General features: G+C 40.1%; 1 protein-coding gene across 9 annotated transcripts; it reads right to left on the bottom strand.

Annotated features, from left to right (window-relative positions):
- Window positions 1–47,950: 47,950 nt before the first annotated feature.
- On the bottom strand, window positions 47,951–269,433 carry GRIK1 (glutamate ionotropic receptor kainate type subunit 1). Of its 9 annotated transcripts, none has more exons than XM_089512124.1 (18): window positions 268,659–268,739; window positions 239,667–239,773; window positions 153,278–153,445; window positions 149,170–149,427; window positions 139,724–139,905; window positions 130,985–131,038; window positions 128,058–128,231; window positions 124,275–124,418; window positions 107,392–107,499; window positions 103,371–103,415; window positions 99,171–99,284; window positions 96,865–97,068; window positions 95,388–95,611; window positions 85,131–85,249; window positions 78,079–78,296; window positions 67,494–67,719; window positions 62,891–63,141; window positions 47,951–48,474 (listed from the first exon to the last, which is right to left on the bottom strand). In XM_089512124.1, exons 3-18 carry the CDS (start codon window positions 153,348–153,350, stop codon window positions 48,319–48,321), a joined length of 2,550 nt encoding a protein of 849 aa, XP_089368250.1. In that variant the 5' UTR covers window positions 153,351–153,445; window positions 239,667–239,773; window positions 268,659–268,739; the 3' UTR covers window positions 47,951–48,318. The 9 variants fall into 9 exon arrangements, with proteins under 9 accessions (XP_089368250.1, XP_089368241.1, XP_089368245.1 ...); XM_089512117.1 differs by lacking the exon at window positions 239,667–239,773 and adding an exon at window positions 58,844–59,009 and having other exon boundaries at window positions 48,361–48,447; window positions 268,659–269,433; XM_089512116.1 differs by lacking the exon at window positions 239,667–239,773 and adding an exon at window positions 58,844–59,009 and having other exon boundaries at window positions 48,389–48,474; window positions 268,659–269,433.
- Between the last annotated feature and the right edge of the window lie 2,259 nt (window positions 269,434–271,692).

Below are 271,692 nucleotides of genomic sequence, written 5' to 3'. Positions count from 1 at the left end.
TTCCATTTTTATGCTAGTACCAGTCTCACGTCTGTTATCATATATAACAGTAATCTACCACAATTATTTTCTATGTCTTTTGATTACTTATTTACAATATTTAATAAGTATATTTCAGGTAGCATGTTATATTTTGTTTAAGAATCTTTTATTTGTTTTAAGAATATTTTACTGTATGTATGTTATTCCAGGACGACCTTACTTCCATACAATTGCAGCCCATGTGATACTCCCCTCCAGTAGCATGGTTGCATCTCCAGCACTTGTTACTGTATATTTTATAACATTTCACCAACTTTATTGTAGTTAGATATCAATGGTGTTCCATTTTAAAATATTTTTCTTTTTAAGTCCTGGCATCTGGTGAATCTTTGTGTTCTCCTCCTTGTTAAGTCTCAGCTATCCAAATCGATATATCTCTTCCAGTATCCTTTGCCTACTTAATTGTTGTCTCTTTCAACATGTTCTGTTCTAATTCTCTTTTCAACAATACATTATAAAATGTTGATATCAATTTTGGCCATTTTGCCTTATGGCTTTGTCCAATTCATTTTCATTTTCTTCTAAGCCTTCTGTTTTATAATCCAATTTAAATCTATCTGTCAGTTTATTTTTGAATCTAGTTCCTTTAAGTCTTCTAAAGATTTCATCTCCTAGTGTCCTCTATTTTGTTTATGCAAGTTATCTTGATATCTAAGTCAGTTCAGTACGTCATGCCATATTCCAAAGAACGCTTCCTGGGTGGATATCCATAGTGGAAATTTTCTATAAAATCTTTCTCTTTGTTGTGTCTAAATTCTAATTAAAGATCTTCTAATATAGTGATTTTTAAAATCTTTATGTATGTTAGTTTTTCTATACCACATATAGGCATGTCACCTGTAGCTTGAAGCCTTCTAAAGCTAAAGTTCTTTCCTTGTCTAGATTTATCCATTCCATAATCCACGTTAAAGCATTTGCATGATAATAGATTCTCAAATCTGGAAGGTTACTTCTGCCATTTTTCTTCTTATCAACGTTTTCCATTTCATTCTAGGCTTCCTTCCTGACCATACAAATTTTGTCAGGTCTTTGTGCCAGTTTTGAAATGGTTTTTCATTCACAATTTTTGGTATGTTTTGGAACAAGAAATTCATCCTAGGAAGCACTATCATTTAATTGCCTCTATTCTTCCAAATATAAGTTTATCTTTGTCCATTTATTTAGTTCTTTTATTTCCTTCAATTTCTTCTCATAGGCCCGGTACGTCTTGATGATGTGCTAGGGTTGCATCGGGGCGTCTCTTACAGATGCCCCCCAACCCTAGCACGTCTTCCATACATCAAAATGGCGGCACCCTGTATAGATGGCCGCCGCCATTTTGACGTGACAGACGCCTAGCATCCGCATGTTGCAGTGCCATAATGATGTCGCGAGTGCGCCATTGGCACACTGGCACATTATAAGAATTTCAGCCTATAAAGACAAGGTTGGCTGCGACCTCCCAGAGGACCTTTTCTGTAACTGCTCTCACTCTATGGGATAGCCTGCCGGACGAGATCCATCAAATTACCAATTTAGATAGCTTCAAGAAAGCTATTAAGATGGATCTGTTCCGGCAGGCGATGTACATACCCCCCCCCCCCCCATAGATGTGATGATTCTGCCCACTGTTATTGTTTTAATTGTTTTAATTTTAATTTTCTTTATTTAATTTTAAATCTTAATTGTTTAATTCTCTTTTTAACGGGGGGATATTTTGTATATATTGTTGTGTTGTTTTTCATATTGTAAACCGCTTTGATTGTTTTGATAAAAAGCGGGCTAGAAATAAAAGTTTTATTTATTATTATACAGTGCGCCCTTGCCTTACACGGAGGACCTGTTCCAGACCCCTCCACGTAAGGCAAATAGTGTGTATGCTTGAGCCCCATTGAAAATAATGGGGCTCGTGTATGATGCACGGCATGGTGTGCATTCCATGGGTGTGTACACCATTGCAACCCTGTTGCGCAGCTTTCAACATAAGTTGAAAGCCACGTAAAAGGTGCCCGCATATGATGCGGGCAGACTGTATTAAAGTAAAAGTGGCCTCACCAAATTGGAGTTGTTCTCATCTGAAGTTTAGAGTCTTTAATATGTGTTACTGGCAAGATTCTTGTCCCACAGGATGGCCATGTTGAAGCTTTGGCTACTTTTTGACCAGAATCCACATCCAATCTGTGGATTACCTCTGCAATCCACTGATTTGATGGGAGCAAATAGGGTCCTCTACAGCCCTGATTCTTTTTCTCTTTGCCAGGAGAGGAATTGCAGAATTTTCTCCACTCTGCAAGCCTCATTTGGCTATCGCTGAGACTAGCTATGTCTTCAGTGACTGGTCATCTTGCCTCCGCCGCCATTTGAAATTTTAAAAGTTGTTTTTCAGTTACAGTAATAAAAAATTTTCACTATAAGTTTTTCAGTTATAGTAATGAAAAAGAGCATATCAGACCTGAATTCCCACTAGAAGATGACTAAACAAACACTGTTGCACCTTGGATACATCTAGTGTTCTCTGTCTACAAAGAGGTCTGTGGCCTCACAAAGATGGAGACATACTGAATTTCAGAGGAAGTGTCTTTGTTGAGATGCAAATAGATGTTAAATTTCTTGGACTTCAAAAATCCCCCAGTTGCCACCTGGCCAGAAGGAGAAGGGGCCAGCCTGCGAGAGATGTCCCTCCATACCATCTTAACTAAGAACAGAAACCGCAAAATGCAGGCCTGTGACTAACATCATTTTTTCCTCCTGTTTGGTTTATTACACCTTGCCTGATGAAGAACCCAGTGAAGCTTTGAAAGCTTGAAACATGTACATTGTGCATTGTGGTTGGCCAATAAAGGTATCACTGTTTGGTGGATTTTTGATTGGATTTGCTAAATGGCCAACACAGCTACCCCTGGATGTTTTCTTGATATGCTGTACTAATTATTAAGAGGACCTGAGAGTTTGGGGTTTGTTGATAAGGCTTGATATTACAACTACCATTTTGTCTAGCCCATTTTTGTACATTTTTTTCTATTTCTATAATTTTCTTCTTATTTATCTATTAAAATGCCACCACAGTTCCCTATCTAGTAGCACTTAGAGGTTTAACTTTGTTACTTTCTAATGCTTTACTTTCAAGCTGTAATATGTGTGTTTCTGTGTATTTCTCTCTCTATGTGCACAAGCAGGCATGTCTTGACTTTTAATAAAAGGCATTCTGTACGAAGAATATTTTGAGATTTTTGGCTCATCTGCAGCCTCCATTGTCTTTGAACAATAGATGGCAGCAGACACCTGCTGACTGACTGCTGCACAAGCCAAGTGCTTCTTTAACACTATTGATTAAATCTAGAAGAGAGAGGAATTCAAGCACAAAGCCAGAATGTATTTATGAATCAACTATTAAACAGGTTTTGCATAAAAGCAAAACCATAATAATATTTAACAATATAATATCCAAAGTTAGTAGTCCCAATGTATGATTTTTCAGTTTTCTGAACTACATTTAATACCATTTAAACAGAGCTTGCTGTCCTTAGCAAAGCACAACACAGCAGCCTTTTGTCCAGATGGTTTACAAATTAAATTAAAGGCCATATAGTTAAAAACATACAAAAATTACACTAAAATAGAATCGAGCTATTAATATTTAAATAATTTTTCAACTGCTTTGTTCTTACATGCCTCCAAGTCATTTCTGACTAAACAAACCTATTATGGGCAAACCTATCATGGGCTTTGCTTTGAAAGATTTATTCAGAGAAGGTTCTATCAAGAAAGCATTCTCCAAACATCTTTGCTTATTTTTGGCCATCTAGTTCTGATGGAGGGCAGATCATGCTATTCTGTTATAAAACCTAGACGTGATTTTAAAAACAACTGAGAGAGAGGGTTATCTTTAGCTATGTAGATGTGTTTTGCACTACAGGCCAGCACTTGTAACATTCCCATTCCTTTCCTCCAAGTAACAAAACAGTACTAGCTAGTGGCTGTCACAATGAATCTGCACCAAGTTTTAGCCTGAAATTTGAAAGGATTATCCTTGATGTTGAAGTTTTGCATAAAGTTACAATTTCTAAAAGTTAGCAGTCTACTTTCCTGGTTTTTTTTTTTTTTTTTTGGAACTAAAATTAATTGTGATTTTAATTACTTTTTAAACCAGCTGAATGGTACAACCTTCTGGTCTGTGGTACCTCTGCACGAGAGCATGAGGGTGTCAGGATGAAGCAAAGTGCAACCCACCACTTGGACCATGTCATTTTGGCCCTGTACAGACTGCTGGAAAGCGGTGGTCTGGGGCCAATTTTAGGGCTGGGGAGTGCAGAGCATCCACACGCTCCTGAGCCCTACTGCGCACCACTGGTGCCATCATGGTGTGGCCCCATCCACACGGGGGCCGCCATGATGGCATGAGCATGCCGCAGTGCCCAAACTGCGCTGGTTGGAAGTGACACAATTGGTGCACATCGCTGCTGTGCCTTTTGGTTGCTGCAGCAACGATGCAAGACAAAAACAGGCAGCACGAAGCCGCTCGTCTGTCAAGCCCCATTATTTCGCCATATAAAGAAGTGATACAGCCATAGAAATAACTAAAACTATGTTGCACTGCAAACAAGAGTGCAATTATTCCTCATTACAGCTGCATCCACATTGCAGAAATAATTCAGTTTGGTACCACTTTAACTTCCATGGCTGAATGCTAAGAAACTCTGGGAACTAATTTGTTGTGGCACTAGGCCAGGGCCATCTGACAGAGAAGGTTAAATGTCTCACAAAAACACAATTCCCAGAATTCCATAGTCCTGGTGGGGCAGTGGTTAAATGCCTGTACTGAAGCCACTCACTTACAAACCTCAAGATTGCAAATTCAATACCAGCCAAAGGCTCAAGCTTGATTGAGGCTTGCATCCTTCCAAAGTTGCTAAAATGAGTACCCAGATTGTTGGGGGCTAGCTTACACATTGTAAACTGCTTAGGGAGTGCTTAGATGCACTGATAAGCAGTATAGAAATGTACTTGCTATTGAGCCATGGTTGTTAAAGTGGTGTCAAACTGACTTATTTCTGCAGTTCATATGCAGCCTAAATTAGAATAATAGTGTAATAGTAGTGTTGTAATTACTTCCTTTCCCAATGACAAAGATATAGCTATATCTTTGTCATTGGGAAAGGAAGTAATTACAACAACTTTGAAGTTCACTTAATATTTGAAAGTTTGAAAGCAGAATATTGAAAGTTCACTTAATGTATGCATTTATTACATTTTTATTCTGCCTTTCCAACATAAAATAAAAGGCACTTGGGGCAAGTAATGAACATAATTAAACAAATTAAACAATAAAACTATTAAAATTGCAATAATCATAAAAATCAATAAATATGGTTCATGTTTGTATTTTTATATTAATGTGGGAAAACAAATTCTTTCTATACTCTTCCATCTGGCATTGAACAAATAATTATATTTAAATGTTAGTCTCTGTCTTTTTTTTTAAAGGCTAAGCTTGACTGATGTTAATTTTGACTACTTTGGATATATGCTAATAAAGTTGAGGAGGAAGGTGTCCGTTCATTACAAAAGATGTGTTCCTTTCAAATGAAAGAAGACAATGTAAACAGTTCTTCAAGTGCAGATAGTGTGGGTGTCGGTGTTCTTTCAGGGAGCAGGTTCAGTACTTGCAAACAAGTATTGGCATATGGCAAATACTTGCAAATCTTCATAGGGAGATTTTGATCATAACAGTGTTTTGTCAAAATTCCATAAGAGAATTAGCTATGTCTAATATTGAGTCAGGGAGAGTATTCTAGCATTGGAGGACACAATTTGGATCATTCTCATAAATAGTTTCTGTTCTCTCTTTGATATTAGAGAGAAAACGCACACCTCTGAGCCTGACCCATTGGGATCACACTTGCTTTCCTGGCTGCAAATGCGTTTTCAGACAGAATTCAAAGTGCTAGTGCTGACCTTTTAAAGTCTCAGATAGTCTGGGACACTTTGTAATGAAGATTCAGGGGAGCACTCCAGCTTGCACTAATGCTGGCCATGGCCTCTTTTGAATGAAAATCAATGAATTCTACTTGGTTCTGATTTAAAACACACACACACACACACACACACACACACACACACAAACCCCTGGTATGATTGATTTATTAAAATGATATCCTATCTTTCCACCAAAATGGCACTCAAACTACTTGTTTTCTACTTTAGGGAGCACAGTTCTGTATTAAAAGGAATGCCCATGATCAGTTGTCTGTTTGAATGCTGACAGGTTGTTTGCAGTCCAGTCTAAAGACAAAAGAACTATAAGAAAGGGGACTTGGAATTTACCATTTAGACACCAGAGGGAGCAGGCACATAAGTCATTTAGTTATAATCTTCACTATGGTGATTTGTATTGTACGAATTACAGTGGGTCCTTGGTATCCATAGGGATTCGGTTCCAGCCTCCCCCCCCCCCCCCCCAGTGTGGATACCAAAATCTGTAGATGCTCAAGTCCCAGTATATACAATGGTGTAGTCAAATGATAAAATCAAGCTTTGGTTTTTGGAGGGAAAAATGTAATAGTTTCAGCTATAGATGGTTGAATTCATGGATACAGATGGCCAACTGTATTATTTACCTTATGATTTTTAAATCTGTATATATATCTGTTTCCTCTGCTGTCCTCTTTTTGAGCGACACATTTCCTTTTTTGGAGGGAGGGTGAATCAACATTTCACAGGTGAAAACTGGTGACATGTGGCCAAGCAACATCAAAATATGGTCAAGATGACAAACATTATTAATGAGGAAGAACACATGCAGAAATAATCCAATTTGAAACCAGTTTAATTGCCATGGCCCAATGTTATGGAATTCTGGGATTTGTAGTTTTTGTGATACCAGAGCTCTGTGACAGGAGGTGAAATATCTCACAAAACTACAATTCCAAGAATTCTATAGCAATGTGTCATGGCAGTTAAAGTGATGTCAAACTCGATTATTTCTGCAGTGCGGATGCAGCCCAAGAGAAGCTATAGATGTTTCTTTTTGTCTGAACCTCCTGGGAGGAGCAAGATTCAATCCCCTCCTTTCCTCTTGCCCCTGCTAAGTTTAGTGCAGCCTACTTTTGCAGTTTGAATTCAGTTTGTACCAACTGAAGTAAGATGTGGAGAAATTATTTTGAAAATTGTTTTCAAAAAAATCTTCAAGTGATGTGAAATCTGTGCAAAATTCTTGCCACTGTGTTATTCTTTCTGAGCAGGTTTCCCATTTTTCAGGCAATAAAGAAATAAGAATGAATATTCTTTCCAAACCTAGTCAGAAGCACAACACCTAAGAGTTGTGTTATTAAGTACATGAAATAGCACTTCCTCTAGAGTGGCTCTACAGCTTCGGAGCACTAGTGTTGGCTCCCCTCTCCTCCATTACAAAATCATTTCTATGAACCTTAAAAAACATTTTTAAAATTGTTTTTGACTAACCTGCACATGTTTCAAAGACTTAAATTTTCTGTATGAGCTCCAGTCCTCTAGTATTGCCCCAAAACTATCTCTGTCTTAATCCTAGAATCATAAACCTGGAAGAGATCTTAAGTGCCATCCAGTCCAACACACTGCCATGCAGGAAATCACACTTTTAATAGATGAACACACAGCCTCTGTTTATAAACACCCAAAGAAGGAGACTCCACCACTCTCCAAGGGAGTGTGTTCCACTGTTGAACAGCTGTTACTTCCCCTTTCACCAAATACTTGCCCTGTTTCCGATCACTTTTTAGCCTCATGGTCTGCTGGCAAGGGTGATTATAGGAAAGCCCTTGTTCATTTAGGTGCCTAAATGGGACGACAGGAGATTGCATTACTGATTCAGTAAATTAAAAAACAAACAAACCAAAAACATATCAGATACCGCTCACACACACAACAGATTCCTTCCAAAAGAAAAGCAAAAACACAAAACAAAACAAAACAAAAAAACCTCTTATAGTAGAAAAAGGATCATGGCCAGATTCATTAAGAATCAATCAATGTAAAGACGGAAAATAAAAAAGCCACCATACATGCTGGGAGACAAAGGGCAGCCCTCAAAAAATGGTGGATTTCAAGCAGCCAAAGGCTGGATGGGTGACACTCCCTGCCAACCCCTCTGCCATAGTCCCTCCCCTCCAGTGAGATGCAGTTCTGATCCAAAGGTCGTTCCCACTTGTTGAGCACGCTTGTGATTTGGTTCTTCTCAAAAGAACCTCTTGAAAAGTAGTTTCAAATAAGAGTGGGTTTTCTGTGTTTACCCTGCTTTTAAGTAACTCTATCGGATCAGAATCAGATCGAAACCAACTTCAACTGGGAATGACAGACATATAACCCAGTTTCTAATTTGATTTAAATCATAGTAGGAATGACAACCTGATGTTTAAATGGAATCTCTTTTCCTGTACAGTAGTTTGAATCAATTGCTCCATGTCCTAGTGAAGCAGAAAATAAGCTTGCTCCATCCTCAATATGATATCCCTTCAACTATTTAAACAGGGCTATCGTAACACCTCTTAAATTTCTCTTCTCCAAGCTAAACATACCCAGCACCTTAAGGCTCTTCTCATGGTTTCCAGACCCTTCACCATTTTGGTTGCCCGCCTCTGGACATGCTCTCATAATGTTCTTGTAATGCATGTCACCCAGCAAGCTCTTGGCTCTCAAAGGCTGCATAAACAAGAATTGCTTTCAAGCCATGGCCCGGAGTCTGCAGGGCTGTTGATGACTGCATGACTAGGTTTCTTATTCATAGGATTGTCATAGGTTGAAGCCACCTTGATGGCAGTTAACAAGTCATTTCTGCAAAATGGCCCACAGTTCTTTACCCTCTGGTTTCTTTACATTCTACATTCACTTTCTCCCTTTTCAAACCTTGACTGATTTTCAAGAAATAGTTTCAATCTAGATATCGGCTGCCTTTCAGGAGATAGCAAATGTTTATTACTAGGCATAAAACTCTGTAAATAGACATTTATACGGAAACACTGATGAGTCTAAGCAATGAAACTAGACAGCACATCAATTCCAATGCTTTTTGTATTGGCCAAAAATACAAAGCATCATCCTACCTGTCTACCTGAGGTCAATGGACTTATACCTAGGTGAACTTGTAGAGAATTGCACTCTTCAGCTGGAGAATAAGAATCTCCTATATTCAACAATTATGAAGTCAGAAATGGCATCCCACTTACACAGAACCTGTGTTTTTTTTTTATATAAATGGAAAGAGAACATGACTTCCAACTCTCACTACACTGGACTGATATATCTAATTATTATTTTAAAATTCCACATTAATATAATGTTACTGAAAAAAATATGGAGAAAATATTGATGTTAGATCTCCAACATCCTTTAGGTTTAACAATTTCAGTGAAATTAAGTACTCTGTTGCTGTACTAACCAGAATATGTATAAATGAATGAATCTGGTTGACATATTTTAGACAGCATTCCTTATTAGTTATATGATTAATAAAATAATAAAATAATAATAAAATAAATTTTTTATTTCTATCCCGCTTTTTGCCAGGCAATCAAAGCGGCGTACAACAGGTTAAAATACATCCATATATACACAATATTAATAAAAGTTGTGACCAAAACGTAGAACTGAAGCACATTGTACTGAACTGGGCCTCTGCCACTAAGCAAATGGGTTTTGGAGTCCTTTTTGGCAAAAGATGGCCAACACTACCTGCTGTCCAGTGGAGTGAAAAGGTTCATTTGTATTAGTCACATTATTGGATACTTTTTGCATTCCCTTTGCAGTTGAAACCTGGGAAAAGATATGAAGGTTGAGAATGGATGTGGGAGTTAACTCTTCCCTGTTTTTAACCTACTTGTACAGTTTTAATTGATATTACAGTAGTCCCTCTGCTTGCATGAATTCTTTATCCATGGACTCAACCATCCATGGCTTGAAAATATTTTTAAAAATTCTGAAAAGCAAACCTTGATTTTGCCATTTTATATAAGAGACACTATTTTACTAAGCCATTGTATTTAATGGGATTTGACCATCCACAGATTTTGACATCCGGGGGGAGGGGGGCTACAACCAAACCACAGTGGATATTAAGGGCCCCTTGTAGTGGGGAAATGGCTCATGCCTGTGCACGTTGCATTTCTTTGTTCCTGCACTTTGGGAATCCATCTTTCATTTGCCTCACCTTGGGAGGGAGTGCACCCCCAACCCAGGCACCCTATATGTTCAGTGACAGGGGTTTGATTTGGTTGCCAGGTGAAGGAATAAGTCTGCATAGAATTCATGAGATGGCCCATTTCTTCCATTGGTTCTGAGGAGTGGTGGACTTCATCAGGAAAAGGGCTGAAGTGATTCTCTGCTGTGTACCATCAGCTGCATTATTTACCAACAATAAAACTTCAGGTATAGCAGTAACATATGTCAGGGTTTGGTACTGGAAGAATTCTTGAGGACGCCTGGAACTACACCTAGTTCTTGATCAAGAAACATATGAATACTAAATTTCACATTGAGAAAAAGAGAAAATTTTACAGTTTGATTTATGCAATCGGTTGTGGCTAACACAGCACACTCACTGAAATCCCATTGAATTATTGTTATTGTCATAAGGCATTATTTTGATCAAGTTTCCTTTTTGGTCCGGTCTGACTGAACTGAAGCTTTTTACTGTCTGCTCAGAGAGAACCCATTTCTGTAACATATGGCTGAAGGTCAACTGTGGGGGAGGCATTGCCTGCCATTGAAGCTTGGAGGAGTGGCTGCTTACAGACTCCCTAATTTAAAAACGTTCTTTGGATGTCTCAACAGAAAGAGCCCACTTACATCTCCTTGAGGTCATGGGGCAATTTTACCATGTTTTGGGGGCTCTCTCAGCCTACTCTAAGCCCAGAAAAAGTCTTCTTGGATTCTATTATGGGCTATGGGGGACTTTTTTAGTTAAAAAAATTATTTATGAAATGCGAAGGAATTTGAAAGGATGCTGGGGCCCCTCAAAAATAGTCTTGTGGGAGTACATGCATGGACTCTGGAGCAGAGAAGCATGGGATCTCAAACTTTCTGCCACAAAACTAGGCGGAGGTTATACTCTCCCCAAAAGGATCAGGCAAAATTGTACCACCAAGACTCTTATGTAGCAGAGCTCCCTCAGGAATTATCAGTTAGCTATTGCTATCATGTACAGATTGCTACCAGCTGCAGTTGGATGGTGGTGATGATGATGACTATTGTTTTAATGCCATGTGTTGTGTTGTATTCTCATTATTTTGTAGAAGCATGTCAACAAGTATTACAATTAATTATTACAACCTTGAGCTCCCCCCTCTTAACAATAGTTCTGGGATCCTTAGCTGCATGCTGCCTGCAGGTTATGCTTTCCTTGCCTAGATCTATGGGTTTAATGTATATTGTGTGCATATCAAGATATTCCAGGAACCCCCCCCCCCCCCCCAGCACAAGAGAGAAACAGAAGAACAGGGCAGAGGGGATGGTAGAAGACATTGTGCCTGTAAATCACCAAGTCCTGGAACTTGGATCCTGTGACCCCTGACTCAGCTGTAGTGCTGGTGAATTCCCTGTTAATTTGCATAACCAATCAGGGTAACTAAAAATTCATCAGGGATGTGCATTAAATTGCTAGGCTGACAGTCTAAAAGAAACCACTCTCCTTGGGCCAGCAGTCATTTGCTAAAGCTCTATGCTTGAAGGGCAGGCAATTTCTCCACAGATATGTTTTTCATGAGCGGGGCAGATATTTCCCATAACCTGCTGCTGTTAAAAAAGTAGCTGTGCTAGTCTGTTGCAATATAAACAGAAAAATGTGGTGACTTCTCTGGATCCAGTAAGGGTGTTAAGTCATCTTTCTTACTATTTTGCCCAGTCTCTTCCCTGATGCCTTTGAAACCCGCTGTGTTTTAGCTCTTTCTTCCCATTCTAGTCCCCCACCTCCACCCCATCCTCCAGCAATAAAAACTATGAGTCTAAACTGAAAGCAACATTTCCCTTCAGGCTCCAGAATTGCAGAGAGCTTATAAATTAAACAAATGCAAATATGTGCCATTTATGCCTGGCTCATTTTACTCATGACATTTGGGGTTTATCTTCACAGCAGTCTCCATTTGAACAGGCTTTCTTACTTATGCTGTTCCAACTGTACAACCTGCCTTCCAACAGCTAACCTGGCCAATCTGTGTTAATGTGGATACCATGGGGTTCAAACAATTCCCTAGTTACAGCTTCTTATTTAGTCTCTGTTTCTCTCATCCCAGGTGAGACTCCAGAGGACACCAAAGCTAATAATAGGACACTCAGTAGTGCAGGACTGTTGCTGCTGTTAACTGCTATCAAGTTAGCTTTGATATATGGTGACCCTATGAACGAGAGACCTCCAAGTCACCCTGTCCTCCACCACCCAGCTTAGATCTTGCAGACTCAAGGCCGTGGCTTCCTTGATTGAGTCTATACATCTCTAATATGGTTTTTCTCCTTTCCTTCTGTCTTCTATACTTCATCCATTGAATTTTTGTTCAACAGTGATAGTAATGTAGGTCTTCCAAGAAATTAAAAGCACTGGATGGTGATCAAAGGGGAAGGAACAGCTGTTGGCCTCCTGTGTGGAATCAAAACCATAGGTCTGAATTTAGTATACTTTTAATTATGTTGTTAAGATTACCAAACTCCAATGCAGAACTGCATTACCTCCATTCCGAACCATGTTAACAGCATACTGTAAGAAGAAGATATTTTTATATACAGTGCAAAGTAAGTTAAAAGCTGTTTCATGGAACAATAAGTTGTTACTCTTAAGCCGTTCATACAACAGTAAATCTGTACAGTATTATGGTAAGGAAATGCAAGGCCTTCCAAAATTCAGCATGGGATGGAAAAATCTGTTTCAACTCAATCAAATGAAGCTTTCCTAATTACAGAATTACATGCATTCCCACATCACACTTTGCAATATATGTTTATTTAGTTAAAACAAAGAAGACATATGTGATATCAATACTTTCTCATATAAAGACCCTGTAATATGCCTTAAGTATGACAGGCATTAAATGGTGACTTTGCCCTGCCAACTCTTATGAACATAATCTATGCATGTGCAATAAGCCATGGGCTTATGTAAATAATGACTGCCTTTTGTTTTTAATGAGCTCTGTTTTAAATAACGTTATAATCACATGTAATTCTCTATCTAGAAGCCATGGAAAGCAAAGGAAATCCAGTAGGCTTGGTATTGCTTAAGAATGAATTTTCTAGAAGGCCAGGTTCCTAATCCTTAACTAAATAAAAAGATTGCTCCTCATCACTCTCTAGTTTCTCCTTTCCTTTGCTCTGTCAGAACAGGGGTTCTCAACCAAGGGTCCCTGGAACCCTAGGCTTCCATGAGAGATCACAATTGGAGCTAGGGGCATTTTTTTAAAAAAAATCTGTAGATATAATAATTTTTATACATACAGGGGTTGCCTGAGACCTGAATATTATTTCAAAGTTTTCTCCAGGATAAAAAGGCTGAGAAAGGCTGTATTGGAGGGATAGACGAGTGCAAGCAGAAGCTCAAGATGTGCTATGTACTATGAAAAAACCCTTAGTTACCAAAGTTGGCAGTGGTGATTAGGAGGTCTGCCTTCCTCCAAATTCCACTGGAGGAGGCTGGCCATGTATGCTACTTTACAGAGGATAGTCCTCTACTTGAAGAAGTCTTCTGTTTGAAGGACTGTCTAGTCCAAGTTGCCAAAATATCCTGAAGTCAACAGATTTTGTCTGATCCCAGAAGCTAAGCAGAGTCAGGCCCAGTTAGTACTTGGAAGGGAGACTGCTAAAGAATACCAGGGGCTGTAGGCTCTATTCAGAGGAAGGCAATAGCAAACCATTTCTGGATATTCCTTGCTTTAGGAAAGGTTATGAAATTTATGGTGCCACCATAAGTCAACAGTTAACTTGAAGACACATATATTAGATTATTAGTTCGTTTTTAAAGTCCCATTTAAAAAAATAACCTTCAGATAAAAGATTACAGAAAGACGTCCATCAACATTTAGAATCAGGATAGCAGATAATTTGATTTGCTACCTCCTCCATTCAGTTGAGATGCATTTTTGTCTAATATATTTTATTTCTAAATATTATTGATTGACTTTATACTTGGATATTGGCATGAGGGAAAGTTTAAAAAAACTCTGACTTCTCGTTGGGTGCCATATCGCCTCATGTTTGGTTGTATATAAGTGAAAGATGCTAGTCCGACAGGCATTACACAGTTATGAAGCCCACCAACCTTTATATTGTGATATTGTTATATTGTGTCAGGTACTTGACAGCATTGCTGTCTACTTTTTTAGTTCTGATAAACAGAAGGTCACTAGTTGACTAGTTGTCCACTATATATAGCTGATGGGTTATCTTCAACTTGATGATTTTGTAGGATTCAGAGACATAGCTGTGTTAGTTTGGATCTTGCAGCACCTTTGAGACTAATTGTGCGAAAGAAATTGTAAAATAAACTTTAATAGACTTGATCTACTTTGTCAGATGCATGAAGTGAACTGGTGTCCAGGAAGGACCTTTATGGACTGTATGAATGCCCATGGAAATGCAAAATGTGTGTACAGTCGCCCCTCCAAGCTGGCAGATCTCGTATCCACGACTTTGGAAATCCACGGAGGGGTAACCTCCACTATTTTTAATGGGTTGTGCCCCTGTGTACACATACACAGGCACGCACATGGATATGCGCCCCATTCAAGCCTATGGGGCTTGAATATGCACAAGCCTCCATTTTCACAGGGGGGTCCAGAACAGATCCCCCATGAAAACGGAGGGCCAACTGTATATGGTGATGAGGTGACACATTCAGTTTTAACAATGGTCATTGAGGGACAAAGACAGAAGTAAAGATGTTGCCTAAGGACTGGGTGAGCGGATAACTGGGTGGGTGGAATGGTGGAGGGAGTTTTGGAATGTGGTGAGTGCAGGCTGGGAACCAGAAAGGAGATACGTTAAACCGTCTGAGAGCATTCAGTGTTAAAATATATGTAGTGTGCCAGGAAGCCTTTTTCTTTGTTCCGTCCACTGTTGTTGGATTGGAGTTTGTGAATACATTCTAATTTAGCTGTTTCTATTTTCAATTTTCCTTTGCAGATTTTGCATTCAAGAACTGCTGTCCTGAGGTCAGAGATGGAATCCAGAGAAAGACTGAAGTATTCTGCAAGAGGCTTTTGTGTATTCTCATTCCTAATATCTGATTTATGTCCATTTATCCTCTGGTGCAGCGATTGGCCTTTTTGACCAATGTAAAGTGCTGAAGGGCATTGTTGACAGAGCATGGCATATATCACATTAGAGGATGAGAAGTGAAAGTGCTTGATGATTGCAGTTGTCAAGTCTTCCTGATCAAAGGTAAGATTGCTGCACATGATATACTAGAATTCTGGAAGCCAAGACTATCTGAAGCAATCATTTCTAGAAAATATGCATTCCTTTCAAAATATGATATGTCCCACACCACAGTCTTCTTACTGGATCTTTGAGAATAATTTTGAAATTGCTGATTGTCTAATGGGATTAAATACAAGCCAGAAGTTATTGTATACATTGATCTCAGAGCAATTAACTTACAAAATGTTCCCATGATGGCCAAAAAAGAGAGAAGTGTGCTCCTTAGGACCAAATAGACAAAGTAGATTAGAATGTCTCATTACGGATGGAGGTTTCTTACTCTTAATACAACAAAAGCAAAAATACAGGTAAAATGAATTTTGCTTTCCAAAAGTCATACAATACATTATGTTAGTATTGTATTTTAATATAGTGGCATATAGGGATGGGATCTGTGCAGTTTGCAAGAAGGCATTGGACTGCATCTCCCAGCAGCCCTAGACAATATAGCCAATGATAAAAGATGCTGGGAGGGCTACATCTTTCCCATCCCTAGTGTAATAGGACCAAGAAAATGCAATAAAATCACAAGAGATTTCCATGTTATGTCATGCCAGTTATTTATCCCCCAGCCTCAGTGTTCTGTGCCTATACAGCAGTTGTCTTTGATCAGTCTTAGGCCTGTTACAGACTGCCAAAATAAAGCTGCTTCGGGTCTCTTTGGAGGTATGCTGTTTAAATGATGCATGCATCCTAAAAATCCGGAAGCTGCACCAAAGCTGCACTCCAGTGCTTAGGAATGGAGTGTGGCTTTGGCGCGACCTCTGGACTCTTAGGACCCATGCATCATTTAAATAGCATACCTCCAAAGAGACCCGAAGCAGCTTTATTTTGGCAGTCTGTAACAGGCCATAGAGTTGCATTAGAATGCCTAATCTATAGCAACACAGATGCATATATAAGTCATCCTAGTCTATATCACATGGGCTGCAGGAGATAATTGTAATGGAGACACTCCTTCACCTTCTTAGATCTCATCTATCAGCCGCCTCCACCCCCATGCACTATTTTTCCATCTGGCTCTGGTTGATGGAACTAGTAGTTCTGCGGGGGGGGGGGGGGGTATAAGTAATCTGCAGGATCTGCTGCAAGACAATTTTTTTCTTTTGATTTTGTAGACTAAATACTAAGGTATGGCTAGACATCTCCTTATGGGACTTTTAAGTATATTAGCTTTTTTAATGCAGAGAAATGGTGCTAATCAAGATCCACAACTGGGATACAAAACACTCAGCAGAAATAATCTAGTTTGAAATGGCTTTAACTGCCCTGGCTCAATGCTAGGGAATTCTGGGAACTGTAGTTTTGTGAAACATTTAGCCTTCTCTGTCAAAGAGCTCCAGTGCAACAATAAACTACAGTTCCCAGGATTCCCTAGCACTGCATTTCCTTCATATGCTGTACTAGTTTGCTCATTTGCTTTACAACTGGTCCTCTACATTTGTGGCTTTGACTTTTATGGCTTTGGTTATTTGCACTTTTGATTAATATGTTCTCTTTAGGAATCTCTGTCCACAAGCGCCATTCTGGAAGTTGACCATAGAGTTATGCTGGAGTACCTAGATGTTCTTAGAGAACACATTTCTCTAGGCATTTGTAAGTCTGCAAGCATGATTCTATGGACTTTATCACAAGGGAGAAAATAAGAGGAAAAGCAGGGGTTTAAATGGACATTATCCTGTGAAAATCGCACAATCGCGTTGAAGATTTTCAAATACATTGGGATTAAACAGGACTTATCCTGGCAATAACCAGGTAATAACCAGAAACAAATCATTCAAGGGATTTCCCCGTGAATGTTTTGTTGCTGGTTATTACCTGGTTATTGCCGGGATAAGTCCTGTTTAATCATGGCGTTGTGTGAAAATCTTCAATGTGATTGTGCAATTTTCACGGGATAATGTCCATTTAAACCCCCAATTTTCCATATTTTTTTCCATGTGATAAAGTCCAAAGATCAGGTTCTGGTAGATGATGACCATAGAGTTGCACTGGAGAACCTGAAGATTCCTAGAGAAGTGTTCTCTTAGTTAAAAAAGAATAGTGTTTTTTTTTTTTAATTCATTAGACAGTGTAAAGACATTTGAAACATAAAACTTGTTTCTGGTTGTTTTTTGTTTTTATCAAAATGGGTTTTGACTTGTATTTTTAAAAATCTTAGAATCCTCCTTAACTGGAATAATCCTCATTAATTGTCATTTCCTTCCCTGTCGTTGTAGGGAAAATGGCATATAAATAGTTCAACATGCTAAAATACAATTTGGACAGGATCAGAATACTGGTGGGATTCTTAAAAAATACAGTACAAAATGAAGCTGATGTTTTTACCACATCTCCAGCAAACACCTAAATCCAAAACTCTCTTGGGTGCAGAGATGTATCTGTGCAGTGCTTTGGATGGCAGCAGTAATATGACTTGTTTAAAAACATCAAATCTGTATACAGCAAATCTACCCCATGACAGCAGGTGAAGGCTGATTTTTTTTTTAAGAAATATATTGCAATCATGAGCAGACGGGATTTAAAAACATACTGTCGTTTAATGCAGCCAGCATATCCGTTACTGCATGGAACACTGAGTAAGTCTATCATAGGGATGTTTAAATCTCTCTCTCTCCTACTGAGGGAAAAAGAATCAATCATCATAACTTTTAAACAGCCAGATGGTCAATGCCTGCCCATGTTTATGCTTTTCGTTTGTTGCAGCCATGCCTGAATTAATATTATCTTGCAATTCCTCTGAGATTTTTTTTTAAAATCAAATTGCCCATCCAGCAGCTGGTTACATTAAAAGCATAAAGATTACAAGACTGGAAGGTAGGCACCATTTTTGTGCTTGACAGAAGACTTTTATCACCTTTAAATGTGTGAATGTAACATGTCCTCCTTTTTTAAAAACCTGGCAATATTTTATTGTTGTACTTTGGTCTTGAGGTGATCTGGGCAGTATCATCGAGGAATATTTTTCAAGTGATTGATTTTCTCAATACATGTTACTGCTAAGCAAAGTGTGGAAAAGTGACTTTTTGCAGAACAACTCCCAAGATGCCCAGAGAATCTCAACTCAAAAGGCCATTTTTCCAAGCTCTGCTTTAAATACAGTTATATCTGTACATTTTCAAGACTTAGGACTGGGATTCCAGTGAATGGGGAGAGAAGTTAATCAACCAATCAATCAGTCGATCAATTAAGTATCCCACAGTTTATCATGTGACCTTGGGGTGGTATACAATAAAAAAAATTAAAACACTAGCATATTAAAACCATAAATAACTTAAACCAGATAAAAACATATTAAACAGGACAATAATTATAACAATCTTGGTGGCCATTCACACTACCTTTTAAACCAGTTTTGAAATCGATTCTTCCATGTGAAGTTCAAATTGGGCCCGATTCTTTCACAATCCATGTTGAGGCTTGCACAAGGAAATGCCTGTTACCACAGGTTATCGGGAATCAGGCTAAAATCCGTCTTTTCTGAAAAGACCCAGGTTCTGTGAAATATGAACTTGCCCTTGATCATGATCAGGGCAAATTCAGGGAGGGATTAAGGCCAGAGGGCAGGCAGAGGTCAGAGCATTCCCTCCCCTCATCCGAGGGGAGGGGGAGGAGGAAAGAGCTGAAGGAAAAAGGGGGATCTGGATGCAAAGGGTGACAGGAAGCAAAAAGGGGGTGACTGACGGGGTCAGTTCAGGGCAGGTCAGGGCGCTACAGCAAGGGAAGCCTCTGCTATCTGGCAGAGACCTTTTTCCTTTGGATTTTTTAAAAAATTATTTTTGGCCGTCTATGTGCATATTCTTTCCTTTGGAATGACTGCTGCAATGTGAATGAATGTTACAATTCGAATGTAATGTTGCAACTTGGCAAATTGATACAGCTTTTGCTACTGTCTCTAAGGAATTCAGGGGTAGCCTATTTTTTCCTTTGGAATGACTGCTGCAATGTGAATGAATGTTACAATTCGAATGTAATGCTTCTCTTTCCAATTAGGCAAATTGGCAAATTGATACAGCTTTTGCTACTGTCTCTAAGGAATTCAGGGGTAGCCTAAGGAGAGCAAAAAAAAAAAAAAAAAAAAAAAAGCATCCTTTTCTGGCAGTCCAAGGTGAGGAATTAATTTTATTGTTGTTGTTGTTGTTGTTGTTGTTGTTATTACCTGAGTATGAGGCATTCTGGGGTGCCAAGGGAGTGGGATACAGACTACAGAGATGGCACTAGCTTGCATTTTGGGGTTGAAAATGGGGCCAAGGGCAGATCATAACCTACAACACTGACCCAAATGTCCACAACACACACACACACACACACCAGAGGTTTTTAAATTTGACAAGTGGTGCCTGGTCCTTTAAAAAAAAAAAGGAGGGGTGGAAAGCACACTTCTGATGCCCCTATCAGTGCTGGAAACGTCACCTATGACCATCGCGGAACTAACTTTGATTGACAGCCAGGCACCTTCACCTTAAACTCGAATTCTCCAAGAGGGCATTTGTGTTAAAATGCCCCTGATTGGTAGTCAGCACTTGCTTCTGGAGAGATTCGGGAGGGAGCCCCTCGAATTTGACCAGTTCGTTCCAGAGCAATGCTGCCAGTGTGAATGAGGCCTTTGTGTTGCTTCCATCAGTGAGACACAGTGGAAAGCTTGTCTTGAAGACCCCAGTTCTTTTGCAGCTATATACAGGTTGAGCATCCCAAATTCAAATATCCAAAATCCGAAATGCTCCAAAATCTGAAATTTTTGAGTGTCAGTATGATCCCACAAGTGGAAAATTCCACACCTGACTTCATGTGAAGGATCATGTGTGATTGATTGTTTGGTGATGCCAAGCAACCACAGGTTGTCCACAAAGGTGGCTGAGAAAGTGACACCTATGCTTTCTGATGGTTCAGTGTATACAAACTTTGTTTCATGCATAAAATTATTAAAAATATTGTATAAAATTACTTTCAGGAATGAAACATAAATTAATGTTGTACTTAGACTTGGGTCATACTTGTATCTCAAATAGATTTCATTACGTATATGCAAACATCTCTAAATCCTTCCTCCTAATTTCAGAATCCAATATAGGGAGAGGCAGTTCTTTACATATCAAGGCCCTAAGCCAGTGATGGTGAACCTTTTACAGACCGAGTGTCCAAATTGCAACCCAGACCCCACTTATTTATTGCAAAGTGCCACGGCCCTCTGGCTTTCTAGTAAGAAACTCTAGCAAACTCTGTGCTAGGGCGACAGCATGTGTACCCACAGAGAGGGCTCCGAGTGCTACCTCTGGCACGTGTGCCATGGGTTCGCCATCACTGCCCTAAGCCATCATTTATCCTCCAATATTAGCCCTTCTGAATTTCCTTCCACCCAAGTGGCAGTTGCCCTGTTTCCTATCAGAGAATGTACATATAAGCTCCATCCTATCACTTTCCATAGTTAGTGAAATAAATCTGATAATTTAAGGAATCTGTGGAATGTATAACAAAAGGGAAACAAATTTTTACTTTAATAGTACAGAAGAGTAAAATAGCACTCCTGATTCCTACATTTTCAATTGGCATTGAAGTGTCTGCAGTGGTGTAGTGAAGCTAGGGCTTGTGGTCAAAGCCCCAGGAGTCTTTGATTTCCAGGGAAAACAGCATTCTGTGCCACCCTGAACTTGCAACCCCATCATCGTTGTCATCGTCGTCATCATCATCATCCCAGTTTTTCTCAGTATGGCACACAGGGCAGCTTACAAAAGTTAAAACAGAGAGATCTAAAACATTCATTGTACACAAGTTAAAAATTAAAGTATCAATGAAATTAAAAGTAGTTTAAAACAAACCATAAAAAGAACAAGGAATATAAACAACATAGCTCATGAAAGGCCCTTTCTCTCTGAGCTTTTAGGTCTCAAAGTCCCACCCAAAAAAAGAAGTCCTTGGCCTTCATGCATTTTTGTGGGTTTTTTGGAAGATGCCAGCCACAGATGCTGGCAAAACATCAGGAAGAAACTCTTCTAGAACATGGCCACATAGCCCCAAAAACCCACAAAAAACCAAAGAAGTTTTTGCCTGACTATGAAAGGATGCCAAGGATGGTGCCAGTCTAAACTTTTTGGGAAGGGGGTTCCAGAACCCGGGAGCAGGTACCGAGAAGACCCTCTCCCATGCTTGCATCAAATGTCCTTATCAGGGTGGTGGGACAAAAGTTCTCATCAGAAAATCTCAAAAATACAGGAGGATTCATATGGAGAGACACAGTCTTTTAGATAACCTGGATCTGAGCCATATTGGGCTTTGTAGGACATAATCAGCATTTTGAATTGTTCCTAGAAAAAGATTGGCGGCCAATGGAGCTGTTTTAACAAATGCTCCCTGTATCCATTCCCAGTTAACAGTCTGGCTGCAACTCTTTGGACCAGCTGAATTTTCCAAACACTCTTCAAAGTCAGCCTCACATAGAATATGTTACCATAATCCAAATGGGATGTAACTAAAGTATGTGTCACCATGGCTAGAGCCAACATCTCAAGGAACTGATACAGGTGGCACACAAACCTTAACTGTGTGAATGCTGTCCTGGCCACTGCCAAAACCGATCTTCCAGGTTCACGGGGTGAGTCCAGGAATATATTCAAGCTGTGAACCTACATTTTCAAGGGGAGTGTAAACCCATCTAGCACAGGCTGAATTCTTATTCTCTGATCTGCCTTTTGACTAACCAGGGCACCTGTCTTCTTTGGATGATGTTTCAATTGTTCACCGTCATCCAGTCTATTACTGATGACAAGCAACAACTTAGAACCAAGACAGCTTACTTGGATTGAGATGGAAAGGAGTAGGCAAGCTGGGTATCATCACTAGATTCCCATGGCTGAATGGGGATTTTAACCCTAGTCTCCCAGAGTCCTAATCCAACACTCAGACCACTACCCCACACCTGCTTTCCTCACAGGGAAAATGCATATATTCCCAGCAACAATGTATTATTAAAAGCTACCCCACTTGAAATCAAAAGAGTTTTTAGGATGACTTGGTTTTAAGTGTGAAAGGATCCTTCACCTCACAAAGACCTGTTCCTGAAGGATTAAAAAAAAAAGGCTAGAAATGCCTTCTTTATACAGTGGGCCCTTCCTTTATGCAGGGAATCTGCTCCAGACCCCTCTCCACATAAGGGAAATACTGTGAATGCTCGAACCCCATTAAAAACAATGGGGCTCATGCACTTGGCACACACGCCATTGCCACTACTGGCATGTGACTTTCAGTATTAGCTGAAAGTTGCATATGGCGTGCCAGTGTATGACGGGGGCGTGTTGTATATAGATGAATATATCCACCTGCATTTTGGGATGGGCCTTGGCAATTTTGCTGTAGGTACTGTGATGATGAAGGCCTACACTTCAGAATTTTCTAGTACACCACTATGTACATATCAGCAATATCAGGGACTAATAATAAAGATATAATATTCCTTGAGGGCACTATTGTGCGTATGTCCTGAGGGAGCTTTTCAGAGACATCTGATTGGCCACATTATTATTATTATTAAACTTTATTTCTAGAGCACTGTAATGCTTCCCACAATGGGAAGCAGAGTGCAGGAGTAGATCACACCTAGTATTGGCCCTAAAAGGGAAGCAGGGTATCTTGAGCCCCATCTAGAACAAAGGTAGGGATGCTGAGTCCTCCCCTCTACCTGACAAACTTGCTGGTATTATACTACTCTTCCAATTTCGAGCATTTTTAATTTTTTTGATGTGATTGTTTGGGCATTTTCTTGACCCAAAACCACACCAAACTATTTGCAAACATTGTAGTTTGTCTTTTCACAGAATCCTCAACTTTTATTTAGGCCATAAATTAGCAAAAATGGCAAGTAGAAGTGACATGAATGATCCAGAATGATGTAGTGGTTTGGACATTGGACTATGACTCTGGAGACTAAGGTTTGAATCCTCACTTAGCCATGGGAACCCACTTGGTGACCTTGGGTAAATCACACACTTTCAGCCTCAGAAGAAGATAAAGGCCTCTGAACAAATTTACCGAGAAACTGCCATGATAGGTATGCATTAGGGTTGCCATAAGTCAGAAATTACTTGAAGGCACACAAGAAGTGACATGATGTCATTTCCAGTGTACTCAGGTTGCTAGTATTGGTCCCTTTTCCATATGCAATTATCTATGCTTGGCCTAGTGAACATTTCCACTAATAACAGGGGAGGGGATTTCCAATGGTTCCCCTTTCTTTCATGTAGATCCCCATGAAATTGGATTTGATGGCTCCAGAGGAAAGTAGCATCAACAGAAATCATGCCCATTGACTGCTGGGAAACATTTGATACAACAAAGGTTTGCTAAACAAACCAAGCAACAAATCTCATTTCCCAAGAGTCTCTTTAAGGAATAACCAGCATTGACAGTACATATATCTAAGTGGAATTATAAATTTCACTTAGGTGAAATGTTGAGAATGGAAAGCTCTAGTTGTCTCTTGGGCAAACAACAGATCCCAAAGTTCCTTGAGAGAACAAAATTACTATTATACCAATTTAATTCTTGAGAAAACACATGTCTTTGCCACTACTGTTTCTAGGTCAGGGAGTTTCTTCAATTAACAATGTGGGTTTTTTTTTAAGTCTTTTAAAATCACTTATGCATGGCATACTCCATTTAAATTTTAAATGAACCACTGTATGGCTAAATCATTTATAAAGTAGCAGACAGATTTAACATAACCAAAGTAGTGTGAAACGGATGTCCCCATAGTGTTTGCAAGCTACCTTTAAAAAACTTGACTAATCTTTGGTGCTCTTTAACTTTAGAGACATAAAGGAATTTCAAATAAGGCTTCACAGTTCAAGGATTTGATGTACTTTTTCCAAATGGGACGGCTTTCTCTTAACATAAAAATACACATGAACTCTCTCTCACTCTTATAGATGGATTTAATTCTTTCGGTAGCGGGGGAGTTACAGAAGGGGTATGATCACACATATTTGATGAAAGGGGATCTGACCATTTAACATGCACTTTTACTTTCCCATAATCCTTTCCTGCAGTTTATAAGCTTGCTCCTGCTGAAAAAGAAGAAAGGGAAGCCAAGCAGCTGTGTATACCAGTGGCAGGTCAGGGGCCTCTAATCTTCTATTTTGTACATACAAGATTAAAGATCTACTTTGAGTTTTGATTAAGAATTCAAAGTTAAGAGATTTAATACCGGGAAGCCAAATTAAAGCAGTTAAATCCAATCTCGGAATTCATCAACATACCAATTTTTTAAGCTGTCGTTACAACATAGGATTAGTGCAAAGCTTCCCTGAATTTTGATTTGATGTCCTTTAGTCCATGGTGTTTTTGTCTGTTTATGTTGAAAGTGACTGCTATATATTAAAGTGCATCTCACCTAGAACCTAACATTTAAGTATCTCACAATTCTTTTGCTGAACTGTCATCTAAACAACAGCAGCCTATCAGTGTTAATCATTCTGCATTGAGCCTTGTCCCCAATATATATATAAAGTGCCTGATAGGTTCAGCAAGAGAGGAAGGTGAAAGTCTTTCTAATCATTCAAATTATTATGCATTTCCACCTGGTATAAATTCACTTGATTAAATTATTCAAAATATCCATCAAGCTATAGGAAAGGGTAAAATGCAATAAATAAAACGACTGATTCATTTAATGATTAAAGTTTTTAATTGATGTAGATCCTGTGTGCCAACCAGAAAATATTTCAGGTAAACTTGTCAAAGATTGGGAAAATAAAAATGACAACCCAAGAGTAGATACTTAATTTCTGTATGCAATTTCCCTCACACAAGAATAAATTGGATAGTAGCATATATCAAGTATTATTTTGAGCACATACTATGATATGCTGCAAACAAGTCGATCATTTGCTTTCTATTCTCCTTTTAGCCATGTTTTAGTTGCTTCTGCTACTGTCAATTTCTAGAATGTATCATCAGTTTCAGCAATTAAAGTAGGAATGCTCTGCTTACCAGGACTGTAACTGTGTGTATACATTGCATTAGACAGCCCTTCTGCTCAAGATGATTCCCTGAATACTATGTTGTCTGTTAAATAACCCACAGCAAAACATTCCATCTTTAAGCCTACAATCGCAGGAAAATGATAATAACACTGATGCTATGTGACCACAGAGGCTCATTTTCATAATACCATATGTCTGTATACAATAAAATTCAAATTTTTGCTGTTGAATACATCTATTTAATATTAAGGACATATTAGGTGCATTCTAAAACTCAGTAATTAAGTTATTTTCACTGTTTCTTCCAGCTAATTTAAATACTCCAAAGCAAGACCAGCCTTTAGCAATATAGTGTCTCTCTTTGCTTTGTCTAATGCTTCTTTTCTTTTTATTTATTTATGTAATCAGAAGAATAAGTGCATATCTCTTCCATAGCTCCAAAGCAATCAAACCTAGATGCTTGCAAACTGGTGTGTCTATTAAGGGGACCCTAGGTATGTGCACTTTGATTGATTTATTTTTTTTAAAAAAATAGATTATTTAATTTTATACAATTTAAATCTGCCAGTAAGCTTTCACTGTCATCTTCAGTCACTAGGTGGCAGACCTGCCTAATCCTCAGAGAGTAAGTTGCAGTCAGACCCGGCACATTCATTTTACTGGCTGACTATGATCTAATATTCTAAATTTCTTTTAAGTGTTTGACATGTTTTATGCTGGTACTTTATTTTTATTTTTTTAAATTTTATTTAAATATAAAAATACAAAATGTTGGTCTGGACACTTTCACATTCACAATAACAACAGTATAACCTGACAACACAGACAAACAAACGAGTAGACAAACAAAACCAATACAATATACATACCAATCCAAAGACTTACTTCTGAAAACACATTTAACATATAACTATTTTGCAAGAATTCTTCATATTCTCTTAAACACTTCCTAGTTTCCTATGCTGTACTTGTTCTAATGAAGCTAAATCATAATTCCTAAAAAAGATAAATTCAATGCATAAGGTTGAGATTCGTAAGCAAATTACCTAACACTATCAATATCAGAACATTTCAGAGACTATTATACTATATACATTTTCTACTTTTCAATTTACATTCAATATTCCCATTTCAGAACTAATAGTATTTTATATCTCAAAGAGTAGGGACACTTAGCAAAGAGGTCTAGCCTTAGAGTGTAAAAGGTAAAAAGAGCGCAAACAACCAAATTGCTAATTTGGCAGAGTCATACATTCTCCATTCTTTCCAGCTGTAGTTCTGTACACATACCCATTCTTTTTCTACTTCTTTAAGTCTTTTTTCTTTCAATGTTGCTGTCAGGATGTCCATCTGCATAGCATGGTTAAGATCGTTTAGCCATTCTTCTTTTGTTGGTAGAGTGTTACTCTTCCAGTGTTTAGCATATAAAATCCTTGCTGTTGTTATCATGTACAAAATGATGCGTCTGTTCGGCTTGCTTTTTCCTGCCTCATTACTTAGGTTTTCTGGTATCATATTTAAGAGATAGAGTAGAGGATCAAATGGTATGTTGCACTGTGTAATTGCAATTAATGCGGTATGGATTGTCTTCCAAAAAGATGTTGCCATTTTACAATTCCACCACATGTGAAGGAATGTACCATTAGCTTTATGACATTTCCAACAATCTGAATTTGCTGTCTTATAAATGTGTTTTAACTTATGGGGGGTAATATACCAGTGATGAAACATTTTTAAAAAAATTTCTCTGTAGTTTTGGCACAGCGTAAAGTTGTTAGATTCTTTGAGTGTCTTCTCCCATTTAGACAGTTCTATGGGTTTTCCCACTTCTTGAGCCCAGACCACCATACTGTGTTTTATTTCTTCATGTTCTAAATCTCTCTCTTTAAGTGCCTTGTAATACTTCGAGATATGGCCTTTCTCCGTATCAAATAAGATTTTATCTATGATCGTAGTTTCCTTACTCAGTCCTGGCTCTTTTTTATCCTTTTTCATTTTGTCAGACAGTTGTGCATAGCTGAACCAGTCAGTGATCTTCCCTTCTTCTTTGAGCAATTCAAATGACTTGAGGGAGAAGTCATCTTTTTTCTTGTTGTTTAATAAATCTTTATAGGTTATCCACGGTGCATTTATATCCTTTCTTGTTCTGCCGAATATGGCTTCTTGTGGAGAGACCCATGTTGGTAATTTTGTATAAAAGGTTTTTTTTTTTGTCCTTAGCCATGATTTTAGTATGGCCTTCCTAATTATGTGGTGGGCAAAATCTGCATTATCTTTTAGTTTGTTATACCATAGAAATGCATGGAGACCAAACCTGAGTTTGCTGCTTTCTAGGCAAAGTAGTCTGTCATTCTGTAATTTTGCCCATTCTTCTATCCAAAGTAGACAAGCAGCATCAAAATATAACTTCAGGCTAGGAAGTGCGAATCCCCCTCTTTTCACTTCATCTGTTAGTATTTTCCATTTTATTCTGGATTTTTTTTCCTTCCCAGAGAAATTTTGTTAGTTCCCTTTGCCAAATTTCAAAATATTTTATGTTATCCACTATTGGTAAATTTTGGAACAAAAAGATAAATTTGGGTAATATATTCATTTTTATTGTTGCTACCTTGCCTGAAAGAGTTGTAATTTGGACCATTTCTCCAGGTTTTGCTTGATTTCATTCCAGATCTTTCCATAGTTGTTCTCAAACAAATCCATACTTCTGTTGGTTAGCCATATTCCAAGGTATCTTAGCTTTTTCCCAATTTTAAATCCAGATAGGGAGCTAAGTTCTTTTTCTTCTACTATGGATATATTCTTAGAGAGAATTGCTGTCTTGCTTCGATTGATCTTAAATCCTGAGACATCTTCATATTCCTGTATAATTTTTAATAAGTGGTGTATACTCATTTTTGGGTCATTTAAATAGAAGATTATGTCATCCGCATAAGCTTTTAATTTGAAATTGTGTTCTTTAATTTGTACTCCTTGGATAAGTTTTTCTTGTCTGATTTGGGTATTAAGGATCTCCAGCGTCAAAATGAATAGGAGAGGGGATAGTGGGCATCCTTGGCATGTTCCTCTTTCGATGTTAAATCTCTTTGTTTTTCTCCCATTTATGATTAATTGTGCTGTCTGCCTGCTATAAATTGCTTTAATCCAGTGTATGAAGTCTACTCCCATTTCTATCTTATTGATTACTTCTAACAAGAATTCCCAGTCCACCCTATCAAAAGCTTTCTCAGCATCTAGTAGGATCAATGCGAGTTTCTTTTCATTGTTGTGTTCGTAATGCTCAATGATGTTATCTCTAATGCTTCTGCCTGGTAAGAAGCCATTCTGATCACCATGGATGACATTGTTGAGTATTCTTTTCAATCTTTCAGCAATTATAATAAATAATAATAATAAATTTTATTTGTATGCCGCCCTTCCTTCGATCAGGGCGGCTCACAACAGTAAAAGCAAACAATTTCAATAAAAATTACAATAAGAATACAATAAAAACTTCCAATACACAATCCTACAGTAGAGGAAAAAAAATTAAAAAATTAAAAAAGCCCCATGACCCAACCTCTTGGCCACGAAAAGAGGAGGGAGGCCCGCAGGATATCTATTTGGGGAATGCCTGTTGAAAAAGGAAGGTTTTTAAGTCCTTCCTAAATTGGGCCAGGGTGGTAGACGAGCGGAGCTCAATGGGCAGCGCATTCCAAAGGGCTGGGGCAGCTGTGGAGAACGTCCTCCGCGAAGTGGAGGCTAACCTAGCCCCAGGCACCTTCAATAGCTGCTGCCCAGTCGATCTGAGGGTGCGAGGCGGAATATACGGGGAGAGGCGGTCCTTTAGGTATCCTGGGCCCAAGCCATTTAGGGCTTTATAGGTAATTACCAACGCCTTATATTGAGCTCGGAAACAGATGGGCAGCCAATGGAGGTCCTTTAAGACCGGTGTTATATGGCTGGTCCTGGGAGCACCAGTGACCAGCCGGGCTGCCATGTTCTGCACCATCTGCAGTTTCCGAGTTTGGTATAAGGGTTGCCCCATGTAGAGTGCGTTGCAGAAGTCCAATCTCGAAGTTACCAGAGCGTGTACAACAGTTTTTAGATCCCTCTGGGCCAGGTATGGGCGCAGCTGGCGAATCAGCCGGAGCTGATAACAGGTGCTCTTGACCGTCGCGTTCACCTGAGCAGTCAGGTGAAGCGACGAATCAAGGAGCACCCCCAGACTGCGCACAGAGTCCTTCACAGGGAGCGTGACCCCGTTCAGGACAGGTGGAACCACCGCCATTCCTGGGCCAGGGGAACCTATCACTAGTACCTCCGTTTTCTCTGGATTCAGCTTGAGTCGGTTTTCCCTCATCCAGCCCATTACTGACTCCAGACAGGCCGCGAGAGGAGAGACGCCATCCCCAGTCACTGCATCAGTCGGAGACATAGAGAAAATGATTTGGGTGTCATCAGCGTACTGATAACCCCGCGCCCCATGTCTCCGGATGATCTCTCCCAGCGGTTTCATGTAAATGTTAAATAGCATGGGAGACAGGATAGCTCCTTGAGGGACCCCAGTTTTAAGGGGCCTCTCATCGGAGCACACGTCTCCCAGCTGCACCATCTGGGACCTCCCGGAGAGGTAGGAGCGGAACCACTGGAGCGCAGTGCCCCCAATTCCCACCTCTGCCAGGCGCCCCAGAAGGATACCATGGTCTATGGTATCGAAAGCCGCTGAGATGTCCAAGAGCACCAGCAGGGACACGCTTCCCCCGTCGATGCCCAGACGGAGATCATCGACCAAGGTGACCATGGCCGTCTCAACCCCGTAGCCCGCCCGGAAGCCAGTTTGAAATGGGTCCAGATAATCCGTTTCATCCAAGACCGCCTGAAGCTGGATGGCAACCGCCCTCTCGATCACCTTTCCCAAAAATGGTAGCAGCGAAACTGGCCGGTAATTATTATGTACCAGGGGGTCGAGGGAGGGCTTTTTTAGGATCGGTTTTACGATGGCCAATTTAAGATCCGATGGAAATTGCCCATCCCTCAAAGATGAATTAATTATCCGGCGTAACAATAATGTTACCGCCGGTCCCCCCTGGGCCGCTAACCACGAGGGGCAGGGATCAAGAGAGCAGGTCGTTTTCCGAACACTTCCGAGGATCTTGTCCACATCCTCGGTACTCACCAACTCAACTGATCGTTGTGAAGATTTTGTAATCTGAGTTAATCAGAGATATTGGTCTAAATTTTTTGATGTTACTTCTGTCTTTTTTATCCTTTGGAATTAATGAGATATATACTTCCCTCCAGGATTCTGGTAACCCATGTTCATTAATCTCGTTAAGGGTATTTTTAAGAGGTGTTATTAATTGTTCTTCCAGCTTCTTGTAATAGATTGCGGGGAAGCCATCAGGACCCGGCACTTTATTGGGTTTCAGTTTCTTTATGGCTTCAGAAATTTCTGCCTCGTTGAATTTTTTGTTTAGACTATCTTGTTCTTCTTTATTTAACTTTGGAAGATTTTGTGCATTTAGGTAGTTCTTGATCTTCTCTTTGCTGTTACTTTAATTTGATTCTCTGTTGGGAATAACATTTTTTCATAGGCCTCCTGCTTTCCCCTTATATGAGAATCAGAAATTAAATCTTTTTCTGTTTCTTTTAATACCCTCCCCCACTATAAACATACACATATGTATTCTGAGTAGGTTGATTTCTTTTATAAAATAATTTTACAGGATGCCACATTTTCCTATTCAACAAAACATTAAGCTATAGCCCAAGAAATGAATGCCAAACTACTATATCTTAAGCAAAATAATTTTGAATTTGCAAATAAACCTGGGAAGTAGTTCTCTTATAAACTGAGCCAGGAAAGGACAAAGAAATTTGTTGCAAACATGTTGGCTCAGATTAGAACTCTTGAGGAAGCCTGTGGTTCTACACCATGTGCTATTCCATTGTCTTGTATTAAAAAGACATCTAAAAGTTCTAGGCAGGCTATTCTTTATCACCACATTAAATCTTGCATTCTTGCTTTAGAACAGAGTCATGCAAGTGCTGAAGGTGGATTGTCTCAGGTAGTCCAATTGGTAGTGGAGCAGGAATCTGTTACAATCGTGGAGCCAGTGGAGGTGGTCCAACCGGCCATGATTGCGTCAACATCTGGTGAGTCACAGCCACAGTTTAGCGACCCTCCTCCCAGTTATTCTTTGGGGTTTCCCATGTGCACTCAACCATATTTGTCACAATCTGCTGGTAACAAGGCAGGTGACAAGGGTGAGCCTAACATCCCTGCCCAGTTGGTGCAATTTAGTTGGTCTGTATCCCAGACTGCTTGGGGTCAGTTGGCATATCCCCCAATCATGGTGACTCCACCTTTCTGGCTGCCTTCTGATCTGTGCTGGGCTATGATTCCTTATCAGTCAGGTTATATGGCAGTTTCTCCTTCTGCCATCCCTTTTGGGGAAATAGCTTTGCCTGCCCCTAGGTGATAATTTGTCCTAGTCCACTATTGATAAGATTTCAAAAGGAGAATAGGTGGATATTTTTGCATTGTTGTATCATGAGCTGTAGAAGGAGAAAGATTTGCTGGATGATAAAGAAAAGGAAAAATTGCTCTGAAGGAAAGTGGAGTGCAATTTCTCTAATTGGCTTAATGGTTTTCTTATCTAAGCGGGGGTAATAGTGAAATCACAGCCTTCTTCTGCTGCTGCTCTATTCCAATATATCAGTATTATTCACAGGGCTTATGTAGACTACACCAGCCCTGCTTGGTTATTATACGATGAGGCATTTCGGATGAGGGCTGCCTTATATCCTACTATGCTCTGAGATCTGTTGCATTCACAGTTGTGGATGAAGCTCATGATACCTGTTCAACCAATCCAGGGAGAGTGCACACATAGTGGTCATCTTGTAAAGAAGTCATGTGCCACTTCCAGTTCTCAGCTGCAAAATTCCTCAGGTCCGCAGCAGAAGCTCCTCTGTTGGGAGTTTAATTTTCATCTTACAAACCTTTATTGTCCCCTTCTGTAGTGTTAATTGCATTTTTCAGTGCACTGCGAGTTAGCAAGCTTGTTTTGCCATCTAAACAGAATAAGTCAGGTAAAGCATTACTGTATAATGAAATTAGCTTTGCTGGACAGTCTGTTACTCCTCTTATTAGATCTTCTAAAATGACCAGCACAATATAGGTTTAAAGATTTCTCTCTATCCTAGTTCGGAAACAACTATTTGTAACTGTCATCCTTTGGCCTGGGAGGGAGTGAATAGGCTGGCCCAGCTCCACCAGGGCTAGCCTGAAGATAGAGGCTCCTCCCTCCATAACTGTTATCCTTCAGCCTGGGAGAGAGAGAATAGGCTGGCCCAGCTCCATCAGGGCTAGCCTGAAGATAGAGGCTCCTCCCTCCATAACTGTCATCCTTTGGCCTGGGAGGGAGTGAATAGGCTGGCCCAGCTCCACCAGGGCTAGCCTGAAGAAGAAGAGCCCTCCCTCTAGTCCATCTGCCTTGGTCGAGGCATCAGAGGGAGAGAAGAACTACTGGACTTCATTCCCTTCCCCACCACCATTCCCTTCTCCTTTTGTGTTGTGTCTTTTAGATTGTAAGCCTGAGGGCAGAGAACCGTCTTATTAAAAGTAATAATTGTAAGCCGCTCTGAGAGCTATTAGGGCTGAAGGGCGGGGTATAAATAACGTAAATAATAATAATGATAATATTTGCCCAGTGCAGGCTCCACATCAGTACATGCGGATTAGGGGTATCTGCCCTGGGCCTTTGTTCATTCATCAGGATCTTTCCCCCTTGACAAAACATCAGTTCTGGGCAGTTACATCCAGGGTTTGAATACTTTGGGCCTAACCAATGTCCACTTTGTGACTTGTTCATTTTGGATTGGGGCTGCATCAACAGCTGCACCTATGGGCTTTCAACCTGATACCATAAAATGGAATGATCATTGGAAGTCGTTAGCTTACCACAAATAAACCAGGAGACTGCTGTATTAATTGTTGTTTCTTTGTTTTTCAGATCTTGGCTGTCAAGAACTTGAATATTCCTGCGTGGCCACAGCATGATCTACAGGGCTGCCCAACAAGCAAGACTGAACCACTTTGGTACTCACTTGGGCCTTGGTGATATTACCTGCTTACATTGGTTGGGCAAGTGGGGTGTATGTTGGCATGGCCTGTTGCTGTTGTTGTTCAAGGGGCACTGTGGTGGCCTCCACTCCAGGTGTTGGTGGTTCACCTGGGTGGCAATGATTTAGGACTGTTGAAAGGTAATGTGCTTATTCCGCAGGTCCTGCATAATTTTTGACTTTTTAAACAGTCTTGGCCAAGTGTACATATTGTTTGGTCTGCCATGCTCCCTCGGTGGGAGTGGAAATACAGTGGCTACCCTGTAGCCATTGACATAGCCTGAAGGCAAGCCAATAGGGAGATCTGAAAGGCCCTTGAGGCTGGGCTAGGCCACTATCTGTCCCATCCCGAGATAGTGGCCAGAGACCAGAGCTGTCCAGGGCAGATGGCATTCACCTTTCTGAACCTGGTAACACAATAGTCTTAATGGATCTGCAACAAGGTATTACAGAGGTGTTCAATGCCAAGCTGGAAGATAGGGGCTAAGCAGACGCTTGCCCATATCTGTGGTATAAATATTTGTATTGCATTTCAGCAAACACCTTGGACACCGTTCGGATGGAAAGGACATTTTTGGAACCACTTCTTTAGGCTTTGTGACCTGGAAGGTGGCAGAATGAAATTGCCCTTAGGTCTGGCTTGAAAAATAAACCCCATCTTTAATCTTCATGGATTGGGATGAGGGCTTTCTGGTTAGTCTTCCTGATGTGGGCTGGCCAGCGAATAACCCAGGTTTTGGGTTGTCGTTGAGGGCTCAGGTGTTATCGTCCAGCAGAGGTGGTTTAGGGAAAGACACCGGATGCAGCTTCTTCCATACTTGGTTGCTGTTAGAAATTAGTTGCCCTGTTTTATCCCATTTCTGTGTCTGGTCTCAATTTTCTGGAGTTGCGTAGCAATGGAAGAGAATGGATTTTGGAGGAAATATTATTGGGGCTATAAAGACAATATATTCTGTTTAAAAAGTACAGATTTTTGTAAATGACAATGCCACAACACTTATTGAGATACAAAGGGAACCAGATAAGGATGCTCCCTTTCACCTTTGCTTTTTTATTTTGACATTAGAGACTTTATTGATATTAGACATGATGACAGAATCTATGGAGTAAGAGTAAAAAAGAAGTGTAAACTGAGGGTTTATGTAGATGATCTTGTGATAATGTCACAAAACTCATTGGACACAATGAAGGCCCTGTTGGAAAAAAAATTAAGGTAGTTGGGTCATATTCTGTGTTTAAAGTGAACTGAGGATGCTACATTTTACTGTTACACATACCAAAGAATGTAAAATTTATTCTCCTGAAGGACACTTGTATAACCCAAGATAGGCAAAGAATCTACAAGGAATGGTACTTAAAGATATTTTTAAAAGAGTACATTGCTGTAGAAAGAGACAGGAACAGTTCTATTACAGTCTGCCCTTCCCTTATGTGGGGGATCTGTTCCAGACCCCCCCTCCACGTAAAGGAAAAAACACGGATGCTCAAACCCCATTCAAATGAATGAGGCTCGTGCCCGTGGAAGCACGGTGGCAGCGCATGGTGTGCACTCCGTGGGAGTGTGCGCCATTGTTTCCTTCCGACGCATCCCTCTCTTACTTCCGTCGCGGCTTCCAGCATATGCTGGAATCAGCGTTAAACTCACCTGCGTATAACGCAGGTGCACTGTATTTGAAATTTCCTCTGAGCAATCATCCTGCTACCAGAAATTTTTCTAATCAAATATATTCTCTCTCCACCCCCCATCTTCAAGTTTTATTATCTGTGCCTTCATTTATTTATGGGTAAGCTTCTCAAAGAAATCAATCCATACAAACTGGATCAGAAATGATATTTGATTCATTTGTACACTGCATTGTTTTTCTTTCTAAAATAATGAACATTATATGCTGCAAAACTTACACTCACAATGCACAAAAGTATAGCCAGCAACTTCTACTTATCTCATTGAACAAATATACAATAGCAAATGTCAGCATAAGCAAGAAGTTGTCTCAGTTGCCATGGTGTTCTGGCTCCCAAGAATAAATGTGAATTTGGCCTGTTGGCATGGCTTTACATAATTATGTGCCATAGATTTACATGGGAATTTATATTATAGGCCAGGCCAATTGTGATCCACCAGTTGTGATTATGAACATTGCTGTTATATCAATGACAAGTCCATGCAAACTCTTCTCCTTAAGCTTTTTCATTTTTCTTTGAGCTAACAGAGGAATATCATCCGCTCTTTCTTTGTGAAGCCTCAGACACTAAGGTGGCTATACAGATTCATTATTATTATTATTTATGTAGCTATTGCAGAAGAATTAAATTAACTTCTGGCTGATCCATTTTCATTCCAGTATCACCTGATTTTCTCCAACAGAAATATAAGAGTTTGCCTTTAAAGCAGCAAAAATATCTACTGCAGAAAACCAGCAATGTACCTGCATCGTTTATGTCATTATTCATATCTGCTGTATTGACTTAATATTAGCTGAGTTACTATTGTCCAGGACATAGAAAAGTTACTTTTTATTATAGTTCCCTGAATTCACCAGTTAGGGTAACTGTACATTGTAAACACAAGAGGCCTAGTAATTTTCTATGTGAAGTTGAAGGACAGGAGAGACCTGTGACAGCCACAGATGTTTATTGCATACCTTACAGCTCTGGACAAGTCCATATAGGAACCAACAAATGCAGTGTTCAAACACAATTCAAAGAACATGAGAGACACTGCAGACTGGGCCAGGCAGAAAAATAAGCAGTACCAGAACACGTTATAAACTATCCTGGGCATAAATTGCTATTTGAAAACACTGAAATTCTGGACCATGCCAAAAACTATTAGGTCAGAATGCTCAGGGAAGGCACTGAAATCCGCAAACAACTGGAAAACTTCAATAGGAAAGAAGAAACCCTTAATAATAATTAATAATAATAATTTTTATTTTTACCCCGCCTTTCCATAAAAATGATCAAGGCGGCTTACAAAAGTTAAAAACATTACAATGCAAGATAAAACAGTAAGATATAAGGTTAAAAACATTGCTACAAGAAATGGGAACAGGAATCAATAAAATACACATGTCAAGGGCAAGAAAAGGGAAAAATAAATTTACAATGGTCCGGGGTCAAAAGGAAAAGGACAAGGGGCAGAGAAAGAACAATTAACTAAAGTGGGAAGGCCAACCGAAATAAATGCGTTATTAAATTTTTCTTAAAAGAAGCCAATGAAGCGGTGGAGTGGAGCTCTACAGGGAGCTTATTCCAAAGAGAAGGGGCAGCGATGGCAAAAGCCCTCTGTGAGGTCTTCACAAAATGTAAGTAAACATTAAAGTAAACAAAGGGCTGAAACAGACGGCCCAAATGCACCTTGCTAGCACCAATTTTAGGGTTAGGGACTGCGCAGCAACCGCATGGTCCCCAACCCTAGCATGGCGTGGTGACGCTATAATGGTGGCGTCCTGTCCATATGGGCGGTGCTATAATGGTGGCGTCCCATCCATATGGACACCGCCATTATGATGTCGCTGCGTGTCGCTTACAGTGCACTCATTACATTGCACAGTCCCTAACCCTATCATGGCGTGGCAGTGCTATAATGGTGGTGTCCTGTCCATACGGGCACCGCCATTATGATATAAGTGATGTGTGGCTTCTGCACGTCTCTGCGTGTTGCTTACAGCACACTCATTACATCCGCCCTGCGGCGCTAAAAGAACCCATTTTTCTGGGTTCTTTTTCCTCTGGAGGGAAGCCGCACAGTTTGGCAAAGAGGTTCTCCATCAGCAGAGCAGAACTTATACCTCTGTAGGTGACCCTAGGAACCCCTACTATGCCTATATAAAGTTATGTCAGGATATATACACCACTAGCAGTAGAAGAGACAAGGGGGTGTATTAGCTATGGATCAATCAGATTTATAGCCTCCTCGTTCCCTCAACCTTCTCCCCAATAAAAGTGAAATAAGAACACAAGCCCTTGATTTGGCATAATTATTTTCTCTCCTGTTTTTTTCAATGGAAAGAAAAATCTTAACAAGGTTGAATGCAAAATGGAAAATCTGCCACTTCAGTTTTCATGTGGAAGGTCTTCAGAACTAGCACTTCCTCCACGATGGAAACCACCATGGAAAGGTGTTGCTCTGCCCATGAGCCTTTCTGTGTAGGAATGCTTCTCAGTCATCAATCATTCTATGGGTACAACTTCTTTATGCTTTTATGGGTTCCAAGCATTCTTAATTTTAAAAATCTGTGTTTGGCATTGACCAAACAATGGTGTTACCATCAACTGCAACTTAATCTGATTTGCTGTGTGATATGTTTTCTCCCAGGATCAGCCAATGATCTATGTTAAACCTTCTGTCCTCAGTTTATCAGTAGTGGGTTAAATTAGCTGAGCTAGCATGAGGAAATAAATATAGACACATTTCTCTGCTTGCTAGATGAACATATTTGAGCCAAAAATCTGTCATGCCAGTTAGAGAAACTAGCACTGTTGAATTTAGGTTGTGAAGACCATCACAGGTTAGGATTTTTTCACATAGATTTAAGACCATAGGTAGGGCCTTTTCTCTGTTATGACATAATGTCAATATGCTGTCAGTGAACTTGTCAGGAGCTCAAACAAACAAACAAACAAACAAACTAACAAACAAACAAAAAGTGACAGTAGACAAAGAAATATATTAACTCAAAATCAAGTTTGGATTTCATTTTTAAAGCTTACATGAGTGACTGTTATAGAAACATCAATGATATTTACTTACATAATTTGTTCCATTTCATTTTGTTTTCCTGAGGCTTACTACAACGGAAGGGCAGAAAAGGCAGGGGATGCATGTCTATGAAGTCCTCAGAACTTCCTTCAGAAAAACTTTAATTATTTTTTGACTAGTTAGAAGGATAGGTCTGGGGTTCAGCCAGTTTGCATTCATCAGTCTTCCCACAGCAACAACAGTCATACAACCTGGTGAGGAAAGTGAAACATAGCCCTTCTAAACAAATCTTTCCAAGAAACAATTCTTGTTTACCTAATCCCAAAATAGATATTGCAGAATGGGAAAGTTACATAAATGGGACTGATAGCAATCAAGCATCTTTTATATAAGGAAAGGTTAACATATTTGAGGAGTATTTATTCTAAGAAAAGACTTAAGGGGGGATATAATAGTGATTTTTAAAATGATGAACATGGCAGGAAAATTGAATATAATCAGAAGGCCCTTTTCTTATGATATTAGCACAGGTTCACTCACTGAAACTGATTGGCAGTAGATTCAAAATAGACAAAATAGACACAATGCATAGAAACTCATGGGATGCATAGCTACAAAATGGTAGTTACTTCTCTAGCCAAAATTCAAGATGGTTTTCAAAGTGGATTGGATCAGTTTCTGTTCCTAGTGAAGAAACCAAGGGGAAAGGTTTGTTACTTTCATGTCATGGCTGTGGGCTTCTTAGGTGAAACTAACTATCTAGCTGAAACTTGATGCTGACTATCTAGCTCTCGAATATTCTGGTGTCTTTCAGATATCTTGAGCTATGGTCCAAAACACACTGCAGAAATAATCCAATTTGAGACCACTTTAACTGCCCTGGCTCAATGCAAAGGAATTCTGTAGTTTTGTGAGACATTTAGTCTTCTCTGTAAGAGAGCTCTGGTCCCATAACAAACTACAATGCCCAGGATTCCCTGGCACTGAGGCAGGGCAGTTAAAGCAATCTCGAACTGGATTATTTCTGTAGTGTGTTTTGAACCAATGTCTCCATTAGTCTTCCCCAACATGGACAATGGGCAGGCATTACATCTGGAGGACATCACTTTGGGGAGGTGAGCTAACTGAATTAACACTTGAAAGCATATTGACAATTGATTTGATCCAGGAGGACTCTTTTAATGTAAGGGTTTGGAGGCATGGCAATAAGAAATCAACACCTGGCATCAAGGTTCAATAGTTCATGGATAGGAGTCATAGATGCTTAGACTCCTAGACTTGGGAAGTTCTGACCCTTGTCAGTGCAGGGTTGGCAGCTAAAGTATGCATGGTAGGCATGTTTGCTTTAAACTACTTTTTAAAATTATAAATGGAAAGGGAATTCACCACCTCCTGCAATAGTCTATTCCATTGTTGATCACCCCCAGGAAGTTCTTTCTAACATTTACAATGTAAAGGAGATAAACCGAGTCTTAGGGTGTCTAAAAGAAGCTCTTGTTTCTCACAATAACCCAAAGCATCTTAGCCTGAAAACATGTACATGGTCTTCTTCAGGGGAAAATAATTTGAAAATTGACCTGCAGGGATTTCAAAACATTGCATTCAAAGCTTGTATTTGGCAAAGTACTTCTTTGACACTGGGGCAGCAAACTTATTCTTTTATCCATCCCAAAATTCTTTCTTTTTTACACCAGACAAGAGCAGGAGAACAAGCCAATGGCATCGAGAAAGGTGTGCTTGCTCTCCCTCAGTGCTTTTGCACCATTTTCCTCATGAGGAGAACAAGCCTATGATGCCAAGGTGGGGGCACACTTGGCTTCCCTCAGTGCAACCATTTGTTCTTCTCATAAGGAGAACAAGCCAATGGCACTAAGGTGGAAGGTAGACTGAGTGTCACACTTCTTCTGGTGTGTCACCTGGTGCACCCCACATCTCTTGCATCCCCTAGGGACACCACTGCATACTAGTTGTTTTTAGTCCCTTACACTTTTCTTTTCTTTTCTTTTCTAATGTTTGGTCAGAATCTCCTGTCTTGTAATCTGAATCTCTTGGTTAAAGTTTTATCTGTATATTGGGTTCTTTCTATCTGGAGCATCAGAGTTAGTGGTGCAGATAGCAGATATATTGAACAATAAGATTTGATGCAGTGGTAGAATGGATTTTTGTACAGCTAGCAAATCTGTCTGTTTTTATTCACCAGTGTATTAAGAGGCATAATGTGCTACTATAGGAGCACAATCAAGTATACACCATTCTGTGAATAGGCTCATTCAGATCCATTTGCATTATTTAACTAATATGTGCCAATCAATTGCATTAAAGTGAGGAGTGTGAACATCTTTCTTTCTCCAAAAGAAATACCTGAAAATGGAATGATGCAATCACATTCAAGGGATGACAAAGTATGTGCTAATGCACAATTTTGTTATGCCCCTTTTTGCTCTCTGCACACCATGTCTCTTCTACCACATTCTTGGGCCTGTTCCAGACTGCCAAAATAAAGCTGCTTCAGGTCTCTTTGGAGGTATGCTGTTTAAATGATGCATGCACCCTAAGAATCCGGAAGCTGCACCAAAGCTGCACTCCAGTGCTTAGGAATGGAGTGTGGCTTTGGCGCGACCTCTGGACTCTTAGGACCCATGCTTCATTTAAATAGCATACCTCCAAAGAGACCTGAAGCAGCTTTATTTTGGCAGTCTGTAACAGGCCTTTCTTTCACATTTTGAGGCAGGGAGCTTCTGCATTAAGCAGCAGGAAGCACAATTTTCTTGCTTTTATTTTAATAAATTGTGTCTAATAAGATTGTCCATAGGACTGTGAGTTTTCAAGAAGTGAATATTATTTATTCCTTGATGGACATAATCTTTCATTTATTACACATGCAGTGGGTGAATGCTAAAAATAAAAATCCAAGTCCTATGTCCAGAATAGTCACATTCTAGTATATAAAACTCTAATGCATTATTCAGATGTGTTTGATTTTGTTAAATTATTTTCTTGGGTTGCAAAAATTGATTTGGATTGCAAAAATTCATCTGTAGAAATTAAAGCAATCATCACTGCATGGGTGCATATGAAGAAATGTGGCTCCTTGCATGTGGCAAGCTGACAGAGTAAAATTGTGGTAAATGTTTAAGGATTCATCAGGCCAGTTTACATTGCCATGTCCTTTAAAGAGATACAAAAATATAGACAGCCCTGTGGATCCAAATCAAGAAACTGGTTCTAGTAGTTTTCATCCTTCATCAGAAACAGATGTAAAGCTAGTGGGACTTTATAGTATTAGTTGGTTGGTTGAATTTATACCCCATTTTTCTCCCTATGCAACATCCAAGGTGGCAGATAGCACATACAAGACCAAGCCACCCCAAAGTACTTTGGGTTACAATAGAGACAGCCTGCAATAGTGCATTCTTGTTATGGAAAATTCATCCCTGCCCAACAACTTTAAGGATTATAGGTGAAGTCAAAGGGGTAAGAAAGGCAAGTGACAAATGTTTTCATAATCTGTCAATCAAAAGGAGCAGTCCATTCAACCCTGCAAGGCATGGTTCCACTATAACAAAAATCCTAGTTCATCTCATACCTAGCTGGTGATAATGATCTTAGCAGAACAACACAGACATGAAAAGTTAGAAACATGCATAGCCAACAAATATAACCTTCATTTTTTATTTATGGTCAGTATGATGAAGGAGAGAGGGCAGATATACATTCATACGTATATATGTGTGTGTATGTACAAGCGTGCATACTGCCTAGGTCCAAAGCCTTTCCAACAAGTACTGTAACTCTGTATGGTGATGCTCTAGAAAGCCTTCCAAAGTCATCAGAAAGCTAAAGCTGATGGTATGAGATGGGTATACCTCCCAGAAAAATGCTGCAAGTCTCACTGAAACTTTTTGCTTCTTTTATATGTATTGGATGGATGTTTTGCCTGAGCAGAAATATTAGCATTCATTTAGAAATTTACTCTTGGATTCCTCGGGTTCCCTGATCAATACCACCATTTTGTATTATGTTTATATTCACCAAGAATTATATTTTTCAATGCACAGAGTGCCTTGATGCATTAAGAAAGAAAAGAAAGAAAAACCCTGCAAACCAGACTTTGCGTTATTTCCTTTGAAATGTTTCTGGTGTTGTCCACATTTGTTTTGGATAAAACTCAGTTGCAACACTGTAGTTAGGGTTGCCATAAGCCGGCTGGGGGCGGGACAATCCCGGGTTTTGACCACTAGGGGGCGTCCCTGCACGGTTTCCTCCTTGTCCCGGGTGGATGAGGTTGCCTTTGCTGGCCCTTGCAGAGCTGCGCGCAGGGCTAATGAGGAGGACTTCCTCCTCCTGAGGCTGGGTTCTCCAGGCCTGAGCCTGTGAGGGCTGGCAGGGGGCGGGGCTGTTCCAGCCCCAGTCTGCCCCCATTGGCCAGCCAGACTCAGGAGGAGGAGTTCCTCCTCTGTTGGGCTGGGCTGCAGCCAGAGGGGAAAGGAAAGGGCCATTTCCTTTGCCCTTTTTTGGTGCCAGGGAGGAGGAGGAGGAGGAGGAGGAGGATGAAGAGGAAGAGAAGGAGAAGGAGGAAGTACTGTATGTGTTTTTTAAACTGTATTTTTAAAGTGCATTTTAAGCTGTATTTTTAAACTGTATTTTTAAAGTGCATTTTAAAGTGCCTTTTCTGTGTATTTTTGATGCTTTTAATGCTAACAATTGTCCCTTGCTTCGACAATGATAGTGTGGTGATGATGTGATTTGAGTCAGCTTCTGAAGTTGAGAGAGTGTCACCTTCCAAAGTGTGGTTTTGGTGTATTTTTTGTGCTTTTAATGCTAACAAGTCTCCCTTGTTGTGACAATGATGGTGATGATGATGGTGATGGTGATATTGATATCAGCAAGCCTCTCAGGCATGGCCAATGTTAGCTGCTCTGATTTTTACAAACTCATGTGCAGTGAAAAAAAATCAAAGTCCCTTGACTAAGTACACACTTCTGAGAAGTAGAGTTGGTGCAAGAAACCTGAAACGGCAAATCCACTTCTTGTGAAACCACCTTGACATGTTCAATATGCATAGCCATGTTAAACCATGCTAAGTGTTAAACTCAAGGGGTTTGATTATGGAATAAGCCTCTGAACTATGCAAGAGGCCATGTTAAGTAAAGCCACGGGAAGTGCCCAAATGTGCTGTTGTGTGTGTTTTGGAATGGAGGGGGGTGGTTTGGGCAGAAAAGGAAGTCCATTTCTGCCATCTGACTAGGAATAATGCCCAAATGTCCTCCATTTTGATCATGCCTAAGAAACATGCATTTATATTAACATTTTTAAAAAGCATCAATTTTTTCCGCATGTCCTCCATTTTTATAAAATGTGCCCTACATTTGAAAAGGTTGTCCTACATTTGCCCTACATTTGTCCCGGTTTGGAGGTCCTGACTTATGGCAACCCTAACTGTAGTGCACCAGTGTTCCTTCTTATTGAACATATTCAGTTTTCAAGATAACTTTTCTTGAGGTTTGGCATGGAATTTGCTAGTTTAAAATTCCCTGTCAGGCTCCATAAGGATTGGCATCTGGTGTCTGAATCTTATTTGACACAGGAAACTTTGTGAGCTGGTGGGCTAACCTTGTTTATGTTGTCACCAGACTGGACAGGATAGTGACAGGAAAGTTTATTGCCAGTGTCAAGCTCATGGGGAAAAAATACAAGCAATATTCTATATTAGATTATCTCCAAATTGTTATTATGCTGACAAGCGCCCCCAAATTACTTGTTCTGTATTCCTGTGTACACAAAGACCTTCAAATTTTGTAACTAACAAGTTCATTTATGCAAAGACAAGATGAAATAAAAATGGAATTGGTAATCCACAGATTATGAAGGCAGATATATCTGTTTAAGTTGACAAAGAGACACTGAGAGAAACTAAAAGTGTTTTGGGAAGAAAAACCCCACGCCACTCTTTCAGTGAAGCTTAACAAAAATGCAGATCAGTTTAGGATCTGAGACAAAGAACAGGATACCCCAGAAGCTGTTGAACCAATTCTTATCTCTCAGCAATGATGATAGGACAGAGTTCAATATCACACACAAAAGGCTGGCTTGGGTGGCACAGGCTGGACTACACAGCACATACAACTTTGTTCCCTGTCAGTTCAATAGTGTTCCCCACTTCCCATCTGCGGTCTGCAAACAGATGCCTTACTCTGCCTAATCAATAAATTACCTTCTCCAAGATCCCCTAAGACTGGAGCCACGGCAGTGAACACGCTACCACAGTCTTATAATTGTGTGGTATAGTCAGTTACTGGTTTACTTCATATTAGGAAAAAAAGGCCAACCAAGCCTTTTCGGGAGCCAATGTAGTGTAGTATGGAAAGGGATCTTGTAGCATCTTTGAGGCTGAGTGTAATGTAGTGTTGTATAGTGGTATGAATGATAGACAAGGACTCTAGGAGACCATGGTCTGAATCATTGCTGGGCCATGGAAACCCAGTGGGTGACCTTGGGCAAATGTCATATGTTGAGCCTCAAAGAAGGCAATGGCAAACACCTCTTTGAGCAAATCTTGCTGAGCAAATCCATTATAGGTTTGCCTTAGGGCTGCATAGATTGGTAATGAGATGAAGGCATACAATAGCAGCAGCAGCAGCAGCAGCAGCAGCAAAGCCTAAAGGGCATTTGAGGCTCAATTTTTATTTTATTTTTTTAAATTGGGAGGATTTTGTAGGGTCACATAAGCAGTACTGGAGGCCCTGTGCAGCAACTGGGGAGCTCTTTCTCCAGCCGTGACTTAATGGTAGGGCTGAGTTTGAGAAAGGCATGAGTTCCTAGTTGCAGCATCAGGTTATAGGACTCAGTTTGTTTGTTAGATGCCAGTAATATCTCTTTAGAGCATTCGTATGTAGTCCTGCATAGCAGGGGGTTGGACTATCACACACACACACACAATTACTGCTGCTCCTCTACAGCACTTGGATTGGAAGTAAAATAATATTATCTTCTCTCCCCTTAATTCAGCCTTTTGATTTGGCATTGTAATCTATTGTATATCCCCCTCTAATTAATATCAGCAAAATTCTGATTTGCTGATCATAAATAGAATGAGAGAGAGAGAGAGAGGCAGAGGCAGAGGGAGAGGCTCCTTGATTAGGAAAGCAATGTTGAAAACAACTCTAAAACAGTAACCTCACACATTGTGACAGAAAGCCTCAAGAAGTTACCTGGTAAACTTCTCCACTGTCAGGCATCAAAGTCTTCCAGCACAGGATTCAAAGTGGCAACGAAAACACCTTTGGATTCAGTCCCATGCCTCCATTAATTGAACCTGTCTCTCCATGGAAATTAGTTTTAGCAGGGACAAAGTTCCACTTGTGAAATTGGCACCTTCCAGCCCCCAGGTCCCCCACCAACCATGAGGTTGTTGTTTAGGTGGGGATCATGTCTTGGGAGATAAGGTCCTTTTATCTCCTTTTCCCCACTTGCTGTAATTCCATTTCTGTACAGAAGCTATGCTAAGAGGGAACTTGGGTCTAAGGGCACCAATTAGGCTAATAAAGTAAAGTGAAAATGCATGAAGGTTTGTGTGCGAGGGAATATTGAATGAATGCTTCTGTTGAGGGGTGGAGAAAGAGAGAGATAGAGCTGATGTTGTGTGTCTTCATATCATTTCTGATTTATGGTGAACCTATCATGATGTTTTATTGGCAAGATTTGTATAGAGGGGGTTTGCTATTTACTTCTTCTGGGGCTGTGAGAGCCCTACATCACACAATTTTAGTAGTCTGATACCACTTTAACAGTCATGTCTCCATCCCCAGAACTCTTGGAAGTTTTCATTTAATACTATCATTAGATACTTAGAATGCTCCCATAAGATACTTAACAGATCCATTGTCAGTGGGCTGGTGAATCCTCTCTAGGTTTTAATACAACCTTCCAGTTACCTGTGTGAGAAGTAGCCCCTTCTACTTCCCCCTTGGATGAATACTTGAAAGTAGATGCGCCAACTGCCCTTGGTCTGGGATGGCTCCAGCTCCCTCCACCCCCATTGGTGCCATGCACACTCTCACCTGAGGCAGCATAAACCTGGTTGGAGGGGCTTGTTTCCTTGCTGTGCTGTACACTTACCTGAGAGTATGCCCTAGTGAACTTAGTGGGTCTGAATAGACAGGTATAGAAATGCACCATCAATAAATCAGATATTTTTGTCAGTACAGGGTGTGTGTGTGTTATGAGAATGGATGTTGGCTTGGAGGAGCTAGGGTGGACAATTAGGTCTGAATTCTGTTCTTAGTACCAAGTACAATAAAACCATTAAATCAACTGAAGGGTGGACATATGAAGCTACCATTCACCCAGTGAGCCCACTCTAATTGGGACTAATAAATAGCATTGAGCCCTCTATATTTCAGCTGTGAAGAATTAAGAGTAGCCAGTGGCAACAAGGCCATCCATGTCAGTGGAGCAATGCATCTGTTGTGGATTTCATTCTCACCCTTAAAAGAGAGAATTGTTGCACCTGTTAGAGGGATGGTCCCTTTAAAGCCTGGAATAGGCCCCGGAGCAGATTCAGAGGACACTCCAACAGGGAAGTCATCAGCTGTCACTGAGAATGGGTACATTCAGAGCATGACCAGGCTGTGACTCATTGTTAGAATTTGATAGTTCTACCAGATACTTGATTGTTCTACCCAGATTTTGGGTATTATGGGGACTGTGATATTCATGTATTGTGGATAGTTAAGAGATATTGGCTTGGTTAGAAATAAGGTTTGGTTAGTGGAGGCTGGGAATATGCAGATGGGCTGCTATCTCCACCACGGGCTTCAGCTCAGGGCTTTGGAATGTGGTAGGAGGTTGGAATAGTCTGGTATTGGGAGGATGGTGAAGAGGGGGTGAAGGGGGATTAGGTAATGGGAATAGTAGGTGGGGGACTATAATTCATGCCTTTTGTTAGCGGGTGGAGTTGGGTATGATAGGGGTTTAATATATCGGTGTTGACAGATAGGCAGTTTTACCTTAAACACTGATTTAGTGAATTGCTGACTTTGTGAAATTGCATCATATGGAGGCTGCCTTTGAGCAGTTTGTTTATATTGTGATGGAGTAACACACAATTTAAAAAGATGTCAATATCACACTGCACAATGTTCTTGTATGCTTTCAAGTCATTTCTGACTTATGGTGAGCTGAGGCTAACCTACCATGGGATTTTCTTGACATGTTTCTTTAGAAGAGGGTTTCCATTGCCATCCTTGGAGACTGAGAGTGTGTGACTTGCCTAGTGGGTTTACATGGCTGAGCTGGGATTTGAACCTGGTCTGCAGAGTCCTAGTCCAATGCTCAAACCACCATACTGTGCTGCCTCTCTACATTGCATGTGTTATTCTTTTTTCTATGAGGTTGTAAAGCATTGAAAATGTGATCAGGGAGACCGGATTCCAGTAATCGCAGACTGCCCTGGGTTACTTCAGGCTGGTTAATTCTGGCCCTCCAGATGAGTTGTCATCTACTATTTCTGCCAGTGTTAGCCAGCATAGGCAATGGTGAATGACGACAGGAGTGTCTTCCAAAGACTTTTGGACAGCCACAGCGATCTGCTCCAAGCTAGATGGATAAATAGTTTGTTTCAGTATAAGTCAGCTCCATGGATTCAATAATTTCTTGGAAGGATGAAAAAACTAGAAGATTTCTGTTGAGGAAATGAAATCATTATACAGTATTGAAAAATCCCTGTTTTTATTCATTTAGAAAGCACATACAGCAATGAATAGGGCAGGAAGAGAGAGATGCAAAACAGATGGCCAATCATTTCAAAAGTGAGAAAGAGAAATTGAGATTTTGAGAGAGAAAGAAAGAGAGAAAGAGAGAGCGACTTCCCAGATCACTAGTAGTCCATCAGTCTTATGTGAGCTCTGAATCTGTCGAACTTTCTCTAGATAAAAAAGGGAAAGCCATACTGATTTTCTGAGAAATAAAATGAATGTCTCTTTCCCCAAAATTTCTCCATTGACAGGCATCAAAGTTTTTTTTTAAATTGCCTTTTGTCTTCTGCTCCTGATTATTCCCCACTGAGAAAGCTGAATGTCTTCAAGCCATAGTTTCTTTTCTTAGCGTCCTCCTCTGATGACAAGTAAGGATACTTGTGAATGACGACCGTCCTTTAGTTCTTGGCCTTTTCTTTAATTTCTTCTGGTGTTTGAGTGAAATTCCAAGTTCCTCCATTATGGCATTGAAAGAAAGACACTGTTAAAAGACAGGAGTGGGGGAGGGTGGAGTTTAAGGTACAACATTTACAAATGATTTCCACTCTATGTTTTATGTGGTTTATACGCGGTTGCTTAATAGCTGTATTGGCAGGTTTCAATGACTGGTTTGGAATCTTCCCACCATCCTTGTGTTATTATGCAGAACTGCTGTGAGTCTGGGAGAAGGCTGAGTGGGGCATTACACAAAAATTATGTCTACAGAAGCATGAAATACCGCTGGACAATAAAGGTAAGCCACAGAAGACATCTATGTGTCTTCAGGCATGGGCATGTGAAAGGTGGAGGACTGATATCAAAACATATATATCTTAAAAATATTAATCAAACCGTCAACTTTGTAGGTTTAAAAGATTTGCAGGCAATAGGGTGCCTGATATATGGGTGAACATGTGTACAATGAACAAGGTCCACTAATCACCCATTCCTGTGTTCTGGTGCTGTGCTTCAATGGATATGGAACAGCTAGGAGCATCCCCACATTGTTTAGCAAAATGCAAGGACATGTTGTTTTCCTCTGATACCAGCATATGGGTGAACTTTCTTTTAACTCCTCCACAAAAGGATGGAAGGACAGCAATCAAACTACACAAGTAGGCTTTACATTTCAGTTAAGCACTATCTTTTAGAGTAAGCTTATATCTTGAACCTGGACTAGGGGCAAGGACTCAGATTTCAATGTGAATCAACCTAATTGGCACTTCACAAACCAATATATAATTTATTTATTATATTTATTTGTATCCTGCTCTTTTCCCAGGACTTGGAATGGGGTTTGCACTTTTCTGAATTTTGTGATGCAGCTCTCCAATTTTTAGAAAGATATCTGAACAAAAACTATTCAAAAGTGGAGTCATGCAAAAGTATATCTCTTAATCAAAACAAAAACCAATTAATGATATGAGAAGTTGTTAGCAAACAAGGCAAATATTAGGAAAAACTGCATGTATATTAAATAATACATATGTTAGAATAATGTGTATGAAGTTGTGTATGAACTTCTATATATACTTTTAAGAGGGAATTCATAGAAACCAAAATTGACAAATCCGTGCATCCTTGCATCCATATCTAAACTTGGATATTAATTACAGAATCATAGAATCATAGAGCTGGAAGAGACCGCACGGGCCATCCAGTCCAACCCCCTGCCATGCAGGAAATCCAAATCATATCACCTCTTAACCTTCTCTTCTCCAGGCTAAACATCCCCAGCTCCCTGAGTCGTTCCTCATAGGGCAAGGTTTCCAGACCTTTCACCATTTTAGTCGCCCTCCTCTGAACACGCTCCAGTTTCTCAATGTCCTTTTTGAATTGTGGTGCCCAGAACTGGAGACAATATTCCAGGTGGGGCCTGACCAGAGCAGAATACATGGCACTATTAGTTCTCTTGATCTAGACACTATACTTTTATTGATACAGCCTAAAATTGCATTGGCCTTTTTAGCTGCTGCATCGCACTGTTGACTCATATTCAACTTGTGGTCTACTTGGACTCCCAGATCCCTTTCACATGTAGTTTCATTCAGCCAGGTGTCCCCCATCCTATATCTGTGCATTTCATTTTTCTGTCCTAAGTGCAGTACCTTACATTTCTGTGTGTTGAATTTCATTTTGTTAGCTTTGGCCCAGCTTTCTAGTCTATTCAGATCATTTTGAATGTTGATCCTGTCCTCTGGAGTATTAGCTATTCCTCCTAATTTGGTGTCATCCGCAAATTTGATAAGTATGTTCCCAATTCTGTCATCCAGGTCATTGATAAAGATGTTGAATAACACTGGGCCCAGGACAGAGCCCTGTGGGACCCCACTGGTCACTTCTCTCCAGGCTGAAAAAGAGCCATTGTTGAGCACCCTTTGTGTTCAGCCGGTCAACCAATTACAGATCCATTTAACAGTTACTTTGTCTAGCCCACATTTTACAAGCTTGTTTGCAAGAATGTCATGGGAAACCTTGTCAAAGGCCTTACTGAAATCAAGATATACTGTATCCACAGCATTCCCTTCATCTACCAAGCTGGTAATTTTATCAAAGAAAGAGATCAGATTTGTCTGGCATGACTTGTTTCTCTGAAACCCATGTTGACTTTTTGTGATTATAGCATTGCCTTCTAGATGTTCACAGATTCTCTGTTTAATGATCTGCTCCAGAATCTTTCCTAGAACTGATGTCAGACTAACTGGATGATAATTGTTGGGATCCTCTTTTTTCCCCTTTTTGAAGATGGGGACAACGTTTGCCCTCCTCCAGTCTGCTGGGATTTCTCCTGTTTTCCAGGAGTTTTCAAATATGATTGCCAATGGCTCCAATATTACATTTGCCAGTTCTTTTAGTACCCTTGGATGTAGTTCATCTGGTCCTGGAGACTTAAATTCATTTAGATTAACAAGGTATTCCTCTACTATCTTTACTTATTCTGTGCTGAAATTCCCCTATTCTGTCCTCTGCTCCATTATCCTCAGGTTGAGCACCCTTTGCCTTTTCTGAGAAGACTGAGGCAAAGAAGGTGTTGAGTAATTCTGCCTTTTCTCTGTTCCCTGTTAGCATTTTGCCATCTTTTCCATGTAGTAGTGGCCCTACCATTTCCTTCTTCCTTTTGCTGCGGACATATCCAAAAAATCCCTTTTTATTCTTTTTAACCTCTCTAGCAAGCCTGAGTTCATTCTGCACTTTAGCTTTTCTGACTTTACCCCTACACATGCCTGCTATTTCTTTGAATTCCTTTTTTGTGATTTCCCCCCTTTTCCATTTCTTATACATGCTCCATTTAAAACTTAGCTCGGTTGAAAGTCATCCATCCTGGTTTCTTGAGACACCTCCGATTTTTCTTTCTCACTGGAACTGTTTGAAATTGTGCCTTCAGTATCTCTCTTTTGAGAAACTCCCATCCGTCCTGAACTCTCTTCCCTTTTAGTATTTCTGACTACGGGATCACCCTCAATACTTCTCTAAGTTTACTGAAATCCGCTCTCCTAAAGTCTAGAATGCATGTCTGACTATGCCTGGCTTCTCCTTTCCATTGTATAACAAACTCCAGGAGAACATGGTCACTTCCACCTAATGATCCCACCACTTGTACCCCATTAACCAAGTCATCCTTGTTGGTTAGGATCAGATCTAAAATAGCTGACCCCCTTCTTGCCTCTTCCACCTTTTGGACCATGAAATTGTCTTCCAGGCAAGTGAGGAATTTGCTAGACCTTGAGGATTTTGCTGAGTTTGACTTCCAGCAAATATCAGGATAGTTGAAGTCGCCCATCACTACTACATCCCTCTTTTCTGACTGTGTGGTCATCTGTTCTAGATATTAGCCAGTTTATTCCTGTTGACATCAACAGAAATACATGTCTTAAATCCAAATAACATATACATCTACATTGCATATTAGACTGCTTTCTTGTTGCTAGATTGTCATCTTTCTTACCCCTTATTGCTCTTGTATCATGCAGTTTTTGGACCAGGAGATTCTGTCTTCAGCCTTGAACACCCCACATTAATACTCCCCCCCCCCCCCAGCATGACCAAGATAAAATGAAACAGGAAAAGGCTTTTACAAAGTATTTTTTCTCATTTAAGTCTGTGTCATGCAATGGGAGATTAGGAAGCAAGACAGATGTTCAGTTACTTTTTTAGAAAGACTGCAGAATTTGTCAGATAGAAGGAAGCTTTTAAGGGAGACCATTTTAAAGAGCTACTTTAAAGGGATTCTATGTCCCAGCCACATAGTCCAACCTAACAGTAATAACATCTATGGAAACCCAGACTCTGTGGTTAAGTGCATATATTGTCAAAGTCATGTACACTTTTCCTGCAAGACAAAAAGTACTAATCTGTTATAATAATAAAAGTACTAATCTGTTTTGCACATTTTGCAAAAAAGAAACTCAAAGGGACACAAAACCCATAATATATTGGGCTTATTTAAGTATATGACAAAATATGCACTCAGCAAACAGGAATTTCACACACATACCCTCCCCCCACACATATATACTTCCATATGGTGCAATGAAAATGCATGCTGTATTTCCCTTGCATTTAAAAAACAAGTTGGAGTATAGTGCATCTATGGGCATTGCTGTGGAGGAACTTGCAGACTGCTTTGAATTACTGCCTATGGCAGGCATTATGCATATAACAGCAGACACCCTTATTTGCTTGCAGGGAAGTGCTGTAGCTCAGTGATAGAGCACATGTTTTGCATGCAAACAGTCCTAGGTTCAATCCCTGGCTTCTCCAGGTACACCTCACTAAGATTCTGTACAAAATCCTAGTGAGTAATTCTATATTAGATTTTATGGTGTATGAACTGGCTGGGGCAAAAGAAAAGAGAGAAACAAGTAAAAAAAGTTGGATAGAATGAAGCAAACTCCTTACTGGGGATGTAGAGGAGAAGTTTCTATTTACTGGGGTGGCTAAGGGTGGAGCACTACAAGACTCTTTGAGAACAATGCTTTCATGAAGTGGCAATGTGAATGAAAACCACGGTATAGTCATGTGGGCAATGCAAGAAGTAATGCTGCACTGAAAGGCCCATGTTGCTGCAATAATAATAATAATAATTATTATTATTATTATTTGCATCCCGCCTCTCCCTGTATTAGATCAAGCTCAAACAGGGCTTAATAACTACCACCATATCATCCTGAACATATCCAATCTCATCTGATTTCAGGAGCCAAGCAAGATTGGCCTGGTTGGGAATGCTGGACTAAAAGGCCCTTGTTGCTATCTCCTGGAAGGGATAGAAAAGCATCCTGCCTAAAACCCCATGGAGCTGTTGCCAGTCAGAGTTGATAATACTTGGCTGGATGGATCAATAGTAGAGATGTAATTATTCACTATGGCCTGTTACAGACTGCCAGAATAAAGCTGCTTTGGGTCTCTTTGGAGATATGCTATTTAAATGACACATGGGTCCTAAGAGTCCAGAGGTCGCACCAAAGCCACACTCCATTCCTAAGCACCGGAGTGCAGCTTTTGGTGCAGCTTCCGGATTCTTAGGACGCATGCATCATTTAAACAGCATACCTCCAAAGAGACCCGAAGCAGCTTTATTTTGGCAGTCTGTAACAGGCCTAAGTTCCCTCTTGAAGGAAGCAATGAACATTTTTGACAACTTCCTTGTCTCTGTGATAAAGTCTTTGAAAATGACACAGTTTTTGAAGCCTGTTTACAATTCAAGACTAATTCTGCACAAAATTTACACTGGAAACATATATATTTTTTTAAAAAATGCAAGAGTAATTTTCATGCAGAAATATTATCTCTTATGAAGAAAAAGCTGGGGTTTTTTTGTACAGAAAATATTGTTTTCTATGCAAATCACCAAAATGCAAATTTTGCACAGAATAACTCCCTAATACATTTCCTGTATTTTGTATTTCCCGCACAGAAAAATCTAGCGTTTTTTAAATTACTAACAACATCCACATGCAAATTTTGTGCAGAATAAGTCCTGGACTGCAGACATCTTCTGAAATACAGGATTCTTCTCATCACCTGCAAAACACATTTTGACAATTTTGGGTGAACATTTTAAAATATTTTTTCCATCCCTAACCAATAGACTGACCTTGCCATTTCGTCCTGTTAACATGGAGCTTTCAGTGCAGCATTATTTCCTGTCTTATCCACATGTTTGCACTATGTTCTCTCTAGTTCTTAACTGAAATACGGTACTGAAAGACTGTGTGGATAGTTTCGTGCCACTGTTTGCATTAAGTGTGCAAAGATTGGATTTTTAAAAAAGTTTCTAAAGTAAAAGAAGTCTTCTCAACCACTTCATACTCTGGTAAGGTAAAAGGAATTTCTTCTGACCCATTTTACACTCAGAAACGTTGCTGAAAGTTCTTCCTCTCCTTGCCAAAGGACTACATGCTAATATTTCAGGGGATAGGGAGGTAGATGTTTCAGAATTACATACTTGCTCCTGAGGAAATAACGAAGGAAAGAAGCTACTGTCTTGGAGAAGAAAGATCAAGACAGGCTGTCTATTGAAGAAATTATATTCTTGATAAGTAAGAAAAGGATGTAAAGTACAGTATATGTGAAAGGCTCTGTGCAAGAGTTTTAAAGAAAATGGAGATGGCAAGATAACAAGAGATATTGAAAGAAAGAAAAATGAAAGAAACTATAGCCTCTGAGTGGTCTGAATGTTTATGCATAGTAAAACATGTTATCAGCGCTGTGATCCAAAGATCATGAGCTGCATATAGAAACAGGCTACTGTGGATGTATCAGTGAATGGAAAAGATGCTTTTTTTAATGCTCCCTCCAACAAAACCATGCTTGCTGGGATTTAGGGACATGCTCTCCAAAAATGTAACTTTTCCAAGGTCTGGGTCTAGTACATAAAAAAATAATAAATTTAGAAATTTGTCTTGAAAGTCCATGCAAAATGCAAGAATATACAAAGAAGTGTCAAAATAATGGACACCCTGGTGCTGCACAGGAAGGTCTCTGCACTGGCTTCCCCAGAAGACCTTGGAGGGTCCCATGCCACAACATGGGGGTGGGGAGGCACTTCCACAAAAGGTTAGGCATAGGATAGGGCATTTTTTTACAGCAGAAAGTACTGTAAGAGGCCTCTTTAGAACAGGGTTTCTTTGTCTTATGGTGGGCCCTGGGGGTATATGACTTCAGCAGGAGCGAAATGGCAGGGCCAGCTGTAGTTTATAACAACAACAACAACAACAACTGTGGAAGCCAGGGAGAGTATAGAAACTCAGTACTGAAGTGTTGATCAGCTGTTGGTAGCACATATCAGACACAAAATGAATACAAACATAATTTGAAATTAAAATTGATTTTCTATTCTGGATTATACTAGGATAAAAATAGAAAATTGCTATGCTGCTCTGTAAGTGAAAGGAATGATAGTCTGTGACATCATTTGAAGAAGGCAACCATTTGCTAAATCCTACGGCAAAACCAAGAAAAGTTAATGTTTTTTGGACTACATCTTCCAGAATCTCTCAGACATCTTAGACACTGACCTAGCTACCTGGGGAATGCAGCTCATAGCATTCCCCATGTAGATAGGTCAATATCCAAGATGGCTGAAGGATTCTGGAAGGTGTAGTCCAATAAAACATTAATTATCCGGGTTTTGCCTTAGGGTTTAACAAAATGATTTATTTCTGGCCTCTGGAGTAAGGTTGCAATTCTAATCATAGGACTGAAACAGGTGTACAAAAAGCACTGCCTTCAGGCCAATCCAGAGCATAGTGTGCAAAGGAAACACAGCCCTGGATTGGCCAAAAGCCACACTGAGGCCTAGCTAATGTGGCTCAAACCTGGCCGCAAAAGGAGCAGTGAAAAACTGCTTCTTGCCAGATGTGCATTCTGGACCGTGGCAGTGGTCAGTCTTGGAACCACGGCATCCAGTCACTGCACACCCGTGCTGCTCAGGCCTCTCCAAGCCACCCATCTGCTTGAGTCCACAGTTTCCTTCAAGTCAGACCAAAGTAAATCCAAAAGAAAGACAATGTACAATGTGGTTTTTTTAAAATGAGACCTAAAAAACAAGTAGATTTGAACACACTCAATTGTTAAATCTCTGACTTTAAAAGTGTTTTAAAGATTTTTTTTTTGTTGAGCTGTTGCAAACATGTTCTGTCAACACTACAAGACAAATTAATTAGAAAAGAGTGGGAAAGAGGTAAATCACATCGCTAGTATTTAAATAGGTCTTACATAGGTCCTAATATCTAGAATTCTGAAAAGAGATTAGAATGCAAAGTCCTAGCTGCTGAACTGGAAAATGGAACCCATGCACACAACACTGAACTGAGGATGTGCTCCCCCATCCAGTAAGAATAAAGACATGGAAAGATGCTTCCATGCATCTTGTGCTCCAAACTACTTCAGGGTATGTCTGTATGCTTTAAACTGAGTTTAGAAGACATCCCAGGATCCATAAGATATTCCAATAAATAATAGCCATCTCTGCAAAAATATATTACATGGTTGACAATTCATGTAATTTAAAAATGAAGAATGTTATATGATTCATAATGTTGTAAGATCAATTTGGAAATAAGATTAATGCCTGATTTACAGTATATAATTATTTCCTGGTGTAGAAATAAAGAATGCAGTTTATTTCCAAACCTTATCTACAGCATTAAAGGTAACGGTAGTTCCTTGACATGAATGTCTAGTCATAACTGACTGTAGGGGGCGGTGCTCAACTCCAATTCTAAGCTGAAGAGCCAGTGTTGTCCAAGGACTGCTCTGGCGGTCCAAAGTGGTACCTATTTATTTATTTGCATGCTTTTGAACTGCTAGGTTGGCAAAAGCTGGGGCTAGTGACAGGAGCTCACCCCATCATGCAGCACCTGGGCCTCAAACTGCCAACTTGCCGATCTTGCAGTTGACAGAGTCAGAATCTTAACCACTTGAACTACTGCATCCACTGGAGCTACAGCATTGCAATATGATAAATATGACTTATTAAAATCTTGACTTCACAGACATTGTACTGTCAGCCAGAAGCATTACTGTCTGTACCCATTGGGTATTTCTGAGAAGCTAATAGGCTCCTGAAGGCTTATGCTTTGAAAAGAAAGAACTGCATTGAATTTTCACTGGGGATAAAAACTAATACCTAAAAGCCTCACTTTCAGGTGTTTGGTGTTCTGAAGGAAAAGCATGATTTTAATTAGTTCCACCTGGATAAGGAATGAAAATGAAAGCAAATTATTCTTACCTGAAAACACTAAATCATACACAAAAATGGTGAGAAGTTATTGACCTCGTTCCAAGTACAGGCAGATGCAACAAAGCATGTAACCACCAGTGATCCAGATCTTGCAATGCAGATTAGAATGGGCATCCCACTCTAGAACTATGGGTGAGATTTGTGTTGCCATCCACACCACAAAACAAATTCATTGTTCCCAGGCCATGTATTCCCAGATGGGGATTCAATCCAATCTGCATGAGCTGTGCCAGACCTGAGGTCTCTTTTACCCTATACATATATAGCACTTTCATACCATTTTAACTGACATTGCTCCATTCCATGGAATCCTAAGATTAGATGTTTTGTGAGATATTTTGAATTCTCTGCCAGAGAGCTCTAGTGCTTCACCAAACTACAAACCCCAAGATTAAGCAGGTTGTAGCCATGACAATTACAGGGGTATCAAAGTGTTCCAATCAAGTAGTGTGGAACAAGACACAGGAAGGGCCTTTTCATAATGTTTCCAAATGAATATCTCTATTGCTAGATTGGAATGACTCTATACTGCTGTAAGAGGAACCTAAGTATCTTCTGTTCTAAGAAGACAATACATTTATTAATCGCGACATACCACTATACTGTGATTTGGATTTATAAGGCACAGTTGTACAAATTCTCAGGACTTTCATAGAATCATAGAGTTGGAAGAGACCGCAAGGGCCATCCGGTCCAACCCCTGCCATGCAGGAAATCCAAATCAAAGCATCCCCGACAGATGGCCATTCAGTCTCCGTTTGAAGACCTCCAAGGAAGGAGACTCCACTACACTCCGAGGAAGTGTGTTCCACTGTCGAACAGCCCTTACTGTCACAAAGTTCTTCCTAATGTTGAGGTGAAATCTCTTTTCCTGCAGCTTGCATCCATTGGTCCAGGTCCTAATCTCGGGAGCAGCAAAAAACAAGCTTGCTCCCTCCTCAATATGACATCCCTTCAAATATTTAAACAGGGCTATCATATCACCTCTTAACCTTCTTTTCTCCAGGCAACTGCTTTAGCTTTTTCTGCCACAGTATTCTGCTCAAAGAGGGATTTGGGTCAGTGGCATCACTAGAGTTGGTGTCACCCAGTGCAGTAACTCATGGTGTCATTCCTCCATGAACCTCCTCCCATACTATACCCATGCAGAATCTTTAGTAATTTTTTTGCACTAATGTTACTCATGAATTACAATTCCTGTATATCACTGAATGTAATGGTAATAGTTATGACATAAATGACTAGCAAAATTAAAATTGTATCTTTAAATTACAGTATCATATACACAACCTAAATGTATTAACATATACATTGTTTCATGTGCTTAAAGTGAAAAAAATGGTAAAATATGTTTTTGAAGAAAATTTTAAAAGTCCTTTTAAATTATTTTTTTTTTAAAAAAAATATATATCCCCAGGTCTCTTCTTTTTCCTCTCACTTTGCCATTTGATATATGGGACTACTGCTAGAAACATGAATCCAGACTTTGCTTGGACACATGGAAAAAAGCAAGCTGAGTAATGCTCTGAATCCCAGTCAAAGCTCTCTAGCCCATTGGAGTCAACTATTTCCCCCAACCCCTAATGTATACTCTTCAAACAGGTTAACTATTCACTGAACACACCTTTTATCTACTGTAACTATACAGTATGAATTGAGGGTTGTGTTCGAATCCCTCGTTCTTCCCGAATTAATTTGCCACAGTCTAACTCCGTAGATAAGGTAGTTCCAGAAGTGGAGTTGGATGGATGAGTTTGCTTGCACTGTAGTCCATAAAAGAAACAAAAGGCCTTGTTGCATGCAAAAAAGAAAAGATGGAAGAAGAAAAAATAAAGATATAAATGATTAACCAATGTAACAAAAAAAAAGGTTTAAGATGAGAATGATATTTAAATCATAGGACATACTTAAGGAAAACATAAACTGTCAAAATATACGTAACAATAAGAGGTACTTTAAAGAAAATGTATATCTGAACTTTATATTAGCATCAACATCTTTTTTTTTAAACTAGCAATTTACATAATGGTTCCCCATTCACATTTTATAATTCCTTTATTCAAATACTGAGAGAAAAGGAGAAAAAGGAGTTGGTAGGAAAATAATCATACTTGGGCTTTTTCATAACAGCTTAAAACAAACACCTTTGGGGGTTTCAGCATCTTCAATAAAGCTCACTCTAACAAGATTCGGCCCAATTATTGTAGATGTACATAATATTTTTTCCAGCTGAATCCTACCCAGATTTCAGGATTTAGTGGTATTATTTAAAAGAGTAATAACAATTGATTACTGATCTGCCAGTGTTGAGTCTGGCAGTGCTGATCAGTGATCAGCACTGATCAAACTGCTAAACGTGTAATTTATTGCAGTTTCCATGTCAAGACGTTAGCCTGGGCGTTTTCAAGACATGAGTAAAAGCCTAGTGCAAATTGTAATCTTGAGAAGAGAAGCCTGTGTATTTTGATTAAATCAAATTGTCCTGATTTAATGCTGTTTTTATTTAAAGCCTTTAAGAGGCATAGAAGACTCCTGATGCTATTGCATTATTGGAGGAAGACTTCTTTTTTCTCCCACGGTTATCAATAATGTGCATATAAATTTTGATACATTGGTAACAATATGGAAAACAAAGAAGGACGTTATTTCAAAATTGCTTATAGAAATTTTCCAGTTTGATAGGAAGGCAAAATCTGCACAGAATTAGTGGCAGAGACTACTACATCACATCACAATACTGAAGCAGAAAATGAGACACCTGCTTATTTTTACACTTTCTCTCATAGAGTATTGGACATAAAATTAATCAATATTATATCAGAGTTCTCCACTTCGGCCCAAAACCCACTGCAGAAAAAATCCAGTTAAAACCACTTTATCTGCCCTGGCTCTGTAGTAGGGAATCCTGGGAATTGTAGTTTGGTGAGACATTTAGCCTTCTCTGTTAGAGAGTTCTAGTGCCACAGTAAACTACAGTTCCTAGGATTCCCTAGCACTGAGCAAGGGCAGTTAAAGTGGTCTCAAACTGGATTATTTCTGCAGTGTGTTTTGGACCTTTGATGATAGGGTGGAGACACATGTACAGATGTAGTTATCCCCTTGTCAGGCCTCTGAAACTTATGTGAAAGTGCATGGAATGTATAAAGCCAGCCACAAGACTGCAGCCAATGGGAACCAAGTGAACCTAGTAACTCCTGTGTAACTTCCATGCACAGAAAGAATGCTCTTCAGGTTGCATTTATAGTATATGATGGTTATTGGAATGGCAGATCAATGACATTATCTTGCAATCCCTTTGGTTATTATTAAATAAAAGGGCATGAAAGAGGGAGTGGACACTAAACAGTCTATTACTTTCATAAACATGACTCAGCAGGAGCACTATATATTTAGGTAGGATTATAAAAGTGGAATTCAATCCAGCAGTTTGATCCTTTCCTCAACTATAAGGCATGCTAAGCCTTGAGCCACAATGAGAATAGGGGTAATCTCAGACTAGAAAAAGCCTTCTTCAGCAGCAGGGGGTGAGGGACATTCTGGTAGCTTTTGTGATGGGCAAACCAGAGGTGCTAATGAAAGCTTCAGCTGAAAATCCATGTTCTTTTATCAGAAGATTCACTGAGAATATTTGTTTGTAGAATGTTTGAGCTTCCTTTATGCAGCCAGCACAAGTACCAGAATAAAGATAAAAAGGATAATGGTCCCTTCTCTATTACACCTTTACAAGCATGAAGGGTTTGCTTTTTGAACGACAACTCCCAGAATTCTTGAGCCTATGGTGAATGGTGGCTGGTGGGGGATTCAGGGAGTTGCAGTCCCAAAGGTAATTTGCTCAATCCTTGCCTTTAGAGTAATGTTTGTTGTTGTTCTGAGCCCTTAAATCAACTCCGACAGATGGCAAACATCTCCTATGGTCTCCCTGGCAAGATTTATTCAGGAGGGGTTCTCCACTGCATTCTTTAAGTCTGAGAGAATTTTCCATGGTCATCCAGTGGGTTTCTATGGCTGAACAGGGATTTGAACCCTGGATTCCTGGAATTCTAGTCCAACACTCAGACCATTACACCACACGGTTTCTCAATCTTAGGCAACCTTTCTGTCCCTCAGGGCCATATAAGTGATGGGTCAGGGGCTGTGCCCGTGCTTGCAGATCAAAAGATGCACATGTGCATAAGCAAATGTAGTCAACATCTTCTTCTCATACTGTTCTCACATACACATCCAACACAATCTTTTCCTTCCCATTTCACCATGCAGGCATTAGGATGTTTAAACCCTGCCTACTTGCATGCTGAAGTCCCTTTATGCCGCCACCAGCAGCAGCCATCTTATGGGTAGGGGAAGATTTAAGTGGGGGAAAGGCATATATGGATGGCTCTTTCTGTCCATCTTCTGCCCTATTTAAATTGTGCCCCAACAGACAGACAAGCAGCTCTTTAGTGAGGCATCAGCATGAATGTGGCAAAGACGGTAGCATGTAAGGAATGCCTTTTCCTGTCAAATTGCCCTTCTGTCAGCTTTCCAAATAGCTGTTTGGAGGACAGAGGGAATGCAACTATACAGGGGCAGACAGCCAGGGAGAAAATGTATGCATCTTCCCCAGCAAAAACATTTGCTGAACAGAACCCTGGGTACTTTCTCTCCTCATTAAGCGCACACCAGACCGTACCATAAAATCTGTATGAGAATTTGTCATAGCCTATTAAAAGGAGAGGAACTCGCCACAGCCTATTCTAAATTTGAGGTTTCCATGGGAGTTTCATCCCAATCCTAGTGACAGCTGGTGGTTTCCATATCAGTGGGCCTCTGAATCTGCTCTAGGCTATTAGAAGTGTTGAACCTATTTGGGGACTATGTTTCAGCACCTTGGATATTTCTTTTAAAATGTGAACTCAAGAGTTGGAGGCGATTCTCTGCTTTGCTGAAATAAAAGCCCAACATGACTGATACTCCAGAGCAATGCCGTCAGGGAATCTGGGTAGCAGTTTGACATCTGCCTGAACAAAGGGAATCTCAATGTGGTGTTCTCCCACTGCATCAGGCAGTTGATCAGAAACAAGCTGACTCATAGTGAATGAATACCATATTCCTAGGAGAACACCATATAAACTTAACACTGCAGTTAGCTACTAACATAGAGAGCTTTTCCTAACATCATGAAGAGTGAGCTATATTAAACAGATGATTTTGGTTGCCATGAAAGGACAGCAAACTGTTGATTGTTGCAAGACTGGATATTTACTCCAGGAAGAGGCTCTTGTAGGATTTTCTGCCTCTAGCTTGGCCAACTTTGGGTACTGTTGAAACAAGTTGAACTGCACCTGCCCCCAAACTTTTTGGAAGATTTCATTTGCTGTTCCATCTCTGGCAGCAAAATGTCTTGGGCTGCTTCCAGAAATTGGCCACATGACTTTCTGACACGCCTCTCCCCAAATTCCCAGAGACCAGAGCTTGTAAAAGTTACTTTTTGGACTAAAATTCCCAGAAACCACCAGCCAGCGTGGCCAATGGCACTGCTAGGAGTTGTAGTCTCAACCGCTCCACATTCTGCTCTTCACAAGATGGGTCTTCTGGCATCTTTTAATTTTAATAAGGGTCATGAAGAGGAAGGAGGTTTTTTGTAGATTTCCCAGATACCATACCCACATAGATCCATCCAAACTTGACCTACCTGTTCAATATCACTGTTTTTCCTTGATTTGTAAATAAATTCTCCAATAGCCACAAAGACAGAGAGAACAAGTCCTGCTGCAAGCACAATGAAGATGCCACCAATGTTCTCCACGCCCAAGGCGCTGGCTTCTTTACTATCCTCCTCAGGACAGCCATTGCCTCGCCACCATTTCTCCTTCATCATGTGCAGCTTGCCTTCCTCTTGTAGCTGGAGGATGGCAATTGTAATTTTATCTCTGTAAGGAGAGCCTGAGGAAAAGGAGAAAGAGTTCTTAGACAAAGATATTTTCCCCCCAGTTCAGACAGAGCATTTTATTCTGACAAGCTTTCAAAAGAACTGATTTTGTTTTAAAAGAAAGGTTTTTGATAGGGTGCTGCACAGCTTTTATTAATTGTTCTCTTCTTAAAATGCTTTTTTAATTTTATGTTTTAAATTGATTTTTATGTTATCAATAGTTTAATTACATTTTAATGTTAACTTTATCAGCCATAATGGTCTTTACATATGTGTAAGTGCTGTAGTTACACCGCTATGCAGTGAATTCCATCTTGACCTTACTAGGAAGCAGCCACTGCAATTGATGTGGGTCTGTTCCCCTGCCACTTGAAAAGTGGTTGACTGCTGTTTCAACACTGTTCCATGAGCAATTTCCATTGCAACAGACAGAAACAGGGCCCTTGCTGCAATTCCTCCTTGTGCCAGAGAATACTTGTGTGATGGAGATGGAAAGGCAGCCAGTTGCTTCCTGAGCAACAGGAAAACAAAACTCATTGAACTGCAGCAGTTGCTTCCTGGTAAAGTAGCTTGGAGGACCTTCATGTTCCCTATGTAGCCCTTAAACTAGGGCCTACATAGATGGCTGTGAATGTGTAACAGTCATGAATGTGTAACTCTAGGTTACACATTTGTAATTGCCATACTGTTATGGCATTCTGGCCATAATGCTTTTAGCTATATTGCTTTTGTTTCAATATGTAAGTTCCCTTACAGATTTGGGGAAAGATATAAATAAGGATGGGGATGATAATGATGATGACAATGATAGGCTATCTTCTTCTCTTGACTTATTTGTACCCATGACTTGACTCTTTAATGCTGGGTAAACAAAGTGTGTCTCTATAAATGTGGTTGGAATTTGGTTTTCAGCGTTCCTCACCATTGGCTATGCTGGCTAATGAGTCAGTCAAGCCAAATCTGGAAAGCCTCAGGTTGCCTAATACTTACCGTATATAGTTTGGGGGAAATACTCCCAGCAGGAGTAGAGAATGTCTTCATTACAAATTCATACATATATTTCCGCACGTATTTCAACTCAGCAAACACAGCAATATAGCTTGAATATTTTCAAGCTATGGATGGTTGAATCTGTGGATAAAGTATCTGTGGATACAGATGACCAACTCTCCATTGGACCACCTATAATTTCACAATATTGTGCAAGCGTTTGAGTTCCCATAATTCTTTTTCTGGGTTAGTTTGCTACTGAGGACTCTCTGTGTTTGTGTGTAATCTAGGCAGACAGAGATATCATGATGTGTTGATAAAGAAACTCAAAAGTCCTTAACTATACGTTTTGGCTTGCTTAAGCAATAGAAAAAGATGGACAACAAGTAACTTCTCACCTATTTGTTATAATTAATTTTCAGCAGCAGAGGGAGTAGGTAATACAAAAATTCAGTGCAAGCATCTGACATGCCCTGGCTTTAACTGCTGAATACCTTTATTTGCACTGTATTGTAAGACACCTTCTGGGAAATCCCTAACAACAGTTGTTTGAAAATCCTAACACTCACTGCTTTCCATGTGCTAGAGATATACTTTGTCAGTCTTCACTCTGATTGTGGCTGTCTTGCAGATTGGTGAGACCTAATGATAGCAATATAGTGATTTACTCATTATTTCAGCCTCCTCTTTTTAAAAAGTACTTTCTGCTGCCCTTCCTGTGAGCCTACTCTGGCAGCGAGAGCCCTCCACCTTCATTACCATGCTTCTCTTTTTCATTAATCATGTGCTCAATGGAGCATATTTTTATGATATTATGTTTTATAATAAAAATGTTTATTTTCCTCTTTTGTGCAGAGACTGTCACTGTCACTTCTAAAACCTTTCTAAAAATGAAACATTATATTCCATGTTTTTATTTCTTGGCACAGAAAGGTAGTCTCAGAGGATATTGTAGCAATACTGTGTATTATTATAGCCCAAAGATGTATTTGGGCTTTATTTGTTTATTTTTTAAAAAACTGTGAAAAACTAAAAAGTAGATGTTACGTTTAACCATGAACTGTGAACTATGCAATATGACTATTTTTCCTTAGAGCTTAAGAAAATTCTAAATCAGCTATTATATTATAAGAACACTGTGAAGGTAAACAGTCGGCCTTCCACATCCACGGATACCCTATCCATGGATTCAATCATCCACAGCTTGAAAATATTCAAAAAATATATAAACTATAAGAAGAAAACCTTGATTTTTGCCATTGTATTTATTGGGACCTGAGCATCCATGGATTTTGGTATCCAGGGTAGCTCCTAGAACCAAACACCAGCAAATTCTAAGGGTCTATTGTACTGCCCACTTGTGAATTTTAGATTTTATTTTGTTCTTGTGGATCAGGGATAGGAACTATTTTAGCTCCTCATATTTTGGGGAACTGCAGCCCCAGCAGTCCTCAACACTGACTAGCTTGGTTCGAACTGTTGGGAGCTGCATTCCAACAACATCTGGCTTGTTTTTGACATCATGGCTACCTTTGGTTTTGCCTTTGTTTTAGTTAGAAAAAACAGTTGCGTAGCTTAGGGTGGAATGTTGCTTTTCATACAGAACTTGAAATATTTTAAATTCCAGAGTAATAGTCCCCCTTATAAACACAAGAGAGAGAGAGAGAGAGAGAGAGAGAGAACTAAAAGGCACTTTAAATATTACACACACATATTTTGGCATAAGAATTTATGGAATATAAGAGAGGGAAGGAATCTGTAACTCTGGAGACATTGTTTCTTTCAGTCCTGGTACATAGCCAATAGTCAGGGTTGATGGGAGGGCTACCATTTCCCCAAGACTGGACTAGATGCTACTTCATCAGATGCATAAGTGTTGATGAAGCCAACTGTAGTCCTAGAATATTTCCACCAGCATAAAATATGTTAACATGCAAGATGCCATAAGCTCTGCCACTTAATGACAAAGATAAGATCACAATGGAAACAGCTTAAATGATGAAGAAAAGCATTCATGCTCTATGAAGCATTCTAACTTTTCTGTTTGCTTTGATTGTGATAGCAAGATTATTGATGCCATCATAAACACATATATGTATCTTTTCAACTCTTTCTTTAAAACTCTATTAATCATACAAGTAACCTCTTACAACTTCACCCCCAGCTGTATTTCTGATGCATACATTCTCCCTCTTTCAGGAACCACCATCTGTTCTAGTTTACTCCTTCATTGTTCTTGCTCTGAAGCACAGAATCTTTAGTATGGCTTTGAAAACTTCACAATGAATCACTCATTGCCGCAGAACTTCTGCATTTTTGTATTTTTTCCTCAGGGATTGGAGCATGTTTTATTGTAAGAAATTAAATGTTCCCAAGAAGACTATTTAAGTAAATTAAATTTTATACACACAAAGAGTTCAGGTAAACTTGAGCTTTTGATTCTAAAAATACTAATATTTAAAGTATACAATATTTTTTTCAAAACATGGAAAAGCTACTTTAGTTACAACTTCCAGGATTCTGTAAACATAGTCTCAATGTAACTTTTCCAAACTTTTGCCTCCTCTTTTTTCCTGAAAGATGACAAACTGACAACTGTATACATCTGATTAAAGTAGTGAATGCCTTTGCATCTCTTAAATACATTAGGGATGGAATTCAACAGTCCTATACCTACCTGGCCAAATAAGCCCAATTGCACTTGAAGGAGACCAAGGAAAATATAGACGAAGTCCCCATTTATTTGATGGGCTAGGGACAGAGGACTGTCAAAAAGTGGAATTGGCTGAAAAGCAGAACCAAGAGTGTAGCCACACTGCAGAAATAAAGCAGTTTAAAACCACTTTAACTACCATGATCCTATCCTACAGAATCCTGGGGTTTGTAGTTTGGTGAGGCACTAGAGCTATCTGACAGACCAGGCTGAATACCTCATCAAACTACAAATCTTATGATTCCTCAGGATGGAGCCATAACAGTTAAAGTGGTGTCAAACTGCAATATTTCTGCAGTGTGGCAGGCCTCTCAATCTTTTTTTAGCTTGCAAATGCAAAACTGAACACTAGATGATGACAAGTCAACTGAGAACCCCCCTCCCCAAATGTTCAACTTTAGCTGAACCAGCAGAGAGAATATCCAGCAAAGGAGAAGCCCTAGTGTACTCTCTAAGGATTAAAGTGGTTCATGAATGCAAAAGCATAGCATGGGATTCTTATTAAGATATATTTGTGGGGATGGGGGTGAAGTCAAATTATTCCCTTCCACAGGCTAGGCTGGTATTACACCACTTCCCAAGAATGGAAAGCTTCTGATCAAAAGTTTCTTATGGAATCCACTGAAGTATGCCAGTCACAAAATATATGTATGCATTTCTTACCAATGGGAGTTCCTACACCATAACCTTTGGAATCAATGAGCCCACCAATCTGAGTGAGATTGCAGTTTCTTTGAGTGACATATTCTATACTTGTGGATTCCATCAGCAGAGCATAGTCGGTGGTGAGCACCCGCTGGATTCCCTCATCATTGTTCTTCACCAATGCTGTCTGCTGCCTGCTGCTCATAAATGCCCACATTTTCTCATATGTTGATATTTTGGATTTCTGTGAAAAGAAACCAGAAACATCAGGGATGGACACTGTACATACACAAGTGCAAAGTATTCTTAGAAAGCCGTAGTTTTTCTTTTGTCTTTCCCCCTTTTTGCAACAAATCCCATCATATTAAAGATAATAACAGAACAATGTAAAAGTTATAATAGTAACAACAACAACAAATTCATACAAAAAGACACCAGAGCAGCTTGGAAAGAGATATCTGTGATCAGCAAATGTCAATCTTAAGTCTTTTAACCTTTGTATCACGAGATGGTATTTGTATGAGTCTTTACGCTACTTAGAAAGCAGATCATTCTAGAATCATCAGTGTGATAAAGGAATAGTCTGCAGACTTCTATGTTCATTGAGAAAATCTATGAAACGTGGACCCTTTTTCATTCAGGAATGAGGAACCTGTGGCCCTCCAGGTGTTCATGAACTATTATTCACATCAACACTATATAGTTATCAGGCTAGCAGATGAATTATGGCAAACCAACAAGAACAAGAAAACCATAAGTTCTGTAGTCTTCATTCAAGGTCTTTTGTGGAGATCTATGCTATTTACATAATGTACAGTGATGTGAATTTATGTTAAGGGACATTCCTCTATTACTCTTGATTGGAAAAGATCATGGAAAAAAGGCTATACTGCCCTGAACCAACCCCCCCCCCCCCAAGATTGGGACCAGTCACCCTCATACATTCACAGATGGGGTGAAAGGATGTCTTTCATATTAGGGCAATGAGATGTTACCTTGATGGTGAACATATACAAGGATCTTTAAACTGACACTTAGCCTTAAGCTGTTCACTGTTTGAACTTTTATCATGTCACTTTCATAATGTTCCCTTAAACAAAACATTGTTTCTGACTGAAATGTCAAGGTAATTTTGTGCGCACAAAGAATACTATTAAAATACTTCCATACCTTATCACATGGCAGCATAGATTTTCACATGACTGTAATCAGGAAAACACAGAAACAACAACATACAGAACAAGCCTTGTTTCAGTTTGCTGAATCTCAGTGCCTATTTTTTACAACAGTGTTGTGAAATGGGTATTTAGGAATAAGAAACTAGAGTTGAGAGTTTCTTAATACTACTATTATTATATTATATATCACTACTGTCAGAACTGAAGCACAACTTAGAACTGATTCACATGACTACTAGGCACATGATGGTGCCTTTCAGAGGGAGAAATTCATGTGGAAACACTGCATGGAAAGGCTTTCTTCTTTTGGTGATCTGTTTTTATTACTGGCAACACGTGATCAGACTTTGCATGCATCACAAATTGGTATAAAGCTCACTCCTATGTGAAGTACCTCCTGTGTGTGAGACTAACTTGTCCCATGGAGAAAATCAATTTATAGCATTTAGTTCATTATAATCCATTATTGTTGGACCTATTATTGGACCTGAGCCTAATTTGAATCTGGCTTATCCAGGGATAACTCCAGCACCAGCCTAATCAATCACATTAATTCTGTGTTCAAAGCATGAATGTACTAGGCACAGCCAAATTCCACAGAACTAAAGCATTTTTCTTTAGAAGGAGATTGCACACCTTAATCAGCTGGTGTAGCCCTTGGAATCTGTGAGGATTAATGCATTCTGCACAGACTTTCATTATTTTCATCCTGGTGATATTTATATGCAATTTGTATCTAAAGGCTTCTAAAGAAAACTGAAATTAAGAAAAGTATTTGGTTTAAATCCAGTTTCTGATCCCAACTAGAATATACCCATTGCAAGTCGACACAATTGGAGTTTGCAAGTGCACACATACACAAATCTTATTAATACACTACTCTAGTTAGAACTAGGAACTGGAAGTAGAATCACAGAGTTGGAAGGGACTATAAGGGCCAACCAGTCCAATCCCCTACCATATAGGAATATACAACTAAATTACTCCCAATAGAGGACTCAGAGACCTCAAAATGTAGGTTTATCACCCTGCAATGTGATCTGTTCCAGTGCTGAACTGCTCTCATCATCACAAAGTTAGGTGTGTTGGAAAATACTGCTCAATGTGACATTCTCTCTACACCCCTTCTCCTACTTGCTATTAAGGCAATGAGGGCTTTAGGGAATACATAGTTTTCCTCTATGTCTCTACCCTATACCATCTCTCTAGAACTTTCTCTATTTGCTCGCTCACTAGCTGTAAAGTATGGCCATCAGTGTGTCCATGTTTTTAAGCAACCACACTATGTGATAAGAGCAACCTCCAGTTGTGTCTGTGGCCACATAAAGGAGATTACCGCATATCGTTCTCAGAACGTTCTGCACGTAACGTGATGAGAACGTTCCTGGAACAGATATTACCGCATTGAGTAAACTGGAACGTGATCAAAACGTGATTGGAACGCATTTTACCGCACAGCGCTTCCTTTTTCTTGAAACTGTTCTCAGAACGGTTTGCTGTATTATGTTTTGTGGGCTGTGTTCTGATGACGTCGCCACTCAGTGGTTGGACGGCTCGGGAGAGGCGCTGCTCCCAGGAAAGAGGAAAAAGGGAGGCTTGGGCCATGGAGCTCGCCTCTCTTGAGTCCCTCGGCTTACTGAAATCCCTCACCTCCCTTCCCCATAGGAATCAATCCAAAAACAGAGTTTAAAAGGAGCAGCGAGCCCTATGGGTCTTCATCTGGGGAGGCAGAGGTTGCTTGGCTATGGGGATGTCCTGCCATCTCTCTCTCTCCCTTCTTTCCCCATAGAAATCAATCCAAAAACGGAGTTTAAAAAGAGCAGTGAGCCCTATGGGTCTTCATCTGGGGAGGCAGAGGTTGCTTGGCTATGGGGATGTCCTGCCATCTCTCTCTCTCCCCTCTTTCCCCATAGAAATCAATCCAAAAACGGAGTTTAAAATCTCTCCCAGATGCAGACCCAAAGAGGAAGGGAGGTGGGGGATTTCAGTAAGCCTAGGGACTCTGGCCGCCGCCCCCCCCCCCCCCCCCAGTTTGTCTTCCCTCCGAAGGGAGTCCGAGGATTCTCTTGGGAGGGAAGGAAGGCAAGTCCCTATAAAACGTTGGGGCTTCATATGCTGGCATATGTTTGAAGAAAATAGGATAAACCTATGTAACTTGATGGGCCAAGGGCAGAGTCCCCTCCTTGGCAGCCTGGGTTTTAAGGGAGCTCCATGGAGGTCCCTTCAAGCGGAGGGAAAGGGAGGGGACTGGACCAAGGGCAGAGCCCCGGCAGCCATTGCAGCTCTTTAAACCGGTTAGAAAAGAAGAGTCCTCTGCTGTCATCCCATTTCCCCCTTTTGGCAGCTTGACACCCTTTTGCTCCTGTGTGTGTGCATGTAATGTGTGCCTTCAGGTTGTGAGCTTCCCTCCCCGCTTTAACTCTTGTCTGGCTCTTTGCTATGGAATTCTGGGAGTTGTTTGCTTGCTTTTGTGTGGTGCTCCAAACAGAGGAGCTTTTGTGGGTTCCCTTCTGGAGGGAAGGAGGAGAAGGTCCTGGGCATCCCTGCCTCCTGCATTGTGACAGCACAGGAGCCCCACTGGACATGACACTAGAGGCCCCCCGCAGAAGCAGCCAGACCCTCTCCCTCTTGCTCTCTGCTCTGGTCTCTTCTTTCCCTCTCTCTTTCTCTCTCTTTCCCTGCTTTCCTCTTCTCTTCCTTGTCCCACCTTTCCTCCCTTTTTCCTTCCTTCCCTCCCTCCTTCTCCCCCCCTCTCTCTCGCTCTCTCTCTCTCTCTCACACACACACACACACCTTCCCTCACTGCAGTCGCTCGCCTGCCTGCCTCCCTGTCTCCCTGCCTCCCTGCCTGTCATTCTTTCAGCCAATCAGGAGACGGAGGAATGAGAGAACGGATTTGAGAACGGATAAGAATACCGCACACACTTCTGTTGGAACGTTCTCATCACGTTTCAGCTCTCTGGGAACACATTCAATCTGTACCCTCCTGGAACACATTTGGAACACATTTAAACGTTCTGAGAACCCGATTGGAACACATACGTGCGGTATACTCAAATGCGTTCCGTTCTCATCATGTGATGAGAACGTTCTCAGAACCCAGTGCGATAATCTTCAAAGACACATCTTTCTCTCTCTCTCAATGGTGAGTGCCAGCTCTCCTGAGCTCCTCCTTTACTTGAAAATTTCATTTAGTTACTCAAGGCTTAGGTAATCTGTACATATGTTTTAAATGTACATTCCAATATAACCAGTACAGGTTTTTTTTAAAGTGAAGTAATGTACATACAGCTGTTTGTCTTACTTCACTGAAATGAATCTTAGAGGAACACAAGACGTTCAGTGCTTTCCCTTGCACACACACTACTGAAGAATTATTATTATTATTATTATTATTATTATTATTATTAACCTTTATTTATAAAGCGCTGTAAATTTACACAGCGCTGTACATACAATCTTTTTAATTGAATGGTTCCCTGTCCTCAGGCTTACAATCTAAAAGAAGACTGACTCTTAATTGAAGCAGTCTTTAACTTTCTCCAAAGGGGGCTAGCAGCCTGGGAATCTACCCATAATCCAACAAAGATTAATCTTTTTTCTTGTAATTTGAATCCAAAAAGGCCTACTGCTAATAGAATCCTCCTGCTAGCATGGCTAAGAGCCATGTTGTTGAACATTCCAGGAGCTGTTATCTAAAAGCTTCACATCCAACATCACACAAGTAGACAGCCACTCACAGAAGATCTATTTAGCTTCCCTTTCTCCTCCCCTCTATTCCACACATTCCCCATAAAATCCTTTGAGGGCTGTGTGGAGAATCATAGTGGGGAAGGTGAAGAGGACCCACAAGCATTGTCCATTCTGCTTGGTGAAGGACATCATTGGACACAACCTGTAATTATTCTGTGGACAGACAATAAACATCCTTCATACATTCACCACCTTTCAAGTTAATAAGTTCAGATATTTCCTTCTATATTTGTCCCATGTAGTAAAACCTTTTATGCCATTATAAATTTCATTTCCTGCATGAGCTTCTGAAGACCATTATTTTATGAAGAGCAATACCTTTTCTCCTGCCAATGCCACAGTGAGCCCATGCTGAAAGCAGCAGGACTTGAATGGGAAGCTATGAAGGAACTAGACAAGATCCTTAAGTGTAAAGGTATATCATTGAATACTAGTTAGGATTGTCCATGCTGTCATATTTCCCATTTCTATATAGGGTTGTGAAAACTGGACAGTGTAGAAAGCTGACAGGAAGAAAATAAACTCATTTGAAATTTGATGCTTGAGAAGAGTTCTACAGATACCATGAACTGCTAAAAAGACAAATAAATGGGTCCTAGAGAAAATCAAACCTGAGCTCTTCTCTAGAAGCCAAGATAAGTAAACTGATGCCCGGAACAGACGGGCCCGAAGTGGTGTGCCACCACCGATACTAGGGCGCTGGAGCATGCAGCAACCCCATGCTCCAAAACCCTAGTCCGTATGGGCAGCAGCATCATGGCAGCATCCTGTCCACATGGGCGCCGCCATGATGACATAAGGGACGTGCAGCATACAGATGTCGCTGTGCATTGCTCACGTCACTGGTGTGCCAATGGCATGCACGTGACGTCAGCCAGGCTCCAGAAAAAGAACCTGTTTTTTGCAGGTTCTTTTTATTCCGGAGGGACACTGGAATGGCTGCTGCGGTGTCCCTCCAGAGTTAAAATTGATGCTTCCAGCCCACCATTTCGGGGTGGTTTGTTTTGCCCTTGAGACTGTTGTCATTCGGCCACATCATGAGAAAACATGACTCACAAGAAAAGACAATAATGCTTGGTAAGTCAGAAGGCAGTAAGTAAAGAGAAACACCCCATTTCAGATGAATAAATTCAGTTAAGAAAGCTATGTCCCTGAATCTGCAGGACTGGGGCAGGGATACCGATGATAGGGTGACTTAGAGGTCTCTCATTCAGAGGGTCACTGTAAGCCGAAGTTGACTTGACTGCAGTTAACAAAATACCTTTTCTTGTAAAGAAAAGCATTTCAAGCCAGATACCTATGATGAGTATTGCATTACTGATAAGTATGCCATTCAATCAGCACAGTACTGGCTTTTGAGCTGTAGTTTCCACTGTCATCTTAGAAAAAAACATATTATTCTAATATGCAGTTACAAGAGCAGTAGCAGAAAAATACTTTATATTTAACATGGGGGGCAAGTATAGTATTAAAAAATAAAGCTAGTCTTTGAGTCAAAATTATTTCACTGTTGTTTTTTTCATTTGATTGTAGGATGGAAGGAAAGGCTAAACAACACAAACAGCAAAGCTTGGCAAAGCTATCAAATGCTTTACTAATGCATTTCATTTATTCATGTAGTCTTCCAGAAGCAAAGAAGGCATTATTCATGAACAGAGGCATCAAGTAGGTTCATCATCACCTGTACTCACAGAGCAATGTGAAAAGATAGACATTTAGGCTTCAGTAAATTGCTGGGAGGCAGCGTGGAATAAAACAGATCCAAACTGCTAGCACTCTTTTTTTAAAAAAAAAAAAAGATCCAGAAATATAAAAACTGCAGGGAATTTATTCCTTCCCTCCATATGTAGCAGAATTTCAGCATGAACTTGCAAACTTGTGGGCACTAGCTTAAGAGCAGCTGTTTAGAATGTCAAGCTGGCACCCAAAGCTGGAAATATTTGCTTTACAGAAAACAGTTGAGGTAGGAGAAGCACATTTCTTTCCAAATTCCCATAGCTTTGCCGATCTGTCACAGCTTCTTCTGGAGTGATAGTTTCCTAAAGGTTAGCTTTGTCTCTGTGTATCCTGTGTAGAGCCCACAGTGGGGCAGAGGATAACTATAATTACCTGCATCTGTTCAGGCCTGCCCTCTGTGAGATTACCAACTGCTGTTTACATATACCTGCCATTATTCAGAGTCTCTTGGCATAGTAAACCTCAGAACATCACACTAATAAACCTAGACCAGTCCCTATGAATTAACTCAAGTTTAATATGATTATTGCAGAGAAAATGTGTTGAAATTGTAAATATTTAATAACTTATTTTGTTATTTATATTAACTTTTTATGTAAACGAGGCAAGTGCAGAAATATTTGGAAAGTTGGACTGCACTTTGAGTGGGGGAGGAATCTAGTCATACCCTTCTCTCTTGGGATCTGTTGTGGGGAAAAGTTTATTTCCGGTTGGCATGTGCATGACAAGGACTTGCTATGTGCCAAAGTAAGGTCTGTTGTTGTTAACTGCCCTCGAGCTGGCTCAGCTTAGGACAATCCTGTGAATGAGACACCTCCAAGCCTCCCTGTCCACATCTGCCCTGCTTAGGTCCTGAAGGCTCAGGGCCATGGTCTCCTTGATAGAGTCTATCCATCTGGAATGTGGTCTTCCTCTCTTTCTACTGCCCTCCACCTTTCCTAGCATTATTATATTCTCTAGCAAGTCATCTCATGATGTGGCCAGAGTATGATAACCTTAGTTTAGTTATTTTGGCTTTCAGGGGGAGTTAAGGCTTGATCTGTTCTAAAAACCATTTGTCTTTTTGTTTGTCAATAGTATCCTTGGTGGGATACAGACCGCCCCTTTGGGGTGGCCTGCAGGCACCGCAACCCCCGCCAGATCGGGGCCTGAGCAGCCACATTGGCAGCCCTGGAGGCCCCGAGGCCTGCTGCTTTTCCAGGCCTCGGGGAAGCTGCAAAACGCTGCTTTCCCCTGGCCTGGAAAGGGATGTCCTTGGGGCTTCGTGGCCCTGGACACCCCAGAAAGCTGCTGCCGGGAGAGAAAGGGGCCGCTCGACCCCTTTCCCCAGGCTTCGTTCCCACAGCCGTTTGGTCGCTGTGGGAACAAAGCACTCCCCAGGAAGGAGCTCCATTTCGGAGCTCCTTCTGGCACCGCTGAAAGGGCGCCACAAGCGCCCTGCAGTGGCGTGAGCACGTCACGCCCGCACCGCGCCATTTGGCTGATGTCATAATGGCGGTGCCTGTGTATACAGGGTGCCGCCTTTATGATGTGGCAAGTACGTGCTAGGGTTGCGGGGCGTCTGTAAAGGACACCCCAAGGCAACCCTAGCACGTCATGGCAGCGCCCCATAGGGCCTGTCTATAAAGCACCTCAACACTCTTCTCTAGCACAGTATCTTAAATAAATTTATCATATTTTCCGGCATATGAGACGACTGGGCGTATAAGACAAACTCCAATTTTTCCATTTAAAATATAGTGTTTGGGATATACTCACTGTATAAGACTACCCCTCTTCCAACGCACACCAAATAAAATTTTTAAAAACCATCAGATTTGATTTAAATATGGTAATTTTAATTCAAATGCTTATGACATGCAGGTACTTAGCAGGAAAACTTGTTGTATACAAAGCCTGCTTGGATTGGTCAGCTCCCCCTGCCTCCCCAGCCCTCCCTGTCTCCAAGACTATCAGAGCAGTAGCACAAACACGGCTCTTTTTTCCATACCCCGGGCATCCTGGACACCTGCAACTTGTTCCGCCCTTCACTTACACCTTCCTGGTGAGGTGCCCCCTCACCTTGTCATTGGGACTGCGTTAAGTCACTTCTTTCCATGAATCCTGGTGAATGGATTTCCTTCTACCGTACTTGTACAGCGTCACCCTTGTTGCTTTTATACGGTCGCTGCATACGGTGGGGATGCGGCCACAGCCATTTTTGAGCTCCCTCCACCATATGTGGCAATCGCAGATTCTCCAGTCTGGCTCGGAAGTTTCAGCACTTGTCCTATAAGACGACACCCGGCATATAAGATGATCCCTGACTTTTGAGAAGATTTTCCTGGGTTAAAAAGTAGTCTTATACGCCAGAAAATACAGTATTTTCTTTCTATCAGCTTTCTTCAATGTCCAGCTCTCACACCCGGTACATGGTAATGTGAAATATGATGACTTGGATGATGTTAACTTTGATATTCAGCTTGATATCTTTACAGTTTAAGATCTTGTCTAGTTCTTTTATAGTTGCACTTCCTAATCCTAATCTTTCACTGATTTCTTGACTACAGTCTCCGTTCTGATAAATGATTCTGATCAATTTATGGGAAATCTTTAAGAATTTCAATTTCCTCTGCATCTATATTGAATTCTTGTATCTCCTCTATGGTGATTATTTGGTTTTGTTAATATTCAACAGCAAGACTACCTTGGCACTTTCCTCTCTGACTTTCTTTAGTAATTGTTTCAAGTCTTTGATGTTTTCTGCATTTTTTAGATTGTTGAGATTCTTTCCTCAAATCTCCTTCCTCCATGTCTAAACCTGCTCTACATGTTATATTTTCCACATACAAGTTGAACAGAGTGACATAATGCAGCCTTGTTTGATCCCCTTTCTGAATGAGAACTTTTGTGTGTCTCTGTATTCGTTCTGCTCTGATAGTAGCCTCTTCTCCTGAGTACAGGTTACACATCAGAACAACCAAGTACACTATTTCTTTAAGATCACTTCATATTTTTCATTATCTATAAACTCAAAGGCTTTGCTGTAGTCTATAAAACACATGATGATTTTCTTCTGGAATTCCCTGGTGCACACCATTATCCAGTGTATGTGATCCCTAGTGCTTCTTCCTTTTCTGAACATCTCGAATTTCCTGAACACCTTTTCTTGCACCTCTAACTTCTCACTCTGTATATGGTAGGAGTCTCTGCTGAAAATTTTTAAGCATGACTTTGCTTGCATGGGAGATCAGTCCTGTAGTTGCCATACTCTTTTATGTCTCCTTTTAAAGGAATGGACTGAAATAAGGTAGCCATGTGATAAAGAGGGCAGGATTATAGTGTGTAGGGTTAATAATTGCAGAAAAGAAGGAAATTCAACAGAGAATTTCAGCATGTCAATATCACATTCAATTGAGTTCCTTTTAGTTGATTATCAGTAGTCCATAGTAGACAGCAGTTTAATATTTATTAAAGCTGATTGAAGTCAGTTATTAGTATCTAAGAATAATTCATTTTTAATTAATTTCTGAAGCTCTGAAACAAAATACCTAAGTGGTAATTTTGCAGCATGTATAATTATGCATATATATATAACAATAATGAAATATAAGCAATAAATAATGAGAGGGCAAAAATCAATTAGACCTGTTATATCTTTAGAATATACACAATTTTAAAGAATCATCAGCCACATGTGTCCCCTCCTATAGTTATCGTTTTGACACATTTTCCACAAGTATCCTTTTCCAGAGCTCAGGTTTTATTTGGTTTACAACCTATGATTGAGTCCTGCAGTCCCCTGGGACTTACAGCAGTTCCAAAATATATATATCAAATTACTCAGGCTCATTAGGGTTAATGGTTTCTTTTTCTTTTTTTCCTATTACAATTTAATGCAATAACTGGGTGCTACTATTTTACTTAACAGTACAAATTTTTTGGTATAATCTTACCTTGAAGAAAGTCATTGTTGATCCATCTCTAACAGCCCCATATTCTATCTTAGTTTGCTTTGCCAAATCATCAGCTGAATCAATGGGAGATTCCATTCTCTCAACAGTCAAAAAAGCAGCCAAATTTGCAGTGTAGGACGATATGATGATTAAGGTGAAAAACCACCATATTCCTCCAACTATTCTGGTGGAAAGAGCTTTGGGCATCAGCTCTGATCCTGTAGAATACCATCAAAACATTTGTATTACAATCAGCTGTAGACATTTCGGGTTCCTGCTATGTAATGTGATTTTTCATGTGTATCAAGAACAGTGGAAGAAAAATGATTTGATGTGATAATCCCAAATATATAGAGCTAACTAAACATAGAGACATACACTTAAAATGATATATGAAGTGTTTGATGATAAACATATTGATGTCCTTAGGTTGGAACACTAAAATATTAATATCTATTTTAATTGCTTTCCCCAGAAACATGAATGGTTATAATGATGGGCACACTCAATTGGAAACAGATTTCATTGATATTATTATAATAAATATGGCCAGTATTGGAGTATCAACCTTTAAATCTCATGTCTTTTAATATTTGAGTATTAAGTCTTTGCTTTAGTCCAGGGGTAGGCAACCTGCGGCCCACGGGCCGGATGCGGCCCAGTGAGGCCTTGGGACCGGCCCCAGCCCGGTCCTGCCGCCGATTGCCACCAGGTCCTTTGGCCTCTCGCGCGCAGGGGCAAGGGGGCAATTGTCTATAGATGCCTCAGAAACATGCATTTATATTAACATTTTTTAAAAAATCAGCAATTTTTTTTGCGTGTCCTGCACTTTTTTTTAAAAAAGTGTCCACCATTTGAAAATGTTGTCCTACATTTGTCCCAGTTTATTTATTTATTTAATTTTTTAAAAATTATTTAATTATTTATTTTTTGGCTTCGGCCCCCCAGTTGTCTGAGGGACAGCAACCCGGCCCCCGGCTCAAAACGGTTGCCTACCCCTGCTTTAGTCATTGTATCCAGGGCTAGCTATTGGGGAGGGTGGGCAGATACAAGAATTGTTCCTCCAAATAAGAATTCTATTCTCCCCAAATGAAATTTCCTTTCAGTCCTTAAATTCTCTGGCATTGCAGAGGCTGAGAAATTGAAGATCCTTTACACCTAGGACTCCTGTATTTGCTGTGCTTACATTCCCTTGGTCACTTTCCTTGCTCCTTTTCTTTGGATGCAGGAACTATATTTCTAAACCCTCAGCGGACATTTTAAGTTACTGCCATGCTTGAATTTTGGGGACTGAAGAAACATTTCATGGGTGGCCAGAATTCCTAGGGGGGGGGCGATGCCCTCACCCCTCATATCACTCCATGATTGCTCAAAGTCCTATGCTGTAGAAGGCAGGGCCTGGATGGGAAAGATGGCGGAAAAAGAGAAAACCTGACTGTCCTTTAAGTATATAATCAAGATATGAGGAAAGTTCGAAAGGCATCCCTATGTCATAGTGTCTGTGTGATGATTTAGTAATAATGATTGTGTTGATGATTGACTGTATTGATTATTGAGATGAATAGCCATATAACACATCACTTAAAAAGTGGTAGTTTGACATTTTAAGACAATAGCAGAAGCAGCAGTGAAGCAATGCAAGATGCGACAAGCTTAGGACAATAAATGGATATTCTGCATGGTATTTAATTGTTAAAAGCAAAACTCTCCCACATGAAATATTCAGCATTATCTAACCTTATTGCTGATAAATATATTGAAATAATTACCCCCTGCCCCTGCCCCATTTGGCACAGGGCTAGTTTCAACCTAACATTAAAAGGTGACCCGAAACACATTTTGAAGATTTACTGGCAGGCTATATGTTTTTTTTTATAAGTGAACTGATAGACAAACATATTAACAAATTAAATTTGGTTCAAGCTATGTATGTTGCTCTTCTCTGTCCATTCCCTCCATTTTCCCCTTCCTTGTTTGATTCCACCTCAGTTTCCTGTTCCATCTAGAGAAATTCAGTAAAGTACCCTGGTACAAGGATGTTTGAGAACCGTACAACTAACAAATGTTTGTTCTTTTGTTCTACATATAGAAGATGCAGGGAGGCCTTAGTAACCCTGGGACTATTTGGGGTGGTGGTGGTGAGAAAAGAAAGTTCCCAGGGTCCTGAAGTCCCTAGGGCCCAGGGATCTCTGGCTCTGCCACACAGCAGAATTAATGAAGTTTGACACCACTTCAACTATCATGTCTCCATCTGATGGAATCCAGGGATTTGTAGTTGGTTGTGGCACCAGAACTCTGATAAAGCAGGCTAAATATTTCTCAAAACTACAAATCTCAGAATTCCATAGCATTGAGCCATGGCAGTTAAAGTTATGTCATAATGCATTAATTCTGTAGTGTAGATGCAGCCCCTGAGAAGTATTACTTCTCCAGTACTGCATTTCAAAGGAAGGTCCTATTGGCACAAATGATTAAACCTCTCTCTGTTCTTAGATGCAAGATTGTTCAGGCTTCCCTGTGCTTGCCATTTTGAAAATGTGAATTCTAAGTGCATCTGTGCAACTAATGTTATACTTGCTTTGGCTTCCAACTGCGGGCATTAATCACTAACTCATATGCACAAGCTGTAGTCTGGTCTTGGGAAAGATTTTGTTATGTTTTGTTTTGAAAACTAGCTTCCAAAAACACATAGACAGCATGTATAAGAGATTCTGAAAGTTGCAGTCTAAGCGTAATGCTTCCCAGCTCTAATACAATATGAGGTATAAATAGAAGAGAGGAGGAGGCATTGGTTAAGTATTTGTATGCTTGTCTTTCCTGTTCATCTAAGGACTTTAACCACACAAGAAAAGAAAGGCAAAATAGACTGGGAGAGTAGCAGCTTTCTCTGTGCTACTCCACATGCCATCATAGCACTTCTGTTCTCTTCCCAAGGAGAGGCTGTCAACAAAGCATGGCTTTTGTTCCACTGGAAAAAATCTTTTCAGCAAAAGGCACACTTTGAGAACCATCTCCCCTTGGGAAGAGAACGGAAGTGCTATGACAGCATGTGGGGCGGCATGGAAAAAGCTTCTACTCTCCCAATTCATTTCACCTTTCTTTTCTCGTGTGATAAGGACACATTTGCAGCCATGTACAACACTGCACACCCTCTGTATGCTTTGTCTTTTCTCTGAGTTTAGAGACTCTGAGTCAGTTATGAATTCAGTAGGAATGAAGCCCATGCTTCCTAAACTGGATACTATAAATATACTAAGCATAGCAATCTCATTCATTCACAAAGCTTTGTTGGCACTGAAGTCCTGTACTGTCTAAGAGAACTCTGTGGTATCTATATGCAAGTTCTATAAACATAAAGTTCTTGTCAGATTTATTTGGTGAGCATTAGTAGCTTATGAACTTTCATTTCAGCCCATAATATGCAGGAAAAAAGGCAATATTTTTTCCAAATGAGAGTTTTCAGTTACAACTTCACTCCATATAAATAAGCTTTTTGCCAAAAAAATGTGTTTGGTGGATGATTTAATGCCTTAGGCATGTTGATATATGCATTGGTCTAGGGAGATCAGTGGGAATTTGCTATGATGATTTAGAACTAAGATGATGTCTTCTTTTCTACTCTGTTGGTGCTATACATATCAATGGAATCAGAGCATCTGTTTTATGGGCAATCTTGCCAAGTGTAAATGGTTTCCTAAAAGATGCTTAAAGGTGGAGCCTATACGTTCCATTCTATGGTACACAAATGGGCTTCTCCTCATTGCATTTACACCCCATATTTGCTCAGCAGGCTTCCCCCAACTATCCGTAGTAGATGGGGCCATTGGAGAAGAATGAGGAGGAAAATCAGTGCCATCAACAGTGTCTCTTCCACCAATGGTATAACACTATGTTTTCAATGGGTTAGTTCCAGACTTAGAGCTGACTCACTCAAGTTAATGAGATTTGTGTCCCATAGCGCTACATAAAGAATAATAATAATAATAATAATAATAATAATCATTGATTCCAAGGATCTGTTCTAAGCATAACTATGCCATGACTGTAACTCTTTGTTTACATTAAAAAATAAGATTTGCCAGCATGGGACATCCATCTAGTCAATTCACGTATACAGCTAATGCTGATATGAAGCTAATGTGTTTAATGCTCCATTCATTTTTGGAATGGATGTGGGTGATCATCCCCACCCAGGTTCACTAACTATGTGCAATAAAAGTTTGATGGCTGAATGACAGAGCTATCTTAACCATGTTTACTCAGAAGAAAGACCAATTGATTTTAACATGGCTAACTACTTAATAGACATGTCGTGGATTTTATTCAAAGAATTCTACTAATTTTATAAGGATTTTGAAAACCCAAATCTACATTTCAGTTTTTCTTTGGACATTCTATTTAGCAAGAAATTTTATTTACAAAATAAATCATGGTGTTTTTTCTTCCAAAGATTCTGTTTTTAGTTTTAACCTGCCACTAATCCAGATAGTAAAAAAGGGAAAGAATGCTGATTCAGTTCTTCATGAAAACATTATTTACTGAAAGCTCAGCAAAGGAATATAAATTATGTTGACGCTGACATAATGCCTTACTTTACGGAATATGTGGGGTAATAATAATGGCCCATAGCTGTTCGTCAACAGAGCATTGAGAGGTTCTGATAATCTCCTATTTTTGTCATTAACTATCATTTCCCCTTGATTTTCTGTCACAAGGAAAGTCAGTTGCTCATATGAAAGCAAAAGTGTACTTTACTCAGATTAGATTTGCTTGGAAAACTGCTTATCCTCCAAGGAGTCAGTGGATGTACATCCACAAACATCTCAACCAAAGAAAATGCTGAAAGCAGGCTATTGGCTCATAGGGTCATGTTGGTTCACCAGTTTCATTGCCAACTCAGCAAAACTATTAAGTGTGTAACTTTGAGTGAAATGCAGTCCAGTTTTTCAAAAAAGAGGGATTTTTAATGGAAATGTAGCCTGTAACTTGAATACAAGGATTTCTCCAGGCCCTGCTGTATGCACAAAGGATTTATATATACAGCTTTCCCTAATTATGGGTGAGCCTCACCTGCACACCTTGTTACCTCATTCATCCCTATGAAGCGGATGAGCCAAGATCCACTGGTTGCTGAACTCTAGATGTGTATTGCAGTTGTAGCATATGGAACGAACTAGGGCTGAACATTCTCTTTGAGTCTAATATTCTTAAAAGCCTGATCATTTACATGTATTTTTTCTTGGAGGAAATTCCCATTGCATTTAATGGAATTTATTCCCAAGAAACTCTGCATAAGCTAGCAACCTAACAGTGCAGTATACCCTTAATTTACAGTAGCTTCCAGTTCACAATGACATGCCTTACTTACTTCAAAGTGATTTCATTGTCATTAAATAGGCTTGTGAGTAAGGAAACATGACTTGTGTAGCTCTTTATGCACTTCCAGTTAATCTGCCAGGTATGCCATGTTTCGGGGACCTTTTAAAGAAGATGCTATTTCTGCATTGCAGATTTAGAGAAGAGGGATAAGAAAATAATGCTATTATCAAGAACCAGAGTCAGAGACAATACTTGCTGAAGACTCTCTAGTGCCTTTTTATGGCAGACATGACAGCCAATCCTGATCCAGACTTTGCTCACGCTCTGTAGAAAAGAGAAAGTCTGATCATCACATTTTAAAATTTAATAAACCCATGACTTCCAATCAAGCACAACAAGCAGCTTCTGTTAACAAGAAAGAGCATAACAATAGATGCAGAGGTTAGCAACCATTCATCTCTTGTTCAAACTCTACATGTTAATGATGGTGCACTTACAGTCCACACGTACCACAAGTTTGTACATGGAAACATTCACTTCAACTTACAAAACATTTTTTTTGGTTTTGTTTTTATTTTTAAAGCTTCTTCAAAGACAAGCAGAGTCTGGTTGGGGCTGACTGTCATGTACCCAAGGTAGTGGTAACAAGTAGGCACGACATCCCACAGTTTGCTGTGGATGATGGTAAACTCCAAAAAAGGCAGGCCATTCAGAACACAAAGTAGTTTGCCACTCACACACACAAAGCAGTCACAACTATAGACACACACCTGCCTGATACTGTAAAACCTTTCTCTCTGTTTTTACTGACAAACCAGGACAAAGAACTTACTCTGTTGGTTGATCTTGGATACAATCCATTCTATGAGTACGAATGTTCTGCTGTATGCCCACCTTCTTTCTTACAGCAACAAATGCCTGATGTAACATGGGAAACAGCCTACCCCCATTAAATCAATGGTCAATAGCCCACTGCTGTTAGCAACACCAGGCTTATGAAGTTGTGCATTTCAATTTTTACCAAGCCATCAATTGTGAAGAGATCAATATTTCTGCGAGGGATGTTTTGTACTCATATTTCTTTATTAAAATGTTTTGCTACTTGGGAAGCTTTTGCAGTGTGTTGTCATTTTTGAGGGGGTTCACAATAATTAAACATATATTCTGAACACACACCTCATTCAGAGGCAAAAGCTTAGTAACAGAGGGCTCAGAATGAGTACACCACATACACACACACATGGCCAGTAGATATACTGGGCAGATTCTCCATATCAAGTGCATCTCATTTCCTTTTACTGTCAAGTGAGCATCTCTGTGAAGTTTCCAGAATCAACAGCAGTTAGGATGTTGTGGGTGTCACAGGCTGGACACACTGACATGAGGCAAAACCTTAGACCTGTGGAAAAGCCGTTAAGTAAGTTTGGGATTTTTTTTTAAAAAAAGAGAAAACAATATAAATTTGACAAATGCTTAAATAAGGATTCTAACAAAATGATTTTTTGGGCTTAGACCTTCTGTAGATTTATTTTGCATCACAAAGGGTGCCAGTTTCATTTCTCCCCCAAAAGTACTATTTGTCACATTCATAAATATACATATGCTTTTGCATGTCTCCTTTCTAGTTCAGGTTTTACAGTATATGCTAGAGCTACAAATGGTGGAGTTTACCAGCACAGAAGCCCTTGAGCAGACTGTGGGATGTGTGCAGAAATGAAGTGTAACCGGTGTACCTTGCTGCATGAGAGCTCCAACTCCAAACCAGAAACTATTAAGCAAAGTAAAATTGTTTTCCACCACATCTGAGTCAGGGTTGCACGGGTGGGGATTATACCACTCATAGGGTGTAAACCTGTGGTAGTTAACAGAAACAGTTTGTGAACATCAGGTAAAAAAATACAGACGGCACCAGCAAACCTGCTGAACAATGCACAAAATGCAAAGATTAATGAGGAAAATAAAAGAAAAACAAAATTAAGGCCATATTCATAAATGTACAGCCACGGCATGAAAACTCCAAAGCAGCCTTGCAATGCAGACAGAGCTCTATTTCCAGCCAGAGACCTCCTTCCATTCATTGTTGTTATTGTACTTTGATTATGAACCCAGATATGCCTACTCCATCTTTCAAAGATAAGAACTGCTTTTACCTGATACCTTCTAACAGACACATTATGATATTTTTTAAAAAGGAAATAGAAGTATTCTTTGAATTGCAATAATTCTGAAAGCTCTTCTGTGTAATGCAGCCTGACCCAGTCCATTTGTGATCAAACAGATCTCTGGATCAGTACTGGGACCAGCTACCCATCAGTTATTTCCTGTTGATACATTGTGAAGGAGTGATAAGTATCACCAGATACTTGAAGTCATGGGGGTAGAAATGTACTAAAGGATCAACAAGTGGATACAGCTGATAGATTTCTGGTATGGAATCTTTTTATGTTCAGAGATTATTTTCTCATTTTCATATTGTGTGCATGCATGTATGTGTAAACTGTACCTGTCTATCCACCCTCCCACCCACATAAGCAAAAAGTATAACCCCAGTATATGCTGTGAATATGTATTTCAGCCCCTAGAATTAGCTAGGAACTAGAACTAGGCCCCATCTTCTAAACTGTTCATTGCCCCAACTATCTTAATCTAGAGTAATCATGCATTTAAGAGAAATATTAATTATAAAGAACTTTGTGACAGTTTCTAAGAAGTGTATGATACTGGGGGATAAGGTAAGAGACGAACCAGGGTGCTCATCAACCATACTTTGTCGCCTTCTTTCTAGAGCTGTGAGGGTTAAATGTTTGTTATAAGTCTTGAAAATTGAATAATCAGAGGTACCATGTGCTACTGTCACATTTAGCCCCCAGTCAATGAAACTCAGAGACAAAACCAGCATCACCAGTTCCTGTAAAATAAATGCTGAGCCTGGGACTTCAGAAGGAGAAATGTCTCACTGTGAGAGGCCCCATTAGGCTGTGTGCCAGCTTCTGCCAACCCACTGCTTTTGGAATCTGACTTCCACCTTGGATGACACTGTCTTCCTCTACCCCTTCTGATCTTCAGCTTTTGAAACTTAACCTGTCCCTTCCTTAGACTTTTCTCTTTAATGTAGCTCTTCTGGCATGAGAACTAGCATCTCCATGTACAGAACAATCTGATTTCTTGGAGTTCCAAGGGACTCTGATCATGCTATCCATTGGTGAAGCCATATACACACAGGAACTGTGTATGCATAGAGACTATACTTCATTCAGGCATCCTAAAAGTAACAGCTACCCCCTCCCCTCCATTTATGCTGTATACATCTGCCAGAGCATGACTACACACAGAAATGGATTTCTGCTTGTAGATCCCTCTTACTTTATTGGCACATGGTTGTGGAAATAAGATTAATAAATATTTGTTGCAACAATGAGAGAATACTGGGAAATGAATCATAGAATCATAGAGTTGGAAGAGACCGCAAGGGCCATCCAGTCCAACCCCCTGCCATGCAGGAATGCTTTGGAAGAAATTAGAACTTTTCTTTTACTAATTGAAAATAAAAATTAATAATGAACACTATGTTGTATTGCATTCTATAAATAATAATAATAATAATAATAATAATAATAATAATACTTTCTATCCTGCCTCTTCAACAAGATTGAGATGGCTTATATCAGTAAAAAGTATATAACACAATAAAATAAATCCCAGTGACTATACAATGACTATAGTAAAATACATTTAAAATCATTAAAACAATCTCAAGAACAGGACATCATGGGTTAGTCATTAGGATAGTCCATATCAGTGGGAGTGACTGAATCAGTCATTCAGGGAAGGTCTGTCAGAAAAGATCCGTCTTGACAGCTTTTTTAAAGCCATCAAGGTTGGTAATATGTCAGATCTCCTCCGGCAGGCCATTCCATAATTTGGGAGCAGCAGATAAAAAGCCCTCTGGGTAACTGCAGCCAGCCTAGTCTTTCTTGGCTGTAGTAAATTTTTCCCAGAGGACTTAAGTGCGTAGGGCAGATTACAGGGAAGAAGGCAATCCCACAAGTAGGCTGGACCCAAGCCATGAAGGGCTTTAAATGTCATCACGAACACCTTGTACAGTGCCTGGAAACTAATGTTTCATATAATACTATCAAATACTTTCCAAAATTACTTTAAGGCTTTTTGTAGCTACGAAACCATTCCTGCTGCTAATTCTCCCAACTGTAGGACATACTTTTATTGTGATGTTTATGAATATGGCTTTAATTGACAACACCATGCCAGTACATTTTAATTGCCAGTTTAACAATATAATTAAGCTTTGGATTTATGCACTCTTGCAACTAGAGTGCTGTGCTAGGCTTGAAGCAATGAATGTAGATAATAATGAAGGCAGTAAACTGAAACAGTTTGTCATTTTGGATGCTGTTAGTTAAATAACATTATAATTACTGGTACAATAGGTATTTTTTTTAAAAAAAATACAGGATAAGGATTCAAGATAAAAAACCTTGCATGCATTATAAAAATGCATTTTAAAACATATAAACATTAAGGTCTTGAGCTGTAGATGGAAGACTAAAAGAAGACTTGTATTGAAAGAGGCAGGATAAATCCAACTCTCATTTCCAAATAAAAGTGATAAATTGAATCAATGGGATTTGTTAAATCAATGCTTACACAAGTCCCATTGTTTCTCTGGGTCTGCTTTGGTTGGGACTAGCCCAGTGAGTCTAATTATTTTAACACAAGGATAGTCCTCACACCCAGAAGACAATTTTGTATGATCTGTCTGCTTTCCTTTTCAACTTATTGTCCCACTTACTGCTGCTGTGCTTCCCTGCTATAGTTCCCAGCCACCATCACTTTCAGACAAATATATCTGAGGTGCTTTACAGACCGCCCAAAAAGGGCGGTCTGCCGGCGCCTCCATTTCCGCTGCCAGGAAGCCTCAGCCTCCAAATGGGAAGGATTCCCAGTGGTAGAAAAAAAAGCCGCAAAAAGCGGCTTCTTTTTGTGGCACGGTAATGACGCCGCAAGGTGCCAATGGCGCACTTGCGGCGTCATTACTGCACCGCAATGTGTGGACGCTAAGCGTCTGCGATGTCAAAATGGCGGTGCCCATGTGTATAGGGCGCCACCATTTTGTATGTACTAGGTGCGTACTAGGGTTAGTGCGTCCGGAAGGGATGCCCTTTCGTAACCCTAGTACATACCTAGTACGTACTTTTTGCCTGTGCGGAACGGGCCAGAATCTGCAGGCCTAGTATACTGAAAGAACAGAATAAAAATTGGCAGCAGTCAGCAATACCAGTGCTGAGAACGTATCCTTGGAATAGAAGATAATTGTGGAAAATATGTTTGGTGCCATTGTGCCTGAAAGCAGATGTAGAAGAAAGTTCCTTCCAAATGATATGCAAAACACAAATCTAAAAAAAAAAAAAAAAAATGAACCCTGGCTTCCTTATGGACAAGGCAGGCTGCTGAACCAGGGCCAGACCTAAGAGTAAACAGCATCTTTGTAAGGACATCAAATTGCTGCCACCCCACCTCAATGTATAGGTTGTTTTTGTTTTTTAAAAAAATTACAGTGCTTATGAATTTACAGCATTTGGAAAAAACAAAAGTGTATTTTCAGTGCTTCTCATGCATGGTAATTCCAAAGTAAAGCCATGCTCATTTAATTTTTATCTAGATAGAGAACTTGTGACCCCCCAGAAGTTGTAAGATGACAACTCCTATCATCACTTGTCACATTGGCTAGGGCTGATGAGAGTGCATTGATCACCTTTGATTTATATGCTGAAATTCTCTGTTCCACACAACTATTAAAGGTGGAGGAGCCATCTCCAATTTTCAGTCTAGCAAGGAGGCAGGGAGGAGGCAATTGAGACAATGTAGCTTCATGGGGAAGGGCTCTCCATTTGTGAGTGCACACACAATCCCTTTCCCTGCTGAGCATGCCTTGCCTCTCCTTCATCAGGGCAGCCTTTCTTGGGGTCTGACAGTTGCAGGGGAAAGGTTTGGGATGGGGCACAAAGGGGATGGGATCTTGTGACCCATGTAATGTGGGGGCTGGACAAGGAACAGCATGGGTGGAGTGTTACACTCCATTTGCTTGATATAGGCGGGATACAGATGGGCAAAAAGGGGTGTGTTCATGACGTCATGAAGGTAGAGCCTTCAGACGGCCCTTACCTGAATGCCGCCATGAACACGCCGCCTGCATGCCCCAAGCGGGAAGAAGCAGCATTAAAAAGGTGCTGCTTTTCCCCGTTTCTTTTCTGTATGATGCGCAGCTCCGTCTGTAAGCTGCTGCACCAGTACGCCAGAATTGTTACGCTGCTAATTTAAGTTGCCCATTTAAAAGCTCCGTGTCTGCTGCGTCACATAATGAGTCGGGGTCCTGGAACATGCGCAGTTTGCAGTCAGGCTTTAATTGCAGCGTCAGCTGCCATGCAGGTGTGGAAGCTGCAGCACAGCTGCAGCGCATTTTAAGACTCGTAACCCTAACCCTAACCCTAACCCTAACCCTAACCCTAACCCTAACCCTAGAGCAACATGTACGCATGCGCTGCTAAAATCGGGGAAAGTTTGGAATTTAAAGTGAACCCCTACACACATTCCTGTGCCATTTTCACCTAACAATAAAAACCCCTAAAACTTTAAATATTTACATATGTACAAGGGAGGTGATGGGGGATGGCAGGGGGACAGCGGTGGCAGCGGCGACAGCTGTGGCTGTGCATTGCAGATTCAGCAAGAGCGCGGGGACCAAAGGAGAGGAGGCATCCATGATGCTGGTGACATTGGCAACGTGCAAGCGGACAAGGATGCCAACACCAGCTGATCACCAGCTGGCAGGAGACCACTATTGTTCTTGGGCAGGGCGAGGGAAAAAGTTTTAAAGGGGCTTGGGCGCTTTAAATGTGCACATAAGCTTTCTGCCGCCGCTGCTGAGCGCCGCAGCTGCGCAGCTGCACATCCGCCAGCCGGCAAAAGAAAAAAAAAAGGCCCGTTTTTGGCCGCCCGTGAGGAAGCTGCCTCTCTCTTTGCAGCGTCCTCCAAGGCGGCGGTTTGGAAACTGCGGGTCAGAAATGGCCCCAGGTGAGGAGTCTTCACTGCCCCCCATGTTGAAGCCCCATCTCCTGAGCCACGCCCCCGGGGCAGGCGGTCTGGAGGCTCCGTATTCAGCAGAATACACCTCCAAGACGTCTTCCCCTGCCCGTCTGTATCCCGCCATAGAATCTCCAACTTTATTTCCATCACAGCAGTGAGAAAAGTGCATATGCTCTCTTTTGTTTGGAAAGTTCTTTCAAGCCCCATTTTGGTTCAGAGAAACTTAAAAGTGAGGAAATAAAAAGAGGCAATTCTGTGTTTGGACTGGTAGATACCAAATCACTGATTCCCCCCTCCCCATCCCCAGAGGATTGTGTTTCATTTGTTTTTAAAGAGAGGTTACATAAGCACAAGCATATTGCTTGCTGAAGCAAACAAACAAAAACAAAGAAACAAATAGTAACTGCAAGGGTTAAAATAATTTCAGTCTTAACAAATCCTTCTGTTGAATAGATTTTAAGAAAACCAATCTAAACATTCTATTTTAAATTATAAGTTTAAACTGTAAATAGCTTGCCCTCATGATGGCTGTCCATGTAACCTTTGGTTGTGATCTGAAATAAATACAGATATAGTGCTGAACTGAAAGAACTCTCTCCAGCTTTGTACACGTTGTACACTCTACTGCACACTTTACTGCATTTCCTGTATACCGCATGATGGACCTACAGGAGGCAGAAAATTTACATTAGCTAAACCTCATTGGTTGGGTCTTGGTATAAGGTCAAGCTCTTCTGGATATTGGATCAATGGTATCTATTGAATGTATTTGAAGAGGAAACTAGTCCACAAAAATGTATGCCATCACAAATGTGTTAGATTTTAAATTGCCATATGATTCTTTGTTATGTGTACATGTGCGCATGTTCCCATTTATCTGGAAAGGAGTAGGTAAGAAGGGAATATGGTAGCTATCTAATTATAGTAGCCCATAGAAAGCTATCCATCAGCCATAGGGGATCATTTTGACATTTATGTTAAACATAGAACAAAATTATTATAGACTAACAACTAATTTGTAAAAAAATATTTGTTGTTTTGTTTTCTTTATCACTTCCACTGTCCCTAGTTTTTCTTTTAAAATGCCATCAGTCTCTGGGAGGCATTGGAAGTTTGTTAACTGCATGGAATTCATTATTAAAGAGTTATGACAAACATTAAGAAGTACAAATATTGTGTAAACAGTCTTTAAATATGACACTTAATCCAATTCACCTTTCTCTGTTCACCTCGGTGTAAGCCTGAGGCTCTTAACGTATTGTGCTATAGAAGAAATAAATCAAACTGGATTAAACTCTAATTCTGCTGAAGTGAGAGGTAGCCACCATGCACAACACTGTGCATACATAAATTCTTTTGGAAGTTTTAAGAAAATGTCAACAGGAATGTGTGCACAGGAGGTAGCACAATATTATATTCACTTTCTTTTGAGTTCAAGCTTCCATCACAGCCGAGCTTGGAAAAGTTACCTTTTGAGCTACACTCCCAATAGTTCCTAGGCAGTATGCCCCTCATGTTGCTTGGGGATTCTGGGAGCTGTGGTCCAAACAGTAAAATGTCCAAGTGCTGCTTAATGCTCCACTCCAACAACATATGACCATGGTTACCAGTGTTTTTCAAGCTTATCATAGGTCACATTACTGAACTACACTCTTACAGTTCTGCTAGTCCACTTTTACTGCTCTGGCTGCCTCCTGTTGCATTCTGGGGTTTGCAGTTCAGTGAAGCCTAAGAGTTCTCTCCCTCTACTGCAAATCCCAGAATGCAACAGGATGCAGCCAGGGCAGCTGAAGTGGAATAGCAGCACCATAAGAGTGCAGTGCGGTAATTCAATGGTTGCAAATTTGAAAGTGAAAAGAGACTGTATTGTTAGCTACTATTTTTTAAAAATTAACTAAAAATTGTCAGCATTACTGGCCACCAACACCACTTTATGTTGTAACCCCCCCCCCCGCAGAACTTCTAAAAGTTCTATCACCAAAATTAATACTACAATTTGATAAATTTGATATTTTTAGAAGTAATGACTTCTGTGTGTATGTATGTATCAGTGCTGCTGCAATAGTGCGTGTGTTTCATATGGATAATATCCCACATATTCAAAATAATAACAATCAAAAAGGTCTTTGACAAAGGAATGGCAAAAAGATTCATCTTTTTGGATGGTGAAAACCAATTTGTACATGTAGCCAGAATGATCCAATATTTTTAAATAAAGTTTATTATGTAATAATCATAATATATCAAAATAATCCCTTCTTTATCTACCACATTTCATGTGTGCCAAAAATGTGGTCGATAAAAGCTCTTTGTATCACTTCATCTCCATGCCAGGAAAAAACATTTGGTAAATTTCTGCCGATTCAGAGTTATGTTGAGAATATATACGCTTTGCCAGTTTAAAAAAAAAGGTAGAGATCCAAAGTACTTGGCAAATTGGGCAACTCCAGACTTTGGAGATTGTCACTTGCTTCACAGACCTTGGAACTGTATAATCAAGCTCTTGCTGGGAATCAGGAAGTTTCAAGTTATCTATCTATCTATCTATCTATCTATCTATCTATCTATCTATCTATCTATCTATCTATCTATCTAATTTTACCAGAATTTCATTTAGCAAGAAAATATTACCAGTTTCAGTCTTGGTTCATTACACCGGGGGAGGAGAGGAATAATCTGTCAATGATAGTCAGATTGTTAGCCATGTATGAGACTGTGAGCTATGCAGAATCAAATCTATAATTCATGGTACAGTGAACAGAGTTTGTGAGGGTTTATGGCTATAAATAATGGTTCTGACAGCCTTGTATGGGGTTTGCATGGAAGCCAAGGGTTATATTTTATTGTCTCTGACACATACAATTAAGCAGAATAGGATTTTCAAATATATAGGCTGGAATCCTCTATCATATTTACATTGTATAACTTTATGTATATTTAGCTATGTAGCTGAAGAGCTAAGGAATCCTGATAGTGAACTGCAAAAATGTGTAATGTGACATCAGCAAGAGTGTTCCAATGCACACTGGGCACTATAGATGTGCATTAGTGCTCTTTACCAATGTCCTGTTGTGCATTGGTCCTATTGTAAATCAGTCTAATGCATAATGCTTACTTTGCTGGTTCCCTTATATAGTGCCATAACAGCAGCCCCTTGATGAATATGTACATTGCAAAGCTGCTCAATTCTATTTCCTCCAGACTTAAGTCCATTTATGAAGATCTAAGTCCCTAAGTGAATTCTAACCACTGTTATAAATGTTCTTTCATTTTAGTGTTTAAAGCAGAAGCAGACAGTATGACTTGCTTAAAATTACCATTTTCAAGTACCTCTATTTTGATATATGTTATGATTCTGCCCATCGTTATTAGATTTAATGTTTTTATGTAATTTTAACTCTGATTGTTTAATTCTTTTTTAAGGAGGGGATACGGTGTATATGTTTGTATGATTTTAAATGCTGTATGCTGCTTTAATTGTTTTCACAAAAAGTGGGATATAAATAAAAGTTTTATTTTTATTTTATTTTATGCACTGTAGGAAAACATTGGTTAGAGATGGGGAATCTGTCTCTCAAGTATCCTTGACCACCACTATTGAACTTGAGTTGTGCCCAGTGCTGCATAAGTGAGCATCTACTTATATGAGAATGTTTTCTCACCCCCTTTCCCCGCAAGAAATGGAAATAATATTTGGAAATCTTTCAAAAACTGGTCAAGTGTTGAGAAACCTCGATGAAAAGAATCCTGGACTGCCAAGAATTCACAGTTTGGGACTTATTCTACACAAAATTCTCACATGGTGATTTTGCACAGAAAACTGTAGAGGAAATAATATTTCATTATAAAAATATAATTTCCTGTGCAGAAGTTGTAGTGTTTTCTGTGCAAAACAGCTGTGTGTGAATTTTGCATAGAATAAGTCCTGAATTTTGAACAGCCTTCAAAAACAGTGTAGTTTTCAATACTTTCTTGCACTGGGAAGAAAATTGCTAATTTTCTGTGCAGAAGATGCAGTCATTCCTTCCTTCAAGAAGAAACTCAGAAAAGAATTGCATCTCTGCTGCAGCCCATTTAATCCCAGCAACAATCACAAAGTCATCAGAAAGGACAAGGTTGTGGGACAGCAGTGGGAGGAAGGAGCTATCCTAAACTAGTCAGACCTAGATTGTGCAATCAAATTCTTAGAAGACGCCTTTAAGACAACTTATGAATCACTGGAATTCTGGTGAGATTTGCTAGGTGGAGCCACATAAGACCAATTCTAAATTGCTAAGCTACCTGAACACTTTTGAATATTCAAGATGCTTGCAGTGAAATTCAAGTTGCTTTCACTGTTAACTTTGAAAGTGGTATATGACTTGGATCTCAGGGAGTGCCTCCTACTATACAAATAAGCACTGTTTGTTTTAGTTCATTGTACCTCAGTTTTATTAGTTCTAAAATATTCTGCTTAATATAATTTTTCAGTGTCTTGTACATTGTCTTGGAACCTGTCTAAAAGAAGAACAGTTTAGAAGATTCTAAAATAAGTGATATCAATACATTATTATTTAGTGGGGAGAACCATGGTACTCATATCTGGCTTGTGGGCTACCTATAGGTAGTTGGTTATCCAGTTTGTTGAAAAGGACTACATAAATATGGCTCTTGCCTGTTCCACTGTAGCTTAAGTTCTTATTATTGCAGAAACCCCAATTATTTCACAAATCTTTTAGGATCAGCTTTTACAATAATAAAACTCATTAGATCACAATATTGTAGCATAGAACAATCCACAGAACATCACGGGTTATTATTTCTAAGACAAGAATCATTTACATGACAAGCATATAGCAAGGAAGTAATTCACATCATTTTGTGTGAGCCTGGATTTTTGAACTTACCTTGCAATGACAAAGAGAACACAACTGACTCCAAGGCAGGCTAGGAGGACATACATCCAAATATCAGGAGAAAGAGGGTTTAGAAAGGAGAAAACACCTGGGTTTGTGCCATTAGGCTTTCGGTACAAAATACTGATTCCCAACGTCATGAAGGGTTTTGAAAAGTCAATTACTTTTTCTCTTACGTAGGTAATAGTAAGAGGAGCAACTGCCAAGTCAGCTTTCTGGGAACACAAAATAGAAAATGATCTTCTAAGATATTTATTTCCACTCAAAAACAAAACCAAAACAAATATATCCAAGCATATTGTATTTTGATTTCTTCACTTATTTGTTAAAGCATGCTAACAGAAACAAGAGGAAATTTTCTCACAGATAAAGGGGAGGAGGAGGCTTTTCTCATTCAGCAGCAATAGCAAGAAAAGCTAACTTCAGATCCTAATTTCATTTTATTCACTTTACAATAATAAAACTCATTAGATCACAATACTGTGTGCGGTGTGTTGTACTGTGATGTCTTAAGGCAGTGGTTCTCAACCTTCCTAATATCACAACCCTTTAATACAGTTCCTCATGTTGTGGTGACCCCCAACCACAAAACTGTGGTGTCTCAGTTTCTAAGACCATCAGAAATATGTGTTCTCCGATGCTCTTAGGCATCCCCAAAGGGATCGTAACCCACAGGTTGAAAACCGCTGTATTAAATTATATCATTTTTTCTATTTTTAAAGCACAATCCAAAGTTTCATCCTTGTTTATGTGACTACAGTAAAGATACAATGAAGCAGTATTGGTAAAATCCTAGTGGAAAGAATCTGTTATGCATAATCAAAAATCTCACAGAGCAGAGATCTGAAGAACTTTAAAGTTGGCATTTTCATGGGGGATTTTTCAAGTGGAAAATATAAGTGTACAGTGCAGGTGACTCAGATGCTGAGCCTTCAACATTCTTAAGAGATATGGACCCCCTATTCATACAATGAATAGTTGGGCTCTTTTAAAAGAGAATGTCATTCTATGGACATATTCAGTCTGGTTTAAAAGACAAGGAAGTCCCAGATTTTGTTCCTGTTTGTTCTGATTTTAAACCAGTAGGTTTAAAATAAACCAACTTAAGGAGATGGTTAAAAGTCTCTGATGATATCAGGGGCTGACAGAAAATATTCTGGGATAAACAAAACATGTATGGCTCTCTAACAGAAGATCAGAAAGAACAGGAATAAACTCTGGAACATTTCAATCAATCTGGATGTACCATATGTAGACACTTAAAACCACAAATCTTCCTGACAAACAATATATCTTTCCCACTCTAATTCTCAAGTAGCTGTTCAGAGTACAATCTTATGTGAGAGTAAAACCTATTACTGTAAACTCAACAGGACTTCCTAGTGATTTAAATTGTCTGCTAATTTAAATATTTGTATTAGGACATTACGGAATGAGTACAATAGCAAATACCATTATTCAATCTTACATGATCTATGAGTTCTTTCACCATCCCATTCCATTCTCCTTTGTCATTCTGGGCTCCATATTTACCATCAGACACTAGTTTCACTTCATAGATGAACCCTAAAATGTTCGATAACTCCTTCAATAAATCCAAACAGTATCCTTCAAATCTGTCATTTCCATAAAGGGGTTTGTCAGATTTCTTGTACATTACATAGGGATCTTCCTGTATGAAAAGACACAAAGACATTGGCGAGAAACTGGATATGTTTGAGATTACATCAATTTAAAAAATATAAGAAATATTTTGCCAAATATTTGCCAAAATTATATGTTCTATTTTAGTTCTCTCTCTCTCTCTCTCTCTCTCTCTCTCTCTCTCTCTCTATATATATATATATATATATATATATAGTCTAGCAAGTGTAAGGTTTAAAAGCTCCCATTAGCATTAACAGATGTTTGGTATACAAAGTATGAGAGATTAATTAAGAATAATGAATGCCAGAATGAGAATCATGTAGGAGCACCAAACTAGGGTTGAGCCAGATGAACATCTCCCATGAATGTTTTCATAAGAAAAAAGAGATAGGAGGCGAAATGATTTTTATTATTTGTTTGATTATTTTTAAAATGCCCAAACTGCTTTTAAGCCGCCACTCTCAGAGCAGTTTTTAAAATTAAGACAGAAGAATACAATGGGCCCTTGGTATCTGCTGGGGTTTGGTTCTAGGACCCACAGTGAATACCAAAATCTATAGCTGCTCAAGCCCCATTATATACAATGGGATAGTAAAATGGTGTCCCTCATTTCTTTTTTAAAAATGGCAAAATGAAAGTTTGCTTTTTGGAATAGTGGATGGGTTATTTTCAAACCATGAGTGATTGAATCTGTGAATGCAGAATATGTGGATAAAGAGGGCCAACTGTATAACAAACCCTAACAAATGATTACAAGTAGCACATGCTGAGGTTTTGGGGGTTTAACACTAGCAGTCTTCTTACAAACAATAAGGTCTTCACAGAGCTAATCAAGTCTGGTTATCAGTATGCAAAGAGGTCTTGGAGCATTTCTGAGACTGTGAAAAAGAAGTTGTAGCATAAGCTTTCATCGACTTGATCTACTTTCTCACATATCCACTCCATGCATCTGAGGAAGTACACCTAGGTTTAATCTGCACTGCAGAAATAATGCAGTAAGTCACTGCTTAAGATCCTGATTAGGTTAGTCATGCTTTAGTCACAGTTAAATCAATGGGACTTCAATTAATCAGAACTAGCTTGTTGACTTGATTTTAATGGGAACTGAGCATGACTAAAATAGTCTGGATCCGACCTGCGGTTTCTAGGCTATCTCTTTCGCTAACACTAGCTTAACATTTCCTTCTTTGTTGTGCAGGAAATATACAGTGAGGAAAAAAGCTTAAGCAAGTGTTTTTCTACATTTTAAAAATAGATTAGATTCCACTACTTTTTTAAAAAGAAAGGATGATTAATGTATATTTCACCGAATAATTCTTCATGCAATGATTTTTTTAAAAGGCAGAGAGCTCACCTGAAGCAAGAGAGAAAGGTCAAGACAGACATGTTGCTTTTCCCTTCTCTCCCAAATAATTCAAGCAGAGATGTAGTTCTCACTAATGCTAGTTTCAAGAAGAAAGCTGAACATGTTTTATGACAGAGTTTTGTTTATCTGTTTTAGCTTTATTTTTTTAAAAAAAACACAGTGTAGTGGGCTAAAAATATTGGCAAAAAGGGTGATGCTAGGATTATGGGAAGAATGTACATACAGTCAACTCTCCATATCCATGGATTCTGCATCCATGGATTCAACCAACCATGATTCAGAAATACACACACACACACACACACACTCCAAAAAGCAAACCCTGATTTTATCATTTTATATTAGGGACATAATTTTACTATGCCACTGTATATAATGGAACTTGAGCATCCATGGATTTTGGTATCCATGGAGTCTCCTGGAACTAAACCCCAGTGGATACTGAGGGATCCCTATATGCATGAAAATGCAGTTCTAGTTCACATATGAACTGGATATAGTTGAACGATTGCCTGCTAAACACTGCTCAGGAGTTGGACTCATGTGAATTCATAGGGCTGGTGTATCTACTGTATGGAGCCCCCCATGCCTGTGATAGTGAAAATGGTTCTCCAGAATCACCTGGATGAATTCATGGCACAGGTCCCCACAAATGGTCCTTCCATAGTGACAAACACAAGTAGTGGTTAGGAGGACTCTCAGGCACCAAAAATACAACACAGATAATCTATGAAGTGAAGGAATGGCTTGCCAAAACTTACCAAAATAGTGGTGACTATGAGTGTTCGGTTTGCCAGAGAATCAGTGATATTGGTAGATCTGTCTTTATTGTTGTCAGTCATATTAAGGCCACTGTTTGAATTCCAAACCCCGATCTACAGAGAACATAGCAGGTAAATAGCTTCTGACCTTCATTTATGATGTTAAGAGAATGACACTGCATATCAATGAATGTGCAAAACCATTCTATACAGGAAATGTATGTGAACTATCACATCACAGAAGCAGACTACAACACTAACCATATGAGATATAGAAAGAGTGGACCTGTCACATTGTAAAGTAAGGAGTCTACAAGGAATGATGGATTATTAAGACAGTTAGTCAGAGGAAACACAGTGTTCATTCCAAAGCAGGCTGAAATGGGTTAGTTGTAAGTGTAATGTTAGTTGGGTAGGGGAAAAATATCTCTGTAATAGTTAGCAGATATAACTAATCTAACCTGGATTTTACATTATGCTATAAATACTGTAGTTGTTTAGGGCTGTAATTCTGTTCTCTTACTTGGGAGCAAAAAGGTACTTTTCTGGAATCCACTCAAGGTTTTAGTCTCAGCTTCAAAGGACATACCAAGGTGTTAAACCCCATTTCCAAAATAGCACAAGGGATAGCTCTTTTAAAGTTTAGACCAAAATTAGGAGCAGATTCATTACCCCACTGGCATGAGAGCCACCAGACTGCATTGGTGTCTGTTGGCTAAGGGACTTTGGGAGTAAGCCCCAGGGAATCCCACTGAATCAGCATATACAGCATTGGATTGTTAATTTTTGTAAATGGAGAGGGGAAACATTTGAGATTACTTCCTTAAAAACCAACAACAGATTACCAGTTTAGACATTATGTTGAAACAGACTAACTTTTCTCTACTCCTCTAAAACTACTGATAGCACAGATTTATTTTAGTTACTTCATGTCTATTGTCTATGACAGAAGCAATAAAATAACCCACTAATCAAGTGACGTAGCTCAGAAAACTGAAGGGTGGGGGAAAAGAAAAATCTGTTGTTACTGTCTCTATGTTTTACATTATGTAGCACCAGGATTTTCAGATACTTTGGTTTTCTATGTGCAAAAGGCAGATTTCTAGTTTCAGCAGAATTTGAATCTGATTGCATGGGTGTAAACTGCAAAGAAAGGCATGGAATATTTGTAAATTTTTAATCACTTAGGACTTTATACCCTCAGTATTTTATACCCAGGTTATAACTGCTACATAAGATGCAGTCTGAACCTGTGTCTTACCAGTCTTATGCACTGTACGGACACAACTGGAAGACGTTTGGGAAGGTACCAGGCCTCCAAATGTTGAACTTGAACTCCCACTCCCACAATTCTTCATCACTGATTCTGCTGCCAGCAGCTGCTAGGACTTGCACTACAATAACCATCTGGAGGGCTGGCAATCGCCAACTAACAATCATTATTTTAAAAGCAAAATTTCATCATAATTTGGGGATAATACCAGTGGCCCTCTTATTATGTCAGTTAAAAAGAATCTCATATTGATGTGGCATTATGAGGTCTGTTAGTATGGGAATAACCATTGAAGTTTTCAATGGCTGAAAAACAGCAGATCATAATGCTAGTGCTCATTGCTAATGATTTTGGTTTTTTACTGCCCTCATTCTTCTAAGACTTCACACTTGATTTGGTTTTCATGATTAAAGCTGTACTTATTTCTGTGAGTATGGGCTCAAAAGCACAAGCTGCCTTTTGCTTTTGTTACTCTGGGTCTGACCACCAATTTCAGTACCAAATCATCTATTCCCTCCTGATACTTCTGTGTTTCTGGGATAACACTGCTGTGTTTTTAGTTGCATAGTATATGCCTTCATCTGTTTAATCTCAAAGGGAAATCAATTCTGTGATATCGATTCCCCAGTAAATTAAATCCTTGTAACCTCATTTTTGTCTATCTGCGGAAAAAGAATATAATTAATGTCTTTTTTTCCCTGAGCATTAAACACTGTGCCAGGGATGAGGATAATGATTGAGGCCCTCTTCAGACCAGCCTGGGGGCAGAATTGGGGTGTTGCATCCAGATGATGCACACCCTAACTCCGCACCGAAGGTGCCATGATGCCGCAAGCCACTCCACATGGCGTGCACCACCATGGCACTCCATATGATGCAGTGCGGAAGGAGTGCCATATAGCTGCACCGCTGTGGCTATGGCACCCTTTCGAGGGCACAAAAAGGAGCCACTTTTTGCAACTCCTTTTCACACCCTTGAAAGGCCAGATTGGGGCAGCAGCGTGCAGTTGCCACAGCCCCGATCTGGCTAGGAAAGGGGCGGCATCCTGCCGCCCTTAGGGGCAGTCTGTTGAGCCCCTGAGATTCTAGGTTCTTGAGTCTCAGAGAGCATGAACAATGGTTGGGGTGATGGGGTCATAGTCCAACAACTTCTGAAGGGCAATGAGCTCCACATCACTACTCTATGCAGTAAAGAAAGAAAGAGACATGTTAGTCTGTTTCAGTATAACAATATATAAAGAAATTCAGATACAGCTGATGAGGCAGACTGTAGTCTATGAAACCTTATGCTAGAAATTTCTTTTTCCCAGTTAGCCTCAAAGGTGCTATTGGATACCTTTATGTCTTTCAATGCAGGGAAATTATATATCTATGATGCTGTCACATACTGATTGAGAGACCAATGGTCCATTTTGCCCAGTGATATACTTTCCTAGAAGCAACACTTTAATCTCAAGTATAGTTTTTCAGCCTTATCTGAGATGCTGAAAACAAAGACAGCAGGAACTGAGTCTTAGAACATACATATATAAAGTTACACATTTTTGACAGTTCAATCCTATACCTATATTAACTTGCTTGAGAGTAATTTAATTCAACATAACTTAAATCTGTGTAAATACATATCAAATTACACTACAATGACTATAATGCACTATAATTTGAGACTTAAATTTTCTTGACAAAAAGAAACTGGAAAACATTTATACAAAACATGGTACAACACAGCCACAAAATATATAGAATAAAATATGTACACTAGCATTGGAAAAATGGCAGTGTATGTCAACCTTACACTGATGAGAAAGATCAGTAAGGTGTCAAAGGAATGAGACCAGGGTATTACATCACTAGGGTGAATTGATGAGATTTATTGCAGTTTAGTGACAAGTTCAGACTAGAATGACTAGTTGGCATTTTCTAATTTCACCAGAATTTGGTTTAAATTAATTCAATATAGTTTAAACTGTCTATAAAGAAAAACATCACCTAGATATGTTATATCAGGCAGTGTCATATTTATCACTGTTGAGAAAAATGAAATCTCTTGTTACTAGTTTGCTGCATTTCTCTCTCTCTCTCTCCTTGTCTCCTTTTTTAAAAATGCTGAGCACTGGGAAAGTAATTTGTTTATATACTGCTACAGTGTTTAATTATATGGCCTTTGGGAAAACATTTGTGATTTATTGAAAAAAACCTATGATGTATCCATTCATAGTGTTGTACTGAATGGTGGCTCTGCACCATTTGCAGAGCAAGACAACTGATACCTGCTGATGCCTCCATTCCACTTTGTACCTCCTGCAGGGCTTCTTGTGGGGGGATCTTCATAGCAATGTGGCATATGACCCAGAGAACTGGGGGATTGGAGAGATCAGCCAAGAATGGGTGACCTGCCTTGCATAGGTGCAACACATTCCATTAATACAAACCACTATTGGGTACAATTCACAGCATATTAACTAGCCTCTGAACACTTTGTAAGATTTGTAAAGGACACTATTTAAGTTAATACTATTTGAAAAATTCTGTGCACAGTACGAAGACGATGGGAAAGTCTTATCTTGCAGAAAATACTGCAGGTGTCATCCTGCAATGTAAGATATATTGCAAAGATTCTATAGGGATTTCAGCATTTAGTTGATAGCTGTATTGCACTCTAAACTGGAATCTGTTTCATACAGAATTGACCCTCTAGTCTATTTTGTAGCAAAACTTCCTATGAGTTCAGTAGGCTAGAAATGCACCCACAGGGATAGCTAAAATGCAGTGGTTCATCAAAAATCTATTCTACACAGCAAAGCACATTCTAAGACAGACCTCTGTTGTCTCTAAACTGCAATTTGAGATCATTTATCAAAACCCCGAGGAAGAGTTTTTGGAGACTCAACCCAGCAGTTTCTTATATCATCTCTCCACATACAAACCTTCTTCCATACTTTATATAAATGATTAGTAACTTCACCAGCAGCCTTAATTTAGAAAAGAACAAAAAAGAAAACAAAAAGGTCTTCATTAAATATGAAAAGCAAATCTATACTGTGCTGTACAACCTTAGTATTTTCATTTAAATCTTCAAACAGTATAAAGATTTACTGAGCCAGTTTTTGTAGGACTGTGTTTAATAATTGGTAGCACAAGCATTAAGCACCGTTGTGTTTAATTATTGATAGTACTGACCATATATTTATTTAAATTAGAGGTTTTCTTAGATTAGAACAAATGCTTAGAGCCTAAGATCTTTTCAGTACTGGCCTCTTTCAGAAAACTATTTGAGGACACATTTTGATTATGGACAACACTACACATTGTTGCATCATGTCTGAAGTCCAGAAAAAGGCCACCTTCCACAGTACAAGAAGTTTCTGAATCCTTTATCTGGCCTGCACTGTAACAGAATTTCTTGACTGTAATACAGATATACTTCACTTAACAAAGCCTTTGACAAAGAAGTTCCTTTTACAAAGTCATTTTACACCCCACCTTTTTCTTCCTTATCCTGATTAAGTCCAAGGTGGGTTTTTAAGCAGTATTGACACTGGGAAGATGGTGAAGGAGGGCTGAAGTAACACAAATGTTCAGAATGAGGTTGCAATAAAGTTTGAACTGGGAAAGAATGGGATACTACTGTAGCCAGTCCTATGGTAGTTGTGTGTGCCTGCCTACAACAGGAAAGGTAAATAGAGCAGCTGCTTTCAGAATCCCTTACTGGATATGTGTGAACATGCAAAACTTACCTGACTTGATGGTTTCATTTCACACATGCATATTGTTAATTTTTAATAAAAACTTTGCTGAAATATATTGAGATGCTCTTTTTTTGTGGTGTATGAAACCTTTTCCCTGTTCTTAACATGTTATTCCTACCTCTGGTACCATTTTTTTGTTTGTTTGTTAAGAAGTGACACATGTACTTTGTTAACTGAGATATACCTGTAGTAATGTTTCATACAGTTTTAGCAGCTTTGGCACATCTACTGAAAAGATTAACTAGTTTCCACAAGAATATTTTTTGCTCTTGGGGATGGGGGGATGGGAAAGGAACAGGGAACAATCCTAAACCAGCCACATTATTTATATATTAATTTATGTGACAGAGGATCTGGATAGCAGTCTTGTTGTTTATAGGATTCTCAAACCTGTCTAGATAAAATATAACTGTATCTGACCTTTTTGCTTGGATGTGATGTCTAATTCAACAGCTTACTGAAAGTGACATGAACAGAATATAAATTTTATGAACCTCCTTTGTGCATGGGTAGTGACTGTGTATGAAATGACTGTGTGTGCCTGAAGGGATTCCATAGAGCTCATCAGAGTCATCCCCCTTGCCACTTCATTCCTTACTATGAAGGATCATATTCTTCCTTAAGAGCCTGCCTGTGCTTTGAGATCTGCCTCAGAGGCTTTTCTCTCTGTCCCACCACCCCCACAGGTACATCTAGTGAAAACACAGGGGAGGACCTTCTCAGTGGCTGCCCCCAGACTCTGGAACCCCTTTTCCCATAGATGTTAGACTGGTACCCTCCCTACTTTCTTTGCACAAAGAAAGACTTATCTGTTTTGACAAGTATTTGATGAGTGATTGTATAAGGCCCATCTCACCTACACAATGTACTGGAACTGACTAACTGCTGTGCTGCTACTGTTGCTTTGTGAATGTATGCATGTGTGCACATATGCATGTTTATGTGTTTAGTGATGCATGTTTTAACTTGGTTTTAATTATTTTAATTGTTTAATCTCTTTTAAACTTTTGCTTTTTGTGCATTTTTAGCCTGGCCATTTGCAATCAGATGAACAATATTGACATATTGAAGAACCGCTCATGGATCAAGCTGCTGCGGGGCAGATTCCCCTTATACCATTTGGAAAGAAACACACACAAAAAAAAGACATAAAACATTATAGTTAAACTCACGGGTTTTAATACAAACAACTATACTACATGTTTTTTTTTTCTTTTCGTTTTTTTTACCAACAAAATAATGCACTATCCAGGTTATGTATTCCTGAACAATTCAGGTTAAAAAATGAGACTGCATATAGGGGCCTAAATTCAACATGACATTGATACTGGTGTACTAGTGTGAAAGAACTTAATTCTTCTTTGCTTCCTCCTACAGCCTGTGGAGCTGCTTTATAACCAGAGGGTTTCCTAGGGCTCTAAATCAGGTTTTGGGTGTATGGTGGATGCTACTAGAAGGGGAGAGTCCCCTTTCCTCTGGATTCTTATGATCCACCAGTGGGAGCCAAGTGTTGTGCTTGTACAAACTGAAGTATATGTATACATTTTATTTATTTGGTCAATATATTTATCTCAAGTAGATACAGTATTGTGGCTGTAAGCAGTTTTTGCTTTGTTACTTAAGGATGATGAGGTACTGTCATTTTGTACAGTAAAGCATAGTTTCAGATGTCAAATGATAAAAGAATGTCAGATGTGAATTATAATACAAATAATGACCCTCATCCAAAAATGTGCATGTGCGTTAGCTAGGGCATGCATGCCTAGCCCTGGAAAATAAGCTTTAATTAATTATTCTAATTAGCTGTTTGGCAAGGAGGACACAGCAGGAGGTAAAATAGCTGATCAGAATATCTGGAGCATTTTTAACAGAGCTACAGGCATTGCAGTTCTTTATTAGACTTAGCACGGCTTTTCAGCTTTCTTTTCAGCATGCTTCCCCCAGGTTTCCTTGCTCAACATTTGGTTCCTAATTAGAATGGAACCTAGAGCTAGAGCTAATGGAACCTATTGTACCTAGAGCTTATTATTAGCTAGAGGAGGTTTAAAAAATTGAATTACTGACTTTTGAAATGTAGGCAAGATCCTGCATCAAAGGAATAGCTAAAATATTGTAATTATGATCCATCTTCTTATCTGACCCCTGAAACCCTACTTAAAAGCCAGCCAGCTATTCTGAGTGATGGAGTTCTGTGGTGCTGGCCAGTGCAGCCTTGCAGGATTACATGACAACCCGCCACCTACCAACAGTACAATGAAGAATTGTGACAGACTCTGCTTCTGCTCCTTGGTGGAAGGAGCCTGGCCACTTCATCCTGCAGCCTCCTGCTTGTCTGCATCACAGAACTCCATTGCTCAACATGGCTGGCTCACTTTTAAGGTGGGTTTCAGGTTCACTTGTGGGCAAGGCAATGGTGACATAATTGGAAAGGTAAATAAAAGCAGTTATAAGGTCATAAGTCTATCTTATGACATTGCAACTGCCTAATAGGATGTCAGAAAATTATAAGCAAATACAAGTGGGCAAACTACAAAACAGTGTATTGGTACAAACCACTAGGACTTTGTGAAGTCGAAGACTTTCATGGCCGGCACTCATAGTTTTTTGTGGGTTCTTTGGGCTACGTGGCCATGTTCTGGAAGAATTTATTCCTAGGAATAGCCCAAAAAACCCCACCTGCAAAAACTACAGGAGCATAGTGGTAGTCTCCCGTCAATATCATGCGATAACACAAATATTATCACATGATGTCACAATTATCCTGTGAATAAATTCTAGTGCCACTTTTTATTCATGGAAAAGCTATATGAATAAAAAGTGGTGTAGAATGCCTCTTTAGTCAAGGGATTATCGTGGGATAATCACGACATCATACGACATCATGTGATAATCTTCATGCTATTGCATGATACTGACAGGAGCATACCGCGGTGCTCGCATCTTTTTTGCCAGTGTAATAATCTCCTAGGACTTTAACTGAAGAAATCCTACTGAAATGAAAGGAAGATATGTAAAAACAGGGAAGTGTTCTTCTGCAGCACATAGTTCTTTCTATGGGACTTTAAGAGGATAAATTCCAGATGGATTATACCCAGTATTAGTTCACTACACCTTCTAAAACCCACCTTCAAATAAGTATAGTCTTGCTGACAGTACCATCTGGCTCACAGCATGAACACAGTGATACCAAACTGGTTACCTTTTCTGTTCCTTCCTCCTTGAGGCTAATGATGTCCAGATCAAAATCCTTTCTTAAGCCATCTGTTTTGTTGAAAGTAATTCTCCCTGTCAAACCATCCCAACGAGCCTAGAGAGAGATTGAGAGAAAGAGATGATTAACTTCACTTTAATGCTTAACCTCGACATTTGGAACCCCATCGAAAATAATTGCTTCATACTTTCCCTTTCTTGCTATAATTACTTTTGAAAACACTCTGCATAAAATACTCTACTTTGATTGGTTTTATATTTTTCTTTCTCAGCAGTTTTATCAGTAGTATACAATAAGAAGAGTTCATGTATACAAAGTATACCTATGGCAGACTGTTCAACAAAATTCAAACTCCAAACAATACTTGATAAGCAATTTTGAGCTGTCACTTATCCTAGTCTTATCTCAGTCCTTTGCACTGTCTCTGAATTACTAAAATGAACAGCAATGCCATTTCCGATAGATATTAAAACAATTCTTTTATAAAAAGTCAACAGGCAATAACCTAGGATCATTAGAATACCTTCACTTCAATCTAACTTATACTATAATTAATAAATAAGCAATAAACATCTTGATCTCCTAATTATTCTATTGATTAAATATTAATAAGTGATCTTTCCAGTTTCACATCTCTGCTGTTTAATTGAAGTTGCAGCCAAATCTCATTCTATCCATAGATCCTGTATTATTTCTATATACATCGAGTGCCTTTTCCCCCTCATTAGTTGCACAAATCAAGACAATTTACCTCTTTAAGTTCAAACGCAATCTTCAAATACCTTTATTTTCAACAGATGTAATATTTCTACAGATCTGTATACCCAGCAGGAATTTGGAAATGCCCTTTATGAGCACCATCCCTCCCCGCCGATCATGCCAGATGGCCAGCTGCTTTTGAAACTTGAGATGTGTTTATAATAAACAACAATAACAATATGGAATGGAAATCTATTGTCCCCAGTTCTAACCTCATTCCAAAAATGTCAAAAATCTTACTGGGCTTGTGTAACCTTTTGGGTGTATCTATGACATTTTCCTGAATTGTGGCCATAAAAGTGTCAACTTTGTATTGTGCTGTGCTTGTGGCTGTAGACCTTTGCTGCAAAAAGCGTCTGCAAGAAGCTGCAAAAAGCATCGCAGTTGCGACGCATGAGTGCGCAAATGGCGCACTCATGACGTTGCAAGCGCAGGGGACATGCAGACGCTAAGCGTCCTAAGTGTATAGGGCGCTGCCATTTTGTATGTGCTCAGCACGTACTAGGGTTAGGGTATCCAGAAAGGACGCCCTTTCGTAACCCTAGTATGTGCCGAGCACGTACTATTAGCGCGTCTGGAACGCACCTACCTGACCTTTCCCCCAATACTGAGACTCAAAGGAGCTACCAAAATTTTAAGGTTAAAATGTATATAAAAACATCAATAAAATATATATTAAAGCCTGGGAGTAGCCATTGAGAAGTCCCTCCCTCTTGTTCCCACCAGTTGTACCTAGGAAGTTGGTGGGGCTGAGAGAAAGATTTGTAATTCAACTCCAGTTTTCACACATATAGTCCTAACTTCTTAGAATCAGTCATTATTAATTACAGAGTGTGACAATAAATATGCTAGAAAGAATGAAAGTTAGCCACTTGCTATTGTCACTTAGAATATATCTAACAGGGTAAAAATTACTGCTCTTATAAAGCATTTCCTGCATCCAAACTGTTGTCAACTGTCCTTTGGCAACTCACTACTACATTCCTCTGTATACTACAATAAAAGATGAAATGGCTTTTGTATTTTTCAAAGAAGTAGCCATGTTAACCTCTTGCAGCACAAAAAGCAGGAGGGGTGAGGGAGAAAAGGAATGTAGTAGCACCTTTAAGACTACTGATGGTTTTTATTTTAGCATGAGCTCTCAAAGATATAATCCACTTCTTCAGATACAATACAGGATGATATCCAGGCCTCAAGATATAGGTTATATTTACAGAGTTGTGGGAGTGGGATGGATTGTAATAGGGTTCAGAAAGATGCGACCCTTTTCAAAAATTTCAAAAGGGCTGCGGAGGTGATATAGGTCATTCTGAAAGATCTATATCATCTTATCAGCCCTTTGAAAAATTAGCACAAGGGTCATGATTTGCATTTTTCTGGATCCTATTACTTTCCATACCACTGTCACTCCAACAATTGTGTAAATAAGCTTTATATCCTAAGGCCTGAACACCACTCTGTACTAGATCTGAAGAAGTGGATTTATCCAAAAAAACTCATGCTAAAATAAAAACCAATTAATCTTCAAAGTACTGCTCCATTCCCTTTCCCCTTCTCCTCCCTCCCTCCTTTTTATGGCTTCTGTATGGCAACATTTATTTAGCTCCTCCTTTTTTATCAAACAGTTTAAAATACACAAAAGGCTCATGATACATTGCAACAGAGCATTTGTTTCCATTTGTAAAGTCACAGCTATTCTTCTTTGAGCTATTTTTTAAATTTTCTTCATTAAACTCATTGCGGAGAGTCATCAACTAACAGGGTTTTGCACACAGAACTGACAGGGATATGATTAATCTCTCTTCTTCTTGTTTAATCTAGACTATAGGACTCAGCCCGCTGAAATGAATCTCATCATGTGCACAGCAATCATAATCACACGACACCTACAGCTTTTCTATTGCATTTGCATTACATCTTTGGTGTTAAGTGAAGTAAGGCAAATTTTGTAAGAGATCTGCAGTGATTTAAGACACACAAAATAGGCTCTTCAAAAACATAAATGGTAGTTAGCTTACAGATTGTCACCAAATAGCCATTTCTTGATGGTTCTAGTAGAAAATTATCAATTTTCAGTTGACAAGTCATTTGTCACATGGGCATCAAAAAGTACCCACACAGCACTTGTTGGATTAAACTTGCATCTAAACTTTCCATTTACCCACATCCTCAGTAAAAATATATATGCTTGTACACCTTTACTGTTATACTTACAGATGCAATTTTAAACTATCAGTTATGGTGCTACAAAGAACACTATTTAAGGTCTATATCCTAACTTTCTGATGCAGCACCTACACACATATTTACTACTAGTGCTTAGTCTTTAAGATTAGCATCCAAAGCCCTAGTCGCTGTTTTACTGGTAAATGTGGTTAGGTTGGTGAATACAAGGAACAATGTCTTTCACTGTGTTTGCTCCACCCTTAGGAATGCTTACCCAGATGATCTTTTGAAAATCTTTAACAAGCACTGTCATCCACTCCTTCTATCCTAATACACAGTTTATTCTTGGCAAAACTTTACCACCACTCATAAAATACAAATGAATGCAATCAATCAATTGAAATCAACTGCTCTTCATATTTATTCACTAAAATATATTGTAGGAATGGTACTTGATGAACTATTGTTTCCTGCATTTTGGTTCCTCCTGCTTTCATCTCCTCATTGTATGACCTTGTAGCATCCTATGTGCACCCCCCCCCCCCATTTATAGAAAATCACAGCGATGTCATCAAGTAGCCACTTCAACAAGATTTCCCTGTTTGTGCCACTGACAATTGCTTTTCACATGCCTTGGTTGAAGTGGCTGTGGTTTTCTATAAGTGGGAGGGGGCACATAGGATGCTACAAGATCACTGAATAGCTATTCTCTGTGTTCCATATCAGTGACAAATGGTTAGGATGGAATGGACTCTTATTAGCAACAGATACTGTCAAACACAGGTGCACAACTAGACAACAATCAAGTAGAACATACACATACACCATGTAAAGGTTCTGTTTGGCCTATCCAGTTGCATACAAAACTTTGCTCAAATAATTGGTAATAAGCCTGGTAGTTGGAAGAGGGAGCAAAAAGTGGGATAGTGCAACTCTATAAAACACATAGCCCAAACAGCTGGTTGGATTTATGTATTTAAAAAATCATTCTAAAACTGATTCTCACTTGTGGGGGAAAGGTGGACCATTATCACCATCACCACTATGTTTTTACCTGTTGTGAGAAATGTTTGCATTCCATTCATAGGACAAAGTATGTTATTTCTGTATATTTATGAATCTTCACATGTTTGTGTCGATTTCAAAATATGTGTGTTCATTTATTTTTTATTTATCTTTATTAATTTTCTAATTTATTAAAATACAAAGTATGAACATATTTACCATGTTTACCACTATTGGTACAATACAATACATTGATGCAACAGTCGTCCTTCTTTTAGTTTGGTATAGAGTAAAGAGATTCTACAGTTTGCCTTATACTATATACTACTATCAATTGTCAATTATTCTTTAATAGCTCTTTATTAATTCCCCACTTAATATTCCAGTATTCAAGCATTGGAAGCCAGTCCTTTTCATATAGTACCATATTTTTTATTTCTGATCTCATAGGATAATTTATTTTCATCTCGTGAACACTTTGTAGCCAACTTTCGATGTTTGGTGACTCTATTTTTTCCAATTTTTCACAATTTCAATTCTTGTTGCAGTGATTAAATAAGGTAATATTCTCCAGATTCTTTCTTCCTTAGCATTATTGATTAAACAAGTCATATTAAGTTAGTAAACTTCTGGTTTATTGATTGGATTGTGGTATGAACACTTTCCCAGAATTTTTGTATAACCTCACATGTCCACCACATGTGGTACATCGTCCCTTTAGCTTTATTGCACCTCCAACATTTGTCTTCCTGAAGACTGTATATTTTCTTAATCTTTACTGGGGTGTAATACCATCTATTTGAAATTTTCATGAAGTTTTCTTTAAAATTCTGAGCAGCTGTAAATTTGTGTGGTTTTTTCCATGTTTTTCCCCAATTTTCTAATTTGATCAAATGGCCAAAATCTTGGGCCCATCGAATCATAGTAGTTTTTATTACTTTTTTTTCCAGTGTCTCTTTTTAATAAAACTTTATACAACTTGTTTATTTTCTTTTTGTCTTTTTTCCAAATAAGATCATCTATTTCATTTTGTTGTTGTTCTATTCCTTCTTTCTTTATATCTTCAAAAAATTTATTCTGGATTTGAGTGTAATTGAACCAATGTAACTTAAACCCCCTTTTATTGATCTCTTCTATATTCTTTAATTTTGTACAGCCTCTGTCATCTTTCTCAATTAAATCTTTGTAAGTTAACCATTTCTGATTATCTGACCATCTACCAAAGAGGCCTTCTTGAGAAGAAACCCACATTGGAGTTTTAGTATACCAATTAGCTTTGAGTTTTTTGCCATGAATTTAACAACGCTTTCCTAATAGGATGGTTATTGAAAGTCTTATCCACCGTAAATTTCTGATACCATAAGTAACCATGCCATCTGTATTTTAAATCAGGGCCCTATAGGTTCAACATGTTCTTATTTTCCAGTTTTATCCAGTCCTGCAGCCATGTACAATTAACAGCATGCAAATAAAGTTTCATATCTGGAAAGGCCCAACCCCCTCTTTCTTTTGCATCCCTTAATATTTGCCAAATATGCGTGTTCATTTATGTACATGTTTTTAATGGATGGATTGAGCACATAATTTCTGTCCATATTTTGGTTTGGGCAGCATAGACTGGGCAAGATTATTTTAAGCATGTCTCAGAACAAGAGTAAACAAAATTTTCATCCATTCCTAGCAAGAAGCTGGATTTGTTTATTCTAAATCTGGCTGTCAGTATCCACAAATCATTTGACTATGGCTTCATATGTGCAACCAACCTAGCAGTTTGAAACATGTAAACGTACAGGGAGATAAACAGGTACTGCTTTGGTGGGAAGGTAACAGCATTCCATGCAGCCATGCTGGCTCCATGACCACAAAGCTTACTTGACAATGTTGGCTCCCTCGGCTTAGTAACAGAGATGAGCACTGCCTCCTACAGTCAGACATGACTTGACAATCATGTCAAAGGGTAAACCTTTACCTTTTACTGCATGTGCAGCCCAACACCACACTTGCATGGTCAGAGCATAAACAGAAAACTGAATTAAAATTGTTTGTAGGAGATGCTAACATATAGTAATTGGTATTATCTCAAAAAATCGTACTCATTAATTTCTGCAACATTTGATACAGAAATGGTCAATGCCTGAAATTTTTAAATGAGGACATGAGTCTTAACAAAAACAGATTGAATATGGATGTATATTGATCTCAAAAGTAATCAAATGGAGTTTTCACAGAAAACCCAATCACTGTACCATTGACTAAGATCATTGTTTCACTTTCTCTAGATTTATTGTCCATATATCAGCAGGAATCAATATTATACCTTCATTGCCAGCCAAAGATAATGATCAGCTCACTCATAAATCTTTAGCTTCAAATGAAACAAATGAGAGTAGATGGAAATTCTACAGAAACTTTCTCACACTAAGACACTCTATATGCAAAACACTCCAGCCCTATCATATATTTGCAGAAGTTTGGGGATCAACTGCTCTTTATTCTATGCTAAAATAGCATCCCAGCTTGAAAGTAAGACAAAGATTACCCCTCTCTTTAGGTCACGGATACAGTACAGTGGGGTTCATGTGCATGTACCTAATTTATGCAATTTTGCAAGTTGCTTAGCTCAATACCTTAAGGTAAAGTACTATTTCCTGGGCAATCTATAATACAGGGTTACAGGGACTATATTTATTTATTTCATTTTATTGTACCATGGATATGTTAAGCTGAGAGACAGCAACTGGTCCAAGGTTACCCATCTGTCTGGGTGGAGAGGTGAACCTCCAAGTAACTAGCTAACATGCACTGTATGTGAAGCTGTCTTTGAAAATCCAAATGCTCCAAAATAGGGAAGGAGGACTGTTAATTGGGACAGTATTGTCTGCACAATATAATCATGCGATCTTATGTTCTGCAATATGCACTTAATTTTTTGGGCAAAGTGATTGAGAGGGCAGTTGCCTTCCAACTCCAAGCCGTCTTGGATGAAACCGATTATCTCGACCCATTTCAAACCGGCTTTATGTTGGGATATGGAGTGGAGATGGTCACGGTCGCCTTAGTCGATGATCTCCATCTGGGCATCGACATGGGGAAGTGTGACCCTGCTGGTGCTCTTGGACATCTCAGCGGCTTTCGATACCATTGACCATGGTATCCTTCTGGAACGCCTGAGGGAGTTAGGTAACAGAGGCACTGCTTTGCAGTGGCTCAGGTCCTATCTCTCGGGAAGATTCCAGATGGTGTCACTGGGGGACAGTTATTCGTCTAAGAGGGAGCTCAAATCAGGTGTCCCTCAAGGTGCGATTCTGTCCCCAATGCTGTTTAACATTTACATGAAACCGCTGGGAGTGATCCTCCGGAGACATGGGTGTGGTGTTATCAGTATGCTGATGACACCCAAATATGTTTCTCTATGTCTCCGACTGTTACAGTGAGTAAGGATGGCATCTCTCTCTGAATGCCTGCCTTGAGTCGGTATGGGCTGGATGAGGGAAAACAAACTCAGACTGAATCCAGAGAAAACGGATGTATTTGCAATAGGCACCTCAGGTCTGGGGAAGGAAATTTATCTACATGTCCTGGATGGGGTCACACTTCCCCTGAAGGATGAAGTTCGCAATGGGAGTACTTCTGGATCCATCTCTACAATTGCCATCTCAAGTAGATGTGATGGTCAGAAGTGCTTGGTACCAACTTTGGTTGATACGCCAACTGTGTCCCTACCTAGACCAAAAGGACCTTGAAGCTGTGGTATATGCTCTGGTAATCTGTCGTCTCATTCAAAAAGGCGACAAAAACCTTTCTCTTCCGGCAGGCCTTCCCCGATTGATAATGTCCAGAACCAATTGAATCCCCCTTTTATTATTTTTTATTATTATTTTTCTTATTTGTGATTTGTTTTTAACTTTTAACTTTGATGTATTGTTATGTACTTTTAAAACTTTTTTTACTGTTTAATTTTATAGGTGGGAGGGAGGGTTGGGTCGGGGTTTTGTGGGGCTTGTTGTTTTTATTGTTGTATATTGTATTTTCTTTGTTATTACCTGCCTCGATTCTCAGTCGGAAGAGGCGGGATATAAATAAATATTTATTGTTGTTGTTGTTGTTGTTGTTACTACCCTTGTACCAAGTTCGGAAGCTTCAACTAGTGCAAAATATGTCAGCCAAACTGGTCGCCGGTTCTTCAAGGTTTGACCACATAACACCAATTTTAAAAGACCTTCATTGGCTCCCAATTTGCTTCCGGGTGCAATACAAAGTGTTGGTTATCACCTTTAAAGCCCCACATGGCTCAGGTCCGAGTTACTTATGGAAACGCATCTCCTTATATAATCCACCCCACACTCTGAGAACAACGGGGAAGAATCTTCTGGAATTAACAACCAAATTTGTTTCAACTTCCCAAAGAGCCTTTACTATAGCTGATCCAAGATTGTGGAACAGTCTCCCGGAAGAGATCCATCTTACTACCTCCCTGGAAACTTTCAGGAGGGCAGTTAAGATGGAGCTCTTCCGGTGAGCATATCCACCCGACTTCATGTAAGACATAGATCCACTTCCTTGAATAGGATGAGAACATCCTTGCTCCACTGTCGCTTTGTGCTACTTGTTTTTAATTGTTAATTTTCATGTATTTTATTGAATTGCTGTGCTCTATTGTGTACTGTATTTTATGCTAGGTTGTAATCCCACCTCGATCCAGCTAGGAGAGGCAGGAGAATATAAATAAGTTGTTGTTGTTATTATTATTATTATTATTATTATTATTATTAGTCTGGTATCAAATTTAGCTGTAAACCTCAGGTCCAGGGGCACAGATAGGCTGATTATAAATAGATTAAGATTGTTTTACAGTTGTAAACTGCTTAGACACTGCTTAGGCGGTATGAAGCAGTATATAACTGAAGCTTGTTTGTTTGAAGCTTGTTAAATAGGACCTGGTCCACTAGTCAGCCAGGGCTGCTAGATACTCCTTGTTCCACCCTTCCAGTTTCTGCCATGGAAGGAGGAAGGGGGAAGAATGAGGAGCACAGAAGTGGACCCTCTAGCAGCCCTTGTATGCTAAGAGAGGACTTTGTAATCTCCATTTTCCTCTGTTCCTTCTATGGCCAGGAGGATGCCCAAGACAGGAAGTCATGTATGTGTGCATATACACATGAATGTTGCATATATACATGTGTATTTATGGGGGGAATGACATTATGTGGCCATAATGTCTTCTGTTTCCATCTTGGGATGTGGCTCTCTGGAGGTACTTTCTGCCTCTGCATTGCCAGCCCCTAAGCATCATTGCTGCTTGAGTATGTGTCTCTCTTTATATATTTACCTAGGCTCTAAAGTCTTCTTTTGAAATGACTTTCCAGGAGCCACTCTCAGAGGAGATGGAGCAAATAACAACTGTGGTCTTTTCTGTGGTGCCATGTCAATTTTAATCTGAATGTATAATTTTTATGTATTGTATCTTGTGGATTGTTGTACACCGCCCTGATTTGTAGAAGGGCGGTATATAAATAAAATTTTTATTTTATTTAATTAGCAGAAGTCTTCGCCAGAGACGCTGGCTGGATGCCTACACTATGGGCTTTTTTGTGCCAGAGGAAGACTTTCTAAATATGTTTTACTTTTCAGCCAGAGAATAAGACTAAGGCAAATTTAAGAGCAGAAGACAACATTACAAGCTCAAGTTATATTTTTTAAATTGGAAGACTTAATAGATTTAGCTAAATATTAACACCCAGCTCACCACAACACTGGTATCATACACCGGCTCTTCATACGTATTATCATTACAGCTTTTAAATGTCCTATGTGCTCTAGAAGAAGCACATTGTAAGATAAGATTGCATCCTAAGGTTCACCAACGCCAAGAAATCATTCTTCATTATTCTGAATAAATAAAAGGTCTAAGCATTTGCATTTCCTTTCTTTCCTTATTGAAAACAAGAAGCTCTAAATTAACACTAAGCAAATATTTATGTTTGTGTCCATACTTCACAATTATAGTACTTTGATCCCACTTTAACTGCCATAGCTCCACACTATGGAATCCTGGGATGTGTAGTAAAGGCATATGCAGAATTCTCTAGTGTACTTTCTGGCATTCCAACATTTGAGTTGTCTGCTAAACATGTCACAAAATGGCATATCCCAGGATTCCATAGGATGGAACAAGGACAACTGAAATGGTATGAGACTGATATAATTGTGTTGTATGGATGCACACCTATGTTTCAAAATTCTGAAGTTTCAAGTACTACATCTGACTTCCAGAAAGGTCCCTTTGTCTTTTTTGTTGGTTTCAGTTCTTGTATTTTCTTACCATTTTTATTTCAAATCATCTTCTTTTTGATTTCTCCTATTTCTCTTCCTGCTTTCACACCCTCAGAGATCCCAACCCCCCTTTGGGATGCCTAGTTTTGTGCATTACAATCGTTACATGTAGAAATAATGCCTCCTCATGCCAGCTATTTTTCTTTTTCTGTTTCTGTAAGTTGATTTGATTTTGATTTTAACTGGCTGTAATTAAAAAGAGTGGAAGATGAATTGCATCGTATACTAATATGTAGAGACACACTGCACCAGCTCATGCCACACAGAAATATCTGCCAGTAGGGATGGATCATGCTTTGGAGAAGAACAAGAAAGAGCAACCACTTATGAAGAGAACATAAAGAGTGAATTTGATGCAAACAGGATGTCCACATTCTTAGCGGGAAGCAGAGAGAGGTTGCCCCCTCTTGTGATCTAAATTGCAACCCATCCACTTTATCCAATTGATCTCAGAGAAGCCCACTGAGAATCTGGCAAGTTGCAATTGTTCATTATTTCAGTTTCTTGGTTGTGCTAAAGGTTGGCAGAATCCAGGAAATAAGCTATAGCTCTTGCATAGTGTGATAGTTACTATGATTTGTATTCTTTCTGGTTAGCTGAGTGCTCTTGGAGTGTATTAAAAACTGGCATGGAAACAGTAAGGTTATTTCCAAATTTTCTCTTAGCTTTGTTTTCAGTAAAACTGCTTGAAAAAAGATGCCACATGTTGACTGACACATTGCAAATATATTCCTCCACTTCATCCTGCATCCAAATCCCCAATGCATTACTCTCGTGTAACTCACTGGGGAGTAAACATCAAGTTACGGCAACATATTGGCTGCACAGATATTATACTTGCAAAGAATTTTCATAAACAAGATCTGAATGCTTTCATAAAATTTTGTTTTTGGCTCCCCCCACCCACCCACCCACCCACTGTTTCCTTTGAACCATGGCCGGAATCCTGATGGGGTCTTACTTCTTTTTAAATGGACTTCTACAGGAATTAGAACTAGGCAGTTCCATAACATTTGTATCCAGTAGAGAACTGTTGTTACATTACTATGCAGCAGAGCTGGAAAAATGAAAATGCACAACAGGATGTGCTTCACACTGATCCCAATATGCCTCACATCAGTCTTGATGCAGATTGGGCACCAATGCAGATTGGGCACTCTTGCTAGTGATCCGTTACACATCTTTGCAATTCAGTAAATGAGTTTCTTAGTGCCTCATCTACATAACTAGGCATACATAAAATTACATAATGTAACAGGCCATAATGTAACAGGTGAAATTACATAATGTAACAACAAATATCTTTTCAAATCCAGTAGTCGAAATTCAAGATGTTTAGCAAGTGAACTATTAATAGTTTTCATTCTTAGTCAAATCTTTCAGTGTTGCTTGCTACTCACACTTTTATGACCTTACCATAAACTTGACATAAATTAATCTTTCTTTCCAAGGTGTATAAAGATAACATGCATACACAGGTCTGGGAATAAGCCCTGTGGAACTTATTTCTGAGTAGACATGTACAGGATTGAAAGTTTCCTGAGTTAAATCCTGTTGTACTGTAAATAATAAATATATAGTATATGGGCTAAAGTGCAAAGATATCCAACTGAACACTAAAATCAGAATCTTCCAATCCATTGTATTCACCATCACGATGTACAGATGAGAGAGCTGGATAGTGAAGAAAGAAGGCAAGAGGAAAATCAACACTTTTTAGCTGTGGTGCTGGAAAAGCGTGCTGAGGATACAATGGGCAGCACAAAAGACAAACAAGTGGGTTCTTTAGCAGAGAAAGGCAGATATTTTCCTGGAAGCCAAGTTTACCAAATTAAGGCTCTTGTACCTTGGCCATATGATGAGAAACTAAGACTCATTACAAAAGAAAATAATCCTAGGGAAGATGGAGGGCAGTAGAAAGAGAGGAAGATCATGTCAGATGGATAGACTCAATCAAGGAGATCATGGGCATCAATCTACAACATTTAAGCAGAGCAGTGAAGGATAAGTCTCATCCACAGGGTCGCCATGAATCAGGGATGACTTGAGGGCATTTAACAACTAGAAGCAGTCTTCAATTCTAGTGCCCCTGCAACATCTTTCTGCTTCTTTGAGGAAGCCTCGCATATTTTCAATACCTGGACTGTATTTGAATACGTTTCTCATGAATGTGTGCTGTGTAACCATGTATGCCTATGGGTTTGCTGATTTACATTTGTTTTTAAAATAGTTTTTCATCCTACAGAGCCAGGGTGGGAATTACGTAGACCTCCAGATGTTGTTGAGCTATAGCTCTCCAAATTCCACACCACTGGCTATGCTCAGAATTGCAGTTCAACAACACTGGAATGCTGCGTGATTCCCACTGTTGCTACAGAGAGTTAAATAGTGAGAGAAACAATTGAGGACTGAATATCAGGAAACTTCAGTCATAATTTTAGATCTGCTTTCAGTTCTCCCACTTCACACCAACTCTAATGAAAAAGATGTGCATTATGGCCTTTTCTCTCCCTCCCTTCCTCTTCTCTCTCGCGGGAGATACAGATTCATCTGCAAACTATTCTAGTGGGGGCAGGGAGGCTTAAATTATTATTTAGATATCAGGTGATACTAGGTTGTTTTAACAGGAATTTCTGGTAAGGATTTAGTCTCCATGGACCAGCTGCAGAGGTAATATCCACCCACAGAAAACAATAGCTTAGGAACTCCAGTTAGGTTACCTTAAATCAGTAGGAAAAGTCAGCAAATTCTTCCAAGTCTTATATTTCTCCTGCTAATAGTTGAATATTTCTACACTTTGAAATAACACCCAGGATTTGTGTAGTGTGGAATGAGTTTTTCTTATATTGGTATTTTTGTTGCATTATTGATCCTTTTCTATAGTCTTGTATAATACTAAGCACTCCATATTCCTAACCCAGAGTCTACATCCAAAATCCACCCATTTATAATTTTTATGGGGAGAAAAAGGGAGGGGACAGGCAGTCTATTCAATATTCCAATAAAGTCTGCTTTGACACTTTTAGTATGGAAAAGCAGTGTGGGTTCTAAGGGTCAGGGACAAAATGTATTTAGAAAAGGCAAAACAATAACTAAAGCCCAAACATTTTTGCAAAGCCAAGCAAAGAAAGAAAAACCAAAATTCCTTTGATATTAGACAGGAACCAAATGTTGTTTCCTAACTATACAGCTTCCACTGATACCAGCAGTTCATAATATAATCAACCTTGAATATAAGCCAAAATTCTTCTCAAATGAAAATTGGAAAATGTATTTGACTCTTCAGTTCAGAAGCAATAGAAATGTTATACTAGAAAAGGGATGATTCCTCTCAGCTTTCGTTCTTGGAACAAGGTGTATCGCTTGATATCATTAGAATTACTCATCAAAAGAGAAATTCATTTTAAATCAGTACACTCACAGAAGCTACCCCCCTCCCTCCATACATAAACTAGGAAGATTATAAATTCTACCAGGCATATTTTTCCCATATACAACGTGGCCTTAATTAGCAGCAACTAAAAGAAAATAAAGTGTCTTCTTCATGCAATACATTGAGTTCCAATTTACATACAGCTCAGAAGATTTGTTAAACATCCACTTTCTGGCCTTAAAATGAATTAACATGTCCATACTGTACTTCTTACTATTGTCCTAGTCCAATGCCCAAATCACTATGCCATCTTGGCTCTCTTTAACACTAATAAATCTCCAGGATCTCAGCTATATATAAATTACAAGAATGGTTAGAGGTTGTGAAGAAACAGCAGCTTAACTACAGAGCACCACCTTGAAAGTTTTTTTTAAAAGAAGGTCATTTATCAGAGGTATAAATGGCCTAACCTTTTTCTTCTTCCTTTTGTTCAATAAGAATAGTTGTTTTCTTTTATGCTTACTGTACTGTTTTTAAAAATATCTACTGACCTAGCTATCTATATACTGCAACAAAAATAAGATTGAGGTCCTGAACATCTCACTCTTCAGTTTGAAAGAATTATTCCATTGTGGGAGATTTCTCCCCCTCCCCTTTGCTAAGTACAAAAAACCTCCAGAAGATAAGAAGCTTTAGCCTTTTGACTCACTGGTTTATAGTTCATAAAAGAAATTAGCTGTGAAACTATAAGTAATTAGGTCAGATCTCTCATGCCATGCAGAATCAAGCCATACATGATAAATGTGAATTGTGTGATAACTTCGCATATTAGATCCTGAACTGCATTTGCTGAGATGCTGTGTTAAGGCATTCTGTCAAAAGTGCTTAAGCTGAAAGGCAATGACACAATCTAGATGGAAATTGTTCATGCATGTTTTGAAGAACTTTGCATAATGACTTTATTATTATTGCCAAGTTCTGCAGGAAATTAATGCAGAAGAATAGTCAGGAATAAGGCTTGGAAGGGAAAGCTGGGGTAATATTACAGAATGAGCATTATCACTGGGGAGTTGGATAACACTGATTGTGTTTCTAGAAACAGCAGGTATGATGTACGGTTTAAGATATTACAAGGTTTGGCCTTCAAATAGCAAGGTGATACTCCCCACATGTCTTGTTTTAATCTGAAAATACACAAGTGGCACATATACCACCTTGTCAAGTCTTGCGGTTACCTGGAAATGTATGTATGTTTTTTTTTTTAAATCAATGAAACTGTGTTGCTGCTCATTTTAATAGTGGCTATCAAATTTCATTGTAGTTGTTGAATCTACCCTAAGGACCATGTTAGCCACCAGTGCATAAGAATAATAGTATTCACAATCCAATGTAGTGGAAAGACATATTCATAGTATTCATCATATCCAAACATATACTTAAGTAATTTTGTTATTAAACATGCAGAATTTGTACATTTGAATGTTTCATGTACAAGAAAGAGGAATGATCTGAATAAGAATAACCTGAATATAATCTGACCATTGCATTTCAGGAAATGTGTTCTTTGATATAACGTTCTAATAGTTAGAACGATGCACCAAGGACCATATTTCTTGAATAAGTGTATAATGCTGATTTTGATTTTTCAAGTTCTTTATACTCAGTGATGATACACAGTCACACACATAAGTGGAAAAATAAAATCTCAGATTAAAAATTCATATTGATGATTGTTTATTTGCTGACTTTTGCTATGGCTGGTCCTAGAGAATTTGCTGTCTGAGCTGAGTAACAAGACGGCATCTCTCCCCTGTTCAGCACAGAGCAAACTGGGCTTACAACAGAAATTTACTTCAGTATTGGTGATGAATGTCTTCCACCCCACTGGTGGCAATATTCTAGTTTATAGGCCGAGGGAACAGATTCTTTGACATGCACAACATTTTCCTGTAACAGCATGAAACAGCTGACAAGTCCAGGAGAAGCAGCCAGTTAGACATTATTACTGTCCTCCATCATTAGCCATCTGAGATGATGCCACTCTTCCTAATAATAACAGCATCAGGCTTGGTTTTGCTGACCTTTCAAATGTTATTTCAGACTTGCTTGCATCACCTCAAATTGCCAAAACTTACTGGTTGAACATTTTTTGAGAAATTATTACATTCAAAGCTTGGAACATCGTTTTGAAAAGTTATTGTATTTATGTTACTTTTAAAAGTTGCCTACTGCTCATTATGTTATGATGAACACAATCATAATATATTACTAATGTCTGGAAAAGTTCTTCCCAAATTCCCCCCCCCCCTCTGCCACCCAAATGACCTCTTCAATAACAGTAGTAATATGACCAGTTGTTACATTATTCTGTAGAAGGACCACTCATGCTCTTGCTGTTCCTTTGTTACATAGACCTAAACCCATTTAAAGTCGAAGGCTTTCATGGCCGGCATCCATAGTTTTTTGTGGGTTTTTTAGGCTATGTGGCCATGTTCCAGAAAAGTTTCTTCCTGACGTTTCACCAGCATCTGTGGCTGGCATCTTCAGAGATGTCATTCTCTGAAGCTGCCAGCCACAGATGCTGGCAAAACATCAGGAAGAAACTTTTCTGGAACATGGCCACATAGCCCAAAAAACCCACAAAAAACTAAACCCATTTGTTAGCTTTGTTAAACCCAGTGAACTAACAAAATATGTTTTTAGTCTATTTAAATTATTTGTATTGTTTTAATCTGTTAATATTGATCTATTTGCCACCCTTACCTCTTTGTATGCCACCTTTAGCTCTCATTATATGATGTGTGTGTGTAAATATGTAAATAAATAAATAATGAAATACTGAAATAAATTTTACAACTATGGTCCAAAACACACTACAGAAATAATCCACTATGAGACCACTTTAACTACCCTGCCTCTGTGCTAGGAATCCTGTGAATTTTAATTTTATTGTGGCACCAGAACTCTCTGACAGGGAACGCTAAATGCCTCACAAAATTACATTTCCCAGAATTCCTTAGCATTTAGCCAAGGGAGTTAACGCGGTCTCAAACTGGATTATTTCTGCAGTGTGCTTTGGACCTATATTGAGAAGTTCCTTCAGTAATGATAGTGAAACAGGATATTCTGCTATTATTTTCCAGGACACTAAAAATGGCACTAACCATTGTGGGGAGGAAGACCGTGCGTATTAAACTACACTAAAAAAAAATGCTGCCAGCAGATGTTCCATATTTACCTCTTTTATCAGGTTCATAAATCTGGGTCCAAACCGCCATGGCTTGTGTCTGTGACACTGCAGGGAACTGACAGTCATTTGGGAAGCACGCTGGGAAGCCACTGCTACCAAGTAAACAGCATCATATATCAGAGCTGCTTCTGTCTGTTTTGGGGGGGGAAATAGAAAAGGTTTCTTAGACAACATTTTTAATATCACAGTGTTGTTTTCCACTGCCCACTACAAAATATTACCCCTGTGTTTAGATGCAAAGGGATCTTGTAGCAGCTTTGATACTAACTGTGTGAAAGAGATGGTAGCATAAGCATTAATAGACTGCTCATGTACAACTTCTTTCACACAGTTAGTATCAAAGGTAGTATAAGATCCCTTTGCATACTGATATTCCATACTAACATGGCTATATCTCTAAATTCTATCCCTGTGTTTAGAGTTTGTGACTCATCCAGTAAATTATCTATGATGGAGGAATAGTGTATCTTATTTTAGGGTTGATTTTTCTGGGCCAGCAAAACTTTGAATCAAGGCATTAGGGTCAATTTAAGTGGCAGAACCTTTCTGAGACTATCAGGTCTATTGCAACAGACATGGTTACAGACCAAGCCTTTAATGCAACATAGAATTACATATAAAACTTAGTAAGCTGCATAAGAAGATAAAAAAACCTGTAAAATAGCATTTACTTTACTAACAAGATCATGACAAGTCTTTATAAAACAGTAAACTAACCCACTTTATATATACACCATTATGCTAACCATACAAAATCCTTTGAGAAATTGATAGATTAATTTTCTATTTTATTAACCTAACTAAATTATGTATAAATACTAGAGTGGTTTACAATGATATATGATCCAAATTTATCCACTACTATTTCACATAGTGCAAACCTGGGATTACTCTTGACACACCAATTAGAACTAAATTTGTTTGTTTCCCTTCATGTCATTTCCAACTTATTGCAACCCTAAGGCAAATTTATAACATGGTTTTCTCAGCAATATTTCTTCAGAAAAAGTTTATCATTGCCTCCTTCTGAGTCTGAGAGACTGTGTCTTGTCCAAGGTGATCCAGTGGGTTTCCATGGTTTAGCAGCGGTTTTAGTCTCCAGAGACCAAACCACTACCCCACACTGGCTCCCAATTAGAACTGAATACAATCTATTAAACTGGGACCAGAAGAGCTACATCCAGATCCGGCCCTACATTTAGACATAGTGAGGCAGCTGCCTTAGGCAAACAACGTGGCAAGTCATGAAAGGGCAGCAAATTGTTAGTTACTTAATTTATTGTTGTTGTTTCTTTATTGCCAAGGAAAGACACTTGCATGAATGTCTGTTCCAGTTGTCAAAATAACTTGGATTGATTCAAAAACTGTGTACCTTGAGTTGTGCTATTACTTCTCTCTCTCTCTCTCTCTCTCTCTCTCTCTCTCTCTCTCTCTCTCTCTCTGTGTGTGTGTGTGTGTGTGTGTGTGTGTGTGTGTGTGTGACTTCAAGTCTCCTTATGGCAACCCTGAGAATTTCACAGGATTTTCTTAGGCAAATGATAATGCAGAGATGGTTTTGCTAGTTTCTTCTTCTGAAGTATGCCTTACACTATATATTTGCTTGGCTATCCCTGCTGAAATTCCATCACCTTAACAACTTTAAAAAAAAAGGTCACCCTCTCCTCTGCTCTGGCCACTTCCTGGTAGTCTAGTATTTCAATCTGTTAGTCAAACCATGAGACCTTAAAACTGATGCTCTCTAAAGAGGTCTCTGGTGGGCCTCTCATTCTCAATGACCACCTGCTCTTTCTTCAGCTCACACAGTGGGTGGCCATTACTACCGCTGTTAAGTCACCATGCCCCTTACAATACCTTTTAATGATTATTTGGTGCATGGTCTTATTGCCACAGATGGAACTGCAGTATGAAGTTCACATGGGGAACTCCTACACCAAATCCGACCTTTTGCTAATGTACCAGCCTGCAGCTTTTCATGTCTTCAGCTCCAAAATTTTAAAGAACACGTCCATTATAAGATGAAGGGCCTGGTAATAAGTATCCATTTGCATTTACTTGAACATCTTTGATCTACAGTCCTTTCCTTAATGGAGATGAGAACTTACTGTTTCACTTAGCGTATTACAAACAAATAGTGCCATCCTTCTTATGAAGCTGTGCTGCTGAATGGCTTCACTGTTTTGGGTTTGTATTTTAATTGCTGCGTTACTGTAAACCAACCTTGAATTTTATATTTATGAAGGATAGTATATAAATATTGTTAACAATATGTACATGCTAAGAATATATAAAAAAACTTGGAATTTTCTTGTGCTTGATGAGAAAAGCTGCTTCAAAACATTAAAGGCACACTACTGGAAAAAAACAAAACAAAACAAAAACTTAACCCCAACAAGTATTCACTTCCAGGACTTTTTTTTTTTTTTTGGTATCAATAATGTTTTTTCAAACAACTCCCAAAATGAGAAAACTCACTGAAAAATGTATTTAAAATGCTCATATTCAGACCCAGCAGCCAGAAAACTTCTGAAATGTTTGGTTTTGCATGCAAGCACAAAAACTGTAAGATTTACATCCCCAGTATGCATCTAATAAATTAGTATTCTTTAAAATATTAATATAGCCTAGCACTATGATGGTGCAGTACATAGGAATGCTGAAATTATACTCCAGTCATGGATGAACTGGCTAACTGCCAGTATATTTGACAACAGCAAAGAGGGTTGTGATGAGAATGTTTCTAATTCCACTTCAATAGAACCACTAATTTTCACATACCCAGCCTATACAGGTCGGTGGGATATTTGTGGTCAGGGCAGTCAGGTTGAAATAGTATACTTCAGGTGGCAAGGCAACATGAGACGAACACATAAACATGGAAATTGGAGTCTAAACAAATTAAATATTGCAGCAAGACCTTTTTAGGCCTTGTAGAGTGGGCATTCTACTTCAGTCCATTGATCAGCTAGCTAAGCATTGTCATCAGGAACTCGCAGTGCCTTTCCATGGATTCCTACTTGAACCTGGGACTGCTATACGCTTCCATGCAAAACAAGGTCAGTATTTCAGTTCTATTTCAGATAGCAGAAATGTTGAGTCCAATGCCATTTGCAATAGGCCCTACCTTGCAGACTGTGCCCAAGCTGAAAATAAAATGTCAGCAACTACTGAGCATGCAAAATTGTTGACCAAAGGCGTGACTGCAGATGCCTAAAAAGGCACTACATGGGCTATGCCCTGCCTGAAACACCATTTCTTAAATTCTGTTCACATGAATTGTATTCTGAAACAGATCTGTCATTTTTCTAGGATTACTATATCCTTATTTATCACTCCAATATGAAGCATGCATTTCAGCTGATATTACTGGTGGCGCAGTGGTTAAATGCCTGTACTGCAGCCATTCACTCAAAACCACAAGGTTGCGAGTTCAAGACCAGCAAAAGGGCCCAAGCTCGACTCAGGCTTGCATCCTTCCGAGGTCGCTAAAATGAGTACCCAGACTGTTGGGGGGAAATTAGCTGACTTGCTAATTAGCTTACTTGCTGTTCACCGCTATGATCTTTGGAATAGCGGTATATAAATAAAACAAATTATTATTATTATTATTATTATTATTATTATTATTATTACTGTGGCATAAGATTTTCCCAAACCCATTATGTTTTGCTTTCCTGATGGTAGAAAAAAATTAAAATTCCTTTCAACGTTATACTAATACTGATTAGTTTTATAGTATGCTGTCAATATTGTAGATAGGAGTTTTTCACTTACGGTCATCATGCCATCCAGAAGCCCAGTCTCTGGCTTGGGTGGTGCCTGTAGCCGTTCCATTGACCACTTCTCAATAACTGATGCCACTTGCACATTGTCAATGTTGAGCAGACGAAACCCTGTCATATTGACTCCACTGTATCTGTAGGGTTCCAGGTCTAGTGCAAACAAATCCTTTGTTGCCAAGATTTTCATTATAAAAAGTAAGAAAGGAAAAGAAAATAGAAAAAAAATATTATGTCAATGATAAAAGCAGGCACCTTATCCTGAATTAGCTCTATAACCTAGAGGTAGTTGCTGGCAACCACTGGGGCAATGACTCTGCTTAAGGTTTTCATCCAAATTTTAAAGGTACTATTGAATTTTCTGAATTATTTTGAGGATAATCTCCTTTTAAATGTAAAACTAATACCCAAACTGGATTTACTGCTCTACTCACATGGGATCTGGTGGTTGTCACTTTTTTAACTGTAGTGTTAATCTTAATTGTCCTTGCCCAAACAGTGATCTTCCCATTACTCTTTTACTAAGACCTGTGAGCATTCAGTATAAACAGCCATGGTAACAAACATTGATTTTCACCATGAGCCACTGGGGTTTGCATCTTTTTTACAGGTGGCACAGGCTGCATCCACACTACAGAAATAATCCAGTTTGACACCATTTTAACTACCATGGTTCAATGCTATGGAATTTTGGGAATTGTAGTTTTGTGATACATTTAGCTTTCTCTGTCAGAGAGCTCTTCTGCCACAACAATTTGCAATTCCCATAAACACATAGCATTGGGCCATGACAGTTAAAGTGGTGTCAAACTGGATTATTTCTGCAGTGCGAATGCAGCCATAGTATACCTAAGTATGAAATCAAATCTTTATATGCCAATGTCTACCAGACTCTAGACATCCTGAAAGAGTATTTTCAAAGTGCACTAGAGACTACATTCATTATAAAATCTGAATAACTGTAAGATGAAAAGGATTTATGAGACACTTGATTTGCTGCAATATAAGATATTAGATACTCAAAACAGTGTTTTTAAAAAGGAGGCACTGTAATATATAGAGCTGGTGGATATCAATTGTGTAACAATGTTATAGATATCACCCAAAAAATACAAATAAAAAATAGGATGAAAAATTGGCTGCTCATGGTAAAGAATACTTTCTGGCTGTGGGAAAGAAAACTGCCAGCACTGAGATGAACAATACTGTTTTTCTGCTTATGAGCTTCATATTTCTTCCTGTGTCAGCTTTGGTATCTTTTTGCAACGGTATCTGATATATGTGTCAAATTGGTGAAGAAGTGTTTCCATGTGTATTAGAAGTTTGAAAACCAGACATATAGTGGGTACTTTAAGTGATATTATTTTTGTGATTGAAAAAGCAAGAGGTATATCTCAGGATCTGAAAGATTTGTGTCAAGAAACAAACAACAACACTGGTATTAGCAAAATACCAGTAAAAAAGTATCAACTTAAATTCAGTGCTGTGCTAGCAAAACAGTGCCAACAGAGTTGAACTTCATTATCCACATACACACACATCTTTCAAAGCTAGCCAAAAATGAGTTCGAGAAATTTTTCAGGCCACCAGAGTTGGTTTGGGGACTGGGTTGTCAGGAGGCTGCAGCAGGAAGGGGAAATCAACATTTCTCCCAGTACTACTGGAACAAGTCTCCTTCTTTAGAGGCTGGATGGCCATCTGTTGGGGGTGCTTTGAATGTGTATTCCTGCATGGCAGGGGGTTGGATTGGATGGCCCTTGTGGTCTCTTCCAGTTCAATGATTCTATGCTGTTCACCAGCAGACATCCAAGACAGGATAACACCCATCATTTATCTGTCTGAATTTGAAATCTGATAATGGTTACAAAATTGTAGGACATACACAAAACAAAATCTTATATTCCATATTACACAGACTGTCAAGGTAACTCTGTTAGTTTTCCCTGAGAAAGAAAGGTTGCTTAAGTTTAAACATGGCTTGTTCATTTCCATCTGCCTTGAGTTTAAACAATCACAAAGCAGGTTACAGAAGACCTCTGACATTCCTGACTGTCAGTGAGAAATGAAAATTATTCCCTCTATATACCTATAATGTTCTATACGTGACCAGCACTTTTCTGAAAGTGTATGTTAGGCCAATGTACTGCAAAGAAAATTATACTAGGAGTCTTTGGCTTTTTTTTTTTAAGGATTAAGCAATAAATATAATTTTAATGGCTTTAGTTGTTAAACATGTGTTGAAAAAACAGTAAGAAAAAGAAAAATGTAACTCAGCAGCATTGCTGACGTAAGGAGTCAGTCTTGTTGTAATTTTGATGTATCTCTGCTTTTGGAATATGATTGACAAAACCACTGAATAAGCTAGGTATCAGGAAATTCATGATAAATATATGAGCACTAAAATGTAAACACACTCTTGCAGATTTTCTGTAAGAGAAGAAAATTTAACAGTAAATAAGGTGAATCATATCTTTCTGCTGGAGAAGGGTATACGTTTAATACAGAACTAGGGAGGAAATGTGTCATGTTTCATTCCTTGAATACATACAAATCCTACAGTGAGCCAAGTAAGATGATCTTGCCAAGCAGTGACAAAAAGCTTTGGAATGGTTTATATTTGATCTTTTCCATTTTGTCCCCAGTCACTTCCTTGGATATGTTTGTGAAATATGGGATAATAGACATGTAATTACTGTTCTTCTCATGTTGCAAAGAGATAAAAATGAGATGGAGAGGAAATGGGACTGGTTAGTATGACAAATGTATGAGGCCACTTCCATTCCAGTAATATGTTGCAGTTAAGATGCACGTTTCATCTATTATGACGACACACACATGCACACACACAGAAGGAAACAGAGAGAGAAAGAGAGAAGGAGATGAAGGTCTTTCACTGCTTCTGCTCAAATGGTAATGTCTTACCAGGGTTGTAAAAAAGTAGTGATAGTATTCAGTCATCATTCCCATGGAGAGGATCTATTGAGGAGAAAGACATTAAGGAGGAGTTAAAATCACAGCAAAAAGTAGTAAGAGTTCTATATGAGCGATCATAGACATATTCTTTAGAGATGGTAACTGCACAACTTAGAGTGTCTTGGTTAGTCTCTGACAGAATATCACAGACATTCACATGTTGCTGAAGGATGACTTCCTATCTCTTCATACCTAGATTATTGCTAAAATTATATTAATACCTGTTTGATTTCTCCTACACAAACATGCATACACAGAATGGTGTCAGAGACTTACTCCACCTATTAAGGGATCAGCAAATGAAGGAAATTATTTTAAACTAAATTATAGGAGAGGCTGGTGTATTTTGTGTCAGTGAGCAGTGAAACCCATCTGTTTAAAAGAACTATCCAATATGCTGAAGCTATTTGGGGGATGAGACTCAGCACCCTGGATAGCTCTTTTAAAGTTCAGTTTAAAATTCAAGGTGGATTCACTGCTGCACTGACATGAAAGCCACCAGCTGCCCTTGTTGAATTGTTTGGCCAGGAATTTTGAAATGTCAAAGAGAACATCTTTGGCAAACCAAGGCAGCCACCTGAAATTGCTACCTTTTGGTGTCATGAAAGCATAGCAAATTGTTAGTTATTTAATTTATTATTATTAATTTTCTATTTATGGTTATACAGCTAATTTTTGATGGAGAGAACAGCAGGTGGTTAGTAATTTAATTCACCATTTCCGCAAGAAGTAACAGTCTTGTTCTTCTGACCTCTACACATGCTATACTTGTGCAATCAGTCGTGCCACTGATTATGGAACCAATTACACAAACGTTAGCATGATTGGATCTGCATTGAATTTCCCCCTTGCACATAGAGCAGAACTAGGTGTGACATAATTTTTTTTGATAGAATGACATTGTTGGATACTGGCCATTGTATGTCTGGTGCCTTTGAGGAGGAGAGATTGGTAAGATTACCTATCTCAGGCAAAAATAAATTGATTGGCTTTGGGTACTTTGTACTTTGACTTGGGATGAGACAGCACTTGCTTGAAAAAGGAAAATGCTGTGGGAAAGCAGTTGTGCATAGAGAAAGATATGAAAATAAGTAGCAACACAGGAAACATTTCACAGTACGGACATGTTCCTCCCACAGGCATGCCCAGAGTGAGAGCAATTTGGACAATATTGCCTGTGCCTCTTTAAAGCAGGGGTGCAATTTTTTGCCTTTCAAAGAAACAATGAGTAATTTGAGTAATTCTCTTCCTGTGTCAAGAACTTCTTCAAAAACTACTCACAATTCAGCATTTGTGCAGAAAACAGCATTTGCAACAGAGAAACAGCATTTTCTGAACAGAAATATTGTTCTTTTCACTGCAAAAATACACATGTGAATTTTACACAGATTAAGTCCCAAACTTCAAAAATTCTCATCAGTCCAGGATCATTCTCATTAGGGTTTCCCAAAATTTGAGAAATATTTTTTTAATATTTTAAAATATCATTTCTACCTCTGCTGTAAAGCAGGCCCTCATTGCCAACATCAACTCCTGTTTTTACAAATGAGCCCTGCCCTTCCTCTACCCTGCCATATGTTTTTGTCAGACTTCCTTTGTCCATGGGTCTTGTAGAGGAAAACCACAGATTCCTATCTGCAGCAGATCATAAAGATTATAGCTTTATGAAAGAATGGCCTCTACAGTCATGCATTCTTATGCACTCAAAGAAGTGCAGAGAAGTGCAAAGAAGGAGAGAGAGAGAGAAATCCATATAGACACACTGGCTGACCGATATTCTACTGGATACCCAGAAACCATTTCATAATATTCTGTATTAGAATGAGAAAAACAAGATCTCCAGTGTAAAACACAACTACATGATGGCAATTCTCCATTATGTTTGATTAAGTCTAAACTTGGAACTGGCCGACAATCACCTTGTCTCTACAGGAAAGCCATCAGAGTAATAATGTTCCATTTGTGGAACAGAGTCACTTCCAAGCACCAGAACAGCAGATAGCAGCTGCTGTCATTTTAAAGTGCTGCATGTATATTTGGAGCTCATTTTGCCATCCTGGGGTGGCCTCCTGCAGCGCACAAGCTTTTAGTGTAAATGTATGGCAATAAATATGACAGAGTAAGCCAAGGAAATTTTATTTTAAACAATGAATGCCAATGGGGAATTTATTGCTTCAAGGAATTACAAAAAGACTAAAGGAAGAAACAGGCATAGCTTTGAAACTCTTAATATAGTGCATACTATTTAAGTTAAAGCAAACTCTCTATGACAGGCCTTTGACTGGTCAACTGATACTGTGATACTAAGAAGCCAGAATCCTATTGGTGACTTACACCAGTGTAACAGTCCATTAAACCAGTGTAAGGCACATTTTCAAATGGTGTGTAGTGCAAGCAGGGATACTGGAGCAAAAGTCATGTCTGTCTGGAGAGAAAGCTTCTCTATCTGTTCCCATGCTACTCAGTAGTGGGCTGGGCAGCTTTCTTTCTTAACAGAGAGGATTTCCAGTGTCATTCCCCACATCATGCTGTTGATGTGCCCATGGCTATGTCTGCCAGTGTGCCCACATACTGTACCAGCATAATTATATCTGCCAATTAAGATCATAGCCATAATATACGATAATTATATTTTAAAAGGTAAATGTAATCCCTTGACATGAATGTCTAGTCGTAACAGACTGTAGGGGATGGTGCTCATCTCTGTTTCTAAGGTAAAGAGCCTGCATTGTCTGAGGTCATGTGGCCAGCATGACTCCACCAAAAACTGTTACCTTCCCACTGAGAGATTGTACCTATCTATCTACTTGCATTTGAATGCTTTGAACTGCTAGGTTGGCAGAAGCTGAGACTAGTGCCAGGAGCTCACCCCATCATGCAGCACCCATGGAGGCAGAGTTGGGATGTGTGGTGTGCGGATGCCATGCCTCCATGCCACCCTGAAGCAGGCTCTCTTTGCCGGTCTGTACCAGCAGTTTGTGGACCTTGGGACCCTCCTCTAGGATGGAACTTACAATATTGTGGCTGAAGTACCAGCATTTAATCACTGTGCAACCAGTGCTCCTTTACAATGATCCAAGCATCTTTTCTACCTAAGGTTGTTTTCAGAAGAAATCAAATAACTTTCATTTAGATGCAATAAGAAACAATATCTTATCCCACACCTCCATCCCCACTATCTTGGTTCCTTATCATTCTTTCCAAGCCCCCAAACGTATCATGACCCAGCTTGGCATTGCTTTCCTCCATACACTTTTCCTAAGCTGTCTAATTACTCTACATTTTTCTATTTTTGAACACTTCAGCCTTCTATCAACTACATATTTTCTTGCTTTAGCTTATGTTCTCATAAGGTCAACAAGCAGTTATTTTTATATAGAGAGATTTCACAATTTAAGGGAGGTCTTTACTGGCTGGTAGAATAAATAAATAAATTTTAAACAAACAGACAAACAAACAAACAAACAAAAACTCGGGTCTACCTTGTTGATGGAAAGACTCCTTGCTTATTGAAGTCCAAACAAGCAGCAGTTCTGCTTATATTGCTGATAGGTATGCACAGTTATTTCTGCTATAATTCTCTATGATTGGCAGTTATTTGTCTTTCCCATTCTTCTTCCTTAACTTCACAAAAGTGCCTTAAATTGAGCAAGTGAGTGATGCTAAAGGCAGAGATCCAGCAGAAGCAAAGAATGTGTCCTATGATTTTGCACCTCATATACTTCTTTCCATTTCACAAAAATAGCCACTTTTTAAAGTTTAAGTCAGCTGCACCTGACTATGGTGGGAGTATAACATGGGCAGGAATTGTGGGAAGTAGATCCTGTTATTCAGATACTTGTTCACTGCTATGCATGCAGCCATGTTGACACAAGAGCTTGGGCTACAACTCCTCAAATCTCCAGCCAGTAAATTTTTACAAATCATTGAGCTAATCACATCTGCAGCACTCACAAATACTTTATCACTCAGATCAAAATAGTTCACTAATCTCCTCCCCACACTTTCATCACTTCTAGCAGGCTTCTTTTAGTTATCCCTTTATGACTTTCCTCTAGACTGTTTGCAGAATACAGAATAATGGGCTGAGACTGAGAAATAAACTAGAAACGTGTATGACTCCCACTTGGTGCAAAGACAGAAGATTAGAATGCTGAGATGATGTAGTTTTCATTACTAATAAATTCCTTCCAAAGAACTATTTGGTTCAAAGAATTTAAGAATAGCACAGAAAGATCAGGATATGTAAGATCTGTTGACTGAACAGCTTGGTGATATCTGTTGGTATAGATACCACCAGCCAATTTTCTCCAGATCATAGAGGTTACAAACTCCATCAAAGAAATATGAAAGATGGATTCTATTTGTCCAGGGCTTTACTTAATAACATGTAATCATACCTCTATTACAGATAGAATTCAAGCAAAATATCATCTCTCTCTCTCTCCCTCTGGGGATAAAAAAAACCCCATAATATTCTGTCATGACATATGGAAGCTTCAGTTTTCCGGACTATAATCATATTGAAAATGGCTCTTTCTCCCTCCCTCATTTTCCCCAAGAGTAAACTGCAAGTAGCTATGGTTAGAATTACTTTTGATTCCCCCCTGCTGTTTGGATGTGATCAAACAGTTGTTCTGTGGACACAGTATATCACAAGAAATGTCTTCCAGTCAAGTTGATTGTGGCACCTTAATCTTTTAACAGAATGAAACTTTCCCAGATAAAAAGAAAAGGATAATTTGACAAAGAACAAGTGGTGACAGGACATTTAAGATTGTTCTTCAGTTGATTTCATTTGTTTTGAATCTGTTACAAAAGGAATAATTTTTATAGCAATATCTTATTACTCATGAAGTAAACTAATTTTCTTGGACTTGTAAAATTTAACCAGCATATGCAATACAATCAGCCCTCCATATCAATGGATTATTTATCCACTGATTCAACCATCCATTGCATGAAAATATTCAATACATATTATTTTCTTTGCAGAAACCTAATGATCTTCCACTTATTTTATTCTGCGCAGACCACACAACCTATTTCTGTGCAGAAAATCCTATTTTCTCCACAAAAAACGTGTGAAGTTTCTGCAAAAATGAAGTCTTGAACAGTGAGGAAAATTAGCAAAGAAATATATCTGTCTACTACTACATCTATCTATTACTGTCTTGGCAACAGTTAGCATTGCTAGTAGAAGCTACTCAGCCTCCTAAGAGAATTCAAGCTGTATTAATCTGGAAAATCAGTATGCAAAAGTATCTTGTAGCACCTTCCAGACTAACTGAAGAGATTATCACAGCGTAGTCATTTTCACAACTATTGTACTGACAAAACAAATGGGGGCATCATGAAATTGTGCTCTTCCATTCCATGCATTATGGTATTACACCAGGTTGTAGATGTATGCGAGGGACATGTTCATTTAATGCAGCTTCTGTACTCCACGAGTGAATAGTTATTGGATCATTACATGCATGTGCTTTTGAGCAGGAAGTCCTAGTCATGCTCTCTACTACATGAACTATGCCATAGTGAGAGCATAGCGTTATTTGCTTCTGCCTTTTCACATTCCCCAACGTGAAGCGATATTGGGTTCTTATTCATGGGAGTTTATCATTAATGTGAAGCTGCACAATAATGATGACTTCCAGGCATGCTGACCATGAGATGATCCTGATGTCATATGATAATATTCACTCAACAATGTTTTAATGCTGCTATTGTTCCATGTTTTACCCCAATGTGATAATCTCCTATCAAGAAAGAAGCTAGTAACATGAGGTTTTATAGACTTGACCCTACTTCCTCAGATGACCCTTTATTTCTTTCTCAGGGCTCATTCACGCTAGAATTTCTGTGATGAGTAGATCCCGGGAGATTCGATGATGCAATGCCAATTCAAAGTTCCCACAAAGTTCCCACTATTTGACCCCAATCAAATCTCTCCATGGCAATTTAAGGCTGATGAAGTTCACATTACCATTAGTATTGATTTAAAATAAAGCCGCCATTTTGATCATTCTCAGGGGTGGGGCGGTTAAACTTTTTAAAAAATCTTTTGAAAACATTTGAAAAGATAAGGATAATAGCATTCTGATCAGAATATTAGTCTGAGAAATGCAAATTGGGTAAGTTTATTTAAAAATGTGGACTTAATAAAATCTTCCTATATTTTTGCTAAGTCCCACTTGGTCACTCATTTCCTAGCAAATAACCTACAAGAAGGTTTCTCTCAGAATGTAACCAATTCTGTCACTGTTTCCTAATGAAGAACTGCAGTAGTGCCTCCCATGAACTCTGAACCATAAATTATTTGCTGGTGCCGCAATCAACCTCAGTGGTAGAAATCTCTCTTTCATAATACACTTGATGTTGTAATTCTTATTTCAAGTATCTGGCCTTGAGTATATACTAAATCTGCTTTTCATCATTCAGCCCTACCTCCCATCATCGGGGCCAGGGGGGAGGATACAATTCTAGAACTTATATCCAGGAAAGTTCACATAATTGTTATTTCATAATTGATTTTGTGAGAGACCAAATTCAACCAGGGTATTAAATCACGGGGAGCAGCACACTGAGGCCTTGATCCCCCTTATGTTTGCTGGCCTCAGCCTCCACTGTCTGAAGGAATGTCTGACAAGAAAGCCTGTTCTTTCCACATAGGCTCAACTTGTGATTTAGCACCTGCTTACACGGTGTACTATATCTTAACAGCAGCCCACACATATACAAACCCCCCTTTCACTGCAAGAAGAGCACTGGGGCCAAGGTTATCAGAGTTAGGGCCAGTGGGGAATGGCCCCACTCTCCTGCTCCATGCAATGTTAACTGTGCGACCATGAACACCCAGCAAAGGTCTTACGTTTCTTCTTCACTAAGAATCTACCTAATAAGCAAACAGTACTGCTATCTCTGTACTAAGTAGCAGAGATCAACAGGAATGGAAAGAATATTCAAAAATATTGGGGAAATGGGACCAAAAAAAAGGTTCTTCCATGTTGGGAAACAAGTAGAATCCTAGACCAATAGCAATAGCAGCTTCATTTATATACCGCTTCATACCACACTAAGCAGTTTTAGGCAGTTTACAACTGTAAGCTAATTGTCCCTAACAAGCTGGGTACTCATTTTAGTGACCTCGCAAGCCTGAGTCAAGCCTGAGCCCCTGGCTGAGATTAAACTCACAACCTTGTGGTTAGTGAGTGAGTGGCTGCAGTACTGGCATTTAACCACTGCGCCACCGGGGCTCCAATGAGAATCTCCGAGTTTGAGACTTATTCTATTTGAAAAATGCACATTCTTTGCACAGAAAACATTTTTTGCACTGAAAACAATATTTCTGTCATAAAAAAATGTTTTCTGTACAGAAATGTTGTGTTCTGAAGAGAAAATGCAGTTTAATATGTCACAACAAAAAACAACATGTTTCTGTGCAGAAATGATGTTTTATATGCAAAATATATTTTCTGCATGAAAAAGCATATTCATGTTTTTGCATGGAACACATTCTGATTTGTGATTAATCTTTGAAGACTGTACAGTATGTGAAAGGAAACAACCAAGTCAGGTTAAGCTTTGTATAAATGAACAAAATGAACAAAATATACTGAACTTTCTAGAGCCTACTTGAATGCTTCTTCCATAATGCCTTCTTTCACCAACCTCCACATTTATTATGATTTCCATTTTAGCTTTTATAGCATGTTGGGGGAAGCTGATGGAGCAGAGTTATTTCCTGTCCCATTATCTCTTTCTCTTTTGCTGTTCATGCATGCTCAATAAAACTGTTGCTTTGCTTTGTATGTTGTAGGCAGATACACACAGCAACAGTACAATTGGCTAGAGCACAATCCCACTTTTTTCCAGCTCAAACTTCATTGCAGGATTTTTTGCAGACCAGCTGCTGCAGCCCGACTCCTAAATCTGTGATTCTCCAGACCTCCTTCAACACACTCCCAATGCTGATGCTGCTAAAAATGTCCAGCTAGACAGAGACTGAGAATGAAAGAGGGGGCTGAGTGGACAGAAAAGCGTTCTGTAAAAAGGAGCTTCACTGTCAGAAACTTTGTTAACTGAGGTATGCTTGTACAGGTATTCAGATACTGCACAGGATAGAAGGATAGTGCATATACTGAGGGATGTATCACTGTTATTCCCACTGGGGGAGAATTACTATTTGTTGTTGCTGTGTACCTTCACGTCATTTACAACTTCTGTGACCCTAAGGCAAACCTATCATGGGTTTTCTTGGCAACATTTTTTTCGGGGAGGGGGTCGCCTTTGCCTTCCTCTGAGGCTGAGAGGGTGTGACTTATCCAAGGTCACCCAATGGGTTTCCATGGCCAAGAGGTTATTTGAAGCCTGGTCTCCTGAGTCATAGTCCAGCGCTTAAACCACTACACTACGCTGGCTCTCAAGATACCATAGGGAAGGGCTTTTCAACAGGTTCTGCATATTAGCCATAACCTTTTACACAGTGTCTTCAGAGATGCTCAGATTGATTTTTCTTGTCCAACAGAGGCTCAGAGAAGGTCTCAGTGTACAGAATATCTGCTCAACACTGTGATCATAAGTCAAAATCTAATCCACCCCAACGTAGTTTTAGTGCTTTCCAAAAGCTGAAAACCAGATGGCATGAAAACCTGAATAGAAACAAATGGGTTTTTACCTCTTCCTTACCTGTTTAAGAATTTCTGCTGCTGTATCGTGTGAGCAATCAAATATCACATAGAACTCTTTGCCCTTCTTCATCTCCTTGAGTAAAGGTCGAGCATCTTTATTCCCAGAGGGTAACTGGCGGATTTTGATTTTAATGTTGTATCTAGAAGGAGCTTTGATGAGTTCTTGGAGACGAATTAGACCTAGAAAATGACAACCAATCATTCAAATGACTGTTCTGTGCAATGAATCTTTACTGTCATTTAGACTCAACATTTAATTTCACCATTCTACCATATATTTTAAATTTACCCCATATAAAAACTTAATGTGCTAGCATATTATTTATCAGATCCTTCAGTAGTGAAACTTAAGGAGTTATTTTCCCTTTATGACCAAATTTTTTAGGAAACATACCCCCCATATATGTTTCAAGATTTTCTTGGGTGGAATTCTTTTCCCCACTATCTGATCACAACCTTCACTATTTAAAAGGTCATATTGCAGTATATTCCCCTAAAAGAAAGTCTAAGGTCAGAAAGCAATCAACCTTAAAGGAAGTTAACTTAGGGCCCATTCACACTTAGGGATAAACTGTTTTTTTAACTGGATTGTTTTGAATCGATGAAGCTATTTGAAACAGAAGCAATGTTCATACTCTGTTGCCACGATCGATTCTGTCCATGTTTGTGATAAAGTTCACATTTGACTGGTGATCAGAGGCAGTACCTGGGAGAGAGGGGCAATGGACAGAGGGTGAGCAGAGAGGTGGAACATGCCCACCCCAAATGCCTTGCCAAACTGCCTTCCCCCCTCTTGGCACTCGTGGTGTTCCCATTTAGATCTTTCTGATTTCAAATTTGCTACATTGTCAAAGTGGTCCCTTTAAATCAATGTGCAACTGTTTTCCACTTCTGTTTCCCTTTCCCCCTGTGGGGCAGAGGTTGGGGAAGTGGGGGGGGGGGGTCCTTGGGAGGGGCATGGTGCAGCATGTTTTTTTTTTTTTTTAAACTTTGACCGTTCCTATGGTCCTGCACACTGTCACAGTTCTGTGGGTTCACGGGTGCAGGGAGTCAAGGACGCAGTGGGGAGAAAACTGCCCTGGTATGCATTGATTCATGAGTACAGTTTCCCCCCATGGCATGCATGGATTCTTGCATGCCAGGGCAGATTTCCCCCATGGCACCCATGGATCCATAAATGTTATGGGGAAAAACTGCCCTGGGGGAAAATCTGTGGGAGCCATGAGGAAAATCTGCTCTGGCATGCATGGATCCATGTATGCCATGGGGGAAAACTGCACCCACTGATCAATGCATGCCACGGCAGTTTCCCCCCACTGCGGCCATGACTCTCCATACCCATGTACCCATGGAACTGTAACAGTATGCAGGAGCACAGGAGCTGTCAAAGTTTTTGTTTTTTTAAAAACACTGCAACATACCCCCCCCAAGGAGCCCCACCCCTGATTTCCCTGACCTCTGCCCCACAGGGAAAAGGAGAACAATTCACTGGCAGAAGTGGAAAACAGCTGCATAGTGATTTAAAGGGGCCACTTTGACAATGCGGGAAATTTAAAATCAGAATTAGCTCCATGGGATCACCACGAGCATCAAGAGGGGGAAAGAGGCTGTTTGGCAAGACATTTGGAGTGGGTATGTTGCCCCGAATGTGATCAGCAGTGCGTTCACATTTGGGGCAATCTGCATCTTTTCAAAAGACACAATAAAAGAAATGTTTCAAGATGAAGCTGTTCAAGAGGGCTTGTCACGGTTCACCCCGATTTACTCCAAGTACACTCAGGGTGAAATAGGTTTGAATGAGAATGAGGCACTTTTAACCCAGTTTGCAAACCTGGTTAAATCATAGGGTGAATAGCCCTGAGAAGCCTATTTACAATGTTTCATGGAAAATCCAATGAAAGAGGATTGTTGTGATGCATGGTGCTGTGCAGAAACTTTGCAGTCTGTCTAACTTCCCAACTAGAGAAGAGCCATTCAGCCAATTGTTGGATGGCGAGTCAATGGGTAAATCCCACTGATGCAATGGGTCTTATCTAGTCAGGATTAACAATCAGATTTAGACCCTTATGTTCACTAGCAGCAAAGTGAGAGAGTCAGGCAGACAAGGGACCTGATAAAACCCAAGTTTCAGAAGTGCCAGCAATGTGGAGGGCACAGAACCATGGTGGGTGCAATGCATGGCATGCAGGCAAGGTTTAAAGGTGGAAGAAAGGCGTGGGATCACTGAGCATAGTATGGAAGAGAAAGGGTGGACCAGGAAGATGAAACAGAGTCACAGAGGGTTGCTGTGAAGAAAGCAGAAGACTAGGAAAGTGAGTAAAGAGTATATTTGTAGCACACAGTTACAGCACTGTGATCTCATTTTAATTGTCATGGCTCCATCCTATGGAATCCTGGAGGTTGTAGTTTGGTGAAGGATTTAGCATTCTCTGCTAAGCAATCCTAGTGGTATAGTTCTGGGGATGGAATAGAATTCTCTTGCAAGCAATTCCAAGAAACTCTCCACACTACAAATCCCTTTTAATGCTGTATCTAGAAGGAGCTGTGATGAGTTCTCGGCGATGAATTAGACCTAGAAAATGACATCCCACTGTATATACTGAGCATTCCTCTCTCACAAGTGTTTTTGTAGCTGCCTTTCCAATAAACTGGGAGATAAGACTTCAAATAGCTATAATAATAAAACAAAATGGGATGTATGCATGGCTCCATCTCTGCCATAGCTAGAAGACTGTGAAACCTGGACAACTGTAACATGATATGGATATTGAGGACTCATGGGGGTATCCCTCATGAGGTTACTTTGTTTTTCAAATGAATTAATTTTGGTAAACAAAGTTGATCTGTAGCCTACAGTATCACTCTCAGCCACTAGCTGTCAGATCTCACCTCACCAGCATATAGAAAATCATTGTGAAAAGCAGAGATTAATTTTTCTACAGAGGATGCAGTTGGTAGGTGCTTTCCCACTTAGAACCCCCCATTTCTTCAAACAATTAAAAAAATAGAAAGAGAGAGGTTGTCACTGGTTAGGGAACAAAGGAAGCAGGGTGTGTGTGGAGAAAGTTTGCACACTAGGGTTGAAGGAGAAAAAGACCAGGGGAAAAGAAAAAAGAGGGAAGAAAGAGTAGAATAAAAGAAAATGAGCACCAGAACTAAGGGGCTTTAACCCATGTGAAACAGATAATTCTTTAAAAGGTTGTTATTGTGTGCCTTCACATCATTTCTGACTTATGGCAACCCTAAGAGGAACCTATCACAGGATTTTCTTAGCAAGATTTGGTCAAAGGAGGTGTGCCTTTGCTGTCCTCTGAGGCTGAGAGATTGTGTATTGCCAAGGTCACCCAATGGGTTTCCATGGTTGCACAGCGATTGAACCCTGATCGCTAGAGTTGTAGTCCAATGTTCAAATCATTACACCATGCTGGCTCTCAGATGGAAATACACAAGACTGCTTATTATCTGCTTGGTTCAATAGCTAGATGCAACCTATGCTTTAAACAGATACGGAAGAGTTCCTTAAATTTCATATTTAATTCTCTCTCCAGTTATAGATGAAAGTCATTCACTCATTCCCTCTCTCTCCCTTCACATACACAGAGAGACACACATTTGTTTTCAAAGCCAGAAGAAAAAGCTTTTAAAGAAACGTTTTTCAATTAAAGCAAGAGTTACTTTTTGAATCTCCTCTAACAAATGGTAATTATGAAAATGTACTCTTAGAAAGCCAGTTTGAGAGGGCACATTTGATATTATTTCCTAGCTGAACCTACTTAGCATCTCTTGGTATATGAACTGCACTCACAGAACGCAAACTGAAGTATAAAGCAGCATAAAGTACTAGCACCCTATTTCCTCTGATGTGAAGCTATTGGCTCTTGCTCAAGGCCTCACATTGCACTGAGGAAATTGACTTTTTTCCTTGGTAGACTGATTCTCTCCTTTCAGTTTTTAAGCATCCACAAACCAATGCAGAATATGAACCATTATGCGTATTCAAGTGGAAATTGTAGTAGCACTACACAAAGCATCATCTGCAGGGGTTTCTAACTACCACATTCAAGTTCACAGGCTTCCTGAAAGGACTTTTTATACAGCTGATGAGCAAGCAGAGGGAATATATGCAACTTGGCTGCAAATCCACAGCTTGGCTGTATTAAGTAGCAAAGAAACCAAGTTGCCAAAGGTGCTTCTGCAGCCACTGTGACACAAGTTATATTAACAGAGAAAAATGGAGCTTCAGGCAGAATAATTTCAGGTGTAATTTCCGTTTACTGATAAGAACTCCTTGGCTCAAAATGATTCCATTTTCATAAAGTGTCCTACTGCAACAAAAGTTCACACCACAGCTGTTAGTGAATTTTAGATGGGGAGAATGGAATTGATTAAGGAAAATGTCTGATCCACCAGTGGATGGCTGGAAAACATGTGCTACCATTTCTTATGTCTAAAAATACTATATTAATAAAATATGACAAGAAAATACCTCTTCTTCTCAGTGTCCCTGTCTCTTCTCCATTCTCTTATGTTCAAACTTGATGGTGAGATCCAAGAGCCAGAGTACACCTTACTTTTACATGAAAATATATCTAATTTTTGTATTCCCCATCACCATGTATGGATGCAAGAGCTGGACAGTGAAGAAAGCAAATAAACTCATTTGAGAGGTGGTGCTGGAGAACAATGCTGAGAATACTGTGCATGGCCAAGAAGACAAATAAATGTGTCCTAGAACAGATCAAACCTGAACTCTCCCTGGAAGACAGAAGGACTAAACTGAGGCTGACACAGTTTGGCCACATCATGAGAAGGCATGAATAATTGGAAAAGATAATACAGTTGGCCCTTGGTATTTCCGGACTTGCCATCCACAGGTCTGGAAATGGCAAGCCCATGTTGTTCCCAATGGCAGCGTGGGTACGCAGCTGCACCATCATTAGGGACAGACATTCTGGCACCCACATCTTTCCAACTTTACTCATGGTTACATAAGCTCCGGTTCAGAGGCAGTCATGGAAGGTGGCATCAGCATTGTAGGGCCAAAACATCTCCCTCTGTGGCTCCTTTGCTCTCTTTTTTCTCTCAGTAGAAATGTGACCATGGCTGCCTTGGGCCTCCCAGCATTGCCCGACTGCCCCCCCCCCTCTTTTGACCAGGCCAGGCAAGGAGGAACTCAACTTCTCAGAGGAGAAAAGAGAGGGGTCAGACGGCAATGCCAGTAGCCTCTAGTCAGCCACAGAATGTTTTGTACATGTTTATCTTTAACTTGAAATCACTAGGAACTTAACATCTTATCTATATCTTAGGCCTGAAAGAGATGGGCCAAAAGCACTAGCTTCAGCCCGATCCGTGGACATAGTGTTCAGATGATGCATGCCCCTGGATTGGGACTGAAGCTGCGCCATGGCCACATAAGGCAGCCCAAACCCAGCCGCAGAAAGGAGAGGGGAAAAGCACTCCTTTTGGGGTGCTGGGTTCAGGACCCCAGCAGCAGTCTGGATTTGGACCAGGCTCATGTAGTCACTGAGATCCCACAGTGATTGGGGCAGGAGTGGCCTCTGGCCACTCCTTTTGCCCAGTCTGTTTGAGCAAATCATTTTCTTCAAGATAACTTTACATCATTTAGGTCTTATGATCACCTTTTGACTCCCCCCTTCACTTCTTAAGTTTACAGTATGAAGGTGTGTGTGTGTGTGGGGGGGGGGGGTATTCATTTCAATTGTTTCCTTTTTCCTTTTTATGTTTTAGGGGCAAGAGTTTCAATCCAGATCAGATCTAAAAATAATAAGTATAGCAGAATGCTACCATTTTATCGTTTAATAATTTAAATGCCAACAGATATAAATATAAATAGAAATAAAGGCAGTTAACAACAACAACAACAAAATAGCACTTTGCCTCTCAGATGCACTAAAGAACTGGCAAAGGAAGAATGAAGAGACAGAACAAATATTGACAGTGCAACCCTATGTATGTTTACTTTAAGGTACTTAGAGTGGTGACAGGCGGCTTCCATGTCAGTGGAGTGGTGAATCATAAGGTTTCAAGGAGGTATCCAATGTACTGAACTCTTTCCCCAAAATTTGAATAGTTCCTTTAAAGTTTGGATTAAAGCACAGAGTAGATTGATACACAACTCCACTGATCTAGGAGTTCCTAGCCACCTCTGCCTACTCTGACCTACTCTATTCATGTGTGTTTAATCATTGGAAATGTGGTGCTGGTGCTGGAGGAGAATTCTGCAGTTACCATGGTCTGCCAAAATGACAAATCAATGGGCCCAAGGGCAAATGAGGGTCCAAATACTCCCTAGAAGCCAAGATGACTATCATATTCTGGACGTATCATGAAAAAATATGACTCACTAGAAAAGACAATAATGCCTGCTAAGGTCGAAAGCAGTAGGAAAAGAGGAAGAATGCATTCCAGATGACAGACTCACTCATGGAAACCACTGCAAGACTAGAACAGGGCTGTTGATGATAAGGTGATTTGGAGATCTCCCATTCACAGGGTCACTATAAACCAAAGTGGACTTAACAGCAATTAAAAATAACAACTGTTTTAAATATTTCAGCCTTATAGTTCAATCCTATGCCTCTCTCCTAAGCAGTAAAACCTACAGAAGCCAAAGGATTATTAATAAAAGAAACTAGATAAAGAATGTCCACAAACTATATATCACTGAATCAAGCATCAGTGAGAATACCAATGCTGGTGCAAGTATTTATAACTGAGCTGGAAAAAATATTAGGGCAAGCCAAGTACTAAAGAGAATCTAACACATTTGTAATTTCTTCATGGAGTGAGGAACTGGGCAAAATGGGGATATCATCACATGTCCATTTAATTCACATGTGAACTATGCTAAGGTCTTACTGTTGGAATGCACAGCCTGTGGGCCTAGATATTGGATGAATTGTTGGTTTAGGGATCAGGACCACATTCACATGCAGAGCCAACATGGTGTAGTGGTTTGAGTGTTGGACTTTAACTGCCATAGCTGCATCCTATGGAATATTGGGGTTTGTAGCTTGCTGAGACAGGAGAGCAATCTGGCTGGCCCAACTGGAAATCCAAGAGTTCTATAGGATGTTGCCATGGTAGTTAAAATTGACTCATAATGCTATAACCATATAGTGTGAAAGGCCCTCAGATCTAGCCATCCTTGTCTCTAATGCTTTAGTTATCAGTCATGGTGTACAGCAAATTTAAATGTGAGATAAGCCTTCCATAATTTGAATTTTCAGTAGACAGATGACACACAACCTTGCACAATAATAGTTTGGTTTTAAGATCCCAAGACTCAAGGCTATAAATCAGTCTTGATCAACTTTTTTACCCTGGAGGGACCCCTGAAACTATTTTCCTGTCTCTGGGACCTCCTACATAAAAAAATATTATATTTACATTTTTTAAAAAAGGTGTTTGTTTTTTCCAATCACAATCTCTCATTGAACCCCCAGCAACCTTTCATGGAACCTTAGAGTTCTGGGGAACCCAATTAAAATACCTGTTGTGGATGCAAGATAAGTGGGTCAGATATTTGAGGATAATATATGCAGCCAGGCTAGCAAAGAGAAGGAAGGACACTTCTAATTGGGATAGAGGAGAATTTAAACTTTCTAATTTGTTATACAAGATCAGTTCTGAAAGGAAATTGTTTTAGGTTAAGGTTATTTCACAGGAGATGAAGATTCCATATCATCTTTATTAAATGATTTTCTAAAAACATTCTTTAGGAAACGTACGGCAGGAATCATTCCTTTAAAGAAAGTGATATGATTATACTTAGACATATAAATGGAACCATCGACCTATAGTTAGATGTTGAATCTGGGGTTATTACATACAATCTTTCCAATATTAATAAGGTTTCTTAAAATCACATGTAATTTCAAAATTGAAAACTTCATCAAGGAGCACTATGAAAGATAACAAATTAAAACAAAAAAATGCACACATGTAGGCACACACACACACACACACATCTCCCACTCCTCCCCAAACTGCTTCCTATGATATTTTTCATATTTATTCCACTTTCTTTTATATACAGACTGGCCTCTCTTTTTTCATATAATGCCAAGAAGCATATTTAATAATCAGATATCCCAGCATTCCACACTAACTACTTACAAAAGCCCTTTGAGTCAACTATGTTATCAAAGTCATATATTGTGAAACCTGCCATCATTAATACCACAACATCCACTTATTTCTATCTACAGGATAGCTCATAACAAGAGAAGACATTTTAGAGCTTGCTGAAAAATAGGGTCTGTTTTATACATGGGAAAGTCTTCACTCAAAGACTATAGGGCTCATTTTCAAACTAATATTTGAATGAAACTCTCAATTTTCAAGAATACTAAGGAAGCAATGGCAGACAGGCCAAAAGTGGTATGGTGGCGCCAATACTAGGGTTCGGGAGTGTGCAGCAACTTCACGCTCCCAAACCCTAGTATATATGGGCACCACCATTTTGGTGCATGTGCGTTTAGACAGCGCATGTACCAATGATGTGTCTTATGCGACATGTCCAAACAGCGCGGTGCACAAGACACATCACCGTGACACCCCAGGGCGCAAATGGCACCTTTTTGGAGCTCCTTTTGGCAGTGGGTCATTGTCGTAACTGTGCGGTTGCCACAGCAACGATCCAGAGGACAAAGTATAATCTGAACCGGGCCAATGTTACTTTGAAGAGACCAACTGAACACCTTGGAAAATCATTGGCTGCTCCTTGTGTACCAAAAATAGTACCACCCACACATCAGAGGCTTTAATGTAAGCATTCTATGACAACTGTATGAAATTGATGGGGTCGACATAAGTTGACAAGTGACTTGAAGACATATACACACAGATAACTTTAGGCTTCATATGCAAAGTATATCAAAGGGTCTGTGCAGCCACCCCTTTTACAACCCTGTGCAGTCCTGATCTGGCTCCTTATCGCCACAGCACTGCAGCTTTACGGAGCTCCTTTGGCACTGCATCATGCAAATGCAGCACCAGAGGAGCCCCATGACACTGCATGCCGTGTGGAGCAGCACACAGTGTCATGCCGCCCTGGGGGCGGAGGTGGGGCTTGCGTCATATGGATGCTCTGCCTTGACTCCATCCCCAACCCACTGGTGTGCACAGCCTCAAAGTATACATAAATTGCAGCGGGGGGGGGGGAACCTATGGGAAAGAAGACCACAAAAACTGAGTCTGAGCATGGTTTGTATGTATGATGATAAAAATGTGGGGAAACATGGGGTAGGAGGGAAGGGTGTGGAATGGAAAGGAATGAAATTGAATGGAATGGAATAGACTATCCTAGAAAGGGGCATAGCTTGCTGGCTGGAATACTTTGCCACAATGCAAATTTCTGTGTGAGATCCTACTTGTTCATAAACACTATCAACATATTTTCAAATGTTTTATGAGGTCTACCTGTACTGTCTTCATATACGACAGTTACTATCTTCCAGTTGTAATGTAGCACCAAATCCAAAACTGCCCGGCTGATGGCTGCATAGTCTGGATAGAGATTGATGTAAAAGGAGTCTTTGTTATCCACTGTGGGATGTTTCCATCGGGTCTGTATATGTGGAACTTCAAGTGCATTGCAAATAGATTGTACTGCACTGACCGATGAGCTGTGGGATGGTCCAAAGAGTGCAGCTACTCCAAGAGCAAGTTGATCACATGCTGCATCAGAAAGAGAGAGAGAGAGAGAAGAGAGAGAAGTGATGTCCATTGTCTGCTCTGAAGCTTGGAAAAGTTTTTTTGCACTACAACTCCCAGAATCTCCCAGCAAGCATCGCCAGTGACTGGGAGATTCTGGGAAAGAAGTTTAAAAAACAAACACATTTCCAGGTTCTGAAAATAACAAATGCAAATTTGAGATGGGGAGAATGACCTGTTCACCAAAAGATCATAACATGAGTGTTTTCAGCCACATAGATATAATCTTTCCCCAAAATCCATGAACCACAATTACAAATAAAGCAATAGTATAATTTAATTACTTTTAAACAGGACTGACTTCAAATCTCTTATTTCTGAATGGGAGCCAATCCACAGCCCTAGAGCTACTCTTTCACTTCATTCACCAAATGAAGGTCTTATGAATTACGATTCATGTCATAGTGAACCTAAATATATAACATTTCATCTCAGTAGGAACTGTAAAGATTTTCAAGCTACCTGACAAATTGCAATCCAAGGGTATTACAGTTTGTTAATGCTAAGCCAAATGTTCATAAAGGATAAAGGATACTATTATTCATGATGACAGTTTCCTTGTTGCAAGTTGTACTCATGTTACAGGATTCCCAGATGAAGTCAAAGACAGAAGTATGGATTTGTAGCTTATAGATATGCCAACATTAATTATGCATTGAAAGGTTTTTGTTTAAAAAAATCTAATAATATGAATGCATAATAGCATTATGCCTGTGGGAAATGGCTTTGGTCATTGAGAAAACTAAGTTCATAATTCTAAAAGAAAGAAGTGAGTCATTTCATTATCCTAGAAAGAATATGCCTGATTCAAGTTTACAGTTGCTGTTGCTTTCATACTCTAGTATGCAGTAATATCTAATGGGAGAAGTTAGAAAAATGTCTTTTTAATGTTTATTTAAATACCTTTATGCTAATCCCAATAGCCTCACCATTGTGCAGATTATTTGGGCATTTGCAAGTCTCTTTCATGAATTAAAGAATATATTTAAAGGGAATTAATTAGTTTCCACAAAAACGTGGGGGAATGTGCCCAACCTTTCCAAACCCAAAGCATAACAGTCCTAGCATAGCACTTGAGTATGGCCTTTATCCCCAACTGGAAACAAGTTGTTATCCCACTGCCTCCTAGAGAAGAGATATTTTTTATAGATAACTATTTATTCTGAGAGAGTCCACTTGTAAAAAATCTCTAAAAGGCCAGGCAGAACTTTGGATGTCATTCTAAGAATATGACAGAGTAGTGCAGAATGGTTACCCAGCCAATGACAAAGTGGGGACCACCCCAGGAGTGTTTTGTTGCACAAACTATGAGGAGACTGGGTCAATGCAGAAGTGCTGAATGGTTCTACCAGCAAACTCTGGAGTGCTTTATAAAGAGCTTAACATGAAGTAGAAAGTCCAAATGCTTATGCATCTACACACTCAATTACAACTGTAAGCACATTTATCACAATTTTGGAAGCTTCCTTATGTGATGTGCATAACTGTGAACTGGCAAATGTGAACAGAGTTGCAACCTGAATATGTGCTTCCTAATGTGCCAGCTGTGACTCGTACCAGCTCAAGCCATCGTCTCAGCATGCCAGTTTAGTTAACACAAATTGATCCTCAGTTATTATGGATTGTTTCATTTTATCACTTCAGGCAACTTGCCAAGAATGAATGCTCTGCTTAAGAGCTTGAAAGCAAACAAGGTTGATCTGCCATGGAAAGGTTATCACAGGAAATGCTTCTTTAACCTCTTGTTGTATGTTTCAATTTTAAAAAAGTGTTTATTATTCAGCTATTGACATCAGTTTACATGTTATTTTACACAATAGCGTAAGCAAAAAGTGAAGTCCCTGGAAGAGAAGTTGATGCTTCAGGTTTAGAGTGAACAAAATGAAAGAAGAAATGTCAGGGAAAAGTTAGGAAAGACTATGGAATATCACTGTGTCATATGAAGTACGTATTCACACCTCATTCCCAAGGGATCAAGACAGACAGATTTTTAGGTATTTACCAAATTATTCCACATGATGCTAGACAACCAGGCATCTAACCATCTTTGTTATTTCTGAAGTAACAATGCATAACTGACACTTCATCTAATTTATCTACACACCAGAATACTTGCCTCATCAAAACTGGAACTACTGATTTTTCTAGGCACTGATATTCACTCATCTCTTACTTATCTTCTTGGCATGGTAATTTCCTTTGGGATATGAATCTGCATTTTTTAAAATTGATCGACATGTGCCATTACTACCAAAAAATAAGATAAAATCCAGGATATGCTATGCAAATATTCAGGCAGTAATAGCTTTTTGGTTCTAAATTTCAGAGCATCAAATGCTTTTATAAGAAATTAATTTTACAATGTTGCCATGTTGTTACTATTCACATAAATATTATTTAGAACTTGTAAAAATGCAGTATAATACTCTAAAGGAGTAGAAGCTGACAGTGGACAGGATCCATGGATATTTAGGCTGCTTTCCACAGTTTCCACCAAAATCAGAGACCCTCCTCCACCTTCTTGACTAAATCCAGCCCTTCAGAGAAGATTTTTAAGTTGTATAAGAGGCAGACTAAGAAGGAAAGAGGTGGGAGTTGAATTGGGGCCATTCTCCCCTTATTTATTTACTTTGAAGGAGAATAGGGCTGAAAGCTTTCTACATAGAAAGCAACATCATTTCAGGTAGGACTGACTGAAGTAGACTTTCCTGCTGGAACTGTGAGCACGGAACTGTGGCTGCATCTGCACTGAGAAAGTAATGTAGCTTGACATCACTTTAATTGCCATGCTTCAATGCTACAGAAATCTGGGATTTGTAGTTATGTGAGATATTTAGTCTGCTCTGTCAGAGAGCTCAGGTAACAGAACAAACTACCAATTGCACAATTCCATAGATTTGAGCCATGGCAGTTAAAGTAGTGTCAAACTGCATTATTTCTGTAATCCAGATACAGCCTATGGTTCAGAAAACATTCTGTCACTACTCTTCTGTAGCAAAAGGCCTTAATTAAAAACATTTTTCAAGAACCTACACTCAAGGATATAGACAAAATAAATACAAACAATAGAAAGTTTATGTAGTTCTCAAAATATTGCTACAGTGGGCCCTTGGTATCGCCTGGGATTTGGTTCCAGGACCCCACTGCACCCCCATGGATACCAAAATCCATGGATGCTCAAGTCCCATTAAATACAATGGCATAGTAAAATAGTATTTTATAAAATGGCAAGATCAAGGTTTCCTTTTTGGAATTTATATATTTTTTGCATATTTCCAAGCCATGAATGCTTGAATCTATGGATAAAAACAATCTGTGGATACAGAGGGCTGACTGTAGTATCTCTGTAATATATATCAATGCATTGGTCCATTTAAGGATGCTTGCAGATTAAACTTTGAAATACCAAATGTCCCACACCGTAGAAAGACTGCTCATTTGTAAGAGGGAAGAGTGAGCATGTTTGATTTTCTGTCACATTCTATTAGCATCACAGAGCTAAATATTAGCAAAGAAGATCAGCTCAGTGTTGCTTTCTAGATATTTCAATATTGCAAGCTATTACGGCTATTTCAAATCTTATATAAAACAAAGAACTGGATCATTTTGAATAATCATACGTCAAAGTCCTATTATGTGGTTGAAGATATATGATCTGGTCACAGATTGCACTGGGGGAAAACCCCACAAACTATTTGACATTCCATTAGCTAAGTTTAGTCATAGTATACCCAACCTAACAAGTGCAGGAACAAAGAGATAATTCACAAACAGACACAACTCCAAAGAGTCATTATAATTCTGAGATACTTACCCCGTCTTGATGCTTCAAAACTATCAAAGAGGTTAATTCTCTGGATGTCATAGGTTAATGTGGTATTAGGCATCAGTGTTCTGTTCCGGTTAATGTTGGTGACTGCAAATTTGAAAGCTAACTCTTCAACATTAAGAGGTTCATTTTCCACAGTTTCAAATATCCCTCCTGCAAAAGAAAAGAGATAGGAGAAAATTATTTACTCCTGTTATTTATAGCTTGCCATCACAGCATATATCTCAAAACAAGTAATGTCACCCTTAAAACATGAGGTCAAGGAAAAACAGGGGAATAGCTTTATTTATTCTGTTACATTCCTAGTCCACTGATATTTGTGTAAGTCTGTATCATGTTCCTTTGACCATCTGTGTTCCCCATTTGGATAAACATCAGTGATGAACACATTTAGAGTGCTGTAGCTGAGCATTAACTTTCAGCAACATTCTGAGTGTAGAAAGCCTACATTTTCTGAAAATGTAGGAGATGTAATTGCATAATTTATATAATAAACAATCAGAACTCCTATGGCTAGTTATTCATAAATAACTACATATTGCGAATAGGGATTATATTAATATGAGAAGGAGCTCTAAATGTTACAGTAAGGGGAGTAGAAAATGTGATTTGTGGGAAACTTGCATCTGTTTGAACAGAATATCTTTCTCTCGGAGCAGACGGATGGGAAGGAGCAACCCAAATCCGCTTCAGCCACAAGCCAAAAGGTGGCCACTGTCACTGGCCCCAACCAGCACTACCAGGAGCTGGATTATCTTGGCTCCTTTTTGCTGTGGTCTAAATAACAGGAGTGCGGCCTCAGCACGGCTTCCAGCCGCATTGGAGGCATACATCATATTAAAGGTATTCTTTTGGCTTGTGTGTTTCAGGTCTATTAGCACTTCAGTGTGGAAGTAAATAAAACCAGAAGTTAGAAATAACTAATCATAACTAATTAACTAATTAATTGTAATTATGCCCTCCCCTCCAATAATAATTGAAACAAGGGGTACCTTCATTTCTTTTACTGTACAGTATAATCATGATATTTAGTTACTTTTATAGCTACAGTAATGTGATCTCAGATGGTAGAGATGGAAAAAATATTCTCAAATACTGGAAGCATAGATTTAAAAGAGTAAGGAGAATCTTGTACAATGAGAATATTTGTATTTGGGACTTTTTCTACATATGCACACACACACACACACACACCAAAATTTGGTGGCAAAAATGGCATTTTCTATACAGAAATGTCCATAAAATGCTCAGAAAACATTTACTCCTCAAAAAGTCTCAAACTGCAAAAAGTTTTCAAAAGCTTAACAGTTCCTGAAGTCTTGCTTGCAACCAGGAAAAAAATTGTGTAAATTATGTATTCCTGTCTACAAGAATGAAAGTGATGAAGATTTAAATTCCTTCTAGAGAGTAGAAGAAGAACATCAGGTTGTTCAAGTGCTGCTTTGTGCTGTCCTTTACTCTTGCAGAGGAAGAGTGTTGCAGCATGGACAAATGACAGACACATGTTTTGGCAATAAAAAGGCCACGACTTTATTTTGCATATATGGGCCTCATAAGAGGGTTGGCCCGAAAGCATGAGGTCTGGATCTGACATCCACCAACCCGTGTTGGTCGATGACCCAATAGCCTGGGCTACGCCCCAGGCCTTCAGGATGACAGAGGGGGAACCGGCCTGACTTATGTTTCCACTTAACGCTGCCGGCTATGCGCCTGGGCGCATCTTCGCCCCATGTCACTGGGAGCGCATAATCGATGCCACCCCCGCACTGGTGACATCGCTAGCCCTCAGTGCCCCGGGTCCCCAAAGGACTCCCGATTCCGTGCTTCACAGCATCGGAAACCATGCCCATTCAGATCCATGACCTATGCTACCGCCCCAACTGGAAGTTGTGACAGAGAAATAGCAACATAGGGAGAGGTGGGTGGGGAGCCGGCTAAAAATGGCGCTGATGCCCGGGCATTGAGGCCTTATATAGGCCTCTCAGCCAATGGCCGGCCAGGATTTGGGTTTAAACCCACCTCCCAACCAATCAGAGGCCGAGGGCCCGTGCCAGCCGCCAATCAGGGGTATCTCCGGCAGCAGGGGAAGCTGGGAAGTGTAGTTCCCAGCCCGGAGACCGCCCCCGATTGGCGCCACTTCCACTTCCGCTCCCAGAGGAGTCTGGGAGCGGTAGTTTCGGCCCCACGCGGGCGAACAAAGGCGCACCAGCCCTGGCGGGCCCCTTGCGCCGCCATCCCTCGCCGCATCGAGGGACTCCCCTCCTGGACCACCCACTCTGCAACCGGACCAGCCCGGTGAGTCGGGTGGTCCCCTTTGTCGCTGTTGAAGCAACAAGGAAGTAGATGAGAGGAAAATGTGTTTTGTACTAGAGGTCTCAGCTTGCACCATTCAGATGGGGATTTTTAAAGTAACTGAAAGTAACTATTTCACATACTTTTGAAAAATGAGAACATGTTATTTCTTTAAAGTCATAACTGCAAGTCACTGTGCCCAGAAACTATTCCAAATGCTTCTTAAGTTCAGTTCTGTATCAACCATTTTGATATCTCTTTTCCAAAGTCACCTATGTCTTGATAAATCAATGCAACAGGATATGTTGACTGAAGTAGAATTTTAAAGAAGTACAGTATCTATAAAGATAATACATAATTTCAGAATGAAGTAGTTTTGACAACATTTGGGACTTCAAGAAGACTAAATCAAAATTTTGCCTACCTATGAAGTTTTTCAATGGTCTGGGTGGAGTTTGGGTCTTTCCACCCCTAACTACTTGTACAACAGAAATAACTGTGTAGAAGCTGACAATATTTATAAAACATAGTTTTAAAAAAAGGAAAGAAAAGAAAGATGCAGATATGTGAAGAAAGACTGAGGGGCAATTTCTTCTTCTATAATCAGCAATAAATGCTAGTGGACTGGTGCAAACAGATGGTTCATCCTATTTCTACTCAGCCAGTTTGCTTGATAGAAAGCATTTTTTGGTATTAGCCTACTATTAGACCACAAAGTATTAGACCACAAGTCTGTGCTGCCTTCCTTTGTAGCCATACTGAAAGTGCAGAATACTTTCTCTTAGCCTAGAAACAACAACAAAATGCAGACCACTAACTTTTGTGAGCCTATTAGTAAGGCTATTGGCTACAAATGATCTATTTATGCTCCAATACATACAACTGAAAATCTATTTTGGATCAGAGGTAGAAAACCTTCATCCTTTGAGGTATCCTGGACCTTTTCTCCAATAATCCTTTGCCGAACTGGATGGAGCTTCTAGAAACTGAAGCCCAAATCACTAGGTGTCCCAAATTTTGCCCACACCTGTCTTAGATAAAGTCAATGTCACACCAAGGATTCTTGGTAATGCAGGTCTTGATAAATGCATAATAAATGGCATTTCTGGTTCCCTAACCAGGAGCTTCTAACTGCAGTTCTTGATTTGCATGTATAATTTACTCATTTAGTGCTAGCCTCCAGAGAATACTTAAAATTTTCCCATCACTTGTTTCCCTGTATGAAATTTACAACTCACATAATGCTTTATATTTCCCAGTCAACAAAATATAATCTCCTAATGTACTGCAAGAGCTCACTTGATTTTGTCACCAGTACAGAGTAGTGCAGCCATTATCTGACAATCAGGAAATGGAAATACACAGGAGAATTACAACCTGCTTTACATTTTAACTCAGCAGTCGCAATGTTAATCGCTCTTAGAAGAAAATGGGACTGACATGTCATACATATCTAGTTGCTTTTAAAGTAAGCAATAGTAGGTTTGCCCATTTAAGGAGTATGTAATTTTAGAAATGATCACATATTAAACAATTTTGCTATTATTTACTCCCTATATGCTACAGCTGCTTCATAATTCTTTATCCCATAATTCTTTCAGATAATGAATATTGGTATTACCATCCAATATATTGGTCCCTTGGTTGACTTGAACTTAGCTTTTGCCAACAGTACTTCATTTGGATTATAGTACCAACTACTGGGTTAATGTCAGTCAGATCTGCTTTTTAGTGTTCATCATATTTTTCTCTATCAGATCTCTCAATGATTTATATCTGCATGTTCCCTCCAGCCATCAAAAAATATTTGACAGCTCTACTGTCAGTCTAATCACAAACCAAACAATTTCCACTCCTTTTGATTCAAATTAATTGGCAGACATTTTTTCCCCAGGTTACAAAACCCCATTTTCCCAAGAGTCTGCATTGGGAAGTATAGCTATGGAGATGTCACTACAACTCTGTAGTTACATCTTCTGATACTAAACTCCCCAAATCTACCCTTTAGGTCATGTAGGAGCACAAGGTTTTCATGCTGAACTATGATTCTAGAGACCAGGGTTCAAATCCCGGCTCAGCCATGGAAACCCACTGGGTGACCTTGAGCAAGTCACACTCTCTCAGCCTCAGAGGATGACAATGGCAAACCCCTTCTGAAGAAATTTGCCAAGAAAACCCCATAATAGGGTTACCTTAGGCTGAGAACAGGGAAACGTGAGGATGTCTCATTCACAGGGTTGCCATCAGTCAAAGCCAACTCAGAGGCAGCTACCAACAACAACAACAACAGCAACAGCAACATACACTGAGTGGTAAATATTTAAAGGTAAAGGCCAGAATCAAATTGGTTACTTAAGCTGGAATCCCAGTTCTTCTCTCAGAAACAGCAATCCTCTGTCCCTTGAAGCTCCACCAGCATCAGTACCACTAGACCTTTGGGAAGGCCAGGAAATTCTTAGGTGCAGATTTTAGGAAGGATTGGAGCAACCAATTCTAGTAGAAGCAGTGAGATCAAGGAGATTAGTGCACCGGCTTTCATTCACTCTAGGCATGGGATGTAAATGCACATGGACGGATTGTATCACATAGCTCCATCTCTGGACAGCACTTATCCCATACCTGATCTGGGCTTCTACTGCACCTTTTATAGAACAGGAAAGTCCCATTCTTTGGGAGAAGTCCATCTCAGGTATGGGATGAGTATTGCCTGGGACGGGGCTGTGTGATACAATCCATCCCTGTGTGTTTACATCCCGTTCCTAGTGTAGGACTGAAAACTGGTGCACTAATCTCCCAAGCTTAAATATCCATTTGGATTGCAATCCAACTCCTTGGCTTGTTGTGAAATTACAAATGCATTCTATTCCCCATTATGTAACATGATTAATTACTGACATCACCAGAGTAACAACCTGCTTCTGTCCATTTTTACTGTATTAAAACATACACACTTCTAAGTGTGCCTAAATTTACATCCTGATGTAAGTGAATGCCTGCATTAAAATGAATTGCCAAGAGCATTTCTATGGGATTAGACAGTAGCATAAGTTGTACTCCTCTGAGAAACTCACATATTTCCATTGGTTGCTGTAGGACTACAAGTACCAGCAGCCCTAAACATGAGAAACAATGGCAAGGAATATTGGAAGTTCAACAACCTCTGAAGGGCCACATGCTAATGGGAGGGAATCAAAGGCAAAGATGGGGAAAATGTGCCCCCCTTTTGTGGCTGAACTGCAACCCACATCATCCATCATCATTGGCAATACTGCTAGGAGTGATAGGACATGCAGTTCAACCACATCTGGAATACCACACTCTTACTCAAATAACAAAATGTTCCTCTTATACTAGAATTGAAAAGCAGAACTCTGAGTTATTTACAAATTGTGTTCCTTCCTAGTTCAGCTAGTGACTCATGCATTGCCAAACTTTCCCTTATGCAAGTGGACATGGATCATCACCCAAATCCCACAGCTCAGTAACAGAGCCCATATTTTGAATGCAGATGGTGCACAGGTCAGTAACCAGTATCTCCATTTAAAAGAATATTGAATAGCAATGCTGGAAAAGCTATCTGTCTGACATTCCGAAGAGCTGCTTCCAGTCACTGCAGATAAGGACAGTATAGAACCCAGAATCTGAGAATATTTTTGGACTCCATCTTGCAGGGTTTCCCAGCCAGCATCACTAGTGACCATGGGATAAGAGATCCTGGAAGTTATGGTCCAAAAAGTAAACATTCCAATCTCTGTTAGAATCCAATTTCATGAATGCACACACATGTGCAACCAGCCTTCCAACCAACACCTGATGTGTTCCTCAGCACCAAAAAGGTTGAAACGTGTCCCCAACTGGCTGATGACAACTGATGATGGCTGGTGGAGTTGGACTCTGATGTTTGTTCTTTGAATCCTGTTCTAATAATTGTACTGTACAATTATTATTTTATTATAATTTTATTTATTATACTTTATACTGGTCAATGACTGAATAAACAACTTATTACAAGCAGTCCTTCTCTTACACGGAGGATCCGCATAAAAGAAAAAACACGTATGCTTGAGCCCTATTGGAAGTAAAGGGGCTTGTGCTTGCCATGCGGCGCCGTGGTCATGTGTCCCATTACTTCTTCCGGGGCATGAAAGGTTTATTTCCGTCATGGCTTCCAACATATGCGCCTGCGTATGGTGTGGGCGCACTGTACTTACACCAAAAAGGTTGTGTTGTGTTATGTATCCTTTAGCCAGACTGGTCAATAGTCTGATTCAATGAAATACAGCTTCATGAATTCACTCTATAAAGGCCTAAATCCACTTGCTAGTCTCAGTGAAAGTGGACCCATTGAATCAATGGAATTTACTTACATGGGTATTAATTTAGCAAGTTCTCATTGGAAATAACAAGGAATTTAGGTCCCAAACTGCTATTGAAGGAAGTATTTTTCCTCTGCTGGAAAATATCGAAGACTCCATTGTTTTTAGCACTGTCATAGATTTATATCAGTATGACAGAGTAATTTCCCTCTGTTTATAAATATTCGGTGCATAATCTTGAAATACCCACTTATCTGACAAAGTATCTTGAAATACAATAATTTTTAAAATTGTGAATGCCTTTTGTTTTGTTTTGTACAAGTGAGGTTACTGAAAGTATTTTACATTTATGCATAGCAAGATTTTGTTTGTACAGTTGTGAATCATTTACAAGAATCTGAAAATCTCACCCGAAGATATTAAAATGACTATATTCTCATCCTCAACAAGAAATATCTGACAAACCTTCTGCATTTCAGTCAGATTAACTACCCAGATACAGATATATCTTTGGACATCATAGCCAGAGAAATTGTCACAGGATATTAACGTTGACCCTGTGAGCAAATTAATATTTCACTGTATGTCTTCTAGCATGGGAGACAGAATCATGGAGCTGGGAAAGCCTTGAAGGTGACCTCTTCTAAAGTTTGCTCTATACATAATCTTTTCTAACCAATTAGACCACATCAAGAAAAAATATAGATTCAAGGCAGTTTCAAGGGTTCAAACAAATAGTGACAGAAGAAACATGAGAAACCCATGCTTCCTTGCTGTTGCACCGCAGTGTATCACACATCGAATGACAAGACCTGAGTGCATGCTCAGTCAGTCATTCAAGTACTATTGATGGGCAATGGGAAATGTCACAGACCCTGCTGCTTTATGTCTAATTGAAAGTTTCTCCCTTCAATTAGACATAATATCCCTATATCCAGGAAGTCCTGGATATAATCTACCGTTATCTCTTGTGATCTCTTTTGAATGCAACTTGCTTTGGAGAAGCAGCATACAACTATCACATCAAATTCATAAACGTACATGTGCATATATAGGGCAGAGAAAAGAAATCTTGTCCTCATTATGATCTGGAATCTTATGATTCCCAGTGCAGTCTTTTTCAATTAAACATTCAAGCCTGAAAACATTTCCCAGTGGCTCTATTACCATAATTCATGTTCCTAGATTTCTCTATAATGAACCTTTTTTTGAAGGGTAATTGACCAATTTTGCTTAGTTATGCACAGAAGCAGCCTGAGACACTGAAGTATCAGCTTGGAGACTAACAAAAACTAATATATAGAATTAATAATAGTAAACTATTTTATATTGTCCTGTTGAACTTAAGGATGTTTAATGTCATATATACTATGGTGAAGGAATTACTGTGTTTTGCATGTTGGCTGGCATTCTCTTAGTGACATACACATGCATAAATCATGCTGTTCCAAAATCAAATATTTTGAGTTGAGAGCTAGCCAAAAGCGGCTGCTAGAAGTGAGGTTACATCACCTCTACAATATGCTGGTGCAAAAGTTAGTCCCCATCTTCCACACAGTTGCACATCCATGTATTAGACTATGGCCCGAGACAGACGGGCAAAACGGGGCATGGCCACGTCAATTTTAGGGTTAGGGACCACGCACCAACCGCACAGTCCCTAAACCTAAAACATGCTGCCAGTAGCATCATGGCGGCATCCCGTCCACATGGGTGCAGCCATGATGACGTCACTCATGCACCACGTCCAAATGGCATGGCGTGGCCATGATGTCACTGCGCCGCCCCAGGCTGCTTACGGCTACCTGGCTGCAGCGCAGAAAAGAGCTCCAAAACAGAGTTCCTTTTTGGGAGCGATCCTTCTCCAAGCAACCACATGGCTGTAGGAATGACCCTGAGGAGAAAGGGGCCGCCCCTTCCTCCTCATGGCTCCCAGGGTGTCTGGGGGCATGAAGCCCCACGGACACCCCTTTTCCAGGCCACAGAGAAGAGGCACTGTGCCGCTTTTCTTTGACCTGGAAAAATGGAGGATTGGGGCCGCAGGGCTGCCGGTGAGACTGCCCTGGCCCCATTCAAGTGGAAAAAGGGGCAGTCTGTACCACACCTATATTAAGCTTTTTAGTATGTCCTTCTTCAGGAATAAAGAGACATTAAGAAGAATGTGTGTTTTCTAGATTAACCTCTCACAACATGTTTCCCTTCTCAGAGAACTAGGACTGAACAATCATTGACTTGCAAATTAAGCACGTATTTACATTCAAATGACCAATAATAAAACAAGGTTTGCTAAAAGCAAGATATTTTGGATGACAAACAGATAATAATAAAATTTAAAAGATGTCTTTCAGTACACCTCTACAAAACAAAACAAAAAGGTCTATGATAAATATATCTTCTTTGACCCTCCAAAAATAATAGTAATTTCCTCCAACTATATTCCCTTTGGGGAATTATCTTTGGCCAAAAAAGGAACAGACAGATGGATGCAGATGCCAAAAAGAAATTTATCAGCAGTAATGCCAAAAAGAAATCAAAGTAAATGTAAAACAATCCTCTTTAATGATATTAACTAACAAAGTAATGCATCAGTTTGTATTTAGTTTGTCTCCACATCTTTGTCAACAACATATGACATGCTACTCTTCAGAACCCATCCCAGTTGGTCTGTCATTTTGTGATGGAAGTAAAGAGATTCTTCAGGGTTTTGTTTTTACTTTAATGAATTCAATCCATATTTTGAAGCAAAGGCATGCAAACAATTGCTTTCATTCCTGATCACTCCTGATCTCTCTCTCTTGTTACCTGCACTATCTGTGTAAAGAGCACACATTACGGCTTTCCTCATCAAAAGTTATGTTTGGAGAAAAAAAATCTTTGAATACCCATTAGTTATCTGTAAGGCGCTTACAAACATAAGGTTTTTATTGTAGCTGCAGAAATCTGCGCTTATCCTGGAAAAGCAAGGATTAGTTCAGATCACAGCTTTTCACATAGCACAGATTTCAAAGAACAATGTGATTTTTTTTTCTAAAATAAAGAGAGAAAGAGAGAGAAAACACAAGGAATACAATGCCTTTGAGTTATACCTAATTTTTTCCTTCCTGCAAACGTCCTTCTGAAGTACTTCTGTTAATTGCAGTGACATTTTATTGATCAAGATATAATAATCTTCTCTTCTGCTAAACTCCGGGGAATGATCCACCTAGGGCTTTTGAACAGCTTTGAGATTAGCAGAGAAATGTTTATGCACTTTTCCCACTTTCATGCAGAGAGATTTTTTTTTAAAAGATAGCACAGTCAGATCCAGGTTTGAACTTTAAGAGCAAAGACAGCTGACTGACTGATATCTTATTTATTTATGTAATATATTTGTCTTTTGTCTTCTAAGCAAGCCCTCACAGAATAGTCCATAATAAAAAGGTTAGAACCAAAACAATTGAACAAGCATCATATAAAACAACATGAGATTTAAAAAAAACACACAGATAAGGGCTCAGCAATGCGACAATTTAAAAAACAAGTTTAATAGAATTAAAATTCTATCTGGACTGGACCACATATCTGTTTATTTATATCCTGTTTTTCTGAGCATAAAGAAAGAAGACAGTTTAAAGGCCACAAGAGAGGGATTTCTCAAGGGAATGAGTTCCCTAATACCCACCATGTTTTTCATGTGAGGTAGGGGAGGAATTTACCACAGACAGAGAAGAGCCAGCATGGTGTTCTGGTTTGAGTGTAGGACTTGGCTTCTGGAGATCAGGGTTTGATTCCCAGCTCAGCCATGGAAACCCACTGGGTGACCTTGGTTGAGTCATGCACTCTCAGCCCCAGAAAAGAACCATGAAAGGGTCCCTTTAGGGTCACCATAAATCAGAAATGACTTGAAGGCACACAACAATAAGAGAAAAAATGGATTGTTCTGAGAGCTAATGAAGTGTTCTCTCTCAAGACTAATAACATACTGTACTTAGTAAAAGGTATTCCTGAAGTATGTTATGCACCAAAGCAAAGGGTGAGATGAAACTTCACAGCAGATACTGGTTCTTTGCTTGTTTGGCACAACTGCTTAGAACATCATTACTTGGTACCAACAGATACAGTCCATGCTTTTCCTTAACCCCCACTCTCTTCACATGACTAGAATCTGGAGAAAGTTGATGTCAAAGGGTTGGAAGGGATATCAAGTTAAAATGTTCACCTCTTTACTTTTCCAAATGGCAAATTGCTTTTCTAAATGGCAAACATAGTTTGAAAATGCTTACAATGTAAATGTATGCTCTTGGCAGGCAGAGAACATATATATATATTCTCTGTTTTTCTCTCTGTCTGCCATGAACAATTTCAGCTCTTTGCACTGAGTTACTACAAAACCACTGTGGTTGAGTTTTCACTACAGCACACAGATTAGTGTTCAAAATGTAGAAGAAAGGCCATAGACTAAATATCACCTGGTAGGAAGAAGCAAAGACCTTGATTAAAAGACAGCAAGGGACCTGAGATCATGTATAAAGAACACTATGACAAACTGTATGTTGATATGTTGAGGGTGCTGCTGCCATCCAAGCAAAACTGTTCCTTGTTTCCTTTGCACAAGGGGCCATTTGCACTTGACTGGGGAGTTTATCGCATCGCGTTCCGAGAACATTTTTGGAACCCGATTGGAACGGAACACTTTCAACTTTACCGCACGTTTCTGTCCCCATCGGGTTCCCATCGCATTCTACATACCCCTCAAAGTGTTCCATATGTGTTCCTCAGAGGGAACGGATGAGAAAGTGATCCAAGCTTGTGGAAACATTTTTAAAACGGTCCAAGAAATGTCAGAGCAGTAATGTAATCCGTTCTTACTTCCATTCCCATGTTCTGCCTTGTTGTGATTGGCTGAAAGGACTTCCCTCCCTGCATTCTGTTTCCCAAGCCTTAGCCTGGCCCTGGATGGGGCTGTGCGATCGCAGAGTCCTCTGAAGCCTGGCTGGAGCTTGAGAGAGGCTGTCTCCCAGACCCCAGCGAGGCCTTGGACAAGGTTTAAAAATGTAGGACCTTTTTTTTTTTTTAATTTCCTGGCCAGGAAATTTTTTAAAAAAAAGTCCTACATTTTAAAACCTTGTCCTACATTTTTCCCGGTTTGGAGTTCCCCAGGGATGGCAACCCTATGTTTATGTATATGTACAGTGGAACATTGCCATATGCGGGGGATCCGTTCCGGATCCCGCCGCGTATGGTGATTTCCGCCTATGCTCGAGCCCCATTGTAAACAATGGGGCTCGTGCATGGTGGAGCGGAGGTGCGCGGGGCGCAATGGGCACGCGCTCCCATTCAACCGAATGGGACGCGCCGCCCCTTCCGCCCCGCGCGCACGCCGCGGCTTAAACGCATATGCTCAAGGCTGCGTATGGCGCGCCCGCCTATGGCGAGGTTCCACTGTATAACATTTTTATATATATGTGTGTGTGTGTGTGTGTGTGTAAAAGTATACATACAATATATATATACAATATACATATTTTAAATATGTAATATATACAAAATATATATTATATATAAAATAAATATATTACACACAAAATATACATATATATGCATATTATATATATATATACACACATCAATTTTTGTATATATAGATTGCTGACTATATGTGTGTGTGTGTGTGTGTGTGTCTATATGTATGTTTGTATATAAAAAGATTAGGTTGTGTTTGCACAAATATCTCCCTGTAAAAGCCTTTTGTTCTGTGTATGTGGTACTCATGAACAAGAATACACTGTTACAAATATGCATGCACAAATATTGAAACGTTCTCATACTTACCACGCTTCCTATAAGGACAAATGTGGTAAATTGTATTCCTGTAACGTTCTCGGAACGTTTTACATTTTGGAATGCGATAATATCTGTTCCCATAATGTTACCTCTTGAAACGTTTTGGGAACAGAATAGAAACGTTTCAGGTACTGATGCGATAAACTTCTATGTCTCTCACACTATCTGGTAGGCAGACCCAGCAAGTCACAGGTAGTGACAGCATGTGTGAAACTGTCTTGGCCAGAAAATATTTCCAACCTGTGTTTTTATACTGACAGCTCATAACAAGGTCAAGCTGCAAATTGCTTCAGCACAAAACACATCCAATTTGGCAAAGCAAAACTACTGAAACTCCAGCATCTGACAGCAGAGAATAGATATCCAGTGTTCTGTGTGATGTTCTCTTGGCATAGAGTCAAGAGTGTTTCTTTAGTGTTTAAGACATACTATGACTGCCTGCAGCTTCAAAAGTTTTCTCAGACACGGCTGTTCAAAAACCATTCATCTAAAGAATGCATGGACACATAGAACTTGAACTATCTCAAGATTTTACAGTGAGCAGTTCTTGTTTTCCACTCAAGTCATCCTCTTTTGAAAACTTATGTTTGTGTATTAGTAGATACACAAATCACTCTGTTTCTGGTGCATGTCATTTTTATGACATGCAAAAAAAATATGGGTGGGACTTTCAATACACACACTCACACACACTATTACAGCAATTCTAATTTCTTTACAGAGCAACTTCCAAGCAACATCACTTGACTACTGTATAGCAATTAAAAGTAAGGGGGCTCTCTTTTGAAACTTATTAATCTGGAACTTTACTACTTCTCAGTCCATTAAAGTCCATGTGCACTATAATTTCTGTGTATCATGTTTTCAGGAACAAAATTGAACCCTTAAATGAAAATGTATTTCCTTCGGAAAGAGAGACTCTAGTGTTCAATTTTGATATATTTTAAAATATTCAGTAGCCTTCTTCCATGACTGATAATAAATGTTTTTATACTTTCCTAATTGTACCTACTTAATGATCTTATGCCAGTTGTCTTATGTAGGGATGCCTGAGGAATTTGATCTTTTTGAATTCTAGCATAAACTGAGGCCATCTTGATCCATATCTCCTGGTTTAGGATCCACACTACCATCCGCCAGATACATCCCAGAAGAGTTCAGTGGGACCTACTCCTGAGTAACATGCACAGGACTATGGTGTTATTTATCTCTGGCTTTTCTACTTCTCAAATATTCCAATATAGAATTTAGTGGGTTTAAAAAGAAAAAAAGAAAAAAAAAGGATTTGGTAAAGATACTTTTTTGGACTACAACCCCTTCAAACCCAGTAGCTGTGTTGGCTAGTGAATTTGGGGAATTCCCATTCAAAAAGTTATTTTTCAAAGCTCTGTTAAAAACATATTGAAATTTGTTCCAATACATGTATTTTGGGAGAAAATATATCTAGAAATTATTATTTTGAGTGAATAGTCTTTAAAATATATATTTAAATGCAAATTCACATGCAGGATTAATGTGGATTATCAAATAGTCTATAAAAATGACATGCACCAGAAACAGAGTGATTTGTCCATCTCTAACAGTGGTATAACTCAGGAAAATGGACAACCAAGCTAGTGTAGATGCTTCATTGAGTTCCAATATCCTTCCCTTTGCTCCACAATTTGGTCTCTTTTCCATCAGCATTTTATACTTTCCTTGTGGATATGGTGCAGATTTTTAAATAGCCTTGGCAGGCAAGTAGTGCTTTGTGTCTGTCTATTTAAAGACTGGTATTGCACATGCAGACTAAGAGTGCAGATGGAAAGAGAACAAATAAACAGTGCTCAGCAAATCTGAGAATAGAAAGGCACATCAAAAATACCCAAGGAACAAGAGCACCAGAATCCTGACTATTAAGATCCAGAGACAGCAAAGTACTTTTTTAAAATTTCCGAACAGCAAATGTATGGATGACAAGTAAAATTTATCTTACCCCTGCTTCCTCTAACTGCTACTTGTTATATGACTGCTTTTAGCTGCATAGTATATTTTACAGGTAACTTCACTATGTTCATAGTTTTCAAGTGAAATGCTCCCAGTAACCTTCCTTCCATCCTAAAGATAAATAATAAAAATACTCTTTATGCTAATAACCAACATTAAGCCCAGACAAATATAGAGAAAGAACAACCTGCACTTTCCAGAAACTAATTAACAAGTTAAGTCAAGCAAGCAAGCCATAACATTAGCTTAGCTCACTTTTATGCTTTTTCATAAAGGACATGACCCCTGCTGGGATCTACTCAGGCTAGCTGGTGAGGAAATTGATTTCCTCCCTTCATGCTAATTAACAGAAAACCTGGAGATGGCTCTTGGTCCCATCAAAGATGTTTAGCAACACTCATATGGATGACTTGAGCAGCTTGAGATGCCATAGCTAAAAGGGACAATAATCATTTTCCATTGCACATTTCAACTTATGTGGGAGATTGGTTCTGGGCCGTTTATGAATGATGTGCTAAGTCTGTTATAACTCAGTCCTCTTCAATTGTAACTGAACTGGATGATCTGAGTTGGAAGATCTATCTGGAGAAGATAATCTATTAGTTACTGGTGGCTTCCATTTAAAGGCTTACATGGCCACCATACCATCCAACTGTATTGATTTGTCAGACACTCCTGATTAATCTTCTGTTGATACCCTTTTCCCTCTGCTTTTAAACTGTCCCAGTTTATCTCTTTCCTTCTCCCATTTCTTCCCTTTGTTCTTAGCTTACTTCAATTCCTGCAAACTGAGTTCAATGTGCAAACATAGTTTGAACTCCTTTCACTCAGAAAGAAAGAGAGGAGAGGATGGGGCAGAATCTTGCTCTTTCCAGTAGGCTCAGGCAAAAACAAACTGCTATGGCATCTCCTAGTTTGTGTGTTCTTCCGCATAAATAACGTCTGTCATCTTCACCACACTTTGCTGTGGCCACACATGCTCCAGTTTTCGTCTGGGAAAAGTTGGTTGTAAAGTAGAAAAGTGCACAAAAGGGGAAAATATACAAAAATCAACAACAGCTATTTGAATCAGTAACAGAATTTCACAGGCATGGAGTAGAGAGAAATGGGTTTCTTATCCCTGGTGGTGTAATGGGCAATATTGATCAGGTGGCCATGATGCAAAGAAAGGGAAACCATTACATTTCAACTGTGACAAAGCAGATAGCTGAGAGATATGCCCTCAAACAGTGTAACATTGGTCTATGATGAGAATGCTCATGAATGAAAACTGGAAATGCAAACTGTTGGAAAGGGGTTTGTAGCTCTTGATTTTCTCCCACCCACCCAACCAACAAAGCAAAACAAAACAAAACAAAAAGCAACAACAACAAAAAAACTAAGTATCAAAACATTGCTCCAGAATGGAGACATCTGTTCAATATCATCTCTTCTACATTCATTCAATATTAAATTTGCTATTGCAAAAGTATAATTGCTAGACTCATCCTGTGCTTTTGACCATTACAGCCCAGCAACCAATTCCTACTTTATCTCTCACTGTGCATTTAAGTCAAAGTACTGCTTAATACAAGATAACGGTTTAAGATACTGTAGTTTATCTCTAATTGGTTCCCAATGGAATTAAAATATTTCACATAAAATTCCAGTTTTGGAGGCTTGCGGAACAGGCAATGTATAACCTAATGAACCTGAATCCAACATGCACAGACATCTTTTCCACTAAATATGTAATACCTGTATTGAAAAAGATCATGAACATTAGCTTTTGTGGCTGAAGAGTGGGGTATAAATACTCCAAATAAATAAATTCTGCTAAATGAAACATATTTCTTTCTCATACCACTGCAACACATCCTCTGTAAGGCTGAAACAAAATGTAATTCCAGACTAAAATACAAATAATTAATAGTAACTATATTGTGATGCAGCAGTGTTTCATTGACAGAAGCTTAATTTAAATATTCGTAAAAATTCTTGTTGTTGTTGTTGTTGCGTGCCTTTCAAGTTGTTACTGTCTTATGGTGACCCTAAGGTGAATGGGGTGTTCTTGACAAGATTTGTTCAGAGGGGGGTTGCCTTTGCCTTCCTTGCAAGCTAAGAGAATGTGATTTGTCCAAGGTCACCCAGTGGGTCCCCATGTCTGAACCAAGATCCAGAACTTGGTCTCCAGAGTCCTAGTCTAATACTCAAACCACTATACCATGCTCACTCTCCAAAATTATTCTATTACAAAGAAATAACTGTAATAGCTTCTAATGACTAAGGCTTCTAAGGACATAAGGTATGGCTCAGGAAAATCTACAGAGCTTTAACTTCAGTATAAATCTATTCACCAAAAATGAACACCTTGAGAAATTGAAATGAAAACTTTAATGATAGCTCCCTAAAGTACACACATTTTTGAACCAGTGTCTTTCAGTTCCATTTCCACTTATAAATTTCCTGAGAATTTATTTTCTCTATTACTTGAAATGGACAGCTGACAGGCAACATTTCAAAGGTAACCTTATTGTTCACTCTTGTGTAACTGAAAACATAGGAAGTGCAAGAGTAATTGCCTCAGATGCTGCTGCTCCAGTCTTCCTCCCTTCCTAGCTTGGCTCTGCACCGTGCGAAGCCAAGCGCCGACTGGGGGACGGGGCCTGCAGCACGGCCTTATATAGGCCTAAGCCCCACCCCCCACAACGTGTGCTGCGGAATGCCTCCTCCAAGGCAGCCCAACCAATGGGCTGCCCTGGAGGATCGGAAGCTCCGCACCACTGAGCCCGACTCCCAGAGCGTTGCAGGGTGGAAGGGCCGCCCCTTCCGCCCCACGCACCAATAGGGAGCCGGGGCAAGCCCCAGTGCATACTGGGGCGTGTAGTTTTTGCCACCTCTAGCGACAAAACGATCTGCCCGGCTAGCGGGCGACCATTTTTTGTCATTACTCAGAGGTAAAACCCCACATTTTGAAAAGGAATTCATTTTATATTATCTGCACATGGGACTGTAGCCTTAAAGCACAATTTAATACTATTCAGGTGGCATTTACTAAAGATTAGGAGAAAAATGGTTTTGTTTCTCTGCATAGTTAATTGGCGAGCCGGCATAGTGTAGTGGCTTGAGTGTTAGACTATGACTCTGGAGACCAGGGTTCGATTTCCCACTTGACCATGAAACCCACTGGCTGACCTTGGGAAGTCACATTCTCTCAGCCTCAGGAGAAGGCTATGGCAAATCTCTGAACCAATCTTGCTAAGAAAACCCCATGATAGGGTCACCTTAGGGTCACCATAAGTTGGAAACAACTTGAAGTCACACAACAACGATGATAGTCAAGGGATTGGGGATGGGCAAAATATGGCCCTTGGATGTTACGTAATACTTTGGCCCTCCAGTGCATTCTGTCTGGACACCACTTTTTATAAAATTTTCTTTTGTTTGGCTAAAAATGTTCTTTCGGCCTTTTTTGTTTTGTTTTTTGTGGGAAAGGGAACCATATTCATAAAAAGAGCTCTGGTGGTGCAAAAGGAGCCCTGGTGACACAGTGGTTAAATATTGGTACTGCAGCCACAACGCTGTGAATTTGATCTTAGAGGAGGGCTCCAAGGTCGACTCAGCCTTCATCTTTTTGTAGGTTTGTAAAATGAGTACCCAGCTTTGTTGCAGGGAATTGGTTTATACATTGTAAACTGCTTAGGAGTGCCAGTTCACTGATAAGCAGTATAGAAATGTACTTGCTATTGCTATTGCTATTCCTATTCCAATGAAAAATCACACATCCCTCAGATGCAATGCAATTTGACATTTGGGGACAAAAATGAGTGGGGAGGGAAAGTAGGAGTTCAGCCCACCAACGTTTGGGGAAATGTAAAAAATAGCACCTGGCTCTTCAGAAGGTGCCCATCTCTCTTGTAAATGGAGATCTACGGATAGATAACTGCATTGTAGAACTGTGAAGTCGAAGGCTTTTACAGCCAGCATCCATAGTTCTTTTGGATTTTTCGGGCTATGAGGCTGTGTTCTAGAAGAGCTTTTTCCTGACGTTTCACCAGCAGCTGTGGCTGGCATCTTCAGAGAATGCTGGCGTGGAAAAGAGTGGGGAAACTGTTCCAAGACACCTGGAGACTGGAAAAACGCCAGACCCGGAGAACACATCATCTCTGCTCACTAACCTTTCTGCTACGCTGCAGAGACACAGATACCATACCACACTTACAGCAAAAAGGACCTTAAAATCCCCAAAAGCCAACCATATCTACAACTGAATGGAACATGCACTGTTACAGGAAAGAACACACACCACCCACAAAGAACTGGCTAACACAGACAAGGAGCTTTCACTCCACCTCAGCATCAGTGAAAAGATGAATACCCAAGACTGGGACAAAACTGACAGCCTCAAAACGATATGGCAGACCGCACCGAAACACAGATACAAAAATTCAACAAATATTACAAGCACCAGCTGAAACCCTTGCTGGACACATCAAGAACCATAATCAATCTGACAGAGTGGCATCTTTCAAAAGAAGAAACATCCATCCTGGCCAAAGGAGGCAACTTTGTGGATACCACCACCATAATCTCAGTTGAAGGCATCACTGCCCAGGTTAAATCCGCCTTCCACCATCTCCCAGAGGAGGATGTGGAAGAGATAAGATGAGAAACAGCAAGGATTCTGTGCAAGATGAAACCACCACCCAGCAACATAACCAAAAAAAAAAAAAAAAAAAAAAAAGGGAAAAAAAGAAAGGAAGGAAGGAAGGAAGGAAGGAAGGAAGGAAGGAAGATCATCAAGGACCTCAATTTGGACCCAGAAATCATCATTTTCCCAGCAGACAAAGGCAATGCCACAGTAATCATGGAAACAGAAAAATACAAATAAAAAAAAATCAAGGAACTCCTGGATCCTGCAATATACAAAAAACTGAAAAAAGACCCGATCAACCAGATAAATGAATACCTTGGTCAAAAACTCCTCAATTCAGCCAACTGCACGCCAAAGTTTATGCAAATCTGAGGCTCTTCTAGCAAGACTGTGCGGACTTCCCTAGCTCCACAAGGATTCCATTCCACTTCGACCCATAGTGAGTGCCACTGGATCCCCCTACTGCCTTCTATCTTATGAAGCATTATTGTTTGTTCTAGTGAATCATATCTTCTAATGTCATACAGACATGAGAAATATGATGGAATGGACCATCCAAACTTTAGTATTCAATGGACTATTATTCCACGTTGTCAAATAATATGGCCTTTTCTAGCAGAACTACGAACTGAGGTATGCAAGTACATGGACTTCTATTTGTGGTACCACAGCTCCCTAGGTATGTGACACCAATGACAGACTTCTCAGTTCTTATCATAACTCCAGGTTAGTGTCCATAGCCTCAAAAAAGTGCTAGGTCTACAGCACCTGTGGTCTCTTCACTACCTTAAACCCAACCATAGCCAGGGAGAGGCTTAGAAGGCAATACTCTTTTTATTCTTCCACTTTCCATCCTTCAGTTCACACTCGAGTTTTCCTTACTCTGTACCAAACCTTTTCAGTTACTCACAAAGCAGCTTCCAGAGTTTTATTGCTCTAATGCACCATGTACTTATACTGTCTGAGCTTGGCACATGAACAGAATTATCTAAAAGGCAAATGGAGAAACAGTGTTGTGACATACAGGCAAGGTAATCTGTAAGGCATGTAGAGCATAAAGCACTACATCGCCCAGAGCCAGCAACTTTAATTGTGCATGCATGGCAGGGAATAGAATTCAAGTTCAGACACAACAGCACTGGTGTCATACATCCTCTTCCAGAACAGATAATAAGCTTAACAGCTGTTCTAACAGTAGTGGTTTGCATTCCTGACAAGTCTGTCAAACTGGCAAAACTATAGTGTAGTTGAAACACAAAACAGTCCCACCCAAAAATCATTTTTGACATGCAAATACATATTCTAGTCATCAGGCAGCAAGGCACTTGGCTAAAGAAGAGCAGAAGCAGTTATACTGGGATAAATCAGTCCGGTATGGTAAACAAAGGACTATTAGTAATGGCATTACCATTTTTTAAACATTTTTTCCATGTGCATATTTCCAGGCCCAATAACATGGGCAATTAGAAGCTACTACCCACTGTATGTATCGTTTATAAATCAAACACACGTAGAAGATATTTACAGTGATTATAGGGATGTACGTGACATGCCTTTAATGATTTAGATTGGATCCTGCTGAGAAGGATTTAATTTAAGGCACTTAAGGCCCAGGGATCAAATTATTTGCAACCGTTGATAGAAGCTTATGTTTTCCCCTACAGCTTAGCATTTAGCCAGAGATTATCCTTGTAGTGCATTCCATTTGACTCTTGCAGAGCATTATTTTCTCTACTAAAGTTCAATTTTTAGCAGTGTTATCTACATCTTATCAGCATTATTATAAGTTATCTATTATTTTTAAATCACCTGTTAGAGTAAATAAAACTTAGCAGACAATACTTGGCATATAGCCTATCCGCTCCCAATAATTTAACATAAGATTATTGGTGATCTAGATAATTATTTTCTCTTATAAATTGACAGTAATCAGTGTCTAGTGTTGCAATCTTGTTATGTATGTATACAAAGAGCAAGATTAAGTTAATTGATAGTGGGACACATCTGAGTGAACACGAGCTATTAGGTTTCAAGATTTTGAAGCAACTGACAAGTATCTTGAACCATTTCTTTGGCTCCATCCACACTGCAGAAATAATGCAGTTTGACACCGTTTTAACTGCCATGGCTCCATGCTATTGGTGGGAAAATGGGTTAATTGTAGGGAATGCATATTGTTCTTAATGTTTAGTTTAACCCTGCACAAAACCAAAGAGATGGTGTAATGTGACTTGATTTCCCTACACAATTTTTTGGTAAAAGGAAATAACACCAGGTAGATGCAGTTACAGGTACTTCTTAGATACAGATAAACCAAGCAGCTTCCCTACAAGGAGGTGCCTGGAAGATAAGAAGATGCATGTTTCTACACACAAATGGAGGCGACTCTCTCTGAGTCAGTAGAAAAAATCAGGGACACACAGGGGCTCGATAGACCACCCTGACAGGTTGGGCTGGAGCCACCCGTCTAACTCACTGAGTACTCACTGTGGTGTAGTGGTTGGAGTGTTGGACTAGGACTCCAGGACATCAGGATTCAAATTTCCACTGTGGACCTTGGAGTTCTCACACTTTCTTAGCCTTAGAGGAAGGCAATGGTAACTCCCTGCAGAATAAATCTTGTTATGAAAACTCTAAGATAGGATCACCATAAATAGAAATTGACCTGAAGTCAGATATAAACCAAAACGAATATCCTTCTCTAATATCAGTTGTTGGGAAATGACAGTGGGAGAGAGCTATTGTTCTCATATTCTGCTTTTTGGCTTCCCAACATACTTCTGGTTGGCACAGTGGGAGCCTGAGTGCTGGACTGAATAGGCCTAAGGTCTGATAAATGCAAGAGTTCCACCAAACTATATGGTGATCTCTGTCCACATGCATAATTCCACACATGGTTGGCCAGGGGTAGGTTGAACCCCAGGTATCTAATTACACAGAACACTTTAAACAGGTACATTTTTCAGAACTTCAAAACTGCAAATCCAGAATTAATTTAATCTGGAGTGATCCCATACAATTAGTGGAGTTTCTCTACAGGTAATAGGATTTGAACCTTAATTTCTCTACTAACAGGAACTCATGGTTTCATATTATATTTGACTCATGGTTTCCCACTATGTATCAGAGATGCTTGAGGTGACAAGATGTTTTGGGCTAATACTGCAGAGTACTCAATAGACTAAGTCCAATTGTCAATCCCAACTAGAGCAGACCCATTGAATCAGCTGCTAAATAGTAAGCAAACATTTATGCATGTTCCATTGATTCAGTGACTTTATTCCAGTTGGAACTACGAAATGGATTTAACTCAGTGCAGTGCAAAAAGTTGTTAATTGGTGTTTTTTTTATGGTAAGATTTTTGTAACTAGTTTTACATGCACACACACATGCACAAACCGTGTTATCATAATGTGAACATGAATTATCATGCAGATTTTTAAAAACAGCTAATAATCTCCCCACTTGAATGCAGATGAAATCCCAGACCCTTCATAGTATCCCTGGTTCAATGCAGATTTTTCTATCTTTTTTCCACTTAAGAGGCTATAGTTAAACATATATAAGATAGCAATTAAACTATGAAGGGGGAACTCTCTGAAGATGTCAGCCACAGATGCAGGCAAAAGGTCAGGAATAAACTCTTCTAGAACATGGCCACATAGCCCAAAAAACCCAGAAAAAACTATAGCTATTAAACTGATGATTTAAAAATGGACCGAGAAGGCTGCCATTCACTGCACCTTCCATACTTGCTTTGAACACCTTGCATTTGGAAAATTACCTTGGCACTTATTTGAAATTACTGCCAGAATTAACTTACTTCCAGCCTCTGATTTTGGGCTTTCAAAAGCCCAATTTTTGAAAACACAGTTGAACATATTTTACACCACATAACTAATCACTATCTAATTACATATTTCAAGACATGTTGCCATTTTGCTGGTAGTTGCTTCTATCCCTAAAGCTAAAAGGTAAAGGTTTTCCCTTTGTCAAGTTGTGTCCGACTGTGAGGGGCGGCACTCATCCCAGTTTACTAAACCGAAGATCAAGTTTTGTCAAAGAGGGCTCTGTGCTCATTCCATTTAGGAAGGTTGTTTGTAGTGATTTCTTGGATCTACATGAAGACAGTTCAAATGTTTTTGTTTTGTTTTTTAAATCAGTACATGGCTTGCTGATGTGGTCCTATGGTTGAAGGGTGAATTCCACCTATTCTCCCCCTTTTAGAGTCAACAAATTAAAGTGCAAAATTGCCATTTAGCTGATGTACTATAGATCTAAAAATAAAAATTAAAAGCAAGATGGAGCAAAGAAAAGAAGACATTATTCTGATATGTCTCAGAATTGATACCTTTACTGGACTGACAAACAGGCACAAAATACTTTATGCTATCATTGAAGCTTCACGGGCTTTTTCATGTGATATAAATAATAAAGTAGCATGTGTGGATGGGGAGTGACTATGTTTTAGTAATGATATCTACATTTTGCAATTATATATTTTCATATACAAATCTGTGCAGATGAAACGTATCCCTCCCAAACTTAAACTAGGTAGGAACAAAGGCAATCACTTTTGCATTCTTTGTTTTGAAGTTACAAAACAAACTGCTCCCCCCCCCCCAGCCGTGCTTACTGGATCTTTATCTGGTTTGTACCTGAGGCCACTATGATAGAAGAGTACAACTGCCACTGATCAGCACATTTTCCCTTGTTTTTATATACAGTGGGATACTTAAAATAAAATTAATGCATTGCTTTTAATTTACATTGCATGATTGTTATCTAATGTTATTTTAATCTGTTGTTTGCCTTATTTTATTGAATGTTAACATGTACTAATATGTATTATTTTTAATTATTTGTATAATGTACCGTATGCCATAGGCAGGTTTATTTTATCTATTTTAATTGATTGTATGTACAGTGCTGTATAAATTTACAGCACTATATAAATAAAGCTTATAATAATAATAATAATAATAATAATAATAATAGCTCCTTTTTGTCTGATTTGATTAACGGTAATAAGTTTTATGTTCTTTTCTTACTCTAAAAAAATTGATAGAAATTCTCCCTTTTCCACACTCCTTTCATTTTTGCCAGTCTTTTCACCACTTAGTAAGTTTGCTAAATATAAAAACCCAGATGTCAGTTATTTAATTAATTGATTACATGTTCCTGGAAAAATATACGGTACAACAAGAATTTCTGAGAATGCTGAGCCACACTAAGTGAGAAAGCATGAAAGAGATTTATACCTTTAAAAGTCACACATTACATTACTGTACTTCTCCAAGAAAAGTCTAGCAGCAAGCTACTCTCTCTCTCTCTCTCTCTCTCTCTCTCTCTCTCTCTCTCTCTGTGTGTGTGTGTATAACTAGCATAACTGCAATTTTGCTTTTACATTATTGGAATACCAAATTCCAGTTTTGTGTATTCATTATTGGAACTTTTGGGTTCTAATGTAAGTCCATTTGCTTTGTATTTGTTTTTTTATTTAGACAAAGGTAATATGTTTTAGTTGATTTAAGTATTATTTTTCACATAAGCCTACTTCATCAATTATAATGCAAGCCTCTGCTTGCCTTCTCAAGAAAAAAAAACAGAGCATATTTCCTGGTACATGTGTACAAGGAGCCAGCTTTACCTCAGTATTCAATATGGATGAGTTGTAAGACTTCTAAGCTCCCGAAATGAGAAAATTCATCTTCTGGGGGTGAAAATCCTTAACCCTAAGGCAAAATCCCATGCAGATAACACTACCATTTTGTGAAGTTTTCCAGTTTTAGTAGAGTTTTCTTTCATTTCTTTATTTTTGGGAGGATGGGAAACTATGATGTCTGGCGGCATTTAGAAATTTGTATTCTAAGGAAGTAATATTTCCAAGGTCTGGGCACTAGGATATTTTTTAAGAAATGCTAGAAGAACCAGAGCATTCATTTTAAGAAACAGGAAGGGGACTTAACGCAATTAAAAACTGAAGACTCCAACTTACTTCAACTTACTTTTGAGCAGCAAAATATAGGCAGAAAGACATGGTTCCTGCAATGATTAGACCATGGCTGTTTGGACCTTCCTCTCAAAGTCACTAAAAGAAAAATTCCTTCTGCAGAAAAGACACTATAGAATTGTATTATAACATCTGTGGATGTCCCAACCATCATCATTTAGGTGAATATTTGTTACTGACAGGAATTGTTCAGAAAAGAAGTGTCCAGAAAGACTATAAACACTGAAAGTTTTTATCTCCCCAACTGCTGCAAAAAGCCCACATGATGTCATCTTCTTCTAGATTAGAAGCTCATTGTTTTAAATGGCACACGGAAATAAATGGCTGAAAAAGTACTGGTATGTAATGCTGTGCTTACTATTCTTCCTAGAAATTCTAGGTTAAAACACAGCTCAAATGCATTTTTCATAATAGCTGGTGCTCAAATGATTTTGATAAGCCTCATGAACTGCATAAATGAATCTAGGAATGGATTCTTGTCCCATGCAACCTTTATAACAAAATTTTTGAAGGTTTGTATATGAAATAATGGGGCTGAGCAGAAAGAGATGAAAAACTGGGTCAAGCCTGGTTTTTCCCCAAACTGGTTGCAAACCCTGCTATCTGAATGGCCCACTCTAAAGGTGGGCAGATACCCATGGGAAGCCCACACAATGCTCTTGTGACCTTTTCCCGTCCCTCCCTTTCATGCATGCACACAATCACACAAACACACCACCTGAGACCAGCAATTACTTCTCTCTACCCACCCAGCTGCCATCCCATTGGATGCTCTTTGTGACCCACCACATAGTCGCATGAATGATACACCACCTGTACAGTGCATCAGTGCACCCAGTGACACGTTGGCAAAGCCCAAACATGGAGACCCCTCATACATGCCCACTTCCACCCCCTTCAGCCCATGCTCTCCTGTTGGACTGTCTGGTTTGTGTATGTTTTAATTACATCCATTGCATTATTAGTGACCTGCAGTTTTGTCATACTTTCACATCATGGGGTGTGTGACAGTTAAATGGTGTGATGGGTAAATGGTGCAGTTGGCCACTTGTGTGCCTCTATATTAAACTGAAAAAGCAAAAAACAAAAAACCCACATGGAGAGTAATGGCACCTGCAGCCACATCTCACCTGTCTAAGTTTGCATGCTCCAAGCCACTTCTGTACACTGCCTTGGCTTTCCCACATTCCTGCACTCCCATCATGCTATTTATATGCTGGTGTGATGATGTGCGTTTCCCACATTAGGTATCAGAGCTTCTATTTGCTTTGGTTTTTAGTTCCAGGATACAGCTTCATGTTGGTTTCCACCCATTTGGCACCATGGGCTGTCTGAACAGGTAGGTATCATGTTGATTTGAAGCCACTATATTTTACCAGTGCAGACAACCCAATGTTGACATAGACTAGTGATATTTCCACATACTCTTATCTCTAATCAATACCAGTCGGTGCATTATTTTTAAAACTTACTCTCACTTATTACTGAAATGCTGCAAGGACCCATATAATAATTACAGCTAAATCCTGAAATTTCAATATCAGCATGGCTCCTCAGAGAACAGAAAATGACAGTGTCTGACAGCAGGTTGCCAGAGTCAACTTTTGAAAAATCAATTACATTTTTATAGGTTGGTAGCTTTTATTATCAGATGCCTGGACAACTTATGCAAGGCCAGTTGAGGTAAGCATTCTGAAAGTATAACCAAGACAGATTTTCATACAGACCTTAAGCACAGTCAAGGAGATGATTTTCAAGACTGAAACTGTGTCAAGGCTGAAACTATGTCACAAAAGAGATAGTACTAGATACAGTATTAGTTACTAAACAGTAATATGTAGGGTTACCAGTGCAGGAGAGTACTTGGCCCTAAGGTTTCTGGTCCAAAACCTGAGACCTGTGGACAGACCCTAGTAATGCCATTTAACATTATGTATTAAATACTAATCACAGTTGCTCACGCCTTGTCATTCAAATAAACACACAGAGACACAAATACTTAATGTTATGTTCCTTTTTGGAAATTTAAGACAGAAATCTTATGGTAAAATGAAAGGATCATTCCTCCGCACCTACTTAGGGAGATATGATTTAACCTAGCTGCTTGCTTGTAGCCAGAAGATAGATGCAGAGTGTAATTGAGCCCTGGCACCAGAACAATTGGGAAGAAAGGAGAAACCTAAAATTAAATAAATACATAGACCCCCATAGGGATCCTGTGCAATTTACAGCAACTAATTAATTAAGTCATACAAATTGTTGCAAGATTATGCTCTGCTAACTGAAGTTGAAATTGGAATACAGCCCATACAATTTCCTGACTAGGTACAAAGGTAGCCCCATGTAGAGTGCATTGCAGAAGTTGAGTCGTGAGGTTACCAGTGCATGTACCCATGGTTTCCAGGTCCCCTTGTTCCAGCAAAGGACGCAGCTGGCATATCAGCCGAAGCTGTGAGCAAGCACTCTTGACTGTCACATTAACCTGATTTGTCATCTGGAGCGACAAGTCTAGGAGCACCCCAGACTGCGAACACAGTCCTTTCAGGTGAGTGTGACATCCAATGCCTGGATTAGGGGCCTGTACCATAAGTACCTCCGTTTTGTCTGGATTCAGTTTTAATCTGTTTTTCCTCATCCAGTCCATTACTTCCTTAAGGCATTCATTGAGAGGAGAAATGTCATCTGTAGCCAAAGCTGTAGACCGAGACATGGAGAAGTATATTTGGGTGTCATCAGCGTACTGATAACACCCCGCCCCATGTCTCTGAATGATCTCTCCCAGCAGCTTCATATATATTATATTGAATAGCATCGGGGTCAGAATGGTACCTTGAGGCATGCCACAATTAAGCTCCTTTTTAGAGGAGCAACTGTCCCCCAGGCACCACTCTCTGGAATCTGCCTGAAAGGAAGGAATGGAACCATCGCAATGCAGTGCCCCCAATTCCTAACTCTCTCAGGCATTCCAGAATGATGTCATGGTCAATCGTATCAAAGGCCACTGAGAGGTCTAACAGCCTCAACAGGGTCACACTTGTCGATGCCTAGACAAAGATCATCAGCTAAGGCAACCATGGCAGTCTCAATGCCATATCCTGTCCTAGAGCCAGTTTGAAATGGATCTAGATAATCGGTTTTATCCCAGACCACTTGGAGTCTTATTATGCACAGGCGTGTTTTTTTCAGACTTTCATAAACATAGTACATAAATTCCAAAGTTTTCTCTGTTTAAGCTAATAGTTCTGCACACTCTTCCCCATTAATAACCTTTGTTTTCCTCTTGCCTGGCCACATTCTTTTGACCACACTCTAATCTTGCTCATCCACATGTGTCCTGGCTTTCATCTGGTAGAAGGTATGAGAATGCAAATATACTAGCAAGATAACCCTCTTGTACTAAAAGCCTTTTTGGTGATAACTGCTGTCACCACTGCTGCTTCCTCTTTTCTTCCCCTTTCTTTCAGGTGCCGTAGGCCATCTAGAAATTAGATAGTACACTGAGGCAGATAATGCTCTTGTAAATGACAATGAACTCCTTAAAAACAATTAATCAGCCACATTTTTCTTAAGCAGCTGAGTTGTGGCTCTGAGCTCTCTTGTGCACACCCATGAGAAATGTTCACATTATGCACGCACACAAATCAGAGACCCTTTGCAAATGTCATGTTTTCAATAAATCGCTCCAGGTCCTGGCAGATTGTTCCCTGAACGCTGAGTCACTTCTCGGCTTCTCTTTCAAAAAGTTAGTCATCCATCAAATAATTAATAATGGGTCCCAATCTGACAAATAGGTGGAATCAAAGTACAAGCTGTCAGGAACTGTACCAGAGGGGATCTCTCTGGTTTGTACACAGACATTCAATGGTTTCTTCACTGAACCCACTCTTCAGAGATGTAGAAGAAAAAGTCTTCAGTAACTGACTACTTTCGTTATTCAGTGACTCTGGCATCATTTCAAAAATGTAGTACTTACTAAAAACTACAGACCACCCCTATTTATTACTTTATATGTGCCTTCATTGCTTAATTATCATCAAGCCACTAGAACTTGTTTTCATTTTAAGCTAAAAATGGATGAATTGCTACCAATGAGTATAAATGTAAGTAGCATCTAACCTTTTTAAAGAAGTTTTTAATAAGGGCAATTATTTTGCCAGTATATCATATAACAGATTCCTCAGCAATATCATTTAGTCTCCTTGTCACAGACTTTTACAAAATGTATTAGAAATAAAGTTTGGCATTTCTCTGATATTTCCATACTCTTTTCCCTAAGGAAATCAGGAGCATCTGGTACCTGGTAGCTAGTCTCACTTACCTTGCAAATCATTCCCACACCTCCCTCCCATACCATATGTTCCTTCCTTAGGGGTCAAGAACCTGTAGCCTTCCATATGTTGTTGGACTTGAACTGCCAGTGATTAGGGATGATTTAAGTTGCAGTTTGACAACATGTGGAAGGCCATGGGTTCACCATCTGGTCCTCCTGTACCTCATCTGGTCAGCAGACACAGATCTATGGAACAACCTTCAGGCTCTGTATATAGGCAATTCTGTTGCCCACATGCCATTCTAAGAACTGTTGAATAACCTCTGTGGGTCTGAGCCTTGATCCACCCATCCCTTCTTCCATGACATTCAGCAAGTGATAACAAAACATCTCTAGAAATATAGTTACATACTGCTGATATTACATTTAGCCTGGTCTTCAGGCATGTAAGAATCAACAGCATGATGATGATGATGATGATGATGATGATGATGATGATGATAAAGTTTATTTATATTTCCTGCCTCTCCCAAGGATCAAGGCGGGATTACATCAGTAAAATAATACAATAATACAAATACAATTGACAAAACACTAATTTACCACATTCCTGTTAGTTCTCTAAAAAAAACAGTTCATCAGTAGCCAATAATCATAGTCGAGAGTAGAACATCATCATAAGCTTTTATATGGAGTCCGATGGATAAGCCCGCCAGAAGAGAGCCATTTTGAGTGCCTTCTTAAAGGCCTCTAAGGTATTGATAAGACAGATCTCTTCCGGTAGGCTATTCCATAATTTTGGAACTGCAGCTGTAAAACGCCCTATGGGAGGTTGTCATTAACCTAGTATTATGATGTTCCAATAAGTACTTCCCTGATGTTCTGAGAGTGTGGGGCAGATTGTGTAGGGAGAGGCGTTACCGCAAGTAACTCAGGCCTGAGCCAAGTAGGGCTTTAAAGGTAAAAAACAACACCTTATACTTTGCCCAGAAGCTAGTTGGCAGCCAGTGAAGAAATTTTAACACTGGTGTTATATGGTCAAACCTAGACGTGCCGGTGACCAATCTGGCTGCCGCATTTTGGACCAATTGAAACTTCTGAACTTGGTACAAGGGTAGCCCCAAGTAGAGCACATTACAGAAATCTAAACAAGAGATTACTAGTGCAAGTAGTGCACTGGCTGCCTATCAGCTTCCGGGCCCAGTACAAGGTGTTGGTTATCACCTTTAAAGCCCTAAATGGCTTGGGTCCAAACTATCTTAGAGACCGCCTCCTCCCGTACAATCCTCCCCGCGCTCTCCGGTCCTCTGGGAGGAACTTACTGCAGCCTCTAAAATCTAGGCTTGCGGCAACCTCCCAGAGGGCGTTCTCTGCTGTCGCCCCCAAACTCTGGAACGACCTGCCGGATGAGATCCGTCAGATAACATCATTAGACAGCTTTAAAAAAGCGGTCAAGACGGATCTCTTCCGGCAGGCCTTTCCAGATTAACCATCCCGGCCCAGGTTCCCTGATTCCCTCATTCCTCCCGTGGCCCCATCTTAGTGATGGTTGAGGATCAACAGAGGGATATCAGGGTTTTTAGTTTTAATTGCTGTTTTTATCCTTGATATTGTATTTTTAATATGTTATACTATTTAATACTGTCTTAAGGGGGGGAGGGATAAAGTGTTTTTAATTGTGATATTTTATATTTTACTGTTCTTAACCGCCCGGATTGGTTTGCCAGAGGGCGGTATACAAATAAATATTATTATTAATATTATTATAAGTACCACTGCTTCAAGGTCCTTTCTGACCAGGTAGGGAGTTCCTTTCTTTTGCTTTCTGCAGAGGCTTCTTCTTTTGTCTGACTCTATCTCCAAGGACAGAGTCCAGATTCCACTCATCCATCATGCTCAAAAGGTTAATTTTTATGAACTATAGGTAATGCCCAGGCTGGCTGGAAGAGTTTGGAAGCTTTAGTCTAAAAGTAAGATTCCCAACCTTTGCTTCAATAGATAAACAAAGATGTATGACATGTAAAATCAGCAACTGGTTTCCAATTTGCAACCAGCTAGTACAGCGGTTCCCAACCTTTGTTGGGCCATGACTCCTATTGGGGACGAAAGTCCCGCCCGCAGCCTCCCTGATCGGTTGGGAGGCCGGGAAAGGGCGGGGCTTTCGGCCGCCTACAAGCCCCAGTGGGCTTTGCGGCCAGAAGTCCTGCCCCTTCCCGGCCTCCCAACCAATTAGGGAGGCCGCTGAGGGAAAAGGGGCAGGACTTCTGCCCGCAAAGCCCTCTGGGGCTTGCAGTCCTGTCCCCTTCTCCTCGCGGTTGCCTGGCAGCGCCAGAGAGAAGTGGAGAAGGCGGCCCCCGTCCCTTCCTCCCCGTGGGTGCTTGCACCCGCGGGAAGGAAGGGAGAGGAGGAGGGACCCCCCATCCCTCATGCAGCCATCACAGCGGCCGCTAATGCGTGCAGCCTCGGGAAGCCTTCTCTGGGGCGGAGGACCGTCCTCTGCCTTGGAGAAGGCTTCCCTCTGGGTTGGGCTCCCATAGGAGAGGCCGCTCTCACGGCCTCACTTCTGGGAGCCTAGCCAGGCTGGGAAAGCCTTCACACACACACACACACACACACACACTCTTTCCCTTCCTCCCCGTGGGTGCTTGCACCCGCGGGAAGGAAGGGAGAGAAGGAGGCGGCCCCGCCTCCATCCCCTTCTCCTTGCGCGTGCCTGTGCCAGCGCGGGCACTCACAGGGAGAAGGGAAAAGAGGGAGCCCCGCCCCCTTCCCCTTTTCCCCGCACTGCCTGCTCTGGCGCCGGCACCTGAGGGGAGAAGGGGAGGAGGGAGGCAGGGGATTCCCAACCTGGCGACCCCCAAGAAAGGGTCATGCGACCCCCAGGTTGGGAACCCCTGAGCTAGTGGTAATTCGACTGCCTTCAAATTTACAGTCACTCCTCTTCAGTCCTGGACTTATGAGAAAACTAAGTAAGTTACAATTTGGGGGAATGACATTATGAAGGGCCTCTAAATGTTAGAAACACCACCCCACAATCCACCCCACCCATTAGCTCTTTATGAGAAGAATAGCACACTCTCTGACTGTCACGATTTGGTGTGACAGTCTTACATCCTTATCACACTTTACAATTATAGGGTATATTCTATTTTAATTGCCATGACAACATCCTGTGGAATTCTAGAATGTTTAGTTTAGTCAGACCCCAAAATTCTCTGGCTGTGAATTCTAAATGCCCCTCCCTAAACTATAAATTCCAGGATTTCATAGTATTTTGTCATGACAGTCAAAGTGGAATATAGCACAATAATAATAATAATAATAATAATAATAATAATAATAATTATTATTATTATTATTATTTCTATACTGCTTTTCCACAGTGATCAAAGCGGTGTACATAATAAAATTATTAAAACAACATAAAATTAAAACCACATAATGGTCTAGTGTGGTGAGGATCTTAATTCTTTGTTTTCCCACTTTTTCAACTATCTGTTTCTCTCTCACCTTCCTCCTTTGTCCTCAGCTTACTTCAGTTACTGCAAATTAAGGGGCCAAACAAACTAAGGGAGCCCTGGTGGCGCAGTGGTTAAATGCCTGCATTGCAGCTACTCACTCATAAACCATAAGGTTTCGAGTTCAGTAGCAGCTAGGGCTCAAGCTCTTCCAAGGTCACTAATGCGGTTTACAATTGTAAGCTAATTGCCCCCAACATTAGCTTACAGTTACAAACTGCTTAGAGACTGCTTAGGTGGTATGAAGCAGTATATAAATGAAGCTGCTATTGCTGTTGCTAAACAGACTGACAAAATGCAGCCTGTTCCCAGCGGCTTGAGGGCATGGCGTACACACAACACATGTCCTCAAGACACCAGGAACATGCTGTGAAGCTTCCCGAATGCTCACATAGCAACAGTTTTTCAGTGCTCTGGCTATGTGGTGTTTAGACGCCATGAGCTGTGGCAAAGATGCCTTTTTCCTGGGGAGTGGTGTGGGGTTGCTGCAGCACCAGAGCATGCGGCTCCATGGTGGCCCCAATCTGGTGTTTTTGGGCAATCTGTTTCAGCCCTGAGTTGAAACTGCAAAAGTGCTTTGCACTCAATTAACTCAGCAGGGGACTAGGAGAGGTAGAATCCTTGTCATGCTCAGTAGGCTCAAGCAGCTGCAGTCTCTCCTATCTTTTTCGCTTCTTCCGCATTATAAGTTCTTGACCACATTCTGATATTGCTTGGCCACATCTGTTTTGCCCAATGAAATATTGGATGGTATGGAATACACTTTTAAAAAAAAATACTGTAGGACCCCTTAAACTTAGTTGTTTTTGTTTGCCTTCAAGCTGTTTCCAAGTTATGGAGACCGTAAGGCAAACCTATCACAGGATTTTCTTGGGCTGAGAGAGATTAACTTGCCCAAGAACACCCAATGGGTTCCATGACTGAGCAGGAAATCGAACACTGGTCTAAAGAGTGATAGTCCAACACTCATACCACTATACCATACTGGCTCTAAACATAGGTTAAGGCCTTGATACTTCATATTTCTTAATCTGGCCCTAGCCCACCTCCATAATGGCAAGAGTGTGGAAGAACCGATGCACAGTCAGGGCAAGTGGAGAGTAAACATAGGACTCCAGTCATACTGGCTGCATACTGGGAATGCCAGCATGCTGTGCTGTTTGGAATGAGAAGTCAAAAGAGTAAGAAATGGATGCTTTCTTCTGAAGTGTTTTTGTGTGGATTGCCAGACAGTGCACCCCAAATGACATTAGTTGGTTAAGGTTTGTGTTTTATTTAGAAATAAAAATAAATCTCATTTATGATGAGAGGCTTAAGCTGAATGGTAAAGAGCTACTCATTTATTCATTTGCTATGGATCAACAGTTTCACACACACACACTGCCAATGCTTATTTGGGGAGAAATAATATACAAGACTTGGTGAGTTTCATGTTTTTTTCTGTTAAAAAAAATGGGTATCTTATGTCAGTATGACATATTGTTAATAGCTCAATAATTTTTTAAAAAAATAAGAAAAGAAATAAAAAATATGAAAAGAAATATCTTTATGCCTCTGTCACTAAAGAAAAACAAGAGCATTTGTCTTCTCTCTCATCATTTATTCATTCTGTGCAAATGTATGTCAAATGTGTATCATTACGTCTCCATTGTTGATGTGAAATAACATTCCAATAAAACTATGAATTCTGGTTGCTTGACTGCAACTTTGTGCAGCTGTACAAATAAACTGAATTTACCCTTTGCAACATTTTTCCTTGCTTTTGATGAGAGAAGAAGTTCCTCCTTAGCTGGAAAGGAAATTTTAATAATAATAATAATAATAATAATAATTATTATTATTTTTATTTCATAAAAATAAATAGTTCCCTTATTTTCAAACAAATAAATTTCTTCTTCGGTAATATGATTAAAGGCCACACTAGATGTGACATCAGATGTGTAATTAGTTATGTGTACCTGAAAGAGTGAATCATCATATGTCACAGCAAATGAAAGAAAACACGCTTTCATTTTCTTCTGCTTTCCAGATATTCGTCTAGTAAGCACAGCTTGTGGGCCTCTAAAGAAGATAAATTTCCCTAGGCTACTTGGTGTCCCTATCTACATTTGAGGAAGAATGAGAAAGTATTTGGAGCTTATATATCAAAAATAGTCCTGTCTGATCAAGCAAAGAAGCCCACAGGTCATTGATAGAGGTTTGAGAAGTTACCTTTTTGGATTATAACTTTCAGAATTCCGGAGCTAGTATGGCCATTCTGGGGATGATTGTCCAAAAAGTAATCTTCCATGTTGTGGCCACTGGTAAGTTCAGAGCTGTTCAGCCACCTCAATTTTGCAATGAAAATCAACAAATCATCATAAAGAAGAAAGGAAAGAACAGGAGTACTACATCTAACTTGAATTCACTCTTTTTTAAAATAAAAGTAACCTCTTGTCTCCTCTGTCCACCCCATACCCCCTTTACATGGGAATAACAAATATGGCCATACCTATATGTATAGTTTTGTCTTATGTTTTTCTCCAAACAATAATGCAAGGAGAGGAGTGCAGGAGGCTGCTCTCAGCCATGTTCATCCCAAATCTATCTCTATCTATTCACCATCTGTTTAAAGAAAGCATATTAAGACATATTTGGGCAGCTTCAGTTTTTAAATTAATGCTGCCAAGATCTTACTCATTAATTCCCTCCAACGGTGCAGGTGCATTCCTCAAGACACAGAACATCTCGTTACAATCTTGTGATATTTTCTGGCATATTAAGTCATTTTTAATTTAGCCTCATCATTCTGAATCTCCTGAGACAATACGGAGTATAATTCTGGAGTTATAAACAAGCTCAAATGATTTAGGTAGGAAACTTGAGGGGGGTGTATAAATCTTAGGGAAATGCTTATTTAATCGCCAAAGTGTTTTGTCATCATCGTAAGCATGAAAAGAAGCTTCTCTATAAAAGAAAAAAGATAATTTCCTGGTGGTTTGACTGATTCTCTCCAACTTTCAGATACATCAGGGAAATAATAAAAATCATCATGACATAAGTGTTACCACGACATTTGATTCTGACATGATAACAACAAGTACCACCAAAAAATCATCTGAGGTAATCTGTGTACTGTTCAAAAAAAAATATTAAAAACAGCATAGTCTCTGCTTGCAGTCTAATAGATGTAATGCAAAAGAAGGAAGGATTGAAGAGATAACAGGCAAAATGATAGATAGCAATGGATCTCTCAAGCGGAATAACCAAATTGGCAAGGCAGAAGCTGAACATACCCACCTGTGCACATAGGGTATAGCAGAGAAAAGAAATAAGCTTTGGTACAAAACACACTGCAGAAATAATCCAGTTTGAGACCACTTTAACTGCCCTGGTTTCGTGCTAGGGAACCCTGGGAATTGTAGTTTATTGAGGCACAAGAGCTCTATGACAGATAAGACTAAATGTCTCACAAAACTACAGTTCCCAGAATTCACTAGCATTGTGCCAGGGCAGTTAAAGTTGTCTCAAAGTGGATTATTTTTGCAATGTGTTTTGGATCTCTGTCTTCTTTGTAAAACATATGAAAGTAGCTTAAGTTAGATAATGCTTGTACATAATCACACACAGGTTCTTATGGATGAGAAAGAAAAGAGAAAAAAAGCTGTAGGTTAGAAGGATGTAGATGAGAGAAAATGTGGGGGGAAAGATGAACAAAAAGGAAGTTGCTGTAAATATATTCTAATATATTCTGTGCTTAAACTCATATAGAGATGCAAGCTTGCAATTAATGAGTAATGTCACAGATAGGCTGCTAACTCTAATAGTCCAGCAAATTCTTCAAACCCATATAAAAACATGCCTCAGCATTCTAGGGAAACAAAGATGGTAGATCCAACTGCAGGCTTATTCCTCACAACCACAGTATTACTTCTAGAAAATGTTTTCTAACATAGAAAAGAACCTGTGGTGCATATGGCGAAGGAATTGTTTGGCATTCTCTTCCACAATCCAGAAATAATGTCTTTATTGATAGGAGGGATGATAATGTAAAATGTCCATTCTTTAAACCCTAGATTCTGGGGTCTAGATGTTACTTTTGCCACTGTTTGAACTGTTGCTTTTGGCAGGTTCCATAGTAAATACAGAAGAGAAAAGACACCTCCTCACACATATACACAGTGTATTATCTGGCATGGCAACCAGGCACAGATATTCAATATTTCTACTCTATTGGGATTTGTGCCATCATGCTGGCCTAGACAATACAATGATCATCAACTACATATCACAAACTGATGATAAACTGGGAATGAAAGTTGGTGTTATATACTGCGCCTGAAAAAGGACTTTTTTCACCAAACTCTTAGGAGCTGATATTCCAAGACTCAATCATTTAGATTGTATCAGGACCAGGTCTACATTCAGTTGTTGAAGCATCAACCACAACCCCAGATGTTGGGACACTGTGTAGCAGCTAGACAGTGCACCAACATCTATACTGATTGTGGCTGATGCTTCAACAACTGAAGTGGTTTCCACTTTGTCTAAGACTCAAGCAGCTCTTTTTGACCAGTCTTTTCTGTTGGAAGATAACCTCTCTGTGTGTGAGAGAGGGAGGGACCATCTTAGAATCATAGCATTATAGAGTTGGAAGAGAGACCACAAGGGCCATCCAGTCAAGGCCCCTGCCATGAAGGAACACAGAATTTTGCAGTGTCTTAACAAGCCTACTGACCCCGGTAGTGGCGGAAGACCTGATTCCCATTCCCATTCTTAAAGCAAGGTACAACTATCAGCCTAAGTGCCTTCTTCATACAGAATGGCTGGGGGAGGAGGGACACTTTTCCTTTGGCACAGGCAGCAAAATGTGTTGGACTTACCTGGCAACTCATTAATGCCCCTTTTTATCAATGTAATGGGCACTGTCCCTTTGGCTGTCTTCTCTCTGCCATCTAGAACAGGAGTCAATTCACACTACTGAACTGTTAACTGAAATATATATGAATTCTGTGTTTAGACTTTTGTCACATCCTAGAATCCTAGAATCATAGAGTTGGAAGACACCACAAGGACCATCCAGTCCAACTCCCTGCTATGCAGAAAGTCACAATCAAAGCACCCATGATTAATAACATTTGACCTCTTGTTGCCTGGCCACACACTTTTACCCACATTGTGAAAAAGCTCAGCCACAGATGTCCCAGTTTTCATCTATGAAAAGTTGGAGAGTATAGAGTTCTCCAGTGCCTGTGAACAAACTATAAACCCCAGGATTCCATGGAATGGAGCCATGGCAGTTAAACTAAAATAATAGTACTAGAATTGTGCAGTGTGAATGGGTCCCAGTAGAGAATACTGAGATGTATTTGTAATAAAACTTTGGAAGCCAAACCCGTTAAAGCCAATGCTTGTAAAACTCTGCTTGGAGTTACAGCACCTTTTACAAAAAGCTATCATGTAGGGTTTTGCAATACAACAATGAACAAAGATTAATTCTTTTTTTCCCTAGTCAAAGGGGGGATTTGAATAAGCCATATCAGTGAAAAATGTGTTATGAGAAATTATGAGTGGTATTTTATAAGGTTTGTTTTGCTTTATGGGAAACTAATGATGTAAAGACAAGTCCCATCCACTGATATTGCTTTCTGGAATTGAATCATACTAGGATTTAGCACCAATGCAGCCATTTAATTTCATTTATTTTCCACTGCACTGATCAAAATAGTCTGCCTACCTACTGCCTACCAAAACGTACCTTTGTAAATATACATGTTGTTAAAAAGACTAATTTGGAGACTAAACATTTATTTAATGGAACATTAAATTAAGAACCTTTCATCCTGGCATGTTTTCATGCTCAATTTCGGTTCTGTTGTTATTCAACACATGAGTCTGCAGCTAATTCTCTGAGCCTCAGGCAGGCACTTCCCCACTTACAGAGAAGATCCTGCCCTTACTACCATACATATATCTATGGACCTTATCACACAAGTCTGCAGCTCATGAGCTTTTCTATACAATCTGACAAATAAATTGATGGCATTTCAGGGTTTTATATTCTTTAAAAAACTATTTTCAAGATAGAATTCAAAGATAGTCTGTAGAATCAATATGTAAATAGATCTTGTAGCACCTATGAGACTAACTGAAATAAAGAAGTTGGCAGCATGAGCTTTTGTAGACTTCAGTCTACTATCTCAGATGCATATAGTGAAGTGGGAACTAGGGACAGACATATATATGCCATTGGTATGTGAGATAGTGAATCTTTGCTTCACTGCAACAGCTGACCCATTGTCCTGCAAGTTGGTTTTTAATCCGATAAACAATATGGATCTTTGAACCTGTAGTTTCAGTGACAGATTGTGAAAATATCCCTTTGTTTAGTTCCACTTGTTACAAATGATGAAAAAGTCTTTATAAGTCTTAGGGCATTCTAAAACCATAAAGAAGAAATGGTGGGGAAGAGGGATCTTGCCTAATCTGGAAGGGAAAGAAGTCAACAGCATAGGGACCAGAACTAAAGTATTAATACCAGAATCTCTAGCTTTTAAGGAATTCCTTCTTGTCGCCTGATTTACCACAGTTACATACAAAGCTACATGTGTGAAGTGCACAAATCTGCTACACAGTATGTGGTAAAGCAGCATGCTATAGTGGCCTGAGTGTTGGATTATCACAGTATATGGTCATAGTGCTGTTATTCCATTTTAACTGCTATGATTGTCTTCTGGGATTTGCAGTTTAGGGATGGGCAGACAACTCTTAGATCACACAAAACTACAAACCCCAGAATTCCGCAGGAGGCATCCATAGCTGTTAAAGTGGAATAAAAACAGTGTACATAGTGTGATATTAACCCTAGGGCTGTGGGTGATTAGGATTTGAATCCCTGCTCAGCCACAGAAGTGCACTGTGTGCCCTTGGGCAAGACATACTCTTTCAGCCTGAGAGGAAGGCGATGGGAAACCTCTGAATAAATCCTGCCAAGAAAATCCCATAATAGAGTCACCATAAATTAAAGCTGACCTGAAGGCAAATGAGAATAACAGTGAATCCGCTACCTGCCTTCTGAGTCAAACTTATTAACTGGACTTGCTGCCTTAAGACTGGGAATTCAATGAAAGCAATGCTGTAAACAGGTAGCAGAATCTTGCACAGCAAGTGAATTACTTAAAAGAAAAAGAATGGAGTGCAAAAGAAAGAAATTATATTCTGCTTTCAAACATTTGTTCTTGAAGAACACCATACACTGAATCTAAAACTGAGCTCTCCTTGCAAGTAAAACTGTGCCATAAGAAATGATATGTAACTTTGGGGAAATGTCTCTGAGGAAGAATAGAATACATGAATTCCTGCTTTTGATACAAAGATGGTAGATATAATGGGTCTCCACCACATTTACAAAGGATACCTCCTTTTCCACTGTTCTTCTTTTGCTCTGGTATTCTCATTACATGCTATTCTAATGTTAATTTTTTATTATTCTATAGGGATATTATCCTTCTCCATCAAGTGACGCACCTTATAAGAGAGAGTCTCTCACTGCTGCAGCACGTGTGATTGCTCATTAAAATTAAGCTAAAAACTGAACAAATGCAATACAGACACACAGTCAAAACTTTTTCAGTTGCTCAAGATGCTCCCAGGAGAGCAAAGGCAATTTAAAACTCAGGCCATGCTCTGTTCAAGGATATGTGTTTCTTGTTTGGAGATACTGCCTCATTACTGCAATTTGTCAAGTGTATCTTTTACCATAATAAGAACGCTTCCATCTATGCGTTCGTTAACCAAAAGGTGATTTCAAATGGAATGTAGCAAAATGATGAGAACTTTAATTACCTACAGTATGACAAATGTCTTCCAGCCTAGGTAAACCAGTTAATTAGATATTATTAGCAGGCTGAAAAACTGCCCTCTCTACCTTTTTTTTCTCTTCATTTAAAGATATTGACTGTCAATCCTGCTTTCCTAAGGCTTAATTTTCTTACAAAGTTTGAGGGGTTATTTTTTATTTCTCAAGGTTACACTTAAGGCTTACACTGAATTGCACACACATATGCGCACACACACACACACACACACACATTTTATTTGTGTCAAGAGGAGCATTGTGTCTTAGAAGGTACGATCGGATCTGATCTGTTAGTCCCTTGGTAGTCAGGTCTACCATTTATTTTCCACTCCTTAGAGCAGGGGTAGGCAATCTATGGCCTGTGGGCCGGATGTGGCCCGGCAAGGCCTTGGGACTGGCCCCAGCCTGGTCCTGCCGCCAATTGCCGCCGGAGCCTTTGGCCTCTTGCGTGAGGGCGTGGGGCCTTTGGCCTATCAGGAGGAGGCGGGCAAGGGGGGCAATTGTCTATAGAAGCCTCAGAAACATGCATTTATATTAACATTTTTTAAAAAATCAGCCAATTTTTTTGCGTGTCCTCCATTTTTAAAAGTGTCCTCCATTTGAAAATTTTGTCCTACATTTGTCCCGGTTTATTTATTTATTTAATTTTTTAAAAAAGTATTTAATTATTTATTTTTTGGCTTCGGCCCCCCAGCTGTCTGAGGGACAGCAACCCGGCCCACGGCTCAAAAAGGTTGCCTACCCCTGCCTTAGAGAGTCTGTTATTTTGTCATAGTTATAAACATTTCCTCTATGACTCATGGGAACTGATGTTATTTATTTATATCAAGCCCTAAACCACAGGATTTCAGGGGGATATAGAGATGAAAATCAATGTAGAACAATTTGGAACAATTTAAAAACAAAACAATGATGGATAATGTGCAGAATCTAAAATCATCTTCATTTAATCATTTAAACAAGTTAGGACAGCTAAAATCTCTACAGATTTGGGCAAAAATCATTGGACTCCATAGACTTTGGTTTTTTAAAAAAAATTAATTTTTAACCGGATGCAGTATTTTAACAAGCCAGTACTAACCAGGTCTTTCAATCAGACTTTGGACAGAATTCATCCAAGATAATATTGTTACTCATTAGCTTTTCAAATAAATGCCAACGCTGGCCTGATTTAAATGGGCCTTTGCGCCACCCCCATCATGTGCTAGGGGTTGGCCGAGGACATAGCATCCATACCAGCCTCACCCCTAGCACGTGACAGGGGCATAAAAATGGCGGCACCCTGTACACATGGGTGCCGCCATTTTGACGCAATGGACGTGTAGCATCTGTACGTCCTGGCACCTTTGTGATGCCACAAGAGTGCCATTGGCACCTTGCGGTGTCACAAAGGCACCACAAGAAGAACCTGCTTTTTGCAGGTTCTTTTTGTTCTGTGATGGAGCCGCACGGTTTGTCCGGTGCAGCTCCCTTGTGGAGCAAACCAGGGCGGCAGGAGACCACCCTTTTTGGGCGGTCTGTATTCCACCATAGTTACTTTTACAAAATCACTAAAATACCCACATCATCATTATTAACTAATGAGCAACATTACTCATAATGGTAGCTTCTTGTGTGGAGGAAAATGAGGGACCATTTCTAGAATTCCAATTACTGTTAAATGTAAAAATAATGAATTAGTAATTACTAACTGGTAATGCAACCCATTTTTAATTTTTTTTTTTTACCAGTAATGTGAACAAATTAGTTTTTGAAACAATGTCACTGCATTAGCTTTAAAAGTAACACCTCCAAGGTCTGCAGACCAGTGGGTAATGGAGGTATAGAGAATTAAAGTATGAGGATTAGTAAAATGGACTTACCCAGATGCATCTGGAGGGGTTCAGTTTGCACCAAGCCTCAGTGACCAGCCACCAGAGCTCTGGGCTGCTTGGAGAAAGCCCAGAATGAAGTCTTGCAATGCTGTTGCAATCATGGGACTCTGAGTGGGATCTGATGTGATTCTTGTGCCAGACTTGGGGTGACATCTTGCAGAATGACTAACCCCACAAGACTCCAAACGAAATTGAGCAGGCTTAAAATGGCAGTTGACCACCATTTTTGACTGAATCTTCCAAAGATGTCACTGAGCTGTGTTTGCCAAGGCACACATAGCAATTCCATGATCAATGCAGCCTGCCATCATGCTAATCATCTGCAACTTCCACTGGGTAGGCAAAGGTCCTGTTTTCCACCCAGGGATCCATGCAGATTTGGCCTACCTGTATGGAGATGATGGCATACACCTTTGTCCCAAGGGCTATGATCTCTACTTGGACTTCTTTCACCCAGCAGTCAGTAATACATTCAAAGGATATGGGGTGAGGGAGGAGTTGCCCAGTGGGGCTGTTCTCCTCCTTTGATAGACATAGAAGGGAACTGCAGACATTGAGCATGAGTTAAAAATGAATGGGGAGAAAAGCCCTTGGTGGCTAGGGGGACAAAGATGGGGAAAAACCTGCAGCTAAGGCAGATGCAGGCAACCTCACCTCCACCCAGCCTTTGAATAGGTCACACAGATTGGCAGAAACGAAACCCCTGCTCAGATGTTTACTAGCCCTATGCAGCATGCAGTTACAAAAAACAATCAGAGCCCATATCCCTTCAACCTCAGTTTGACTACGCGTTGTATACACATTGAAGACATTGGTTATGAATGTGTCTGATTCATGATTGCGCTTTTGTATTAAAATTGTGGCCAAACTACCCAACTCATAATTAGGGCAGGGAATCGTCTAATTAAAAATAATAACTGTAAGCCACTCTGATAGCCTTTAGGGATGAAGGGCAGGGTATAAGTACTCTGGAATTAAGCTCTTAGAGCAGAACCTAGAGGAGAACATATTTTCTCTTTCTTCTTCTTCCTCTGCTGTAATAACCAGTATGGAAAATATCCTGTAATTCCCTACCTTAGTACTGTACATTACTTTCACCATGGATTATTTAACTAATTTTATCACAGAGAAGGCCAAACAACATGCAAACCACATATAGCTAAAAATGAAACCTGGTGTCATCAAGAACCAATAAATGTTTTGCATAGCAGAGAACTTTGACTCTTGCCTACTATGCATTTCTAGGTAAACATACCATTATGAGAAGAAGAAGAAATATTTGTTGACTATAAATATATGGAAATATACAGTGGGGAAAGATACCAGAGAGCTATGGCTTATCAAGTAGCATCTATTCTAGCACATATCTGGTGGCAGTATGTGTGGAGAACAAAAGGAAATATGACAGAAGATTCTGTCTCACAAACTATGCAAGCAGATCCTACACATGTACACTTGTACCAAGAGCCCTGGTGGCACAATGGTTAAATGCCTGTAGTGCAACCACTCACTCACAAACCATAAGGTTATGAGTTCAATCCCAGCCAGGGGCTCAGGCTTGACTCAGGCTTGGGTCTTTCTGAGGTCACTAAAACCCAGCTTGTTGGGGTCAATTAGCTTACAGTTGTAAACCACTTAGAGACTGCTTAGGTGGTATGAAGCAGTATATAACTGAAGCTGCTATTGCTATTTCTTTTGCTACAAACATAAAAATCTCTTTTAAAATTGGGTTGTAATGTGTAAGGTCTTGTTATATTTTGCTCTGTGTTTACAGATCTGACTCCATTTCTGATGTTTTTGTGTGTTTTTTTTTCTAGGAGAAACATGTCAGACATGGAGAAATATATGAACTCATCATTATTTCTTCAGATCTCAACTGGAAATGTACCCTTCACTGGCATCATAAGGCTGTTTACAGTGGACCAAAGTTTTCATGTATTCTGGCATATCTTATTGGTGGATCATGGTGATCATGAGCTTTTATTTTCAAAATGATATTTTAAAGAACAGTATAAGCAAAGTACTTGAAAACATATCTTTCACCGGACCACTAAGTACTGATAATGACATTGCAGTAGTTCAGACTAGACAAGATGTCAAATGTAGCATCTAGTTGTGAGAACCTATCCCTATTACTCAGAAGTAAGCACATGAAATCCCACCATGCATAAGTGAAATATACTCAGCTGTTCCCACTGTAAGTTTTTAAAATTCAAGGGGCCTCCTCCCATTAAGGTACATTAAAGCAGAGGAGACTTGTCAATGCCAGTGCTGTCCCAAATCTTTGTTTAGCCCCTGTGCAGACGGATTTCATATAATCTTAAAAACTGGCTGGAGAAAAGATTTAACCTTCCTCTGCTTGTACATGGCAGACACAATCCAGGACCACGTCCACTTACTTACGAGAAAATAAGAAATTCATAATTAGGTACTACATACAGCATCTTGTCTAATTTAGCACTTAGACTCTAAAGTAGGCTGATATTACTGAAGAGAGATCCCAAATGTCCAGACAAATTTTTCAAGAACATTATTTACTGTAGGGCAGAACAAAGTAAAATTTCTTTCCATGAACTTCCTTATAGTAACTTATGTTCTAAAGCAAGCCATTGTCTGCTTTAGAAATTACCACCATTAGAACAAAAAGTCATGAGTGCTTCATATTAATGAGAACACTGCCTATAATATAGCTCTCATTTCCTGGTGTCTGTGGTAAGTAATTTGAAATGTTTTGTTTTACTTAGCGCCTTTGAAATGGAGATTAATCCAGCTTCCGAGTAATTTGGCACGGATACACCACAAAATGCATCCTGCTTCTTTCAAGGCATAAAACAATCACATTGCTAAAAGAAATCATGAAGAATGAATATGACTTGGCAAGCAATAAAGATACACGTTTCCCTGGCAGTTCGTGTAGAATGCCAAGGTTGCTTGTAGTGGATTCTGGCCAAAAGAAGGAATTCTGTGGGCACTGTTCAGTCTAAATTAAAGGCCACAACGTTCTGTATAATTTTTTTAAAAAGAAAAGCAGTTATGCACCATGAAAATTATCACTGGGACAGCATTACCTTGATTTTTCATTATGCAAGCCATGACAATACCTACAGTTTAGCCTACATGTGCTTGTGATGATGACAAGTCTTATTCCAGAAGCAAAAGATAAGACTGAAATAACAATGACATCATGAAACTGACATTAGAAAATACAAGATAAGAATGCCCTACACATTCTACTGATTGTCTGGTCTCAAATATTTGGGAGAAAAAATAGTTGTGTAGATTTTCTGGATCTCTCATAAGCTTTCTCACCAAAAATCTTTGTTTCTCCTCATAATTCCAAAATACTTCAACAAAAAGATCAAGAAGAAAAGTGACTAATATCTTCAGACCTATCAAATCTAAGATTCAAAACAGATTAAAATTCAGTAATCCTTGAGGCATACACATAATCTGCTCTAGATTTTTTTGCTCACAGAATCTCGTCTAGATTTTTAATAATAATAATAATAATAATAATAATAATAATAGTAATACCTGATCATAGTGCATAGCTTCACTTGCTAAGGCAGCTATCCTATCCACCATGATATTGACACTAATGAGTTGTATGTTTTACTAGAGCTGGAAACCTCACATTTTAGACTACAACTCTCAGAATCCCCCAGCCAGCTTCATCATTGGCCATACAGTTAGGGAATTTCAGGAGTTGTAACAGTAACTTTCCCAAGCTCTGAACCATACTATTAAGGAAATATGTATGCAGTCATTCTATGCCTGACTTTCAGTAATTGTGTATTGTAAACATGAGTCACTGGATTTATTTACAGTATGTTTTTTTCTTGAAGGAAGCCCTTTCTCTGGAATATTTAATAACTTTCAGAGGCATCACTAAGATGGGTGTTATTCAACATGGTAACTCATGCTGTAACCCCCAGGCTGCCTGGCACACCCCCAGCCAAGCCAATGTTCCCACAAGAGTAGATTGGGCTGCTGATGAAGAGAGGCCAGACTCATTTCCACCAACTGGGGGGTGGACTGGGACACTCTAAAAAACATCCATGTCCTGGGCCATTCCTGTCTACCTGCCTTGTTTGCAACTCCTGACGGGACCCAGACATCATTCAACAAAGGGGGTGGGCTACCCTGGCATGCTGACAGCATCCTGGCCATCTTTCTTGCCACCTTCTGGCAGATGGACCAGGTCCTTTCCATTTTGTGATGTATTCATGCCTTGGTTCATCTGCCAGAAGGTGGCAAGAAAGATGGCCAGGATGCTGTCAGCATGCCAGGGTAGGAGTTGCAAAGACCTTCAGTCTTCAGGAGGCCCTGCCTACCCCTGTAGAGGCACAGCAATACACATCAGAAAACAATATCTTCCTCCCACAAGTGCACCAACAGATAGCACTGCCTAGAAACACCCCTGGTAACTTCGGGGGGGGGGGGATATTATCTAAAAGTCATAGGTTTACTCCCTCAAAAAACATTACACACAGTGACTGTGTACATTTTTATCCAGGCTTGCTTTGGTACATAAATTGCACCTTGTATTCAGAGTTAAGCTTTGTTCAAGAAAACCAGTGTTTTTAAAAACAGAAAAGGACTGTGCTTTGTCAACCAACCCCCCCCCCCCCCCAAACACAGTATTTACGGACCAGAGGCATGATAATAACAAGAGCAGCAGTATGATCTTTCATTGTATGCTATTTTGAAAAGGAACTGTAACAGTCAATGTAATCAGAGAATTTCAGGCATTTAATTTTGACTTCACTTAAAGAAAAGTTAAATCAATTGAAAATATGGGGCATCCTGAAGGAAAGTTTTCAAATTTATTTTCTCTCATAGTTATGGAAGAATAACATAACTATCAAGCAGTCATGAGCATAACTGAATCTGTGGAGATACACACATTGGAGTTTATCACATTCAGGTTAGAATGGCCCTTGAGCATTCTTAAAGGGACCGTTCTGGGGGCGGGAGGCAGCAGGGAATGCTGTATATCACACAGCGAGAACGCTGCCACCAAGTGTTCCTCTTCCGTTCAGGGAGCGTTCCCCAGGGCCAATTTTCAGGAATGCTTTCTCAAGCGTTCTCGAAAATCGGCCCTCTAGAATGCTTCCAGAATGGAAGGGGAACGCTCGGCGGCGGCAACATTCTCACTGGGTGATATACAGCATTCCCTGCTGCCTCCCATCCCCAGAACGGCCCCTTTAGGAACACTCAAGGGCCGTTCTAACCTGAATGCGATAAACTCCTGTATTTACTGCTGGCAATAGAACCCTAATCACCCCCCCCCAAAAAAAAAAAACACACACCAATGTATCACTTTCTCAGTACTGCAAAATATGATTTTGTATTGGTGTTCACCCATTTCTGTTTTGAAAAACATTGGTTCTCTCTAACAACCAAGCATTCTTGGTATTTCTCGAATACATAATAGATTGTAGGCACTGTACCAGTATCACTTACCTGAGATTTATAATCTGAATAAAATAAGTACAGGGCTGTACCCAGGCCTGCACTTTCAGTTTGCAAAGAAAAGACAGAAATAGCATCCAAAGCTATATTATTCTGGTTTACAAAGGGATTGCTGGGTTAGTCTGTCCCAACAAAAAACAGAAGCAGAAAAATGTCTCTGTGTGAAGGAATCCAGTACCATTTTTGGAATTAACTGGTTTATTTCAGCATTTATTTTAATCCATTTTTCCCAATGGACAGAACAAGTGTTTTGAAGAAGACTCTCCACATCACAAAACCAGGAGGACTAAATCAGAGTGCATTCCTGTTGAAAAGCTAGAAGCAGAGTCTGACCCTAACAAGCAGCATTACCATAGGCCCTAAGCAGCTCAGATCCAGGTTATCTGAAGGACCATATTCTCCCTTACAAACCAGCTCTGCTGAGGAGGCCCTTCTCTCTGTCCCACCAGCCTCAAAGATACTTCTGGTAGGAACATGGGGTGCCTTCTTATTGGCTGCCCCCAGGCTCTTGAACTCCTTTCCCAAAGAAGTTAGCTTATTCATGTTTTTGTGGTGGTCCATTCTGTTGTGCTAATAGCATTTTTATCCATAATACATATAATATTACATATTTCATTATTATAGTCTTTGATACATCTTACAATTGATTATTTTGAAGTTTTTGGAGCATATTACAATTTGATATATATTGCAATGAGTTAATCAAATGTTAATTCTACTCAGAGTAGACCTATTGAAATGAAATGCAAATAGTCAATCCTGTGCTCTACTTCAAATAGAACTAATTGGACTTTAATCAGACAGCTGATACCTTTGTACAGCTCCATGATTTGTCTAACTTTATTTGTCAGTTTTATTTTATTTAACTCTTTTTTTATGATACAAGATACTGGGATGGTCATTTATTGGTCTGGTTGAGAAACACTGTCCAAGATTTCCTTGACTGGAGGCATCTTCACTGTAGCAGGTGATCTGAATCTTTCTCTCGTTCTCTGCTTTATGGATAGCACGGAATGGCACTTTGCTCACTCTAAATGATCGATTCTACCACCCAAGCAGAAACACAATGAGCTGATGCTAGTTGAATTTAAGATGCTTTTGAGGACCTCTCAGCTATGAAGTGTTGCCTGACAGAACTCAGCGCAGTGCACCGTCAGATATGAATTATGCATTGACATTTCACTCCCACATCATTATACCTTTCATTCTACAGCATCTGCACGGATAAGATTGATTCACGCATCAAACATTGTAATGCTTATTATGAGGGAAAACTAGAAACATTTTTTTCATCAGTCTTCAAACAGTAAAAAAGGAGTTTAAAGGAAGTGAATAAATGTAGGTTTGCTGTATCGGTGGTCAGTCCTATGGATTCTAATCACACTTTGACATCTTCAAAAAAGAACTTTCTGACTTTTAACAACATATTTCCCTTTTTGGAAGGATTCTAAAAAATGTTTTGAGACCCAATGTTCAACACCTACATGTATGGTAAAAAAGAAGAATTTGCATATTTTGAACAGACTCCTTTCTTGAATAACACTTTAGAACAGCCATATCAACATTCAAAGGTAGGTACCTTACAAGAGAGGATCCTTCCAACCATGTAGATTACTCTGAACAAAAATTGTTCAGATAGGAATACGATTAAATGCCAGTAACATCGTACAGATTTTTCAGAAAAGAATATGTGCTTTTTCATAACGTGCCTGTTTTCTGCTTGGAAAGAAGCCATTTGTTTCACTTTGATCTTGCATGTCTCTTTGTTTAAGCCTTCCTTCCTTCCTTCTTTCTGATCTACAGTTTTCCATTTTTGGGCTAAAAGTATTCTAGCTCTGGGGATCATGTATAAAATTATTCTCCAGTATTTACTTCTGTCTTTTGATTGTATTTTTGAACAATGTTTAGTAAGTATATTTCTGGAGCAAATACATATGATATTTTCAGAATTTTATGTATTGTGGTATGGAGTTGTTTCCAAAATTGTTCAGCTACCGCACAGGTCCACCACACGTGAAACTAAACTGGAAAAAAAGTTGGGATAGTAATAAATGGAAGAAGAAGAAGAACAACAACAACAACAACAACTTTACTACCAAACAGTGGATGGTCAATATCCATTGCTGTCATTCTGTAGTGCAAATTATTCTTTTGTGGAATCCTAGCTCTCAGGTATGCGTGAAGATGAAATGCAATGTACTTCCTGTAGAGTAATTTAAGTTTCCTCAGGCTTCAGCCTTTGTAAAGGAAACAAAAATATTATGTCAAAGACAAGCTTCTTATGATCTAGCTTTAAATTAGCAGCATAGTAGGTGTGCTTTTGTCTAACTATGACCCAGAACAAACCGCCAGTATGCAGCGGCCTGGGGCCAATTTTAGGGTTTCAGAGTGCACAGCATCTGCACACTCCAGAACTCTAACACACATGGATGGCACCATCTTTATGTGGTGCCATCCATATGTGGTGCATGTGCATGATGCAAGCGCCGTGCCACATCCGCACCTCCAGGTGCCGCACTTGCATCGTGGATGCATCACAGTGTGCCAATGGTGCGCTGATGACATCATCCCCGTGGGCCCAAAAGAACCTGTTTTTTCCGGGTTCTTTTTGGCCCGGAGGGATGCTGTGGAGTTGCGGCATCCCTCCATGGGAAAACAGGCTGCTGCCAGCCCGGACTTTCCCGCAGGTATGTACCGGGCCTATGCTTCCCTAAGAACTGAGACTGACTCCAGAAACAACAGAAATGGCTTGTAGTTCAAAAAAAAGTTTACTAACGGCTTTAATGTATATATACATAAAAGCTATATCCTAATCTAGCTAGTGAATACGTAGTTCATATATAAAAGTAATCTTTGGGCCAGAACAGATGGCCTGGTAAAGCTGTCTTCCAGGCAGCTTGGTAGCATGATGTTTACACACCGCACATCCACAAGATGTCTGAAAGCCACCCTGGCCAATTACATGCAGACAGCTTAAAGACGCTTGTGGGGCATGGTGTTTACATGCCACATGCCACCAGAGTGTCTAGAAGCTGTCCTGGGGCTGCGGCAGGACCGCCAAAGGTAGCCCTTTACCAGCCCAAATAGGAGTGGATCTTTTCCACTTCTATTTGGGCCAGCATCAGGGCAGACTGGGGCCACAGCATGTGGTTGCTCCAAGATGGCCCCAATCCACCCTTTTCAGGCTGTCTGTTTTGACCCTTTGTCTCACAGTCTTTCCAAAGAAAGTTGAGAGAGGAGGAAAATGGAAAACACCAACAGTTCAGTTGAAAATCTTTGAGAGAGAATGTCTGTTAGTCCCAAAGGGGGAGTGACCTAAATCACATGGTTAGTTTGAATGAGAGTAGGGGAGTTTACATGCAAGAAATCCCTATCTATATAAAGAGGCAGAAAGAGAATGCAAACAACTTCTAACACTTCCCAGTTGTGTAAGTGGTTGTACACCTAGACATGTGGTCATGCAATCTGTTGTGCAACTGTCTGCTCAGTGTTTTCCCAAGACTTTTCCAAACACAAGAGGAATGACTGCTTATGGGAAAAGGGCTTTTCATAAAGTGTTATATTGTCTGCATTTGTTTGTTTGTTTTTGCTTTTAAATTGTTTTTACTTTTATAGTTTAATTATATTTTTACTTCTGTACATGCTTTTAGTGATGTGAACTTTTATATGTATATGTTTTAATATTTGTAAGCCATCTTGGGTCCCAGGCTGGGAGAACATGAGATTAAAAGAAATAACTAAAACTAATAGATTGTCAGGCAGATGTCTCCATGCTTTTCTCCTTGGTTGAACTAAATGATGCACTCTGAAGTTCTGATGGTTTTCCAGTTTTGTTCAAAGTAAATGAGTTCTGTATTTGTTTAAAGATTTTTTTTGTGAATACATTCTGTAATTTTAGGATGCTCCACTCTCACCTTATTAAACAAAACGCAAACTCCCTCACATACACATGCCTGTCCTTGAGTAATTAAATACTGATTGCTAGCAGTCCTTAATCTGGAACAGGGCTTTGGATACTTTTCATTATTTCTTCTAAGAGCAGGAACAAATTAATGACTACAAATCCCTACTGAAGGGATTTTCTAAGAGGGTAACTATTTTTTTCATGAAGGTTCCACTCTATTGATCATGATGAATGAAATGTTTCCAAATTTGGTTTCTGACAGATTGTTTTTTTAATTAGTTCAACTTCTAATGTTAATTCCAGCTCTATTTAAAGAAAGAAAAAAGATAATATCTGGATACTCTTTCCACCTGCACGTAGCAAATGAATGACATGGGGGGGGGGGGCAGATCTAATAACCATTGTAAAGTACAATACCATGCTCTTCTCTAGTCTGCACAAATATGATACAAAACAATAAATATGAATGAATATCATGGAATTTATGCTCTGACATAAAAGGGCAAAATATTCACAGAGTAGATTCATTTTTATAAAACCACAGAAGCTGGCTTTTGCTGACAAATCACTATAGGACTAATGTTGACAGCTTGCTTTATTTTAATAACAGAAGAAAGAAGCAATGTCACAATCCATAACCTAAAATCAGTGTCCCACTAGGAGGAAAAGAAGGAGGTTGGTCAATTCTCAAAGAAGTGTTAGTCAGTAAGCCACAGACTTCAGCTGAAATCCTTTCGTTCCTGAGAGAACATTCCAAGGTCCAGAAATGTTATCTGCACTTGAAGAGGCAGATCTGTTATCTAAAGCTTCCTGCATGAGGTTCAGAGCCTTTCCTCCTCTCCAAAACGCCAGAGAAAAGAGGGTGTGCCGGGCTAGAAGAGTCTTATTTTTCCACACTTTGGGAGTTTTTTGGAGAGGGGGTGTTCTAGAAAAAAATAACCACTGATATTTTACATCAGCTACTTAGTTACATCTGCATAATTAAGTAAGATCTCCTGCCACAGCTCAAGTGTACCATATTCAGTTACACAATGTAGTTTAGGGTCCATGTCTGACAAATTTCATGACAATGGTGTTTTAATTATGTGAATAATGTGATATATATATATATATATATATATATACACATATATATCCTTCTTTCTCTGATTTCTTCATGTGTAGAATAATAATTTGAAAGGAAAACCTATGGCATGTGTGTACCACAAGATCCAGGTACAGCAGGAGTGGGAATCAAATGATCCTCCAGATATTGTTGTACTGCAACTATCATGAGCCCAACTAAATAGTGAGAAATGAAGAGAGCTAGAGTTTGCCAACATTTGGGGTCTGGATGATTTCTACTCTTGTGGTAGAGTTTCTGTTCAATTTTCTGTGTGGCTCTTCTTCAATGCTATTGACCTTTCAAAGTTATTTCTTTTTCAAAGAATATAAGATTTTTGTTTTCCCACCAGACCAAATGTTCTGTCAAGACTCTGCCTCCAAAGCAGTCAGACAAGTGGCTTGGAATGCACACAACATTTCAAGGATGCATTCAGACAGTTTAATTTGGAGGAAACCAAATGTTTGTGAACACGAGGGGACAAACTGTGTATACACACATGCATATTCCTCTGTACCTAATTTAGGTAGAGTCTTGGGTGGAATTCAATGTAAAGTTGGCCCCCAGAGCCTTTTGCAGTGAATATGCAGAGTGTTGCATACACAAATCCTAAATACAACTTTCAGTAAATGTATAAAAGAGTTCCCAGCACATTTCTCTTACTGTAAAGAAATTGAATAAAAATATCTGTAAATGCAGACTTCTATAAAGTAATTCCAGATTCATTCTCCTTGTTATGATGTGCCTAAAGTGTTTTGTCAGTCATTTCAGGCTGGTATAAAGAGAAGACTTAGCTTATTCCTCTTGTTATTCAGTAAGTGGGAAGAGATGAAGTTAGTGAATGTATAGACATATAAAAGCAATACCCATTTCATTCTCCTTTTTCTATAGTTCCTCGAAAAACTTATTTACTCACTTGACCAGGCTTCTATTTATTAAAACTACTGTCCCAAAATGTATCTCCTGATCTTCTTCCTTGGTACTTACCATGCAGGAGTAATAGAGAACCTTAGAAATTGAATACTCCCAAGCATTAACCATTGCATCAGTTACTCTTAACATGTTCCTAGTTTGGATTTGATGTAACTGGTCACATGCAATTGTGCAGGCTTGGGCTAACTAGGTCCTTGACAATAAATACTTCAGAACATTTTTCACAAGCATGTAGTCTGAGGAATGATCATGTCCTATTCCTATCCTGTCCTTAGATTGGGAAGCAGAGCAGGAAGGTACTTCCAGAGAAGCAAACAGCATTAATAACCTGCCCGCCATTGAAAACATGAATGGGAGCAGAAATATTAAAATACTGCAGTGATTTAAAAAAAACCAGATGAACAAACTTAATATTATGCTCATCTGCCAATATATTATCTGTTTTATTGGCCATCAACATCCTTCTGCATTCTACATAGGGCAATATGATCAGTCTCTTCTGTCTACACTGTCCTGGGCCCAGTGTTATTCAACATCTTTATCAATGACCTGGATGACAGAATTGGGAGCATACTTATCAAATTTGCAGATGACACCAAATTAGGGGGAATAGCTAATATCCCAGAGGACAGGACCAAGATTCAAAATGACCTGAATAGACTAGAAAGCTGGGCCACAGCTAACAAAATGAAATTCAACACGGAGAAATGTAAGGTATTGCACTTAGGGCGGAAAAATAAAATGCACAAATATAGGATGGGGGACACCTGGCTGAATGAAACTACATGTGAAAGGGATCTAGGAGTCCAAGTAGACCACAAGTTGAACATGAGTCAACAGTGTGATGCGGCAGCTAAAAAGGCCAATGCAATTTTAGGCTGCATCAATAAAAATATACTGTCTAGATCAAGAGAAGTAATAGTGCCACTGTATTCTGCTTTGGTCAGGCCCCACCTAGAATATTGTGTCCAGTTCTGGGTGCCACAATTCAGAAAGGACATTGAGAAACTGGAGCGTGTCCAAAGGAGGGCGACAAAAATGGTGAAGGGTCTGGAAACCATGTCCTATGAGGAACGACTTAGGGAGCTGGGGATGTTTAGCCTGGAGAAAAGAAGGTTAAGAGGTGATATGATACCGCTGTTTAAATATTTGAAGGGATGTCATATTGAGGAGGGAACAAGCTTGTTTTCTTCTGCTCCAGAGAACAGAACCCGGAACAATGGATGCAAGCTACAGGAAAAGAGATTCCACCTCAACATTAGGAGGAACTTCCTGACAGTAAGGGCTGTTCGACAGTGGAATGCACTCCCTCGGAGGGTGATAGAGTCTCCTTCCTTGGAGGTCTTTAAACAGAGGCTGGATGGCCATCTGTCAGGGATGCTTTGATTTGGATTTCCTGCATGGCAGGGGGTTGGACTGGATGGCCCTTGCGGTCTCTTCCAACTCTATGATTCTATGATTCTACACAAAACAACAAATGGGGATACAAATCTGACATCAGAAAGGGGACTCTCTCACACACACAGACAGACACAGTGTGTACAGTTTTACTAGCTTTAAAGAGCCACCATCTTGACCAAACACGCTTCAAAGGAAGACTCTGGCCTGACACTGCTAAATCACAGTTTACCAAGAAGTTCAGCTGTATCACTATGAGCCTGAATCAAGACTGTGGGTTTTAAAAAAATTCTACTATAGATCTGAACTGGGATCACAATATCAGATATTTCTGGGATCATCAAACTCCTCCCAAAACTTTTATGTGAATGGTCTGTGTAATTATATTATGTACATTTGAGCTTTGATGCAATGTTTACAGCTCATAATTTGGGCATCTCATTTCCTTCTGACCAAAGTGCCTGCCTTTTAAATGATGTGTATGTATGTATGTGTATATTATTATACCATAATAAAATTCTAAGTTTTTAAAGATATCATGAGAGTATTCCTCGACTTTCCCTAATGAGTATGACTGCATCCTTCATTTCCAGGACATATGCTAATTAATGCAGCCTTACAGGTGAGGTTTGCTACCAGATTTATGTCCTTTAACATCCGGATTTTATTAACTTAGAAACAAGTCCCTCTGAGTTCTGCTTTCAAGCTGGTATGGATAAGTCTAGCATACTCTCCTCAGTGGCATTCTAATTGACAACTGCTTCCTCCTCTTTGCTCAACTTTTGCTTCTCAAGAGACAAAAACCTATGAGAAATTGTGGTCTTTTGTTGCCAATTTCTTTTTATAACAAGCAAAGCTGCACAAAGTCTAAATCTTATCTACTAAATTAGCCATAGGTCTCCTGAGAATCTTCTTCTTGGGCCTTGAGCTCATCTGCGTTTTGCACTTTGTGTTCTTGTTGCTTTGTTATCCTTCGTTGCCTTGACCCCATCACCTGTCTGTTTTTCTCCATTTGCCCTTATCTGACATTATCTCTGGCAGTATATGCAATTGTTCAGATTTCTTTCTTACCACTCTCATTTTCTCTATTCCCATTCGAGCATCTCCCCTCCTCAGTCTCAGGAGAAGCAAATACTGTATTAATTCTTTGAATGTCTGTGCTGCTTCATCGTTTTGTTTTGACTTCCACTCACAATTATTCATTTACAGCATGCTAAAGGAAGAAAATCAATAACATCTCTATATTACTCAATTTTCTACAGTAGGTAATGCTTAATCCACATTTCACTGATAAAATAAATTATGATATATTTGTAGGGGAGTTTTATATATATAACAAAATATAAACAATGTATCAGGGGAGGGAGAGAAATTAAGCTGAATTTTACCTCCCTGAAACTTGAAGTAACATTTCTTTGTGTGTCAGTGAGTGTGTGTGTTTATATTTGTGTGCCTTAACAAAATGGTAGACTGTGAAGATTGGGGGGGGGGGGGAGTTGTTTTGTTTTTTGAGTTTTATTTGGTTTTGGTTTTGTTTTTTTAGGTAACGGGTCAGTTTTTGGAGACATTTCTACCAGAGTTGTCTTTGGACTAGTTTTAATCTTGTCTCCAGGGAATTCATAGCTGAATACCCTTCCTCCAGGGCAATATGGAGACAGAATTTTAGGAGATATAAAACAAGGAATCTTTGTATGTGTATCTGTGTGTGTGTTTGCATATGCACATGCATGGGTGTGCATGTGCATGTGGTTAAAAATATGTTAATGGCCTGTCTTCAGTGACAGGTTGCAGATTATTAGTTACATAGCATTATTAGTCGACAATTATATAGCAATAAATGGTCCATCTTCCTATTTGTGCCACCAAAATTTTGATAGCTTAATCCCATTTATTTTATGTAAGCATGTACGGTAAAATGGCCACACCTGTGCACATGTATGCTCATGAAGAAACCTTGGTATCAGACTGCACTACTAGACCCATTTAAAAACAAACCGACTTTGAGACACCAAGGATCACAGCCTACCATTTAGTTTAGTCACACAAATATAAACAGAACAGTTGACTGCATGAGGAAGCATGATGAGGCTGCCTCTAGAGGCCAAAGGGATACGCCATTCTTTGAACAATGACAGAAATTGCTGGAGTCAGCAAACCAGTCTCTGTCTCTAAGACTAATGTCAAGACTGTGGTGTTGCAACATACAAATGTGATGTACTACGTATGTGTACCCATCCCATTAAAAGAGATAACAACATACACATAACTTGCCCAGCTAATGCAAGCTACTCCTGCAATTAGATAAGCTTCATGAATTGAGACAGATGGACACAGATTCAATATACAGTCGCCCCTCCATGCCCGCTGACTTCAGATCCATGGACTTGAAAATCTGTGGAGGGGCGGCCACCATTAACCTCAATGGGGTGCACTCCCGTGATGTGTGCCCCACATGCATGTGCTCCATTCAAGCCTACAGGGCTTGAATATGTGCAAGATTTGGAACTTGCTGGGGGGTGGGGGGTGGGGACGTCAGGAACAGATCCCCTGTGAGTTCCAATGGGCAAGTTTATATTCATATCTGCACAGAGTCTACATGCACATGGGCATACATAGTTACATTTGGAAGGTGATCCTAGTACATATTTGTATATTGCGAGCAATACAATTTGCCTTTCTAAATAGCTATAGGGTGTTTTTTTAAACACATAAACAATGCAATGGCAAGAAAGCTATTACAGTATATGTTGTAATATTTATCCAGATTTTCCCCCTTTACATTTCAATATACTAGAGATTTGTTGGCCTTTCTCAGCAGAATAAATGCCAAAAGAGAACATTTATCATGAAAAAGAAAGGAGTCACAAATCTAGTATCAAAGACATTCAGGCCCAAATGATCAAGCATGCCATCCTGTAGTTTGCCCTTTAGACTTCCATCAGGATCTAAAGAAGTCTAAGCTATTCTAGATGGAAGCTATTTGACAATTAGGGCACAGCACTGTTTGGGGCATGTGAGTTGAAAGCCTGTCAGGGTCATCCCAGGTTATTATGAAAGATGATACTGAATTCCTGCAGAATTGACAGCTTGCTTGAGGTGTCAGTAGTCACCTGTGATTTTCTTTGCATCTGGAGTATAAAATCCTAGCCAAAGCAGAAGAGATACACAATCAAGTCTGCACACAGTTATAGGAGTACTCTGTTAAAGCTTCAAAAGTCATAATGATAGCTCAAATAATTTTTTTAAAACAATTATTAAAATATCTATATAATAATAATAATAATAATAATAATAATAATAATAATATGTTTTATTTATAGACCGCTATTCCGCGATGATCATAGCGGTGTACAGTAAAATGGTAATACAATATAAAATACAGTTAAAGGAGGGAGAAGTCTCGTCCTTCAGGCAGTACAAGATGTTGCTGGTCTGCCTGATGGCTCCCTCTGAGGCCAAGATGACAGTTGAGGAGGGAGGGGCCTCTTCCTTCAGGCAGTCCAAGATGTTGCTGTGTCTGCCTGATCGCTCCCTCTGAGGCCGAGATGACAGTTGAGGAGGGAGGGGCCTCTTCCTTCAGGCAGTCCAAGATGTTGCTGGGTCTGCCTGATGGCTCCCTCTGAGGCCGAGATGACAGTTGAGGAGGGAGGGGCCTCTTCCTTCAGGCAGTCCAAGATGTTGCTGTGTCTGCCTGATCGCTCCCTCTGAGGCCGAGATGACAGTTGAGGAGGGAGGGGCCTCTTCCTTCAGGCAGTCCAAGATGTTGCTGGGTCTGCCTGATGGCTCCCTCTGAGGCCGAGATGACAGTTGAGGAGGGAGGGGCCTCTTCCTTCAGGCAGTCCAAGATGTTGCTGGTCTGCCTGATGGCTCCCTCTGAGGCCGAGATGACAGTTGAGGAGGGAGGGGCCTCTTCCTTCAGGCAGTCCAAGATGTTGCTGTGTCTGCCTGATCGCTCCCTCTGAGGCCGAGATGACAGTTGAGGAGGGAGGGGCCTCTTCCTTCAGGCAGTCCCTGATGTTGCTGGGTCTGCCTGATGGCTCCCTCTGAGGCCGAGATGACAGTTGAGGAGGGAGGGGCCTCTTCCTTCAGGCAGTCCCTGATGTTGCTGGTCTGCCTGATCGCTCCCTCTGAGGCCGAGATGACAGTTGAGGAGGGAGGGGCCTCTTCCTTCAGGCAGTCCCTGATGTTGCTGTGTCTGCCTGATTGCTCCCTCTGAGGCCGAGATGACAGTTGAGGAGGGAGGGGCCTCTTCCTTCAGGCAGTCCAAGATGTTGCTGGGTCTGCCTGATGGCTCCCTCTGAGGCCGAGATGACAGTTGAGGAGGGAGGGGCCTCTTCCTTCAGGCAGTCCAAGATGTTGCTGTGTCTGCCTGATCGCTCCCTCTGAGGCCGAGATGACAGTTGAGGAGGGAGGGGCCTCTTCCTTCAGGCAGTCCCTGATGTTGCTGGGTCTGCCTGATGGCTCCCTCTGAGGCCGAGATGACAGTTGAGGAGGGAGAGGCCTCTTCCTTCAGGCAGTCCAAGATGTTGCTGGGTCTGCCTGATGGCTCCCTCTGAGGCCGAGATGACAGTTGAGGAGGGAGGGGCCTCTTCCTTCAGGCAGTCCCTGATGTTGCTGGGTCTGCCTGATGGCTCCCTCTGAGGCCGAGATGACAGTTGAGGAGGGAGAGGCCTCTTCCTTCAGGCAGTCCAAGATGTTGCTGGTCTGCCTGATGGCTCCCTCTCAGAGTAGCTTACATATAAAACTAATGCATATTCAGGTTGAAGCCCAATATATTTAATGCAAATATCTATATTTGTACTTAACTAATTTTATTTATTACAGGATTAAACATTATTATTAATTTGCAACTTCAACGCGATGATACAGAAAATAATACTAGTATCCAATGATCACCAAAGAGCCTATGAAAAAAACAAGTTTTTTCCATTTAGTGTGTTATCAAATCTATAAACGGAGTTGACAGAAACATTCATTCCTTGCTGCCTAATCTCCTGAAGAAAAAGTGCAAGTGGCAAGGTTTGCACAACTACTCCATGGCGAGACATGTGAGCTGTACCCACATGGGAACTACATAGATATCTTCTCATACAAAGATACTTAAGTGCTCCCTCTTAAACATCAAAAGAAAATGAACTGCTTCCTGTTCCAATCCGAATTCTAATCATATTATAAATAGATTAGAGGTCATGCCACAAGGGTCACACTGTACTTTCATCACTTGAAATGAAAGGAAGACAAACAGTTTCAGCAGGATTGGGGAACATGTAGCCTTCCAGATATTTAATAGACTGGCTAAGGGGTCAAGAAGATAGGCATGAAAGAGCAGCCCAAAACAGCTTCTTCTGAGAGTGGGCCAAGGCCCTGCTGACTAACACCTCCCACTTCTAAGGCAGCCCACATGCACACACCATGATCACATGGTGTGGTCTTAAGCCACAATGCTTTTTAAAAACTTTTATCTCCACCATCCATTCACAGGAACATATTGCCGGTGACTGCCTCCTGCCTTGATGCCATCTCATTGGATGGCCGCCCCCTTTCATCATGCACACAGTTGCACTTGTGGCCCTCTACTGGGTATCGGAGCAGAGGTGTGCCCAGTAAAACACTGGCAATGCACAATCACAATCCTGCCCCCCTACATACCCCCTTCACCCCATGCCCCCGTCTTGGACTGTCTGGTTTGTATATGTTGTACTTATAACCATTGGAGGTGTCACACTTTCCGTTTTTTGCATTGCTGCCCCAACCGCCGGCTCCATCCTTTTTAAATGCGCACCTGCACCAGTGCATTTATACACCATGGAACATTCCTCTGGGACCAGTCTCACATCAGGGCATTTATATGCAGGGTTAAAGGTGCGCACAGGATCGATGTTTAATACCTATCCTGCCTTCCATCCACCCTGCTAACCCAATAGAACCGAGGGTCAGTCCAATCATACCACAGACCCTGTCTCTGCTCCTGTGCAATGCCAGGTCAATCAAGAATAAGACCCACATCTTTTACGATCTTTTGGAGGATAAGAACTGTGACCTGGCTTGCATCACTGAGACCTGGCTGGGGGCCGAGAGTACTGCTGTGTGGGCACAGGCTCTCCCAGCCAGGTATACAGTGGTACCCCGGGATACGAATTGATCGCGTTACGAAATTTCCGGGGTACGAAAAAGTTAGATTGGAAAAAACTGTTCCGGGTAACGAAAGATTTTTCGGGTTACGAAATTCATTTCGGCGCGTTTCGGCGCGAAATTCAAATGCGAAGCGCGGCTAGCGGCTTTCCAGCGCTAACGGAAAGCCTTTTCGGGTTGCGAAATGTATCGGGTTACGAACGGCGCCGCGGAACGAATTAATTTCGTAACCCGAGGTAGCACTGTACTGTTAAGGAGCAGTCCAGGCTACGTGGGCGGGGGGGGGGGGGAGGTGTTGCCTTAGTCCATAAAAATGCTCTCACCCTAACCAGGAACCCCATCCAGAAGACAGACTTTACTTGACCCTGAAGGCGAAGGACAGCCTGGGGATTCTGTTGGTCTATCGTCCACCCTGTGCGCTAACAGACTCCTTAGCTGAGCTGACACAGCTGGTCTTGGAACTGGTGTTGGAGTCTCCCAGACTTCTTGTTCTGGAGGACCTCAACATCCCTTTCGAGGCTGGCTCATGAGATCTGACAGGTGCGGCTTGGGAGTTCATGGCCTCCATGATGGCCATGGGCCTGTCCCAACTAGTCTCGGGACCAATGCATTGTTCAGGTCATGTCCTACCCGGAGGAGCCCTCCTTAGTTGGGAAAAAGGAGAGCCACAATAGCAGGCTCCAATCAGAGATGGAGGAATCTGGAAACCTTGCTCAATATTTGATGTTCCTTGCTCTCTTGTTTCCTGAACGTCACCTTGCTGCTTGGATTATTCTCTCTAGTGACTTCAGACTGGCAACTTCCCCTGCAGGACCATAAACTGGCTTGGTCTCCCCACTGTTTGTTCTGCTACACTGTAGGTGTACTCACCTCAGTACATGACATTGTGAAACAAGACCATGAGCACCTTATATACATCATGATGGCCATATGGATTCCCATTCAAACATGGTCTCCAGTCCACTCTGGACTATTTGACCCAGTACAAACAGGTGCTTTGTGGCATGTCAGCTGTGATTTTAGGGTTCGGGAGCATGTAGAAACTGCATGCTCCTGAAGCCTAATATGTATGGGCGGTGCCATCCTGATACAGCGCCATCCATACCGCATGCGTGTCCATGACATGTCTTGTGTGATGCATCCAAATGGCGTGGCACACAAGACACGTCACTGCAATGCAGGGTGCAAATGGTGCCTTGGCGGCATCACGGGAAGGAGCTCCATTTGGAGCTCCTTTTTCGGGCAGAATGTTGTCGCGGCCATGTCTCTGGTTGCCCCTTTCTTCTAATCTATACCAGGCCTTAGTCACTTGTATGGAATGTCTACATGCAATATGGAGAATCCATGCAACATATTCATATTGTTCATACTGCACAGTAGGAATATGTGAGAATTTCATTTTGACACATTCTCATAAGAAATTACCAAGTTTTGCAAACTTTGAATCAGAAATGGAACTGAAATATTTGCCCACTCTACAGCACAGAGTAGCCACTACAGTTTGGGCAGTTTCAGCCCACTTTTACATAGCATGGGCAGTTTCCTAAATTTGCAATGCAAGAACATTTCTACAGCATGGGATAGTTATGGTATGTATCACAGCAACTCATAGCTACACCAGTATGGGGAAGTTGTAAACCACATTATTCCTAGTCATATACATTTCATAGTAAAATATAAGATGACCTTTACAGTAGTGTGCTAGGCAATTTTAAAATCAAACAAACATGGGAATGATTTACCAGCCACTTACACTGATGCAATCCCATTAATCTCAAAATGAGTACTGGAAGTGACTACTGCACTAGCTCCAAATGTAACATTTTCTTCTGTAGAATATCCTAATATCATTTTTTTAAAAAAAAAAAAACCCAAAACCTAATTTAACCAAGCTTTTCATTTTATCCTTGCCTACCCTTAAATCACCTATGGTAATCTACTCAGATCATTAATCAAGTCTCAGTTTAAATTGTTCAACATATTTTTGTGGATTAGGATTAGGAATTTTACAGCTGATTGCCATAAACCTGTCTACTGGACAAAAATGCGAGTGATCAAATTTACTCAAACAAAAACTGATTTTCATTAAAAGGGAAAGATTGCAGGTTTGGATTTGCCATAACTTGCCTACTTCTTGACTGCACTTCTGTCCTATTCCTTTTGGGGTTCCCCTGCCAAAGGCAGAGAATATCAACAAGAGGGCAGTTCAGTGAAGCATAAAAGCAGTGAAAAAATAAAAGTAAAATATGTCCCTTCAAGTTTGCTGTCAATTTATGAAAACCTCATGAATTTCAAAAGGTTTTATTAGGAAAGGAATTACTCATAGGTGGTTTGCCATTTCCTTCTTTTGAAATACAGCCTACAGCACCATCCATGTACTAACCAGGCCTGAGCCTGCTTAGTTTCCAAGATCAGACAGAATCAGGTGTCTTCAGGCTATTTAGACACAAGGGCCAGTTTTGCACGTAAAAATGGCCGCGCCCGTGTGTATAGGGCGCGGCCATTTTTACACCCCGTCACATGCTAGGGGTGAGGCCGGTATGGACGCTAGGTCCTCGGCCAACCCCTAGCATGTGACGGGGGCGCCGCAAAGGCCCATGCAGAACGGGCCAATATGTCCAAATTATGACAGCCTCAGTCATCTTCCCTTCTAGTGAGAATCAAGCTTGATTTGTTCTAAGACCCATTCCATTAATTTTAGCAACCTATGATATCTGTAAAGCCTTTCCCCAGGGCCACATTTCAAATGAGTTGATTTTCTTCCTGTCAGCATTCTTCACTGTTTCAGCTTCCACAACCACACACAGAACCTGGAAATCTATACAATGCCCCGACTCTGCCTCTAGGTTGGCCTTAATGACCAGTCTGAAGAGGGCCTAAGTCCACAATTGTTTATGTCATTAAAAAGTCAGCATGTTGGAGCTTCTGTGTGAGGAAGAATTAGTGAAATGTTCACACCCAGCAGTCATAAGTGTTCTTGCATGTTCCTGCATGTTGATCAACTCATAACCAAATAGCTGGTTCACTGCCTCTCTTCCTTTTCCACATGAGACTCCCAATCCTATACCGTGGCTCTCTCATTAATCAAAATGGAGACTGTAGTCAAGACATAAGAAAATTAAGGTTTGAAAGTGCAGTTATGAAAGAACTAGATAAAATCCTGAAGTGTAAAGTATAAAGATATATAATTAAATACAGCGCACCCTTGCTATACACGGCTTTAACCTTACATGGAAGGCAAGCCCCAGAAGCAATAATGGAGGAGTGCATGGCCATTGTTTTAAATGGGCTTGAGCATACACATTTTCTTTTATGTTGGGGGGGAGAGTCCAGAACGGATCCCCCGCATATGGGAAGGCCCCACTGTTCCAAAATCATCCAGGAAAATAAGATTTCCAGGTTCTGTGTGTGGTTGTGGAAGCTGAAACAGTGAAGAATGGGGTGCCATGACACCGCGAACCGCTCCTCCAAATGACGCAGCACCAAAGGAGTGCCACATAGCTGCAGCAATGCGACTATGATGCCCTTTTGAGGGCGCAAAAAAGAGCCACTTTTTGCGTCTCCTTTTTGCATCTTTGAAAAGCTGGATTGGGGGCATGGCATGTAGTTACTGCAGCCGCAATCTGGAGCAAAAAGGGGTGGTCTGTACAGCCCCTTAGTCCACTTGATCAGAAGCATGGACCTTACCACTAATGAGCAAGTAAATACATACATGAGAAAACACTGGGGTCAAATGGCAACAAAAGCAGGGGTGGAGGGGCAGTCCATTTACTTCACTGCAAAAACTTAATTGGTCATATGGGAGCCTAGAGGCCCAGCATGGCATAGTAGTTTGAGTGTTGGACTGCGATTCTGGAGACCAGGGCTTTTTTCCCCCCCTTGGTCTCAGCCTCAGGGCAAGGCAATGGCAAACCTCCTCTGTAGAAATTTTGCTAAAAACACTCCATAACATTGCTGTAGGGTCACCATAAATTGTATATAGCTGAAGGCACACAACAACAACAGCCTAGCATTGTTAAGCAATCTCTATGGGGTGGTGAGGAAATCATGATCTTTGTACAAGCTCCAATGGAATAAAAACTTTTATTAGTTCTATTCCAGCAATGTCTACAACAGGGGTCGTGTTTTGAATTCCTCTTTTGGAGAATCCCACTGTCATTGTAAGATACATTGTAGCTTCAGAGTGTTCTAATGGTGTTGCTAGGGCGAGATGCAGCAGCAACTTCTATGGACTATAAGCATAAACTATGGCTGACACATTGATGATTTGGTGGATAAACACTTGCTTCTGGGAAGGAATAAAACAACAGATCCTGACTCTAAGGGAGAGCCCATTTGCCAGTGATTTATATACACACTGCAGAGGATAAAAGCTAATACCACCACGATTGCCTGTTGTAAAGATCCTGTCATCTCTTTTAGCAATGTGGTTTGTTTGTGCTGCGTCTTTTGTTTTGCCTGTTTGCTGAAGGATAAAACTCTGGAAAAGGTTTTAAAAGTAAGAGACTAAAACAACATTATTTTGTAGCAGTGTCTGCTTTTTGTTTTGCCTAGAATCTTAGAATCATAGAATCGTAGAGTTGGAAGAGACCACAAGGGCCATCCAGTCCAACCCCCTGCCATGCAGGAAATCACAATCAAAGCATCCCTGACAGATGGCCATCCAGCCTCTGTTTGAAGACCTCTAAGGAGGGAGACTCCACTACACTGTTTATCATTTTCTTTTTCCATGGCCAACGCAGGACAATTGATGCATTTTCCTGCATTCTACCTTCTCCTTAAAGGAAACTTTCTTTTACATTTTTAAAGCACCCTTAAAGATAGGTGGTGTAGCCTCTCTGCATAAATTTCTTCCTTAACACCATCTTAAATAACACATAAGGAAATATTTCAAGCCACATGTTGATACTGTCACCTTCTTCCCCTAAATGACTTTTACCATCTGAGCCTTTGAATTCTAGCACAATGCACTGTGAGCCTTTTGGTTTATTAATTAAGGTAACACAGTATGTTTCATGATGTACTTTGGATTTGTTTTAAATTTTTGCATTGCCAAAATGGGTACCCACTAAAACATTTACCCAGGAAAAAAACTATTGGTGTTGCAAATGCCAGCATGAAGGATCAGTGAATTAACCAACTATCACTTGCATCTAATTCTTGCATGCTTATGAAATGTGCCCATTGACACTGGAGAAAATCTCTAGCCCCTGACCTATAACATTGTGGAGTTCAGAACAAAGCTCTCCCTGAAGCTTTATATGGCTCAGGAGGATATTTGGCATTGTGTGCCCTTATGTAAGAAATGCATTTGTGTTTAATAGGACAACTGCTAAGAGGGCACTGCAGTTCTGCACAGTGAAAAAGACTTCATACAAAGGTGAGTGAAGGAAAAGCACAGTTGTGTTCTCTATATGGCAGACTAATGCTAACCTTCCATTGTTATTTGGAGAGCATGGAGTGGGGGAGAGAAATGAAAAGCTGGATTTTTAGTCTTTTATCCAATTTTTCTCTTAATCCTCTTTATGTGCCTATGCTTTGGGACAAAACAACAGGGACACCAAAATTGAGCTTATCTAGAGGACCCCCAGCCATTACATCATCTCACAAAGATTAGTTTTTACAGTGCATGACAGTTTGCTTCAGGGAGATTATTCAACCACTGAAGCCAAATTTACTGTGACACGAGGACCTGTTAACTATGGGAGAGAAGCAAGTGAAATGAAAATGGACCCAGGAAGTAATTATGAGACTTTCTGCATAAAGCAAATTGAATGTGATTTATTGGTCACATATCTCTAGAGACAGTGGCAAGGGAGGATCATTTTTAGAAATTACTAAAATTAACAAGGTAAGGAGGAAATAAAGATCCTTTCTCAATGGGAGTTTTGTCATTGAAATCAGTTGGATGGGGACTGCATTGAGCTCACAGTGAAAATAAGGGGATTTAGGGGCTGTACAGACTAGCCATTAAGGCCAGCATGGAGGTGGAGTGGGGGTATGGTGTCCGCATGATGCACGGCCTGGCCCAGCCCCCATGCCAGCCTGATGCCGCATGCCACACCACATGCCGGGTGGTGTAATGCCACTCCTCTGGTGGTGTGTTTAGATGATGCAGCACCAAAGGAGCGCAGAAAAGCTGAGGCAGCAGCAGCTATGGCGCCCTTTCCACAGCGCAAAAGCCAGATTGGGACCATGGCATGCAGTTGCTCAGTCCCCATCTGGTGCTAAAAGGGGTGGCTGCAGGCCGCTCCTTAAGGGCGGTCTATACAGCCCCTTTATGCGAAACAATGTGCCTTGGTAGAGCAAAGGAGAACACTGGTTGGAATGGAGTCCATTAGGTAAATTTTTCATATCAAGACCTGAGTGTGAAACATTGAAACAAAGGTGTGGTGCCATAGTTCAGATGGTTCTGATGAATTCTGATGAACATTCCCACACTTACTGCTAGTGACTGGCTCTGATCCAGCATCAGTAGCTTCTTAACTATATAAATACATCAGTGGGGAACCTCTGGACATGTCAGGAAAAATGCAATTTTCTTCTATTTTCTTAGGGGTCAGTCACACTGGCGGCTGGGTGTTTAGATGACACAGGAGGTAAAACTAAAAAGCAAAATGAAGCTGTACTCCAGGGCTAAAAACTGGAGCAAAGAGAAGATGTGATACTCTGAGCCATCCTCTGAGGCTGAGAGAGAGTGACTCAAGGCACAAAATGTGCATCATCACACCATCATATGAACAGCCCAGCTCCAATGTGAGACTGCAGCAAAGCAGAAACATGATCACTAATAATGCAATGGATGCAGTTACCACATACACAAACCAGACCACCCAACAGAGGTGTGTGTGTGGGGGGGGGGGGCTGAAGGGGGCATGTATTGAGGGAGGCTCCATTATTGTGCTTTGCTAATGTATCATATAACAATGCCTTAGATGATCTTACTTTTTTTATTTCCTGCTATCCACTTTAATATTGATCTATCCCATTCATAACTTTTAATTTTCTCACTGATCTGTTGCTTAATCTCCTCCTTCAAAATAATTATAGGATCAAAAATCCACTTTTAAATCTCTTAACACTTGATCCTTCAGTATTTAGATACAATAGTGCATGATCTGCAAACCAGCCAATCCCTGCATTTTTTTAAAAATTTCAATACTTTCTTATTCTTAGATTTCTTCTTCTTTGTCTATTCAAAGCATCTATAGGTCTTTCCTTGAGCCCTCTTACTTCATTCTCAGCTTTTCTATCTGTTGACCATTATTTTCCCACATAATCTTTAGCTTCTTCAGCTCCACTTATGTGCTCTTTTTACTCCACTTATGTGCTCTTGTTGTTTTTGTTGGGTGACTTCAAGTTACAGTGGTACCCCGGGATACGAATTGACCGCGTTACGAAATTTCCGGGGTACGAAAAAGTTAGATTTAAAAAAACTGTTCCGGGTAACGAAAGATTTTTCGGGTTACGAAATTAATTTCGGCGCGAAATTCAAATCGGAAGCCGCGGCTAGCGGCTTTCCAGCGCCTTTTCGGGTTGCGAAATGTATCGGGTTACGAACGGCGCCGCGGAACGAATTAATTTCGTAACCCGAGGTAGCACTGTATTTCCCATTTATGGAGACACTAAGGTGAATCTATCACAAGGTTTTATTGGCAAGATTTATTCAGGGGGGGGGGGTTGCCATTGCCATCCACTGATGCTGAGAGAATGCGACTTGCCTAAAGTCACCCAGTGGGTTTACATGGCTGAGCCAGGATTCAAACCCTGGGCTCTAGAGCCATAGTCAAACACATCACTATACCACACTTTCTCTGCAAGACCTTTAATTATACTCTCAATGTTTTGAAAGGCTTGTCTGGTTTATGATCCAGCACTTCTAATGAAATTTTTCATTAAGGCCTTTATCTTCTTTCCCTGTGCATGCACACACTCCAATTGGGAACATTCTTGAAAGGTAAGGTATTTGCTAAGCAAGAAAAAAAATAGCCTAGAAATCTTAAAGCATGTTTTTTTTATGGTTACTTGAAGAAGTGTACAAACTTTCTCCTATTTTTTGAAAGCTAAATTAGAAAAATATTTAAAAGATTTTCCAAGGTGGAGATCCATGTGTACCCCAAAGCAGATATGGAGCTCTGCACCAGGACCAGGAATATAATTATTAAGGGAAGGTCAACAGCTATTGTTCATTGGTCTTCTATTTCAAGTGGCAAGGTGCATTTTGCCATACAAATTATTTAATTACAATAAAATATTGTTACAAAGGATTACACAAATTTGTAGTTAACAGATGAAAAGGTGAATAAGAATAAATCAGAGTATTTAAAAGTTTCTCTTCGAGACTCGTTTGGCGTGAGTTTTCGAAAAAGGCTGCAGCATCGTGGATAGTGCATCTCCATGCCTCCCGATGCGAGGCCAGGGCAAACCATTGTTGGTGATCGATTTGGCCAAGCCTGAGGTGTTGTTTCAGGGAGTCCTCGTATCTCTTCTTTGGGGCACCCATCTTACGCTGACCTGTGGCGAGTTCACTGTAGACTATTATTTTTGGGAGGTGATGATCCTCCATCCTAGAAACGTGCCCTGCCCAACACAGCTGCGTTCTCAATAGCATGGCCTCAATGCCGGTGATCCCTGCTTGCTCAAGGACAGCAACATTCGTCACATAGTCAGTACAGTGTATATTTAGAATTATGCGTAAACAGTGCTGATGAAAACGTTCAAGGAGTCGTAGGTGTTGACAATAGGTGACCCATGTTTCAGACCTGTAAAGGAGAATAGACAGTACAATGGCTCTATACACACTTATTTTTGTGCTTTGTCTTAAGTGTTTGTTACTCCAGACTCTTTTGTGAAGCCTTCTGAATGCACTATATGCCTTTGCCAGTCTGTGATCGATCTCTTTATCAATCTTGGCATCTGAGGAGATGATGCTTCCCAGGTAGGTGAACTGCTGAATGGACTTAAGCACAGATTTGCCTACAGTGATGTGAGGATGGTAGTGTTCTTCCTGAGGTGCAGGCTGGTAGAGAACTTACGTTTTCTTCAGGCTGACTTCCAGCCCAAAGAGCTCTGCAGCTGTAGCAAAGCAGGATGTTAGGTGCTGCAGAGCTGCTTCTGTATGGGCCACAAGTGCAACATCATCAAAGAAGCTCATGGACTAGATAGTTTAGAGTCTTGGGGGACGTTCCCACTTAAGATTTGAAACGATTTAAAATATAACGTTTTTAATAGATCCGATTCAAAATAACCCTGGTCTTATCCCGCGTTCCGAATTGCTTTTATTCTTCGTTCCCATCTGGTTTTTTAAATCGAAGTTTTTACCTGCAAGCGTTCCTACTTGGCATTAAATCGGTGTTTAAATAAAGCGATTCTTCTCCTCCATACCTTATTTGGAGCTGTCAATCAATAGTACGTCAGAATGACGTAACGTTAATCCGGAATATTTGGAAGCGATTTATCTTTTGGCATCATTTCCATTTCATTGACTGTTTGTGAATTTAGCGAATTTAGGAAAGCGAATTTAGGAAACCCAAGCTCTTTCCAGAGGAACTATGGGATAGGTTTTGCATGACAGCATCCCCTCTTCATGTCTCCCAACACAGCCAGGGAGAATCCCTTCAGAGAGCACAGAGATCAATGGGGGAGGCTTCTGGCAAAGCGAATTTAGGAAACCCAAGCTCTTTCCAGAGGAACTATGGGATAGGTTTTCCATGACAGCATCCCCTCTTCATGTCTCCCAAGACAGCCAAGGAGAATCCCTTCAGAGAGCACAGAGATCAATGGGGGAGGCTTCTGGCAAAGCGAATTTAGGAAACTCAAGCTCTTTCCAGAGGAACTATGGGATAGGTTTTGCATGACAGCATCCCCTCTTCATGTCTCCCAAGACAGCCAGGGAGAATCCCTTCAGAGAGCCCAGAGATCAATGAAGGAGGCTGCTGGAAAAGCAGGGAGGGAGCACTCTTCCCAAAGATTCTCTTTCCAGGGTTGGAGGAGAAGGCAGATTCTATTTGAGAAAGGGAGGGAGAAAGGCTCTATCCCCCCCCCCCCCATTGATCAGAGCCCTTCCTTGCCTGGGCGAGATCAGATGCCTCCTCGTGAGGAGCCTTCCCTTCCCTGTCTGGGCGAGATCAGAGCCCAAGCGGGCAGGGAATGCCTCTTCGAGAGGAGCCTTCCCTTCCTGCCTCTCCTCCGTTAGAAATGGGCTCTCCCCACACAGAGGGGAGGTTGCAATCCACCGGGGGAAGCCTTGTACTCCTTTGGCAGATGCAGGCGCTTGAGCAGCCAGGACTTCAGGCGCTTAAAGCGCTGAAGAGATTAAGCGCCTGTAAACCATTAAAATAAAAAATAAAAATAATCCTTATCTCTTATTGAAAGACCACAGCGGACAAAGGGGTGAGGGAAGCAAAAATGGCGACAGCCAGACGGATGGGGACAGAAAGGGCAACTCCCCCAAGGACAGCCCCATCGCACTCCGCTCCTCCCATTCATCTAACGCAATTTCAAAGGCTGTCGTTCCTATTTAAATGCTCCGGTTCCTAACTCGAATCAAGGGGAAAACGAAGGTCAGACCCTTCGTCTTTTTTAACGCGCGTTAAATGACGAAAAATCGATTCAAAATTTTAAACCGCTCTACGATTCGATTTGTAGTGGGGATGATTGCGGGTTGCTCTAGAACCGTTCTAGGTTTAAATCGGATCCTAATAGGAACGCCATTCCTTGGATTCGATTCAGAACGCGGGGTTTCACCTAATGGGAACATCCCCTTGGTGCGAGCCCTCAGACAGCTTAAGTTAAACAAGCTACCATCAGTACGGTAGCGTAATATAAATGCCGTCTTCTTCGAGATCTGCTGTAGCCCTTTGGAGCATCATGCTGAAGAAGATTGTAAATAGAGTTGGAGCGAGAACACAACCTTGTTTCATTCCGTTAGTTATTAGAAAGGGCTCTGAAAGAGCATCACCATATCTGACTTGACCGCGCTGGCCTTCATGTAGCAAGATAATCATTTTAAGGAATTTAGGGGGACATCCTAATCATTCCAGGATCTGCCACAGACCTTTTCTACTCACAGTGTCAAAGGCTTTGGTGAGGTCGACAAATGTTACATAGAGTCCTTTATTCTGCTCTCTACATTTCTCTTGCAGTTGTCTAAGGGCAAATACCATATCTGTAGTGCTCCTATTAGCTCTAAAGCCGCATTGGCTTTCAGGTAGAAGTTCTTCTGCAATGGCAGGAACTAATCTGTTCAGGAATATTCTTGCAAGGATTTTTCCAGCAATGGAGAGCAGTGTTATACCTCAATAGTTTGAGCAATTGGATTTTGCTCCTTTTTTCTTATACAGGGTGATGATGACTGCATCTTAGAGATCTGATGGCAGTTCGCCTTTTTCCCAGCAACTCACAAGGAACTCATGGAGCTTAGTATGGAGTACATGACCTCCATATTTCCAGACTTCAGGTGGAATTCCATAAATCCCGCCAGCCTTGCTGTTTTTCATCTGCTTTATGATCTTAAAGGTCTCTTCCAAAGTGGGAGCTATGTCCAATTCCTTTTTCTTTTTTTTTTTTTTTTTTTTTTTTTTTTTTTTTTTTTTTGCGGGATGCTTTATTTATTTATTTTTTTTTTTTTTATTAGAAATTTTTATTACATATATACAGTAAATAAAACAAAAAGAAATACCTTAATAATAATCCTGCTATATTTCTGACTTCCTTTGGCCTACTGGTCCATTCTTCGATGTTTCCATTTCCCCCTCCATAACAGATGACACAACTGCTCCTACATTTATTACCACTCTCCCTTCTTATATAGCGACTGCGGTTAGAAATTATTCCTCTATTCCTGTATATAAAATTCTAACCCATCTCACCCTAATAACTAATTCTTCTTAGTTATTTTTATGCAGTCTATATTTCCATAACTTTGATTGTATCTTCTCCATATCTGTCTTCTTTAACTAAACAGAAATCATCCTGTCAATCTACCCTCCTATCTCTGGAACTAACATCAAAAATTTTTGTTTGGTTTCATGAGACACTGTGGGGTAACTTTAAGTCTGGTTTTTCCATCTTTCTTTACAGAATAGCCTTAATGGTTTCCACATTTCCTCATTTGGGATTTCCTGTCCCACATCGTCCCTTAACCACATCGTTAAGGTCTCCATCTCCATGGCCTCTAGGGCCTTTAATAGCCACTCATCTATGTCTACATCTCCCATCTTTTTCCAATTTTTCGCAAGAGTCATCCTTGCTGTTGTTATTAAATACAACAATAATTTTCTGTGTTTCCTTGGTGTATCATCTTCAATCATGTTTAATAATATTATTTCTGGTTCCAATCTTATCTTAATTTGATATATTTCCTCAATTATTTCCTGTACTTTTTTCCAGTACTTCTTCACCACTGGGCATGTCCACCACATATGATAATAGGAGCCATAGTGACTGTTACACCTCCAGCATCTATCCTGTCCATTTTTAACCATCTTTACCAACCTTGAGGGGGGAATATGCCACCTGTGCATCATTTTCATAAAATTTTCCTTTAAATCTACACAGCACGTAAAGTTCAGGTCTCTACCCCATGCCCTTTCCCATCTTTCCAACTGTATATTTCTGTTTACATTTTTGGCCCATTCTAACATGCAACCTTTTATCGTTTCTTCTTCACATTCCAATTTTATACCCATTTTATATAGTCTTGATATTATTCCCTTATTCCCCTTCTCCAGAATCCTATCCAATTCATTTTTTTCCAACGCTATTCCTTCCTGGCTCCTATCCAATTTGAATCTTATACTCAATTGCATATGCTGAAACCAACTTAAATTTATACCCTGTTTTTCTAACTCTTCTCTACTTTTTATTCTCCATTCTCCTTTTTCAAGTTCGAGTATATCTTTATATTTGAGCCAGGCCTTCCCAATCAATTTCCCTCTAGTCATAAAGGCTTCGTGGGGGGATGTCCATAGGGGGATTCTTCTGTATAATTTATTTTTATATTTCTTCCAAATTTTAAGCAGTGACCTACGTATGATATGATCCTTAAATTGTTTGTTTTGATCTGTCTTCCCATACCACATGTATGCGTGCCAGCCGTATCTGTTGTTAAATCCCTCTAAATTCAGTAAGCTTTCATTTTCTAAATTTATCCACTCTCTCAACCAATCCAAACAATTTGCCTCATAATAAATCTTAAAGTCTGGGAGCGCAAAACCACCTCTTTCTTTCAAATCAGTAAGTATCTTCCACTTTATCCTTGGTTTACGCCCCGCCCATATAAACCTTGAAATATCTTTTTTCCATTGGTTGAATAGTTGATCCTTTAAGACTATTGGCAGGTTTTGAAAGAGGTACATTATTTTTGGTAATATATTCATTTTAATAATAGATATTTTTCCCAATAGTGAGACTTGTAAATCTTGCCATTTGGTTAAATTATTTTTGATTTCAAACCATGTTTTTTTATAATTATTATCAAATAATTCCGCCGTTTTTTTAGTCAGATTTATTCCAAGATATTTTATTTTCTTTTGTACTTCAATCTTCGTTTCCTCTTGAAGTAATTGTTTCCTGCCTTCCGTCATGTTTAATACAAGCATAGATGATTTATCCTTGTTTATTTTCATCCCGGCTAATGCGCCATATTCTTCAACAATTTTCAATGCTTTGGGTAAGCCATTCATTGGGTCTTCCACTATAATTAGCAAATCGTCCGCGTATGCACATATTTTTATTTCGGTCCCTTTTATCTTGTTACCTCTGATCTGTGGGTCTTCTCTTATTCTTTTACATAATATTTCTAAGCATAGTATAAAGAGCAGTGGGGAGAGCGGACAACCTTGTCTTGTACCTTTGGTTATTTTCACTTTGTCAGTCTTGGAGCCGTTAATTATAATTCTTGCATTTTGTTCTTGGTATATTTGTTTCACCCAATTTATGTAATTTTCTCCAATATCCAATTTTTCTAATAGTCCAAATAGAAATCCCCATTTCAAATTATCAAATGCTTTCTCTGCATCTAAGCTTAACATCACTAATTCTTTCCCTGGGTGTTTATCATAATATTCAATTAAATTAACGACTGTTCTAATATGTTGTTTTACATGTCTTTTTGGTAAGAAGCCACATTGATCTTTGTGTATCCAACTAATCAAAATTTTCTTTATTCTTCCCGCCAATATGTTTGCAAAAATTTTGTAATCATTATTTAACAATGAGATTGGTCTGTAGCTTTGTGGGAGTGATTTATCTTTACCTTCTTTTTCTATCAGAACTATGTTGGCTTCTTTCCATGATTGGGGTATCCCCTCTTCTAGGATTGCATTGAATGTTTTCTTGAGTGGGTCTAGTAAAATATCTTGGAAGGTCTTATAATATCCCATCGTGAATCCGTCTGGTCCTGGTGCTTTTCCACTTTTTGCCTTAGCTATTGCCTGTTGGATTTCTGTTTGTGTAATCTCTCCATTCAATTTTTCTTTCTCTTCCTTCGTTAAGTCTAATTTATGGACCTTTTCCAAATATTTGTTAATTTTTTCTCTATACCTCTTGGAGTCTGTTGTGTCTCTATACAGTGATTTAAAGAAATTATAAAATACCTTTTGGATTTCCCCATTTTCTATATATCTTTTTTCCCCATCTTGTATTTCTGTAATTATGTTTCGCTCTTTTTTCTTCCTTATTTTGTAGGCCAATAATTTCCCCACTTTATTTCCCCCTTCAAAATACCTCTGTTTGGTATATTTTAGTTTTTTACTAACTTCTTCTGTTAGCTTACTATCCAGTTCTTTTTTAAGTAACATCAACTCTTTACTTATTTTCTTTCTTCCTTTTTGGTTATTTCCAATCAGTTCTATCTCTTTCTTTTGAATTTTATCTGATAATTCTTGTATCTCCTTTCTTTGTTTATTTTTCCTTTCAAAGCCTTTCTTCATTAGGAACCCCCGGATAACTGCTTTTGAAGCTTCCCATATCGTTGTCATCTTCACTTCAGAGCATATGTTTTCTTTAAAATAGTTCTTTAATTGTTCTTTAGTTTGTTCTTTTATTTGTATGTTCTTAAACATGTTTTCATTTAGTTTCCAATTAAATTCTTTCCCTGTTGTTTTAATTTCTAGTAGAATTGGGTTGTGGTCTGATGCTTTATTTGTTATTATCTTAACCTCTTTTATATCTTTAAGCATAACCCTGGAGATCAGAAACATATCTATTCTGGAAGCAGAGATATGTGGCATTGAAAAGAAGGTGTAATCTTTTTTTTGTGGGAATTTGTGTCTCCAGGGGTCTGTAATTGACAGTGCATCTTGCATTTCGAAAAATTTTTGTGGTAATTTCCCTTGTTTATCCTGAATCTTTTTCTTAGATTGTCTGTCCATCTGAGGGTTTAGTACCCCATTCCAATCCCCCATTATTATAAAGTGTTCATAATTAAATGTTTTCAAAAGTTTAAGTAATCTCTTATAAAACACACTTTTAGCCTGTATTGGACCATATATTCCAAGCACTAAGGTTTTTTTATTATTTACCGTTATCTCAATTCCCACAAATCTACCCTCCGCGTCATTTATTATTTCTTTTGCAGGGATTTGATTTTTAACATATATAACTACACCATTTTTCTTTTTGTTTCCTGCACTGCTAAATATTTGTCCTAGCTTCGGGTTCCTTAGATATTTTTCCTCCTGTTTCCGGATTCTAGTTTCCTGTATACTGATTACTTCCACATTCTCTTTTTCTAAAATATGAAATATTCTTTTTCTCTTATAGGCAGAGTTCAGACCCTTGATGTTCCAAGAGAAAAATTTCATTTTATTCTTTCACTCAACTTTTTCTTCTCTGGTCTCCCTAACCCTCCTTTACCTGACTCTCTTCTTCCCCTTCACAGTCACTTGAGTTTCCTTGTCCTGGGTTTAAATCCACTCCTCCCACCGCTCCAAGAGTATATTCTTCATCAACTATTTTGTTTATTTCATCCATTGATCCAGGCCGTGTTTCTTCCTCTCTGGGGCATTTCTCCTCATTCTTCTCTTCCTTTCCTTTCATCTCTCCTTCTTGATCTCTTTTCTTTTCCTCTTCCTCTTTGAACCACCTATTATAGAATCTTCTGGCTTTCTCAGTTGTATCAATCTTGTATTGTCTTTGCCTCCAAGTAAACGAAATGCCTTCAATCGGTTCCCACCGATATCTCACCTGTTTCATTTGTAACATCTTTGTCAATGTTCCGTATTCTCTTCTCCTTCTCAATACATCAGACGGCACATCTTTAAAAATTTTAAGTTCATCCCCATCCACACATATCTTCTTTTCGTAACTTGCCTGGATTATTTTATCTTTGATTCTTTCTCTCGTTAGATACACCACTATGTCTCTGGGCAAGCTTCTGTTTCTGGCTATGCTTGAGCTGATTCTAAACAATTTATCAACTTCCATGTCAATATAATCATGTGGTATTTCAAGCAATTCTGCTAACAATGGTATAACTCTTCCATATAGGTCTTCTCCAGCTTGTTCTTTAAGACCTCTTATTTTAATACATTTTTTCCTGTCTCTTGCCTCTTTCAGTCTGTTCATATCTCTTTCTTGTTCCTGAGCTTGTATTATGTTTTTTGTTATCTTCTCCGTCTCTGTTGTCCTGATCTCTAAATCTTCAACTTTCCCTCTTATTTCCTTCACATCTTCTGTTATTCCTCTCATTGTTCCTTTCAACTCATCTATTTCCTTTTTAAAGTCTTTCCGTAGTTCATTTCGTGATTCTTTAATTTCCTGTTTAATATTTCTCTCACTTTTTAACATGTTTTCTTCCATTCTCTGTAACATTTCCATTACTTTAGCATTTGGATCCATTTTTAATTCAATTGATGGTCTTCTGTTTATGCTTTGTTTTGCCTCTGACATTTGTAGCATTTTTCTTGTGGTCATTGTAGTGGTGGGGAGCATAATGCTTTCCCCTTTATTTTAATTATTAAGCTAGCTAGAAGTGTTCAAAAGTGTACACAAAATATTCCAATAGCTTTTGCTATTTGATTATTTGGGTTGTATCACTCTACAATTTATAATTTCTCAAACTTATCTTATTAGGTTTCTCTGTCTGCTATCAACTTAATTCTTTAGCCCCTTCTAGCTAAGCTAATCCTTTATTTTCAGCTTTCAAAACCTGGGAAATATATAAGAGGTTTGCACAGGGTTAATTCTACTTTCATTAGTTGCAGTAGCTCCTCCCGCCACTAGGTGTCCCTAGTTCGCTCCTTTTCTCCAGCCTCTATCTCTCTTGCTACCTCTTGTCTATTTCTTTTCTCTTACGTCACTTCCCTTTGCTGAAATTCTATTCCCCTAAATCATTTCCGCCTCACCATGTGCTTGCTGGCCTTGAAAACGCCCAGGCAGGCTTCTCTTCCTCAGTAAGTGTATTCTAAACCTCCCCACACCAGCGTTTTGAACCCCTTCTGTTTGCTGTTTACAGGTCCTCCTTTTTTGATCTATCCTTCCTATTTTCCCTCTTCCCCCCAGCTTTTATCTTAGATTCACTTCCCAAAGTCTCCTCACAAAATCCTCTTCTTCTCTTTACAGTCACTTGTCTTCTTAAATTCCCTGCTTTCTTTCCCAATCGTCTGCTTCTCGTCCTGGTCCGGTGTCTCTTTCTGCGTCTGCTTCTCGTCCTAGTCTGTTGCTCAGTTTCGTCTGCTTCTCGTCCTGGTCCGGTGTCTGTCTTTCCGTCTGCTTCTCGTCCTGGTCCGTTGCTCTGTTTCGTCTGCTTCTCGTCCTGGTCTAGTGTTTATCAGCTTCACCTTCCTTTCCTCCACTCCTGCTGCCTCTCTCTCTCGTTCCTTCTGTATTTTTCTCTCGGGCTTCCCTCCGGACAGCTTAGTTTCTTCTCTTCAGTTCTGGGACTCTCCCCCCAGTCCTTTCTCTCCCCTTCTTACTTCAGTATTTTTCCTTTTCTCTCTTTCCTCTTCCCTTATTCGGTTTACCTTCAACTCCTTCTTCTTTGTTCTTGCCTTTAATTCATGATTTCTTTATTCACTATATGCTTCTCTCATATAGCGCTGCCTCCATTTAGTCACCTTCCTTCTTTCCTTTCCTCCTCCCTCCTTTCTCTTTGCTTCCGATGCGTTTTTCAAGTGAGGATCTTTCTTTACCCCACTCCACCAACTTTTCACTCACAGCTTTTTGAGCAGTTTAGGGGGGGGTTCAGCGAAGTTTGCTACCTTGGTAGCCCTTTATCTTGCCGCCGCGGTTGTCCTCGTCCCCAGGGTTTCCCACAGGGCCTCTCATGGACGTGAGAGGATCTGTTGGAATCACCCTTCCTAGGGACCCCTCTGGACCCGTCCGGATTCCCGTACCTCGGGGTGATCTCTAGCTCTTCTTGTCTTCTGTTATTTTTAAGCTAATCGGCCTGCAAGAGGGTTCATTTGCCACCCGCTACTGTCGCAAATGACTTGCTACTTCGCCATCTTTCCCGGAAGTCCATGCAATTCCTTTTTCATCGGTTGTTGTGTCGTATGTTGAATAGCTGAGCTTTGGACTACTCGGTTGGCACTGAAGAGACTTTGAAAGTGTTCAGCCCATCGGTTCAAAATGGAGGCTTTATCTGTCCATCTGAACTGTATAAGGAACTTTGGACCTGATAAGTAGGTCCAAACACTGCTTTAAGAGCTTTGTAAAATCCTCTGGGATCACCCAAATCTGCACAATGTTGTGTCTTTGCTGCTAAATTGGTCCACCACTTGTTCTGAAGGTCTCAAAGGTTTTGTTGAAGTTTAATACATGCGAGGTGAAAGGCTGCTTTTTTTACATGGCAGGATGGCTGGGTGAGGTGTGCCTGGTGAGCAGTTCTCTTCTTTGCCAAGAGCTCTTGGATCTCATGGTTGTTTTCATCAAACCAATCTTGGTTTTTCTTGAGGGAGAACCCTAAGGATTCTTCCGCAGACTGCAGGATGCCATTTTTGATATGTTGCCAAAGCACTGTAGGGGAAGAATCTGTAGGGGGGTCTTGAAGTTTTGTTTGCAAATTTGCCTGGAAGTTGTCTCTCATGGCATCTTGTTGAAGATTGTTGACTTGGAGTCTCCTCTTTAATATGCCACCCCTCTTAGGTTTGAGCATAAGATGAAGGTTTAGTTTACATCTTACAAGGTGATGACCTGTTTGACATTCTGCACTGGGCATCACTCAAGTATGATGGGCATCGCGAATATTTCTCTGGCGCACTAGAACGTAGTCAATGAGGTGCCAGTGTTTGGATCAGGGATGCATCCAGGTTGTCTTCAAGCTATCTTTCTCCTGAAAGATGGTGTTTGTAATAGTCAGCTGCTGTTCTGCACAAAACTCTAGCAGGAGGCGTCCCTTATCATTACAGTTTCCAACACCATGCTTGCCTAAAACCCCTTTCCAGGCTTCGAAGTTCTTTCCTACTCTGGCATTGAAGTCACCAAGGATTATGATTGTATCTTCTGCAGGGACTTTTTGTATGAGGTGGCGTAGGTCTGAGTAGAATTTGTCTTTCTCTACAGGGTCGGCTTGCATAGTTGGGGCATATATACTGAAGAGAACAACATGTGGGAGGCGTAAGGAGATAATGCGATCAGAGTGTCCTGTTGGCCAGGTTTCGAGTTTGGAGGCAATGGAGTTTTTGATCATAAAGCCTACACCTGAAAGATGTTTTTCAGTTTTGGGTTTGCCAGACCAATAGAGTATGTAGTCAGCACGGTGTTCTTTAAGGCTGCCTTCCTCGTGGAGACGAACTTCACTAAGAGCAGCGATGTCAATGTTAAGTCGTGACAGTTCATGGGCTATTAGAGCAGAAAAATGCTCAGGACGTCCACTATCTGCAGAATCTTGCATGATTCTGATGTTCCTGCATGCAAAGTGTCAGTCTATTTGCACCTTTGGAGGCCGGTGTATGCCTTTGTTTCTTTGTCTTTGTTCGACCAAAGTCCTGAACCACCTGCATGCAGGGTTGGGTCTGCAGCTTCCAGTGCATCTTTACACCTGCCATTTCATTCCCTTGCCTATCGCTACAGGGCTTTTTCGGGGATTGGATGTATCCTTTGAGCCTGTGCAATGGATTTTTCTGGTGGAGTGCAGCGTGCACAGAACTGGCCTCACCCTTTAAACCAGAGGTTCGACTGCTGAGGCCTTGACAAGCATGTACAGTGGCAGCGAGGTTCTCGGGTCATAGGTTTGATTAGAGTTTCCTTCTCTTAGATGGTTGACCTTACAGGGTTAGACGAGCACCATCTGCCCGGGTTTGGGATTAGAGTTTTCCTTCTCCTGGTTGCCATAAGGTTAGAGAGCCCATTCTGCCCTTTGCCGCTCTTGGTCAGACCTTTCAGTTATGACCTGTCTGGCATGGGAGGCCCTGCTGGTGGCTATTATACCACCGCCAGTATAGCTCACAACTTCACTGGGGTGTTTTATGCTCTTCTCTACCTCAGGGTCCACAGCAGTGGCAGTTGGAATGGAGGGAGGGCACCTCACCGGTTGCTGGGACTGCCAATGATGACTCTCATTTACCAGCCATTGTTCACTGGTTAGAAGATCTTAATTGCTTTAACTATACATGAACATCGATTTTATTAGTAGTAGTATTACTACTTGGATTTTAACTTATCATCAGTATCGTTAGACTGCATGCTTTTACTGTTGCTGAAAGACTTGTACTTCAAGAAATAAACATCCACCAGCCATTGTTCACTGGTTAGAAGATCTTAATTGCTTTAACTATACATGAACATCCATTTTTATATACATTAACAAGATAATATATTTGTGAACGTACAGTTTGGTCAGCTTAAATTAAAGTATGTGCCGTGCCTATGTACATAACCTGTATACTTCTACCTATGTTCTTTCTTTTTTCTTCTTATTTTTATTTCCTTTATACTTTAAACTCTAACAAAAATTAAAAACAATAACATATTTGATTTGATTTGATTTGGATTTCCTGCATGGCAGGGGGTTGGACTGGATGGCCCTAGTGGTCTCTTCCAACTCTACGATTCTATGATTCTATGATATAATCCCACAATCATTCTATAGGTTGAGTCTCCCTTATTTGAAATAATTGAGACTAGAAGTGTTTTGGATTTCAGATTTTATTTAATTTTAATTTTAATATTTTTTCTTAGATTTTGGAATATTTGCATATACATAATGAAATATCTTAGAGATGGGACCAAGTCTAAACATGAAATTCATTTATGTTTTGTATACACCTTATAAACATAGCTTCAAGGTAATTTTATACATAATGTTTTTAATACTTTTGTGCATGAAACAATGTTTGTGCACACTGAACCATCAGAAGCTAAAAGTTTCACCATCTCAGCCACCATGTGGATAATTTTGGGTTTTGGAGTATTTTGGAATTTGGAATTCTGGATAAGGGATACTTAACTTGTAGTTGGGGGAGGATCTTGTGGCACTAAATGATTTCTGTTCACTATAATATTTTGTGGACTGTTAAGTGGCATGGCAGTCTATGAAAGCATATGCCAAAAACCCATGTTAGCCTTTAAGGTGCCACAAGGCTGTCCTTTTGGCTACAGCAGATAACATTGCTACCCACCTGGAAATGTTAATGGAGAAAAATGGGTTTAAATAAGTTTAAATGTCTTTGGATATTGATTCAGAATGACATTAAAGTGCATTATATTTCACATTTTTAATATATTCATTTTTGTGGATTAAAGATCATCTAAATGCTCAAGAACTAGAAAAAGAAGAAAAACAAGGGCCTTGTACAATCAACTTTTGTGCATGTTCTGCAAGTATGTTGCAAATTGGAATGATTTGCATATGTCAGCATCTCTTCTTGCAAACAAGGAAATCTTTCAAAGATATTTTACATATTAAACTTGCAGAGAATTTGCCAAACTGGCTATAGCTTAACAAAACCATCAGTTGGAGATGGAAATGACCTCAGGCCTTTATCCTTTAGTTCCTCAAGCTTCTGATATCCAGAATGTTAATGGCCTTTAATTAGAAAACAGAAGGGGCAGGAAAAGTAATCAAGGGGATACAGATAAAGTGATGACATACAATGAACTAGTGCTACCTTCAAGTCAGAATAATATAGTTTTTCTAAAATATAAATCAGCCATATTTCAATTAATAGTACCTTTGTCGTTTCCAGAGAACTTGTTTTAAAACTCTCAATGAACTCAACATTTGTACACCAACCCCTGTACATCACAAAATCATGCTTCTGCAGCTTGGATGTTGTTGAAAAATTTGGGAACTGTTGTCAGACTGGAACTTTTGACAAACAGTGGGACAACTGAATCACACACAAAAAAAATCAAATTGCAAGGACTCTGCCATGGCATCCCCCATGCCCCCCCTCCAGAATGGTGTCCCTTAAGGAAACCTTCACATCAACAATGATATTGGTACACTAATACACATACTGCTGCATTGTAATCTGCTTATAGGAAGATTTGCCACAAATCCATGAGTATTCAGTACTAAACCAGCCTGGATGAAACTCTGCTTCAAAAGTATTGTGTCTCTCCATTTTTGTGTTGCAATTCAGCTGGTGCATGTCTTATTGAATTCAAAATGTAGGGGAAGAGGTTATCATTAGTGAGATACAAGTGTTTTGCCTAGATGGTCTTGGTGGACCATCCTTAAGTCAGTAATTTATGTATTATTATTGCTACTTATTTATGCTTATTCCTTGTGGCCATAGAGTTGCCACTGAAGAAATATTTAAACTGTGTGGAGAGTGGTCTGTTCAAGTCTCACATCAATGGTGTCACTGGAGTGGTTGTGGAGCACACCAGGTGACACCCCGGGGGGGGGGGGGAATCGCCCAGTGTGGTGATAGAATTGGAGGGACTGGCACAGCTACTGGGCAAGTGAGAAGGGGTGCTTTCCCACTTACCCAGCAACTGCACCAGACACCAAAGGGGCCCTCCAGAGGCCACACTGCAGCCTTCCTCAGTAATGGCCTTCAGAGACCCATGCAACAGCTGCCACACAGGGCTCTGAAGCCTTGGGGGAGCAGTCTGACCTGCCCCCCCCCCACACACACACACACTGGGTGACACCAACTCTAGTAACACCACTGTCTCACATAATGCCAATGTAATACTGACTACTTAGTTTTGAATTACTCAGATTTCATTCCAACATGCATCTCATCATAATAGGGTCAACTCTCCCATTCTTTTTGTGTGTATGTGTGTGTGTATGTGTGTGTGTATCATCATCCAGTTTTTTCTCTTTGTTAAATGTGATAAGTAGTTGTGCTCCCAGTCTTGTCACACAAGGAGAAAAGTGCGGCAAGTATATCATAAAGTGGAGACACAATCAGCAATGCTTAATATTGTAGACCTAATCTTGCGCATGAATACAAATCAGTTTTATGTCATGAAGGCCTTGTCTGCACTGGCCAGAATACTGTAGGGGCAACTCAGAGTATTGTGGCCCTGTAGCTGCTCCAACCTGCCCCGGCAACCACACGCCATGGCCTCTGGAGGGACCAAAAAGAACCCGCTTCTAGATGGGTTCTTTTTGAGTCCTGTAAGGGGTGCCATAGGCACACTCACACACCATGATGATACCCCTTGTGTGCAATTATGTTTGGGCACTACACACAACGAGCGTCATCATGGTGTGTGAGCGTGTAAATGGGCGTGTGCCAAGATGGCACCCAGGCAGCACGGTGAGGGCTCAGAGTGTCCGGACACTCCACCCTCACTGCACCTACAGGACGGCACAAAATGCCGGCCTGTAGAGCCCCTATGTTCTGGTGCAGGGCATGCTTGATGTCTTCCAGACAAAGCAGAACAATGCCAGAATGGGGTGGAAGACAAGCCTTTTGACAAGTACAGAAAAGCTCAAGTGATAAGTGAAGATGATTGTCAGAGGACATGGCATCTTGTTGTTTGTTTTCCTCTTGACTGGAAAGATTCTTTCTGAACATGGCCCTGCATAACTAGATTTATATTTAACCATGTCCTGAGAAGTTGTAAACAACCCTGAGCTTTTCAAACTGTCATAAAATACAGGTCATGTGGGAATACCTAAATGCTTCAACACACTGTGAGAAGGTAATTTTTCCCACTGTCATAAATAAGAGCCCTCATAGAATCATAGAATCATAGAGTTGGAAGAGACCACAAGGGCCATCCAGTCCAACCCCCTGCCATGCAGGAAATCCCAATCAAAGCATCCCCGACAGATGGCCATCCAGCCTCTGCTTGAAGACCTTCAAGGAAGGAGACTCCACTACACTCTGAGGGAGTTTGTTCCACTGTCGAACAGCCCTTACTGTCAGGAAGTTCCTCCTAATATTGAGGTGGAATCTCTTTTCCTGTAGCTTGCATCCATTGCTTCGGGTCCTAGTCTCTGGAGCAGCAGAAAACAAGCTTGCTCCCTCCTCAATATGACATCCCTTCAAATATTTAAACAGGGCTATCATACCACCTCTTAACCTTCTCTTCTCCAGGCTAAACATCCCCAGCTCCCTGAGTCGTTCCTCATAAGGCAAGGTTTCCAGACCTTTCACCATTTTAGTCGCCCTCCTCTGGACACGCTCCAGTTTCTCAATGTCCTTTTTGAATCGTGGTGCCCTCACCAATAAGTAACCTGTGGAAAAGCTTTAATTTGAGAAGCTCAGATTTAAAGGACATTGTTTTCATAAACCCATCCCCAAAAGCTAAGGGGAATAGCAGAATAGGGAACAGACTACCTCTGGCAAAAAAAATCATGTGTGTTCTACTGTCAGGCCACACAAAGGATTCTAACCACGTTAAAGCAAATATGCAAAACAATGCTGCCCTAAAAAGCTCTGAAGAGTGAATTTCTCCAATCATTCTGGCAAATTCTCAAGTAAATTGAAGAAGAGGAGAGTCCGGTGGTACTCGCCTATTAACTTTTACTGTTAAATGAGGCATTTCAAACCAGTGGCTGTCATCTTCAATATTTTAAAATGCAATTTCTTTTTCTCTTTGTGCCTTCTTCGAAGAGAGTTTCTGTGAAATTAGAAGCAGTAGTCTGCAATTCTGGTTCAGTAAAATAGATCATGCAAACAATTGTTCTCCTCAGAGGCAAGACCCATTGAAACAGGGGTGCCCAGCAAGGAGCAAATTCATATTTTTCTGTTTTAAAATTAGTTAAGTGTCTATGTGATCAAAGCCTCTTTTCTTATATTGGTCAAGTAAAACTGCATTCATCAAGGCAGTTCTGTAATTTTTTTTTTAATTTTGTTTGTTTAAAATGAGTTTTACACTTATACTTTCTACTCACTTCAACTTGACTGAGTAAAAAAAAAAAAAAATTATTACCGCCAGGTAGATGGGATGCATGAAAATTAAAGACAAGAAATGCTCCACCATCAGCAGTGGGGAAAGATATTTGAGTGCAGTTGTAAAACTAATAGTCACATCTGTAGAGATCCCTTTTCTGATGTGTTTAAAAAACAGGAAGAGTTAGTGGGAGAAGAAGAATATACTCTGAAGTTGTGAAGGTGTGGGGTTATAGGGAGAAGGGGAATAGAACAGGATATGTAACAATATTAAAAGAATATGTAGCAATTATTAGTTAAATAATGCCAGTATTCATTACTTTCACAAAGCTGTGCACAATTTAATGCAATTCTCCCACAAAGAACAGATGTTGCCATGCTGCAAAATTAAACCAATTTGACATTTCTTTAACAGTCATGATGCTACCCTACAGAATCATGGGATTTGTACTCTGTCTGAGAATGCTAGTGCCTCATTAAACTACAAATCCCAGGTTTCTGTAGGATAGAGTCATGGCAGTTAAAGTAGGTGTCAAACTGCCTTAATTCTTCCATATGACGTCACCCAAGATCTAGACCAAAACAGTGTTTTTCTCATTTTTGTAGTTATTTCTAATAACAGAAGTTCATTAACCCACATAATGTTCACTGCAAATTGATTCTCAATGACTTCTTGTAGGGCAAATTTGCTGGTTGTGGAGAAGCAGAACAGCAGGCATCATTTAGGATAGCATGGTTGCCAGGCTTCTCCTTCCCACAAACCTGTGCAGTTCAGGAAGGCACAGGAACACCAGGAATGAGACAGAACTGGACAAGCTTGGTTGCAGGCTTCACTCCAATTGTATGCTGAACTATGTAAGCCAGTTCCCTAGTACTCTGATGTAATTCAGATGCAGGAGATCCACACACAGTTGGAAAGATATGGTTACTGCATGCCTGTGAGGGTAAGGGGATCCCCTTATTGAACTTTGGGAGTGTTGGCAGAAAATTTCATGCCCATCTTGGGGAAATCTGACCCCACTCCCAGGTGGCAGGTAAAGCACACAGTAGCATCCGTTTATACTGAATTCCATATCTGTCATCCTGGACAGATACCTGACAAGAGATCTGGGTTATGTCACTCATTGGCTACCATTAGTCAATACCTGGATAGTGCCATATCTAGCATATTTGACATCTGGTACCGATCATTTTTAACTCTGTGCACACACACAACCCACCAAGTAAAGGGACTGCCCATCTCTTTGGGACTCTAGTGACCTCTGAAGAGACAGGCTGTCAGCAGCAGATGGCAGCAGGGTGACTGCATGCTCCTACCTCTACTGTTGCTAGCTGCTACCGTTCTTCTCTTCAAGGCTCCAGCAATCTCCCAAAAGATGGGCTATCATCTGTGAGTGGCAGCAGCAGTGGAGAGATGACTCCATGCTTTTGCTGCCACCACCGCCGCTGCTGCCTATCTCTTTGGGGTGCTGTGAAACAGGCAGTAGTAGCAAGGTGGAGGCAGCAACTCCATGTTTCTGCTACAGTACTACCATCCCCTTGCTGGCTGCCTCTTCCTTTGTCTCCTCTTCCTGCCCACTTGGCAGCCTCTTCTGGATCTGGAAGGGCTGCTGGCCAGGTGGGAGAAAGAGGCAGAGGAAAGAAAGGAGTGCATAGCTTCTGAGGCTCAACAGGCAGAGAATGAGATGCTCACTTTTCTCACTGACTGTATCATCTTTCTTCATGCTCTGATCTGCATTTCACCTCAGTCTTCAACATTTAGGGAAGCAATGGCATCACCCCAATTTTATCACCTGGTACAGTCTGTTCTCCCCGCCTCCCCAGTGATTTCCCTGATCTGCAACCATGTGAGTGCCAAGTCTATTTGCAGCAGTAACCAATAAAACTGTGGACTGTTTTACTCCAACTAGATTGTCTATATGTGGTATATGATAAGTGCAGCAGCATTTGCCACTGAATCTGCAATCATGTTCACTGAATTACAGGTTAATAAATAAGAATGTATGAGGGAGTGAAAAAACTAGAAGTGAGTTTCACATGGTGTTTAAATGCAGAATTATGTCTGGTTTTGCCCAAATAAGCCAGCACCATGAATTAGCTTTAAACCAATTTAAATCAATATAGCATATTGTTGGTTTATCCCTAACCATTTTAGTACAATAAACCATAATCCAAGGTTCGAATATCCCAGAGGACAGGATCAGAATTCAAAATTACCTTAACAAATTAGAAAGCTGGTAAAAACTAACAGCATGATGAATTACAACAGGGATAAATGTAGGATACTACACTTGGGCAGTAAAAATGAAATGCGCAGATATATTTATTTTATTTTATTTTATTTTATTTCAAGGATTTATATCCTACCATTCTCCCACATTGGGATTCAGATATAGGACCCTATTGCATGGTGTTACAAGAGCAGCTTACCTTTCCTGAATTCAATGCTAATTCGGGAGGCAGCCGAGTCGCTGTCTGGGTCCGTCCTGGATGTAGCTGGGTCATCTAAGCCATTTCGGTAGCCGTTTTTGGAAGACGACCCAAGCTGCATCCAAGATAGACCTGGGTAGCAATTCGGCAGTGATTTATGTGTGATAGGACCTGGCTGGTGCCCGAATTAGCATTGAATTCGGGAAAGGTAAGCCCCTCTTTTAACCCCATGTGATAGGGTCTATAGGTTGAATAACACCTGGCTTAATGGCAGTACATGTGAAATGGATCTAGGAGTCTTAGGGGACCACAACTGAACATGAGTCAGCAGTGTGATGCAGCAGCTATGAAAGCCAATGCAATTTTAGGCTGCTTCAACAGGAGTATAGAGTCTAGATTGAGAGAAGTAATAATACCACTCTATTCTGCTTTGGTCAAACTTCACCTGGAATATTCTGGGCACCACAATTCAAGAAGGATGTATACAGAAGAGGGTGACCAAAATGGTGAAAGGCCTGGAAACCATGCCCTCTAAGGAGCAACTTAGGGAGCTGGATATGTTTAACCTGGAGAAGAGAAGATTAAGAGGTTATATGATAGCCCTGTTTAAACATTTGAAAGGATGTCATATTAAGATGGAGCAAGGTTGTTTTCTATAGCTCCAGAGACTAGGACACAGAGTAATGGATGCAAACTAAGGGAAAAGAGATTTCACCTAAATATTAGGAAGAACTTCCTGACAGTTAGAGCTGCTCAACAGTGGAACACACTGTCTAAGAGAGTAATGGAGTCTGCTTTGGAGGTCTGATTATGTATTCCTGCATAGCAGGGGATTGGACTGGATGATCCTTGTGGTCTCTTCCAACTGTATGATTCTATCAATCACAAAGTTTTCTCTTTCCTGGTTTGTCTACATTTTTTTACAAATGGGCAAGTGAAAACAGTGGGCTTCATGCAAAATGAAAACAACATACTGGTGTTACATATATCTAGTTTATTAAACTAGGATTACTGGCTCAAAGTGAATGCAAAATATGTGTCATTTCATGCAGAGAAATTTTGCTTGATGAAGCATTCTATCAGTGGAATGTCCTCACCTTAGCAGCCTTATCGGCTCCAAGTGTTGGGTCTCAGTGATCCTTCCTTGACTGGGTTGGAGTATTCTGCTTTATGTGCACTGTTGTAAACTATTTTAAACTGTAGAAGGTTGATTGCCTGTAACCCATGCTGAGATCTTTGGATGCAGGGCAGGATATAAATATTTGAATAAAACACATGCATATATACATATACAAAAACTTCTCACACAGAGACCTTCTTGCAATGATACAGTTGCCTAAATCCTTTTAAGAACAATGATGATTTGGTTTCCTTTGCCTTTGCCAGTTTTTGAATAGGAAAGGATGTAATCAGCTACTGAAGAGTTAGTCAGACACTTTATTTCATAGTGAAAAATCTGCATCTTTTAATAAGCATGGTTCAGATTTATCTTTATACTGCTCAGTGGAGCAGACCTATAATTTACAATGGCAGATAAGGCTAGACTAGGTAGCATGAAATACCTATGTAGTAGCTCTTCCTTCTATTTTAAAATGCACCTTGGACAACATAGCTGTAACTTCTTTCCCCACATTTCTAGCTAAGTCAACAATTTAGATGTGAAATGAAAAAATTTCAAAGGTAGCAACCAATGGGAAAGTATCTATTCACCACTGGCTACATAACTGTTGTTTTTGGTACTTTGATATACAGAAAGTAAGCAGCCATGAATGCATGAATGAATGAATGAATGAAGATATAGATATATGTATGCCTAAATGTCCTAAAGGCACAAGATCCCATCTGTTCTTGGAAGAAAAGCACGGTCAGCTCTGGTTAGTGGGTTGATGGGAGACAAACAATGCATACCAAGTGTTGTACTGTAGTCTCAATTTCAGAGGGAGAAACTGACAAAACCACCTCTGAGTATTCCTTGCCTAAGAAGATGCTATAAAATTCATGGGGATTTCACCATGTGTGTCAGATATGCACACAAGATAGTAATAGGGAAAAGGTATCTTCCACACAGCTTTTGAAAAGAGAAATCATTTTCTTATGAATGAAAATGAATAATTATAGAGCTTGATTAAAGTGTTAGGGCCATGGCCAATTAATTCCTTCATTCAATTTTTAGCCTCATTTTTGGTTATCAGGGTCTCAAGATGTGTTAGCTGATTTGTTTTTCTGTTTCCTTTAATTGACATTCTGTTTTTATGATCCATTTTATTAATTTGTTAGCCACTTCTGAGTGCCATTTTTGGTGAAAATGCTGGATACATTTAATGAGCAAATATATTAACAGTAAAAAGGTGACCTGTTGCCTGGCTACCACTACTGATATGCCTACAAGAACAAATAGGAGAACTATTTTGTTGTACATTAATTGCCCAGTTTGGCTCCTGAAAATTTCTGCACCTGATGGGACTGAAATAAGTTCAGGTATTCTGGATAATTTAAAGTTAATCTTTACAGGACTTTCCATAAATGCCTCACTAAATGAGGTGAGGACAATGGCAGGGCCTTTTCAGTGGTGGTGTGCCAGTTGCAGAACATCTTCTCCAGCAGCTTGTTTTCTGCTGTTCTAGAGAATAGGACCCAGAGCAATTGATTCAAACTACATGAAGAGATTCCACCTAAACATTAGGAGGAACTTCCTAACAGTAAGAGGTGTTCACAAGTGGAACACACTCCCTTGGAGTGTGGTGGAGTCTCCTTCTATGGAGGTTTATAAACAGAGGCTGGATGGCCATCTGTTGGGGGTGCTTTGATTGTGTATTCCTGCATGGCAGGGGGTTGGACTGGATGGCCCTTGTAGTCTCTTCCAACTTTATGAGTCTATGATTGTCCAGAGAGACACCCTTGGTGCCCATGTTGTGCTATTTTCAGTGCCATGGGAAGACCTCTTTTATTTTCCTAGATTTTAGTGCTGTATATATTTCTTGAACTATTGATGTTTTCTGATGCTACTTTTTATTTTGCTGCTATTTTAACTGTTTGTATTGTCTTGAGCTGTTCACCCGACCAATCTATGATTTCCTTGAACTCTTTGAGTTTCTGCAGCTAAACAAGTGAAGCAGCTTTGATCTTTCTCAACCTGTACTGTTTATTCTGCCTAGTTTTACCACCCAATATAATGTGAAACAAAAGCAAACAAATGAAAAATTAAAACAAAATTGCCAGTGCCATGAATTAAATCTGGAACTTCAGCATGTGTTCTGTCACTGAGCTGTGTACATACTCTTCATCCCAGGATTAAGTAGAGTGCTGATAATATAGACATTGGCTAGTGGACCGTTCTGCCCTAATTAATTGTATCTCACATCCAGTGTCTTGCTGGCTCAGCAGCACTGCCTCTCTAGAAGACTTAATTAATGGGTTATTTATACAGCAAGGGTGCCCATATGTATAGGTGATGCAGCACATGCATGGAAATAGGAATGGTGTATTTACAGAACAGGTTCTCTGCAACAGTGCTGAGACCTAAAATGGATCTTTTTTTAAAAAAGTTTTGCATATAACGAAACAGAGTCAGGATTATCCTTGAATAGCACAGTTCAAGCTGGGAATGTAATTTTTCTATTTGTCATTGAAGATGTTGCATAATAACAGGATATGCTTAGCTGATCTGACTCTGAAATAAGGGAATGTAATGATTTCTTTTTTAATGACTGAATAAAATATTGCTCTGGAAAAGGCTGAACATCTATCAGTGATAAATAAAGTTCACGAGTTCACCGACTCTGCAAGTTCTGACTCTGGCTAAGAAGGGTGAAGTAACATTTATAAGAATGAATGGCTCCTTTTAAAGGTCAGACCTTTTATATTTGTCATTGGTTCATGAGGCTAAGTCAAATTTTTAAGTTAAAAGAAAACACATTTTATATATTAACCACTTTTTTTTAACCAACCAGTACTACCTCAGTATAGCAAGACTCACATTTTGGTAATATTTTGTTAAAAGAAAAAAAAGGAACTATCTATGGTCTAATCAAATATTACTTCCCAGTGGTTTTAAAAGTAATATCAAATATTACTTCCAAACAGTTTTAAGTTTTAATGCAAGAGACAGTGTAGTGTAGTGATTTGGGCACTGGATTATGATGCTGGTCCCTGTTCGGCCATGGAAACCCACAGGGTGACCTTGGGTAAGTCACATTCTCTCAGTTTCAGAGGAAGGCAATGGAAAAACCCCTCTGAAGAAATCCTGAAGAAATGCCAAGAAAACCCCATGATGGGGTTGTTTTACAGTTGCCATAAGTAGGAAATGACTTGAAGGCACACAACTAGCAGCAGCGGCACCAACAACAGCAACCAACTTTCATTCATAAGGGAATTAAACTTGTTTTCAGAAACTGTGTGAGACAAAGCCTCTTGCCATTAATGTGTTATATGTATTATCCTGTCTATATCATACCATTTTTGAGGTGCTGAAGAAAATGCAAAATTGAGCCCATGAAGGCTACCACTGTGTTTCAGAAGGAGCCATCTAGTACAAGTCTGCTTGTAACTTCTCTATAGCAGTAATGTGCTTGAACCAAAAAAACAAGTATGCCCACAAAATCAAACAAGTGTGCCTACAACTCAGCCCTCATTAATTAAACATTTTCCCTTGTTGGTCAAAACCACTTCCCACTGACTAATTGTGTAAAACTTTAGTTGATTAAACTACTGATTAAGCTGATTACTCAGTGTGCAGCCCTAGTAGTGTATTAGATGGACCTAATTTTAATTTTAAATTATCATTAGCAAAGATTTGCTCATTCACTCTATATGGGTCCCCCCCGCCTCATCTTTCCATTCACTTTCTCTCATTTTTCTTGCTTGTTTGTGATTCCCGATGAATCCTCCAGTGGGTTTTCTTGCTTGTGCTAGTAAAATACTTCTTTTTGGAAGGCTTGCTGTGCATCAAAGGGTTCCCAAAAATAATTAAAGCCCCACTTCATTTCCAATTAAGAGTAAAATTGAGAGGTTCTTTTCTTATCAATGTCAACGGGAGTTGACTCAGCCCTCAGATATTTCTTCAAAAACTAAATAATTTCTAAACAACTGCTTGAAGGCTAATGTAGATTCAGGGATAGAGAGTGAATGGAAAAACATCCTTGATCCAGAACTTGATTCTGGATGGGGAGGATGACATGTATCATGTATTATGGAGACTTGGCTGGATGAAGGGAGGTTAATCTCTAGCAACTTTGTCTACCTGGGTTCTCGGTAGAGCAGCAGGCAAGGCCTGGGGAACAGGGAGGCAGAACACCAGTGGTCTATTAGGAGTCCATCTTCCTTACCAGGTGTTCTGTCCCACAGTCTGCTGGGTTTCAACATGTGTTTTCAAAGGTGGGTGGCAGGAACAGCATAGGAATTTTGTTGGTGTACCACCCACCATGCTACTCAATAGTCTCCCTTCCTGAGCTGGTTGCGTTGGTCTTGGTGGTGATGTTGGAGTCCCTTCTATTTATTGTACTAAGAAATGCCAAAATATATATGGAGACTGTTTCCTTAGGAGCAGCTCAGGACCTCATGTCTGCCATGACAACCATGGGGCTGTCCCAAGTAACATCTGGTGCCACCCATGCTTCAGGACACACTCTGGACCTGGTTTTCTGTTCTGGCTGGAATTATGGTGATCTGGGTGTGGAAGAATTGTCTGTAATTCCATTTTCATAGACTGATTACTACCTGGTGAGGTTTATACTCACTGAGACTCAGGGCTTCTGGAGGTTTGGGAATGATTAAGATGGTCTACCCCAGGAGACATATGGGTCCAGATCGATTCTTGGGGAGCTCCCTGTTGCCTCAGCAGGTGTCGAAGCCCTGACTAATCTCTGGAAAAGGAAAATGGCCAGATTGGTGGACACAATTGCCCCTAAGTGTCATCTCCTATGAAATGGAGCCAAGCGAGCCCACTCACTAAATTCACTAGGGAGAAATGAAACCAATGGGAAAGAAACTAGAGCAATGATGGTGAAAGAATCTGAGCAAATGCAACTAAACACAGGCTACAGCTCATTGCAACACCTTTGCCATGGTAATGGTGGCATTCAAGAAATTATACTTCCCTACAACCATTGCATCTGCACAGTGTCATTCAGCAGGGCTGTATTGACTAGTCAGGGTGCTTTTAAATTGGGCCCACAAGAAGAAAACAAAGATCACTCAACAGCCCGCTGTGACAAATTTACAAAACACTTTGCATTCTGATGTGGATTCTATGATTGAAACAGGTACAGTTAGTGTAATCTTGGTGTCTGCTTGTCCTATATTACTGGATACATTTAAATCTGTGCAGCCTGAGGATGTGGACAAGATCCTTGGAAAAGTGAGGGGCACCACATGTATACATCCTTGCCCTTCCTGGCTCCTAATAGCAGCTAGAGGGGGACTGGCCAAGTGAGTAAGGGCAGTGGTGAATGCCTCACCACAGCAAGGAGAGCTTCCATCCTTCCTAAATGAGGCTGTGGTGAGGCCATTATTTTGAAATCCTACCATTCTGCATAATTATCAGTCAGTCTCTAACATTCCATTTTGGGACTAGGTTCTGGACCATGTGATGGCCTTCCAATTCCAAGTGTTCTGGATGAGATGAATTATCTTGATCCATTTCAACCTGGCTTTAGGCCTGGTTATGGGATGGAGACAGCTTTGGTATTTTCTAGTGCATAAATTATTGTTTGTTGTTCGTGTTGTTGTGTGCCTTCAAATCATTTCTGACCTATGGTGATCCTGAAACAAACCTGTCATGTGGTTTTTATAGCAAGATTTGTTCAGAGGTCTTTGTCTTCCTCTGAGGCTGAGAGAATGTGACTTTCACAACATCACTCAGTGGGTATCCATGGCTGAGCGGTTACTCAAACCATTACACAACAGTAGCTCAGTGCATATATAACCATATGAAACATTGGTTTGGCCTCATGAAGCTGCTATTGCTATTGGATGAGGAAACCCTAAGGAAGGGGCTGTATATGCCTGCTAAGTTTAGAATACAGCTAGAGGGGGACAAAATGGTGTGTGTGCCCATGGCGTGTGCCCACAAGCACAAACCACCATTCAAGCCAATGAGGCTTGAATATTGGAAATTTTCATTTTCGGGGGGGGGGGGGGGAAACGGGACTGGAATAGATCCCTCACAAAAATGGAGGGAAAACTGTATATATAACCTACTTATATAATATAGTGGGCCCTCCCCTTACGCAGGGATCCGTTTTGGATTTCTCCGCGTAAGGAGAAATCCGCGTGTGCTGGAGCCCCATTAGAAGTACTTCTTCCGGGGTGCATGAAGGGCTTTTCCGGTATGGTTTTCAGCATATGCTGAAAGCTGCTTATGCCACACCCGCGTAAAACGCAGGCGCATTGTATATAAGTGTCATAATATATAACCTGCTGTATTATTTTTAATACAATATATTGGGACTTAAATTATTGTGTTTCCAATATTCACTTATAGCTGGCCCCACAGAACCCAGAAAGCGGTACATATATTTGTCACATTCACCTTTCACATTTTTAGATGAATACTTAATAAAATGTAATGAGAAACGGGAGGAGAAAATAAAGTCTTGAATTAAGATACAGGTTCTTTTACATGGTCACCATTTCTCAGCCTCTATTCCTCATTTATAAAATGGTAACTATTATGGTCTCTCTCATAAGGCCCTTACTGCATAAAAAAATAGAGAGTAAACCACATTAAGGGATCCAAAGCCTGATTAAGACGCAGTCACTTCTGTGCATCTCAATGAAGCACATGCTTAGTTCTTGCTTTCAGGTGTGCTCATCTCTGGATTATTTATGGGCTAACACAGTATAGTGGTTAGAATAGCAGGCTGGGGCTGTGTTAGACCCCAGTTCAAGTACACATGGAGCCACAAAACATCAGGCCCAAGACACACAAGCAAAATGACACAGCTTCAGGTTGTGTGGAAGCGTGTCGTTTACATTATACATGCCCCAAACGCAGCCTGAAGCTGTGCTGATGCCACACCAAGCAAGAAAAACTAAGCCAAGAAGGAGCAGATAGAATCCGCCCCTTCCAGCCACCTGATTCAGGACCACGGCAGCCGCCCGGATATATACTCCTATGTGGTCGCCACAGTCCTGGTGCAGTTGGGACCAATGTGGGCCCAGAGCAGTCCTTTTGGCCCCTATGCTTCAGACCTTTCTTGGTGTAACCAGCCCCACAGAGTTGTTAAGAGAACAAAATGGGAACTCATATGCCCCCACCCATCAAGTACTTTGCTGAACTACAGGTGGTTTGAGATTTCTTTTAATTTTCATCTGCACACACAATCTTTTTTAAAAAGCACAATCTTTTTTTTTAAACAAACAAACAAACAACTAGCTACTACAGTGAATGCAGTCCACTGGGAACTGTTCTGCTGACATGGAACAAGTGCTTTACAAGAGCACTGCAGCAACTAATTGCTGCATTGTTCACAGCAATGCTTTAGTTCTTCATTTCAATGGAAATTGGCACTATCTCTTGCATCTTGGGAATGCAGTTTACAGTTTTTAGAACAACTTTGGATGTTGCTTTATGTGTTTGTATATGTGTATGTGTTTTGTCTGAGAGTTTTAAAAAAAATATTTCAAAGAGCCACTTGTCCTGTAAAGTTTTATTAGCATCAGCACAGAAAGGGAAAGCCAGATAATGGGAACGTTTCCTCCTTAAATCTTTCTCATTATCGTAAACGCACCATAAACTAGGACAGACTGGGCTTCGAGGTCACGGATCCAAAGCTGCGCAGTAAAACTAATCAGTTCTTTCGAAAGGATTTTTTAAATTATTTTTCAAACTGCTGAACAATCTCTGGGCCAGTCAAATCAAGCCTTTCTGAGAAAAGAAGATTAAAGAGAGTTGCTTAAAATACTTGGAGAGGAGGCAAGATTTAAGCTTTATTACTGAACAGTATGTACAGAATAGTCCATAATGAAAAGGGTGGGGGAGCACTGAAGAGGTTGTCCTCCAGCAGAACAGCAGAACTTGCTAGTGAAAGATGGGCCATATGGGAATGATTTAAGAGTTTATCGCAGGATGAAAGACAAAACAATTGCCCTGTTGAATATGTAAAATTAGGAGATGTAGGCGATTGGTGGGTGCTGTGATAGTGATACTAACTTCATTACAGAGACAGGAGTGAGCTCCTAGGCATAATGGGGAAAACCTGTAAGAGTGATGCATATATTTATTACTCATTTATGGCTAGACATGTGAGATGATAAGCTTGTCAAGATGCAGCTCTTTCCAAGCTTTTCTCTCAGCTACAAGAATCACTTCAAATTTTACATCCACAAATTAATATATTAGCATCACTATGCTTCCGGATCTTTCAAGAAATGATCTGCAGCTCAATGTTTACATTTAACCATCTACAGATTAGAAATGCTGTTATGCTGAAGTACACATTGCACTATATGCAATGAATTCTTTTTTCTCAGACAGCAGAATACAAAAACATATTGACACAAAATGTAGATGAAGAAAATGCAAAAGCTACACAGTACATAGAACGATGAGTGAAATCCAGGCACAGATTGTGTCCCTTGTATTTCCCAAGGTGCATAGGGCTATCGAGTGGCTTGCAACTCATGTACATATTTATAGATTGCCTTTATGAGAAAGGGAACAGATATATACTTGCTACCAGAGATAGGGGGAATTGCTTTTTTACATCATGAGCAGGGACAATGGCATGATTCTGGGAGCTGCAGTCCAAAAGAGTAACCTTTCTAAGCTCTTCCTGCCTAAGTCTGTGCAATGGCAGCAGTTTGGAAAAGTGTAGGATACAAGTCCAATTTCCTCACAAGGCATATTTACAATAAAGACATTTACTGTTTAAGCCATATGCAATTCAGAAAAAAAAAACAAGTATAGTCAAGACCTGGGACAAGAGGGCAAATAAGTGCATACTTTTCAAGCAATTGGTAATTTTATATGCCAGTTTATAGCAATCATTTGCAATATGATACATTTGTCTATTTATAATGGATTATAGAGCTTACAAAATAGCAAGAAAGAATATTCAAAAATATTTCAAAAAATCATAAAAATGTAATGTTTTGTATTGAGAAATCCTGATGGGAAAAAGATGAGAATCTTTGCAGTTCAGGACCTATTCGATAAAAAATTTCCATGTGGTTTTCTTTAGATATTTTCTGCACAGAAAATATTTTCTGCATAGCCAGTATTATTTTCTGTGCAAAACAATCATGTTTTGTGCAAAACATTTTGCACAGAATAAGTCTCAAATTGTAAATAGGCTTTGAAAATGTGATTTGCAAAGACTTTCTCTCAGCAGGAATACATATGCTAAAATTATTCATTGCTTCCTTTACGAAAAAAATTTGTGAAGAATGGCATCTCTGCAAATTAGACGGGTATCTTCATATTGCAGCAAAGGCTTTTTCCTGAACTCACTGGTGCCAGTTTGCATGTACAAGTCCCAGTTGTGTGAGAGGTTGTGCATTTTCCAAGGTTGGGCAACAAAGGAGCTGATACGCTCTTGCAATAAGAGTGAGGAAGCACACAAAACTGCAGTCTTTTGATTTCCCTGTTTATTTTTATTTTATTTATTTCTTGGATTTGTATCCTACCTTTCTTCCAGAATGGGATTCAAGACAGCTCATGTAACAATGGATACCAAAAAGTGCAATGCACCAGCTTACATGTCTGTCAGGCACCCAAGCACTGCTCTATTACCCTCCCTCCACCTTGGACAGAGACAACCACCAATTGATCCATATAGGGCACCAGAACTCCCAACTGATTCTAAGGGTACATAGGATGTTGGAAGTGCTCACCACACACCACAGCCAGATACAAATCTACCACTTTCCTGTTTAGGCCTGGTTCCCTCTAAGCCAAAGTGTCTACATTGATGAAGGCTTTTTGGCCCACCAGTTTTACATTGGATCTTGGCCTACAATACAAGCTGCCACTAATGGATAAGGATTGTTCAGCTATGCTTTTACTTTTGGGTTAGTCTTTAAATAATATGTTATGCATTTGGATGTTCACGCCTATTCCTTTCTACATTTTTAAAATGGCTTTTATTGAATTTTTAATATAATTTAGAGAAATTACTAGCATTATTTTCTAGTTGTAACTTCTTTGGCAGATAGTTTTTTTGTCAAAAAAATGAGGAAAAACTTGAATATCATTATTATTTACCATTTAGTTTTAACTGACCTCCTCAGCAGTATTGATATAATAATCATGTGGACAGGAGAATGTATTTTGCACCACTGACCAACAGCTTACAAGGCAGGTAAGATCTGACATTCAGATATATGTAGTCTGTAACACATGAACTGATTCCAAAGGCAAATAAAGTGAGAACAGCATTATACATATTTTGTATATATAAAAACAACAGCACAACAGAGGCTGGATGGCCATCTGTCGGGGATGCTTTCATTGTGATTTCCTGCATGGCAGGGGGTTGGATTGTATGGCCCTTGGGGTCTCTTCCAACTCTATGATAAAAAAAAAACCAGAGAGAATTATTCCAAAAGCTCAATTATTTAATATTAGAAAAAAAAGTTGGACTGGATAAAAAGAATAAATTGTCCCTGAGTTAGTAGTCAAGACAGTTCTGGCCCCAACTGCAGTTACAACCCACTAGTTCTGGTGTTTTGTTTTTCTCAGATCACTGACAACACGGGCTGAGACCTTCTAGACTTGTCTCTTTTGATACCCAAGTATCAAGTACCTTGTTTAAGATTCCAAAAGAACAATGGATACATACAAAAAGCTTTCCAGTTTAACTGGATTCCAGAGAGAGAAAGAGACAGACAGACAGACAGAATCAACAGAATATTACTCTAGTCTGTCTGAAGAAAATGGTAGCTAGCAGTGAATTGAATACTAAATTGTAATACTCAAATTGTTTTAAAATATGTTGCATAAGTCTGATTTGAAAAATCATTTGTGTGTTTGTTTGGTTTTGGTCCCCTCTGTACCAAACCTAATCCTATGAATATCAGGAGAAGTATATAGTATTCTACTGTGAACTTTCATGTTAACATGTGGGATCCCTCTCTTTTTCCAACCCAGCTACTGAAGTAGTAGTTAGTACCCATTAGCACTGGAGTACTGCCCTTATGTAATTCACTACCAGTGCCAAGGCTGGATCATGTGCAGTAGAGGGAGCTAAAGAGGGAGCAGAAGGGCAGCAGAGAGAGCTTAAGTTCCCACTAGAATTTTAAAATAAAATAAAATTACAGTAGCAAGTAAGAGTTTTGTTTTTTCTTGTTTTGTTTTATTTATTTAGTGGGTAGGGCATTATAAAACAATTGTCTTTAGGGGTTTTTAAAACCCCAACGCTTTGGCCTATAGTCTTCATGCCTAGGCAACCAATATAAAACTTTTTAAAAAGCAGCAGAAAATGTAAAACAAAGCAGCACAATACAATGCAGAAAGGTTTCAGTATTAACAGAACCCACCTTAGAATGCCTTGTGGCAACACAATCTTCCACAGAGCTTTAAAATTGCATGAAGGGGCTTGACAGACCACCCCAAAAGAGCAGGCTGGAGCTGCCTGTTTTTGCTCCTGAGGGAGGTCACAGCAGCCAAACCACACAGCCTCCCTCCATAGAAAAAGAACCCACTGAAGGGGGGTCCTTTTTGAGGCACATGGCCGCTGCTATGTGTGCCATTGGTGCACTGTGGCACGTCAATTACACAAGTGTGGCACCATGATGTGCAGATGCTGTGGTGTGCTTGTGAATGGGAGACTGCCATGATGGCGCAGTTGTTGCACACTAGGATTCAGGAGCGTGCGGACGCTATGCGCTCCAAAACCCTAGTATCGGCACCAGGACGACGCTTCCTGCGCGTTTCTACCAGAGCAAAGATAAGTACCTGGGAACGCCATTCCTTAATGGGATGGGTGATTTACTGTTAAGACTGTTGCTTATATGACCACCTGACATACCACACCTTGCAAGGCAATCTAAGCCCAATATGAAAGGTGTGTAAGAAATGCTTTCCATTTATTGAAGCCAAGACTTTAACCTACTGTTTTCATGCCTAGGCAGCCAACTGGTTTCTCTTGACATGCAAACTCTTCATGTTCTGGCTTCGATTGGACTGAGCAACAGTCAGCATTGACCTTCCATGCAAGCTGCTTTTCATTCTTTATTCCTATGTAAGAAATTCCTAAGGAATCTATCCCAGGCAGTAATGTTGTCCTATTTATTCATTCATTTATATGCCACCTTTCTCCCAGAGTGGGACCTAAGGGAACTCACAAAAGGAATAAATTAAGACCCCAAAATATTGGGGAGAAATTAAAATCATCAAATTAAAACAGTATAAAATTAGGCATGGAAAAGTTAAAATAAATTAAACACAACCCCAGTAAAAGGCCTCCATGTGAATAATTACATATTAAAAGCCTTCTTAAACAAAAAGGTCTTCTCCTACTGGTGAAAAGAAGGCAGAGAGGGGGCCAGCTTAGCCTCCCCCAAAAGAAGGCTCTCTCTTACCCCCACCAAGTGAGCCTGTGACCATAGTGGGACCAAGAGAAAGCCCACTCCTATAGATTCTGACAGGTTAATATGGAGAGATACAGTCTTTCAGATTATAGGAAGCATAGGTCTTTCCTGTGCCTTACCTTGCTGGTTCTGTAGTACATAACAACTATCTAAAACAGAATGTTTTCCAGCCATATGCTTGCATAGCCTCCAACATATCACAGATAAAAACAATAACACATGTGTTCAAGCAACATTAAGAGTGTGGTCAGGAGGGCAAATGTTATTAATGAGCAAGAAGACACAAGGCAGGAGAGGCTGCAGCAGTTTGCTTCTGCCCGACCCTACTTGGAAAAGCAAGATGGTGCCCCCTCCTCTCTTCACACTATGTTGATTGGGTGCAAACTATTCTTGTACTGTGAACTCAGGGGATGTACACACAGCCCCTAAGGGCTTTCCAGGGCATGAAAAGGAGCTGCAAAAAGCAGGTCCTTTTTGCACCCAGGAGAGTGCAATAGCTACAGTGCCATGGCTATAAGGCGCTCCTTTGGCACTGTGTTGTGCAGATGCAGCACCAGAGCTGTGACGCCACATGCTGTGCGGAGTGGCGTGCAGCATCACAGCACCTTGGTGGTTGGAGTCGGGGTGTGCATGATGTGGATGAGACGCCCTGACTTTGCCCCCAGACTGGCTTTATTGACCAGTCTGCACAGAGCCTCAGTTTGCAGCAACTGAAGTAAGCTGAGAACAAATACGGGAAAGGAGAGGAGGAGAGAGAAACTGGGACATTTTAAAGAAGCTGAAAAAATGAGGCAACAAAGGATTAATCAGGACTCTATCCCTGTCAAATCAGGACAGTTGAAGGCTATGTGTTTGCAGAGGGTGAGACAACAATTTCTGCTGCAATTCTGCACAAGCTAGCCAAATCTACACAGGAGAATGAAATACCACCGCACAAAAAGAATGGTCTAATTCCAGTGTAAAGTTAGTGCAGGAAAACAGGGCATTGGTGAATTCTGTTAGTTGTTCTACCACAGGTGCAGGCAAAGTACTGCCCGCAGGCCATGTGTGGTTCCCCCAGGGCTATTTTTGTGGGCCCCAGAGATCAAAAAATGAACAGGAAGAACATCATGAAAATGCCCCCACACCTTCTAGAAGGCATTTGGAGACCAAATATATATATACATATATATGAAAATGTGTGAAACAAGGTTGTGTTCTCACTCCAACTCTATTTACAATTTTCTTCAGCATGATGCTCCAAAGGGCTATGGCAGATCTCAAAGAAGAAGACGGCATTTATATATGCTACCATATTGATGGTAGCCTGTTTAACTTAAGCCGCCTGAGGGCCCGCACTAAGACTCTAAGCTATCTAGTCCATGAGCTGCTTTTTGCTGATGATGCTGTCCTTGTTGCCCATACAGAAGCAGTTCTGCAGTGCCTAACATCTTGTTTTGCAACATCTGTAGAGCTCTTTGGACTGGAAGTCAGTCTGAAGAAAATGGAAGTTCTCTACCAGCCGGCACCACAGGAAGAACACTACCATCCTCACATCACTGAAGGCAAATCTGTGCTTAAGTCCGTCCAGCAGTTCACCTACCTGGGAAGCATCATCTCCTCAGACACCAAGATTGATAAAGAGATCGATCACAGACTAGCAAAGGCATATAGTGCATTCGGAAGGCTTCACAAAAGAGTCTGGAGTAACAAACACTTGAGGCGAAGCACAAAAATCAGTGTGTATAGAGCCATTGAACTGTCTATTCTCCTCTATGGGTCTGAAACATGTGTCACCTATTGCCAACACCTACAACTCCTTGAACGCTTTCATCAGTGCTGTTTACGCACAATTCTAAATATACACTGTACTGACTATGTGACAAATGTTGCTGTCCTTGAGCAAGCAGGGACCACCAGCATTGAGACCATGCTACTGTGGACGCAGCTGTGCTGGGCAGGACACGTTTCTAGGATGAAGGACCATCGCCTCCCAAAAATAGTATGGTGTGGTGTATGGTGAACTTGCCACGGGTCAACGTAAGAGGGGCACCCCAAAGAAGAGATACAAGGACTCCCTGAAACAACATCTCAGGCTTGGCCAAACTGATCACCAACAATGGTCTGCCCTGGCCTCGCATTGGAAGGCATGGAGACACACTATCCACGATGCTGCAGCCTTTTTTGAAAGCTCACGCCGAACAAGTCTCAAAGAGAAATGACAACGCAGAAAGAACCGCAACCCGGAAACATCACCCAAGGAGACTTTCCACTGTGCTTTCTGCAACTGGACCTGTTTATCCCGGATTGGCCTTTTTAGTCATCAATTCACTTGTACAAAGCGCAGGATGAGTCCTTCCTGAATCTTCGTGCGTGAAGCAAAGCCAGAGAGATATGAAAATGGAATTTGTTTTGCTGGGGGTGTGGCAGTGAGTGCATCCCTCCAACATCTCCTGTGGGGCTGATATGATCCCCTCACCTTTGACATTTTCTCAGCCCATTTTAGTTGCACAAGTAGCAGTGCTTTGTTAGTGGGTTCCTAATTTATTTGGCTTTTGCTTTTTTAACTAGTGCAGCCTAAATCTGTGCTGGATTCCTCCTCATCTGGTGCACAGGCCAGAACAGCATCTTTGAGCACAACACCATCGTCATTGGCAAAATGATACCGTTGAATAATGGGCAAGGATCATTTAAAGAAGAGGATGGTGTACTTTCACAGGTTGTTCACAAGATGATGCATAGGATGCCATGTGGAAGTGCTCTTGGCTGGGAGAGGATTAGAACTGTAGATATCTACTTGACCCATTCAAGGTCAGGCAGCAGAGTACAAGATCTAGCAGACTATATCAAGCTGAGAAAGCTTCAAGTATGACCTAAATATCTGCCATCTGAGGATCAGCCTAGCCAAATACAGAGAGACTCATCACCAGCAAATCAGACACCTGGGGCCTTTTAACACTTCTGGGGCCTGGGGCCTTTTAACACAATTATAGCACTTTGATTCTACTTTAAGCATCATGTTTCCATCCAGTGGAAGAGTGTCTCCCCGAACTACAGATTTTAAAAGTGTACCAGATGGAATCATATCAATTAATGTGGAACCAAAGTGCTATAACTGTGTAATGTGAAAGGGCCTCAGATAATAAAATGTCCACAGCAATTATAAACTTAACAACAGTGTGGAACAGTTGTCATCTGCATCAGTAAATGGAGTACCTGCACCAATGAAATCATTGATTTTCAAGGTATCCCAGATCACAATGGCATAAAAGTTATATTCAGTTTCAATGGAACCCAAACATTTGACTTTGGCTCTTAAAAGCAATAACATTTTAGAACTAAACTGTAGTTAAATGGTTTGTTATTAAGTGGAAGTGTTGTAAATCCATTTAAAACAAATTAAAATTGAATTACAATCTAATTAAATGTAATTGCAGGTGATGAGCATCTGGAATGTGAAATTCAAGATTGCTCATTCTGTCTACATAAGAAAAATCTAATTCTTTGACTAATGCTTATTTCAAAAGACTAAGTTTCTTTTTATCACTATAGTTAATTCAAAAGAATATATTTAGAATAATCAGATATGATGCAGCAGGCATTTTCTCATTACAGCAGAAGTCACTGCATTAGCATATTTCACTGGGTGAACTGACATTTGCATTGTGGTACAAGCAAAACTACTAATCCGCAGCAACTGACAGTACTAATAAACATCTTTTGCAGGGTGGAGTTGCCCTTCCCTTAATTGGTGCAAGTTTATTATTGTAACCATGAGTTTTGAGATCACAGTTATAGTGAAGACTGATTCTTTTACACCCATAAAGCTTACAAAACACTGTACAATATTGCTGTCTCATGATATGTCCAAAGTATGATAGCCATGCTTTAGTCATCTTGGCCTCTGATAAGAATTCTCACTTAGTTTACTCTCAGACCTTATATATATGTTTATGTGTGTCATCCATAGTATTCATAGAACTCCCCTCCAGCATCATATTTCAAATGAGTTGATTTTCATCTTGTCAGCTTTCTTCACTGTCCAGCCTTCACTACCATACATGGATGGTATGCAGCAGTACCAAGGGTATTATCATGCATTTTGAAATGTAGGTGCTCATCCTGGCAAGGAGGTCCACATAGACAACTGTGTTGATCCATAGCAGCTCACCTGTTCTATTAATTTTTATTCTCAGAGGGCAGGGACAGGTCTTTGTAAAGCTGACAATTCTAATTGCCTGATCAAATGGCTTTGGATTAGAACAGGGGTGGCTCCAGATGTTCCCAAAGGATCCTCTGCCATGAAGATTCCAAGGGGTTGTTCTCACTAGGTGAAACCCCGCATTCTGAATCGAATCCAAGGAGTGGCGTTCCTATTAGGATCCGATTTAAACCTAGAACGGTTCTAGAGCAACCCACAATCGTCCCCACTACAAATCGAATTGTAGAGCGGAATAAAATTTTGATTCGAGTTTTCCTCATTTAACGCGTGTTAAAAAAACACTAGGGTCCGACCTACGTTTTTCCATTGATTCGATTTAGGAACCGGAGCATTTAAATAGGAACGACAGCCTTTGAAATTGCGTTAGATGAATTGTTTTTGTTTTTGTTTTTTTTTTTTTATTTATATACCGCTATTCCAAAGATCATAGCGGTGAACAGCAAGTAAGCTAATTAGCAAGTAAGCTAATTTGCCCCCAACAGTCTGGGTACTCATTTTAGCGACCTCGGAAGGATGCAAGCCTGAGTCAAGCTTGGGCCCTTTTGCTGGTCTTGAACTCGCAACCTTGTGGTTTTGAGTGAATGGCTGCAGTACAGGCATTTAACCACTGCGCCACCTCCTGAATGGGAGGAGCGGAGTGCGATGGGGCTGTCCTTGGGGGAGTTGCCCTTTCTGTCCCCATCCGTCTGGCTGTCGCCATTTTTGCTTCCCTCACCCCTTTGTCCGCTGTGGTCTTTCAATAAGAGATAAGGATTATTTTTATTTTTTATTTTAATGGTTTACAGGCGCTTAATCTCTTCAGCGCTTTAAGCGCCTGAAGTCCTGGCTGCTCAAGCGCCTGCATCTGCCAAAGGAGTACAAGGCTTCCCCCGGTGGATTGCAACCTCCCCTCTGTGTGGGGAGAGCCCATTTCTAACGGAGGAGAGGCAGGAAGGGAAGGCTCCTCTCAAAGAGGCATTCCCTGCCCGCTTGGGCACTGATCTCGCCCAGGCAGGGAAGGGAAGGCTCCTCGCGAGGAGGCATCTGATCTCGCCCAGGCAGGGAAGGGAAGGCTCCTTGCGAGGAGGCATCTGACCTTGCCCAGGCAGGGAAGGGAAGGCTCCTCGTGAGGAGGCATCTGACCTTGCCCAGGCAGGGAAGGGAAGCCTCCTCGCGAGGAGGCATCTGATCTCACCCAGGCAGGGAAGGGAAGGCTCCTCGCGAGGAGGCATCTGATCTCGCCCAGGCAGGGAAGGCTCCTTGCGAGGAGGCATCTGATCTCACCCAGGCAGGGAAGGGAAGGCTCCTCGCGAGGAGGCAACTGATCTCGCCCAGACAGGGAAGGGAAGGCTCCTCGCGAGGAGGCATCTGATCTCGCCCAGGCAAGGAAGGGCTCTGATCAATGGGGGGGGGGGGGATAGAGCCTTTCTCCCTCCATTTCTCAAATGGAATCTGCCTTCTCCTCCAACCCTGGAAAGAGAATCTTTGGGAAGAGTGCTCCCTCCCTGCTTTTCCAGCAGCCTCCTTCATTGATCTCTGGGCTCTCTGAAGGGATTCTCCCTGGCTGTCTTGGGAGACAGGATGCTGCCCTCCAAAACCTATCCCATAGTTCCTCTGGAAAGAGCTTCGCTTTGCCAGAAGCCTCTCCCATTGATCTCTGTGCTCTCTGAAGGGATTCTCCCTGGCTGTCTTTTGGGAGACATGAAGAGGGGATGCTGTCATGGAAAACCTATCCCATAGTTCCTTTGGAAAGAGCTTGGGTTTCTTAAATTCGCTTTGCCAGAAGCCTCCCCCATTGATCTCTGGGCTCTCTGAAGGGATTCTCCCTGGCTGTCTTTTGGGAGACATGAAGAGGGGATGCTGTCATGGAAAACCTATCCCATAGTTCCTCTGGAAAGAGCTTGGGTTTCCTAAATCCGCTTTCCTAAATTCGCTAAATTCACAAATAGTCAATGAAATGGAAACAATGCCAAAAGATAAATCGCTTCCAAATATTCCGGATTAACGTTACGTCATTCTGACGTACTATTGATTGACAGCTCCAAATAAGGTATGGAGGAGAAGAATCGCTTTATTTAAACACCGATTTCATGCCAAGTAGGAACGCTTGCAGGTAAAAACTTCGATTTAAATAACCAGATGGGAATGATGAACAAAGCGATTCGGATAGCGGGATAAGAACAGTGTTATTTTGAATCAATTTTATTAAAAACGTTGTATTTTAAATCGTTTCAAATCTTAAGTGGGAACAACCCCCAAATCTACTCATCATTTTTCACTCTTTCTCCTAGGTCCACTCCCTTCATATGTTTGGCACCAGCAGAGTTCCCTTTTCACTCTGAGCAGCTGCAGAAGTAGCAGTGGTAAAACCAAAAGTGGATCTGTAAACACCCTGGCCAATTAGCTCATAATAATACATTGTTATTGAGATAATCCATTCCCTACTCAGCTACTGTCAGGACTGCAACTAATATCATCTGCCATGATAGTGGAAAAGTCACTATCCTTCAGCTCTGATAGCCCTGGCTCTGCTACCACATCACCCCATTCCCCAAACTTGAAGCTGACACTTATTTTCATTTTTCAGAGGGATAAACCAACTCTTTGCCCATTTCAGCTCCATCTCCCTCCTATCATCTTTCATTCTGCCTGCTTAGAGCTGTGAAGAGTCTCATATATTCTGCATGCATATTTCCCCATTTAAAAGATAAACTCGGTTGCCCCTAATCTCATTGAATATCATAGAACATAGGATGATAAAGTCTGCATGTTATTCTTGCTATGAGAAGAAATGAAAATTCTTCAAGCTTATTGGGTTCATGAACTGTGAATAATTTTTAGTTATATAGATGTCTGTAAATGACTGTGTGTACATATAAAGATATTATTTCTGTTATTACGGGTGAGTGCACTGTATATGCTCATACATCAAAGGAAAGGCTTTTGTAAAATGTACCTGGAAATAATAAAGTCAATAACTTGCTGAAATCAAAACGTTATACAATGAAAAAACTTGTGTATTGTTTGTATACAGGGTGAATAAGCCCCTAAATTTCTATTCCAGTATAAATTTAAGTACAGTTTTCTGAAATATAGAAAACCAATCCCTAGAGAAGTTCTCCTGCATAAAAAAGAAAAAAAAAACCTCTTGAAATTAATCAGAGTTGCATACATTTAGTTCAGTGGTGCTTGTACCAGGCAACTAGTCAGTAAAATTGTGTCTTTGATACTGCATCACACTATGTAACTTTTTATTCCCACGTATAATGCAGTATCAGAGTTTTGTTCATTTTGGTGTATTTTTCACCAAGATGGGCGCAGTGCATTCACTCAATCACGCACGCATGCATGAACACACAAACATACACACATATACCCCTAACACAGGACAATAGTTAACAATAATCAATAAACTCATCAGATATTATTGCTTCAGTGATAATAGTCATACTTTTGTCAACTTCTTTCTCAAGTTAACCAACTTTACTAATTCAACATCATTCTTACTTGCACTGAAGTTCAGAGCAATTGACCCACTAATGGATCCACTCTTGTTGAACTGAAGAATGTCAGGAGATTTGAAAAGCTATCCCTGCATAACTATGGGCTTTGTTATCGATAGTGACATATCACCATGTCCCCCAGTAGAAAAAAGGTTAACAGTTACTGTTGTTGTTTTGTTTGTTTGTTTTACAGGATATTTAATTGGATGGAAACAGCCCTACATATATACAGCCATATGTGCTGGGACCTTACAGATATTCAAGTAAATGTGTAGGTTGAAGGAGTTTGCCACCTCTATTTACCTGTGTTCAGAGATATATTCAGTTAATGGAACACCTAAAAAAGGGATAAAGAACTAAAAGTGATGACTACCAATCTGGGCAGATTTAAAAGAAGATTAGAATAAGGCTATCGATGGCTATTACTCATGATGGCTACATATATATATATATTACGCCACTATCAGAGGCAAGTCTCTAAATGCCAGTTGCTAGGGAACATAAGGAAGAAGATTACTATTGCATTGATGTCCAGTATGTGGCCTTCCCATAGGCAACATTTTCGCAGATATGGGAAGGGAATGCTGGACTAGAAAGAGGTTTGATACAATCTAGCATATTTCTTATTTTATTCTTAAAATGGAGCAAGGTTAAAATATGTGTTATGAATATTTCCTAGGATGTCAGAAATACTAGGTATCTGAAATACCTGTGCAATGGCCAGTCCTCAGACTGTTCAGAATTGTAACAGAGGTTCTACTGAGAGAGATAAGGATGTAGGTCTATTGCAAACATGAAACTGGTGCTCCTTTCATTGGAAATGACCCATTATAGTAATACAAAGAGGACCTGATCAGTCCAAAGGCTCATCTTCTCCAATATTCTTATGACACAGTAACCAACAAATGCTCTTTCACAGATCACAAGTATGAGGAAAGGGCAACAGCACCCTTCTGCTTGTGCTTCCCAGCAAATAGTACACTGTGGCATACTGCCTCTGGTCCTCACTCACCTTAGCCCTTAGGTAGCACTGGTAACCTGAGCAGAACAAGAATTAGTTAGCCAGTTTTACTGATGACAGCAAACTCATAATAAAAGACACTATAAATACATAAATAAATGCAAACAAACACTTCATGGGGTGTTTCATCATTTCATACCAACATGACTGTCACTAGCAGGTAGTAATTAATTAAGATTACAGGTTTGTGCTTTTATTGCTGAATGTCTGCTCTGGTTGTGATCCTATCCAAGGAGTAAAACCTACTGAATACTGAACACAAACTTCTGAGCTAACATCCACAAGATTCTGGTGCATGCAATTCTATTTATAACCACACAGTTCCAAACTGAAAATAAATACTTTTGCAGTAGCTTAACCAAGCCGCAGGTGTAATTGCAATCTTTAATAAATCCGGTTAACTTGATTTTGGAAGAACACCACTTCACATAAGTAGTAATTGTTGGTAAATACAGATAGGAGAACACATATTTTTCTGTCTAAGAAAGTAAGGTTTTAAAAGAAAAGTATCACTGCTAGCTAGGGCAGAATTAAAACAGGACTTACATCTGACCTGATCCATAACTAGATCAGATTGTGAAGTGAGAAATCAATTTTTAAGCTGAACTAGATTGTTGGTTGACTGATCTGCCATTTTCATCTCATATAATCTGAAGATGTCTCCACCACAGTTTTAGTCCAATAATTAAGAGTAACTAGTTCAGGGATTTCATGCTAAGCCCTTCTTGATACTCATTCTAAAGCAGCTTATACACCGTTGAACATATTACCCTTATGTATCAAGCTTTGGTTTAATCACTGAGGGATTCTTATTAGATTTACTGGAGGTAAGTGCTCAACTCTTCTCAAGATCAGGTTAGCAAAGATAAAGGGGGAGATTTTGCAGGAGAAAGGCCCAAGATAATTTCCCCATTGATATATTATGACTACACATAAGTAGGTCCTCATACAATGCTACCCACAATGGACAGATTTCCACAGTGTATTTCAGAACTCAAACACACAGTAGATGGCATATGTTCATTCTCTTTCTATTCTATCCCTTGCTTCTATATATAATGTAATCCTCAAAGGGGTGGTGGTGACTAAATACCCCAAAGCCACCAGATCTGGCCTGAGCTTGGACGCTAAGCATGGTCAGTCCTGGTTAGTCCTTGGATGGGAAATTACCAATGACTAGCAGCTGCTGTAGGCTATATTTCAGAGGAAGGGGCTGGCAAAACCACCTTTGAGTATTCCCTATCTAAGAAACCCCTGTGAAATTCATGGGGTCACTATAAATCGTATATGACTTGCAGGCACATGCATGCACACACACAATCCTCAAACAGGGTTCATTGTTTCTTATTGGACAACTAAAGTATCATTTTTGTGGTTTTTTCAGGCTATATGGCCATGTTCTAGAAGAGTATGTGGCTGGCATCTCCACATAGCCCGAAAAACCCACAAAAAACTATGGATGCCATCTGTGAAAGTCTTTGACTTCACAAATTAAAGTATCATTTAGAAAGGACTCATTAGTTCGCCTTTTAAGGAATCATGCAACCCTGTTTTTTCAATATATCAGTCAAAACACTATCAAAAGAAAATATAATTCAAAGACATAGCTGTGTCAGTCTGGAAAATCAGTATTGAAAGGGATCTTGTAGCACCTTTGAGACTAACTGAAAGAGAGAAGTAAGTTGCATGAGCTTTTGTAGACTTGAGCCTACTTTCTCAGCTGCATGGGGGAAATATATGTACAGTATTTCACTTCCCTGACTTGTTAAAAAAAAAGATAGCACTCATAAACAATTCCCAGAGCAGGGATGGTCAGCACAAAGAAACAAGACCAAATATTCTGTTCCTCTATTTATTTTATTTTTATTTCCCCCAGTGTTCGCTGGAGTGTTGTCTCTACATTTTTCAACACTTGGTATTCACTGTCTGACTTGACTGACACAAGCAGCCCACTGTGGGAAGAAATGCTTCCTGTGAACTTTGTTTGGTTTCCATGGAGCAAAGTTTTCCCTTTAAATCTCCTTCTCAGAGCCCACACACATGTGTAGTTGTTTGTGGTGTTTGGCTGCCCAGGGAGGTTTATGCCAGGGTCAGTGAGAGGTAAGGAATCGGCAACACACCATCTCCCCCAGGCAACATTGACACCAAGACTGCTGTACAATTTACAACAGCTCTTCGAATCTGAAGGAAGACATGGCATTGCTTTCTAGCTTGCACTTTTAGATTATGGAACCACCGCTATCGTTTTCTTTTTGTGTCATAATTTTGCAAACAACTTCCATGCTACCGTGGAATCCTCTGTCAGCAAGTACCTTGCTATTTTAAATATCAGACCTTTGAGTCAAGATGGTGAGTTTTTAGCAGTTCTCTCCCATGCCAACAAAAATGGGTATGGATTCAGACAATTCAAAATCATCCATTTTAAGTTAAAACTTTCACAGCTTGATTCAACAATACATGCCCTTCTCAATGGAAATGGGAAACCCAGTACCCAAACATGCAGAGGACAACTGTACATCAGTTTCCTTGAGACAATAAATATGGAAAACTAAAATATATAGCTCCATGGAATCGGTATGTAGAGATCTTCTTGTAGCACCTTTGAGACTAACTGAAAGAAACTGGCAGCATGAGTTTCGTAGACTTCAGTCTACTTCCTCAGATGCATTTCAGGAAGTAGGCTGAAGTCTATGAAAGCTCATGCTGCCAATTTTTTCATTCCGTTAATCTCAAAGGTGCTACAAGAAGATCTCTCTACATAGAAAAACTGACTTCAATTTTCTCCCTCTCTCTGTCTCACACTCTTGTACAACTCCAGCAGTTTTCACTGGGCATAACAGAGCTGACAGCCACAACGAAAAGAGGTCCTATGTGCCGGCACTAAACAAGCACGCTTTTGACGTAAAAAGAGTCCAATTAAGACTCACCCTTTTGTGCGCTGGGTCCATCCAGTTGACAAATGGTGTGTCAAAGACAAAGGGGCTCTAAGAAATTTCCACAGCGGGGTGGTTCTTCCTATTCCAGATATGGACTGAGGGGATATATGGACTCACCTTTTAAAAAACCCATCCAAAGCCTCACATGGAGAGGCACACATGATGTCCAAGTTCCTTTGCTCCTTCTGCTTGTAGTTCTCAGGGGAGTTTATCACACAGTCAGGAGTTTATCCCATGAATAGCCTGGATCAAATCGTGTAATTACAGTATATGAAATTAGTTCACATGACGTTGCCATTAAAGTGTTTGCCAAGAAGCATCTTTTTACTTTCAGATTTCAGCAATGATGCATTATTTTGCACAATTGTGTGTGATAACCATTTGCGCAATCACTTGCCATTGCCGCTTTGTTTGCAGGATGCTTTCAATGCGCTTTCATCTGTTTAATGCCGAAATCAGTCCCAGTGTGATAAACTCCAGAGAGAAGGAGTCTGAGGAACCAGAAACTGAAAAACTGCTGGTCCAAAGAAGAGGAGAGGGACCCCAGAGATGGCATCACCCCAGAAATAAAAGGGATGCAAAGGGGACAGGGGCTGCATCCACACTGCAGAAATGATCCGCTTTAGCTGCCAGGACTCAAGGCAATGGACTTCTGGGAAGGGTCGTTGGTTGTGGCACCAGAGCTCTGGTGCCACAACTTGAGCCCTGGCAGCTAAAGCGCTCTCAAACCGGATCATTTCTGCAGTGTGGATGCAATGATGCTGAGCCTGCTTTTTCCTTCCCGCGATCTCTTCCGGAACCCAGAATTATTCCCACTTTGGAGGCTGTTTTAAAATTATTATTATTATTATTATTATTATTATTATTATTTCAGATTTCACAAGGCTTCAAATCCCAGTGTCTGGGGTTTTCCATTCTGGCCAGAAGGGACTCCCCATCATCATCATCATCATCATCATCATCATCATCATCATCATCATCATCATCATCCCCATCCTCCGCCAGAGACTCACCGATCCTGAGGACTTGCGGGGCGGCCGGAGGGAGGCTTCCGAGGCCGAGGGAGAGCAGGAGGAGGAGGAGGACCCCCCTCCGTCCGGGGAGAAGGGCCAGGCGGACCCCCATCCTCCTCCTCAGTCCCGGCCGGGCTCCATGCCTCAGCCTCCCGCCTTCTCCTCCTCCTCCTCCTTCTTCCTCCTCCTCTTCCAGCTCCTCGCACTCATGCATCGGCTGCTCCGGCTCGGGCTGGACCTCTCCTCCGTCTGCGGCTCTTCATCCTTCCCTGGGCTTCTGGCTCATGGCAAGGAGATGGAGAGAAGGAAAGAAAGGGATGGAGGGATGCTCAGATTGCCTTGGGCGTCTCTTCTTCACCCCAACAACTGCTTGCTGGGTCTGTCAGGACTCTCTTCCTCCTCCTCTTCTCTTTCTTCTCTTCCTCTTTCCCTTCTTTTTTCTCTTTAGCCCATCATCTCTCCTCCTGGAAAGGAGCCGGTCCTCCTCGAATATGGCTGAAGCGGCTCATGGAGGGGAAGTAGCGGGGAGAAGAAATAAGACTCTGGGGAGGGTCTTTGCTCCCCCCCGCAGCAGCCCTATCTGCAATCACACTCTCTCAGCCTCAAAGTCTGGGCTCCCAATGGACCCTGGGGAAGGTCTTTGCTCCCTCCCCTCAGCCTCCTTATCTGCAGCCACACTCTCTCAGCCTCAGAGGAAGGCAAAGCCTGAGCTCCCAATGGACTCCTGGCCTTCCCTCCTCAGCGCAGCCACTGGACTGATTGCCTTCCGCCTCCGAGAGAGACACTGGACTGAGCTCTCCTCCTCCTCCTCCTCCTTCTCAGCTGGAGAGCCCCGCACATAAATCCCGGCTCCTGATTGGCCAGCGTCGGGGCTTCCCAAAAAGGGAGGGAGGGGGACCTTGGCAATATTCGGAGCAGCATTGGGCCAAAGAGGGACCAGAAAGCATCCCTGGTGACGTCACACCCCCTGGGTCCCTGAAGGAGAGGGAGATGGAGATGGAGATGGAGATGGGGAGGACCATCCATCCATGGCTAGGGTCCTTCCATTGGCTGGCTTCTTTGGAAAGTTTTGATTCCTAGGACATTTCAACATGCCAAGGTGCGATAGATCCCAACAGTGTCACCGGGTGTGGTGACTCATGGTGTCACCTCCCCATTGATCTCCTCCCATTCCACCCCATACAGAATCTGTAGGAAAATAAAACAAAATTGCACTAATGTTACTCGTAAATCGTAATTCCCACACACCCCTGAAGCTCACGCTAATCATTGTGACATAACCCACTAGCACAATTAAAACCATACCTTTCAAATGACAATATCTCCGACGCACAAGCTAAATGTATTTCCATATACATAGTGATTTGGTTAAAATGTGATTATTTTTTTTTTTAAAAAAAGAAAGCTTAAAAAGAATTTTTTAAAATTAAAATTTCAATTAAAAAATAAATTAAAAATTTGAAATTGAAATTTTTGTTTTAAAAATTGCCATTGCCATCCTCTGAGGCTGAGAGAGTATGACTTGCCCAAGGTCAACCAGTGGGTTTCCTGGCCGAGTTGGGATTCGAACCCTGCTCTCCAGAGTCTTAGTCAAACTACTATGCCACACTGGTTCCCCCACTATATTGCAATATTCCCATCACCATTCATCTGGTTATCACCTCACCTTGGCTTTAGGTAACATCCTTCCTCCTGGCTTGTCTGCCAGTGTTAAAACCGAATTGTCACCTCATCTCCCTAACCAAAGGTTGTGTAATTCTATTGCTATTCTCACACACAGCCGGCTTATATGGGTCTGTCCCTGGACCCTGCACTCCAAGGAAGCAGACTCAAGACTATGAAAGCTCATGCTATCAGCCTCTTTCTTTCAAATGTGCTACAAGATCCCTTTGTGTATTGATTTTTTCCCCAGACTAACCCAGCTATGTCTTTGAGCTGTATCTCTAAATGTTCAGCTAAAGAATTACATTCCAGAAATCCTAGAAATTTGGGGAGGAAAACTTCATGGGGGGGGTGGGGGTGGTAAAATTCCCATGGGTAGCAAATGCCCTCATTTTGTTTCCTCCCTCTGGGCAAACCAGCCTTAAGCAATATATTGCAGCCTGCCAGCAGGTCTCTCTAAAGAAGATGTGGACAGGGCACATGAAACAAGACCGCTAACTGTTGTGGGCCAGTAAGTCTATGTGCATCCCAAATACAGTACAAGTCTTTCCTTCCTTAGGAAGTCCCCTGCCTGGTGTTTCCCCACTAGTCACAAACAGATATCATTGCTACTGGGGCTTCAAACATGACTAAGTTGAGTCCAGCTGGCCAATACCCATTTTCTGCAGTCAACACTGGCCCAGCTATTTGACAGAGTGAAGAAAGCATCTAAGGCTGCTAATTCAGGGGGTCAAGAAAGGGCAGCACATCTCTAGTTATTTAATGTATTGCCCTAGTATTTTTACTCTCAAAGAGAAACACTTTTGGGATTTTCTGCCTCAAATGCTGAAATAATTTGGCTGGCGTAGAGCATTATGCACCTTGGCTTGGAACAGCATGCGGGAAGCACTATTTGCTGTTCTCCCTCAGGCAGCAAAATGTCTGGAACTGACCCTGCCAGCAGTGCCCCATTTAAAACACAATTTACAAGGACTTCGAGAGAAATTTACTTGTGGATTCCATGAAATTATGAATCAACAGAAGAAGTGCTCATGTGAGGCAGCCAAGCTCTTGTATTCTCCTGTGACAAACCATGGCTGAATGATGATTAACCATTTTTATTTCCACTGCTCTCCTCACTTGATTCATAATGTGGATGCATGGACAAGTATCAATTTAAAAGTCAGTCACCATACTATCCACCTCATTGACATAAGGCAATGTTTCTCAAGCAGAAAATTATAAAACTGAAATGGAAAAAAAGCATTTGCTGTACTAGTAACCTATTTTGCCCCTAAAAATCATGTAAATGCTTGCACACGGCAAGCAAAGTACAAGGAAATTAGTAAGTACAACAACACACTGGGAATTTATTATGGAGTGTGAGCTACTG

This window comes from Sceloporus occidentalis, unplaced genomic scaffold (genome assembly GCF_023333645.1).
Source record: "Sceloporus occidentalis isolate IW3139 unplaced genomic scaffold, rSceOcc1.0.p SCAF_2, whole genome shotgun sequence".
NCBI classification, from domain to species: Eukaryota; Metazoa; Chordata; class Lepidosauria; order Squamata; family Phrynosomatidae; genus Sceloporus; species Sceloporus occidentalis.
This window is presented reverse-complemented; position numbering and strand designations above follow the sequence as displayed.

Bases quoted from the DNA above. Each gene is read 5' to 3' on its own strand.
- GRIK1 (XM_089512115.1), bottom strand. From the start codon at position 268,872: ATGCATGAGTGCGAGGAGCTGGAAGAGGAGGAGGAAGAAGGAGGAGGA. The intron at 124,419-128,057 runs GTAAGTGAAAAA...CCCCCAAAACAG, and splicing joins TTCTGGATGGCATGATGACC to ACAGAAGCAGCTCTGATATA. The intron at 63,142-67,493 runs GTAAGAAATGCA...CCTTTTCCTCAG, and splicing joins TGGTGTAGGAACTCCCATTG to GCTCTCCTTACAGAGATAAA.